Source organism: Manis pentadactyla, chromosome 4, assembly GCF_030020395.1.
Source record: "Manis pentadactyla isolate mManPen7 chromosome 4, mManPen7.hap1, whole genome shotgun sequence".
In the NCBI taxonomy this organism is placed as follows: domain Eukaryota; kingdom Metazoa; phylum Chordata; class Mammalia; order Pholidota; family Manidae; genus Manis; species Manis pentadactyla.
In genome coordinates, this window is record NC_080022.1 from 184109390 (window position 1) to 184383660 (window position 274271).

The 274271-nt window shown below is 49.1% G+C and overlaps 18 protein-coding genes, 2 long non-coding RNA genes and 4 other non-coding genes across 61 annotated transcripts in view; 15 read left to right on the forward strand and 9 right to left on the reverse strand.

Annotated features, from left to right (window-relative positions):
- Positions 1-13174: 13174 nt before the first annotated feature.
- On the reverse strand, positions 13175-17631 carry USH1G (USH1 protein network component sans). Its single transcript, XM_057501684.1, has 2 exons — positions 16384-17631; positions 13175-14375 (listed from the first exon to the last, which is right to left on the reverse strand). Exons 1-2 carry the CDS (start codon positions 16545-16547, stop codon positions 13175-13177), a joined length of 1365 nt encoding a protein of 454 aa, XP_057357667.1. The 5' UTR covers positions 16548-17631.
- A 51-nt stretch (positions 17632-17682) lies between these two features.
- On the forward strand, positions 17683-25319 carry OTOP2 (otopetrin 2). The gene is made up of 7 exons (XM_036900002.2): positions 17683-17766; positions 18012-18355; positions 18947-19083; positions 20226-20284; positions 20738-20871; positions 22360-23237; positions 24666-25319. Exons 2-7 carry the CDS (start codon positions 18043-18045, stop codon positions 24834-24836), a joined length of 1692 nt encoding a protein of 563 aa, XP_036755897.1. The 5' UTR covers positions 17683-17766; positions 18012-18042; the 3' UTR covers positions 24837-25319.
- A 480-nt stretch (positions 25320-25799) lies between these two features.
- Positions 25800-36754, forward strand: OTOP3 (otopetrin 3). Of its 2 annotated transcripts, none has more exons than XM_036900001.2 (7): positions 25800-26638; positions 30775-31158; positions 31246-31382; positions 31991-32049; positions 32330-32448; positions 34107-34921; positions 36015-36754. In XM_036900001.2, the coding sequence occupies exons 1-7, from the start codon at positions 26488-26490 to the stop codon at positions 36183-36185; spliced, it is 1836 nt and encodes a 611-aa protein (XP_036755896.2). In that variant the 5' UTR covers positions 25800-26487; the 3' UTR covers positions 36186-36754. The 2 variants fall into 2 exon arrangements, with proteins under 2 accessions (XP_036755896.2, XP_036755891.2); XM_036899996.2 differs by having other exon boundaries at positions 25801-26670; positions 30742-31158.
- A 744-nt stretch (positions 36755-37498) lies between these two features.
- HID1 (HID1 domain containing) lies at positions 37499-55050 on the reverse strand. 6 transcript variants are annotated; one of them, XM_036899990.2, is made up of 19 exons: positions 54867-55049; positions 49685-49834; positions 48949-49119; positions 48293-48406; positions 47565-47671; positions 47222-47338; positions 45320-45542; positions 45070-45126; positions 44121-44261; positions 43880-43970; positions 43546-43697; positions 43360-43438; positions 42090-42254; positions 40690-40917; positions 40239-40345; positions 39642-39722; positions 38981-39072; positions 38647-38805; positions 37499-38386 (listed from the first exon to the last, which is right to left on the reverse strand). In XM_036899990.2, the coding sequence occupies exons 1-19, from the start codon at positions 54930-54932 to the stop codon at positions 38323-38325; spliced, it is 2364 nt and encodes a 787-aa protein (XP_036755885.2). In that variant the 5' UTR covers positions 54933-55049; the 3' UTR covers positions 37499-38322. The 6 variants fall into 6 exon arrangements, 5 of the variants coding, with proteins under 5 accessions (XP_036755885.2, XP_036755884.2, XP_036755886.2 ...); XM_036899989.2 differs by having other exon boundaries at positions 48293-48409; XM_036899991.2 differs by lacking the exon at positions 37499-38386 and having other exon boundaries at positions 38981-39199; positions 48293-48409.
- A 4457-nt stretch (positions 55051-59507) lies between these two features.
- On the forward strand, positions 59508-77247 carry CDR2L (cerebellar degeneration related protein 2 like). 5 transcript variants are annotated; one of them, XM_036900055.2, is made up of 7 exons: positions 59512-59793; positions 63373-63478; positions 64515-65337; positions 72444-72556; positions 72868-73016; positions 73573-73737; positions 74634-77247. In XM_036900055.2, exons 3-7 carry the CDS (start codon positions 65259-65261, stop codon positions 75523-75525), a joined length of 1398 nt encoding a protein of 465 aa, XP_036755950.2. In that variant the 5' UTR covers positions 59512-59793; positions 63373-63478; positions 64515-65258; the 3' UTR covers positions 75526-77247. The 5 variants fall into 5 exon arrangements, with proteins under 5 accessions (XP_057357668.1, XP_036755950.2, XP_057357670.1 ...); XM_057501687.1 differs by having other exon boundaries at positions 64602-65337; XM_057501685.1 differs by lacking the exon at positions 64515-65337 and having other exon boundaries at positions 59508-59815.
- A 2702-nt stretch (positions 77248-79949) lies between these two features.
- On the forward strand, positions 79950-86060 carry MRPL58 (mitochondrial ribosomal protein L58). The gene is made up of 6 exons (XM_036900160.2): positions 79950-80173; positions 82810-82846; positions 84576-84635; positions 85158-85240; positions 85338-85507; positions 85721-86060. The coding sequence occupies exons 1-6, from the start codon at positions 79988-79990 to the stop codon at positions 85803-85805; spliced, it is 621 nt and encodes a 206-aa protein (XP_036756055.1). The 5' UTR covers positions 79950-79987; the 3' UTR covers positions 85806-86060.
- A 3545-nt stretch (positions 86061-89605) lies between these two features.
- TRNAR-CCU (transfer RNA arginine (anticodon CCU)) lies at positions 89606-89678 on the forward strand. The gene has a single exon. It is a non-coding gene; the product is annotated as a tRNA-Arg (tRNA).
- A 383-nt stretch (positions 89679-90061) lies between these two features.
- On the reverse strand, positions 90062-90134 carry TRNAR-CCU (transfer RNA arginine (anticodon CCU)). The gene has a single exon. It is a non-coding gene; the product is annotated as a tRNA-Arg (tRNA).
- A 290-nt stretch (positions 90135-90424) lies between these two features.
- Positions 90425-91269, forward strand: LOC118919833 (uncharacterized). Its single transcript, XR_005027679.2, has 2 exons — positions 90425-90486; positions 90943-91269. It is a non-coding gene; the product is annotated as an uncharacterized LOC118919833 (long non-coding RNA).
- TRNAR-UCG (transfer RNA arginine (anticodon UCG)) lies at positions 90800-90872 on the forward strand. The gene has a single exon. It is a non-coding gene; the product is annotated as a tRNA-Arg (tRNA).
- TRNAR-CCU (transfer RNA arginine (anticodon CCU)) lies at positions 91110-91182 on the forward strand. The gene has a single exon. It is a non-coding gene; the product is annotated as a tRNA-Arg (tRNA).
- Positions 91270-97695: 6426 nt separating the features above from the next.
- ATP5PD (ATP synthase peripheral stalk subunit d) lies at positions 97696-102000 on the reverse strand. Its single transcript, XM_036899977.2, has 6 exons — positions 101891-102000; positions 100211-100341; positions 99833-99929; positions 98848-98919; positions 98031-98093; positions 97696-97896 (listed from the first exon to the last, which is right to left on the reverse strand). The coding sequence occupies exons 2-6, from the start codon at positions 100330-100332 to the stop codon at positions 97765-97767; spliced, it is 486 nt and encodes a 161-aa protein (XP_036755872.1). The 5' UTR covers positions 100333-100341; positions 101891-102000; the 3' UTR covers positions 97696-97764.
- A 71-nt stretch (positions 102001-102071) lies between these two features.
- KCTD2 (potassium channel tetramerization domain containing 2) lies at positions 102072-116084 on the forward strand. Its single transcript, XM_036899976.2, has 6 exons — positions 102072-102556; positions 104146-104254; positions 106075-106166; positions 110764-110859; positions 112456-112581; positions 113263-116084. Exons 1-6 carry the CDS (start codon positions 102218-102220, stop codon positions 113290-113292), a joined length of 792 nt encoding a protein of 263 aa, XP_036755871.1. The 5' UTR covers positions 102072-102217; the 3' UTR covers positions 113293-116084.
- An 8409-nt stretch (positions 116085-124493) lies between these two features.
- LOC118919784 (E3 ubiquitin/ISG15 ligase TRIM25-like) lies at positions 124494-130955 on the forward strand. Its single transcript, XM_057499540.1, is given in 9 exon segments — positions 124494-124516; positions 124636-124679; positions 124972-125555; positions 126596-126691; positions 126901-127077; positions 127079-127138; positions 128975-129137; positions 129365-129427; positions 130244-130955. Coding segments are annotated over 9 exon segments (1779 nt in total). The 3' UTR covers positions 130813-130955.
- A 7458-nt stretch (positions 130956-138413) lies between these two features.
- Positions 138414-152672, forward strand: SLC16A5 (solute carrier family 16 member 5). Of its 9 annotated transcripts, XM_036900142.2 has the most exons (6): positions 141421-141626; positions 142646-142814; positions 145630-145886; positions 148392-148535; positions 150806-151615; positions 151789-152672. In XM_036900142.2, exons 3-6 carry the CDS (start codon positions 145688-145690, stop codon positions 152034-152036), a joined length of 1401 nt encoding a protein of 466 aa, XP_036756037.2. In that variant the 5' UTR covers positions 141421-141626; positions 142646-142814; positions 145630-145687; the 3' UTR covers positions 152037-152672. The 9 variants fall into 9 exon arrangements, with proteins under 9 accessions (XP_036756041.2, XP_036756044.2, XP_036756037.2 ...); XM_036900146.2 differs by lacking the exons at positions 141421-141626; positions 142646-142814 and adding an exon at positions 138414-138496; XM_036900149.2 differs by lacking the exon at positions 142646-142814 and having other exon boundaries at positions 141412-141626; positions 145630-145835.
- A 1148-nt stretch (positions 152673-153820) lies between these two features.
- On the forward strand, positions 153821-179827 carry ARMC7 (armadillo repeat containing 7). 5 transcript variants are annotated; one of them, XM_036900150.2, is made up of 4 exons: positions 153821-155700; positions 155783-155926; positions 168509-169007; positions 179555-179827. In XM_036900150.2, the coding sequence occupies exons 1-3, from the start codon at positions 155610-155612 to the stop codon at positions 168868-168870; spliced, it is 597 nt and encodes a 198-aa protein (XP_036756045.1). In that variant the 5' UTR covers positions 153821-155609; the 3' UTR covers positions 168871-169007; positions 179555-179827. The 5 variants fall into 5 exon arrangements, with proteins under 5 accessions (XP_036756045.1, XP_036756048.1, XP_036756049.1 ...); XM_036900153.2 differs by lacking the exon at positions 179555-179827 and adding an exon at positions 158788-158907 and having other exon boundaries at positions 168509-168644; XM_036900154.2 differs by lacking the exon at positions 179555-179827 and adding an exon at positions 156310-156418 and having other exon boundaries at positions 168509-168638.
- On the reverse strand, positions 173441-190560 carry JPT1 (Jupiter microtubule associated homolog 1). Its single transcript, XM_036900158.2, has 5 exons — positions 190372-190560; positions 180510-180652; positions 180081-180178; positions 179167-179185; positions 173441-173701 (listed from the first exon to the last, which is right to left on the reverse strand). Exons 1-5 carry the CDS (start codon positions 190425-190427, stop codon positions 173553-173555), a joined length of 465 nt encoding a protein of 154 aa, XP_036756053.1. The 5' UTR covers positions 190428-190560; the 3' UTR covers positions 173441-173552.
- An 8260-nt stretch (positions 190561-198820) lies between these two features.
- On the reverse strand, positions 198821-208877 carry SUMO2 (small ubiquitin like modifier 2). Its single transcript, XM_036899975.2, has 4 exons — positions 208688-208877; positions 207010-207141; positions 201875-201946; positions 198821-199488 (listed from the first exon to the last, which is right to left on the reverse strand). The coding sequence occupies exons 1-4, from the start codon at positions 208706-208708 to the stop codon at positions 199426-199428; spliced, it is 288 nt and encodes a 95-aa protein (XP_036755870.1). The 5' UTR covers positions 208709-208877; the 3' UTR covers positions 198821-199425.
- A 173-nt stretch (positions 208878-209050) lies between these two features.
- Positions 209051-241634, forward strand: NUP85 (nucleoporin 85). 4 transcript variants are annotated; one of them, XM_036899962.2, is made up of 22 exons: positions 209051-209550; positions 210390-210587; positions 213309-213377; positions 218247-218456; positions 221126-221219; positions 223081-223240; positions 227128-227198; positions 227717-227760; positions 228776-228845; positions 230218-230339; positions 233218-233352; positions 233453-233575; positions 233782-233913; positions 234162-234268; positions 237912-237995; positions 238141-238206; positions 238406-238557; positions 239316-239433; positions 239529-239629; positions 240450-240601; positions 240982-241083; positions 241446-241634. In XM_036899962.2, exons 3-22 carry the CDS (start codon positions 213318-213320, stop codon positions 241545-241547), a joined length of 2205 nt encoding a protein of 734 aa, XP_036755857.2. In that variant the 5' UTR covers positions 209051-209550; positions 210390-210587; positions 213309-213317; the 3' UTR covers positions 241548-241634. The 4 variants fall into 4 exon arrangements, with proteins under 4 accessions (XP_036755857.2, XP_036755859.1, XP_036755855.1 ...); XM_036899964.2 differs by lacking the exon at positions 213309-213377; XM_036899960.2 differs by lacking the exons at positions 209051-209550; positions 210390-210587; positions 213309-213377; positions 218247-218456 and adding an exon at positions 218746-218889.
- A 400-nt stretch (positions 241635-242034) lies between these two features.
- Positions 242035-257429, reverse strand: GGA3 (golgi associated, gamma adaptin ear containing, ARF binding protein 3). 5 transcript variants are annotated; one of them, XM_036899955.2, is made up of 18 exons: positions 257262-257318; positions 251110-251194; positions 250754-250829; positions 249821-249945; positions 249230-249328; positions 248550-248673; positions 248167-248270; positions 247950-248030; positions 247423-247560; positions 246854-246935; positions 246630-246746; positions 246072-246314; positions 245614-245690; positions 245041-245354; positions 244630-244835; positions 244137-244306; positions 243860-243970; positions 242035-243594 (listed from the first exon to the last, which is right to left on the reverse strand). In XM_036899955.2, exons 3-18 carry the CDS (start codon positions 250776-250778, stop codon positions 243484-243486), a joined length of 2127 nt encoding a protein of 708 aa, XP_036755850.2. In that variant the 5' UTR covers positions 250779-250829; positions 251110-251194; positions 257262-257318; the 3' UTR covers positions 242035-243483. The 5 variants fall into 5 exon arrangements, 4 of the variants coding, with proteins under 4 accessions (XP_036755850.2, XP_036755849.2, XP_036755854.2 ...); XM_036899954.2 differs by lacking the exon at positions 249821-249945 and having other exon boundaries at positions 257262-257429; XM_036899956.2 differs by lacking the exons at positions 242035-243594; positions 249821-249945 and adding an exon at positions 243643-243690 and having other exon boundaries at positions 257262-257429.
- MRPS7 (mitochondrial ribosomal protein S7) lies at positions 257430-261737 on the forward strand. The gene is made up of 5 exons (XM_036899968.2): positions 257430-257700; positions 258219-258410; positions 258529-258592; positions 258955-259122; positions 261056-261737. Exons 1-5 carry the CDS (start codon positions 257516-257518, stop codon positions 261275-261277), a joined length of 831 nt encoding a protein of 276 aa, XP_036755863.2. The 5' UTR covers positions 257430-257515; the 3' UTR covers positions 261278-261737.
- Positions 261586-265877, reverse strand: MIF4GD (MIF4G domain containing). 5 transcript variants are annotated; one of them, XM_036899970.2, is made up of 6 exons: positions 265741-265877; positions 264406-264535; positions 263426-263535; positions 263096-263251; positions 262914-263006; positions 261586-262359 (listed from the first exon to the last, which is right to left on the reverse strand). In XM_036899970.2, exons 2-6 carry the CDS (start codon positions 264491-264493, stop codon positions 262132-262134), a joined length of 675 nt encoding a protein of 224 aa, XP_036755865.2. In that variant the 5' UTR covers positions 264494-264535; positions 265741-265877; the 3' UTR covers positions 261586-262131. The 5 variants fall into 5 exon arrangements, with proteins under 5 accessions (XP_036755865.2, XP_036755864.2, XP_036755869.2 ...); XM_036899969.2 differs by lacking the exon at positions 265741-265877 and adding an exon at positions 265468-265616; XM_036899974.2 differs by lacking the exon at positions 265741-265877 and adding an exon at positions 265468-265616 and having other exon boundaries at positions 261586-262400.
- Positions 265725-269149, forward strand: LOC118919766 (uncharacterized). Of its 2 annotated transcripts, XR_008997447.1 has the most exons (5): positions 265736-265869; positions 266120-266255; positions 266362-266447; positions 266773-267061; positions 267224-269149. It is a non-coding gene; the product is annotated as an uncharacterized LOC118919766 (long non-coding RNA). The 2 variants fall into 2 exon arrangements; XR_005027650.2 differs by lacking the exon at positions 266120-266255 and having other exon boundaries at positions 265725-265869.
- The window catches only part of SLC25A19 (solute carrier family 25 member 19), a 15707-nt gene continuing 9491 nt past the window's right edge, over positions 268056-274271 (reverse strand). For all 4 annotated transcript variants that reach the window (XM_036899967.2, XM_036899965.2, XM_057501691.1 and 1 more), the window contains 3 exons: positions 270640-270823; positions 269904-270034; positions 268056-268346 (listed from right to left, as the gene is read on the reverse strand). In XM_036899967.2, the coding sequence (XP_036755862.2) occupies positions 268164-268346; positions 269904-270034; positions 270640-270823 (498 nt within the window). In that variant the 3' untranslated portion in view covers positions 268056-268163. The remainder of the gene's footprint in view (positions 268347-269903; positions 270035-270639; positions 270824-274271) is intronic.

A 274271-nucleotide genomic window follows, 5' to 3' on the forward strand; every position in this document is an offset into this window, starting at 1 on the left:
AAACAAGGCCTGGCATGGTGAGGGCAGCAGCCTTTCCAGCAGGAGGCCTTCAGGAAGGAAGAAGAAGAGCAGGAGAAAGAGGAGGAGAGAGAAATGCAGGAGAAACGGTGGGGGACAGTCAGGGGCTCTGCTTCCTTGTCTTCCTTGGCATTTTACTTCACGAATTCGTATTGGCTTATCCCTCCAATTCTTTCTAAAAGGGTAAGATTTCTTGATCAGGTCAGTATTCTGAGGGGCTTACAGTCTAACAGACCAATTCTCACCGCACGCCTCACCGCACGCACACACACACACACACACACACACGTCTGGCTTCTTACAGAAGACTTAAATCGTGCACCAAGGGAAATGTACACATGACCAAAAAGGATGTGAAATTAAGACAGCCCCTCAGACCTGTGAGAATGGCTAACATGAAATAGTGGGGCAACACTAAGCATTGGCAAACGGATGTGGAGCGACTGAGCCCTTGTCCACTGCTGATGAGAGTGTAAAGTGGCACAACCCCTCTGGGGAGCGGTTTGACAGTTTTTTATATGGTTTAATATACACCAACCCTATGACCCAGCCATTCGTCACCCAGGTATTCACCCAATAGGAATGAAAACGTGTGTCTACATGAAGACATGTACCTGGATGATCACAGCAGCAGCATTACTCATTACAGCCAAACTGGACACAGCCTAAATGTCCATCAGCAGGGGAATAGGTAAGCACACCATGGTACATTCATACAACGCATGTAATAAAAAGGAGCAGCTGGTACAGGCAACAGTGTACATGGACTGAAAGGTGTAGTTTCGCAGACCATGTGCAAAGCAAAAGAAACCAGACAAACAAGCACTTCCTACAAATGATTCCACTTGTAGGAAGTTCAGGAACAGGAGGAACTAATACATAGTGAGAGAAATCAAATCAGCAGTTGTCCCAAGGGCGGGGGTGGGTTCGGGGAACTGGGCACTTTTGTTTCTTTATCTGGTGTTAGTTATCCTTGGCATATTCAGTTTGTAAAAACACATCATACTACACTGTTGTGAAGTATGCATTTTTGGGTATGAGTATACCAAAAAATATATATATTTTAATTAAAACATTTAGTTTATGTCCTAATTGGCAATAGCATGTTTTTAGAGGTATAAATCAGATGGTAGATGTCACCCATAAATCCAGCACAGCGAAGCATGGGAAAGCAGGTCAGATCTGGCGCTTGGGTCCCTCGGCCATGGGGGTTAGCAGCTGAGCATGTGGGGCAGCAGAGCAGCTGATTCACCAAACCCTTCCTGGTTAGTGTCAGCCCATCCTGACCTCTCAGCACCTGGTCCTGCCCCTCCCTTCTCCCAGGATCCTGCTCACAAAGGTGAGAATGAATTGTGAGAATAAAGCCCAGGATGAAAGGCAGGCCTGCACCCATCCAAGCTCTCTGCTTGGCTCCTCATGACAGGCTGGGGGGCCAGGGTGCAGGCCTGGGCAGGCTCCTGCACCTCTGCCTGCAGTGATCACTGGCCTGCCTGCTGCTGAGACAGCCAGCCAGGTCTGGGGGCTGTCTACTCCTCCTAGCCACTTTTCCCTAGACCTGTGTCTGCCCACACTCAACCCTTCACCTGTCTGCATAAGACCTGGCATATGTAAAGAAAACAGCTTTGGAGTCAGGCACACTTACCAGCTGTGTGACCTTGGGTGAGTTACTCAACCTCTCTGAACCTTAGTATGTTCATATACCCTAAGAAGTAGTATTTAGAGAATAAGACACATATCAGTGGGCATTTGAATACTTTCTTCCTTTACCCCTAATGGTTGTGCACACCCCACTTTGGAGACTACTGGCCCAGAGCCTGAGGTCAAATTGCTCAGCTTGGCCTTTGAGGGACTCCAAGCTCTGGCTCCATCTCTGACAACTCTCCTGCATGGGACAACGACTCCTGACTAACCTCCAACCCCTGGACAGGTGTTGTTCTTTCTCACATCTCTATCTTTATTCCCACTCCCCAACCAAACCCCACCTGTCCTCTGTGGCTCAGGTGACTTCAGCCTCCCCTACAAAGCCTTCTGTCTTGCCAATGGGTGTCAGCCCCGGGCAAGTTCACTATGGATTCAATGTGACCAAAGAAATGACAGTAGAACGTTCTTGGGGTCAAAGGAAGTCGGTGTCTGCCTCTGGGCCTCTCTACCCGCACAGTTGTCCTCTGGGCCTTTTCTGCCCACACAGCCACCCCAGTCTCTGTCCTCGGTGCTGCCACCACTCCAGCCTCTGCTCCTCTCTCCTGCAGCCTTGCAGCCGTGCCACATTACTGCCCAGAGCACTGGGTGGAGCTTTTTATATAGAGTCAATAACAACATATTGCCCTCACATGTGTAGTGAGCAAGCTGACCAGGACCAGGTAGGAATCCTGGCCATAGGAACCTTCACTTTATCCACACCTTCCCTACGTTCTCATGTATTTCATTCATTCCACCAAGTTTATTTTATTTTATTGAGCATTTACTGTCTGCCAGGCACTCCAGCTCACAGTGTTCTTCCCCTGCTCTGACCTCATCACCTGCCAGCTGGCATTAGACATCAGCTGTCATGTGCTGCCTGGCAATGAACCCCTTGCGTGCTGTGATCTAGCCATAGGGGTCAGTGTGTCCCCGGTGTCTGTGTCATCTGCCTGTATTAGTCAGGATAGGTAACACTAGCAGTGGCAACAAACAGCCCCAAACATCTCAGTGGCTAGGCACGATACAGGTTTATTTCTTGCTCACATCACAGTCCGGTACGGATCAGGTGGCCCTTCTCCATGTGGTGACTTGGGGACTCAGGCTCCTTCCATCTTGTGATGCTTCCATCTCCAACACAGGCCACCATGATTTCCATGGGAGTGGAGGAGAAAGCATGGAAAATTGTTTTAGGGTCTGGAAGTGGGGCATGTCACTTCCATCCACAGCCCTAACCTAACCACAGGTGTGTGCCCAGGAAGAGGAAGTAGTATAAATGACTATGTGGCAGCCTCTGCCCCAGAGCCAACAGCACTGTGAGCTTGCTGGGGGCACAGACCCTGCATGCACCTTCCTGTGTTTCCCCGAGCTTTCTCCATAACTTCCAACCTGCCTGCCCCCAACAAATCCTCACACCCATTGTGCCTATCATAGTGCCATATTCACCAGCTAATGGACAGACTAGTGTGAGTCAAAGTAGATTGCCCAGAAGAAAAGGGGCAAGGGGCTTGGTGGAGACAGGCCCTTCCCATTCTTTAGACAACACTGCCTCCCTGGGGCATCACACAGGACATGATACATAATAGGTGTTCAGTAAACACTGGTTGAATAAATCAATAGACAGATGCATGGAAAGATTAAGAAAATGGGCTCAGGAGAATGGAAGGAAGAAATAAAAGGTTTAAAGAAAAACATTAGAGGAGGGAGAAGATTCTAGTCCAAACCCAAGAGACCGGTGAGCCCTCCTCCCAGGCCCCCAACAGGCGGGGTGCCACTGGACCTACTCAGGCAACAATGGCAGGGGACACGGGGTGTTACATGTGCTGGGCTCCACCTTCCTGGGACCTCTGGAGTTCCCCGCCCTGGAGCGGCTATGATTCTTCCCTCCTGAGATTCAGATCTTTATTTGCTGGGGTTCACTGGGGTTAATTATTGCTGTGGTTGGGGCAGTGTGGGAAGGAGCCCTACCCTGGCCCCGGGCCTGGAGGGGAATCCTGAGAGTCAGGGATGGGACTAAAGGCCTGGAGGGCTGGTACTGGGAGGCTGGGGGGCACTGTGAGGATTAGAAAGGCCACCCTCAGCAGCAATGTGACAATTTCTATGCTTCAGGCCTGAGTGGCTGGGTCTTTAACCCTTGCCTGTCTTCCACCCATTCATGCCACCCCCAAGCCATCAAAGCCTGCTGAGGCCTGGCTGCATGAGGCAAGTGGCATTATTCACAAGGGTGGGGCCAAGTGAGCTGGGGGAGAAGTGGCCTGGCCTGTGGCTCAGATCTTGGTCAGCTGAGGGTGGGACTGGCACCTAAGCTCCCCGGGTTCCAGCAGAGCAAGGCCACATCACTGGGGTATCTCAGCATTTGCCTCAGCTCCAAGGACCCAGCCCCTGGCCTGCCACAGCTACCTGCATCCTCAACCCACCTTCCAGGCTGCCACCCATTCTGCAGGGACAAAGCCAGGTTGGTAGTGGCCCAGAGGGGCAGGTTGGGGAATGAGAGAGGTGAGGGAAAGGGAGTGGGCTTTGAGCAGGTGGGCACGCTGGGGAGGCTCCAAGGGCTGCCGGCCTGTCCCCACATGGCAGGACAGGGAACTGAGGCCCAAGCCACCTCTCCAAGGTACAAAGCAAGTTAGATCCTTGAAAACCCAAGGCTGGAGCTGTTAGCAACCGAGACTCTGGACTGGTGGGTTTTCCAAGGGTCACTCGGTCCCTCCCCCTCTGTCGGGTCAGCACCACAGTCTGGTGTGTGTGAGTGACTCTGGCTGTGAATTATCCTGAAAGGTTTGTGTTGGGCCTGGTGGGGCCAGTGCCAGGGCTGGATGGGGAATGAGGGCCAAGAGTCCTGCACAGCATGGAGGCAGCCAAGAACAGAGTCTAGAGCCAGGCTCTGGACTCAGAGACACACACATTCCAGTCATTGCTGTGTGACCTTAGGTAAGTCACTTGACCTCTCTGAGCCTCAGTTTTCTAACAAAGTGAATTGGAATAGATGAGGGTGATCCTTCTCACTGGTTGGCTGGAAAGAATCACAAGACAATTTCTGTACTGTGGATATCAATGGACTACCATGGGGCAAGTGCTCCCAATCGACATTGTTATCACCAGTGCCATTTCTTGGGCTGTTATAATTATAATACTACTATTATATTGAATATTGATATGATTTAAATGTAACATACATTGCTATCGATATACTAATATATATGGGTATTGATAATGATACAAATATTGCGAATGGTTTCCATTTCCAGAGAGAAAAGGTCCTGGGCCCGCTCACTCCCTCCATCTCCCTCTCCCTGGCCCAAGTTTCCCAGCTTGCGGCCCCCCACAGAGAGCTGCGGGGGGGGGGGGGGGGGTGGTTCAGGGCCGTGACTCCTCCCACTTCCGCCCTGCCGTACGGAGCAGGTTGTGCTGAGGTGTACTGAGCATGCAAAAGGGAGTTTGGAGGCCACTCAGCATGTCAGTTCTCTGCCACCGGCTTAGGATGCCAAGGCCTGGAGGATGCCTGCCGAGCCCTCCCCCTTCCCCAGTTCCTGTCCACCAGGTCCCCGGCTGGTTCTCCACCTACTGGGCATCAAGAACTGAGCAAAGCGTTTTAGGTAGTGTATCCTCACAGCAGGCCCACAGTGCGGGGTAGAATTATCCCCACTTACAGATTGAAACGGCAAGGCTTGGAAAGGCCAATTAGCCTTCCCGGCAAGTGGCAAAGCCATGCATCTGTACTGGACACCCCGGCCCAAGGGAAGCGCCCCCCAGGCCCTTTGGTACCCTGGCTGCTCGATAAGGTAGATTTGCCCTGACCTCATGCCCTGCCTTCTGGGCCATTGGTCCTTCTGCTGCTGCTGCCCACTCCCTCCCCCAGGGCCCTAACCCCCAACAAGCCAGTTGCCCAGAGGGAGGTTGAAAGAAACCTTGTGGGAAACTCTGGTTCAGGGTGAGGGATGGGGCGAGGGAGGTGGTGTGGCCAGAAGCTCGACCTTCCAGTCTGAAGGCTCAGAAACCCTAAAACTAGATAATAGGTGGGAGGAGGTGTCTAAAAATAGACTCTAGAGAAAGTCATGGAGCCCCCTGTGAGTGTGTATGCGCACACACACACTCACACACTCACATGTGCATACGCATACACACGTGCACACACCCCTCTTTGGGGAAACTTGGAAGCCCTGAAGCAAAGAAAAATGAGCAAAACACAGAGACCCGAAAGCACCCTTAGCTCACGACTAAACACAACCTGCCAGGAGAGCGCTGGGTCCGTTACCCCCACCCCAGGCCTGCACAGCTCCACATCAGGGTCCTCACCCCACCAACGCCCCCGCATCACACGCACACAGGCACACGTGTGTGCCGGAGGGATGTAAACATGAATGGAGAAAGGGAGAGGCAACAAGCCCCTCCTGTCCCCTGTCGCAGCCCCCCCCCACCGCCGAGGCCAGCTGACTGCTGGGTCTGACCTGGGGAGGCCCTGGGCCAGGTGAAAGGCTGAGGAGGTGGCTCAGTGAACAGGATGGAAGGAGGCAGGGGTGCCAGTCAGGGGCTGGAGCCCCAAAGCCCTGACACTTCTGCACCCAGAGGCTTGGAGCACTGACTCCACCTGCCCGAGCCCTCCTTTCCTGACCTGTGAGGCACAGCAGCGACACTGTAGAAGGTGCTAGATACACGTTCTGAGAAAGCAGCTGGCAGAGGGGCACTGAATTTGGACCGGGTCAGGCATCCTGACTTATGTACTTCCTAGCAGGTCCTCTGGTGCCTTGAATTTCAGTTGCTGCATCTATGAAATGGGGCTAGTGAATAATGCCTTCCTGCACTTGCCCACCTCAGATGCTATTGTCTGATTGAAGAGAATGTCATGAGGGGTGATTTGATTCTGTGGGACAGAGAGAGCCCCCATGGGGCAGTGACGGTGGGGGTCAGGGCCCCAACTCAGGTGGCAGCTACTGCTGTTCCCTCCCCCACCCAGCAGGGCACCCGCCAGCCTCTGTCCAGGATCCCGCGGAGCAAAGGCCCAGGTGTGTGCATATGCAGAGCAGGGAGAGGGTCCCACAGCCCCAGAACAACTGCCCATACAGACCCACCCAGGTCCCATGGAGTGACGGAGAGGGAGTGGGGTTGGAAATAGGGCCCCATGGGACCTACAGAGTCAAAAGGTTTTCCGGGGCCCCAAGGGCATTCTCTAAAGATCAGGGGGCTCTGAATGGATTTGCTGGGTTTCCCCACCTCAGGCACCAAACCCCATCGGGCTTAGTCGTTCAGCAATAGGGGAGAGCACATTGCCCTCAGCCCTGTCCAAAGAAATGGGGCAGCCAATAAGAGGCAGCCGATCCGGAGGTGCAGCCGTGGAGGATCAGACAGTGAGGAGGTAAGAGGTGAGGCTGTGGCGAGTCAGCCAGATGAGGAGTCCGGCCCTGTTTGTGCTCTTACCAGCTGTGTGACCCGAGCAACGACCTTATGTCCTCAAGTCTAGGTTTTCTCTTCTGTCAAGTGGTTTAATAATCCCGTCATTATTACATGAAGCTGTCATGAGAATTCACTAAATCGCAAAAGTAAAGTGCTGACATACAGCAGGTGCTCAATAAACGCTCACCTTCATGATAAGACGCAGACAGCTGGGAACCAGCCTGTCGGAGTTTGAGCTCTAGCTCCACCACCTCCCAGCAGTGTGAGCTTGGGCACATTTCACAAACGTCTCTGTGCCTCAGTTTCCTCGTTTGAAAAACAGAATGACGATAAATAGTGCTGGAGACTAACACACCTGAAGTACATAAGTGTTACTAGTACTGTTGATGGGAGGTGAGGCCTGCTTGGAGGCCTGTGCTGCATACCTACTATGTGCCAGGCATCAGGAAGGCAACTTCACATCCATTTTGCAGAGGAAGAAACTCGGAGAAGTTATGTGATTAGGCTAAGGTCACTGCTATGCTGTGACAGATCTAGATTTGAACCCAGGTCCTCAGAGGTTAGCTTCCAGTGCAGCTCAGCCATTACTTCAGCCACTGGAGCTGCCAGCATGCCCCTACCCCACATCAGGCTGGGTCTGGCATCAGCCCAGAACCATGCATGGCCAGGTCAAGGTGGTCCAAGATCAAAGACAACCCCACTAAAGGGTACAAGTGTTTGAGGCCAATACAGCACTGTGGTTAGGCATGAAGGTTTTGATATCATGGAAATTTGTCTTTGAGGCCTGGTGTGTCCACCTAATAGCTCTGTGACCTTGGGCAAGTCATATCACTGCTCTGACCCTCTGTTTTCCCACCTGTAAAATGGGATAATAATAATAATAATAATATAGTCCTTGTTTTATAGGGTTGAAGTTTTACTGCAAGGGTTAAATGTATATAAAGTGCTTAACATGAACACCCAACACCTTATAAACTCTCAAAAATCGGTAGCTTTTCCTGGGGATGAGGGTGGCCACAGGGAGCCAGGTCAGGGAGCCTAAGCTTTCTTAACTTACTGGGACCTTGCGAATGTCACAAAACCTCTATGATACTCAATCTCCTTGTCTAAAATCCCTCACCTGTCTACCTCACAGCAGTAAGGGAAAGCTTTTGATAAACTCTAAAGTTCAGATAGTAACATAATGGGGACCCCAGGCTGATGGGTCTGCAACTCCCCCTGCAGAAAAGATGCCCTGCTTCTTGGGCACCCCAGGAATAGCTCTGGCCTCCAGGGGTCCTCCCACTGGATGGTGGCCTACCCTTGGCTAGCTGCCCATACCTTAGCTATTTCCTGGATTGTCAATAACCCCTGCTGTTCAGGTACGGATGCTGGGGTCAGAAAAGCAGGACTGCTCCCTGGGAATGCTTAGGACTCACTTACTGGTGGCCGGGGCCACAGATGCAATGAGTGCCCCATTGGCCTATCTCAGGTCACATTAACAGTGATCCTTATTAACTGATGTGTACTGACTACCTGGCAGTGTGCTGACTGCTTCACTGTATTATCATTTCACCCTCCTGATGACCTTTGGAGTTAACACTGTTATTATAATTAGTTTAATACCTATTTTTACAGATGAGATAACAGACTCAGAGAAGCTGGGTAACTTACCCAAGGCCACACAGCTGGGAAGGGGTAGGACCAGTTCTGCTGCCTGGATCTGGCTGTCTCCTGAGTCCTGCCACCTCCTGGACAACCCAGGCTTATCTCAGAGAAGGTGGCACAGGGATGCATTGGGAGGACAGGGGTGTCATGCTATCCAGGACTGGTCTAACGTGGGGATAAGAGGCAGCTGGCACCATGGAAGGCATGAGGAGACCTAGAGCAGCTTTGCATACTTGGCTGTCCTGTGATCTTTAGCCAGCCCCTCACTCTCTGGGCCTCAGTTATCTCATCTGTAGAATGAGGTTGCGCCACATACCCGAAGGCCCTTCCTGCCTCTGATTCATTCCGCCATCCCCATCTCCATCAAATAGGTAAGCCCATGTATGATGTAACTTCTTAGCAGTCTAACTAAGGCTTCTTAACCTGGAGTCCCTGGACCTCTCGGGGCTCCATGAGCAGCCTGGAAATATGGGCAACACTGCATTTGTGTGTGTGCCCAAAGTGCATTTTTTTCAGGGAAAGTGTCCCTATTACCAGATTCTAATCCCAAAGAGGTAAGAATCATTGATTATTCTAAACTTTTAGAAATGTCCTAACCTGGATATAAATCTTTAGGGGGATGAGCCAAGAAAGTTGAGTCCTTACCTTGTAAAATTCTTCCCTGTGCTGGTTTTAAAACTCCCTCAGGCTTCCTGCAGCCGCACCTGCTCCTGGCCCCCAGGCTTCCAGCCTCCAGCCACACTGACCCATGGAGACCCCAAGCCCCACCGCTTCCGATTAGTCTCTGCCTCTGCGCGGAAGCTCCGATCCACTCTGTCTTGTCATTGAGAGTCCTCACCTCCATGTCCTTCCCTGGACCTGCAGCGCCAGGACTGGCTGTTCTTCTGAGGTAGGTGCAGTGACCAGGGTGGCCAGTAGGGGTCACAGGGCAGACGAGCCCCGTGGAGCACCCAAGGGCGGAATCTCACATCTCATTGGCCCCTTTGGCAGCGTGGGGTGAGGAAAGTGTGACAGCAGTCAGGAGGCCTGTGTTCTGGGTGTGAATGCCCCCTTGGTTGGCCTCAGTTTTCCATCTGTAAAGTTGGGAGAGGTGGCCTAGAACCCTTAGATGTGACTGGGCAACCTTATGCACAGACATCCTGCGGACCCTTCTGATTGATGCTGGAGGGAGGGACCTGCATTGAACTACCCTTGGCAGAAGCATTTGGCCCAATAGGAAATGGGACTAAATGACTGAGTCTTGACTGAGCAAACAGAGCCCATTGTCCTGCAGCCTAAGGGGAAACCTTACCCCTGAAGACAGGAAGCTTCTGAATAGGGCTGCCCCAAGAGCTGCCAGGGGTGGCAAGAGAAATGGAGACCCACAAGAAGCCTCCCAGAGTGGGCTAGAGCCTGGAGATCAGGGCTCACGGGTGCAGGGCCTGGGTGATGGGTGGCAGCCTCTGCGGTATGGCTCCTGCCCACGTCCAGAGAGGCCCGGGCAGGCCCCAGTGGGAAGGGAGAAAGCATCTTCTTGCCCTCAGCGGCTGCAGGCCCTGGGGATTGGGCTGGAGCCTGGACCATCCTCCTTGCTCAGCTGCTGGGGGCTCTCGGGTCCCAGTTCTTCTGAACCCTCTCTCTCCATCAACTCCAAATTCTGGGCCCAGGGTGAAGGCCCAGGGATGAAAGAAGGCCCTTCGAGATGCACGGGATGGGTGGTGGTTGGGGAGCGCCCAACCATCCATCCCAGGACCCCTCCAAGGAGGAGGACCAAGTAATCATAGGTACAAAAAGACCCTCTCCCTCTCCCACTCCCACCCTCTTGCTCTCTTCACCCTACCCCCTCCAGCCCACAAATGATTGAAGAATAGGACACAGGCATGACGTTGATGCAGAACGTTCTCTACAAAAGTTGTAATAAGCCTGCACAGAGGGTGCTTTGTACAGCAGTGGGAATCACAGAGCCTGGCCTGGCCCACACTAGAACTGGGAGGAGGCTGAGGCAGTGCACGGACAGGGAACAGGAGGGAAAGGCAGCACCTGGGGCTCTGAGTGGAGTCGGCACTTGGGGGTGGCCCCAGGCCCAGGCCCAGAGAACAGAGAACAACTGGGGTGGGCTCAGGGTGGCAGTGGTGGACAGCCAAGCTCTCGGTGTGGGAACAGGGACCATGTGCATCACACCCCCGGCTCTGGGAGTGTGTGTGGATGCCCCCGCGTCCACAGGCACATCAGAGGGAGGCCTGTAACATTCTTTGGGGATTCTCTTTCCCCTGTCCCAGTAAGGGGTCCAGGACAGAGCTGCGGACTGTGGCAGTGCTTCCGGCAGGAGCTGCTCCCCACACTGAGGGTCAGGGATGGGAGGCCACCACTGACAGAGGATGAAGGGCACAACTGCGTGGGTGTGGGTGTGCACACACGTGTGCAAGGCCTCCTGAGTGACTCTCCCACATCCATGACCTCAGTCTGAGTGGCAAGCTCTGAGGACACACATCTAAGGACCCTCTGGGGCTGGCCTTGCCCCTGGTCCTACCACCATCAGCGCAGGGACACACACTGAGCTCTCACCCACTATCCGTGAAGAACCAAGCAGCTGCCCAGCTGCTTCCAGACTTTGAGGACAATCCACTACCTAACCCCCAACACAGACGCACACGTCAAACAGAGCCCTGGGGACCTGCGGACAATCAGCAGTTCAGATTATCCACATCTTCAGGCTCTCCCAGTGTCCACATCACAGGACTTGCCCACACTAGGCTAGACACCCAGCCATACCTAGTCTCCTGTTCCAGGCCTGGGAGAATGAGAACATTGGCAGATGCCTTTCTCCGGCCCAGAGCACTCCGCCAGGTCTGGGGGCCATAATACTGCAGTCTGTTGCTCTAGCACCTTGCATCTACTGCCCTGGCCCTCTAGGGTTCCTGGGGGTACCAGGCTGCACAAACAATGACAGGGAGGGTGAAGGAGGACAGGGTGGGAGGGCAGAGTCAGGGTGGGTCCCACTGGGTCCTACCCCAAGGTGAGACGGGAAAAGGGCCTGGACTCCAGTCCAGCCCAGCCTGGCACTCTCCGACCCCCTGGCATGGCCAGCAGGTGAAGAAGGGAGCTGGCCATGCCCAGGGCAGAGGTGGGGACGAAAGGGCATTTGGCTGAGGGGTCTCGCCAGGTACCTCCTCTCTGGGCTCTGTGCCGGGGAGGGAGGCAGTCCAAACTCTTCCCTTTATAGAAATTTAGGAAGTGAGCAAGTCTCCAGCCCCCAACCCCCACATACACTCCCATCCAACTTTAATGGGCACACAGTATAATCCCTAGGGCCATCGGCCCCTGCCTGTCCTCTGGGGCTGGACTCCCATGAATCCACGTCTTTTAAGGACACTCAGGTGGGGATGGCTCAGAGGCTCCAGGACCCCTTCTGGGTGCCTCCAGGCCACACCCTCTGTTGTGGAGTGTGGACAGGTTTTCAAGGGAGATGACCCACGTGGTCCTTGCTCCTGGGAAGGGGCTGGAGGACTGCAGGGCTGGCGACTGTGAGGACCTCGTGGCCCCACCGTGGGTTGTGGCAACTTGCAATTCATTTTGGTCTGGAGAGAGGAGCTCCCATTATCTGTGGACAGAGAGAGAGAAACATACCTCAGATCAGGATCTTCAAGACATCCATTTAAACCAAAACCAACCATTTTGACAACTTATCCTCTCCTGGTCAGGGATGGGGAACTGGCCTAGAGGTGCTCTTGCCATCCCCCAAACTCTAAACCAGACTGCCGCCCTATACCCACCCCTGCCCAGCCATGCAGGGTAAAGGCCCTGGATACCAAAAGAGGGTGGCAGCACTTGCTGGGCTTGTGGGACGCCATGAGGGAGAAGCCAGGGCAGGGAAGGGCCAACAGCACCACATTGTGGCAGCAGCCTTTAGCCCCCCATGATGGCCTTTGAATATGATAACTCTGCCCTCCCATAGGAGTCATCTAGTTCCCCGGCTCTAAAGCCATACCGGGGATTAAGTCCAGCTCCACACCAAGCAGCAGGAGGGCCTTGGGGTGAGCTGCTCTAGCCAGCTGAACCTCCACTTGCTCACCTGTAAAATGGGGATGATACAGCCTATGCATGTGGGAGTTGGGGAGAATGAAATGAGGGGACATGTGCAAGGGCTTGACCAGCACCCAGTAGTTGGGAGGGCTGAAAACATTCCTCCTAGGACTATTGTCTCATCCGCATTAAGATACCCATTTTTCAGCATTTTGCTATCTCCAAAATCAAGGTGCATTTTCCATTACTGTGATAAGAAAGCCTTATGTCATTAAATTGGCAGCTTCTTTTTCTGAGTTGGAGGTAAACAAAATAAGAGGGCCTCTTGTAATTAGGTTTTATGAAATATTGTATTATCCCCACTCCCACTCCCAAGAAGACAGAGCTCCTCCCCTCCAAGAACCTTCCAACCCCCCTTCCCCATCCCCCAAGGCTCCAGCACTCACAGCTCTGTGTCCTCCATGGCGGGCGGGCGCTCCAGCGCCTGCCTGCGTCGCCGCACGGCCCCCACGATCTTCTTGCGGGGCCCTAGGGGGACGCTGATGCTACGGAGGTCGAGGTCAGAGCACAGCATCAGCGCCTCCAGGTCGATCTTCTCCTGCCGCAGGAGGGAGGAGAAGTCCTCCATGTGCAGGGAGGCCAGGAAGGCCTCCAGTGGGCTGGTCTCGGGCTCCAGGTCCTCATCCAGGCCCAAGTCCAGCTCGTCCCAGGGCAGCTCCTCCCCACAGCTGCGGTCCTGCAGGCTGTTGGCACTGCCCAGGCTGTCGTCGTCCAGGCTGGGAGAGCTCTGCAGCCGGCCCCGCGGCGTGCCCGCGCCGTCTAGCCCATGCAGTCCGCTGCTCAAGTAGTTCCTGCGGAACACCATGGTGCCCAGGCCGGGGCGGGTAAACAGGGAGTCGTGGCCTGAGTCGGTGCTGACCTCCGAGTGGGCAGGCTCGGCCGCCAGCGTGGCACGGGAGACGCTGTCCTCGTCCGAGAGGAACATGTCCCGGAGCGGGGAGCGGCCCCACTCCTTGGGGTTGGCGTAGGTGCCCGGGCGCACGAACATCACGTCGCTGCCCAGCTGCAGACCCGACAGCGAGCGCACACTCTTGCGGCCGTCCTCGGAGATCTTGAAGGTGCCCTCGCCCCCCTGCTTGCGCCGCTCCAGCTTGCGCTGGATCTTGGTCTTGCCCCTGGCGGTGCCGCGTAGCGTGGCCTGCGAGTAGGGCAGGTGGCTGCCCAGCGCCAGATGCTGCATCCGGTGGCTCAGGGTGCTGGACGTGAGGCTGGAGAAGCTGAGTGTGTCTGACCGCTCTGCCAGCTCGCGCCGGTAGCGCCGCTCCATGCGCTCATGGTGCTTGCGCTGCATCTTGGCGCACTCGCGGATGCGCCGCTCCGCCTCGCGGAAGGCCTTGTCTTTCAGCTTGCCCACCAGCTTGGGGTTGAGGCTGCTCTGCTTGGCCGCGATGGAGTCCAGGTAGCGCACGCACTCCATGTGGCCCTTCATGGCGGCCATGTCCAGCGGCGTGTGGTAGTCGTTGTCCAGGCACCAGATGTTGGCTCCGAAGGACACCAGGAAGGAGAGGCAGTGCAGGTGGCCATTGGAAGCTGCCAGGTGCAGGGGCGTGTTGCCCCAGATGTCACACTTGTCCGGGTCACCCCTGCAGGGAGGACATGCGGGAGGGATGATGAGCCGTCGCAAGCTGGGGCAGGCAGCCGGCAGCGGCCGCGGGTGTAAGGAGCTCCCAGCTGGTTGAGCGTCCCCACAGCACACCAGGGGAACGGAGGGCCTGAGATCTCTCCTCCGACTCCAGGAGCTACGCAACCTGGGGCCACCAGAAGAACCTAGGGCGAGCCCAGGGGGAAAAAATAGCCCCGGGCACGCCGTGGGTGGAGCGACAAGAAGGCGGGGCCAGGGCGGGGCCTTCCCCAAGAGAACTGAGCTCTGGGAATCTCAGGGGATAAATATTTGATGCCCAGAGAGAAAGGAGTGAATTATTCATGAGGCCCAGCAGGGAGCTGGCCCAGAGAGGCGGTGGGCCAGGGCAGAGTCTGGGTCTCTCAGAAGGCATGGCAGTGAGTGTGGCCGCCTTGGAAGAGTGACCTTGAAAGAGGATGAGAGGGTGGTGTGTGCGGGCCTGAGCCCTGCGTGAGTGTGGGTGAGGGCTGTGCGCCTGTGTGTCTGCGAGCACAGCCACTTCTGCAGGGAGCAGGGCCAGGCCTGGCAAGGACGGGTGTGAGAGCAGGTGTCGGGTCTTGGCCTGGGCCAGGAGGGGAGCGTGGGGGCAGCCAGGACCGGAGGGGAGGGGAGGGAAGTCTGCGACCTGGGCCCAGCGCCCTTCCCTCCTGCAGCCGCCTCATCTTCGGGAGCTCTGTGAGGCAGGCTGGCTTGGGCCTGCCCAGGAGACCCACCCAGCCCCCTCCAACACCTTCCATACCGGGCTGTGCTGGGCTTGGGCACGCTCCCACTGGCTCCTCCAAGCCCTCCCCTCCCTCAGGGGCCTAGCTCAGCCCCTCCGCCCCACACTAATGAGGCCACAAGGCCGCCTCACAGGGCTGGAGGGAGAATGGCCCCCTTGTCACAACAGCTCCCTGCCAACCCCTCCTCACTTCCCCCAGTGGCTGCCAAGTCCCACAGGACAATGAGTGGGGGAGCTGCTCTGCACCTGCCCACACTGAAGCAAACCTCAACCCTTGCCCTCAGTAGGAGCTGGGCTTTTGGTGCACCCCCTTTTTCCCCTCATCCTATGAATCTCCCTGAGGTGGGGGCAGGATGGCAGGATCGCTGTGAGCCTCTTGGCATGGGGAGGGGCCATTCCTGGCCTCCTGGAATGTGGCTCAGCTGTTTGGTCTTGGGGGCTGCTCACACCTGTGGTCGGGCCTGAGGAAGGGAAAGGAGGGTACCCCACCCAGCACATGCTCAGGTCACAGGCCAGCTCCAGGGCCCGCTGGGGCCCCTTTCCCTCCACCATGACTTCCCAGGGCCTGAGATGTTCATATAAATCTTCCTGGTGCATCTCTTCCCCACTTTTTCCCTGTCCAGGCAGCCATGGTGTCCAGTTCAACGGACTTCTCTTTATAAACCAGCCAAGGCTGGAGAAGCTATACACAGTGTGTCCACCGGGTCCCTCAGCCACGGGGGCCCAAGTCAGCACCCTGGATCTTGTGTACCTCAACTGCTACTTCCAAACCCCTTCCCTGTCCTGACACCTATGCCCACTCCTCCCCCAGACAACGCAAAGGGAGGCTGAGGAAGCCCGCAGTGGGGGAGGAGCACAGAAGGAGTTAATGGGGTGGCTGAACCAAGTGACATTTGGCTCTGTGGACAGGGCCCATAACTCCCAGGAATGAGTGGGGAGAGAGCTGTGAGCCACAGCCGGGAGGTGTGGGCCCTGGCTGGGAGAGCCCTTGGATCCCAGGCGGGAGCAGGCAGCGAGGACCTCTTCCTTCCTAGCCCCACTTCCAGGTCACAGGGGTCACATGCCTCATCTGTGTCTTCTCCCCATGACTGCCAGGCTCTAAAGTCCCACCTTAGGGTCTGTTTGTAGGGAAGGGGCCGGCTCAGAGGGCGGGGGAAAGATGCCACAAAATCTGGAGAGGGGTGGGTCCCAGGGGCCTGGCATGGCCCTGAGGCTCTCTTGCCCTTCCCGTGCCAGATGGGGTACTCACCCGCGGCTCACGATGAGGCGGAGCGACTCCAGGTTGCCGTGGTAGGCAGCCCAGAGGGTAGGGGTCATGCCATCCTCGTCGGGGGCGTTCAGTTCCTTCCTGGTGGCCTCCTTGAGGAGCTCCAGGTAGCCGTCCCGGGCAGCCCGGTGGTACTGGTCGTTCATGGCGCCTGACTTAGACGCGACAGGCAAGGGGCCCCCCGCGGGGGAGGGCTGCAGGGTTAGGGCTGAGGCATGGGGTTGGGGGAGGGGGCCGCGCAGGGGCCAGGGCAGTAAGCCCCTGCTGCCGCAGACTGAGGCTGCGAAGCGTCAGAGCCGCCGCTACTCGGACATCTGAGCCGCACACCCGGTAGGGGGTGGAGTGGGGAGGGTGGCTCGGAGGATCTCCCGCTGTCCAGGGAGCCGCCCCCGGGCTGCTCCTGGGTCCTAAACATGCTGCGCTGGCACAAGTGCACAGAGGTGACCCATCAGGGACCCTGCTTCCACTCCAAAAGAGCCCACTTGAGAGCACCGTCCCATGAGACCCAGTCTGGGGACAGCCGGGGTCTGTCCTCACTACAGCCGCGATCAGCGCTGCGGGTCCCCCATGTCTCCATCCGTCAAAGTAATGGACCAAGGGCTGGGGAGGGCGTCTCAGAGCAGTCCCGACTCCTAAGACAGTGCGCTTAAGATCCGGGCGAGGACCGACGCCAGGGAGTTGGTAGGACGCGGCGCTCCCGGCAGCCGCCTGCTCACGCCGGGCGGCCAGTCGCGCTCCAGCAGAGGGCGCTGGAAGACTGGGCGCGGACCCGGTGGCTGCTGGGGAACTGCGTCCCCAAGCCAGACTTCGCAGCGTGCAGCGGAGCAGAGGACGGGCAGGAGGGAGAGAGGAAGAAGGGACTAACTTCTTCCCTGTGAGGGTGTAGGGGAAAGAGGCACCAGGGTCCTGCTCTTGGGGGCAGCAACAGAGGGGCACAAAGGTCCAGCGCGCACCGGGGCTGGGAAGGCGTCTTGTGAGCTTCAGCGGTCGGGGGTCTGGGCAGCCGAGATCCTGGGGCGCCAGGGCGCGGTGGGCGCCGGAGGCGGGTGCCCTCTGGGTGCCGCAGTGCGGGACCGCGGGGAGCCTAGCCGCGCCGAGGTGACGGGGCAGCGAGGGAGGGGGCGCCTCTAAAAGGGTAAATATAAATCTTACCTTATCTGGCTCCTGCGCGCTCTTCCCTAAATTCGGCTCAGAGAAAAGATGGATCATGTGAGTGGGACTGAGAGATTTATGGAGCTGAGCTCCCGCAGCTGTAAATCACCCTGCCCTCCCCGGTATAAAGCACCCGTCCAGCCCGGCGCGGGAGAGAGGAGACGCTCACCACCCCCTGACCCCCAGCTCAGCGCGGGCTCCCGGCCCAGCCAGGTGGGTGCCCGGGACCAGAGGCTGACGGATTTGGGGAGTGGAGACCTGGTCGGGGTCCGACGGGGCTCCCGCTGCTTCTCCTTTCCTCCCGTCGAGCACCCGCAGGGTCGGCTATTCTCTTCGCCTCCCCATGTGCTTCCTCCACCACGCAGCTCCCACCCTCGCCCAGGTCCCTAAATCAAGGGACAAGTTGGAGAGAGAGCTCTCGGGGTTGACGTGGGGTCCTGTCCGCTCCTGCCCCACAGTGACCCCTCCAACCTCCCCGTCACCCCGGCCATGTCTGAGGAACTGGCCCCGGGCCCCAAGGAGAGCCCGCCGGCGCCGCGGGTGGCCCCCCGCGAGGTGTGGAAGAAGGGCGGCCGCCTGCTGTCCGTGCTCCTGTCCGTGAACGTGCTGCTCCTCGCCTGCACGCTCATCAGCGGCGGCGCCTTCAACAAGGTGGCGGTGTATGACACCGACGTGTTCGCGCTGCTCACCACCATGATGCTGCTCGCGGCGCTCTGGATCCTCTTCTACCGCCTCGGCACCGCGCGCTGCCCGGACGCCGTCCCCTACCGGGATGCGCACGCCGGCCCCATCTGGCTCCGAGGTGCCAGGGGAGCAGCGGGCGGAGGTGGGGTGGGCCAGGCGCGGAGCCGGAGGCGGGGGCTCTCGGAGGAATTCTGGAGCGCGCGCACGCCAAGGTAGAGGGGCGAGAGGTTCCCCAGGAGGAGTGGCCGTGTCTGAGGGTGAGGTGGGCTGCTGCGGAAGGAGAAGAGGGAGGGGAAAGTCTGGGAGGAGGGACGAAGAGAGGGATGGAGGCGAATTGCTTTGCCCTGTCTAAAGATTGAAAAAGGGTGATCACAGGAGAGCCTTTGATGAAGAGCAGAAAGAGGATGACAGCCACAGCGTTCTCTTATCTCTGCAGCCCCAAAAGCTGGGGCTCAACACAACATCCACCCATCCACCCACTCAATCATATACTCATCCTTCCATCCACTTATTCACCCATTCACCCATCTACCTATCCATCCAACCATCCATCCACCCACCTAGCCGCGCACACGTCCTTCCAGCCTCCCACCTGCCCCGTTTATTTCCCCGTCCACTCTTCCACCTAACCACCCAGCCATCTAGCCATCCATTCTCAGATCTATAAGCCTTCTCTCCTGCCTCTCTGATCTGCCCCCCGCCTTTCCAGGTGGGCTGGTGCTGTTTGGGGTCTGCACTCTCATCATGGATGTCTTCAAGACTGGCTACTACTCCAGCTTCTTTGAGTGCCAGTCAGCCATCAAGATCCTGCACCCTCTTGCCCAGGCTGTGTTTGTCATTGTCCAGGTGGGTGTGAAGCATATCCTTGATGGAAAGGAGCCAGCTGAGCCCCACTCCATGCACCCTGAGCGGTCAAAGAAGGTGGGGATAGACTGAGTGTCATATGAGTCCATAAATCTGGACGCACTTGGTAATGAAGTCACATCCAAACGTGAGCTCCTACTTAGGGGCCCTGCAGTTTCATTTCAACCTAAGCAGTGCCAGTAGTTGACACTTAGGAAGTGTGAGTTGTGGCAGCTGACACTGTCTCCTGGAACCTGGCCTGTCCTGCTTGGGTGTCTGCAGAGGGCATCAGTATCAGCCCCGGGTCCTGCTGCGGGCCTGGCTGGTTTGATTTCAGCCATGGCCCCTATGTTCTATATTTGTTTGGGATATAGGATATCTTGTACCTGGGATTTTTCAAACAAGTTCAAATATTTTTTTGTTGTTGTTGTTGCATAAGGAACACTTTGAAAGATCTTCTGAGCTGACACAGGGCTGGTCTTCCATGAGACCAGAACAGACCCCAGCCCTGTATCATGACCAGAATAACCACATGTATGGTTCCCTCCCTTGAAACATCACCACTGCTGCCTAGGATTCTGCAATTTAACACATTTATGACCTTGGCATTTATATAAATTTAATCTTACATTTTGTGGGGTTAAAGAAACCTCAGATGAAAACACATGTACCCCCACATCAACAAATGCCACAGCAGTGATTTGTTGGCCTCCAGGTGTGCATGAGGGCTTGTGGAACAACAAAGGATGAGCAGGGGATGTTGCCAAAGGGAGGTCAGAAGTCACCAGAGTCTCTCTATCTTGGACAAGATCTAACCTGAGGCTGGGCTTGCTCCTAGGATTGAATAACTAAGCAGTCAAAACTGTTTTGACTGCCACGTTGCAAAAAAAAAAAGCAAACACCAAGACCAGAGAGTTTACAGGTGACATTTTTGCAAACTTTTAAAGAACCTACTTTATACAAATTGTTTCATAGCACAAAAAGAGAAAAGGCTCCCCATCTCATTTTGTAAACCTAAAATAAACGTGACAACCTAGCATGAGGGCTCTTGAGGTAGAGAGAACATGAAGCTGGGCGTGGAGATGGGCACTCTGGAGTTGAGCCCATCTGAGGAGTAAATGAGCCCCACCACCCTCTCTCAACAGACTTACTTTCTCTGGGTCTCCGCTAAAGACTGTGTTCACGTCCACCTGGATCTGACCCGGTGAGTGCCTGTTCCACAGCTCAGTGTCTGTGCCCAACATGCCAGTGCTCACATAGAATGAGAGATGGGGGCTTCCCCACCTGGGGCATGGGTCCGCCCCCACAGTGGGGTTTCAGCCAAAGCCCCCTTGCTTTGTCAGCCTGACTTCCACCACCCTGTGCTCTGTGTGAGCATGTGTGTGCATGTGCTTGGTGGGATGTCCTTTCTCCTAGGGGAGGGAACAGCAGTGGCCTGAGACCCTGCACATCCCCTGACCCTCTCTCGGGTGGCATCGTGGCCAGTAAGCATGCCTTCCAAATTCCAGACTCAGCTTCCCTATTCACACAGGAGCCTGACTGCCTTCTTGCTGCTCCACCCCACCTCCCAGTAGAGCTTCTCAACTCTGTACCTCCCCAGGTACACCCAAGATAAGACAGACTCTCACTGGCCTCTTTGCCCTCTCTCCCCAAACAGATGTGGTCTCATGATCACACTCACCACCAACCTGGCCATCTGGATGGCAGCTGTGGTGGATGAGTCCGTGCACCAGGCCCATTCCTACAGCAGCTCCCACAGCAACGCCAGCCACACCCGCCTCGGTCCTGACCGTGAGTGCCCACCTCTGATGAGCCCTGCTGGCCTCGGGCCTCCCAGGCCTTGGGCTGGGTGCTTGGTGCACTGTACAGTCTCCCGTGCCTTATGAGAGAGGAGGGGCTCCTCCTCCTCCAGGCTCCACCTCTGAGGTGTGGGTCTAGGTGACCCAGGAGGCAGGGGTCGGGGCATCTTCTCATCCTGGGGGTGCAGCCTTCACGTCCAGGTCCCCATTGCACCAAAGAAGGGACTTGGGCTGCAGGATGACAGGACGAGGGCGACCAAACTGGACAGAGGGGAAGGGAGGCAGAGTGGCTTGATGGGTGGGAGCACAGGACCAGACGGGAGAGCCTGGCAAGGAGAAGGCAGAGCTGATCATGATGACAGTATTTGCTGAGCTCTGTACATCAGCTGCTGTGCTGAATATCTTAAGCACTAGCTTGCTTAACCCTCACAATGTCCCTATGAGATAGGCACTATTACAGTTCCCATTTTACAGATGCAGAAACTAAGACACAGAAGGTTAAGTAGTTTGCCCAAGGTCTCAGCGCTTGAAATTGGAGAACTAGTGTGGAGATCCATCTTTGCTTTGAACCAATATGCTACATTGAGAAGAATGGGGTCCATGGTTCCCCTGATCCTAGTTCTCTGGGCTTCTGACTGGCCCCCCAATAACCAGGACCAGACGGGATGACTAAATCCATGTAGACTTCACCTGAAGACACGCACACACTTCGGTATGGGAAGACCAGGAACAGAAATTGGGCCAGGAGACCTCAGCCCAGAGGGACTGTTAAAGGGCATACAGAGGGTTCCTGAGGATGGTTAAAAGCAACCCAGGGAGGTGGCCAACTTAACGTGCTGGGTGAGGGGTGCAGAGAGACACCTTGAAACTTAGTTTCTGCATCCGCAAAACCAGCTAGGATTGTTCTGGGAATCAAAAGAGATGTTTGCCAAGGCCTCCAACAAAGTGCGCTCTGGACACAGGACAAGATTCCTACAGGTGTGGCACAACCAGACTGACAGGAGGTCATGGTCAAGGCCTGGGCACAGCAGTTCACTGTCTGGGCTGAGTCAGAGGCTGGGGAGAGGGGTGAGGAAGCTTGAACTTTAGGGGCTCCCAGCTGGGTCACCTTCTATCAGGACCAGAACCTCACCTATCTCGGGGAGCCAGGGATCATTACTGGTTGGGAGGGACTGAGAATGTTTTCCTGAAGGAGTGAAATGGGATGAAGTGGTCAGTTCTGCGCTCAGATTTTTTTTTTTAGAGAGCCCTGGCTCACTACTGATGTGTCCCACTGTCTCTGGCACATAGTAGGTGCTCAATAAATACTTGTGGAAAGAATAACCATGCCAGGCCCTGTGTAGGCATTTGGGATCCCGTGCTGAATATGACAGACAGCAAGCCCGCCCTTACAAATGTCACAGTCTAGTGGGGAGGCTCTTCAGGTGGGGTGCCTCCAGGGCGGTGGGGGCAGCCCAACTCTGTGCCCCTCTCCCCACAGCACAGCGAGCGGGCAGCCTGGCCGGAGGAGACTGCTCCTGCAACACGGCCATCTGCCAGATCTTCCAGCAGGGTTCCTTCTACCTGTACCCCTTCAACATTGAGTACAGCCTCTTTGCTTCTACCATGCTCTACGTCATGTGGAAGAACGTGGGCAGGCTGCTGGCTCCCTCCACCCATGGCCACAGCCACACCCCATCCCGAGTCAGCCTCTTCCGAGAGACCTTTTTTGTTGGCCCCGTTCTGGGCCTGATGCTCTTTATGGTGGGGCTGGCAGTCTTCATCATCTATGAGGTCCAAGTGAGCGGGGACAGGGGCCGCACCCAGCAGGGCCTGGTCATCTACTACAGCTTCACCATCACCTGTCTGGGGCTCATGACCTTGGCAAGCCTCAGTGGCTCCGTCATCTACCGTTTTGACCGCCGGGCCATGGACCACCATAAGAACCCCACTCGAACCCTGGACGTCGCCCTACTGATGGGTGCCGCCCTGGGCCAGTACGCCATCTCCTACTACTCTATCGTGGCCGTGGTGGTGGGCACACCCAAGGACTTGCTGGGGGGGCTCAACCTCGCCCATGCTCTGCTCATGATTGCCCAGCACACCTTCCAGAACGTGTTCATCATTGAGAGCCTCCACCGGGGACCACCCGGGGCAGAACCTCATGATACCCCCCCGAAGGAGCCCTGCCACGGCCTTACCTTTGCCAACCTGGATGCCCTGCACACCTTGCCTGGCTGTCCCCCCACCCCCACGCTAGTTGGCCCCAGTGCAGAGGGCCCTCAGGAAGCAGTGGCCATCATCTTGGCCCTCAGGGGCCACTGGAGACGCCGGTGCCTGAAGGATATTTCTCTGTTTCTCCTGCTCTGCAACATCATTGTGAGTAATGGGGGGAGGTCAGGGTGGGCTGGGGCGAAAGCTGAGCATGGATGCTCTTTCGGATTTATCCACTTGATCTGCTCTGTCTTGCCCCTAGCCCACTCAAGAATCTTAGAGCTCCCTAGGAAAGGAGCAGATTCAGAGAGGGTCAGGAGCAGGCCCCAGACAAACAGCATCTCAGGGCACACAGAGAGAATGAAATCCCAGCATTCTGGCATGTAGGCAGCAGACAGAGCTGGAGGGGTCCCAGGAAATGCTGACATGGGGGCTGGGTGAAGGTGAGAGGGAGCTGTGAGAGCCTACATGGAGCGGGGGGCCTCACCCCCAGGTGGGAGGTGTGACTGCTCCTGGAACTCGTGACCAGCCTGCCTCTCAGAATAACTGGAGCAGCAACAGGAAGTCGAGGAGACAAGCGTAAGTGTGAGCAGTCTGTTAGCAAAGTGTAGAGGCCGGCTGGCCAGGAAGGGGGGCCATCCACAAGTGTTCCCCCCACCTTCCTGTGATTCAGCAAAGCCCTTACTAAGAGAAGCTCCTCTACAGCTACTGACTTCACGCAGTCCAAATATATGCCCAGTGTGGAAACACCCCAGGGCAGACACTCTTCATGAAGGTGTACCTACTGGTAGAAGCAATAAGGCTCAAAACCTCCTCATATCTTGGGCCAGCCTAGGCCCTGGCCCCACCCCCACCATCTGCCATGGCCCTGCCCGCCTGCTGGAGTCACCTTTAGGGAGGCCGTTTGTGCTCCCGGTGTCCATTCCTATATCACCTCGGAGAGAGTCCTCTTCAACTCCTTCATCCTGTAGGACAGAAAAAGACTCAAAAGAGGGGCTGCATTGTGCCTAAGGATGAAATTAACTGGGTGTGGGGAGGGTGCACTAGCCTAAAAGGCGTCGTTCTTTGCCTCAGACCCCGCCCATGAACCTTCTGAGCTCATAGCCAAGGTGAAGTGGGATTCCAGCTCTAGCCTCCTCCTAGGAGAGCAAGCTCATAGAGGGCTCGGGTGGGGTGGCCCTCCGGCTGGGCCCCGACCCCCCTGCCCCGGTCTGTTTGATTCTACCACCACCCTGCACACATCTCTCTAGAAGAGAGAAGCTGATTTTGACATGCATACCAAATTCTCAAGACATTTATTGAAACCACTTCTCCCCTTCCCCATCCCACAAGTGGGCCATACTAACAGTGTGATCACAGGGGAAGCCCTACCCTGGGGGTGGGCTAGTTCAGTTGGACACGTTTCCTGAACTCCTTAGGAGTGCCAGCCTCTGCCCAAGATGCTGGAGGTCCCCACTCAGCAACACCCAGCCCTCACTGTCCACCTAATAGAGTGCTGGGAGCTCCAGCCTGTCACCCCCCACCAAAGCCCACAGAAATGACTCACAGGTACCAGTCTGGGCCAGGTCCTGATGCACCCCTCTCTCCCCACAGCTGTGGATCATGCCCGCCTTTGGGGCACGCCCTCACTTCAGCAACACCGTGGAGGTGGACTTCTACGGCTACTCCCTCTGGGCAGCCATTGTCAACATATGCCTGCCTTTTGGCATCTTCTACCGCATGCATGCTGTCTCCAGCCTGCTGGAGGTCTATGTGCTGTCCTGAAGCCCCCAACAGAGACATGGGGGTGAGGGGGTTGGCTCATTCGCCAACCCAGAGACCCTCTGGAATGAACCCCAGGCTGGTAGGCATTGTGCCACGTTACCCCACATTCGCTGCCTAGCCCCAGAGTGTAATTTTCACAAAAATTATTTTTCCAAATGACTTTTTAAATCACAGGACTCTGGGGCATGGGGCTACTAGGGGAGAGAGACGTCTCCCTGCAGCATTTCTGGGACCAGGAAAGACCTGGTGTCGGTGGCTCCGACTCTCCCCCTAATTCCAGCCCTGTGGCCTGGCCAGTGCTGTGCCTGACGCTGGAAACCAATAAACCTGCAGCTCTCCCCCAGACTCCCACTTCTTGTCTTGGTTGGTGCCCCATCTGAGACGATCACAGTAGAGGATCTCGTGGGCCAAAGCTGGAAGGGTCCCTGGAGGTTTTCGGGTGTCAAGCTTTTCAGTGGGTGAGCCACCTCTGAGTTACAGACCGGCCACACACACACTTGTACCTGGGTGGCTGGGAGGCGCTGGACGGAGTGCTCAGGCTGACACCCTCTCCTTCCCTTTATCCCCAAGTGACATATACATTCTTGTACGTGTTCCATGACACACAGAAGGTTAGGAAGGACTGACCTAGTCCAACCACCATTTTACAAAGGAAACTGAGGCCCAGCAAGGTAAAGTGACTTGATAAAGATTCCACAGCTAAAGAGAGTCAGAACCTTTCTACAAAGAATAATACTTTTCAAACAGCAACACTTCTTGTCCCTCAAATAAAATATTTCAGGATGCCAAGTGTATACCATAGATATAAACAGGGCTGTTTTAGTTTAAGAGGAATTGGGGGACGCAGACACCCCCTGGACCTCTTCTTACTCACCACCCCTGTTCCCCGGGGATCCCTGAGGTTCCTCTCCAAATCCCTAGGGCTTCTACCCTCCAGAAGGTATAGAGATGGGCTTGCCCCGGAGAGAGACTGAGGAACTGCCACAGAGCAGAGGGATTGAAAGAGAAGCCTCCGCAGCTAGAAGAGGAGGAAGAATCGGTGGCCAACCACAGTCAGGTGAAGGGGGGACAGGCTAGAGTGGGGGCTAGAGTGGGGGCAGATGGCATTTTGTGGGAGCGTGTGGGAGCATTGGCACCTGGAGGACAGGGGACTTCAGAGGAAAATGTGCCTAGATGCTGACAGCAGAGTAGGGATGAGGGTTCTCTGAGGCTGCAGGAGGAGTGATGGAGGCCAGGCAGACCTCCCACCCCTCCCACTTTCTGCCCTGTAACAATGGGGCCTCCACGCTCACGTTTGACTTAGTGGAGAGAGGCTGCTGGGCCATGTGAGGTGGCAGGTTGCTGGGAGGCCTTGCCCCACCCTCGTGCCAGGTGGGGTACAGGAAAAGGAGAGGCAGACCTGCGGGGGGCGGGGGAGGGTTCCAGTCTTTGCTTGGCAGGCGGAGGAAAGTGTGGCCGAACCCCGCAAGGCCTGTACTGTGGCCCAAGGACATTGCACGCACTCCACCCAGGAGGAGGTCCTGCCCGCAGGTCCCCAGACCATGCTGCCCGGGCCTGTCCCGCCTCCAGCTCCGCCCGCCGGTCCAGCCGCCTAGCTATTGGCTGCAAGGCCGGGGCCGGAACCCCCGGTGGGGTAATTAAGGAAGGATTAATGAGATCCCCAAAGTCAACAGAAAAATCGATGGGCCGCGGAGCCCGAGCGGCTGCTGCGCAGTCCCACCAGGCGGGGGACGTCGGGGGCATCCTTCGGGGCTCAGGGGCCTCACCTGGACGGACGATCGGCCCTGCGCCCGCAGTCGGTGGCCACCAGCGGCGATGCCCACGCAGGCCTCAGGTAAGGCTCCGCAGCGGCGCCGTTATGGCCAGGAGTCCCTCGGACTGCTGGCGGAACATTCCGAGCGAGCCCACCCTCGACAGCCACACCTACTCCGCCCCCAAAGTCGGGTTCGAGGACACGGGGCTGTAGAGATTGGGGCAGGAGGGCAGGATGACTCAGGGAGGCCAACCCCTGGCGACCCGGGTGCCGGTTCTTCTCTGTCCCCCATCCCGGCCAGGCTCCGCGGACTGGGGGCACACAAAGGTCAGCAGGGCGCGCCGGAACCCAGCCGAAAGGGGGCATACAGACGAAAAGGGGTGCCGAGGTCAGGAAGAGGCGAGAAACCCTGGGAAACAGGGTGTGGGGTTAGGGCTGCCTGGACGCGGGTCTGAGGTCCCTGGGGTGACTCAGGGAGAAATCCCGAAGCTCGAGCAGCCTCCCCAGCAGCTGGCCTTGCGCTCCTGACCAAGCACCGCGCCCCGACGGCTCCGCGGTTTTCATCAAACCAGTTTGGTGTCAGGGCCCTCCCTGGTGCTGGCGTGGCGCCGAGGGGCGTGCCAGAGGGCGGTGGATTCCTCCTTGTCATTTCCGGGCGCCTCGCCCAGTTCCTGAGACCCCCTGCTTGCCCACCCCGGCACCCTCCCACGAGGCCGACTGATCGGCCCTCTAGCGGCCGCCGGAGGGATGGATCCCACGAGTGGGGATGCGGGAAGACAGGGTGGGGACCCTGAGGCGAGGGGTTTCCAAACGGTGTCCCCCAGGGTCTCCTCTAGGCCTGCAGCCCAAATAAAAACCACTCCTGAAATTCACCAGTAATCCTGACCCTTGCAGCCTCTCCAGGACCTCGACAGAACTGGAAGGAAATGCGTTAGCTAACACTGAGAGCTTTCTGTGTGCTCGGCATGGCTCTACATGCGTTTACATGTATTAAATCATTTAATTTTGACAAGACCCCTGAGGTAGGTAGTATGCATTAATTATGCATTTATTCATTTAAGAAATGCGTTTATTCATTTAAGAAATGTTTATTGGGCACCTACTACTACCAGGTACCATCCCATAATTGTATATCCATTTTACAGATGAGGAAACTGAGGCACAGAGCATCTAAGTAGTTTGTCCAACATCACAGACAAGTGCGAATCTGGGTTCGTAATTAGGCTCTCCTGCCTCGGGAGGACAAAGGAGATTCTGGGGAAGCGAGATGGAGCAGGCAGGGTTGGAAGAAAAGGAGCAGGGAGTTGTCCCTGTGCGCCTCACACTTGCTCAACCTGGGTGGGGAAGCCTGGGAGGAAAGATCATCTAGAAAGTCTCCTTGACTGGGCCGTGATGGAAAGCTGTTCCAGGGAAGGGTCTCTGTCCATGGCTGTGGTGCTGAAAGTTCCCCAGAAAATGCCAAAGTCAGTCAGCAAACAGTAGTTGAGCATCATGCCTGTGCTAGGTTTGGGAGTCCTTAACAGGACCTGGTGTCTGCCCAGGAGGAGCTCCTGACCTTGAGGGGAGCCAACCACGCCCACAGTACCCCGCAGACACTGCACACTCTCAATAGATGCTAGAGCAGAGAGAGAAGGCTTCCCAGGAGAGGTGCTTAAAGTGGGTGGTGTGGGTGGGTGAGAGCCCCTGGTGGAGGGCAGTGGACAGACAAGGCAGAAGGAACAGCAGGTTCCAGGAGTGATGGCAGGAGGCATGAGACCACACAAGAAATGTGGAGCCCTCTGGCTGGACCTGAATAGATGTGGGGGCAGGTGCCTGGAGTGTGCTGATAGGGGCTGGACAGGGAGGGTGCAGAACTAGAGCAAAGACAGGGAAGACTGGGAAAAGGGGAGAAAATAATTTCTTAAAATCCTTGAGACAGGACCAAGTTTTATTATTCTATTTATAACAGAAAAGAAGAGTAGGAAGGATATATATTCAGCAGATTGCATATGGGAGAAAGAAGGCCCAGAGAGGCTGCATTTTAGAGTCATGGTGAGGGTCTTCTGGTGGCTACAGAGGGGAAAGCTCCTGAAGCTCAGAGTCCAAAAGGAAAGACAGACTAAAGGATAGCTAATTAAAACAGAGCATGACAGGTGGTGCTCCAGCAACAAGCACGGGGGCACATGGGGTACGTAATCCAGCCTTGGCATGGGGGTGGAGGGGAGGCTGCTTAGAGGAAGTGGGGCTTTGCTGAATCCTGAGGACAAGCTGTAGTCAGCCAAGGGCTGAGTGGTGAGTGCTATGGGCAAAGGGTAGGGTGTGGGCAGACAGAGGTGAGCAAAAGCAGGGCACTCTGGGAACTGCAGCAAGATGGCACTGTTCACCGGCAAGGGAGTGGGGTCTGCAGGCAGCGCTGGAGATTAAATCAAGGCTATACTAGGAAGCGACAGCAGCTGCCCTGCCTGGAACACCTGTGTGCTCCAAGCCCACACTAAGCATACACTGCCTCATTTCATTTTGAACGGCTGTGCAGGCCATGCTGAATAGTTTGGACTTTATGCTGAGGGCATGTGATTGCCTTTGCGGGGCTCCCAGTAGAGGAGGGGCACAGTGGACAGGGAAAACAGTCCAGGGAAGAAAGGAGGGGACCCTAGACTAGGCTAGCAGTTGAGGCTGAGAAAAATCTAAGGGAAATTTGTGGGCTGGAATGGACACGCTTGGGGGCCTGAGAGGATGAGGATGAGGGGAGAGGCTAGGACACCTGGGTACCTGCTGGGAGACGTGGAGATGGAGAGCCCCTTGCTAAGATAATGAACTTAGGGAGCAGGCCTCCTGCAGCCTGGAGAAAGGGGACAGTGAGCACTTAGAACCCTGAGCCCAGAACCCAAGAGAAATGAGGGCAGCAGCAGGGCCAAGGGAGAGCCCTCAGGGTGTCAGGGTGCAGAAGGCAAGCCTTTTGGGTCAGCTCAGGACAGCACCCCAAACCACCAGAGTACCCCGTGCTCTAGAGAGCTATGTCTCACAAGAAATGAGTACCCAAAAGACCCACAGGGGGAGTGGGCTGGGCTCCACAGGGGCCCTGAGCTGCAGGTAAGGGTTGACCCAAGATCTGGGCCCAAGAGAGGGATGACAAAGGGGTTGGCCTGAGTGAAAGCTTGGGAATGGTGAGGAAGTAGCAAGTAGCAGGAGACATTCAGGGAAAGAGAAGGGTCAAAGTGTCCCCATATTGTCCTGGGCGTTCGGAACCTCCAGGAGCCAGAGGGTGGGGAGAAAGGGTGCAGACGCAAGTCAGTTTTGACAGTCGAGGGCATGGCATTTCATGCTGATCTCAACTTGTCCCATGCTGTGGCAGACATTGCAAATCAAAGAACTTGACTCCTAAACCTTTAATGTACTTTAAAATTAATTTTAATTACATACATAAAGTAACATGTTTTTTAAAACTAGAACACCGACCCACTCCCAATCCTAGCACCCTCCACCCTCCACCCTTCCCCAGAAAAAATTCCTATTCTGCATCTGGTGGGTATCTTCTATACCTTTTAAAAGTAATTTTTTTACACCCATAGTACCCACAGTAGAGCATTTCAGGCCACAGCATTCTTTCCCACCGAATCCACACTGAGTCTCAGGATCCTTCTCACCACAACACTCTAGGCAATCATTACCCAACTAAGCAGAGTCAGAACAAGAGAGGACACCTGCTTGCTTCCCTGACTTCAGGAGTGAAAGTCCTCCCAGAAGTCAGCAGAGCTCAAGCTGCCTTTGGATGATAAAAAGTCCCAGCCCTGGAAAATGCCCTAAGGCCAAGCACTGTGCAGCTGTTGCTGGCTCCCTTGACAGACATGATTTTCCTTCTTGAGATCAGGCACTGAGATGGGAAGTGAGTTGGCCTCGCCAGGGCTTGGTGGAGTGGTGTGTTGAGTTGGGGGGTGGTGTCCTCAGGCCAGTTGAAATAATTCCTGTGTCTATTTGGAACACAGAGCATTTTCATATCCCCTGGTCTGTTTGAACTGACTCAGGTCCTATAAGGTAGATGGGGCAGCTGCTATTTTTTCCAATATTCCAACCAGAGAGATTGCATAGTTTGGCCTAAGAGCACACAGCTGCAAGGGGCAGGAATGGAATTGAACACAGCCTGGCCCCCAACCAGGACCCTTGTTCCCTTCCCAGCCCCTTCTGAGATTCCACCCATGGCCTCTCCAGAAGCCCAGGAGATTGGAGCAGCCCTGGCCATGGAGAACCAAGTGGATCTGGGGGCCGAGGAGACAGGGGCCCCCACCTTACCTCACCAGCAGTCCTGGCTGGTGCGACATTTCGCACTGCTGCTGCGGAGGGACCGACAGGCCCAGAAGGCGGGGCAGCTCTTCTCAGGACTCCTGGCCCTCAATGTAGTGTTCCTGGGCAGCGCCTTCATCTGTAGCATGATTTTCAACAACGTGGCCATCACACTGGGCGACGTGTGGATCCTGCTGGCCGTGCTGAAGGCCCTGTCCCTCCTCTGGCTCCTCTACTACACCGCCAGCACCACCCGCCAACCACACCCGGTGCTCCACCAGGACTCTCACGCGGGACCCATTTGGGTGCGGGGTGAGTGTTGGGGCACTGGGTGGATGGGGGGGGTGGGGAGGGAGCTCTCACTCTAGGGGAGGTGCCAATGGCTGCCTGGCCTGCCAGGCTCCCTGGTGCTGTTCGGCAGCTGCACCATCTGCCTCAACATCTTCCGAGTGGGCTATGACATCAGCCACATTCACTGCAAGTCAAAACTGGAGCTCATCTTCCCTGTCATTGAGATCATCTTCATCGGCATCCAGGTAACAGAACTCTCCATCCCCACGCCACCAGGAACATACTCTACCTACCACATCATATGCACACACCCATATCTATGCATAGGAACAACCCCACAGCAAATCCCTACCCGGCCCAGGGTACGTGCATACATACCACAGCCCCCTCACAAAGACCTGCCTCTCTGTACACACATCCACGCACACTTGCATGTACCTGCACCAGCACACACATTGTGTCACTGAAATGCAGACACCTATAAATACATATGCCTGTACCCACTTGCACATACCTAAAGCACACTCCCAGATATACAGAGCCACTCTCAGTAATATCCAACTCCCTCCGGAGTTCCTGTTCTGTACAAATTGTTGTGCTAGATGTTCGTTTGCATCATCCTTTTTATTTCCCCAATAAATAGGCATTCTGCTAAGGGGTAGGCATTTTAGAGCCAAGGAGACCGAGGCTCAGTGACGTATTGCCACTGGCCCAAGACCACACAGTAAGGAAACAGTGGAGCCAGGAGTCCAACCCAGACTTCCTCACTGTCTCTTCCATTGTAAACAGACATACCCCCACAGCGCCCCACCACCATCCCCAGCCTCTGGGCTCAAGACCCTATCTCTTTCAGACCTGGGTGCTCTGGAAACACTCTAAGGACTGTGTTCAGGTCCAGACCAACTTCACTAGGTAAGATGGGGTGAGTTCTCTCCCTCCAGTAACTCCTGGGGCTCTTCCTGTTCCCCGCTAGCACTTGCCCCTCACAGCTTTCCAGGACAGGGTATCCTTGGGGCTGCGGGTTAGTCTGGGAGTGTGTCCTAAGTGACCCGTAGGGCTGCCCCTCCTAAAGTCCTAATGCCAGATGGGTCTGACTTTAGGAGAGAGTGGTCGCCCTGAAGGCAGTGATGGTGAGGGTGGGGCACCTGGGGAGCCACCCAGGCTGCGTGGCAGAGTGTGGCACATCCTGCAGGTGTGGCCTGATGCTGACGCTGGCCACAGACCTGCTGCTGTGGGTTCTGGCCGTCACCAATGACTCCATGCACCGCGAGATCGAGGCTGAGCTCAGTGCCCTCATGGAAAAACTCTCAGGTACAGAGGAGACCAGGACCCCCAACCCCAATGACATACACACTCGCACACACGCACATGCACACACACATGCATATGCAAACAGGCTATACCCCCTCAAACAGGCGAGGCTCAGCCAATCTACAGCACTGGGAGCAAACCCGAGAGGCCAGATCATGACTAAAGAGTAACTGATGTTTGCCAATGGTATCCATCCTGCCCCCATTCTGGGCCTGCCCCATCAGGTGCTGGCACCTGCCACCCTGCTCCAGGCATCCATCTAGTTGTCAGCAAGCTAGCCATAATCCTAGCTGAGCTGTTCACTGATCAGTCCAGGTAAGCACCCCACCCCTGCTATTTGCATTTTACTTGCAAGAAACTTAAAAAAAAGCCCCCAGGACTGAAAGAAACATCTTCCTAACACAATTTTAGGTACCTGAACATATCAGGAGGCACAAAGATGTCTGGGCAGGGAGAACTCCCTGGATTGTTCCATGTGCCCAATCCCCTACCTATACAGTTTACCCCTTGGAGGCTGTACCCCATAAACCTATATGGGAGCACTGCTGTCTGAGATTCAGTCACACCTGCATGTGTATAGCCCCCCACCCCAGATGGCATCACCATCCTGACCTGTGTACAGCCAAGCCTTCCCAGCACACTCATACGTTTACACACCCATTGCATAAACCATGGCCTGCCTTATACGTGGGTGTTCTTTATACTCTGGATACACTTTTCAGAAGACCTGTGCAAAGAGAATTCTTGGCAAGTGACATAATGGATTCTTCTATTAATAAATAATTCAAACATTGAATTGTAAGATGAGTAAGAACAGGATTTACCTATCACCTAGATGTAGTAGTTATTAACTTGTTGCCACATTTATTTCAACTTTTTGCTGAGTTACTTATATTACAGAGATCATGGCATTTCATCTCAAACATTTCAATATGCATCTCTTTAAAATAAGTATATTTCCACAATGCTATTATAATTTCTAACAAAATCCCTTCGCATCATCCCCATCCTCTACACTGATCTAGAGTCAACTTTCTCCAGTCAGCCCGTGAATGTCTTTTATGTTGGTTTGTTCAAACATACAATGCATTTGGTTGTAGTCCCTTAAATCTCTCTTTTCCTAATGATATTTAGATTGTCAAGTTGTTTCCTAGGGGTGGCATTTGCCTTACTTCCCTCTCCTGTGCTTTTCCCAGAAACTGAAAGCATGGACCAAAGTCTTGATTAGATTCCAATTAAATACATTTGGCACCAGCGTTCCACTTTGCAGGGCACCTCATCGCAAGGCAAGATGTCTCGTTACTCCATGGAGTGGGCTACAGAGGATTCAAATGTAGCAGCCAGATCCTCCCATTATAATGGTAGAAATTTCCCCTTGTGCCCAACAAGTAGTCTGTAGCGGTGACATTGGGCACTAATGACATCACGTGTAAAGTGCTTCATGTAAGCTTGGTCTCAAATCCCTTTGTAAGGCACAAACATCCTGTGATTTCTGATTTCTCTCACTGGGCCGCAGTTTCCATATTTAAAAAATGGGTGCCTGGGTCCCTTCCACCTCTGGCATAACCTGGAGGGGAATGTGACTGATTTGTGCAGCTGATTTCCTCAGAGCAAGGCCCACCTAAATGTCTATCCCTTTCTGCCCTGCCCCCTCCCAGGCAATGACACCAACACCTGCCTGTGCCTCAATGCCACAGTATGTGAGGTCTTCCAGAAGGGCTACCTGATGCTCTACCCCTTCAGCACCGAGTACTGCCTCATCTGCTGTGCCATGCTCTTCGTCATGTGGAAGAACGTAGGCCGTCGCCTGACGCACCGCGCAGGCACCCACCACAGCACCCCGCCCTTCCACCTGCATGGGGCCATCTTTGGGCCACTGCTGGGTTTACTGGTGCTGGTGGCAGGCATGTGCATCTTTGTGCTCTTCCAGATCGAAGCCAGTGGCCCTGCCATCGCGCATGAGTACTTCACCCTCTACTATGCCTTCTATGTAGCCGTGCTGCCCACCATGAGCCTGGCATGCCTAGCAGGCACGGTCATCCACGGGCTGGAGGAGCGCGAGCTGGACAGGCTTAAGAACCCCACCCGCAGCCTGGACGTGGTGCTGCTGATGGGCGCTGCGCTGGGCCAGATGGGCATTGCCTACTTCTCCATTGTGGCCATTGTGGCCACCCGCCCCCAGGAACTGCTCAACTGCCTCATCCTGGCCTACTCGCTGCTGCTCATTGTGCAGCACATCGCCCAGAACCTCTTCATAGTCGAGGGCCTGCACCGGCGCCCACTCTGGGAGGCTGCTCCCGAGGGGCCAGCAGGGAAGCGGGAGGGTGAGCCACCCCGCCGGGGCTCCCTGCTGGAGCTCAGCCAGGGCCTGCAGCGGGCCTCGCTAGCCTACATGCACTCCTACAGCCACCTCAACTGGAAGCGGCGGGCGCTCAAGGAGATCTCACTCTTCCTCATCCTCTGCAATATCACAGTGAGTGGACGGGCTGGGAGGCATGGGGACAGAGCTGGCCGGGTGGTCCCAGAAATCCTCACTCAGGAAGGAATGCATCAAGGCGTATTCCTTGAGCAGTGACTGTCTCGAGGGTGACGGGCTGGTCTCTTTGATTGTCAAGGACGCATGCCTCTTTCCAACTAGATCCACGCTGTTTGAGAGCTGAGCATGTTCCCCAGCTCCCTGCAAGGTGCCTGGCATGAATGAATATGCCAAGCATGTAGCTAAGTGCTCTTTACAAACAAACATGTAAGATTCCTACTCTTGGGAAACTCACTGTCTAGTTGGGAAGACACCAGGGGACCAGTTAAGAAATAACCAAATAATTAATCATCCACTGGATTCAAAGAAAGGGATCAGAAAGTGCCTGATTTTCTAAAGAATCTCAGCGGAAGGTGTTGACAGTGATTGCTCCATGTCTGGTGGCTGTCAGGTCCAGGTCCACCTCTTCACACAAGAGCTCTGCATCTCACTGCACCACGACATAACGCCAAGCAATAGGCACCTATTTGACAGATGAGGAAACTGAGGCTTGGGTTGTTGGCCTGCCCATGCTCCCACAGCCTGTGAGTGGCAGTGCTGGGACAACTCAGGGTTATTTGAGCCCATAATGGTGAAAGCCCTGGTCCAGTCAGAACACAAGAAATAAACTGGACCTGACATGCAGTAGGAGCTCAGAGAAGGCAGTGCGGGCTTGAGCGGCCCAAGAAGGCTCTGTGAGGTTTGACCTGGGCCTCCAGAAATGGGTGGAATTTGGACAGAAGGTGGACTGGGGTGGAGGGGGCAGAGAGGCATGACTCGCAGAATGAAGCAAGAGCAGAAGGTGGTTGCCATCAGGGCACAGGGGAGCCCAGACTGAAAGAGCAGGTTGTACCACGGATGGTGGCAGCCTGGGGGCTCATGATCCATGAGGAGTTCATTCAGGCTGGCAAGCCAAGGAGGTGGTGGTGGTTAAGGGGTGAGGGAGAGACGGGGGGGTGGTGGCTTTGAAAGCCCAAGGTGGGGGTTTGCTCGGGCTGGGGATGTGCTGGAGAGCCCCCTCCCCCACTCAACTCCCTCCTCTCTTCCCCAGCTATGGATGATGCCTGCGTTTGGCATACACCCCGAGTTTGAGAACGGGCTGGAAAAGGATTTCTATGGCTACCGGACGTGGTTCACCATCGTAAACTTTGGCCTGCCTCTGGGGGTCTTCTACCGCATGCACTCTGTGGGGGGCCTGGTGGAAGTCTACTTAGGGGCCTGAGACTTCCCAAGGAACCCAAACCTGGCAGAACCCCAAAGTGCCAAGGATAGGGAGAAGGTAACCCAGAGCCTGTAAGCAGATGCTCCGATCTGGGGGGCCTGGACCAGCCTGGGTTCCCAAAGCCTGCCCCTCCCCAGAGTCCCACTGACGTGGGGAAGGCACTGTCTGCAGCCCAAGACCAAGGGCAGGGTCTGGACGCTGAGCTTCTGATGTGCCCACATCTAGGATTGGGCACATGCCTGCCTCTGCTCACCACCACAATCAGTACAGCCCAAGGCATGCCCCAGGAAGCCCCACAGCTTTTCTCTGGGAGGGTTAGCCCTAAATGACTGAGTCTGGGGAGTTTGGAGAGGGGAACCCCTACCCAGCCGGGCCCCAGAGGTCTGCCTCTGCCGTAGGAAGAGTACATGGTCCAAGCTCAGCCCAGGGCACCCTGGAGCTTCACAGCTTCTCGGTGGCCCTTCCCTCTCCCCACCCACCCTGTCTCCTAATGAGGTCATTAATTAACTGCCAGGCAGGGTTCAACAGCTCTCTCCTGCTGCCATAAACCCTGTTTGTTTGATCAATTACATTCAGGCTGCATGGCATTTGTTCCCAGGGACAGAGCTGCCACTCTGGGTATGGTGGAAAGAGATGGTCCTCCTAGGCAGGTCTGGGGGACTGGGACTGTCCCATTTCTGGGACAGAAGGGATCTAAAGCAGTCCAACCCTTGTCTGATCCAAGGGAGGAGGTGGGAAGAGGGGGGCTGGGGCTCTTGCATCCCCCTGCCTCTCACCAGCACACCCCCTCTCTGGGACAGAGCCCCAGCTGACTTTCTGCAGCTGACTCATGACAGCAGCTGCGGCCTGGTCCTCTGAGCTGTCGGGTGGGGAGGGCAGGCCATGACAGCCCATCCGTCTCCCTGAGCCCAGTGCAAACAGCAGGCTGTGCCCCGGGTGAGGCCCAGGTTTGCATGCTTCTGGGCCCCTCCCTCTGAAGCTGGGCACTGGCAAACACAAAGTGCAGCTCCGGGGACCCTCAGTGCTATCTCAGGAGTTGTCTGGGGCCAGCAGAGACCCCGGGGGCCATGCAGGAAGCTGAGAGGCAGGCCCCTTGCCTCTCCTGTGTGGGTGCTTTCTCTGGGTGGCCACAGGCTAGGGGGCCAAGCTCTGGGTGATAGAGTCCAATCTTCTACTTCCCCACTGAAGAAAATGACAAGTCATACACTGAGGGCCCTCTGGGGACTGTCTCCGGGGGACCAGAACCCCCAGCTGCTCTAAAGACAAGAGCCATGACCCAACCCTCTACCCTCCAAGCATAAAGAGGCGGGGCGTGGAGAGGGGGATTTTATTGTGTAAAGAGTCCGATTGTACAGAGCAAAGATTGTACTGACACAGATGGGGTAAGGGAGACCCACAGGCCAGAGGGGTGGCATTCCAGGCCCCCTTAACGCCCCCCCAGTCATCCAGGCAGTGGGTGGGGGCAGGGAGAGCTGAAGAGCTGTCCCCCACCCCCATTCCCTTTGCCCCCATTACTGGATAAGAGAGCCAGGCTATATCCACTGACCCAGGAGAATAGAGTAGGAGACCATCAACACCCCATTTCAAACCCCTAAAGTGTACGAGGTCTTCCAGTCTGGCTTTTGCAGTCTGCCCGACCCCAGCCTCCTCCTCAAGCAGCCTGGCCACCCTCCTTCCTCCTGGGGAGGCAGCCAGCTCAGCCCAGACGGTTTCAGGTTAGGAGGCTTGGAAGTGGCCCCCCTCATCCTGCCAAGGTGTCTCAAGGGACAGTTCACAGCCTCCTCTTGGGCAACCCATCAGGGCACAGTGACCTGCTGGCCTCTGGGGGTGAGTAGCACAGGAACCAGGTGGGCACAGAAACAGGTCTGGAGGTGGGGGCTCCGACCAGACAGGGCCTGTAGCCCTGGAGATGGGAGGTCCCTGGGAGGCCAGCAGTTTGGGGTAGGGGGGTCAGAACTGGTCTCCACTATCCCAGCCACGAGGGCCTCTGGGGCCTGCTCCCCAGGACTCAGCCACTCTGCTGGCCTCTGGCCCTGATCATGGTCACTGAAAGCTCAGAACAGTGGGTCAGGGGAAAGGTCAGGGGCACCAGGGCCCCCACCCTCTCCTGGTCCCAGCCCCTTGCAGGCCTCCATCCTCACACCCGCTGGATCTCAAACAGCTTCACGTCTGTGTCGTACCAGATGGGTGGGTCCACATTCCTGCGGAGGGAGTGCGCTGTCACCAGGGTGCCGGGAGGCCTCGCGGTGCAGGGAAGAGCTAGGCACTGGTTCGGCCCAAACCTCTCCCACCCTGGTGTCCCACCCTGGGCAGTGGGCGCCCACCCTCAACTAGATAAGACCACCCTGGTGGCTGTCTTGACATCAACCACTCAGTCACCTGCTGAGCCTCACTGTGCAGACCCTCAGGTGGACACCAGGCCCACCCAAGCTGGTGACTGCCCGCCCCCTGCGGGGCCCACCTCAGGTAGATGACACCCCACATGTAGGTGCGGAACCACATGGCTGTGCCCGAGTTGGCCTGGTACTTTCGGATGAGGATGGGGTGGGGCACAGGCAGCAGCCCCACCAGGGTGCCATGCTGCAGGAACCGCAGGATCTCCGACTCGTCTGTCAGGCCCCTGCGGGGGAGAGTGGGCTCGTCTCCAACGCGCGCACGTGGGAAAGCCCACCCTGAAGGTCAAGGGGAGCGTGGGGCTCACTCCAGACCCTAGAAGCCCATGTTCCGGGTCACTGCCCACCCAAGCACGGGTGGCCCTCCTCAGAGCCCCTCTGCCCGCCCCTCTCCGGCCTCACTTGTCAATGCAGATCTTCTCCACCTGGGGCACCAGCACCTGGAGCAGCCTCATGATGGTCTGCAGAGGCAGCTTCGACTTCCAGGAGAGGACCTGGGGGCGGGACCCGGGTTCCTGGGGCTGAGCTGTACCTCCAGAGGCTACGGGGCAGGTCTGACCCCTGACCCAGAACCACGGGCTCCCCAGGGCAGGCGGAGTCCCTGCTCACCACAGCAAGGGTCTGGAACAGGGCAGCGCCCATGAACAGTGACTGCTTTTCATGCTAAAAGCCCTGGCCTCGCGTTGAACACAGACTGCGTGCCAGAAACTGCCCTGTTGATCCCTCACGATGGCATGATCAGGTAGGGATGTTTATTGTCCCCATGCAAGTATAATTAGTGGTGATCCAGGGAAATAGAGAGGGAAGTAGGCAAGGGATGCAGGAAAGGAAGGGTGATTTACTGAGAGCACTGTGGGCAGCTGACGCCTCACCCTGTGAGGCGCCTCTGGGACAGGGCAGATGGAAAGCAGCTGAGGTCACGCAGCCTGAGGACCGGCCCTGAACCTGGCCCCCAGCTCATCCTTGGATATGGACATATTTCCATCTGAGCCCTAACAGAGCTGTTCCTCGGGTCAGGAGCCCGCCCCGCCCCCACCTTGGTGCCATCTGCCCAAACCCTCACCCACTCTGACGTCGGGTTCCACTGCCCGCTGGCCGATGCACTGGACAGTCGCCGCTGCTCCCTCAACGCCTGGCTGGGCTCCTGGTCAGGGGGAAGGAGTGAGAGTGGGGAGTGGAGGGAGTTGGGTACAGGGGGTGGACCGAGGGCAGAGAAACAGCAGCCCCTCTTCCTAGTCCCTCCACGGCCCAGAACCTAGGAAGGCAATGAGTTCTCTCCACTGGCCCATGTTTGGGGGGAAAGGAGGGGACAGCCCATCCCAGCACCCTTTGCCCTGGGCCCCAAGCCCTGCCCAACCCAGCCCAGCCTGGTGACAGGTTTAGGGCCAGGGACCGCCTGTGCAGGCCGGGTAAAGGCCAGCTCAGCCCCAGATAAGGCTGGTGGATGAGGAGTCAAGGCCAATGGCTTCAACCCGTGACCACTAACAAGGGAGGTGGTCTGGGAAAGGCCCCCGCTGAAAGGCAACAGTGCCAGCCTGGATGCCCTGGGCGCTAGAGGCCTGCCCCTCTGCTGCAGGTGACCCCAGGGTGCCCTGGCCTGGCCCACCCTGAGGAGGCCAGGGAGAAAGGGAAGGCCCCCCACAGGGTCCCCAAGGCCCACCTCCACAGTTGGGCTGCCGTCTGCAGAGCCCTGCTGGGGCGCCGGCTCCAGGGACCGTAAGGTGCCATCCTCTGACACCTGGGACTTCTCTGTCAGCTTGTCAATGCCTAGGGGGCCCAGGTGGGTGTGAGGACACTGGCCACGGTGCCCCTCCAGGAAAGCACGTGCACCGGGCCCAGGCCCCAGGAGGTGCCCTCCACCCACTTTAGACATGCTGTGGCCGCACAGCACCCTCACTCCTGTGCCCACCGCTCCCAGAGCCCACACCCAACCCCAAGGCCCAAGCCAAGCTACCCTTCCTGGGCCCCCACCCCTGTTGCCCATCCCCACCCCCTCAGCTTCCCAACTAAGACCATGCCCTTTTCCAGAGATGAGGTGATGGGGCAAAGACCCTGCCCATCCCCCAACCATGCTGGTATCCACACCCCAGTGCCTCCCTCCAGCGCCAGACCTGGGGTGGCCACCAGGCTGGTCTTGAGGGTGCCCGGCTCAGCAGGGGCAGCGGGGCGGGAGCCCTCCATGGAGGCACCCTCCTGAGAGCCGGTGCGGGACAAGGGCTCAGGTGCCCGGCGGCGCCGCTGCAGAGCCTTGTGGATGGCAGGTAGGTCGGTGGGCAGGTTGGCCAGCTGGTGGAAGACACTGCGCTTTCTGATGATGGCGTAGACCAGATTGGAGTTGCCTGTGGGAAGGGAGCATGCCTCACCTCACCTACCCCCTCCACCTGGGTGGGCTTCCTGGGAGAGAGGGTTTGGAAGAGAGGAGGGTGTCTAGTACAGGGGGCCCTAGAGAGGGAGCAGGGGCAGGGCTGGCACCTGGCAGTATGTGCTGGCTGGCAGTATGGCTACCAGGATGTCACCCTATTGGAGAAGAGCTTCAGGGCTGGCGTCCCCCTATTTCCCTCCCTGGTACCTCCCAGACTCCCTCACAACCCAGCACACTAAAGGCTAATACTGGCAAAGTGTGGAGGCCTGACATGTCAGTGTCCACACCAGGCTAGCTGCTCGATATTTTAACTGTCTCCCAGAGCCAGGATACCAGGGAGGAAGGTCAATTTGGCATATGCCTGTGCCCCGTTTCCCATGCTGGGTCCCTCAGCTCCTGGGGAAGATACAGGTGCTTTTCAGGCCTTCAATGCCCCATCCAACTCTCCAGCCCCTGCCTCTCACCACACTATTCTGCTTTCAGTTCAACATCTCTCCCCAGGTCCTTTGCACATGCTGACCCCCTCCAACACTTTGCTACCCTTTACCCCCATTCATCCCTCCATAGATCAGTGCAAATATTCCTATTTTGGAATTAATAATAACTGCAAATATTTAAGTCAGCAGACACTGTGCAACAGGCTTTTTGGGGTTATTTTACTTAAGCCTCCCCAAACCCTCTGAGATAGGAACTCAGTATTTTTGTTATGACCTTACAGATGAAGAAACTGAGGCTCAGAGAGGTTAGGTCATGTGCCCATAGTCACAGAGCTAACAAGTGGTAAGGCCCTAATTTACACCAGGCAGTGCAGTATCTGCAACACCCATCAGGGTCAGACCACTCTGAACTTCTCTGTCTTTAGAGTTAGCATGACCTATTTTTCTGGGTGACCATCTGTTTGAAGCCTCTCTCCATACCCCCCCTATCCCCAGCTGTGAGCTCCATGGTGCAGACAGCACCGTGCTTTGTTCTCCACTGTATCCTCTGCACCTAGCACTGGGCTTGGGACACAACAGGTGCTTAGCCGATGCTTGTTGAAAGAACAAGGGGGCAGAGGCTGTGCCCTTCTTAGACAGGAAGGGGTCCTCTGCCACTTAACACCCTGATTCCGCCCCAAGGCCAGGCCAGGGGCTTGGGCTGGTGCCTCACCATCAAACTGGTACTGGATGATGTTGTTGAAGACCTCCAGGAGGAAGAAGACCAGATGGTGGTTCTGGGCAGCAGAGAAGAGGAACCAGGTGGTGGAGAAGGCCTCCAGCAGGTGCAGCAGCTTGTTGGCGGCCACCATGGACAGGCTCTTGAGGTAGGGGGACACTGCAGGGGAGGGGCTGGCTCACTCCTGGGGGCCCCCAAAGCCATCCCTGCACATCCTGGGCCTGAGCAGGACAAGATGCTCCAGCTCCTAAACCCTCCCTGCCCCCTGCCTGTGAACCCCCTGCAAAGCCAGGAAGACCAAGCCTGCAGAGGCCAAGGCCACACTGGCCATGCCATCTGCAGAGCCTGGGAGACAGTTTGGGCTTCAGCCTTGCTCCTTCACTGTGGGAACAGCCACACTCCTGCATGCTTTCTTGGCCACTCCCCCCCACACCTTTGAGAGGGAGGCAGGACACAGACAAAAATATCCCCATTTCACAGAAGAGGAAACTGAGACTCTAGAAAAGTTTGTAAGCTTGTCCAAAGTTCCCCAGTTATAAAATGATTGGGCAGAGGTACAAACTCAGGATCTTTAAGTCTTTCTCGAACAGCAAACCAACATTCTACACGTAATTAAATATGTACTTTTTGCACAGCCTGAGAGGGTATCAGAGACGAAACACTGCCCACAGCCTGAAGTCACACACTGTCTGGGTGCTTCCCTGTCTCGTGTCTCTCTCCCTCATCAGGCTAGGGCAGCATCGGTGGCTTTTTCTTTCACAAATACATTCTCAGAGCCAGCCTGAGACCTGCCCCTCCGAGGCAGCTGTGTGCAGTCCTGCCCAGTGGGTGGGGCACATGTCAGCACCCTGTCTTTGTCTAAACCTACACTGTCCAATACAGTAGCACGAGCCACATATGGTCATTAAGTGCTTGAAACATAGCTAATCCTCACTGAAATGAGCTGCATGTGTGAAACACACATAAGATTTTAAAGATGGTGCAAAAGAATATAAAATACCTCAGTAATTTTTCATAGTGGTTACACATTGAAATGATGGTATTTGGGATACAGTGGATGAAATAAAATATATTACAAAATCATCACCTTTTGGTTTTTTTAACGTGGCTACTGGAAAATTGACCAGTACATAAACTGTACAATGGCTGCCGTTATATTTCTACAGGATGAGGCAGGTTGGAACCAGGCCGCGGCAGGTCAGCCGCATGTGGTCAGGCACCACCTGGCGGTGAGCATGGGGAAATGGGCTCCCGGCCCGCCTACCATTGACCACGATGGTGAGCAGGCAGTCAAAGAGGGGCTGCAGCCGCTGGTGACCGCTGGTGATGATCTTGTGGAACACCTATGCAGGAAGGCAGTGGGGTGGTCTTGGGGTCCCCATCACCTGCAGACTCAGCCCAGAGGACATCACCCCCACGTCCCAGGTCCTGGCCGAGGAAGCCCCCTCACCACAATGAGCAGGTCTGCGTGGGTACCAGTGAAGACTGGGATGTCCATGGGCACTCGCACTGAGTAGGGCTTGTTCAGCCGCACCCCAAAGTTCCGCTCCCCACTCAGAAGCAGCAGGATGAAGACACCAATGTGCATCAGGCCCACCCGAGCTGCGGCATGTGGTATGGGAAGGGTCACCACACAGGGTGGGGAGGGAGGAAGCGACCCTGAGCAGGGACCCACCTTTGGGGTGCTGGAAGAAGAAGCCCTCCCTGGGAGATCAGGGTACCAGTCTGGGTGGACCCGCCCCTCTCCAGGAACCCCCAGGATCCCATGCCCAACCTGGCCTTACACTGATCTGCTCGGGCATCGTTGAGGAAGTAGAGGATGGGGACCAGAATGTCCAGCACATCACTGCTCTTCAGCACAAAGAAGAGAAATTTCTGGAGGGGACAGGCCAATGGGGTCAGAGGGAGAGGCCGTTGTCCCATCCTTCTCCTCAGAGTCTCCCCGCCCCTGGGCTATCCAGTAGCCACACCCCACCTCTGGCAGACCGAGCTGCCCGGTGGTGAGCGCCCCTGAGGCCAGCCCACCTTATTGAAGTCACAGAGCTTCCAGAAGAGGACCAGCAGCTCCTGGTGGAACTGGATCTTCTTGGTGGAGTTGGGCAGGTAGGTCTGGAGCAGGGGGTTGGACAGCAGCCGGGCTATGCCCTTAAGGATGAACTGGAAGTCCTGGGTGGGGGAAGTCCTGACATCAGAGCCACCGCCTCCTCCCAGAAGCCTTCCTGGTTACCCCCACACAAATGCCTCCTCACTCCCCCAGAGTCTGATCTGACCTCTAGAGTCTGAGGAACCTGGATTCTACCAGAAACAGCTGTCCTGGGCCAGGCCTCTCAGGAAGCTGAGTCCAGGGCTGGTTTGGAGAGCCCCCTGACCTTCCACCAGACCACAGGCTCCCTGCCCTGAGTAAAGCTGCTCCTTGTAACCCCTCCGTCCCCACCCGGAACTGGGCCCCAGCCCACCTGGACTCCTGGTTGACAGGTACCACAGCCACCACGGCCACCCCCATCACACTATTCCCAAAGAGCTGTCTCTCACTGAGCACCCACTACCCCCTGGGATGGGCTCTCAGTTAATCCCCACGACAAGGCAAGGAAGCAGGACCTAGAGCTCTGAGAGCGCAAGAATTTCCACCAAGGTCACAACACATGGACTCAGGTCTGCCTGGTCTTTTAGCCCAGTCATTCCCCGTACCCAACCTGACATTGGAGCCACCGCCGCCTCCCAGAAGCCTTCCTGGTTACCCCCACACAGTTGAGACTGTCAGTCCCTTTTCTGCACCTCAAACCCTCCAAGTCCTTCCATCTCTATCTCATCTGGGGTGGCCCAAGTCCTCAGAGACCATGGTCCCTTCCTGTAGGGGTCAGTATTCCCTCACCCCATCTTATCTGCAGCTCCTCACTCCCTACAAGGCCATAACCCCTGGGGGGTGGGGGTGGGCACCAAGAATCCACCAGAGCAAGAAGAATGTTTGACTTACCTCCTCGCGATGGATGCGGGACAGGTAGTTTACAAACAGGTTCTCAGGCCCTGGAGGCTGCCAAGGGTAGAGCCCGGTGTGAGCAGGTGCCCTCACCCTCTGGCCCCACCCAGGCCTAGGTGGTAGCATCAGTGGCTCCTCAGTCTCAGATAGCCCCGGGTTCCCCACGAGGTGCCCACTGGGTTTGCCTAGAGGAGGTACTGCCGCCTGCAGCCTGGCCCAGCGGCTGCCCTCCCTGTCCCGGCCTTACGTCAGCGTCGTCCATGGCAGTGCCTGTGGTGGTGCCGTCCACCGTGGGGCTGGTGCTGGTGGTGCTGTCATGGTCCAAGGTGACGATGAGCACCTGGGCAGCCTCCTCCACCAGGGGTTCCCGGTAATCGGAGAAGAGCAGGTGGTTGTAGGGGATCCCGTAGCCCACCGGGTCATAGGCACACACGGTGTTGAGGAGGGAGGTAAAGAGGGGCAGGGTGTGTCTGTGGTGGGAGAGGAGGGGCAGGGCTGCAGAGACACCCTGGGCCCAGTGCTCAGGTCCTCCCCTGCCCAGCCCCAGGCACGCGGGAGGGTCAGCCAAGCCACAAGTGTTCATGCCAATTCAACAAGTACTCCCATGCCAGCCCTGATCCAGGGGCCGGGGAGCAGAACCAGGAGCTCATGGTTCCTGAGCAGAAGGGACCTCCTCCTCCATCCAGGATGCTGGCCGGGCTGGGCCAAGGGCAGAAGGAATTTATTACCAACAGTGGTGTGACCAGTCAAGAGGGGGTCTCTGTAGGAAATCATTCCCACACCCTTCAGACTGTTCTCCTCAAGGGCTGAAATCTATTCTTTTTTCAAAATTATTTCTTAAAGACTTTATTTTTTAGAGCAGTTTTAGGTTCGCAGCAAAGTTGATAGGAAGGTACAGAGATCTCCCATGTACCCCTGCCTCAACACGTGCACCTTTTCAATCTATGAACCTACGTCCATATGTCACATGACCCAGAGTCCACTCTTGTACAATCTACGGACTTGGATAAGTGTGTATGCATGATCGCTCGGGGTTCGAGGAGCAGAGACCCTCCCTCAGGGCCTCAGAGTGGGGGTTGGGGGGCCCCAGGGAGGTAGGCTTCCCCTCGGGAAGCAGAGCGTGCGCTCAGTCACCCAGTTCCTCCACCGAACTCCATTCAGAGATTCGTAAGAAGTCAGGGTTCAAGCTCCTCATCTTACAGACAAGGAAACTGAGGCCCAGAGGGACTAAGTAAGTGACACAGCACGGACATCTGCCTGGTAAGGCTGGTGAGAAAGGGAACTCTGGCCAGCTTTTGACTGTGGCTGGCAGAGGGAGTCACCCGGGTTCCCTTCTCTTCTGGAGAACAAAAAAAGGGTTGTGCAGGAGGCCAGCAAAACCCAAAGGGTGAGGCATGCCATGTAGGCCAGGCTGGAAGTAAGAGGGTGAACCAGACCCACAGGGTCACTGACCCCTGTGTTGCCAGTCTAGCCCTGGGCCCACAGCTGGAGACTGTGGACCTACTCCAAATGCTCAGTCCCACACCTGACACCTCCATGTGCTCGTATGAGCCCCATAGTCTCGGGGCACCCCCACATGGGCTGGGCTTCCTATCCTTCAGGGTGTTCATCAAGCCCCCTCCCCACCCATGGTCTAAACTGCATTCCCTGATACAAGCTGCATGTGGCTTTTGAGAGCTTAAAACGTGCCTAGTCCGAACTCAGATGTTCTGTAAGTGTAAACTACACACTGGATTTTGAAAACTTAGCATGAAAACGGGAATGTAAAACATCTCAATAATTTTGTATATTGATTACATGCTAAATGCTAATAGTATTTTCGTTATATCGGGTTAAAATAAATATTAAAATTCATTTCACCTGTTTATTTTTTACTTTAGTAATGCCGCTATTTGAAATGTTCAAATTGCTTATGTGGTTCACATTATGTTTCTACTATACAGCACGGCTCTAGATGGAGGATCCAGACACTCGTCACCCAGGGCCCCCCAAGGGACATTGGACGGCTGGGTCAGGTGTGGCTGTTCAATCACAGGTCATCACCACCAGGGGGAAGCACCTACCCTCAACTAAGACTGGGCGGGAGCGCAGCCTCCGCCCTGGGCTGCCTGGAATGCGAAGGAGAAAGGCAAGGCCTGGGGCCCCTCACCTGTTCTCGGAGGAACAAAAGAACTGCACCCATGGATTGGTGCTCCCGCTGTCTGGAGCTGGCGGCAGGTACATGGCCTCAGAAAAGCACGTCAGCAGCAGTTTCAGCAGCTCCATCCTTGGAGGGGTTATAGCGAGGGGTTCAGTACCCAAGGACCCCAATTCTCCTCCAAGAGGGCATGCCCACCCTGCCCACACCAGCTCAAGTCCTTGGAAAGAATGACTCCATTTTATCCCTCTGAGGCTGAAATCGGGTGACAAGCGGGAAGGGTATCCTTGGAAGACCCCAGGCATGCCTCCTCTGAGCTGTTCAGGGGCCAGGCCTAGGCCTGGGCCAGGCTTACCGGTTCACGTCATGGATATAGTTGGGCTGGGGGGAGTGGGCAAAGCCCACGCCAGCCTCCCAGATGTATTCACAGCTGTCCAGGGAGTGGACATCCTCTGCCGAGTCCTGGGGACAGACAGGGAGAGATCAGGCTGGGGGGTGGCCAACCCAATCCTACCACTGTCTCTGGGGGTGACCCTCATTCATGATCTTCTAAACACAGACCCTTCAAAGGCCCCAGTGCTAATGCACAGAGAACATATGAATGTGTTCAACCTCTTGAAAGCTAGTTTTCCCTCAGTCTGGTTCTTTTATTTGTTCAGTAGTACAGTTTGAGACCAGAAGAGAGAGATAGGGAGGCAGGGAAATGCGGGTGGGCACCCGGGTGCTGTGTGGGGGTGGTGGCAGAGAACACACAAGGTTGAGCCCACAGGCCCAAGGGAAGCGAGAGGGCCAGACCTCCTGTGTCTAAGCCCCAACTCAGGCCAAGCCCCACTCATTGCCCAGGCGAAGACAATGGGTGCCTGTGCCCAGCCTCCCGGATGTAGGGGGCAGGACCAGGCACCAGCTGGCTCCTCTCCAGCCATGCCAGCCACCACCTCCTCCCGGGGACCATGCGTGCCAGGCAGCCCAGCTTTCCAGGAGCAGTCCCTGCCCCCACAGCATCCCGCCCAACGGAACGTAAACCAGCCCCAACCCAGGGCCAGAGCCCAGGCTGGCCCTGGGCTAGGGGTGTGGGGCTCTCACCACAGTGCTCCTCCGGTGGCTCTGGACAGTGAAATCTGGGCAGAAGAGCAGGTCGGCAATGGCCAGGAGCAGGGACTCAGCCAGGGGCCGGGCATTCTCTTCATCGTCTTCTCCCTGCTTGGGACACGGCACCCACGGGCCACCTCAGTGGTAGCTCACCAAGGAGAGGTGGCCCCAGGACTTGGGGGGCAAGAGGGCACAGGGTCTGGGCAAAGGGATGAAGGAAGAGGCAGGAGAAGGAAAAGCAAGTAGACTCGTAATTACCCCAAACCTCCCAAGGCAGGCGGGGACTGGAAGTAGGGCTGGGAACAAGGAGAACCCTGCACCATCTAGGAGGGGCCAGGCCATGCCCCCTAAACTCCGTGCCTCAGTCCTGCTGGGAATCACACCTGCCCCTCAGTCAGGTACCTGGAGACAACCCCTGGGAGAGGGGGGCTGCTGGCAGGGAGGGCCCAACTGTAGGGGCAGAGACCCCTGTGGGGGAGGGCCCAGGGCTCAAGGAGACACTGACCCAGCCTCAGCAGTACCCCCGCCCCACTGCCCCTGCCCTTCCCAAACCCTGGAAGAGGTTTAGGGGAATGTGGCCACCCCCGACCGGGTTCTTTCCTTGTCATCGCAACTCCACCGACCACCCAGCCCCAGCCAGGCCCACAGACCCCTCCTCGCCCTGCCCCGGGCACTGTGGACCAGAAGAAACCCCTCCAGTCAGGATCCTCAAAGATGTAGGGCAGCACACGAGTGAGAAGTCGGCTGCAGTTCAGAACAATCTGCTTCTCTTTCTCCAAATGGCAGCCGCTTTCAGCTCCTTGCACCAGCTTCTCCACAGCCTATAGGGACACAACTGTTGGGCAGCAAGGGCACACCAGGAGGGTGGGGAGGGGGGCCCTGGCACTTTGGGTCAGTATGGGCCTGCTAGGCTTCAGAGAGGCCAAGGCATCTGGGCTACCTCTCCATACAGGGTTGGCCAATCCAGGGGGACAGGAGCAGCCCAGAGCATCATGGGAGTGAGAGCCCAGCCCAACACTCACTAGCTGAGACCTTACTAAGTAACCTCCCCTCTGAGCCTGTTTCCTCATCTGTACAATGACAACACTAACAGTACCAACCACAGAGGGTTAGCTGCATGAACTGACCTATGGGAAGTGCTCAGTGAGGTCTGGCCCCAGGAAGCCCCAGCAAAGGGTGGCTGTCACCGACACCGCCCCCCAACACACACACCCCAGCCCAGCCAGTGGGTAGAAGTGGGAAAAGCCTCAGGCCCACCCCGACCTGGGCAGGCGGTGTCCTGGGTGCCTGCCCTCTCTGTCCACAGGGCTGAGACAGCTTCAGCCTCCCTGGGAGGGTGGGAAATGGCTCAGCTGGGAGTGGCAGCAAGGGGCCGGCACCCTTCACCTTGTAGCACAGAGTGGCGAGGTTGGAGGGTGACTCCTCCCGAACCGCCCGGATCTCAGCCGCGGGCACCAGTGCAAAGACATCCTGCACCGAGGTGGCCGTGTCCGCCCAGAACTGGTCCCAAAAGGCGTCATCAGTGGCTTCCACGGGCTGTGGGGAGAGCCAGAGTCCAGAATTACAAAATCCCTTGACAATAGGCCTACAGTGTGCCAGCCTGTCACCAAGGGAGCCCCCTGAGAGGGAAGCCATGGCCCTCCTTCTCCATCTCTGCTGGTACCCAGGGCACCCGTGTCTGGGACACCCTTCAGCTACCATGAGCCCCAGCCAGCACGGGCAGGCTGAGGACACTCGCTCAGGGATCAACTGGGCACTGAGTTCAGCAGACGAAGCCTATCCCGGTCCCTGAGGGGCTGTATGACTAGGTAACCCTCCATGCACCTCCAGCAGGACCTCCCTACCTGGGGCCTCCCCACAAGGCCACATGGCGAAGTGCCCAGGGACTGAACCCAGGCTGTGCCCCTCCCCCTAGGAAGAAGACAAGGGGACACGGGCTCATTTCCATTCACGCAAGCTCCCACTGGGCCCCAGCCTCCACCCTAACCTGGCACAACCAACAGATGCCAACTTTAAAGAGGTCAACCCCAGAGCTCTCTGACCGCACTTGCCAGGATCCACCTCCAAATTTACCTCCTCAAGCCCACCTCACGCTGCCCGCAACCCATGTTCAGAGCACAGTGCCAAAGACATTGCTCCCTCAAAAGACCTTCAGGGCTCCCCACAACCTGCAGGATTGAGTCCAGACTTTGGCCAGAGTCAGCCAAGATCTTACCTAAACACCCCTACATTTACGCACGTGTACATACACACATGCACATGTGTATGAAGATACACATGCATTTACCATCCCCCCAGCACAGCCCTGCCATCCCTTCTCTTTGCCTTTGCTCAGACTGCCCCCTCCTCCCAGCATGCCCACCCGTTCCAACCCATTTCAAAATCCCACTGGTCCTGTTGAGGCAGCGTGCCTTAAACACACTAGAGGGAGTCATATAAGCAACCAGTTTGAATTCTTAACTCCACTTCCGGGCATCCTTCCTGAGGAAGTGATCAGAGATGTACACATATGAGTATGTTTACTAAAATGTTGATAATCGTGAAAAGTTTAAATCAACCTAAATAATCAACAATCAAGTAATGCTTAAAAAGTTAAGGCATAGTAACACAATGGAATATTACGCAGCCATCAGAATCATGTTTTCCAAGAATATTAATGAAAGAGCTCAAGGTACAATGTTTTGTGAAAAAAACAAGGTATAAAACTAACAGGATAGGTACAATTTTATGGTGCATTATATACTAATAAAAGCCTAGAAGAAAATGGCACAATGTTAACAGCAATTCTCTCTCTGGATGGGTTTTTTCTTTGTATTTTTCTGTAAGCACACATATTACTATTTTTCCCTTTTGAATGTTCATCTGCTGATGGGCCAGGCAGGGTATCTAACCCACCCTACCGAACAGCACTCCTGCCCAGGACCTTCCCGGTCATTCCAATTAACCTAGCCTTTTTCCTTCTCTGAGAGCGCTGACAATGGGCTCTGCTACCGCCGCAAATCTGCACACATCATGTATCACTCTTATCAACAGAAAAAAAAAAATCTTGTTTAAAAATAATTCTGTTCTCTGAAGCCACCTCTTCCAAGAAGTCTCCCAGAGCTTGGGACAGAGGGGCTTGTCCCTAGTAACCCCACTCCCCACCTCCTCAGTCACTCATTGTGCACCTGACTCCATGGTCTCAGTGCCATTGCCTTGATGCCCCATTAGTCCACCAGACCTTTCTCTTGACTTTGCAGTTGAGCCACATGGCAGATGCTCAGTCAGTACTTGTTCAGCTAAAGGATGGAATTAGTCCTAGAGATCCTTTCAGCCTGATCACTGGGTAGGACTGAGCACCAGTGGGGCTGTCCAAACTCAGAGCTGGGGTCAGAAGCACCCCCAATGTCCAGGTGTGCCCTGGCCCACTGCCCAAGCAATGTCTCCTCTGAGCTACAGGGTAGCACATGGCCATGACCCTCAGGATAGGCCTGGCTCCGGAGCCTGCTCAGTCCCAGAACTGGTAGAGCAAGTTAGCTGGGGGGAAGAACAAAGGCCAAAGGAGGGGCCCTGGGGCGGGAGTTCACTGGTCCTTATGCCCTCAGCCAGGATAGCCATCTGACGCTCACTGGCATCAAGGGGCACTACACCCCACCATGGGTGGCCAGGGTAGGGGTGGAGAAAATCATCATAGAAAACATGCACAGGCCCCCCTTTCTGCCCCCATCTGGGAGCAACTCTGGGAAGCTCCCATCTCTGATTTTCTCTGTCTCCCAGGTAGTCTCTATCCCCTTAAAGGGGCAGAAATTCATCTCAGCACCAAGTGGACTTGACTTCTAATCTAGTTCATCAGGCAAGTGTCAGCTAGAGACTGAATTTGAAATGAGGATACTTGGGAATTTAGGAGGCCCCAGGTCACCCCTGGAAGCAGAAGGAGTCCCAGCTATGGCTGCTGGCCTTAAACTTCAGGAGTGGTGACTTTCACCTCCCCATCCTCAACTTGGGCCACCTCTCCTGGTCCCATTGTGACTCAGATACTTCAATTTGATGACTATTACCTGACCCTACCAGGTTAGCCTGACACTACAGGTATTGGCCAGGGTCACTGCACCCCTAGAGCCTCTGAGGAGAGGAACATGGCTAGCTTCTGCCTCAGTTACCCCAGCTAGGCTCCACCCAACCCAAGGAAGCTTCTAAAATCTGAGCCAGTTTCTTTGAAAAGGGCATTTTTGCTGGAGGTGGGCAGGCCCATGCTGTTAGGGGACTAGGGACTGGGCTACCCTCATGGGAAACCAGATATTCTTATCCCAGCTTTGCCAGGGCTGGCCTGGGGGACAGCTGAGTCTTTTTAACCTCTGTGGAGGGGAAGGAAGGACCAGCAGAGCTCCAGCCTGCTAAGGGTGGCATGTTCTGGAGAACTGTGTCACCATGTCATTCGCACATACATGCATGTGCACATATGTAAATGTGAGCCCACCAGGTCTCATCTGGTCTACAGCAGAGAATCTTCGAACAGGCAGGATCTGGGAGAGGGTCCCTGGTCCAGGAATATCCCCCCCTTTAGGGCCCCACCCACCCTGGGAAAAGCTCAGGAAACAGCCAAAGCTGTTGGCCCTCAGGACCAGGATCAGGCCTAGGCCAGGGCAGGAAGAAAACAGGATGCAGGACAGGAAGGCAGAAAGGGCAAGCAGCGGCAGCTCAGGCCCAGGCCCCAGGAAAAGGAGCCGTGTAGGCTTGTCTCCTTCCCAGAGCAAAAATGTGCATTCACAGCACAACCTCTGAGGCCTGGAACTAGGGATACTCTGTGAACAACTGGCCCGAATCTCCTTGGGGACACCGAGTGTCAAGGTCTGAAACAACCATCTGGGACCTGGTCCTCACTCCAGAGCTGCCCCAGCCAGGGCCCTGAGGATCTCTCCCTCCTGACAGCCCAGGCCCTCTCCCACCTGCAGGGCCCCAGTGCTCTTTGGAGGGAGACCCAGGCTGCTCTCTGGCTTCAGTCCTGTCCCAAAACAACTCACGTCCTCAGCTGGGAAACAGGAGAGCGCCATCTCAGTCGGTTCCCTCATAGGGCTGTGGCCAGGGAAAATCGGAGGCACACGGTGTTTTGGGGAGGGGAAAAGAGCAGGTAGGGATCTAGTCTGCCCAGATCCTTTGGGACCTGGCTGAGCTAGTCCTGCCGGCTAGGCAAAGGACCCTGGCTGCTGAGCCAACAGCTCATTCCTCCGGCAAGGGGTTTCCCTCCCCAGGTAGGTAAACACAGGGGCCTCCTTCCCTCCTCTCCCTGTGGCCCCACACCGGCAGGCTGGTCCACACACCGCCCACAGACCTAGAAGTCTCATCCCAAGAAAATCAGTGTCAGAACTACCCAGGAGCCATGGGGGACATGGCAGAGAGGCAAGGTCTGGTTTCTATCAAAGCGTCTCAACTGGGGCTGGACTCTCCAGAAGCCCTGGGCTTTTGCTGGGCACCTGGCTTTTCTCTTGTGGGAATGAGAGTATGGGACCAGAGGTCTGGCCTTTGGAGCTGTGACCAGCTGGCTGTGGGGACATGGCTCCCTCGATCCCACTCTAATTGCCAAGAGCAAGAGAGAGCCCTGGGGGGCGGGGGGCAGTAAGAGGAAGGTCTCAGATGGCAGCAGGTCCTGACTCTCTTGAAAGTGGGGGTTGTGGGGAGTCAGATCTGGGCATCTCTGTGGCCAGAGGAGCCTGGTTCAAGGGGTTAGGAGGGAAGGGGTGGGCAGGGAAGTAGCCTTGCTTTGGCCAGGTCCTGTGTGTAAGGGACAAGGAGGTGGCTTCCAGGCCACTTGTGGCCTCAGGAATGTGCAAGCATGGGCTAGGCTGAAAGACCCCCCAGATCCCACACCATCCAGTCAAGGGCAACCTGTAGGGTCTCAGTCCTGACCCAGAGAACGGAGGGTACCCAAACACTGCCCCACCGCTGGGCCTCAGACCAGGAGGCCCCTGAAGCAGTGGTCCTCAGCTAGGAACCTGGACTCCGTGGGCCTGGGCCCAGGGTCCCCTTGCCAGATGCAGCACTGCCCCCTGCTCTGTGCGTGTTCCCTGGTCCTGGGCTTTGACCTGGGCCCACCAGGCTGCTGCCACCGAGCACCAGCTGCTTCCCCAACCAGGCCCGGCTTTGTTTGCATTGAGTCAGCCGGGTCTGTGCTTCCGGGACCCGCGGGTACCGAGGGGCAGGGAGGGGACTGGGAGGTGGATGAGTAGGTGGGGATGCGGAGGCTGGAGATGCGAAGCTGGGGGCGGGGATGGGGGCACGGGTGGCGGGACAGGCCGCGGACAGCGGTGACTCCGGCTCTGCGAGTAGACACACGTCAGCCTAAGGCGGCAGCTGCGGCTGCAGGAAGAGGGATGTTCCCAGGAGAGGGGGCTGGGGGTGGGAGGCTGGGGGTGGGAGGCGAGGCCCAGGGGTCCCGCTCTGGCCCTGACCTCAGGGTCGCCCTCAGGGACAGCCGGTCCCCCATCTCCTGGCAAGCCCAGTTCGCTCAGCCCCAGCGCCCTCCCCAACCAGCCCGGCCCAGCCCAGGCCCCAGCCCGGCAGGTGGGTGAGGAGGCCGGGGCCCCACGCGCACCTGCGTCTTGGTGGTGAGCTGGATCACCGCCTTTCGGAAGTTCAGCTTGGAGTCGGCCGACCCCATAACGACGGAGCCCGCTCGGGCCCGGCCCCGGCCCCGGCTCGGGATCCAGCTCCAGCTCCGCGGCCCCCGAGGCTCTTGCGGGAGCCAAACGGCTCACCCCGCCCGCCGGCTCGGCGTCGGCCCCGCCCTCGTGGCCCCGCCCTCGTGGCCCCGCCCCCGCACCTGCCGCGCAGGCACTGCCACTCCAGCCTCCGCGAGCCTGCCGCTAGCGCAGCGTTCTTAGCGGCCCCCGGCGCCTCCGCGCCCATCCTTCCGCGTCCGAGCGTTGTCCGCACTGCATCCTTCCTGTTTCCACCCAACCCTCGGGTCCTCAACGCCCCCAGCCTTCCGCCTCCACCCTCACCACTGGACCCCACGCCATCACTGGGTCCACATTTTCTCAACCAGCCCTCTCGCCCGAGGTTCTTCCTGTTAATTCCTGTCCTCCCCATTCCTCTTTTTTTTTTTTTTGATCATCTACTGTCTTGGTTTCCCTTTTCCTGGCCTGTCAGACCCACATGTCCAGACAGCTCTGCTGTTACTCCAGCCGCAAGCACCAGGCTCAGCCTTCGTTTTGCGGAGAGAAGGTACTACTGACTCAGAGCCCCTGCTCCAGGAAAGCAGCTCCGCCGCCTTAGGAGAGCAGGAGGTCCCTCCGGGTCCCACAACTCCTTCCTGGCCACCTGCCTTCCTTGAGAAACCTTTTAGGTCCATCCATTTATATGGGTTGAGGGACTGGTATTTACCAACACCGTGTCAGGGAACGGGCTTAGAGGGCTTAAGTGTCAGGGCCTGCTTTGATGAGCAATTAGCTAGAGAGAGAGAAACAAGGAAAGAATTAGCCATGGTTCATCCCAGTGAGCTTTGGATAAAGGCGAATTAATAATAATAATATGACAACAATATCTCTAATACAACAAAAACCTACCTCCGACATAGATATTGTCCCCTTTTTAAACTTGGAGAAACTGAGGTTCAAAGCAGTTAAATTACTTGTCCAAAGTCACATAATTACTAAGGAACAAAGACAAAAAGAAGCAAACCCAACTCTTACCCCAAAATATGCTGCACTTTTTTCACATAATCTTGCATGCTGTGTCTGGAAGCTTCTAGAAATCCTAGATGCTTCAAATGGAGATGACATTTAGCTTAAATAGGAATTCCACAAGTAAAAAATGAGGGGTGCACCATCTAGGTAGCTAAAGGGTGTCACAAAGGCAGGGTAGGCCAGATCTGTGGAGGTAAGGAGGAGGGGGACAGGGATGTCACCATGTCACTGAATGAGCAGACTGGACAGAATAGCTCTCTTCCGGAAGAGAGGGAGCTGTGAGATGGACAACCCACCTGCCATCTTCTCCTGTCCCCACCCCAATTTCCTCATTGTACTTCCCATCAGTGGACCTACACAACAAGAGAGCAAGGGAGCCCCCTGACGCCACCCATAGATGCTTCTGCCTCCTGGGCATGGCACAGATGGAAAGAGATTGGGAAGGGCAAATAGAACATATGCTCAGCACAGGTAGCAGAGCAAATAGAAGGAGGCCCAGAAATGTACAGAGCCTGCTCTGCCTAGGGAACAGAAAGCCCTGGTTGGGGTGAAATGCAGAGAGTGACAAGAAATAAAGCTGGTGAGGTAGGCCAGGACCAGACCAGAAAGGCCCACATACAGCCAACTGTTAAGGAGCTTGAATCTTATTCCATGAGCAACGAGGAGGCTTTGAAGCTCAGGAATAATGTCATTAGACGTCATTATGTCTTAGCAATCATTCATTCTGGCTGCTATGGGAAAGATAAAGCGGCCTGAATGCTGGGAATCCATCTGGAGGTGAAATGATGAACCAAGGCAATCACAGGTGGGATGGAGAGGAAGGATGCAGGTGATGTTGAAGTTAGTTGTCAACTTGATGTGTGTTCTAGGTATTATTGCTGTGTAACAACTTTCCTACCAAATTTGGTGTGAAACATAACCATTTCATTATAAATTCCATGTTCAATAATCCAGATAGGACCCAGCTGAGGTGGCTTGACTCTCCTCCATGATGTCTCAGCTGGGAAGACAAGAATGGCTGGGGAAGGGTTAACTCTTGGAGCAGCTGGGGCCTGGAACCATCTGGAGGCTTCTTCCCTCACATATCTGGTGCCTGGACTTCAAGGACCTAAGGGCTGGGCTCAGCTGGGGCTGAAGATGGATACACCAACATGGGACCTCTGCACATGGCTTGAGCCACTCACAGCAAGGACGCTGCACTCTGAGAGGGAGTATCCCTAAGGGTGCACACAAATAGAGGGCGTTCAGAGAAAAAGAGGAAGCTGCCTGGCCTGGGAATAACACATAAAATCACTTCCACTCTTCTCTATTGGTCAAAGCAATCACAAGCCCACTGGGTGCAAGGGGAGGGGACCTATACCCCACCTCCCCAGGGAAGAAGTGTCAAAGAAGTTGGCAGTGTTTCAAACTGCCACATTGTGGGTGACCTATTCTCCATACCTCCTGCCCCCAGGCTCAATCCTTCCCTCTCCCGACCTTTGCCTCTAAGTCTCCTCATTTCAGTCAGTGGCCCCTTCCAGGTGCTCGAAGGAGAAATCCAGTGTCACCCTTAATGCCCCTCCTCTTATCAGCCCCGTCCAATCCATTACCAAGTCCTGATGATGGGTGTTCTCTCTCAAACAAGGGTATTTCTACCTCCCTGGCCTCCACTGCTCCTGCCTTTGCCGGGCCCCATCATCTCTCAGCTACAGCAGCTTCCATTGTCCCTCACCCACATCTGTTTGCTGCAGGACAGCCTGATAAATTGTAAGCTGCAGCCCACAACACTCCCCCACTGAAAGCTCCTTGGAGTCCTTTGTTAGGAACAATTTTCTCAGGGCCCCACAGTGACCTTCATGGCCCTGCATGATCTGGGCCCTGCACCCCGTACCCCAAGCTCCTAGTTTCCACCCACACTGATTTTTCTTCATTTCCTCAAACCCTCCAAGCTCTTTCTGCCTGGGATCTCTGTACAGGTTGTTCCTCCTGCCTGGGACATCCCTCCTCCCACTCCCTATGTGGCTGTTCCCTTTTCACCCTTAGGATCTTATCTTAAAATTCTCTTTCCCTGAGAGATTTCCCACCCCAGCTGTTGTTATTTCAGCCCCCAGTGTGTTTCCTAAAACTTTTACCACACCTTAAAATATGTTTACCTTTTTATTTGGTTAATGCCTTTTTATTTGGTTAATGTCTCGACTACTAAAATGCAAGCTGCATGAGAGCAGGGACTGGGTCTGTCCTGTTCCTTGTGTCCCAGGCACCTAACACTGGTCTTGCACAAAGTTATTTATGGACAAGTGACTGAAGATAAATCCTGGATGATCACAGAAGGTGCAGCCACTCTGCTAGTCCACTCCAGTCAATAGGAATGACACATTTTCACCAACTGCTTCTCACATTCATTTTAAGAGCCTTTCAGGTGGGGCAAGTGGGTCTAACCTGGGGTGGAGATGGATTCAGGAGGTCCAAGGAATAGGCTCTGCCACTGACTTTAAAGCATTCATTTGTTCATTCACGGGGCACCTGCTGTGTGCCAGCCAGAGTCCCTGCCCTCAAGGAGCACTGTCTGCCCAAAGGCAGATGGATCCATGGATCCCCCATCTTCGCGGCCTGAGCACGCGCCGTCATTTCCGGTGTGCCACAGTGAGCAAATGTGACTGGAGCTTCTCTATGGGTCTCTGAGGCCATGTCTTACCTGGCCCTGTGACCACCACCACCACCAGGAAGGTAAGATCCCCGCACAGGTCTTCCTGGCCTGCCTTGGGAACCCAGCGAAAAGAGCGGTAAGGATGGGCAAGGGCTAGGTCCTCCAGGTAAAACAGCTGAAATAATAATGATCCGAAAAGCAAACACTGAATAGGGCTGGCAGGGCCCAGGCACTATGCTAAGCACTTGTCCCGATGTTAACGCACTGATCCTCCCAACAGCCCCACCAGAAGGTCTTAAAGAAGGAAGGACGAAGTAGGTCACCGGAGGACACTCTCAGCATTATCATCCTAAAGGTCATTTCACTGATGACAAGATGGAGGTTTGAACTGCAGGGATTTGAGGTAGACACCTCGAAGCACTTTCTGACCACAAGGACTGTGAGAATCTAAAAGAATCCCCCTTCCAGGGCAGACAGTGGTCTGGGACACTCAGATGCTGTACGGGAAAGTGGGGGGATGCACACCGGAGGACCTCACTCATTCAAATGTACTCAGCGTCTTGCCCGGCTAGGCGCTGATCTCAGAGAGGTGGAGGGGGCAGAAGAGAAAGGATCACTCAGTGCAGTGTGTGCCCAGCGCCGGAATGACGGTCAGGAGCAGGGGGGGGCAGTGCAGCCTGCAGGAGCGGGGGCACCCGAGGAAGGTGTGCTGGGGTCTCCTGATCCTCGACTTCAAGCCTAGACGCGGGGCGTGTTGGGTCGGTGGATACCCCTCCCCCAGTGTGACTGGTCAGCTGGGAGCCGCGGGACCCCCAACGTCAGCGCGGTCTGCGCACGCGCCGTCATTTCCTGTGGGCTGAGCCGGGCTGGCCTGGGGCGGGGGTCGGGGCGAGTTGAGGGACTGTAGCGACTGCGCAGGCGCAGGCGTGTCGGGTTCCCCCCAACGTTGGGGAGGGCGTTCCCGTGGGTGCGTCCGGCTCGGAGCTCCCGCGGTGCTGACTGCCGGGACCCGGACTTGCATTTCCGGGGAGCGCGGGAGGGAGCTCGGGAAGCGCGCCTGGCCGCCGGAGTGAGACGACCCCCGGGAAGCGTAATGCTCGAGGCTGCCTTGGGGGACGTCGAGTCCACTGAGGGCTCTGGCCATCAGCGCCGTGCCTTGATGCCCCCGACGAACACCACGAAATAGGTCTGCCTGACACACAGATGAGGTACCGGGCTGGGGATCCCAAGGTCAGGTAATTTATACTTCCCACCCCTGGGCACGGCTCTCTACCCTGCTTAGAAGGCCTGAAATTGGCCCCCGGGCTGGTTGGCAGGTAGCTCAGAGAGGCAGAGGAGTTTCCTTCTTCAAAGGCAGGTCTGATTTTCCTCCTCTTGGAACAGTTTAGAAAATACTGCCTGTCCTGAAGGCACAGAGAGTGGTCCCACTAGGCAAGTAGCCTGGGTGGGGTTCTCATGAACCAGATCAAGCAAAGGTATGCAGCAGGCACCCCCTTACCTCGGCCAGCCACAGCTGGGTGGGTCACCTGGGCCTCCACCCCCTGTCCCCTGTGGAGACACCATCCTGACAGAGTTGGCTGCCCGGCTTCATCCCACCCCCACCCCACCCCAGCCTCGTGAGATCCAGGGGAGTCCCTCCTCAGTCACCCTGCACAGTGCTCAGGTGGTAATCCAGCATTTTTGGCACGCCTTTCCCTGCCAGGTGATGCTTTTGTGGCTAGGGCAGGGTCAGGTGGCTGCAGGAAAGGAGAGTAGGAAAGGGCAGAGCCATGCTGAGGGCATGGCCAGGGTGGTAAAGGCCAAAGGCTAAGAGATACCCCAGGATCTGGAAGTTTCCAAACATGGGAGTCATCTTAAGTCATCACTGAAAGCATCCTTAACTTCAGGGGTTGGGGGGGAAGCTTCAGGTGGGGAGCTGCTGTTCATTGCTTTGGCAAGAGGGGAGCCCTGCTAGCATCCTTCCTGCCCAGGCTGAGGTAAATGGGGCAGCCCTTCCCTGTGCAGGCCCTCAGCCCTTTGCCTCTGCTCCCCTCTAGGCACATCCTAAACTCCGTGGACACAGCCTTGCCTCCTGTGGGCAGAGTGGCAGAATGAAAAATGAACAAATGCAGAGATGGACTTGGTGGGCTTAGAGTGCCGACCAGATCCCTCTGGAACTCAGCCCTCAACCTGTTTGTCACTTAGACTCAGTTTGCCCCCATCGCAACAAATGGCATCACTGTTGCCCAGTTACTGGAGCCAGAAGTCTAAGTGTCACTCTCATTCTTTAGTCAATTAATCTGCACATCTAAGTTCTACACCCAAAATATTTCTCATCTTCCTCTATCTTCACTGCCACCAGCCTTGACCACCCCACCCCCACCATTACCTCCCTTCCAGACTATGGCAGACGCCTCCAGACTAGTCTTCTTGCTTCCATTCTTGCTCCCCTCCAACCCAGGCTCCAAAAAAATGGATGTTTTACAACTGAAAGTGAAAAGCCTTTTATTAGTTTTCTTTGTCCACTTGGCAGGAAAAATCCCAACTCCTTCCTATGGCCCTGGCTCCAATTTCATCTCTCCTCTGTGCACTCCACTCCAGCCACACTGGGCTTCCATCAATTCCTAATATATGTCAAGCTGCTTCTGACTTAAAGCATCTGAGCTTGCTGTGTCCTCTGCCTGGAACACTCTGCCTCCAGAGCGTGGCATGGCTGGCACCATCTCATCCTTCAGGAATTAGCATAGATGTCACTCTCTGAGGGAAGCCTGCCCTGAAATACTGATTCTAAACCTTCGCCCAGACTCATTCTCACAGAATCGGGTTAATTTCCTTCATACTTCAGGTTGTAATTATTTATTTGTCCCCTGAAGAATGTAAGCTGCATGAGGGCAGAGACTGCCTGTGTCGTGGCCATCGGGTGTTTGTTTTCTTTTCTTCTTAAGTGATCTATTTAATTGAAATATAACATATATCAGAGAAGTGTACACATCAAAATTGTACAGGCTGATAATTTTCATGAATGGAACCACCTGTGTGACCAGCACCCAGATCAGGAAATGAAACACTCCCAGCCCTTCAAAGTTCCCCACATGACTCCCCCAGGCCAAATACTACCCTGATTAGATTCATTGTTGCCAGTTTTGAACTTGATATAAATGGAGTCATGATCCCCAGAGATGTCCACATCCCAGTAGCCAAAATCTTTGACTGTGTGACCTTACACAGCCAAAGGGACTTTGCAGATGTGATTAAGTTAAGTACCTTGAGATTGGGAGCTTATGCTGAATATCTAGTTGTGCCTAATCACAAGGGTTTTTAAAAATGGGAGAGAGAAGTAGCAGAGGTCAGAGTGATATAGTGTGAGAAGAACTCAACCTGCTTTTGATGGTTTTGAAGACGGAGAAAGAGACCTGGGGCCAAGGAAGGTGGGTGGCCTTTAGCAGGTAGAAAAGGCAAGGAAACAGATTTTTCCCTGCAGCCTCCAGAAGAGAACACAGCCTTGCAGACACCTAGATTTCAGCCACTGAGAGCCAAGGCAGACTTCTAACCCACAGAACTGTAAGATCATAAATTTGTGCATGCCTGTTTCAGCAGTGCATACACTGAATGTTGTTGGACCAGTGGGGCTTTGCCCCATGGTTTTCTAGGGTGTTTATTCCTACTGGTAGATATACTCCGTGGACTGTCAGTCCATGACAATTGGTCCAAGCAACAGCAGGATTATCCTGATTCTGTCATCTCCAACTGCTATCTAAGAGCTGACACCTCAGCTACCTGTTCTCCTGCTCTCTTGAATCCAGAAGTGCCAGGGATGGGGGGATCCTCCTGACATAGAAACCCCTCAGTTGGGAGCACTCTCTCATTCCCCCTGTGGGCACCATACTCAGGGAAGCGCCAGTTGAACAACTTGTTCTTGTCGGCAGAAGTTGAAGTAAAACCAGGCCAGGCAGTGAGCCTGGGGGTCAGGTGATGGGGGCAGCCCCCCAGCCTTTACCTTCTCTCTCGTAGCTCTGGCCTGCTGTGCAGTTAGCCAACTTCTACCTCATCCCCCCCTACCCCACCATTCAAAGAAGATAACACATCATGAACAGTTGGCGACAAAATGATTGTCATTTCAACCTTGAATTAGAGGGCCAGACACTCTTCCCTGCTGAGAGCTGCTCTGACTCTCGAGCATCTTATTCATAAGCTCTTATCCATTACAGAACTTGCCCCAGAGTGTCTGCCCGCTGACCTGCTTTCATCTTCCTAGGGAGGATCCTGCCCCACAACCCTGTCCCCATCCCACCTGAACCCTCCCTCACCTTTGATGGCATATCTGCAGGACCAGTGCCTGGGGTGCCACAGCCTTGGTTAGACAGAAAGGTAGACTACAGAGCCAATCAGGAACCTGGCTAGTGACCCGCAAAGTATTGTTTTACCTGGATGATAAAGATGGTTGCTGAAACCACAATGGAGAAAAAAGTAATACATTTGTGTTGCTTCAAGCTGCTAAATTTGGGGTGATTTGTTAAAGAAACAATGGGAAACCAATGTAAGTATTTGCTCTTTGTGCCTGATGTCTTTGATCATTTTATTTGTACTATACAATATTCTCTTGCATGAGTATACATTTTATTTATCAACTATCAATGGACATTTGGGTTGTTTCCAATTTGGGCTATTAACAATAGTACTGCTATGAATATTCTTGTACATGTCTTTTGATTGACATATGCACATATTTTTGCAGCACGTTATATAGAAACAGAATGCCGGGTTATAGGGTATGTGTTTATAGCAGATGCTGTGTTACATTCCCCCAGGCTCCCCTTCAGGACGGAAGGACCTGTTCCCCCAGCTGCTGGGAGGGCTTCTGGCTGACAGTCCTCCCTGACAAGAGAGGAACTGCAAAGAGCTCCTCTGCGCCAGGTAACACCCATTTCCCAGGGGCAGCCTGCATCCATTCAATGACTGGTTGATATTCAATAACTGGTGTGTGGTGGAGTGTGTGTGTGTGTGTGTGTGTGTGTGTGTGATATGAAGGCCCTGTCCCCATTGCCACTTGGAATAGCTTTGAAGGGTCACCCCAGATTCGGAGCTGTCCAGGAACCAGGGGAGGCTTTTGTCCTAACCTGGCTTCTCCCTCTGTCAGTCCTGCTTCCTTTTCCCCTACAGCAGTTGATCCTTCTAAAGAAGTTTAACACCTTGTCACATGCTTATTGGGTCACTTGGTCACTTGTGAAGTGCCTGATCAGTCTTTTACCCACTTTTCTACTGGGCTTTCTTTTTTTGTGGATTGTAGGTGTTCTTTCTATATTCTGGATATACGAATTCTCTGCTGGATATACTTTTCACATATATTCAGAGGCGGATATACTCAATGTGCCCCAACAGTACAAGCACATGATATGTTCTAACACAAATGAGTTACCTAAGTCGTTGACTTTGAAAACTCCTTAAGGAAAGAATGCTTGGTAGACGCTGAGAAGTGCCGGGTGGTTATCATGGAGGAGGGATTAGGATGGGGGTGGGGTAGTGTGAGGGGGATGAAAGGGCACAAAAGTTATCACTCGTATGTTGGTCACAGGGATGGTAGTACAGCATGGAGAATATAACCAATGATTCTATAACATCTTAATAGATAGTAACTGCACTAGTGGTGGTGAGGATTTAATAATACAGGTAACTGTTGAACCACTATGTTGTATACTTAATACTAATATAAGATTGTATAGCAATGATATTTCAATTTCAAACAAAGGAAAGAATATTTGGATAGGTAAAACTGTTTGGTTTTAATGGGTATAGCTGGCTATAGGATATGGATTCAAGGAGAGGAAAACAGGACGTTAAAGGGAAAGGCCCTGAATGCCGGTAACACCCTCAGACTTGGCCGCTCCTGTTTCCAGCCACAAGCATTAAAACACTCAACTTCTTAAAAGTAATTGTAAATTAATATTCAAAGGGTGCCTAAGGGAGGAACCAATGGACCAACCTGTTCTAGGCACTGAGTTGCCAGATGTGAACAAGAGAAACAAGATCTTACTTTCAGATCTAGAGGGAGAGAGAGGGAACAGCAAGTAAAGAGAATAATTTCAGACGGTGAACGGTAGACTGAAGAATTGGAGCGAGAAGGGAAGGTGGAGTTCATCCAGTAACAGCAAGACCAGGGTACCGGGGAGGTCCCGCCCATGCCCCGCCTCCAGCTTTGCATACGTCTCTTGATTGGTCGGCAGCGGCCGGCCCCACCCCGTGGAGCGGGCGGCTCTGGAAGCGCAGGGCCGGCCTGGCCAGGATGCAGTTGCCGCTCCGGGTGTCGCCGGGTGGGCCAGGGGCAGCGCAGGCCGGAGGTGCGCTGGGGGCGCCCGCTGCGGCATCCGCGCGTTGCTAGCGCCCCAGACTTACTGACGGGCCCGGGCCCTCCTTGCCGCCGTTCAGCCCGCCGTCCCCGCCCCTTCACCCTTTGTGCCGCCGCTGCGCGGTGCCCGCAGCTCTTTAAGACCCCGGCCGGGCCGGACCGCAGCGGCGCGCCAGTCCTGCGTGGGCGCCCTGTGGGCACCTGATGGCGAAGGGGCGCGGCGCGGGCCGGGGCTCTGCAGCCCGAATCCGCGACGCAGGAGGCCCAGCCGGCCTCCGCCGCATTGTCCCGGGCCCCGCGCCCCGGCCCTGAGCCGCGCCGCCGCAGCGCCCGCCCGCCGCCCGCGGGGCCATGCGGAGAGCCGCTGGGATGGAGGACTTCTCGGCTGAGGAAGAGGAGCCCTGGTACGACCAGCAGGACCTGGAGCAGGGTGAGCGCGGGGTAAGGGGGCAGCAGGAGAGCGGGGTGCGCCCCGCGACCCTGTCCGCTTCTCCATTGTTGAGCGGTGTCATCCTGGGGAGGGCTGGGCTGGACCCAACGTGCCGGACTCCCAGGAGATGCTTTTGGAGAATGGGGACCTGGAGAAGTGGGGCGCTGCCAGGGAAGACCCAGACCCGACTGGCAGAAACCTGCAAAAGTCTGGGGAGCGGTCTTCCTCATTCCCTGAATGACAGGGACATACTTCCCCCAGCTCATCCACTGCATTTTAGAGGCAGGAACTGCCCAGGCACCCCTGGTATTATTGGAGGACCTGAGTACTGGCTGGAAGTCTTTGGAGGTGGGGAGGTGGCTCTTTGGTCATCTTTTGCTGAGAGGGGTGGAGTGCGTATACAAAATGTGGGGCGGGGAGTGATCCCACCCCGTCCAGCAGCACCCTTCCCTACCAGGTTTCCTGAGCTCTAAGACTCCCAGAAAGTTTCCCCAACTCCCTCCCCTTCTGTCCAGGGAGGGGATGAGGGGTGTTGGGACCCTGCCAGAGGAAGCAGGGACTTGGGGTCTCCAATCTGCCTTCCAGAGGGAGGAGTCCCCTGGCCTTTCCCCTCCTGCTCCCTCCCAAGTGGCACATGATTTGGAGGAAGTCAGGTTTGGGAATTTTGAGCAATGTTCCAGATTAGAGCCTGAGTAAAAAGGGAGCCCCTCCCTTCCCCCTCCCTTCTGAGGGTAGAGAGGATGACCGGAAAGGAGTTAGAAGCTGGTGATGAGGTGGCCAAGTGACATCATCCGAGTAGGGGGTGGGACTGTTAGGACAAGGAGGAGGAGTCCTAAGAGTGGAATCAAATCCAGCCCCCCTCCCCCAGAGTGCCTCCTTGTGGGACAGTCAGAGCTGGAGGGGCAAGGAAGCGTGTCCAGCAGAAGTGACCACGGCCACCCAGGGAGCAGGGCGGGTGTGGACGCAAGTCGGTTCAGTGTGTGCCAATACCCGCTGCTCTGGGTCTCCAGTCACCAGGCCACAATGCCTGGCTTTGCCCTCTAGTGAGGTATCTGCCCAGATCCGGGAACTCTGTTTCTTGGCCCTGACCCACATCCCCATGTGGCCAGATATGCTGGTAAGTGAGGCTCTGTCCTTGTGCTCACGAGTGTGGGTTAATCAGAGCTTCTGGAGGACCAGTGTGGGACGGGGGTTGCTGGGCTGAACCCTGCCATACTCTGTGCCCAGGAGCCTACCCTGAGCCTCTCTGTCTGGAGTGAGATGCCCAATACTGGCTGTGACAACCTTCTCCCCAATCCTGGGTACTACCGCAAAATTTTGCATCGCACAGACACCTGACTGTGGGTGATAGGATGCAATGAGAGGGCTTCATGCAAGAGGTGGGTGGAGAAGGAAAGACTGGAAGCTGAGCTTCTGGGAAGATGGCCTCCCCAAGGCAGATACTGACATCGTTCTTGCTGACATTGTTGCTGTCTCTGTTTCATTCCCACACCCCTAATGAAGTCTCTGGCATGGTGCCCAGCCCAGATGTGGGAGGAAGGAGCCAGAGAGTAGGGGTGGGAGGCATGTTGCTTCCAAAGAGAGAGAGACATCGAGATTCCAGCAGGGCTGAGTAGCCATGCTCTGGGGCCAGAGTAGGAGATGGGCCCAGGTGCCCCTTGCTTTTCTGGCCTTGCCAGCCAACAGTGGTCAGCCTTGCCTCATAGGTCCAGTAGCAGCTGGAGCCCAGGAACAAGGAGGGAAAACCAGAAATAAGACAGTCTCAGAAGAAATTGGAGCTTGTGACCAAACACCAAATGTGTGCTCACCATGGGCAAGTGTTGTGCTGAGCATGGGACCCTGATCTCTGCTCTCAGGGGACTCCACATTCCAGCACAGGAGGCAGAAATGGGATCAAAGGAGCAACTGTGATGAGCCACAGGGGTTCTGCAGCAGCCAGTGTCCCAGCAGACAGTGAGAGCAGAGACAGGAGGACCTTGTGCTGTAAGACTCATAAAGGTTTATGCACAGGCCCATCTGAGCTGGACAGTGAATGGGGTCCTCGGGCAGTGGAAGGCAAGCAAGCATTCTAGGTGGAGGGACACTTGTACTAAGGCAAGGAGCAATGTGAGACGATCACACGGGACTGGGAGTTAGGAGTTATCTAGACTGCTGGGCTGCAGATTGGAGGAATTCCCAGGCTCAGCTGCTGCGGCACCGCCCCTTGGGGCCCCGCATGGAGAGCTGGATAATGGGGTAGGGCCTGGGCCAAAGGCCAGCCACCAGGGATCAGGTGCCTGTTATGTCGCCCTGAAGACAGGCCCCAAATTTACTTTTTGTAGCTTGGCCACCAAGACCCTGTGTGACTTTGATGCTGTTCTGTCCCAGTACAGGGAGGTGGCTGGAACAAGCAAGCTCCTAGATTCTTACCGTGTTCCCTCTGCCCACTTCCGCAAGCACCTATAAAAATAGAAAAGCCATTAATTATTAAGCACTGGCACCCTCTCTGTCCACCTCCCTCCCCAACTGTGAACCAGGCATGGGGGACCTTACGGGTACCTCTTTCCAGGCTGAGAGATGGCTGCTGAGTCACAGATTTGAAGTCTGGGGCACCTGACCTTGAGTTTCAGCCTCAGGGGAGAGCTCTGACATGGCAAGGGGAGGCAGATGACTGGACCCAGAGTTCCTGATATTTGTGCCCAGGAGGTTGTGAGCAGGACCACCTGCAGCCCTACCAGGTGGTAGAGTGTGCCTCCTCCTATGCCCTTTATCTCTGTCTCTCCTTCCCTGTGCCTGTCCCCTGTCCCTTTCCCACATCTCTGCTCTGGAGTCTATGGGACTTCACCCGGACCCCAACCAGTGAGGGGCGGTGGGATTTCAGGGTTTCTTTTCAGAGGCATCCCTTTGGCTCCGAAGCCATTCCCTCTCAGGCTCATGGGCAGCTCCTCAGTAGGCATTCAGAGGGTAAAACTGATGAAACCCACTGCAGGAGTCCCCAGAAAACTCCAGGGTCCAGGCAGGGATGGTGCCAGTTCAGACTCAGTATCTTCCTGAGCCTGGTCCAGTGTGACCGTTAATCTGGCTACCACAGGCTATTTATTACTCTGGCTTCTACTTCCTGCTTAGCCAGCAAGCGCATTTCTCCCACTGCCATCCAGGCATCCTTCCCCAGTTGGTCCAGGGGGGAGCTGCTCCTCCCTGGGGCCTCCACCACCCTTCAGCTGGCTGCTCTCCTTTTCCCAGCACTTAGCTCCACTCAGTCCCCTGCTCCGCAGCTTCTAGACTTCTCTCGTGATCCCTCCTGGCAGCTTTGACAAGCTTAGCTTGCACTGTGATCCATTTTCTCTGAGACAGTCTCAGATTCTCCCCTGCCCCAGACAGCTTCTGTGTGTTCCCTTCCTCCGCATCCCTGAATCACTACTCAGCCCAGGTCACATTTGCCACCCTCGTAAGACAAGCTTCAGTGTCCTGGTTCGCAGTGTGGCTTGCAGCTGCCCCAGGCCCCTGGCCGTGGGAGTACACACACAGCTCAGATGATACCTGGAAAAGAAGCGTAAGTGAGGTGGTTCCTGACTTTTCCTCGCTCTGCCCCTGGACCCGTAGCTTTGGACTCTAGGCTAAGCTGCTGGGGCTCCTAGCAGGCCGCCCACGGAGCCTATCCCAACACAGGAGGAGGCCTCAGTAGCAGTGGCCTCTTCACAGACCACCTGATGGTTCCCAAGGGAGAAAACCCTCATGAGTGTGGCCTCTGCTCTTTTTCATTTATACCTGGATTATTTGATACCATTTGGACATAAGCTAAATGGCTCACCATCTCATTAGAGAGACTAGGAAGATGGCATGGCTCCCTCATCACAAACTGGAGGTGGTCTTGCTGGGCTCCCAAATTTCCATTAGGCACTCATCGTAGCACAGGGCTACAGTTAACGATCCTAACACTAAACTGCATGCTTTGTAGATGGACGCCTCAAGAGTTTTGGCCAATTTAGAGTTAAATTCATGCCGCAAACATCCTTATTCCCCTTCTAGGTCTGTGTTAGGTAACTGGTTTTTCTTGGCATCATCATCAGAAGGTTAATTGCTCAAGGCTAAAGGTTCTTACATGAGTATTCTTTATTTAATATTTTTAAATATTTAATAGCATTTAATTTTTTTTTTAAATATTTAGTGTTTTTTTAATGGCTGAGGTAGGTGTTTGGAAAAGCAGCTTCTGTTTTTCCAGGCTAAGTCATTGCAACCTCGCTCTAGGATGGCAGCTTTTTGCCCCACCCAGAAACTTCTCCAGATGACATCTGGGCATGGCAGCTCCCACTTTAGGCCAAGCCTGGAGGCACCATTCTGGCTTTTAAAACCTCACCTCTGTGTGTGGGAGCAGACTCCAGCTTTGTTCCTGATGGGCGGCTGACCGGCTCCTCTGGCTTCCCTGAGGCTGTGTCAGTCCTACCCCCAGCTTGGCTGAAGCAAGCACGAGGCTCTGCTCTCAGATGCCCACCAGGAGTCACTGGTCTGCGGAGCTCTTCCCAGGGGAATCCCCCACCCCAGGCCTGTCCGTGCTGAGCAAGGGGCTCCGCTGAAACAATTACAGAACTTGCCAGGAGCGGGTAAAGCCTATCCATCCTCTGGTAGAACAATCCTTGTCTGAAAAGGGGAAACATTAAAGAGCTGAGTCCCGCGGCCACATCGTATTGGCGGCAGCGGAGCTGCTTCACAAGTCTTGATCTGGATTTACACCGTCAGCCTACATGGAGGGCTGTTTTAAGAAACAACCTCCTAATGGAGGAACGAACCAAACTTTCCTGGACAGCGTATTGGCAAATGATTCACATAGGCCTACCCTTTGCCCTCGTAATTCTGTTTCTAGGAAAGTATCCTCAGGATATAGGTGGTGATTTGCACAGATTTTCTACTTCTGCTTAGCGAGCAACTGCACCTACCTCAGCCATTAAAAAAATACTAAATATTAAAAAAATATATATTAAATACTATTAAATATTTTAAAATATTAAAGAATACTCATGTAAGAACCTTTAGCCTTGAGCAATTAACCTTCTGATGTAAGAATCTTTAGCCTTGAGCAAATTAACCTTCTGATGATGATGCCAAGAAAAACCAGTTTGGGATTTTTATATGCTTTCATTTTTAACAGAAAAAAATGGAAAACACCTAAAAGTTCTAACAATAAGGACTATTTAGGGATGACTGTTTAGGGACCTGTAAGCAATAAAATATTGACATCCATTAAAAATGATGTGCATTGACAGAGAATCTATGTGGTTAAATGAAAAACAGGTACAGAAAAGCACGCTTCTGTTTACCCAAGTGTATCTATAACTGTTTTAAGCACCCAGCACTGGTTAGAAGGGTGGCTCCCAATCTGGTAACAGCAGCTTTCTTTAGGTGGTGTGTTTTCTTTCCTCTGCCCTGGTGTTCCCCACTCTTCCCACACCCCACACACAGACAATAAGTACTTACAAATGGCACTATTCTTTCATAACCATTTGGGGCCGCATCTGTTTATGGAATTCCCAGATATAGATCTAAAATATATGAGGTCCATTTTCAAGGAATTTTTTTGTCACCCTTTTTTTAACCTTTCTGTACTGTTTGATTGTTTACATCAACACAAACCGTAAAGCTATTTTAAAAGGAGAACTGCCTTGTGAACTCAGCCTGAGCTTGTCTAAGGACCTCTTCAAGGGCCTTGCTCCCCACCACCAGTCTCCATCTCTGGATTGAACGGCCTTTATCTTTTTTTTTTTTTTTAATTGCTTTATTGAGATGTAATTCACACACTGTATAATTCAGTCATTCAAACTGCACAATGACTCAGCCTCCTTCAGTGTATTCACAGAGCTGTGCAGCCGTCACCATAGTCAGTGTTAGAACATTTTCATCAGTCTGCCTAACTCTTCTTTAGAAATAAAGGGAATAATATATTATAGCTACATATATATGATATAAATATAATATTCCCTTTGTTTCTGAAAAGAGGTAGGCATATAGATGGGCAGGGGGGCAACATCCACCCCAAATGTCTATGTACCCTCGTACAACTCCAGACCCACTAGAGAGAATTTTTAGGAATTCCAGAACCTGCCACTTCCTTCTAATGCCTCCCTTTCCTCACCACTCAGCCCCCTAAAAACAGTTCAGACCCCCTCTCGGCCTCTCTAATAGATGTTCTTTACCTTTGGCTGGGATGGGGGAGAGGAGGCCACAGTCCTATATGGAGTACAGGAATCAGGGCTGCTGGGGGAAAGAGGATCATTCTGCTGCCCAGGAAAGGAGGGGTTTTTGGAGAAAGGCATGTGTTACTGGGACCAAGTGGTACCCAACTGCTTTCAGTGAGGCTGTAACCCAGCTGATGACCTTGGGAAAGTCCTCTCCAGCCTGTCATCTGTACAATAAGAAGTTGGGCCAAAAAGCTCTGAAGCCTCATGCAATTCTAATACCCAGCAAGCCCTTCTGTGCTCTCTGCCTCTCAGCGAGCTCCTAATCACCCTTCCAAGCCCAACTCAATGGCTACCCATTGCCTGAGGCTCCTGCTGACCCCAGGAAAAGTGCATTCTCCCTTCCCTATTATCCCAGAGCACTTGCCCCTATGTCTGTTGGTGTTCTTATCACAATTGACTCACTCATTCTTTCTAAAAAGATTTATTCTGTGCCTGCTCTGTACCAAGTATTGTTCTAGGTCCTGGGGTATCAGTGAATGAAAAGGCAAAAGCCCTGTCCTGTGAACTTACAGTTAGGGGAAATAACTAAGATAAATGAGCAGTTTGGTAAGTCAGACAGTGATATGTGCTAAGGAGAAAAATTAAGTGGGGAGGAGGTGCAGGGTCAAGAAGGGTGTGATTTTGAATCAGTGGTTGGAGAAGGCCTCCTAGAGAAGGTGACATTTAAGCACAGACCTGAAGGCAGAGAGGAATGAGCCCTGGGGGTGTCTGGAGAGAGGACATTCTAGGCAGAAGCAACAACCAGGTCCAGAGGCTCACTGAGGGCAGGCCCGTGTCCTGGTTGTTCTGGGGTCCCAGGCCCGGAATGAGTGCTCAGAACATTAATGGGGGCCCTGTGACCTCAATTTTAGCTGCTCACGTTTTTCTCACCCTCTGCGCCCCGACCACTGCTAGACCTGCACTTGGCTGCAGAGCTGGGGAAGACACTCCTGGAGCGGAACAAGGAGCTAGAGGAGTCTCTGCAGCAGATGTACTCCACCAATGAGGAGCAAGTGCAGGAGATTGAGGTGAGGAGCCACACGGGCACTGCCTGTGCTCCCGCAGCCATTAAGTGCCCCGTGGCCTGTGTGTGCCTCTGGGCAGCGTAGGAAAAGATGCCCTGTCAGCAAACACAGTCTTGGCCCAACAACCTTGTGCGGTTCACAACCTGTGCAACTCTCCTAGACTGCCGTATTGCACTACCATCTTTACCCTCCACCTCTCTTCAGACAAACACCCCAAAGCAAACCTGTTCCTAGACGTGGGAGGAGGGCCCAGGCAGAGACATTTTCCCGAACCCTGTTCTGAAAGGTTTGCTTTCAAACCCCTTTCGCTCTAGTACCTAAGCAAGCAGCTGGACACGCTGAGGCACGTGAATGAGCAGCACGCCAAAGTGTATGAGCAGTTGGACCTCACCGCCCGAGACCTGGAGCTGACCAATCAGAAGCTGGTGCTGGAGAGTAAGGCTGCCCAGCAGAAGATCCATGGGTGAGGGCCAGGCAGATGGTGGGGGACCAGGCAAGGGAGAGGCCAGGGGCCGGGTGTGCACTTGGGTGTGTGAACTGGTGGGTGGGGCTCATGCTTCTCCCAGAAGCCCAGCCAGGGAACCCAGGATGGTACACAGTCTGCCCTTGTCAGTCTGGGGTGGTCTAACATTCAGGCCACCACCCTTCTCTAAGCACTAGCTATGCACTATTCTCTGTTTAGGCACCGGGGACACAGTGACAGGGCTACAAAGCCGTCCTCCCACCCCCTGGGAGCTCACAGGCTGGGAGGGAAGGCAGGCGTGTAAATATTCTGTGGCATGCAGGGTGGTAAGTGATAGGAGGGTAGTACAGACAGGCACACTCAGCTCGGCCTGGGAGGTGTGGGAGAGGTGGGTCCTCGGTCGCACAGGGAGCTCCCCGCTGGACCTCAGCACCAGACAGCACGGCTCTGTGTTGCCCATCTGTCCTCAATCCCGAGTCGTTCCAGGGCAACAGTGAGGAGGGTTGGCCCCAGCCCTTAAAGTCGCTCCCATCTCTGTTCCCCACCCCACCGCCAGGCTGACAGAGACCACTGAGCGCCTGCAGGCCCAGGTCGAGGAGCTGCAGGCGCAGGTGGAGCAGCTGCGGGGCCTGGAGCAGCTTCGAGTGCGCCGGGAGAAGCGGGAACGCAGGCGCACTATCCACACCTTCCCCTGCCTCAAGGAGCTGTGTGCCAGCCCCCGGTAGGTAAGGGTGCCACTCATGGGCAGAGCAGCCTGGACCCTGGATGGTGTCTGTGTGCAGAACCCCCAGACAGGGTTGGGAACAGAGCTAGTGCATCATCAGCCTATGGAGAGACCGCTCCTGTTGCTAACGGTAGTCAGCTGCTAGTGTTCACTGAGCCCTGGCCATGTGCCCACTACTCTGCTAAGTGATTTCATCCTCATGGCAACACCATGAGGTGTGCTTTATCATCCCCACTATTCAGATGAGGAAACCGAAGCTCAGAGGTTATGTGTCTTATCCAAGGTCACCTGTTTAATGAGGCAGATTTCTAACCCAGGAGGAGTTAACACTGCACCCCTCTGTTCCCATTAAATCTTCTTGATGGGATGGCTTCTTAGTATTGTGTATTTAGTGCATGTTTTACAGGTTCTGGCAGGAGACAGACAGCACCTTGCATAAAGTAACTGAAGAGCGATTAATAAAGAGGGGTGGGCAAGGGGTAGGGAAACCCAGGGTTGAAATAGTGAGGAGCTGTTACCATTCCTAGTCCTAAAGGGGCCCGAGGAAGGGAGGTAACTAGAACCTAGGAAGCTTGGAGGATGCTGCCTGGCCTGGGAATGAGCCTGGTGACGACCTTCCGCCTACCTCCCTCTGCCCCCACCCTCCAACCTTCTGCCCATGCCTCCCACTGGCTGAGCTCAAGAGAGAGCCAGGAAAGCTGGCTGAAGCAGCCCACAGTGGTCAGCCTCCCAGGACCGAAAGCAGCAAGGAGAAGGGTGGAGAGCGGATCTAGAGACCAAACAGGATATCATGCCCAGTGGTTGGTCAAGAGAGAGGGAAGCATCTGGGGCTGGCCCAGGGCCCAGGCCGTGACCACCACCCTCTCTGCCCACCTGCTCCCGCTCCCTCCCAGGTGCGAGGATACCTTCCGCCTGCACAGTTCCTCCCTGGAGCTGGGCCCGCGGCCCCTGGAGCAGGAGAATGAGCGGCTGCAGACCTTGGTGGGCGTGCTGCGGTCCCAGGTGAGCCAGGAGCGGCAGCGCAAGGAGCGGGCGGAGCGTGAGTACGCGGCGGTGCTCCAGGAGTACTCGGAGCTGGAGCGGCAGCTGTGCGAGATGGAGGGCTGCCGCCTTCGTGTGCAGGAGCTGGAGGCTGAGCTGCTGGAGCTGCAGCAGATGAAGCAGGCAAAGACCTACCTGCTGGGCCGGGAGGACCACCTGGCCGAGGCCCTGCTCGCGCCCCTTACCCAGACCCCTGAGGCTGATGACCCCCAGCCAGGCATCGGGGACGACTCGGACACCCAGGATGGTGTCTCCTCTCCAGCCGCCTCTCCAGGCCATGCCGTGCGCAAGAGCTGCAGCGACACAGCGCTCAACGCCATTGTGGCCAAAGACCCAGCCAGCCGACACGCGGGCAACCTCACGCTGCATGCCAACAGCGTGCGCAAGCGGGGCATGTCCATCCTGCGGGAGGTGGACGAGCAGTACCACGCGCTGCTCGAGAAGTACGAGGAGCTGCTGAGCAAGTGTCGGCAGCACGGGGCTGGGGTCCGGCATGCTGGCGTGCAGACCTCGAGGCCCATCTCCCGGGACAGCTCGTGGAGGGACCTTCAGGGGAGCGAGGAAGGCCAGGGGGAGACCAAGCCCGGGGAGAAGAGCCTGAGCCAGCATGTGGAGGCTGTGGACAAGCGGCTGGAGCAGAGCCAGCCTGAGTACAAGGCACTCTTCAAGGAGATCTTCTCCAGGATCCAGAAGACCAAGGCTGACATCAGTGCCACCAAAGTCAAGACGCACAGCAGCAAGTGACCCTTTCCCTGCCTGCAGCCTACAGCCTCCCCCAGGGTCAGGCTATGGGGTCCCTCATGCCTGGGCCATGCAGCCTCTAGTGAATGAAGGAGCCCTTTAGCAGCAATATAGCCCAGAGGAGGCTGACCTCTGGCCCAGGGAACCGCAGCATGTTCCCTGCAGACCTGGGAGGTGGTCAACACGTCCCACCTCCCAGGAACTTCCACTATCCTGCATCAGCCCAAAGGTGCAGCTAATAGTTTCAAAGCCAAATGTCCCCACTCACCTGGGGGGTCCCAGCTCCTCTAGCCCCAAGCTTCCTGTCCCCAGGCCTTGCTTTTAGATTTGTGGCCAGGCTTCCTGAATGCCATTCTGGACCAGCTGGCTTTTTTTTTGCAAAGTTTGGTGATTTTTAGAGATTTGCAATGCAAGGTCTCCTTGACCCCTTGCCACAACTGGAAACACTTGAAGGGGGACCCCATAGCCAGCTATTGCAGGTTCCGGAGGTCTTCTGGACCACCCACTGCGTCTCCCCAGCTGTGACACTCTTGTTAGTCCTTAGCACCAGTTGTCCACCCCCAGACACCCCCAGGGTTCTGACCAGGTCAGAGATGGCCCCTGCCAGGCAGTGCAGAAGGCCTCAGGCCCCAAGTGCACCTCCACTCCAGCCCTGTTGAGGGTGGGCCTTTCCCTAGAACCCCTCAGCCCACCGTAGATCTATAGCCAATCAGAGGAGAGAAACAGTGGGCCTCTTGGCAGCCATACATAAGCAGCGCACCTTGTTCCCCTCAGAGCCAGCCTCCTCAGGTTCCAGCCCCGGAAATGCCTTCTGGGCATGAAGCCTTCCACGGGTCTGGGCCACAGTGAGTCTCCATCTCTGCACATCGCTTCTGACTCGCCGAGCTTGGCCTCTGCCTGCTACCATCTCAGGGACCATGATGTGTCTCATTCATTCCCATGCTCCCCACAGGCCAACCTCGCTGCAGGTCACACCTGTCATACCCAGAATGCCCCAGGCATGTGCCATCAGCCAGTGGTCCCACTGTCTGCCCCTCCCCTTGGCTGGGGACTGCCCAAGTTCCTCACCCCACCTGAACAGTATTGAGACAGGATGGGGAACATGTTTGCTCCCTCTCATAAAATGCCTGCTCTTCTCGCCTTTGGGGGGGATTTTGAGGACCCAGCTGGGTCAACGGTTTTTAAGCTTCAGAAAGTGCAGCTTCAGCTAAGATGCCCAGGTCCCCAGCTTGCCCTAAGCAGTTCTTTAGGGCTTCCAGTTCTCCGTCTGCTGCCCATCCTGAGATCCTAGAAATCAGAGATGCCAATGCTGGTGGAAGGTGGTGGCCCTGGCCTCTGTGCCGGGAGCCCAGCGGGAACCTTCATGCCTTACTTGTTTCTAGGGGGTAAAGGGGTTTTCTTAACAAGCCTGCCCGACCTCCCTGGAGGCACCACCTTGCTCTCCAGGTGGCACTGTGATGAGAGCTGTCGGCTGGTCCTTCTGTTCACACATCTGAGAACTCTTTGTCCTTTGGAGCTGGGCAGCTTCCAGCCCTCTGTGTGTCTCTGTCGTCTAGGGTGGAGGGATGGGGTAGGATGGGGTGGGGGAGGGGCTCCTGCCTGTTTGTTCCCCATTTCTGTAGTGGCCAACCAGCATCACCTTTGAAGTATACGTGAGAGAAATATATTTACAAATGCTTTATTCTCTTCTTTAATAAAAAATGCACCAGTATTCTAAAAGCAGAAGTGGCCCTGAAGCCATGGTCTTGTCTCTGTACATCTCACACACCTGCCTCCCATCCCAGAGCCAGTCTCTCCACCCCTGTGGGTATATTTTTCCTGCCCTTCCTTCCTTCCTGTCACCATTTTGTCTTTCCTCACATCCCCAGGGTCTCTCCTGCCAGTCTCCTCCTGGAGAGTGACAGCCGTCCCCATCCCAAGGCCAAACACACTGCCCCTCTGTGGTGAGGGGAATCGGTCCCCCTTGTCCCTGCCTCCGCAAACAGGCCTGCTCCGCTCTCCCTGCACACCCTGAGCTGAAAGCCTGGGGGTGTTCTCAGGGGAGATACGGGGGGGGGGGGGTGAAGGCAGCAGCTTCCAGGAAGAAGGGAGCAGCTGTACCCACTCACGCCAGAAGGCATGCTCTGTGCTGCCTGCCCAGCTCTTCAGGGAAGAAGAAAAGGGGGTCTGGAATAGAGCTAGTCAGACTGCATTTCCCACCCCAGCACTACAGAGGAAAAAGAAGCCATAGTGTCTCTGGAAGTAAAAGGACGTTCCTTCAAGGAACCCAAATGTACTTAAGCATCCTTTTGTGGCAGCTAACTTTGATTGCCTGCTGACTTCGTGCTGGTGGTGTTAAGTGCTTTGCATGTGTTAATACTCTGAGCAACCTTATGAGGCAGCTATAAAACCTGTTTTATTGATGATGATCCTGAGGCTTAGAGGTTTTTAAGTTCATGATTCAAAGTCAGATAGAAATATCCAAACCCAGACCTGACCAATTCCACTCTGCAATAGTGCATGCTCCCTATCTCCATATGATGTTGAGTTTTAAGAGCCGGTCTGACCCAGGGCACTCCGGAAAAGAAGAAAGGAAAATCCTGTGGATCCCCTACATGGGAGTGGTACCCCATCTTAGGCCAGAGAGCAGGGCAAGCTCCTCCACTGCCAGGAATGGCTTGGTGATTCTTGATTTCTTCCTCTCTTCTCAGCCCTGTGAATGCCCCCTTCCTGAAGCACTGTTTCAGCCTATAGAGGAGGGAAAAGGGGGAGAAGGCTGGCCTCGTTCAGTGCCCACGTTTTTTAAGGGAATAATGATACCTCTCAAGCCTGTTTTTCCCACAGGAAACCGTCTATTCTGGATGGTTCATGACAGCAGCAGGTGAAAGGAGTTTGCCAGCTGCTCTTCTCTCCACCCCAGGGTAGCTTGTCTCATTCTCTCCCCTACCCCCTCCCTCTCTTAGAATCCAGGCCACCAGATGGCCCAAGCAGGCTGTTTATTTGGGGCCATGGAAACCTACAGCATCCTTTTCCTATCATTGTAGGTCAGGCACAGGGCTGGAGCCCAGACTTAGAGCAATGATGCCATGTAATGGTGCTGACGTTATTCATAATCCCTGAGCTGGCAACCTAGGTGTCTTCCTGGCTTTTCTCCCCAAGCAGCTTATCACAGTCACCATGGAGACACCTCTGCTCCTTCTCAGGTCTTGGAACTAAGACAGGAAGAGACCCAGGAGACTCCCCTTCCAGCCTAGAGCCCAAAAGGCATATGCCAATTGCTATTATACTAGTTTGGGTTTACAAAGCCAATGCCCGGGAAGTGGTTTATTCCCTCCTAAAGGTAAAGCTTTGATTTTATGACAGTCTCCTGTTTAAAACTGCCAGCATTCCCAGAGGTATATTTTCCCAGGCAATTATGCTCTTCCTAAATATAGAACTCTTCATTAAGAAACAACCATTAGTATTACTAATCATTGCTTTCATTGAGATGTTTTCATTTACCACACACCACCTCTCAAAGTAACCAAGCCAACATTTAGCTGTTTCCAAACACTGCTTGTCCTACATCAAATCTTTCTCAGAACTTCTCAGTTTTGGAGTTCATGTCTTAACAGCCCTGTAAAAACGCTCTGCTTAGCCTGTCTGTGGCTGTCTGATCTCTTAACTACTTCACGAGCCTCCCCTCGTGTCCTGGCTAGAAACTGCCAACATGGTCCACAAAACTGCTGTTGTCACTATGAAGCCAGGGTAGGGACGGGCTGTGTGTGTGTCCACTTTTTAAAACATTTTTCTCGACCTGCCTGCCACCCATTTCATGTGTCCTCCAGAGCCTTCACACACATGCTCAGCAGGAATTTTGCTTATAGGCTACTTTGTGAATGAGCCTGAAGTTACTAAAACTCAACTCAGGAGGAGCTCAGCTTTCAAAAACACATTCCCCCAAAATTCATCTCATCCATATTTACTGAGTACCTGTGATGTGCCAGGATCTGGGTGCCGGGCATTGAGCCAGCGACCTCCCGGAGCTTATTAAATTCTGGGTAGGAGACAAGCAATGAACTAGTAAAATAAGTGATGTGTAAGAAAAAAGTAGGGCAAAGGGGATGGCCATGAACTAGGCCAGGCAGGGCAGGCCTCATTGGTGTGGGATTTGAGGGAGCGCTCTCTGGGAGGAGGGCACCGGCTCTGGAAGGGAGAGAGGTGGTGTTTCTGGAGGACAAGGGGTCCGGGAGCTCTTTTCACTGGGAGGCTCCCTTGAGAGCCCGCTGCCTGGCCAAGGTCTTCCCCACCACTGCAGCGGACCTCAGGCCGCCCAGCAGCGGCCGAAGGGGAGGCTCTCACAGGTGCCTCCTGAGAGCGAAGCGAGCCTAGCTCACAGCCTCCCCTCCTCGAGGGCTAAAAGCCGCGCGGAACCGAAGTCCCGAAGGAAGTGCGAGCTCGGACGGCGGAAGAATGCGTCAGCCGGAAGTGGCGCCGAGACCCGAACATGGCGGCCGCCCGATCCCTGCGCTGGGGCCTGAGCGGAGTCCGAGCCTGGCTGCTCCTGTCACCCGTGCGCTGCCCGCGCCGGGCTGTGCACAAGCAGGTAGACGGCACCGAGTTCCGGAGCATCTACAGCCTAGACAAGCTCTACCCCGAATCCCGGGGTTCGGACACTGCCTGGAGGGTGCCGGTGAGCCTGGCTGGCGGACGGAAGGGGCAGGTCCTCGCTTCTGCTGGGTGACGTCAGGAAACCGGGGCCCCATTGGTCCGGCGTCGAGCTAATCAAATGGGCCGCTGCGCGGTAGTAGCCCGGGGTAGTAGCCGCGGAGCTAGTTGGTTGCCCGGGCAACCAGGGGTCTGGGGCCAGGTGTGGCTGGAGGTGTGCGGGCGCCGGGAGAGCACGCTGGCTATGTTTCCTACAAGACCACCAGCTTGCTCCCTGTAGTACCCTGGCCCCCAGGCCCAAATTCTTGTCCCAAGGGAAAACGGGGGCATTCTGACCCTCCAGAGTGGGCAGTAAAGGCCAGAGGCTACCAAGTTCTTTGTTCCCTTTTGGAACCTTTTGGAAGTTGTCTGTAGCTTCTAGGAACCCCGGAACTCCTGAGGAAATAGGGCTTCGCCTTCATTTCTTCAGGATTCATTTATTGACAGCCTTCCGTGTGCAGGCGCTGTACCAGGTCCCCTGGCAGGAGAGATGAGACCCACCTAATTCTATTGAGTTTACACTTTGACAGAAGTAGAAAAAACATTCATCCATTCATTCAGTTATTCAGCAAACTTCTGTTTAAAGCATGCTGTGGACACTGTACTAGGCATTAGGATAGAATAGTGAAAACAGCACAAAAATCCTAATACTTGTGGAATTTATCTTCTAAGGGAGGGAGACAGGCAATAAATAAAATAATATGGAGTATGTGAGATGGTGGTTAAGTACTTTGGAGAAAATAAAGCCAGAAAGGAAGGAGTGCTAAGGTAGGGGGTAGGGTTGCACTTTTAAGTAGGATATTCTGGGAAGGCTTCGAGAAGGTGATATTGGAGTAAGGACCTGGAAGAAGCCAGGCAACGAGCCATGGGAATGGTGGGAGATGAGTGTCCCTGCGGAGGGAGCAGAAGTTGCAACCACCTCAAAGCAGAAGCATGCTTGATTTGTGCAAAGAACAGCAAGCAGGCCAGTGTGGCTGAGCAGGGGAGTCAGAGGAGATGGAGCTAAAGAAGAGAGGTTTGAGGAGAGGCCTGTTTTTCAGGCCCATGGGCCGTTAGCTTTGCTCTGAATGTGATGAGGACCTATTGGAGGGTTTGAGGCAGAGAAGTAAGATGATCCAACTTAGTTTTACAGGGCTCATTCCTACAGAGCCTTATAAGGGACAGGCTGTAGAATGACGAGAGCAGGAAGACCAGTTAGGAGATTGCTGTAATAGAGGCAAGAGATGGTAAGCAAGATGGAAGCAATGGGAGTTGTGAGAATTCGTCAGGTTCTAGATATAGTCTGTGGACTTTCTGTGAGAAGTGAGAATAAGAAACGAATTGAGGTCTGGGACCTTGAGTAGTGGAAGGATTGAGTTGCCACTAATTGAGATGAGAACATGGTGATACCATTTGTTATCTCTTCTTTCACTCAACAAAAAGTTTAATGTATCTGCTGTATCACACACCCCTTCAAACATTGCAGATAGAGCCATGATAAACAAAACAGGGCTCCTCCTTCACGCAGCTTATAGTTCTAGCAGAAGGACCAGATCGTGAACAAATGGGGGAACATATCGGGTAATGAGACCAGGTGCTGTCATCAAGAGCACTGGGGAGCTACTGCAGATTGTTAGTAAGGGAAATCCTTTGTGAGGAGGTTTGAAGTTTGAGGAAACCTGGAATAGCAATCGGCTCCATGGGTCTGGAGTTGAAGAAAGAGATTTGAGTTTGAGTCAGAACAGAACGTTGAGAGTCGTCAACATAGATGGATGAAATGTTCTAGAGAATAGCTAAGATAGAGAAGAGAAAGGGTTTCAGGGGCATGCCAGCGTTTAAGTAAAGGAGAGAGCGGGAAAGTCATAGGGAGGGAAGAGGAAAACAAGATGCCAGTTCAGAAGAAAAAGGGAGAACATGTTTCAAGGAGGGCATGGGTTGTGGCTGTCAGTGGTGCAGAGAGGTGGAGTGGAACGAGCATTTCACCCCCAATAGTACTCAGACGACAAGGGATGAGGCAGCCAGAAGTGGGCAGGAGAGGACATGTTGAGTCTGGATGGCCAGAAGAGCCTCAGAGGGGGCAGTGTTTGCACTGGGCACATGAGGATTTAAGGCTGAAGAGCCTTGCTATGGAGGAACAGCATGGGAGAGACATGGGGGTGAGAAACCCTGAAGTGAGTGGCTCAGTTTGACACAAACCTTCAGGCAGATGTGCTAGTCACTGTTTAAGGCAGTCAGCCTCCCCTTTGAGCTTTCTGTGCCCAGGAAGGGACAGGTGGCCCACCAAGTTTGTAACTTTAGGCTGGCAGAGGGTGTCCCTTTTGAGTCTCCCAGGTACATGTATACTGTGGTGCTTTCCCTGCCCCCAGAGCCAGGCCTCTGATGGTGCCTGACCCTAGCTGAGGTCAGGACAGGGAAAACTGGAGAGGTGAGACAAAGATTCCATTTTCCCAAAGGGTGTTTCAGAGGAGGTACCTCTGGAGTCTGGGGAAGCTTTTTTTGTCTTCTGATCATGCTTTTCTGGAGAGCTGAACATAGTTGCACTATATTTGCCTTGCGGCTTCACATCATTTCTTTGGTTGCCCTGGAGCAGTCAGGAGCTCCCCAGCAGATTATATTAATGTGACACTGGATATTATATTACAGGATGATGCAAAGCAAGCCAGCAATGATATTCCTCTAGGTAAGTAATTTTTCAGTCATTTCCCCTACCCCTCACTCAATTTTTTCCAGATCTCTCCAGTCTAATGAGCATAAAGACTGGCTTTGGGTATGCAAAAGTGCAGTCCTTTCAGCACTGACTAGACTAGCAGGAAAATGATGGTGCAGCTCCTCTGCAGTGCTGTGCAGTGCACAACATGAACGGGAGCTCTCGATATTCTTGCGACATGGAACAATTATTACCAATAGAACAAATCGACAAGTTGGTCATCATTTGAAAAAAGCAGGATGCAGAAAAGTATAAATAGTAAGCTATCATTTGTGTTTTACATATATACCTGAAACATATTTCTCCATATAATCGTAGATCTGAAAGGACATGTAAGAACTTGGATATGGAGGCTGCTTTGGGGAGTGGAGAGGAAAGGACATGCTTGGGGTCTGGGGAACAGGAGGGGGGACTTCTCCCTGTAAACCGTTTACATAACTTTATAAATCGTGTTGCCATCAAGCGGAAGGCAAGGCCTGTAAAGAAAAATGGACCCATTTAGATTCAGAGAGTTTGTGACATAGTCAGACAGTGAAAGGAGTAGTAGCCAAAGGTTCCGGCTCCCTGTGGCCCTTGTTTGGGTGACACTGAGAGAGGCCAGGTGACTGCACCACAAGGAAGAGGATACCCTGTGGCCCAGGAGCCCAGGCCCTGCTGTATCACAGCAGTTTGATAACCTAGGCCATGCAGATGGCTGGAGGGTGCAGAAAGCCCATCTCATCAGAACCCAGGTGAGACGGGGAGGCGAGCGGGAAACGGCCGTGTCATAGTTCCTCACCTGCCTGCCGTGTCGTGTGGTCCGGGGGGACCACAGGCATTCCTGTGAAGACAGACTTGGTGTGGTGCAAGCCGTGCCTCGGTGACCTAGGTTGCTGACACCATCGTGGAACCCCATGTGTTCGTTACTCTTCAAAAAATGAGTTAATTTAGTTACCACCGCCCGTTGACACCTGCTGTCTGCCACCTCGGTGCCACCCAAACCCCTTGCTGCTCTCCACCTAGTCTTCTGAAATTTCCCCATGCCCATGTCTTCCCTACTTTCCTCAGACACTTATGAGGCTGCTTTTAATGAATTATAAAATAAAAGAAAGGAACCTCATTTTACAGATCCAAAACAGAAAGGAAGCCAGGAAGCCAGGATCACAAGGTCAGTCAGTGGCTGGGCCAGGGATAGGCAGGCCTCCCAGCTCCAGATCGGGTACTCGTTCATCCAGCAGATGGTTTTAAATACAGACTGTGCATTAGGCTCTAGGAAGGCACAGTGAATTAGATACACTCCTGCCCTCTTAGAGCTGTAGATTATGGAATCCATTGAATTCCACATTCATCACATTTTGAGATACAACTTAAAACTTTGTCCCTTAATTTCAGCTTTTGAAAGAGTCCTTACTTGAAAACAAATAGCAAAAAACTAGGACAGCCAGGTCGGGGGGAATGTACTGGACCAGAAGCAGATGACCTGGTCATAATTTCATATCCTCTGCTATCTGTGTGATGTTGGAAAGGTCACTTAATCTTGATACAGTTTCGATATCTGTAAATAATCTCTGACTTTACCAAAGATCTGAATATTGCATTTATATATATAAAAGGTATTGAAGAGAGAGGTGTGTGTTAGGAAAATTAACGTTGATAGTAAATTAACAGTTTGCACACTTGGCCTTGGGGTAATCATTTTTGTGGTGTGTGTTCTCTTTTATAGATCGCTTGACAGTATCTTATTGTCGGAGTAGTGGTCCTGGGGGCCAGAATGTTAACAAAGGTACAGGCATCTTGTTGTTTTCTTTCACTTTAAGACCTAACTGGGAGGTGGACTTGAGGAGTTCTGTGTTTAGTTACCACCACCTGTTTAGTTACCATGACTTAAATACTGCCAGTTTATAATAATCCTCTTTTTTCTTGTAAATGTAGTCTGCTCCCTGGACTCTCAGCTGTGAGCTGCCAGGACTAGGACTGGCTGCTGAGTCCAAACAAAGGGACAGCACAGTGTGAGTTGACAGCCAGGTCGAAGAACAGGTTTCCTTTGTTCTTAGGAAAACCCACCCCCACTATTCTTTTCAGAGCCCAAGGGAAGCCATGGGCATTTAGTTCCTGGAAGTTTATATTTGTCCAAAAGTAACTCACTGTCTTTGTAAGCTCATTCCATAGCCTACTTTGTGTCAACACAGGATAGAAACCGGGTGGTGTCTCACCTCCCTTTGCTTCAGGATGGTCACCAGCCCCCAGGACGCTGAGCCTACCTGAGAGTGTCAGTGACCTGTGCTACCTTGTCCTTTATTTACAGTGAATTCCAAGGCTGAAGTCAGGTTCCACTTGGCAACTGCTGATTGGATTGCAGAGCCTGTGCGGCAGAAAATGGCCATCACGGTAACTACCAACCCCTTTCTTTTTCTATAATTCCTCGGGATTAAATCTTTTAAACCTTTACTCCATAGAACTCTGGTGTTGCCTTACTTCTCCGCAGCATAAAAATAAGATCAACAGGTCAGGGGAGTTGATACTCACCTCTGAGTGCAGCCGCTATCAGTTCCGAAATTTGGCAGATTGCCTACAGAAAATTCGAGACATGATCGCTGAGGCCAGCCAACCAGCCAAAGAGCCATCCGAAGAAGATGGTGTACTGCGGAGAATCAGGTATCAGGAAATGCCTCCGGCGTCTATCAGCTGAGTCGGTTCGGTGGGGCTGCAAGGGTGAAGCCCACGAGACAGGTGGCAAAGTTGGGGGAATGGGGGAAACCGATGCAGCACAGGACTCCTGAGCTGGCGCCTGCGCATTCCGCTGCTCCGCTCCACGTGGGAAAGCACTGATTGGGCGTCTGGGCCTAATTGCGGTCTTTTTGTTTTCAGGATAGAAAACATGAATCGGGAAAGACTGAAAAAAAAGAGAATAAATTCTGCTATTAAGACAAGCAGGAGGGTAGATGTGGACTGAAATCATCCTCCGGAGCTGGCCAAGACCCTCTTCAGGGCATCCAGGCAGCTGGAAGCTGGAGGGCTTTACCACTATCGGGAGAATTCTGTGTTGTTTTGGTTGTCGCTGATCTCCAGCGTGGAAGGCATCAAGGGAACACTCACGTGGAATGAGGGTCTCTGGTGCTAGTTGGCAAAGGTCTTTATAGACAATCACATGTTTTCAAACCTACCTTATTCATTTAATGTATTAGCTGCAATAAAAGTCTAAACACCCTGGGCTTCCCTCTTCATTCAGAATGCTTCAGAGCAGAATTCTCGCCTCTCTTCTCAGCTGAAATCTGCCAGCCATTACTGGTTGGCACTAACTGTGGGTCACAGCCCCGGGAGACAGGAGCTAGGCCTGGGAAAGGTACAGAATTTTAACCAGTAGAGGGGAGGGAGGCATGCCAGTTGAAGGGAACCGCAGGAATAAAGGAGACCAAAGAGATGACTGGGGTGGAGGAGCTGATAAGGAAGCCATCCGAATGGTGGATTTGGGCGAGGGGGGTATGGGGCTAAGTCTAGAGAGGGAGACTGAAGTTCCATGTGGAGATTCGAGTTGATGAGCTTAGATTTGAAGAAACATAGATAAGAGAGCTGAGGGTCTTGAGTGGGAGGGGGTCTCATGTTAGGTGCTGTCCCAGGCTGTAGGGTTTTGGAAGCAGGAAAAGAGTGAGTTGGAACTGGAAAGAGGTTTCCACAGTCCTAAGGGTGTGGGAAGCACACAGGGCAGTGTAACTAGCAGATTACTTTGGCACGTATGAATTTCTTAGAATGTTCTCTACTTTTTTTTCTATTTTGATCTCATTTACTTATCAAATACTGCATTGTGAGACTCTAAATGCAAGATAATGAACCGTAACACTAAATACTTCACATGAACAAGGACCTCATCATGTGAGTGTAAACAAAGGAAAAAGTAATTGATAAATGACTCAACAAAATATGAAAGATGTGAAAGACAAGGTCCATGTCCTCAAGGGACTCAGAGCCAACCAGAAAACAAGCTCACATGCAAGAAAATGTAGCATTCTTTCACTCATTTGTTAATTCAACAAGTACTGAGTGAAAGGCACCCAGGCAGTGGGTCAGGTCTGAGGGAGTCAGCAATGAACAAAACCAAGTCCTTTCTTCCAGACAATTTACATTTGCATGGGTGATGATAAAAGCTGAGGAGAAAAATGGATTCCTGGTAGGGAACACCACCTAAAATTTGGTAAATAACATAAAAAAGTTCTAAGTAGACTATGGGAAGCAGAGAAGCAACCAGTTCCAGCTGGAGGGTCAGAGAAGATACATTTGAGATCCTTGAGATGGGCCTGAAGGAGGGCTCGGTCATGCAAGGCAGGGAAGAGCTTGTCACCTGGGGGCTCCAGTGCGGCCAAGCCTTCCTGTGGCTGGGACAGTGAACCCCAGTACTGAGAGAATGGGCTCTGAAGCCAGACTGCTCCAGACCAGCTCCACGCAGACCCCCATCTCCCCAAGCTATGATTCCCTGAACCTTAGTTTCCCCATCTATACACTAAGGATGATGTTTTTAGTACCTGATAGGGCTGTTGTGGGGTTTAAATAAAAAAATTAATGGTTAATGGCACTGAGCATGTGCCAGGGAATGTTAGCCATGATTAACACTGGCTGGAACCCAGGGGATGAGGAGCTGCCACACTGAGTGGGAGCCAGGTCTAGAAAGGCCTTGAAGGTAACAACTAAGACATTCACAGAGGCTGTCAGGGGAAGAGTAACGTGGCCGTCAATGGGCCAGGAGATTGCAGGGAAGTGAGGACAAGCTGGTGGACTGACCCATGCGAGCAGTTAGGGACCCATCCTGGAACTAGGGCAGTGGCAACAAGAATGGAGAGAAAAGTAACAGATTCAAAGGGATGGTGGGGACAGGAAATTGGCCCAAGTGGAGTGAGAGCAGGTGTGTGGGAGGGATGATGCTGTGCATCAATACAGGAAGGTCATAAGGGGAGCAGAATTGGGAGGATGGCTAGATGATGACGGTTTTGCCCGGGAGCGGTTGACTTCGTGGGGGCCTAGGAGGATGCCTGGGTAGTGATACCCAGAAGAAGGAAAAGGCTGGGGAGCAAGGCTGTAGCTAGGAGATGCAGGATGGAGGGGCACAAGCAGAGTTTCGGGAATGGATAGGAGCAGTGGAGGCTGAGGCAGGGCAGAAGGCGGGGAAGCTGGGTTTTAGGTGGCGGCAGCAGGGAACCAGAGAGGGCAGCTCTGTAGGCTGACCTCGAAGCGAAGTTCTGGACCCATGAAGCCCTCAGAAGAAATTGGTGGCATGTGAAGGGACCTAGGAAAGCATTTGAGACACACAGGAGGGGAAGGAGAGGTGAAGAGAAACAGCGCAGGCTGGGGGACAGACAGTAGAGCGCACAGGTAGGAGCCATCCTTAAGAAAAGCAAAAGGCAAAAGAATGAACATAGACGATGTTGAGGAAAAGAGGCCAAATGCCAAAGAGTATGACTCCCATTATATGTACAGTTGACTCGGGGTAAGAAGCACGATCAAAAATCCCTGTATAGCTTTGGACTCCCCAAAACCTTAGCTACTAATAGCTTACCATGATAGGAAGCCTTACCAATAACATAAGCAGTCGATTAACACATATTTTGTATATATCTTATATACTGTATTCTAACAATAAAGTAAGCCAGAGAAAAAAAGTTTTTCAAATTGTTGCAAATCTTTAAAAATGTTTCCAATATATTCATTGAGAAAAATCCACATGTAAGTGGACCCACAGAGTTCAAACCTGCACTGTTCAAGGGTCACCTACCGTTCAAAAGGCAAAACTTCTTTGGGGTGATGAAAGTCAGGGAGGTATTTACTTGGGAGAGGTGGTGATTGATTTATAGAAGGCACGAGGAGCCTTCTGGGGTTCTGGAATGTACTGGGTCTCATCCAGCTATGGCCTTAAGATCTGTAGGCTTTGCTGCATGGATGTTACCCAAAGACAGAGAGATTCATGAACTTAAAGGAGGGCTCCTCAAGACAAGAGACTGGAACCAGATGGAGCAAACTCTTCCTTCTTGTTGATGTTAAGGCAGGAATGAGATGGGTTTCTGCAGACTGTATGTGTTGGAGAGAAAAACAAAGAGGAATGCGTCCAGGTTCCCCATGACCTGGAATGCTGGCGATGCCGAGGCCTGGTCTCAGTTCAGGCGCTACGTGGAATAAATGCTGTCTTTGGTTGAAGCTTCTGCTGTTACATCTTTCATATGCACATGGAGTTTAATAATGGATTTTAAACGTGTGTTAACGTTTAAAAGTGTGCTTATTCCTTATTTTTATTACGATTTGTATAGCAGTTTTAAAGGAACAAAATTTAGGATGAACTATTTGGCTTGTTTTTCTTTAAATTATATATTTGTTATATATAAATATTTCTATTACTATGACTAGAAGTATTTGCTCCTCCTGGTTGTACATTGCCTTGTGATGGTGAAGGTTTAGTGTTTATGTCTCAGTCAGTATTCATGATTGATGGTAGTCTGTTCTCGTTCACTTCCTACATTACTTTTTCCCAAAATTCCTTGGATTTTCTGCAGAGGTGGACACAATGGCTTGAACCCTCAGTCTTCTCCCGCCTTGGGCCGGGTGTCCTGGCAGCCGCAGCCCACGGTGCTTCCCACCTGCTCTCGGTCGACTGTGCATTGGGAAGGGGCGGTCCACATCCCCTGTACCGCATCCCAGGCTCAGTCCTGCAACGCAACACCCAGTATTGGGTGCCGACTAGGGGGATCGGTATGGCTTGGCAAGGAGTCGCAGGCCCCAGTGGCCTAATGGATAAGGCACTGGCCTCCTAAGCCAGGGATTGTGGGTTCGAGTCCCACCTGGGGTAGAACCCGTTATCCTTTTGAACCTACTGCCTCGTACTTTCTACAAAATACCTTCTGGAATCCAGTCCACCGCTACTCCCACACGTTAAGGTCCTGAAGGTCGAAGTGTTCACCCCAAGCACAGTACCCTTCGTAGTCCGTTTCTGTACCTCTCACAGGCCAAGGATAAGGCTGCTGCATGGCCTCAGGGCACCCCAGAGGATGATCGGGGAGAAGCGGCACTGGAACCGGAGAGAAGGAGCTGGCTCCCTGATTGCTAAAGCCGTGGAAAGCCGTGGGGAGGCGGTGCAGAGCCACCGCCGGGTTATACGCCGCCGCAGGAGAGCGACTTCAGAGGCCAAACAGGGAGAAGGCACCAAAATTTCCAGTACAAGGACAGACTCATCACCCCAGGTGGGACTCGAACCCACAATCCCTGGCTTAGGAGGCCAGTGCCTTATCCATTAGGCCACTGGGGCGAGATAAAAAAGAGACTCCACGTGGTCCATGTAACGCGCAGCCGCACGTGCGCAACCCTCACATGGCTCTGCCACGCCGGCATCCGTACCGTACGCCCGGAGGCAGGGTCAAATACCGGGAAGCCCGCCGGCCGGACGACCGCAGGGCCCACCCGCTGGGTTACAGAAGCTCGAGTTCAAGTCGAGGCTTTGGAACAGTGCCGCGCTGGGACCAAAGGGCCGGGCGGAGCGCACTCCGACGCTTCCAGGAATGTGGAAGGGGACAAGGAAGGAGGACAGAAGAGGTGCGGGGACAGAAGAGGTGCGGGATTGCTGTGTCCTGCGCCACAGGCACGAACCTCTCGCCCCAAAGGTAGCTGACGAAGAAGGGACTCGAACTCTTAAGCTTCTAATCCGAAGCCAGACGCCTTATCCATTAGGCCACGCGGCCGCGACGTTCCCCGGGTTGCAATGCGCCAGCCAGGTGCAGAACTGCCCCACCCCCTAACCCCCTTCCTCGTCCGGAGGTGGCGGCGCTGGCGACACGGGCCGGAGAGGGCCGAGAACGCAAATGCATTACAGGTATGGGGGGAGCGGAATTGGGGTGCGGTCCTTTTGGACGGCGTCAGAGTTGTTAAGTCTTTAGATCATTAAATAGGTATCCGGTGCCTCGTCTCCCGTGTTCAGACCGCGTGGCCTAATGGATAAGGCGTCTGACTTCGGATCAGAAGATTGAGGGTTCGAGTCCCTTCGTGGTCGAAATGTTTTAATCCCCTATGTCGAGAAATAGAGGTCTTCAGAAATCAAACTGAATCTCATCTCGTTTTAGCGGCTAACAAGCCATCGAACATTCACTCTCTCGTTGCTGTCATCACCTGGAGCTGAGAGTCTCGTCCGATTAGGTTTTACACCTGGGGGCGTTTCACCCTGACGTCATTACATAGTTCTTTGGCGTCACAACTCAAGAGACATGTGATCGAGCCTCGGTCGCGCGCAGCCCCAGTGGCCTAATGGATAAGGCACTGGCCTCCTAAGCCAGGGATTGTGGGTTCGAGTCCCAGCTGGGGTGAGATTGATTTACTTTACTATGGTACCGTTTTATGTATTAACTGTAAAGTACGAACAGAAAACCATTAAAACGCACATCTTCTCTTTAGTAGCCTTTGTGTTATGTGTGGTCACCCCACTTGCAGTTCATTTTCCTTTTCTTTTCTACGAAGTCTCAGTACACTCTGAAAGGTAAAGCAATATGAGGGCAAAATTTTTTGCCTCTGAGTTGGTATCCTCACCTCGCCATAGTGGTCTGCGAGCAAAAATCCACGTGCAAATGAAGCAAGCGGCTCCTGAGTCTGAAAGCAGGCAGAGCTGCAGCCCCGGCTCCTTCCTAGCCCCAAGCATCCCACCGGAGACCGGCAGGCGGGGCAGTGGGTGCTGCCCAGCGCCGCGTCCCGTGACCGGCTACGGGCTCTGTGCCCCAGCCAACGACGCCCACCACCCCGTCTGTGCAGCGACCAGGAGGGTGCGGTGAAGCGGGTGTGAAAAATGGCATACTCACACTCACGGAGAGATATACACTTACGTGGATATAATGAAAGTTCCTGTGGCCAGGATTTTCACCTGGCCCTGGTTGGCTAGCTAGTTCTCTACACACGAGTGGGCAATACATTGCTATTGACCCTATGTAAAGAGCTCCGCCCAGCGGTCTGGGCGATATGGTGGCACTGCTGCAAGGCTGTAAGAGCAGACCAGAGGACGGCTGTGCGGGGCAGCTGTGCAAGCAGAAAAGCCCAGAAGCAGAGACTGGCTTAGCTGCATGCATACTCGCTCTGAGTGGACAGGATTTTAGTGATTGACCTGCCACCGCGGAAATAAAGTTGGGTATAACCCTTTCACTCCAAGAACGTTTTACTGTCGTTTTCTTTGTTCACACTGAGTCCATAGTGAACTTACCGGGGGCTGAAAACCATTGGCAAGACAACTTAGGAGTTTCACACTTGCCTGTGTATATGTATATAATCTTTCAGTAAAATGTTTTTTTTAACTGTACTATTTTGACCAAGGAGACACACACACACACACACACACACACACACACACACACACACACACACACATTGATTGATTGATTGATTGCCTCTCTGCCCGTAGCTCATGAGTATCTCACCTAATGTGAGATACTTTGGGGATACTCTATTTACTCGGGGAGGGGATTTATTGTTCATCAGATTTTTCTAAGTCCCTGACTCAGAAAAGTTTAAAAAGCTCTGTTCCTTGTACTTTGGTAAGGAAACAAACTAGAAACACAGAACCGTCCTTTCCCCTCTCCAGGATCGCCCAGAGCTCTTGCTGTTCTCTCTGCTCCCCACCAATCCCAGCTTTGCAGATGTCCTGTCAGCGATCTTCGGCTCCCAGGCGCGGCGCTAGTAAACAAGATAGTAAACAGGTACACGAGTGAACGGGATGATTTCAAAATGAAGAGGAGGATGGCACTCTATGAGTCGAGTGGTCAGAGAAGCCTCTTTAGAGAACAGGCGCGCACCACTGATAACCCTGTCACTTTCTGAGGACCTCTGTAACGTCTTGGCGGGTACACTACCTATCGCACGGGGTTCTTGTGAGGAGTAAATGAGATTTTCCGTGAAGTGAGTAGAACCATGTCCGGAACATGGTATGTGCTTTAAAGAAAAAGCATGACATCATCATTTGCTAATGTACAATTTGGCCCCATTTCAAGGTGTGTATGTGATCCTCTCCTAGCTAGATGTGAACCCCTGAAGGCTCGAATTTCACTTAACATTTCTCCTCCTTCGTGCATAATGAATTCATATTAAGATTCTTCTAGGTGCCAAACACAGCGCTAAGCCCTGGAGAATACAAATATGACTAAGGTATAAGGCTGGTAACTCCGCAATTTTCTAGAATCCTCTAGATCTTTCTAATTTTCTAGGACTAGAAGCAGGAATAGCAAATACCTGATGGTAAAGTGGGAGGTGCAGTTACCAATTTCCTATGGCTATAGTGGGGAAAGGAGAACAGTGTACCAAGACACAACCCCGGACTAAAGAGATTGCATTTGATGGTGTGGGCAGTGGGAATCTAGGGGAGGGTTCTAAGCAGAGGAGTACAGTAACCATATCTGCATTTTAAAAGATCCCCTTGCGAGCCATGTAAAGAATGGATTGGAAGCGGGTGAGAGTACAGGCAGGGAGACCACTTAGGGAGAGATGTATGGTTTGGGAAGAAATTGCCAAAGCCTGCGCAGAGGCAAAGCAGTGACACCAAGAAAAGGAAAGTAAAACAGATGTTCAGGAAATGGAACCTGTGGATCGCGATGCCTGATCCCCGCGGAAAGGAGCCAAGGAGCCAAGAAGTGCCCAGGATTTGGGGGAACGGTGGTGCAACACTCCACGGGCAGGTGGGGAAGGTAAAGTTTAGAGCTGATTATATCAAGTTGAAGATGCTTTCAGATTCCCCTGGTGCCTGGTTTGTTTTTTTCCCCAAAACCTATCCAATTTTTCATCATAGTTCCTAGTTTCTGCTTTGGTGTTATGCTTAAAAAAAAATTCTTCTCATCTGAAGTTTATGTAAATATCTATCTACAGTTTTTCCTGTTGTGTCATGTGGGAATTTTTCCTTGAACATTTAAATCTGCAAATGGAACTTGATTTTTGGTGTAAAGTAAGGATCTCTTACTGTCTTACAAATATTTAAAGACCAGTGCCTTTTCCCCAGTGATTCAAAATGCTTAGATTATATAGTAAATAATTATATGAATGTAGTTAATATATGTTATAGACATTTTCTGAACATTCTATTCTATTCCATTGATCTAATTTCTAGCTTTTTATACCTAATATGAGAGTACTAATAGCCCAATTTAATTTTTTCAATATTTTCTTGACTATTTTTTCTTCTCTATGTCTTCTGAATTTTCTGTAATCAAAATGTATTACATAATGTTTCTATATGACACAATTTAAGGCCATGAATTTGCTTTAACATTAAATGTCCATATTGTTTATCTTCCAAGCATTCTGTAATTATATATTTGATTGATCCAAGATTCATGAGAGAGAGTTTCCAAGTAGCTGCATTTTTGTATTGTTTTATATTATTGTAGTTTATACTTTGGCTAATTGTTGGTTTTACAAAATATTTGGTCTGGGATCAGTTGATGTGTACTGTAGTCTAATGTTAGCAGTTTCCAGTAACTGTATGACATAGAATTTAGTATATAAGCTATTAAACAAGCCTCTTATTACAGTCTACTGTAGTCTCATTTGTTTTGCAATTGTCAAAAATAGAAAGGTGTTAAAATCTTTACAACTGTTATATTTCTAGCAATTTCTTTTTAACTTTTTAGTTTTAGATATTTTAATTTTTTTCAGTACATCAAGGTTCCATTTTTCCATGTGGATGGTCCCCTTTATACATTCGACCCATTTCATGTTTTTATCTCCAATCCTACTTTGCTAAATAGTAGTATTATAACTACATTTTTGCCCATCCCTTAAAAATTTTAATGAAAATTTTCATACACAAACAGAATTATAAATGAACCTAGATTCCCATTATCAAGATTGTGTTGTGTTTCCTCCATTAACCCCTTTGATCTTTTTTTTAAAAAGCATTTTAAAGCAATCCCAGAGATCACATCATTTCTACATACTTCAGTTGAATATTGAATACCTTCTGCAGTTGATTGGTGCAAACCAGAATCCAACTAAGACCCACACACAGGATTTTGATGCTGGGTCTCTTAGGCCTCTTTAACCTAAAGCTGCCCCTCCATCCATCTCATCTTGACCCATACCATTGACTTGTTGAAAATAAAAAGTCAAATGTCCCACATTTTGGATTTATGTTTACTTCTTTAGTGTCATTTAACTTGTTTCTCTATCCAACATACTTCCTCTAAACTGGAAGTTAGTTTTAATGCCTGGATTAAATTCAGGTTCACCTTCTTGGCAAAAATACTTTCAAATGGTGCTGTATATTTCACATGGTATATCAGAAGGTACATAATACAGGGTTGGCAATCAGGAAGTGACAGCTGATTGTCAAGTTCATCAACATCCAGTGCATGGTTTCATCCATTGATGATCTTTGCCTAATTAAACTATTGATAAAATAGTGATTGTTCTAGTTGCTTTTTTCCCCATTAGCTGAAATATTTTGTAAAGAACTTTTATCAACTACAGAAGTATAGATGTTTAAAGACAAAAGATAAACATAATCTTTATTCCTTCAATGCCAGTTTTTAAAGTAATGAATTGGAACCTTTGATACATCCAAACTTTTTTTAAACTTTTTTTTAAAGGATGGACAGCATGTAGTTGGACTTTGGGTTGACCAAGTTTGAATTTTTGTCATCTGATAGGGGTCTTCACTGATTTATAATCATTCTTAAGTATCTTTGGCTCTTTATTTATGCTACTTTTGGTTTTGCTAATTTTTGTCTTTAACTTTTGCTACTTTACAGGATATACTTTTCTCTAGGATTTTTAAAGTGTAATCCTATTTTATCAGTGTTTTTTTTTTTTTTTTTGAGAGGGCATCTCTCGTATTTATTGATCAGATGGTTGCTAACGATAAAATTCTGTATAGGGGACTCAATGCTCAATGCACAATCATTAATCCACCCCAAGCCTAATTCTCATCAGTCTCCAATCTTCTGAAGCATAACAAACAAGTTCTTACATGGTGAACAAATTCTTACATAGTGACTAAGTTCTTACATGGTGAACAGTGCAAGGGCAGTCATCACAGAAACTTTCGGTTTTGATCACGCATTATGAACTATAAACAATCAGGTCAAATATGAATATTCATTTGATTTTTATACTTGATTTATATGTGAATCCCACATTTCTCCCTTATTATTATTATTTTTAATAAAATGCTGAAGTGGTAGGTAGATGCAAGATAAAGGTAGAAAACATAGTTTAGTGCTGTAAGAGGGCAAATGTAGATGATCAGGTGTGTGCCTGTAGACTAAGTATTAATCCAAGCTAGACAAGGGCAACAAAACATCCACGGATGCAGAAGATTTCTCTCAAAACAGGGGGGGTGAGGTTCTAAGCCTCACCTCTTTATCAGTGTTTTTAATGTAAATCAATGCACGCTCAATGCCAACATTTCAAACAGTCCAGGAGGGTATAAAACTTAAGTGTCCCAACCCTATCCAAACGCCTTGGACTGAATGTTCTGTTGTTCAGTTGTTTCTTCTAGTAACTCTACTGGAAGTTCTCCCTCAAATGCTAGGGGACTCCTCTCTTCATGTTAGAGCTTCCACAGCACTCATATTTGTGCCCTCCTTGATCATGAGTTCTAACCACACTCCAAAAGCAAACTGAATGGCTTTTTCGTAGACTCTCCGTGTTTTCACTCGTCTGAACCCTTAGATCTTCAGTCGGATGGCTTGGTGCCAGGTCAGTGACTTGGATCCCGGAAGGAGGGTGTGTACTCAGGTTTGATTTGTGCATTAAAGGGCTTCTGGCACAGCTGCCACTGAACATCAGAAATTGTAACTAAGCAGCTCCAAGTGGAATACACCCCAGCCCTCCACTGCATTTTATCTTCAACCTGGCCCCTACCCTTACAGGCTAGGGGTGGTGGCGCCCAGGCCCTCCTCCACTTACATCCTTTAGGGCCATGTTACTTTGAGTGCCATCAGCCACTGTTGCTCTTCCCCAATAAAGTCCCTTTGCAACCTGTGGTAAATATATCACTAAATTGTTGGCCTGTAGATGCTGCCCTCCCCCTGGTAGGTTTTCCTACAGGATTTAAGCCATAACAAGTCAGTTGCCTTTGCTTAGATCTCTCCTACCTAGAAACTCCCCAGGTTATCTAATTCTCCTTACAGTCCTAATGTTGTAAATGATAAAAGGAAGGTCCCAAGCTAGTGACTAGGTAGTCTAAAACCAGTAATTAAACGCTCAAGGAAGTAAGTGGATGGCACACCAGGCTCTGACTTCAAGGGCAAAAGAACCCCTTCCACCACCTTGCCTTACTCTGAACCACCTGTATTTCCTGACACTGCTCAGGAGTCCTGCTCACTTCAGCACTAGTAGGAATTTCCTAAATGATTAGATGATTGATTTAAAAGGATGTCTTTGTTCAAACACAAAGCCGCCACTGGTTTTAACTTTGAGACACAATTTTCCTTTCCTGCCACAGTTATGCTGTAGAACTGAGGCACATAAAGGAGGTCCCTGCTGTGCTCACACTGCTGCTATACTTGCATTTGGACCATCTGTTCTTGTGACTTACTACTGGGCGAGAAGGGAGCACACCCTAGGGACCAGTGGTTTGAAAGAAAGGAGCAAGTTCAAGGAAATCAGTAAATAATGCTTCCTCTTCACCATATTCCAGTGGAATACATTGTCACTAACCCTACTGTTACTGTTAGGGCTTCAACAGCCCTGCAGCCTGTCTTTGGCTCCTACGTATCCTAACCATTAGACGACTGGGCCAGCACACACCTGTAGGCTCACCTTTCCATTCTAACAGAAAGCCCATTTCCACTGAGGTCACCTCACAGTTTTAACTATCTCATCCCCAAAGAAGCAGACGCACGCTGCACTATATAATTATTTTTAATGTCCAGAGTTTATAATACACGGACCAGAGCTTTCTCCCCAACTCCCGTTTATAAATTCTCAATTGGCTTGTGAGGCCAATAGGGATACTTTTTCATGTCTAATTTGGTTTCTGGGAAGACTTCATTCAGGTCCTCAATGGTCATCTGATCAAATGGAATTATGTTCTTCATCTTCTCCAGCTGGAAAAAGAGGAAACGTGTTAACGTCCGGAGGTGCGAAAAAGAATCCAAGGCAGGTTACTGCTACTAGGTGAAAGGTATGTGGCCGTCAAAGAGGAAACGTACTACAGGCAAAGGCCAAGGCCCATCCTTACCTCTTTCTCGTATTCCTCAATCCTGGCCTTTGAGAGAGACAAAAACTCAGCACAACTTTTCACCTTTAAGAGATGGGAGAAATCCTGTTGTGAAACCCAGCTGTACTGCCCTGACCCTGGGGCGCCCGTGGCAGAAGCCCCGGAGCCCACTCCTGCTTTCCAAGGCTGTGTGAAGAATATGCTGCTGCCCTGAGGCCGGGCGGAGCTCACTCTGGGAAGCAAACTACAGCTTTTCCTAAACACACAAAAGCCGTACAAGAGAAACACCTCATGGTGGCAGCACTAGGGTCCTTCAGCAAGTTACTCGTGTAGGAAACCTACAAAACACGTATTCCATGGGGGCCAGTTACTGAACAATCAGGATAAACCACCCACCACCTAGCCAGACTTCTCTTTGGTTGAGCCACTTGGGTTTCAACATTTGGCCTTCAGCACTTTCCAGCACATAGTTAGGTATTTGAGTGGTACCTTGTACAGTTTTCCTACCCAATTCCAACTCCTTAACTATTTTAACAGCTTTGTTGAGGTATAACTGATGTGCAATAAAACACATGTATTTATTTGGAGAGTCCTACTTGATTAAGTTTTGACATTATATACCCACCTGTGAAACCATCACCATAATCTACACGGTGGACAGACTTATCGGCCCCTCCCTCTCATCCCCAGGCAGCTGCTGATAAGCCATTACCATAGATTGCATTTTCTAGAGTTTTATTGCTCCTTTTCATTCACTCTATATTACCAACTACTGGGACACACACAGCCATCAGAAATTAAGAGAATTTTAGAATAAGTAAGAATTTCAACTACTTACATCTTCTTTTTCTTCAGCATCCACCTGGACAGTGTATTTATCCTCTGGCACAGGAACCTTCAAGGCATTAAACTACAAATTTGGATAGTGAGTTGTTAATATACCTAGGAACCCAAAAAGAGGGCTCAAAGCTGTTAAGCCTTATTGAGCATGTGAAATCACACTCTCCATCCCAGGAGGAAACCAGCATGCATCTAGGGTGTTGCAGGGGAAAGTACATTAGACCGGGAACAGGAGCTCAAGGGTCTTCTCAGCCCTGTCACTAGCTAATGGGGATCTTGGGCAGTTTATCATGTTGAGTTTCAGGTTCTTCTGGACTTGATAACCTCAAAAATGGCCCCTTAGAACCTTGGTGTTGTAAAGCAATTCTGATTTCCCTTTTAAATGAACCCCTAGTGGACTGATGAGCAGAAATAATGTTTGCATAATGGAGACGGAGATGGAGATGGTTTCCTTAGCATAGTGTTATAGCCCCAGCACTTAGCACTGTACCTGGTCCAGAGTAGGCCCTCAGTAAATATCTGTTGAGTGAATGGACAAATAAACTTTGGATAAGGTGGATGAGAAATTACAGCTATATGAGACAGTAAAAGAGCAGAGAAAAGAGGAAATCAATGAAAGGGTAGGAAAGATATTAGCTTGTTATAAAGGGAGACAGATGGGAGGCTAAGAAATAAGTCAGAGGAGTTGGGTGGGAACATTTAACCTGACAGTCCTCTGGCTCCCTGATTAAAGCTATACTATACCTTTTTTTTTTTGCATAAGGTCTATAATGAATTGACCCTGAATTCTTGGCATGTATTTACTGTTTCAGTCTATCACTGGAAGACCTTTGGCCCCACCCATCTTTCTTGAGCTTCCTTTGGGATCTGAGAGTTAATACACCCTTCTTTCCTCACTGTCATCCTGGGCATGTAATTCTCATCCTGTTCCCCACCCACAAGCCATGTTACAAGACCAGTGCTTCAGGTGCCCAGGGTCTCACCTTCTTCTCAAAGTCATCAACCAAGCCAGCCTTTGCCACATTGGCCTTGTAGTAAGCCCAGTCAATTGCAGGTGGTTTCTCAGGTAGAGCAGCCAACCTGCTCACATGGAAAAGTAAAAGTTAAGATTGTTCCATAAGCAACAAAAAAGTCACACAGTGATTTCTCTGTTCTTTATTCCTAGGGCCTGGAGCTATCACCACACTTTTCTCTAGGAAGATTGTGAGAATGCAAAAAAATCACTTTCATTTAGAAAATGCATGGGTTTCTTTATGCTTTCTGTCAGAAGGGCATCAGAAATTCATGTGTAATTCCAAAGCACTGTTTTGTTTCCACACTCACTGGCAAGTTAAGAGGATCCCTCTCAGAATGGTACTGACCTGGAGGTGAGGGTCTCATTCCAAGATTTCAGAGAGTTAGCAATGGCCTTCTGGTTTGGAGGTATGATCTCCCCAAAAGCTACCCAGTCAATGGCTTTTAGAGCAAGTTTTCGCCCAGCCATCTTGAGAACCTAGAAAAAAAAACAGGTCAGATCAAAACAGGGCTCTTGGAGAGAACCCTCTAAAAGTCATCTTAAAAACACACAAGTCTTTAAGAAACAGATCAGCACCCTCTGAGCACTTGGTGGGTATGTTTTATCAACTAAAGGAATTAGGATTACTAAATCAGAAAAGGAGAACTGTTTAGCTTTTCAAATTCAAGGTGTGCAACCTGGCCTAAAAATATATTCTCTCTGCCTAGCCGGTACTCCCTTATTCCCCAACTCCTACTCATCCTTAAAAGCCCAGTTCTCTAGTGTTGACTCTCCATGTACCTTTGGAAATATTACTGTGGTAATACTCATGCACCACATAAGTTAGCAATTTAAGTACATTTCCACACAGATTGTGCTTTATTCACTGATTCTCCAGTGAACAGAACCTGACATATACCCAAGCTTCAACAGGCTTAGTTATGTACTGCTGATTCTAGGCCAGAATTTCCTCATCTGAAAAAATGTCTTCATCTGAAAACTGCTCACCCTAGCAGGCCCTTAAAAGTATCAAGTGAAATTGCACACGTCAATTTGCTCTTCAGTCTTATACAAACTTAAGGGGCCCCATATCAGATCCCTAATAAACTGGTAATCCACCTGCACCTTATTTATACTACTTATCCCCTGCAGCAATAGTACATACTCCATGTATACTAGGAATACCCTTAAAAGAGGTATTCAGTAGATATGTGTATGTCACATAAGAGGGAAAATAGTCATGTTTTTGTTTTGTACTAAGACAGAATATGGGAAAAGAGTCAACTTAAATTTAAGATCAATGTCAGACATCAGAACTCTGAAATGTCAAAGGTCTTTACAAGTTATGCATGGACCATAAGAGAAATGGAAGAAATCTTCCCCAGGATCTTAAAAAGACATTTGGTTGGACACTTGTCACTTGCTTTTTTTCCCTCCGGAAGGTTTATGTTTCCTGGAGTGGAGGTGATGCGCAGGTGACTTGAAGATGCCAGAGAAATAAGCGCCCTTACAGAGATTTTTCCAAGCACCAGCAGCAGATAGTTTTCATAAATGAAGGGTTTTTTGTTATTTACTGCTGAATCCCCAGTCTAGAACAGGTCCTGCACCATAGAAGGTGCTCAACGAGTATCTATCTGTTGAATGCGTCAACGAACCCCGCAGTGAACTCAGAACGCCCCACGCGCGGGAATGCAGGAACCCTCAAGTGGGAGGGGCGGGCGCAGCCTTTTAGACTGCAGAACGCCCCTCGGCCAAGTCAACACCATCCCCGGGTAACGTTTCCCCAACCCCAAACCGTGCGCTGAGGACAGCCGTGCTGGGAGCAGACGGAACCAGACAAGGCTTGTGGAAGCGCCTACGTCAGAGGCGGCGGGGTCCTAGCCCCCGCGACCTCGCGCGCGGGGGAGGGGAGGAAGCGGCCGCAGCTGCAGCGGCGCACTCAGGGCCCGGTGCCCTCGGCAAGGTGCGACAAGGGTCGGCGCAAGGCCTGAAGGCGAGAGCAGAGGCGCTCGCTAGGGTCGGGTCCAGCGCCCCAGACGCCACTCACCTTCACCGACCCCGGCAGCCCACAGTCCACACAGCAAGTAACGGAAGCCGTCACCGGAAGGCCTCCCCTCAGCCAATCCCAAAGCTAACGGGGCGGGCATTGCTTTCTCAGGTCAGCCAGTAGAGATGGAGGCTGGTTCCAGAAGTCCCGCCTCCGGAGGCGGGCGCAGCGTCCCGACAGCTCGGGTCCCCGGGCGCTGGTTGGGGGCGCTCCCGTCCCTCTCCCCGCCGGCCCCACCCCCGCCGATGGGCCGGCCCGGCTCTCCCTGCCGAGAGATGGGCCGGCCCGGCGGCGAGCGGACAGCGGTGGCGGCGGCGGCAGCCCAAGATGGCGGAGCTGCAGCTGGACCCGGCGACTGCGGGGCTGGGAGGGGGTAGTGGGGGCGGGCTGGGCGAGGGGGGCGGCCCGGGCCGCGGGCCCCCCAGCCCTCGCCCCTCCGGCCCCACGCCCCGCGGGCACTGCCGCCCGTCCGCCGCCGCCGCGCAGCCTTTAGAACCGGGTCCCGGACCGCCCGAGCGGGCAGGGGGCGGTGGCGCGGCCCGCTGGGTCCGGCTGAACGTGGGCGGCACCTACTTCGTGACCACCAGACAGACCCTGGGCCGGGAGCCCAAGTCTTTCCTCTGCCGCCTCTGCTGCCAGGAGGACCCGGAGCTGGACTCGGACAAGGTGCGCCCCAACCTCTGGCGCGCCCGGGACCTTCGGACCCCTCGTTCCTCTTAGGCTCGTCCCCAGATTCCTGCGACAAGCCCCTCACAGGCGGGCTCCTCGGGACAGGACCCCCCAGCCCCGTTCCCCTTCCCCTGCCTATTACCCGCAGGGGCTATTCTCCCTCACCTGGTCGCAGCCCGGCTTACTCTCTGACCCCGCCCTTGGTCCTCGGGGAATCGTCCCCCACACCGTGCCCAGTCGCACCCACGAGAACCCACTCCACACCCCTCCTCCATATTCCTCTCTGTGCCTCTCATCCTAGCCCGTCAGATCTGCATGAGTTTTCCCCTGGCTCCTCGTCAGCCCCTCACTGCCCGTGCCAGCTGCGTCCAGAACTGGGTCAGGGTGAGCAAAGGCATCTTTGTAGCTTTCTCAGACTTCCTCTCCGACCCCTCTGCCAAGTTGGGTGAGAGCCTGAATCAGCTGCAGGACGTGCCTCCCGTGATATGACACTACTTTCCTGTGGTCCTGGTCCCTGAGTTCGTATCTGGTAGCAGTCACTGTTTTAGGTCCAAATTTGAGGTGAAATGCATACCTTGGAGAGGTTACCATTTGCCAGTGCAAACATAAATTGGTTGGTTAAGACCGAGGGAAAATGAAAATCCAAGAATGCCGTTGGGCAAGATGCATGGCTGCTAACCAAAAGGTGGAGAGGTGACAAGACACTTAACCCATTTCCAGTTTGAACTGTTTGATTTTTTTTAAACCTTTCATATTCATCTTTTAGTTCCCAACTTGTAGGCATTGACCACAGTTTACACCATCTTATATCCCATATAGCACTGAGCCCAGTTACCTTGTAACAGAGTTGGGTTTAGGTAAACATTGGTTGACTTCATTTATTCATCTCCTACCTCCTCTCTAATAAATCTCAGATGATGGAAACCTGTCCTGCCTTAACTTTAAAGACATACCAAATCCCTTGCTTATAAAAGAATTATTTTCATCTACCCTAACTCTTGCTTATTGCAGAAGCCAGTTTCTTCCTGTTCCTTTTACTGTAAAGATGAGTAGGATTAAAGCTGCTCAGAGCCAAATCCTGGCAGTGCCAAGCTTCCTTTGGGCACAGAGCTGGGGTGTGTGAATTAGAGCTGGCAACACAGACTCCCACTGATGTTGGCCTTAAGCTCAGGAGCATTGCCAATTAAAACAGAGGTTTTCTTAGAATTAGGAATGTGATTTTTGGGGTCAATAGAGAGGTCAGAATGTCCAATCTCAAGCAAAGGTCTGAATCATACAACTATGGCATTTTCTTCCTCTTTTAAATAACAAATGCCCACAGACAGATGTTGGTAATTGTGTCCAAGTAAAGATTTTGGAAGTTCAAGTAAATGTCTAGGTGATACAACATCTATAACACTTCAACTTCACCTGAAATGATCTTAAAATACAGGACACATAACGCTAGCTAGCCTTCCTGCCAGTAGTGTGTGATAAGCAAATGTCTAACAAAACTTGCCTTCTCACCCATGAATTGTCACAGAGGTTGTAACTGCCCTGACTCAGTCTGAAAGCTCCAAGATGATATCCCTGTGTTTGGTTGGCAGGATGAGACCGGGGCCTATCTGATTGACAGGGACCCCACCTACTTTGGTCCTATCCTTAACTACCTCCGCCATGGAAAGCTCATCATTACCAAGGAGTTGGCAGAAGAAGGTAAGAACAATGTTTGAACTGGGTGTTTTCAAAATTCATTGAATCTTTAAAGCTGTTTCACAGATTGGGATTTTGTTACGAGATTTTCATGGAGCTCATGTGCATGTGTAGTAAAGGTTGATGAAAGTTAGGCAGGAGCTTCCATTGGCCTAGTCTCCTGTGAGGGAGCTCTGTTTAAGGGACCCCCCAGTGGGCTTCTGTGCTGCTTCCTTAATGAGAAGCAAAACGTAGCTCAGCTTTGCAGATAGCTTCAGGAGCTTTTTCCAAACCCGCAGAATTACCATTATCCCTTTTTACTTCTACTAATGTGCTGGCAGTGAATGCCCATCGCCTGAAGCAGCACATCTCTGACATTTAGTTATTTATATTTTCAATTTTAGTTTGAACTTGCAGCTGTAAAAAAATAATAAAGGCTTGGCCTCATTTCTTTTAAGACTGGTCTCATGCTTCCTTGTAAATGTTTGCAGCTGACCTACTTCATTCTCCAGTCCATTGTCTGGTGCCTCATCCATTTGCCTCATCTTTTTGGTTTGTAGGGCATTTGGACTGTAAGTGGTCTAGACATCTTTCTAAAAGGCTTGGCTTGGTTTCCCTGAAAGCATTCAGTTGAGTATTGGGGCCTGTCCCTAAATGCAGGGCACCCTGATCTGGGAGGTTTAGCTCCGAGTAAGAAAGCTGTTGGCTGTGCTAGTTAATGAAGTGGCTGCAGAACACCTCATTTTCAACCTGTAAAAATAATCTCTTTTTTTAATGTCCTCTTTTCTTTTTTTTAGCATTCCAAATGCATACAAAATAACAAAACTAATGGGAATAATACAATAAATTCCATGCACCCACCGTCCAGCTTCAGCAATTACCAACTTATGGGTGATCTTGTTTATTGAAAGGAGGAATCTTAAGCATCTGTTCTAACGCCTTTTTAAAACCTTTTTATTTTGAAGTAACTTCACACTTAAGGAAAAGGGCAAGAACAGCTCAAAGAACTCTCTTTACCCAGATTCACCAATATATAACTTTTTTGTCATATTTGCATGATCATTTACTCATTCTCTTTATCCTCACCCTACCTCTGCTCTCCCCCCACAGTTTTTATTTCTGAACTATTTGAGGATAACAGACTTCACCCTTTAATACTTCATTGTGTATTTCCCAAGAACAAAGACATTCCCTTACATAACTACATTAGTTACCAAATTCAGGAAATTTAATATTGATCAATACTTTTATCTGTAGCTTATATTCCATTTTTGTTAATTGTTCCAGAAATGTCATTTATAGCAAATTTCTTCCTGGTACAGGATTACACATCCCACTTAGGTATCCTGTCTAAGGCCTTTGATTTTTTTGTTTAGCATGGGAATTCTTTCAATGATTGCCTTTTGTCCAAATAATAAGCATCCTGTTAAATTTGATCCACATAAATTTACACACACACATCAACCCTGGTCATTTTTAGGACAATCTGGGTAAAAATTGCAAGCTCAGGAGTTGTCCAGTGTAACTAGTTCCAGGAGCTAAGTGACGTGGGAAAGGTGTTTTGCATCTAATGGGTACGTAGAGGGGGAGTAGGGGAAGGTGCCAGGTGGGAAACCGTAGGGGTGAAATGAAGTGGACACAGCAGACCCTTGTCCTTGACTCACTTCTGTTGGCAGCAAGGTAATGGGCACACCCTAAACAACAGAAAAACATTTCCAAGGCTGAAGGAGACAGGCTAGATTTGCATTTGAAAAATGCAGTTCTTAGCAAGCGTGTAAACGTCTTCTTGGTGTTTTCTGGGGAATTTACACACACCTCTAACTACAGTTTGGCCCTTTTTCTAGGTGTGCTGGAAGAAGCGGAGTTTTACAACATTGCATCTCTTGTGCGACTGGTTAAGGAAAGGATACGGGACAATGAGAACAGAACCTCACAAGTAATGGGATTTGAACTCTTAAGGGGAAACTGTCTCAGGTGGCTGTCTTTGTCCATCTTTCTGGGGGTGATTTGGAAAGGATGGTGTGTGGCTTTTAGAGAGCCCTGCCTCTTCCTTATAGCTGGAAGTCGGTGTGGAACACTGTCCATCTGCCTGGCAGATAACACATACTCCACCAGACTTGTTCAGAACGAGGAAATAGAGAAGAAAAAAGAAAACAGCCCTGTGTCCCTTGAGAAGAACAGGGAGGTCGTGGCTGTTCACCGTGTGGCAGTGGGGGAAGGGAGACACAGCATTTTAGGTCCAAAACCTATTCTTCTGGACAGAGTATCCATCTCCCTCCCTGTAGAGATCAGACAAGGCTTTGCTTCCACCTTTTGGCTTCTCTTCATAAGGACCAGCCTTTAACGTGTGACCATGTCACATCCAGCTCCCAACAGGCACTTGAAACCAGTCTTATGGTGTAGACTTTAAAAGCTGCTTGTGAATCATGCTTTTGAGAAAATAATATTAGGCTTCTCTTTTTACTATGAAGTCTGGATTTTTATATTAACCAGTAGGTATAGTAACAAAAGTGAAACACACAATTTGCCACCTAGTTTGAGAAGGGAAGACAAATAGGGAATACTTTGCTTATTTCACATCATCCGTCCTGCATCTTCAGTGGCCACAATAGTTTCTGTTAAGCCCTTGGGATTGTATGACTATTAGGTGAAGTCTAGCAGGAAAGACTCTCCATTTCCTGTTGTTAGGCTTATTTTAAGACAGTGCAACTGCAGTAACAGGGTAGAGTCAGACTCCACTGTGACCATCTGTCTAATAGCGTGACTTTCCTCTTAGCCCGTGAGATACTGGTGTGGATTGCTTGCTTGAAACCTGATCTATTGCAACATTGAATTTTCCTGTGATTGAGAAGAAGGCAGTATGTTTCTTTTAAAATATAAAAAGTAGTTCCTTGATCTTTCTGTGTTAGATTTCAGAGTTAGTGCATCAGAGTCTTCTAGCCCTAAATGGAATTACCTAGTTGAATACTGGCACCTGTGATAAAAAATGAACTCTCTTATCCACTATGTCACTAGCAGTTTGCAAAGTTGGAAAGAAGGGCTTATTCATTAAGTTCTTCCCATCTGCCCAGTGGCTGAAAGCCTTTTTAACTTTCAAAGATGAATTTGTAATTGTTTGCACATGTTGCCAGTCTTTTTGCCATCTCATATTTATGGGGCATCTTTCCCTATTGTAGATATTTAATAGCTTAGATATCGTGAAAATCTAGCCCTCACCTCAATTTTCCAAAAAAACTTCTGATTGCTTAGTATAAATTCTGATGGTACCATGAATTATGTAATTTGAAACCTTTCAAATTATAGTACCTGAACCTCAGTTCTTTACCACCAGCTAGTTCCTTGAGAACATTGTAAGATTTCTATTTGATGACAGCAATTAAGTTAATTAATCCTCTAGATTCAGAACGCTTTTGGATTGGCTTGTGGGAAGGCCCAGTTGGAAGCTTTTTTATTCTAGGAATGTCAAGACCTTTTTGATGTTAATTGATCTTCCATCTGTCCTTTTTATTTAGTGAAATTCTGAGCAATGGATTTGATGTTGATAAAGGTGCCTTTTGCGTTTGTTGCCGGTGGCTCCAGGGAAGTTAACCACCTGGATTTCCAGGACTGTCTGCAAACATTTTATCTCCTTTAACTAGTCTATGCTGAAAGGAGACACATAGCAGACATTCAGGCGAAGCTCAAGGTGTGGGTGTCCTGCTCCACCTTTTTTTAGTGACCTCTCATCTCTCTTAGTGGCTGCCAACATTCTACTACTTTGCTGTCTCTGATAATATTTTTTGCTAGGTAATTAATCTTGGTGCATTTGAGAACATCACTGGTTTACTTTGGAAGAGAAAATAAAGAGGCAATATAGACTTCTTAAATAGCTGGAACCCTGACAGCAGTGACCAATATGATAGGTCTTTTGTGATGCTCTGAGTTTTTTTTGGTTTTTTTAAGGTATCATTGATATACACTCTTATGAAGATTTCACAAGAAAAACAATGTGGTTATTACATTCACCCCTATTATCAAGTCCCCACCAGTGCCCCATTGCAGTCTCTGTCCATCAGTGTAGTAAAATGCCACAGTGTCCCTATTTGTCTTCTCTGAGCTACATTGTCTTCCCCGTGACCCCCCAAACACCATGTGCACCTTGGTGCACATGTAACCACTAGTCCCTTCTTGGAGTCTGTGAATTTGCTGCTATTTTGTTCCTTCAGTTTTGCTTCATTGTTATACTCCACAGATGAGGGAAATCATTTGGTATTTGTCTTTCTCTGCCTGACTTATTTCACTGAGCATAATACCCTCTGGCTCCATCCATGTTGTTGCAAATGGTAGGATTTGTTTTCTTCTTATGGCTGAATAGTACTCCATTGTGTATATGTACCACATCTTTATCCATTCATCCACAGACGGACACTTAGGTTGCTTCCGTATCTTGGCTGTTCTAAATAGTGCTGCAATAAACATAGGGGTGCATCTGTCTTTTTGAATCTGAGAAGTTGTTTTCTTTGGGTAAATTCCTGGGAGTGGAAGTGATGCTCTGAGTTTTATAAACTAATATAAAACACCTGATTGTGTCCAAAATGTGTGTTTAGAGCCGATTGAAATCTTCAGATTTGTCCTGTATTTTATGTAGAAGGAAATTTTTTTTTTAGCACCTTGGTTAATGATAGTTGTACCTTGTTTGGAAGGAGAAAGCATAGAAGAAACAGTACTTGTCAGGCAAACCTGGCTCTGCCTCCAGTCCACGTAATCGCTGTACAGCTTGGACACAGTGTTGCACTCTGCCGCCAGTGTCACACACGGAGAAAGGAGCCAATACCCGCCTTCCAGGGCTGCAGCGAGCACTGGAAGAAGGGAATAACACTACGGGTTTGTAGCTCTCTGTAATCAGTAGCTACTTTTGTTTACCTGTTGTTTCCCAGGTAATGAGTTCCAAAACTAATATTCCAGATAACTGAAGCGCAATCATCCTTTTGAAAAAATACTAAAACTAAGCTTTCATCATTCTTAAAGAAACAGTTTATGTTTTCTTAAAATCATACTGACCGTAACAGATGGTGCTCTGTGACTGAGCATAATTGTTATGAACCTCGGTTTCAAGCTATATGTGCTTGTTAGGACAGGCAGTGGATATGCAGTTACTGACCCAACACTGAATGGTCTTCTGCATACCTTTAATTGTCCCTCTGTGAATGGGAACTTTCATCTGGTGAGCATGCCTCCCAGAAACAACCAACAACCTTTGCCCTTATCTGACAAATGGCTTCTAAATCTCATGGGCCAAGTTATACATGTAAGGGGTTCTCCTGTAGATAAAGTGTAGGGGCCTTAGTCCTGCAGCTTTGGGGCATCCATTTCGGTTGCTCAGCCTTTTGGCCTCTGGTTCTAAGTTATGTTCTAGAGAGTTGAGTCTCGCTAGCAAATGACTTCTCTGAATCTCTGACACCAACTGGGTGTCCAACAGTTCAGTCCTATCCTGACACTACCTGGAAATAGTAACTGTTTCTATAGGTTTTGTGCTTAGTCCCACAAGACTGCCTCACTTCAGATGTCAGTCCCAGGTCCTGGGTCCCCACGTTCCCCACTTCTGTCCTAAGTGGCTACAAGTTCAAGAGTTCTCACAGTGGCCCCCGCCAGGTTTGATAATTTACTAGAATGACTCATCGAGCTATACCTACTATTAAAAGTGCTATACTTACTATTAAAGTTTATTATAAAGTATACAAACTGAATAGCCAAGTGAATAGAAAGACATAGGGTGAGGTCCTGGAGGGTCCTAAGCACAGGAGTCTCCTGTCCCTGTGCATTTGGGGTGCTCCACCCGCCCAGCCCATGGACATGTTTGCCAACTTGGGAGCTCCATGAATCCCATTGTTTAGGGGTGTTTAAGAATATTTCATTGTAGCTTTTACAAAAGACACTTTCTCACCCAGGACATTCCAGGGTGTTTTAGGAGCTCTGTTCCAGGAGCCAGGGACAGTATTTCCATGTATCATACCACACTTCTGTGACAGGAGCGCTACTGTTAACACTGAGACACTTTCGCTTTCAGGTAGCATGGCAGAGGGTGAAAATAGCTCAAATATTTGTGCATAATGATGTATCCTATTTAATATATTGTTCCAGTAATAAGGTATCACTCTGAATAAACCAAAATATGGTCTACTTTTTCTTCATGTATGTCAGATATGAACAGTCTAAGAAGAAAATGGGACTTTTTCATGCAAAGTAATTTTACTCTTATTTTCTACTTAGAGAAATGGATGAAATCTAAGCACATAATTTATCCCTCTGAACTTTAGAATTATTTTACCCACTGATTCATGTTCTTGGACTCTTTTCTTTCTTTCTTTCCTTGGAGAAGTTTTTATTGAAAAGCTACAGTGCTACTTCTAAAAGGGGATAATGGGTGGCTCCCAAGCAAAACATTCCAAGGAAACTCCTTTTCAGTGTTTATTCTTTTGACAGGCTAACCAAGGCAGCAGCAAACTGTTGTGTCCTTGAAACCATTGTTCAAAGTCTGCTTGTGGTTGTCACAGGGCCCCGTGAAGCATGTATACAGAGTCCTGCAGTGCCAAGAAGAGGAGCTTACACAGATGGTCTCCACTATGTCTGATGGTTGGAAATTTGAACAGGTATAGTTTCCCAAGTAGTAGCTGCCCCAGCATCTCCGTGGATATAGGGACCCCAGCACCTCAGCCTAGGGATCCACACCTCAGTCACTGTCCATCACCAGTTAATAGCCTTGGGAGTTCACAGGGCCAGGTGTGATTCTGTTAAAAAACCAGAGAAGAGAACCACTTGGTGTGGATTATTTGCTAAGCAGTACATGATGAGTTGGGGAGAATTGAGAATAGATCCTGTTTCCCAGCTTCATATCCAAAATTTTTTCAACTAGATTATGCCCAGAGGGAACCAGCCAGCTTATTTAGGTCTGAAAGTGCCTGTTTTTCCCCCCTCAGAGGGATCAAAAGTGCTCAACTGACACATTGTAGAATAAGTACCTAAAGAAGACTAGGATTAGGTGACCCTTTCCTCCCACCAGGTCAGGCTTTATCGTTCTGAATATATATGTAATCCACCATAAAAAGCATGGTGAACAGGTATGATATGGGAGGAGTCAGTGTCCTGAGAAGTACAGCGAGGCCATTTCCCATCAGCCCATCAATTTCTGTGCTTTAGCTTTTTGCTGATGATGAGGTAAACAAAGCCAGAGAGGTTTGAATTTTACTGCTTTCTTCCATTAGATGGCAGAATCATTCTATTCATCTATTGTCTTCAAAATAGGGAGGCTGAGCAGGAACAGATGAATATATTGTAATTTTATATGGATCATGCCTCTTGTCATATAGAATTTAAGAAGTCAGTTGAGCTATCACTGTAAATTCACCTTCTTAATTAAGTTACTCCTCATGTTAATAGTATTATATTACAGATCAGGCAGGTGTCTCTTCAGAATAACCCTATATTATTCCTCACATCTTCCACTACAGAGCCAGTTCTGCGTGTGTATGTTGGTCTAGTTCTTACTCAGGTGTGGGTTGCAAGATGTTGCCATACTTCACTCCAGAAGTGTTTTCCCTCACTTCAAGTCTCCCTGATACAGGAAGGCTGTGCTGTCCGGAGCTCAGGCTTACACCAAGTCAGTTGTGTTCTCCCAGCTTGCAGCTCTGTGTGCTTGCCAGGATGACCAGCTTCTAACTCTGCATGTGTGTTTCCTATTTAGAATTAAATCCTGAATTCAGTTCTCCAAAAAGATTGAATGTACCAGCAGCATATGGCTTATGGTAGCCCTTCAGGGATTCACTTGGTTCTTTCCAGAGCCTTCCAAGTGCCAGTCTTCTGTCTAGAACTTCTACTTAAAGATGAGCTCTGTGTAGGTGTTTGCTAAAGTGAGTGTCCATCTTCATTCACAGAAACACTCTATTTCACCTCAGTGTTCGCTAGAGAGAATGTGACCGTGTTAATCCTGGTTGTTGCCTGTGGGAGTGTTTCAAGTGCTTGGGTGAGGGGGACAGTGCAGAACTCATACTGTTCTTTGGGGAAGGCCTTGTTGATTATGCCCTGATGAATAACTGAGATCCACTGATCTCCTGGAGCTTGGTGGTCCTAGAGAACTCATCATCCTGTGAACAGCAAAACTGTAAGGTTTAGTCAGGAGGAGGGTTGATTTGTGTGGCACTTCAGTATTTTGGGATCACTGCAGCTCACCATGTTCTTGTTTTTAACAGCTAATCAGCATTGGATCTTCCTACAACTATGGAAGTGAGGATCAGGCAGAATTCCTCTGTGTTGTTTCCAGGGAACTAAATAATTCTACCAATGGCATTGTCATAGAGCCGAGTGAAAAGGCAAAGGTGAGATAGCTCTTCGCTGGAATTGTGTCTCTGACTCATTTGTTCCCAACCCTTCCGTGGGCTTTGCCTGTACTGGTGCTCAGCAGGTCTCCCCTTTCCTTCTCCAGCCAGCTTTTCATTTCCCCTTCCCTCTGGTCTTCTGACTGCTGTTAAGTCAGATCAGGATTTATGGAGCGTTGACAGAGGTTTTTAGTTAGGAAATGGGTACCATAACATGGTAGAGAAAGGCTCATTGCCATTAATGGATACAAAGTGAGAATCCTGAGACTCAAAATTGGCAATTACTACAAAAGTATTTGGTTACCACTGTTACTTTCTCCCCCCTTAAGTTAGGGAAAATTACACAGTTTTCTCCTTTTGCCTCCACTGTGGCCACATACACACACACACTTCTAAATCACAGACATGGTGGTACACCTGAACCATTCCCTTTAGCATGGGAGATATGGTCCATCAGCACATTAACTTTAGGCCCAACCGTTCAGCAAGAGTTTTTTACAATTAAAGTGCTTCAGGGAGGTTCGATCCCCAGGCCTGCCTGCTTCCTGGGATGAAGTAACAAGGATTGTTGTGCTGGTCACCACGGCCCAATGGAAAGCAGCCGCGAGTCTCTTTCCTTGCCCTCAGCAGTCTGTATCCAGAGTCTAAGCCTCAGCCCTCTCCCCCATCTTCCACTTCCAGATTCTTCAGGAGAGAGGATCTCGGATGTAAACTCCAGAAGCCTAAACGTCAGGAGAGCAACGCGGCAGAACACCTCTGTGCAGTTAAATCTTGCTCTTGTATAGTAACCAAGCTACTGCAAAGCAAAGCTGAGCCTGGCCCCCCAGTGAAGAAGTGTTCTTGTCGAAACCAAAGCAGCCCCCACCCCACCTCCACAGGAACCTGAAGACCCATGTGGCCTCCAGCTGCCACAGTACCTTTTCGGAAACACCTGCTTTTGTTTCCTTAGCCGGTGTTACAGCAGATCTTCACAGCAGCAGCTGGGCTAGGTTCCCAGACGGAGCTCCTCTGGGGGCCTGGGGAGGAGAGGAGGAGGGCCCGGCTCCTTGTCCGCGCCTGTACTTCAAGGAGGCTGCAGCGAATGGAAGAGGGTTGTCTCAGAGCCGTGCCATGTTTTCACCTGAATGTGCCACGTTGGGTGTTGGCAGATGCTTTGTGACACTGTCTTTCCCCTCCCTCTGCCCCCCAGACTAACGCGGCAGATGCAGAGGAGAGCTTCAGTTTGTCGAATCGGATAAAGGATAGAGTTGCCAGTGTACCCCACACTCCTGTGCATAGCGCCTCTTTGGGGAAGGGGAGGATGGCGTGTCTTGGGTTGTGGTTGGAAGTCGGGGATCACTGCTCTCGATTCGGGCCCTCCGCTGCTACCACGTTCAGCTTTGCCTCGTTTTCTCCAGCAGCCTGGACCCTCCAGATAGCTTGCTTTCTCCTCAAGAAAAGGCTTGAGGCAGGCAGCATTCCGCACTCATCTCCTAGACAGAGGGGGCTTTAGGCAGTCGGTGTAACTGCTTCTGCAGCCTTTCCTTACCCTCCAGTGGCCCATCTTCCTTCCCTGACTTTTTAAACTTAGGGTAAAGGGGCTTGGGACTCTCCGATGGCTTGGGGTGGGGTGGCTGTTTCTCTAATAGATGCCAGATGTATTGTGTTGTAGTATCCAAATGTGTTATTTCTGTGATAGTCTCTTGGAAATGCCTTGACTGAACATGTGATTATTCGTCTCTTGGGTTCTAACCTTGGGAAGCCAGCCCTCCGCCATGTTGGTGACCCCACACCACCCCTAGCAGTGTGTAGGTGTTTGCTGGGCAGTCTGAGGAGTCCCTCCTGTCTCTGACCCTTCCCCTCCCCATCACTTCTTTCTGTGGAGTGCCATGTTGTCAAGGGTCAAAGGCTCATTTGACCAGGAGGAGCAAAGCCTTTGGACTGAGCCACACAGCTTGAATCAGGACCTCTCTGAGCTACTGAGTCTTAATGAGCAGTCATTAAATCAAAGGGGCCAGAGAATCATATTTCTCCCTAGATAATTCCCCTAGTGTGGCCAATGGTCCAGAGAAGGGGAAGGTGCCTCTGGGAAATGTGCCATCCATAAAAGCCACCCCAAGCCAGCCGCTCCTGGGCCCCCTCTGCTCTGCAGCTCAGCCGCGTACTTGGTGGGTCTGGGGTCACGGTTTTGAGAGATGACTACAGACTGTGCCAAATGTCGTCTGAGCAGGGACCTGCCCGTGCCCAGATGGCATGGCTCCTCCCCAGGAGTCTCACTTTGATCTTACATCTCTGTGTGTAGAGTAGAATAGAAATGTGGGTACAGAGGTGTCTGCTGATAATGTGTGTGTTTACACACCAATGTGAGCATGTGTGTTGGCACTTCAGAAGCCAGACCTGTGCCCAGCATTTTTACTGATCTCAAATGTTAATGGAAATTGTACCTATAAGAAAAACAGTCACCTTTTCAAAAAGGCCACAGGCATCCATCCTGTCATCTTTCAGGAAAAAAAAAAGTCTTGAGTGTCTCAAGGAAAAGCTGCTCTGACCAGAATGGTTCAGAGGACTTTGGAAGAGTTGCTGTTCAGCCAGTTTGAATAAGTAATATCAGATCGAAAAGGAGGAAAAGCAGCTCCACTGGATGCCTGCCTAATCAGATTTGTTTTCCTGGGCCATGCCTGATGACCGGCCTCTGGTCCTGAGCGAGGACGGCTGAGGGCAGACACGGGCAAGCCCCTCAGGAGGGCACTGTTACTTCCTTTCCAGAATCCCACAGTGGCTCCTATAGAAAGACCGCTGAGCCCCTTGCTAAGTGCTTTGAGAAACAGACATGACATTTCCTCTCTCCTAGAGGGTGGCTTTCACCAAGTTTCCCTTCTCACAGCAATCCAGTGACAATTTAAATTGTTCTGATGCTTTAGAAATCTGAGAGTGATTCATTTCTTAAGGTTTCTGAAAAAGTGTTTTACCCAAGTACTTTATGAACCAAGTTGGTGTGTTTTCTTGAAAGCCGCCTGCCCTGGGAGAGTCCCACTGATAACTCAGGAGAAGCCTGGCCATCAGTTTGGGAGTGTGACATGACCCACACTCTCATCAGCTGCCAAGTGCAGAGTGTCTCCTGCTTAAATTTCTGCCCAGGGCCAAGGCCATGGCCAATGCAGGCCAGTCCTGGGGAGCAGCCTGGAGTCTCCTGAGTGAAGATGCAGTAGCACATTTCTGTCTTTTCCTCAAAACCTGCTCTTTTTCCTTAGCAGCGAGGTGGGCCCAGCCTCTGCTGGAGTGACTTCATTTCCACAATTTTAACTGATCTCAGGGGTGTTGGTGAGATGTAGGGGAGGAAAAGACAGATACCGAGGGAATAGCCGATAGGACACCCACACCCCCCAGCATGGCCTTTGATCACATGTTAGGGACCGTGCGTACCATGTGGGTGCCCTTTGTTACCATTTGTCTGTTTGAGTCAAGTCTGAAATGTTGTGACTTTTTTTTTTTTGGTCAATAAAGACATGAAATAAACTTCTGAATCTTGAAACCTTTAGTATGGCTTCCAATACTGCAAGTCCTTGGTTTCCACTGTCACTATTGATGATTGCCAGGTTCTGGGGACGTGAATTTCACTGCACTTTTCTAGCAGGGCTTCTACGAAGTCCTCACTTCTCCAGCTGCTCATCCCGCCTGAGCGGGTGTTGGCCTTTCTTCCTCACTTGTATTTTACTGAATCTGAAAGGCCCCAGAGAGTGTGGAGGAACAGAAGGTGGGGACAGATGGGCTATGCAGCAGAGAACTGGAAAGAGACAGGGGAAAGTATGAGATGGATTTAAGGGCAAAAAGTCTTTTTGGAAGCGAGTCAGCGTCTGGGTGCCCATCTTTGAGCAAGAAATGTGAGGTGAGAACAAGTAACCAACAAGCTAAGTATTTTTTTATAATTTTTAATTAACATCATTTATATACAATATTGATTTCAGATGAACAACTTGGTGATTCACCAGTTATAGACGCTATTAAATCTCACCACGGTTACCATCTGTCACCATATAAAGGTATTGCAATAGTATAAGCTATATTCTCTATGCTAGGCTTCCATCCCTGTGAATAACTTGTTTGTAGTTTGAAGTTAGTACCTCTATCCCCTTCGCCTATTTCACCCATTCCCCCGACCATGGTAACCAACCATCTGATTTCTGTGTTTATGAGTCTTTCCGTTTTGTTCATTTGTTTTGTTTTTCACACTCCACATATAAGTGAAACCATAAGGTAGTCATCTTTTTTCTGACTGACTTATTTTACTTAGCATAATACCCTCTAGGTCCATCCATGTCGCAAGTGGCAAGATTTCTTTCCTTTTTGTGGCTGAGTAACATTCCATTCTGTCTATGTATCACATCTTTATTCATCTTTGATGGACGCTTCACTTGCTTCCATATCTTGGCTATTGTAAATAATGCTTCAATAAACAGGGGTGCGTATCTTTTTAAATTTATTATTTCTTTTTCTTCAGATAGATTCCCAGAAGTGGAGTTACTGGGTCATATGGTATCTTTTTTTTTTTTTTTGAGAGACCTCCATACTGCTTTCCACAGTGCCTGAACCAATTTACAATCCCACCAGCAGTGTATGTGGGTCCCTTTTTCTCCACATCCTCATCAACACTTGTTATTTTTTGCCTTGTTGATATTAGCCATTCTGACTGGTGTGAGGTGATACATCACTGTGATACATGTCCCTGATGATTGGTGATGTCAAACATCTTTTCATGTGTCTGTTGGCCGTCTGTATGTCTTCTCTGGAAAAATGTTTGTTCAGGTTCTCTTGTTCGTTTTTATTGGGCTATTTGTTTTTTTGGTGTTGAGTTGTGTGAGTTATTTATATTTTTGGATATTAGCCCTTCTCCCACATAGTAGGTTGCCTTTTCATTTTGTTGATAGTTTCCTTTTCTGTGCAGAAAGCTTTTTAGTTTGATGTACTCCCTTTTTTTTTTTTGCTTTTGTTTCCCTTACCTGGGGAGTTATATCCAGAACAAAATTTCTAATGTTGATGTTTAGCGTTTTCTGCCTATGTTTCCTCCCAGTAGTTTTATGGTTTCAGGTTTTATATTTATGTCTTTAATCCATTTCCAGCAAGCTAGGTATTGACCACTTAAGGCACCAAGCAAAAGGTGGTAGGGAGAACATCCCCTTTCTTAGGGTGCTTATAGTTGGGGAGATGACGTGTACATAAAGGTAGTGAGCAACGTATGTGGTGGTATCAGCCAGAGCCCAATGGGAGACTGACCATAGCAGTTGTTAACAGGTGTTAACAAGTGGTGGGAAAAGGAAAGGGACTGGAGGTATACTGAGGAGTCACAGACGTAGTGATTGTAGGATACAGTTATTGCTCTGAGGACAGGAGAGCAAAGGAAGGAAAGAGGTTGGGATTATTAAAACGTAGAAGCTCGGAGGAGGGGCCCTGTGGAGAAGGAGACGCTGCTGTCTTGGGCCACGTGAGGCTGATTCTAGGACCACAGCCCTGGAGCCAGCTATTGCTGCCGCAGCGGAGCAGCATTACTACGGTTTCTCTGAAAACAGGAGTGCATCCCTGCTTTTTTCCTTGTAGCCTTGCAGCCTCCCTGTCATGTTTCCTGTGGGTGAGCCTATTGGAGAGTGAGCTGGTGAAGGAGAAATATGCCTGGCAGCTCCCCAGCCCCGGCAGCACAGGGCAGAATCTGGAGGATGAGTTCTGGCTCAGAGGTAATAATAATCAGTGCTGCCACCTCTTTGGCTGCTCGGCATCCATATACATGCTTCTGTGCATATTGGAACTTCCATACAATGGTAAGAAAACAACTTTATGCTTTCATATAACAAAATGCAACTGTTCTACACAGGTGATCTTGCCTTCTCCTCAACGTAGGACACAGTGCTGACAGTCATTCCCAGGTTTGAAAAACAGTCCTCTCTCTTTCAAGGCTACATCCATTATTCCTCAAATTGTCTTGGTGGATTAGACAATGCCCAGTTTGTGATGGGCAACTCAGGCTGCAAGGTCACTTGATACCCTATGGTTGGCGGAAGCTGTTTCTCAAGAGACATCTGAAAAATAAGGCATGGATCTATTCCAAAACTCTGGTTTTGCGCGGTGATTCTCCAGTCAGGGCTGGCTAGAGGTTCCCTACAGCGTCAGCATTTGCAGCAGGTCATTCGAGTGAACTCGGTCTGCTCAGCCATAAAGCCCAGGTGACAGCCCAGAGCTTATTTTTAATAAGAATCACACCACACAGAAAGATTTCTATTAGTAAAGCTTTCCCTTGGAGTGAACCGTTACTCCATTAAGCCAGTTTAATTCTTTGGTCACTTTTCTAACAATGCAACTGTTCCCAAGTTTTCTGTTTTCATTTTCATTTTTATGTACTTTTGTTAAGACCATTGTTTTCCATGAGGTTTTATGGTGGAGTTTAATCCAATTTAACCAGTTCTAGCTTTTACCCTTGTAAGTTGTAGCTTTTACCTTTGTGGGCTTGCTTTTGTGGCTGTCACCTCCTCCACAATTTATTTTCCCCAAGTCAGATTTGGCAGTTCAAAATCTAAGTCTTACATACCTAAATTTGTGTATTTTTAACTGTTGTCAGTTAATTATTTCCAACAAAACACAAAATGGATAGAGGATTAATAAATTTATATTTTTTAGCTTTCCTGTAAGGAAATTGTGAGCAAGTTCCCTCAGATATTCTTGGATTACTTCACATCCAAAGTTGGGGTATTACTTCTACTCAACATTTCATTCTGATAACTTTGTATGTGAGCCATCTACACAGTTGGCAAATAAGAGCAAAACATCTTCAAAAAGGGCCTTGCTTTGCTCAGTTGTGATAGATAGCTAATAAATATATTTGAGAAGGAGGATTTGGAAGGCTCCACAGAATGAACTAGACCCTGAAGTTGGAGAAGGGTGTGGTTGGCAGATACAGGAAGAGCAGTTAGCCTCTCATCTATGGCTAGTGTTGCCCAGGTCTGTCACCTCCATCACAGGTCTGGAGCAAACATCCACTAATTTGCTGCCATGTGCTGCACAGCCACCATGTGCCCAGAGCTGGCCTAGGCACTGAGAACCAAAGCCAAGTCACAGAGGTCTGCAGAGCACTGAGTGGGAGAGGAGAATGTGGGACAGGGAGGAGACAGCCCAACAGCTCTGATGGCCAAGAGATTCATCAGACCTTGGGCACAGGCTGAGGGGTAGAAATGCCAAGCTGGAACCAAGCCCCATTGAGATATTCAGAAGGCAGCTGTGTATTCAGGAACTGCTACACATCCTAAGAAGGACAAATAAAAACATATATGGCTACATTATAATAAAAACTGATGAATACTAAATGTGGAGAATATCTTAAAAGCCACCCGAAGAGGGGGGAAAGATTACTTCCAAAGGAGCAGCAATAAAACTGACAGCCAACTTCTCAACAGAAAAAATATAAACCAGAAGACAGTGGAATTAAATCTCTAAAGTGCTAAAAGAAAATAGCTGCCAACCTCAAATTCCATTCTCAATGAAGATATCCTTCAAGAATGAAGATGATGTAAAGGCATCTTTGACAACCAAAACCTGGGAGTGTTGGTCACCTGCAGACCTTATATTAAAGGAAATGCTAAAATGTGTTCCTTAGGGAAAAAGGAAATGGGAAATCTGGGAAGATGGGAGCTAAAGACATAGGAAGTACTGGAGAGGGATTAAGGAGATAAATGTGGATTGATCTAAATAAATATTGACCATTTAATAGTGCCTTATAGTTTTAAAATAGGATTAAAGTACATAGCAATAGTAAAAGTTGGGATGATATAAGTGAAATTAAGCTATTCTAAAGGTTTCTATTATCTAAGAAGAGATAAAAATAACACTTTGTATTAGACTTTGATAAGCCATGGATGCATGTTATAACTTCTCAGGTAGCTACCCAAAAAGCAAAAAAGTACAACTACCAAAATAATAGGAGGAAATTGAGTAATAAAAATTTAATAATGGTAAAGCTACAATTCACCAGGAAAACATAATAATTATATTTATGTATTTCTAATGACCTAGCTTCAAAATTGATAGAACTAAAAGGAAAAGTAGGCAAATCCATAATGATACTAGGAATTATGCCGCATCTCTCAGCAGCTAGTAAAACAGACAAAAAATTGGAATGTAAACTAGTTCAACCATTGTGGAAAGCAGTATGGAGGTTCCTCAAAAAACTCAAAATAGAAATACCATTTGACCCATGAGTTCTGCTCCTAGGAATTTATCCTAAGAATGCAGTAGCCCAGTTTGAAAAAGACATATGAACCCCTGTGTTTATTGCAGCACAATTTACAATAGCCAAGAAATGGAAGCAACCTAAGTGTCCATCAGTAGATGAATGGATAAAGAGGATGTGGTACATATACACAATGGAATACTATTCAGCCATAAGAAGAAAACAAATCCTACCATTTGCAACAACATGGATGGAGCTAGAGGGTATTATGCTCAGTGAAATAAGCCAGGTGGAGAAAGACAAGTACCAAATGATTTCACTCATCTGTGCAGTATAAGAACAAAGCAAAAACTGAAGGAACAAAACAGGAGCAGACTCACAGAACCCAAGAATGGACTAACAGTTACCAAAGGGAAAGGGACTGGGGAGGATGGGTGGGAAGGGAGGGACAAGGGGGAAAACAGGACATTACCATTAGTACACATAATGTAGTGGGGGGGACACAGGAAAGGCAGTATATACAAAGACAAGTAGTGACTCTATAACATCTTACTACACTGATGGACAGTGACTGTAATGGGGTATGTGGGGGGGACTTGATAATAGGGGGAGTCTAGTAACCATAATGTTCAAGTAATTGTACATTAATGATATCCAAAAAAAAAAAAAGAAGAAGAAGACCCTAGAAATAGTGTGCAGGTAAGAAAGTATGCACACACAGGAGAAAAGGTGGTCAAAACCCAAAAGATGTCAAGTGCTCGTGAGGATGTGGAGAAACTGGAACACTTCTAACCCTGTTGGTGGCTATGTTAAATGGTGCAATTGCTATGGGAAGCAGTATGGCGGTTCCTCAAAAAATTACAAATAGAACTACTGTATGACCCAGCAATTCCACTTCTGGGTAGATATCCTTGAGAATTGAAATCAGGATCTTGAAGAGATATCTGCACACCTATGCTCACTGCAGCATTAGTCACAATAACCAAGAAATGGAAACAACCCAAATGTCCATTGACAGGTAAATGGATAAAGAAAATAAGGTATAGTCACACAATAGAATATTATTCAGCCTTTCAAAAGAGGAAATCTTAACCTTTACAGCAATGGAGATGAACCTGGAGGGCATTATGTTAGGTGAGATAAGCCAGCCACAGAAGAACAAATACTGGGTGAATCATTTGTAGGAGGTACCTAGAATAATCAAACCCGTACAAGCAGAGAATAGAATGGTGGTTACCAGGACATGGAGTTGGGGAAAATGGGGAATTATTATTTAATTGGTATAAAGTTTCAGTTACACAAGATTAATAAGCTCTAGAGATAGTGCCTGTAGTTAACGATATTGTGTGGCGCACTCAAAAACTCGTTAAAAGGGAAGATCTCTGATGGCGGCGTGAGTAGAGGAAATCTCCTCCCAAAACCACATATATTTTTGAAAATACAACAAATACAACTCTTCCTAAAAAGGGAAGATCTCACATTAAATGTTCTTACCACAAAAAATGAAAAGATGCAAGGAAACTTTCGTGGATGATGGAAATGGTGTTGGTTTCATGCATATAACCAAACTCATCAAATTGTATACATTAAATATATGCAGTTTTCTTATATCATTTATACCTCAGTAAAATAGGAAGTAAAAGTAAAAGGTAAAAAAAACAGACAAAAAATCAATAGGGACATAGATGCTTTTAAGAAAATGGTTTACAAACCTCATTACTCAAATAAGTAGAATACTACACCAACTACAGAACACACATTCTGAACTTTTAAGTGCATGTGGAACAGTTACCTAAATTGACCGTGTTCTGAGCTGTATATATAGCAATTCTCAAAAAAATTCAAAGGAATTTAAATCAGTTATATTACCTGATGATAGTGGGATCAAGTTAGAAATAAATAATAAAAGATCATAACTAGAAAATACCTGTATTTTTGGAAATTAAGCAAAATGCTTCTAAATAACTCATGGATAGAAGAAGAAGTCACAATAGAAATTAGAAAATATTCTGAACTGAATGATAATGATAATACACTTTAGGGAGCAGTGAAAACCACACTTAAAGGGGAAAATGCATGTATCAACAAGGAAGAAAGGCTAAAAATCATTATGTAAGCATAATATCAGGAACTTAGAACAACAAATTCAACCCAAAGAAAGTGAGAGGAAGGAAATAAGAGTGGAAATCAGTGAACTAGGAAACAAACAATAGAACCATTAATACCAAGAACCAATTCTTTAAAAAGACTAATAAGGTTTGATAAACTAGTGAGACTCATCAAGAAGAAATATAAACGTTATCTGGGATGTAAAGAGGAGACATAACTACAGAACCTACAGTTTTACGTAAGAATTATAAGTGCCACTCTTAGGTATATACCCAAAGGAACTGAAGGGAGGGACTCGGTTATTTGTACATCCGTAGCATTATTCACGATGACAAGAAGGTAGAAGTAATCCAAGTATCCATCAACAGATGGGTGGATAAACAAAATGTGGTCTCTCTATATATAGTGGAATATTATCCAGCCATAAATAGTAATAAATTTCTGACACATGCTATAACATGGATGAACCTTAAAAACATTATCTAAGTGAGATAAGCAAGACTCAACAAATGTATGATTTTGCTCAGATGAATATCTAGAATAGGTAAATTCATAGGGATAGAAAATAAAGGTTACCAGGGGCTGGAGGGAAGGGGAAATGGGGAATTAATGCTTAAAAGTTAGCAAGTTTCTGCGGGGAAGGGTGGTGAAAAGATTTTGGACATAGTGGTGATGGTCGCACAACATTGTGAATGTACTTAATACCACTGAACTGTACATAAAAGTGGTTAAAATGTAAATCTTTTTATGTTAAAAACTATATGGATATTATGAACCATTTTACACCAAAAATTTTGGAAATTTAGGTGAAATGGACAAATTCCTAGGAAAACACCATTTACCAAAATTAATACAAAAACAGATAATATGAATAATTCAAATGTCTGAAAGAAATTAAATATGTAATTAATAACGTTTGCACAAAAAACACTCTGCGCCTAGGTGGCTTTACCAATGGATTCTACCAAGCATTTAGGAAAAAAGAATAGCAATCTTACTCTTCCAAATAATGATACTTCCCAACTCATTTTATGAAGCTGGCATACTTTAATACCAAAACCTGACAAATACATTACATAAAAGAAAATTACAGGCCAATTTCAGACCATAGATCCAAAAATCCTAAGAAAATATTAACAAATTGAATTCAGCATATGTAAAAAGCACAACACATCATGACCAAGTAGAGTTTGTTCCAGAATGCAAGGTTGGTTTAATAACTGAAAATCAGTAAATATAAATTTGCCACAATTAGCAGAATAAAAGAGGCAAAGCTTATGATCATCTCAAAAGATGCAGAAGAATTAGACAAAAGTCTGATTCTTAATGAAGTAACGGGAGTCCCTTAAGACTGTTGCCAGTGGCCCACAGGCGTAGGAGTGACTCTGCCTCCTGGGATGGAGGCTCTGGCATAAAGCATCACATGTAGAGAGAACGCAGCAGCGCCACTGGCTGCCCAGCGGCATGCCTTTTGTCCAGCTGACATCACAAGCACAGTCTAGGGCTGGTAATGCTTGAATTGTGATGTCGAAGCAAAATTGCAGGCAGTCTTTGAGGAGGAAGGGCAACTTGTTAGGGAGACTGCAAAACAACAGCCAAAGGGAAAGGTGAGAACATGGTTGTCAGACCCCAGGAGATGTGAAGGGCTCGGGTGGGGCACCCTGGACTGATGGGGACCTCCCAGCAGCTGGTGAAGTGGGCCCAGGGGCCAGCTGCTGCGCCCGAGTGCCGAAGGCTTCTCTTCCCTCCCACCACAGGGCAGCTGAGCCTCTGGCTCTCCTGGCCATGCAGAGAGTTTCACATAAGTACTTGTGCTTCCCACCTTTCATCTGAAGGCCCAAGGAAGTGGCTCCGTTCCCTTGCATTGTTGTGACAACTTCCTGCCCATCTGCCCTCTTGTCCAAGATTTGTTCTAGGAATTACTGGAACAAGGAGAACACGATCCCCAATGTTTATCCCCATGTGTTATGTTGACCAATGATACAGTCCCTTTACCCCGTGAGCAGACAGCTGCTTCTAAGAGAACTGGTGTACCCCTCAATGGTCTTCAGCTCCTGCCTTGGCTTCTGCATGGCTTTGCTTTATCTCCCAAGGGCCAGTCCAGGACCACGTCCCAGCCCTTCAGCCTCCTGCCAAGCCCTCAAGACCTCCCCAAGGCCAGCTCCTGATGGGTAACAGCAGCCTCCGCACCTTTGAGGACCAAGTCCTCTGTTGCATTTGCCTGGAGGTGTTCTGCAACCCAGTCACCACTGCCTGCGGACATAACTTCTGCATGGCATGCCTCCACAGTTTCTGGGACCACCAGGCTGCCACGGGGGGGATGCTCTATTGCCCCCAGTGCCGAGAGAGCTTCCCCTCCAGACCGTGCCTCTCCAAGAATGTCGTCCTGGAGGAAATGGTGACCTGCTTCACCCAGGCCAAGGGCCAGACCCTGCAGTCCCCACAGAAACTGGCCGGGCCCAGGGATGTGCCCTGTGACTTCTGTTCCCCTCAGAAGCTCAAGGCCATCAAGTCATGCCTGCAGTGCATGGTCTCCCTGTGTGAGCAGCACCTGCACAGTCACTCTGAGGACCCGATGTTCCAGGACCACCAGCTGCTGGATCCCATGTGGGATCTCAAGAACTGCTAGTGCCGGAAGCACCACAAGCTGCAGCAGGAGGAGCGCGCCCACAAGGAGGTGAGGCCCGGAGATGGGGCTGGGAAGGAACCAGGGGACTCATGCTTTGGAGTCTTTCACAAGCCCTGGCCTTTCCTTGGAGAAAAATTATGCAGCTATTAAAGCGATGGTTCGTGCCATGCCATGAAAAGTGCTGGCAAGTTAAATGAATAAGGATCCAAGATCACATGTATGAATCCTATGCTAATTTTTTACACAGAGAAAGGCAAGGCCGAAAGCAGACATCAGAATACAAACATGTCATGTTAGGGTGAATCCCCTCCTTTCATCTTTTTTTCAAATTCTGTTTGATATATTTGTAGTGCTTTTTATAGTGGAATACTTACAGTCTGGACATCCTGTCATGTATGTTCTGTAGCAGTCCTATTCCAACATAGCCACCCATTAATGTGGCAAGGAGCTGGTGCCAGAATCTGAACCAACCCGCCACGCTGTTCAGCTTAGCTGGCACTTTTTTCATAGCAAGACTTTCTCAACAAAGGAAGCAGTGTGTTGATTTACAGTCTGGCATTAGATTAGCTTCTTATTTTGGCTGTCAGCAGCAGTTCATGGACAGGCACTGGAAAGCACAGTTCTGTAATATACTATCAAACATGAAAATGCCAGTTGCAGAAACAGGCCGACACTAAAGGCTTCTGTGGGAGGCCTTGGGAACAGCTCTGCTTGGGCCTGGCAGCATTGCCCCAGAGAGCCCAGGGCTCCATTCTGATGGCCCCTCCATGACCCACAGCCTCCCATGTTTCTCAAGCCACTGAACCCTCCCCAGCCCCTTCTGTGACCTACAACTCTGTGGTCATCACTGTCAGGACTGATTGTTATGAATGGGGACACACTCTCAGGGAGTGAGAGAGGAAGAGCAGAGGGGAAGACCTGGGGCCATCCACCCTTCTGCTCTGCTCTTTCACAGTCTCATTTAGGCCTCTTAAGAAAGTAAGAGGTTATGTCTCTTCTGGGCTTTGCCAGGAGGCTGCTTGCAGAACGGCTTCTCTGAGGCCACCTCTCTGAATCAGGGGCCTCCTCCACCCACCCTCCCACCCCAGGTTAAGGTTTGGAAGATGCAGGCCAATGTGGAGAACCAGATGCTAATCATCACCTCCAACAGCCAGAAGCACCAGGAGCAGGTGGCCTCTCTCTCGGTAAGGTTGGCCCATGCAGGGCCCAGGCCCAGGCTTCCCCAGCACCCCGTGCCAGGTTTTCGGGAGCTCTTAGGGCCAGGAGTGGATGGTGTAGGGCCAGAGATGGATGCCTAGGCTGGCTTCAAGCTATGACAATGGGAGCATGCAGGCAGCGCTCAGAGATGCCCTTCTCCGCTCCCTCCGACTCCCTCCTTGCCCCGTCCTGCCAGAAACTGATCCAGACAACAGGCGATGAGGTGAACCGCTGCTTCTCAGAGATCATCCAGGAGATCAAACAGCTGCAGGGGAAGGTCTTGGATTTTGTGGAAAAAGAGGTGGCAGCTGCCCTAGGAAAGTTGGGCAGCTCCATCCAGCAGAGCCACAATCGGCTCCTGAAGCTGGAGGGGGACAGACAGCATCTGGCTCCACACCCTGCTCACCAACAGGAGCGACCAGCAATTTCTGCAGGCAAGGCCCCGCCATGCTGTCGCACAGCTGCGCCTGGGGGTCTCTCCCTGCGCACTAAGTGAAACCTCAACCCGGATGGGGGAGGGTTCTTGACTCTGAACAAGAAAAAATTCTCAAGCAGGTTGGACAAGTGTAAGGAAGGAAGGAATTCATTAAAGTGAGAGCAGCAGTGAATGGCAGCCCCTGTGCAGGTGGCAGAGAGGAAGAGCAGGGAGGGAAGGGAAGCTCACTGAACTGCTCGGCATAGGGCAAATCCCTAGCCAGCTCCTAATGTCAGAGTCACCTGGTGTCCAGTGTCCCCTTGAATCTGCACGGCGTGGGAACTAAGCCCCTACCATCCCAGGATTTGGGGCAGCTGCAGAGCACTGGAGTGAGATTATGTTCCGAGAATTTCCACTTCCCTACTGGTCTGAAATAAAACAGGGAGAGAGAAAAGGATTGTGCCAAGACTAGGAAGCTGAATGAAACAGCAAAATAACAAACATATTTACCACCAGAGGCTGAGGTTGGCGAGTTCTTGTCTTTATCGTGGAGTAGAGTTCAGATACAAGTGCAGTCAGTTTACGCAACAAGAAAGTTTATTTGATCTCAGGAGTGTGGGCGACTTCAAAGATGAGGCACCCTTGAGGGTTTAGGGCTTAGGGTTTTCTAGGGCCTTTTGGGTAGGAGTCAGCATAAGGCAGGATGTATACAGGTGATTCATGAAATTTTGTCCCAAGTATAGGGTTATTTGGGTGACTGTGTTGGTCCAGATCAGCATTCTTTATCCCCATAGATTCATTTACACTTTGGAGGTCTATCTCCTGTCCTGGTTACAAAGTTACTTAATTGATTAAGGGGCTGGAAGAAGAGGAAGAACAGCATACAGATTAAGTTAAAGAATAAGCTGGGCCTTTTTCACAGGCTAAGTAGATTTTACAATGACATGACCCCTGTCTCATGTCTCTGCCCTACCCCAACCCCACCCTCATCTCTGCCCCTGGCCCTGTCACAACCTGCTGTGCCCCTCTACCCACAGACACCACATCTGCCCAGACCTCCAGACCTTGGGGGAAGTGATCAGCATTTGGAGCTGCATCATTTCGTCCATTCCCCTGACTCAGGGCACCTCCCCATTCCAGGTCATCCGTCCTGAGCTTCCACCAACACCCTTGGCTTCCTCCTCTACCTCAGCACTCAGCCATAACTACCTTCCCTGCCTTCATTCCCCTGGGCCAGATGGGGTATTGCCTGGGATTCCGGGCATCTGAGATACTCTAAGTTTCTACAGACCGCTGGGACCAGGGCTGGAAGTGAGACCAGAACAACCTGTATGGCCTGGATTGAAATCCCTTTTCCTTCCTTGGCCCTGGCCTGGCCCAGTAGCCTGGTCAGGTGCTGCTGCAAGATGGTACCAAGAAGGGGGCTGGCAGAGAGCCGGGGGTGGCCACAGACTTCACTAGGGATGGGGCACACCCTATGCTTGGGGATTCCTAGCCCAGATCGGTCTTCAGTGGCTATCACACCCTTGAGCAGGGCTATTGCTCACCTTGTCCCCAAGGCACAACAGGATGCATTTGGCAAGGTTTTTCACTAAACTCTTAACTCAAAAGAAATTCTCCAATTGTTTTCTAAAAATCTGCTTTACTTAACACACTAGGCCACAGTGCATTTGGCAAAGCCCCAACCGAAGTTATTCAAACAACCAGAAGGAGGGGAGAGAGATGTCCAAGTTTGGAATCAGGCAACTTCTCTACCTGCCCCATGATTCTGGGGACCACTGAGCCCCTGGCATAAGCAGGAGCTCCTGGCATCTGCCTGGGCCCTGGCTAACAGGTGTCTTCTCCCTGCATGCAGGAGTTCCCCAGGCTGATGCACTTCCCAGTTTGCAAGGAACCCCTAATGGGCATCAACTTTGAGGAGAAGCATACCTTCCTCCACTTGCCAGAGACCCTGGCAGAGCTCCAGACCCAGCTGGGGGACGTGGGTGTCAGCTTCATCAACCAGCTCCTCCAGAAGGGTCAGTACCTGGCAGCCGGGGGCCATGGGAGACTCACCTGCATTGGGGTGGGGCTGCCCTGCAGGGCGGTAGTTGTGGTTCCAGGCACTTGTAAAGAGCCCTGCCTGCCTGTGGGCACCTTCCCCTGGTGAGGCCGTCTCCTGGAAGCCCATGCTTCTCTCTGGAAGGATGCTGGGCTCTGAGAGTGTCCTCACAAAAGCCTCCCCCCCCTCCGCCGTCTCCTCCAGGCATTGAGATGAACTCCTTTGAAGTGCTGCCCCCAGCTGTGGACAGGAAAACACTTCTCAAATGTGAGTCCTCAGAATCTCCAGCCCCAGGGGTGGAAAGGAAAAGAGCAGGCCTCTGGGTGCATCAACTTCCCCAACCCCACCTCCGTTCAGGCCAGGGCCAGCTCTCTCTTGCCCTGACCTAATACTCATCAGGTCTAAGCCTGCAGCAACCAGGCCCTGAAAGGAAGGGGCGAGGACTGTTCTATTGCACCTCCAGGGTGGGGCAAGGCCCTGTGCACTGCCCAGAGGCCACCCTGCACCTCTCCAGACCTTGTGTGCACAACTTCTGTTCTCACCTGGGTGCCCACCAGACCCTGTGCTTCAGCCGAACCAGCTTGAATGACCCTGTCCGTTTCTTCCTCTGATGATCTCCCTTTTCATTTGATGCCCCTGCAGCCCCTCTCCCAGGTCGGGCTGGGGGCCACATCCCAGTGACTTCTCTGAGATCTTGTGGGTCAGAGTGGCTTTGCCTCTGAGTTGCCTCCACCAGGAGCCCTTGACTCTCCCTCAACCCCCTTCAATCTTGAGGACTGAATGAATGAAGAGGGAGATGACGTTAGGGTCCAGTGGGGGCCGGGAGTGGGACTCTGTTCTCAACTTCTGGACAGGTGGACCTCTGGACAGCACCCTACTCTTCCTTTCTCCAGACCGTCAGTGACCCTGCCACCTGAGTGGGGAACTTGGTTGGGGAGAGGGCAGAGGGACACTTCTAGGAGGCAAGAGGGTGGGGGATGGAGGCACTCGGTGATGTCTATGCAGCTGCCATGTAACTTAGCACCCCCTTGCTCTGCCCGGTGCCTGTGACCCTGGCTCCCCTTCCCACCTCCCTTCCCCCAGGGTACTGCAACCTGAACTTTGACCCCACCACAGCCAGCGAGGAGCTGTTGCTGTTCAAGGAAACGCACTCAGTGCTGAACCTGGGCATCCTCTTGGAGGATGTTGCCGCCGCGGGCGGCCCCTTCCCAGGCTTCAAGCAGTGGCCGCAGGTGCTGTGCTCGCGCGGCCTGTCCGAGGGCCGCCACTACTGGGAGGTCGAGGTGTCCAACTCGTGGGTGTGCCTGGGCGTCACCTACCGCCGCCGCCCAACGCTCAGCGGCCGCCCGCGCCGCAACATCGTCCACCTGCTGGGCCGCAACCCCTACTCGTGGTGCCTGGAGTGGGACTCGCTCAAGTTCTCCGTGTGGCACAACACGCAGACGGTGCTGCACGGCGCCTACCACCCCACGCTCGGCGTGGCGCTCGTCTGTGGTGGCGGCTGCCTCTCCTTCTACGGCGTGGCAGGCGGCATGAGCCTCCTCTACCGCTTCCTCGCCCCCTTCCTGGAGCCGCTCTACCCCGCGGTCATGGTCAGCAGCGCCGCCTCCGTCACGCTCAGGCAGCGCCCGGGGCGTAGGCGACGCCAATAAAGCTGGGCTGCAGCTCTGCTTGCGCAGGAGGGTGGCCGTCGCGTGGCGTGGCCCAGGGAACCTGCCTCCAACCCGCAGCCCGGGCCTCCCCTGAGGCGCCCGCCCCGGGGCCCCGGGAATCCCAGGACGCAGGCGGAGCCCTCCGTCCCCGCAGCTGCAAGAGAAGGGCTCTGAACCAGGCTGAAGTTGCCCCGTGACCAGGGGACAGTCCTGGGCCCGCCGGAGCGGGGATTCCTGACCCAGGTGGGCAAGCCCCCCCACCAACTCAGACCTGCAAGCCCCATCAGAGGCCCCTGGCCTTGGTTCTTCAGGCTGGTCCTGTCTACCCAAAACCAGGGGCTGCTCAGCACCAGGGGCCCAGGGACCTGTCCCCAAACGTCTTGTGACTGAGAGTGGGCAGCGCATAGGCCAGGGGGCTTCTCCAGGACTCCTCCCCTCCAGGTGGCACCTGAGAGACTGGGGTAGGGGTGTTCTGTCTGAGTACTGGGTTAACTGGGGGCTGGGAGGTTAATCTGAGGAATCCAGGCCTATCTCAGATCCAAAAGAGTAAGGCTGAGGGCCTAGGACCAGGCTAGGGCCGCCAACTATTGCCTAGAGCAGAGCTTTGAACTTCTCTCACCGCTGGTGTTTTACAGCCAACAGGGGGCAAAACTGGGGCTGTCCTGGCGGGCAAACCTGAAATCACACCTCAGCTCCTCAGTGCTTCTGAAAGCTGGTTTCCACCCAGGGCCATAGGCCCCCCACCACTCAGGTCCCAGAGGGTAGCACTGCCCAAAAGTACAGGGGCTCCCTGCACATCCGGGCCCCTGCATCCCAACCTGCCCAGCAGGCTGTGTAGAAGTCTGCAGGAGAGGCTGGACCCAAGCCAGGCCACTGCCCCAGGAACCCTGAGGACTCTGTCCCCCTGTAGAATACACCTGGGCATTTCCAGCCTGCACCAGCTGCTCGTTCCTGTGGTCTCTCCTGCCTCGGCCCTCCATAAGGTTAATGATTGGCTCTAAAGAGGAAATGATACAAGTCAGGAGAAAATCCCTAGGGCAACTTAGTGCAGAACCAGGCCAAATGGCGCCCCACTGAAGCATGCCTGGATTCCAGTCAGGCCTGGCCTGTCAGATAAATTGGTAACCCTAGTTTCTCATCAGGCGGGGTCATTCTGCAGCCCGGGTGGAGTGGGTCACACAGCAGGACACGCAGTGGGTGTAGGTTGTGTTCTCAGGGTCTTGGGTTGGGGGCGCTTTGGCTTCTCTGGGCCTCAGGGTCTCTTACTGACTTTCCTCCCTGGAGTCTTCACTTAGCACCCATTCCAGTCACTATTCTCCAAGCTGATGTGTAGAGACAAAACCTAAATCTCCCCAATGTGTAGGAGAGCCCTCTCATATCAAAATGCCTAAATCTTGCCTCCTACCCTCCAGTTTTCATTCTTCTTTGCCCAAGGGACTGCAACCCATCACTGGGCTGAGGGCTAGAAATGCTGAGGTGGTGAATTTGTGACCCAAGGAGACAGCAGGCATCGGCTGTAGCTGCATGGACCCGATTCCTTCCCACTGGAGAGCTCCTGGGGGGCTCCCCTCACCAGCTCCTCCTGGCTCTGAAGGACACTTAGTTGTAGGGTGGTGTGCGATGCTGGCACCATGACACCCTCAGGAACAAGTCCACATGAGAACATAAGAGGGCTGTTCTCTGCTTTCCTAAACAGTTCTCTATTTGCAGTTCTGAGGCCTCCTAAAGATCCACAGTGACAGTCCTGGGAGGTCAAATACCTTTCAGTATTTCAAAAAGCCAAATGGCAAGCAGGCCTGCCAGTCGGTGAGGCTGGACGGCAAACCGGAATGTCAGGGTTCTTTGCTCATGGCTCAGCATGCGCCTCCAGGTGAGCATATCACAGAGGGGGGCTTCTGGGTGCCAGATCAGCCAGTGCTCTTGGATAATCCGCGTCAGTGGAGAGACCAGGGAGGGGACTGTCCCTGGAATGCCACCCACACACTTCTCATGACTTTCTGCTCCTGCCTTAACACTAAAATATTTTTTTAATGTGAAACCAAGCAGGCTGTAAACTCATCTGTCTCCAAGGACCATTTCACTTAAAAATTTCCAATGTTCCTCCCTACAAAGAGATTATGTTCCTGTATTACTTGGGTAGTTTTAAAATTAATCTTTTTACATTTTCTATAAAAGTAATTTTGCTTTTATTTAACAAACACATAGTGCTTACTATGTGCCAGCCACTGTGCACACAAATGAAATGTCCATGACAAATAATGAGCTCTTGTGATCCTCCTATGAAGCTACTAATAAACTAAATAATTATTAGTTTCCCTATTTAATGGATGAGGAAACTGGGAACAAGAGGTTAAGTGACCTGTCCAAGGTCACAAAGGTGGATAAGTTGAGGGGCCAGGATTCAAAGCCAGGCAGCCTGCTTTTTTAAGCTATTATGCTTCACTGCCTCTCCTACAATGCATTCATTATAGAAAATTTTACACCATATAGAAACAAGGAAGGAAATAAAACCACCTATAACCCTACCCATCAGAGATAACCTCTCCTGGAGTTAATTCCTTCTAGTCTTACGCAGATAGAGCTATGGAGCAACTGAAGATATAGATAGCTAGAAGACAGTTACAACTCACATGGTGCATTTTCACCCAAATTATGCTCTGCACATTTTTCCAAAGTTATTTTCAAAATGCAGAAATGGCTTGTTCACTGGCTGCATAACATTACGTGCTACAAATCCATCCTGTACTGTTTTGTCTTTAACTACTTCCCTGATTCCCACTAGAGTGAATGGCAAGTGGCAACCCAGCCAAAGCCACAGATGTTGTTTCCTCGATGTTGTTGCAAGTTTGACCCAAACTCAGGAGGGTCAACGTAGGGGTGAAAGTATGCTAGCAGTAGCAATGGTTTCTGTCCGTCTCATCATGCCATCTTCACGTCCTGCTAGTACAGGGTGAGCAGGAAAGCAGGAAGGGCAGTGGCAGGAGCCTAGGGAAGGAGCCTTACCCTTCCCTCCCCCAAGGGATGATGTACTCAGGCCAGGGAAGGGAGAGGATGTTGGTGGGAGCGCCTGGCAGAGGCTCTACCTGGCATGCAGTGGGCACCTGATGGCTTTCAGGAGCATCTCACTCAAGAGACCATAAGCTCAAGTCTGCACTTCTCCTGTGAGGAAGGCACCTGAGGGTGAGACCTAGACCAGGTCCAGCCAGCTGAGGAGAAGTGGCCCACCTCCAGCCTCCCTTCCCCACCCCCTCGGCTCCCGCCACAAACGTCAGTCTCCAGGAAGCCTCGTGTTTTCTCACCAGCCCCCGCTCTGGCTACTGCTACCGGCAGAGCAGCTCACCAGGCCTCTGCCCCTGCCCTCCCCATGGTCCAGAGCGCTCCCCCACCCTTGCTACCTTCCTCACTCCTACGCGTTACTTACTTACTCATCTTGTACTCCTACTCAGTCTTTAAAAGCTCGAATACTCTCTGTTCTACGAAGCCAGTTTTGAAAGCCCCTATCCTTAAGCCAGGTGGGGTTCCCTCCCCTCTGCTCCTGTAATACCTGCTGCAGGTGTCCTTTCTGGCACCCACCTAGTTTCATGTGTGAATTCTCCACAGACTTAGGGGAAGGCTGGGTATTTCATCTCTGTCTGCAGGGCTTATACATAGCATGTTGACCCAAGGTCCAAAGGATCCCCTCCAGGTTGGAGAACAGGGGGCCACTCAGAACCTGTCCTGGGTCAGGTCAGGCTGGGTGTGAGTGGCCCAGGCATGGCCACTCACCGGCTTCCTTCTTGTCCCTTTGCCATCCCTCTGTTCCCTCCTGAAGGTAAGTCCATGGGCCCACTGTATCCAGGTGGAAGCAAAGAACCAGCCTATGCTTACTGTTTGCATTTTGGCCTCCCCTCTAACCTGCAGGTTCTCTGAAGCTGAGGACGTTCTAGCAAGTGTGTGAGGGCAGAGACACACACCTCTCTGGCATGTTTCCTGATCTGTAAAATGGACTGGAGATGATACAGGTTTGCTGTAGATGATACAGCTCCCGGTGCCTCCCACAGCAGGTGGGTGGGAAACATGGTGTGTTTGGGGCAGGGCCAGGACTAGGAAGAACAAGTGAGGCATTCATGTTGGGCACAAAATTTAAGTAAGGGCTCCAAAAAAATGCAGTAGTCAAGATAAATGATGCTTTCGTGCAATAGTTTACAAAATCAAAATTAATGCAAAAATCCACAAGGGACAGAATATCGAAATTGTAAATAAACACCAGATCTGATCCAGGGCTGGCACTACTTGCCTCGCACCCCTCAGGCTCACCCTGGCCCTGATTCCAGTAAAATTTTATTCACAAAACCAAGTGACCGCTCCATTGGCCATAGCTTGCTGCTATGACTTTCTAAAAATATTGCATTGAATTATTATCTCGATTACTGAGTATCTGTTGGCATCTCGGTAGATTTTGAGGCCCAAGTGGTTCACCCGCCTTATCCTAGGTAGGGGTGTCATGTGTCCGGAACTTAGGAGCTGCTTCGGGGAGAGCGGTCAAGGATGCCAAACATCAGAATGCTCAGAATAGTCATGCCCCAAATACATCTGTAGGTAGTAATGCATATGTACACTAATACTTCAAATGACAAATTAAATAACAAGCTAACACACGTTTTGCTGCTCACCCTTGCCAAAGTAAATCATAACTGAAGTGTCAGAAGCCTAAGGGCACCTATTAAAAGGCTGTTGGTTCCCTGCGGAGCGTTTCTGGGAGCAGACTCTTATTTACAGCTACAGACTCTTCCTGCCCGAGGACATGTACCTTGGTGCTTTTGTGTGTCACATTCAGCTGGAGATGACACTGGTGGTTAGATCTCTGCCCTGTTAGCTCCAATGTTCCACAAATGTCCCCTGAGGGGCTCCTGTGGGCCAGGCACAAGGCTCCCCACGGGCGATGCAGTGGGAAACAAGGTAGACCAAGTCCCCGCCCCAGTGCAGCTTTGGGTGTGGGCGGATGGACCCTAAAGACAGTCCCGGTGGTGAGTATATCTAGCCTCACCCTGGCAGAAAGGCTCCTCAGGGAATGAGGTGACCGAGTGATCCCACACCAGGTGTCCCTAAAGAAAAGTTAACCTGAGTCCCAGAATGTCTACCAGCTGGGGTAGACGGTGGGCGGCACGGGGTGGGGACAGGTTGGTCTGCATCATACTGAGCTTGCCACCTTGGCAGTCTTCAACAAACACTATGTGGTCGTTAAGAATATGGACTCCAAAGCCAGATGGCCTGTGCTCAAATCCTGGCCCTGCCGTGTACAGCTGTGTGGCCAAGGATGAGGCGCTTGCCCTCTTTGTGCCGTAGGTTCCTCATTTGGAAAAAGAAGAATGATAATAGTACCCACCTCATAGAGGATTTAGTGAACTAAACAGCCATGTGCCTGGTTAACTTTAATCATTCAACAAATATTCGAGTGGGGGTAGAGATGGCAGGAAAAGAGAGAAAAATATTCTTTCATACCATATGATGGTGGCTTAGACTCATTCCCTGGCCTCATGGAGCTTATGGTCTAGTGATGGCAAGAGAGAAGAATTAATTTCTCTTGCAAGATCAAGGAGGGCTCCCCTGAGGAAGTGGTGCTTGAACTGAGAGCAGAGATGACAGGAGTTATTCAGGCAGAGAGGCGCAGGATGGTGCTCCCAGGCGGGGAGGGGGCGGACTGCAAGGGCTAAGACCCCACAGCTAGAGGAGCAGGGCAAGCAGAGAAGGCCAGGGGGCTGGAGGGCAGCAAGTGGGGGACAGTGATCTCTAGGGCTGGAAGGGTGGGCAAGGGCTGGGCTTTGAGGAGCCTTGTGGCCTCACCTGGGGCTCATCTTCATCCTGCAAGTCCGGGAAAGCCACTGCAGTTTTAAGCAGTGCTTGTGAGTTGAATGTGAGGCAGGAGAGAGATGGAAGAATGTGAAGACTCACAGGCCCCTACATGGTTGCTGGTGCTGCCACTTACTGAAATGGAGCACTAAAGAAAGACTAGGTTTCACGGGCACAGTGGGAGGAAGCAGTGGAGAAAGGTGTCTGTGGCAAGCCCGGGCTGATGGGTCTGGGGACTTTGAGGTACTCCTGTGAAGGTGCCAGGTTGGATATCTGGAATGTGGCTTCATCAGGACACAGGTGGTGGTGGGAGCTGAAGGTGTGGAATGGGAAGAGGAGAGGGTGAAGGTCAGAGCCTGTGAAACTCTGCCATTCAAAGGTTAAGACTGAATAAGAAGAGCTAGAGAAGTAGGAGGGAACTAGAGACGATGATGTTGCACAAGCCAAAGAAAAAGTGGATTTCAAGGAGGGCAGGGTCAGTGGGGTCAGATGCTTTAGACGGATGAGGACTAAACGCGTCCATTGGACGTGGCAACACGGGAATGACCAGAAGAAACGGAAGTCAGGCTTTGGAGGGAGGAAGGGTGGTGTGGAAACGGGCCCAGTGAGACGTCTTCTCACAACCAGCTTAGGCTGGGGTGGGGCTGGGGCAGGAGCAGTGGGGGGACATGAGAAGAAGGGGTTTTGTTTCAGTTTAGGAGAGACCCGAGCTTGCTTAAATGCCAATCTTACACAATAGCCTATCTGCATGATGATTCAGGATTCCTCTGGGAGGATATGTGCCCAGCAGAAATTTTAAATTTTTCAGGAAATGCTAAAACCCTACAGTTCCCAAGGGAAGGCAACTAAGCAGGAAGGAGCAGGCCAAGGGCCCCAGGGAAGATCCCTCGGAGGAGGTGGGCCTGGTGCTGCACCCTGAGGTCGCATGGCTCCACTGGGCCACCGATGCACTCTGGATGCCTCTACTGGGTTGAATAATGTCCTCCCCAAATTCATGTCCACCTGGAACCTCAGAATGTGGCCTTATTTGGAAACAGGGTCTTTGAAGATGTAATGAGTTGAAATGAGGTCATACTGGAGTAGGGTGGGCCCTAATCCAATGACCAGTGTCTTTATAAGAAAACAGAGACACAGAGACAGACACAGAATGCAACGCAGTCAGAGGCAGAGACTGCAGTGATGCATCTGCAAGCGAGGCTGGCCCGGAGTGCTGGAAGCCCAGCCTGGAACAGACCCCTCACCACCGCAGAGGGAACCAACCCTGCCAACACCTCGATCTCGGACTTCTAGCTTCTAGAGCTGTGAGGCAATACACTTCTGTTGTCTTCAGTCCCCCTGTTTGTGGTCCTTTGTTACATCACCTCCAGGAACCCAATGCAGCACCTGTCGAGTGTGATGTGTTGGGTGCTCTGCCAGGTGCTAAAGATACCAAAGCGGATCATCCCCTGGGTGGTCCTGGCTCTCCAGAAGCTGCGACATCAGGGCCCACCAGGAAGGACTCTCTAGAGAAAGTGGCTCTTGGCCCTCATCATCACAAACAGGTGTTCTCACAGCTGGGGTTATGCACTGGGGTGGCACCTGTGTGAAAGCAGGGAGGAGACTCAATGCCATGCAAGGCTGGAGCAAAGGGAAGGGTGGGGCCAGCAGGAAACCTGGAGCCAAAAGAAATCTGAACTTGAACACACCACGGAGGGAGGCCCTCCGGGGAGTGGCCTGACCCAGGCTGAGTGGCAGGAGAGAGAAGGCTCTGGAGGGGACTGAGGGCATGAGGAGGGGGAGGGAGGGCAGGGACGCACAGTGGCACGGCGCGGCGGAGGAGGCGAATTGGATGAGTGCGCTGTGGGGTGCAAGGGCTGTGAGTATCCGGAAATGGGTGTGCACACCAGAGCCCCGCCGAGGCGCAGGCGGAGCGGTTCAGGAGCCCAAAGCCCAGGGAGGCTTTCCAGCGCAGCGCCTGGGAAGCAGGTTGCTTTCGGAAAGTGAATCTGGAAGTCCGGGCAGGGGTGGGGGTGCGGGGCTGGCAGAGAGGTCCCATCAAGGCTCAGTGTCAGAGTGTGGGCTGGAAAAGGAAAAGAGAAGACAAGAAAAGAGCAAGCCTCCCGAGGGAAGAGTCAGCAGAAGTTGATTAGCTGGATGTGACCGCGAGGGTGAAGGAGAGGGAGAGGCCCTGGAACGGAGAACAGAGGTGGGGCCCAGTCTGAAGAGGAAGCTGGCGAGGCTGGTGGTGTTGGGGGAGCGTTGTGTATTTTCCGCGGTCCTTGTCCCCGCCGCAACAAAGACTTGAAGGGCAGAGACACAGTAATGAAGCAGAGTCAAAGTTTTATTTAAAGTTACTTAGAAGGTGCGGGCAACCTCAGAGGGAGGAGGGCACTGAAAGGTTGGGGGTTCCCCCTTTTAAGGATTTTTCAGGAATGTTAAAAAGGGCTAGGGGTGAGGGCTTGTTAAGTGGTCTCAAGTATCTTTGATGAGACATTAAGTTTCTTATCAGTCCTCTAGGTAATTCTGCAAAATTAACTTAGCACAAGAAATTTACTGCTCTGGTCCCCTCCCAGGATAGCAGCTTCCTGGTTCGGGAGCTTGTCAATCAAGACTGCCTGTCCTGCTCCCAAGGTGGGCTGGGTTATTGGCTGTTATGTTAAGAAACCAACTTTTTGACTTCTTGGGTTTTAAAATGCAATCTTGTCTTTAAGATGGAGTTTTTTTTCTGTTTTTACTTGTTGTTTGTGACAGTGCAAAGGTCACTCTGGCTATGCCAGGGACACCACAGGGTCACAGCCAGAGGCCGAAAGCTGGGGAGAGGGGCAGAAAGATCAGGAACCCATCCTGGAGCTTTCAAGTAATTAACATATTTTTTAAGGATCCCAGGTCCTGGGAAATACACAGGAATGAGGAGTGACTTCAGTGGGCAATACTCCATTCCTTCATTCAGCCAGTAAGTCAATGTGTGGACCGCACTTAGAACCGTGTGCCCCATACATGTTGACTCTTGTTATGGCTATTGTTATTCTGTGCTATACACTGTGCTAGGTGCTGCAGAGGTGCTGATCAACCAGGCCAGAACGCTCCTAAGCCTCAGGGAGCTTAGTGTGGGAGACACAAAATACCCAGCATGACTAATGCCTCAACTTAAGAGGTCTCGGAGGCCTTCCTGGAGGAAGGGGCTCCTAAGCTGATACCTGAAGGTCAATGAGGGGCCAACCAGGTAAAGACAAGTATCATCAGGAGAGAGTGTGACAGGGAAAGGGAACAACCATGCACGTGCAAAGATCTCAGGGGGTTCAGCTGACCATCACTAGAATGTGGTGGTGCTGATTATTACTGATGTATGGCAGTTGTGCTGTTAACTACTAATTACTCACTATTAATATCTAAAAATATATGATTTTGAGCAGGTGCCTCCCTCTCCTTTTGAAAAAATGATTCAGTTCCCTTTCTGTCAGATCATGGCCCTTCCAATTCTAGGTCCCAGGTCACACACACACACACCACCCCTATTGACAGCTGCCATCTTAAGCTCTAACAAAACTGGGCCTGGTGACTAAGGCTGTGCACTCAGACCTGCAATTAGGGGACAGAGTCACAGAAGAAGGCTGTGGGACTGTCTGTGGGAGCCACAGACCCTGGCTCTGAGTACTATAGCCACAGTGACCAGCCTGGTGGGAGACTCACTAGAGTCCAGGAGGGTAGAAGGAGTGTCCCACAGCTCTATCGACTTCATCTTGGTGAAGTAGAGATTGAAGGTGAAGGTGAGGTCCCTTGGAAGACAGTGGGATCCTGGGAAACCTCCCTGGTTGAGTTTTTTTTCAGACAGGGTAAGAGCCTTCAGGAAATCCCTGGGTATTGAGTCCCTGGGTCCCATCAGAGTACCCAGGGATGGGGTGGAGTACCCAGCCTCTTCTGAGTACCCAGAGGCAGGCACTGCCATTCAGAGGACTGGGCCAGGCTGAGGCGAAGAGTGCTGAGCTGTGGTGTAGGTCCTGAGTATGATCCCCTTTGTCCCCTATATTGGACCTCCCCAAGGCCGGGGTCACCCCTCTCAAACCATGGATAAACTTTAATGAATCCTATCCCCTTCTCCCGGTGTTTTTATTCCACACCTGATTGTCACAACGATGTCCCTCATTTTCTTGTGGGAAACCAACTGACCATAAATGTAAGGGTTTATTCTTAGTTCTACTCCATTGATTTGTATGTCTGTCCTAAAACGCTAGGGTCACATTGTGTTGATTACTGTAACTTCGTAATAATTGAGTGAACTTTAAATAATGTATGTGGAGGGCCGGCTAGGTCGGGAAGACGCTGGAAAAGGACCTGCAGTTCTGAGGGGTGCGTGCGGAGGTGGCTGGCGTCCTCGGACCTGCCCCCAGGGCTGAGCCGTCGCCCTCTTCGCGGCTCCCCTGCAGCGGCCTCCTGGGGTTGCCCCTGGCTGCGGCCCTGGAAGCTCCAGGCTCTGGTCTCTGGGCAGCCCCGGCCTCCCGCACCACTCCGCGGGGAGTTGCACTCTTTTTCACACGTTTCCTCCGTCCGGCTCCTGGGGACTTAGAAACCGGGGCGGGAAAACCCACTGGCGCGAAAGTAGGCCTGCGGGTTATGCAAATTACATGCTAACGACACGCAAATAGAGCCGCCGAGCCGGCCCCGCAGCCCGCCGGACTTCCCGGACCGCGCCGGCGGCGCGGAGGGCTGGGCCGGGCTGAGATGGGGTGCGGGCCCTGCCCGCGCCTCCCCCTCCTCGGCTCCGCGGAGGCGGGCCCGCCCCTCGGGGGCCGAGGATCTGGGCCGGTGCCCGCGGCCCGCCCCGGCGTCCGGCCGCCTCCACCGCGGGCGGGCTCGGCGGGAGTGGGGCGCCGCTGCGCCGGGGGTGCGAGCCGGTGAGCGGGCCCCCGGGTCCGCAAGCCCCGGGCGTCCTCCCGCCGGGCGACAGAGCCGTCGCAGGCCCGCCCGCCGTGGGCCTCCCGGGCCTTCGCGCCCGTGACCGGCTCTGGGTGAGCATCCGTAAAGTCCTTCTGGCCTATTCCTGGGCCTCCCCAGCCCGGGGTGGTGGGGACACCCCCCGCCCCGCCCGCCGGATGGGGTTCTCCGGAGTGACCCTGCCCTCCGCGGCCTGCGGAGGGAATACTGGGAGAGGCGCGGGCACCACCCAAGGCCTGGTCTGAAATCTCCACGGGCAGTCTGGGCACCCCAGAAGCCCCATCCAGAGGAGAGCCATCCTGGAGACGGTGGGAAAGCCGGTAGACACCGGCGGACAGGCTGAGAACAGGTCCTGAAGGCCCTGTTGCCTGTCCCACACCCCTGTGGTCACCTGGCCCTGTGGGAAATGTAGGGGTGTGTTTTGGGGCAGAGAAGGGAGGAGGGTGACTTAATCGTCTGATAGATCTCTGGAACCCCCTCCTTCCTTCCGGGGCCTCTGCGTAGTACAGGGGTTTGGGGACTTGTGAGCCCCAAGCTCAGGATGGCTCTCGCAGTACCCCTACAGCCCTGTGTCCTGGACTCCAGGCCAGGAAGCCTGCCGGACTCGGGGTCTGGGGAGGCAGGGGTCTTCCGGAGCTGCTCATCCGTTCAGGGCTCTGGGGGTGGTTCACCCTTTTCCTCTTACCGTCTCCCACCTTGGGAGAGGGAGTGGCCCCTCCACTCTGGACACCAGCCCCCTGACCCCAAACCCCTGCATGAGAGTGTGGGCTCTCCACTGCGGCCCTGCCTGCGAGCTCAGGGGGGCAGGGAAGGGATTCTGAGGGCTTAGCGGGGGCCTTGTCAGCAGATGGGAACTCCTAACAACAGACCAGGGGCTGGTTGCAATGGAGGACAAGGAATGTCATCTGCACTTGTGCCCTGCCCACAGCCCAGCTTCCTGACACTTGGGCATGAAGGTGGCCTCGCTCTGGGCTGGGGGAGCCTGAGGCCTGGGGTAGGCAGCTCCCATGGAAGTCTGCTAACTTGCAGCCCTATGAGGTGAGAATGAAGTGTCCGCCACCATGTCTTCCTCCCTGCCCCGACCATGCACCAGACTCAGGGTTCCCAATACAGAGGAAAAGCTGCTTCCTGCTGGGGCAGAGGCGGAGCCAGAACCCCCAGCCCCCTCTTGCTGGCTGTGCTGAGTCTTCTGGAATGGACCTGCCTGCCCAGAAGCCAGGTCGCCCTTGGTCCTGGACCTGCCTGCCCCTGGTGGAGCACAGGTGGGTCACATTAATATCCTCTGTGTTCAGCCGAGGCCAGGTGGAAGGTGTGTATGGGTCCTTGCTCACAGTGTAGATGGGATAAGGGGCAGGGGCATCAGCGATGACAAGGGAATGATCCAGTCCAATGTGGGTCAACTATTCAGGAGAGAAACAGAGGAGGGGGACCAGCCCAGCCTGGGGAGGGTGGCAGGGGGCAAGGTCACTTCCTAGGAGTGCTGCCAGGGCTGAATCTTGAAGGACCAACCAGACTAATTTCTGGTAAGAATTTTGGGAACTTGGCAGCCAAGTTTCTGAGGAGGGGCCAGCTTGCTGGGGGAGGGGGCTGGAGGGCCAACTGGGCATAAAATCTATGTGTGACCTGGGAGTTGCTGGGGGTGTGCGAGGGGATGGCCCCCTCACAGAGGGCCCAGTGTGCAGGGGAGCTCCCAGAGGGAGGCCAGGGGCCCTCGGACCAGGAGGCAGGGCTCACAGCGTGCAGAGAGAGAGCAAAGGTGCTTAGGGTTTCCGGGGCTCATTGTCCCAGGAGCCCTGGAGGGAGGAAAAGCTGTAAGAGCTAGCCCTGGCCCCAACAACAGGTTTGGAGGGAGTGTGGATACAGGGTGAAGGTCAGAGACCTGGACAAAGTCCTCAAAGAGGCTGTCCAGAGAATTATCTGCCAAGAAGGGCGCCGAAGAGAGCTCTCCATAGAAGGTCAGGACAAGGATGAGCAGGAAGGGACCAGAGCTGGGGAGTGGATGAGCTGGGCCCGGCCTCCAGGCTCCAGGTGCCACCTCTTGGTCAGCATGCTGCTCTGAAGAGAAACTGTCAGGGTTTGGGGCTGGGGGAGGAGGGGTGGGCAGCAGAGAAGGGAGGGGTGGGAGGAAGTTGGCAGCAGAGAAAGGCTGGTGGCCCTTCTGGGAAGGAGGGGAAAGTGGCAGGTCCAGGAAGACCGAGGGGCCAGGATGTGTCAGGGAGGAGGGGTGACTGTGGAGAAGGCTGTGGACGCTTGACCTTCAGGCCAGCACAGAGAGGATCAGGCGGCACCGGTGGCCTTTCCATCTGCTGGGGAAACAGAAATCCTGAAAGGGGCGAGAGCCAGTTTTCTGGGGAGCCCTTATCTGAGGTTTGCCCCAAGACCGGAGCTGGGCCAGGGCCATCGATCTGGGCTGAGAGATATCTGGGACCTGTGTCACATGCAGGACCCAGAAGGCAGGAGTGCTCCCAGGCCCCACACGGGGCTCAAGGCCACACACACACACACACACACACCCCTTAAGGCTGGGATGAATGGGGTGCTCACCTTAGCAGTGTCCTCAGGGAGGGAGGAGGCTTTGTGCCCAGAGAAGAGAGTGGTGCACAGGCAGGAGGCAGTTCAGGGTGGATCTAGCTTCCCGCTAGTTTACAGCTCCTGGCCCTGGGGGTAAGGTGTGGGGTGCTGGGCTTGGCAGGAAGAGGGGTTTCATATTTCTGATGTTTCCCAAGTTTCCATGGATCTTCCCAGGACCTGGGGCCAAAAGGAGGGAGCGGTAGCTTATGGGAACAGTAGCTTATGGGTTCCTTTGGCTTCACCGAGTCCTGCTCCAGCCTGGAGCCCGGTGCGGTGCCGGTGAGGTCTGAGGTGGAGGCGACCCGGGAGCAGGAGGACAGCCAGGACAGAGGGGACTGGAAAAGGGCCCTGCATTTGGGGAGTTGGCCTTGGGGCTCTGGCCTGGTTGTGGCAGCTTCTGTGATGACAGGTAGTGGCTGGGTGGGGGCAAGGACCTGAGATAGGACTGAGCCAGAGGCATGAGGGGGTGTGTGTCTGTCTGTCTGTCTGCGGTGTATGATTGTTTTTGTGTGTCTGTGTGCATTCGTTTGTGTCTCTGGGCTTGTCTGCTTGTATCTATGTGTACGTCCCTGTATATGTCCATGTGTATCCGTATGTGTGACTGTGTGTGTGTCTGTGTGTCTCCAGACTCTTCTGTGTGTGTGTGTGTGTGTGTGTGTGTGTGTCTGCCTGTAAGCCTGTGTGCCTTTGTGGCTGTGTGTGTCTCCATCTGTCTGTGGGAATGTGTGTGTCTCCATGTATGTCTGTGTTAGGGCATGTCTGTGTGTCTCTGCTTGTTTGTGTGAGTGTGCATCTTGGTACATGTCTCCTTGTGACTGTGTATGTGTTGTGTGTGTGTTCATGTGTGATGGGTGCTCAGAGAAGCCCTTGCAGGTGGTGGATCATTACTCAGCACAAGTTCTTTGTAAAAGGGGCATCAGAGGGGGATTTCGGATGAGATCTGGGCCTTCTCCTTGAAAACCACCTGGTTGGTGCCCTTGTGAAGCCCTTTTGTGGACATTCCTTGGCTGCACCCAGCCCCAGCTTGCTCACCTCGGCCTTCGCAATAGCACTGACAGTGAGCCCAGCTATTAAGGTGGCATTGCGAAAGTCTGTGTTTGTGTGCAGGAAGCCTGGATATGAATATTTGAAAACGGATGGTGTGTGTGCTTATGGCAGCTCAGGGACCACGCTGGCTCTGGAGGCCTGTCCCGTTCTACAAGCAGCTGCTGAGTGCCTACTGTGCGTAGGGGCCCAAGGCTCGTCCTACCTCCTGAACACCAAATGACGTAACAACTGGAAAGAATTCCACCCACCTACCTTGCCCCACTGATTGCTCCCCTGCCTGCCCCTCCTGCCAGGCTGGGTGAAAGGAGATGCCAAGGCCAACGTGTGGGCCTCAGGCCACCTCCCAGGGGCGGTGCCCTTCTGTGATCCCTGGTGCTGGGACAAGAAGGGACAGTTTCAGCCATCCAGGGAAGGCAGCAGGTGGACCAGGCTGGCAGCTCCATTCTGTCCCCTCTTCAGGTGGCCCAGGCAGTGGTAGCAGCCGTGAAGCCGGGACAAACAGCACTCAAGGCAGAGGATGCCCCAGATCCGGGAGCGCACAGAGGGCTGCTGGGCCTGGGTGGTACTGGTGGCCTCCCTGGTGACCCAAGGCCTCACCCTGGGCTTCCCCACATGCGCTGGCATCTTCTTCACCGAACTGCAGCATGAGTTCCAGGCCAGCAACAGTGAGACCTCCTGGTTCCCGTCCATCCTGACAGCCATGCTCCATGCAGGGGGTGAGCAGCCTGGGGAGCGGGAGGGATGAAGAACAGCCTGGGGTTCCGGAGCCTCCCCAGCCTCCTGGGTACCTCTTTCTGAGGCCATGGGCTTTGCCTCTCAGTGTGAATTCCTAAGATTTCACCTGATTTCAGCATGGCCAGGCCCCCACCCCCACAACCCCTGCTGGAATCCCACTGGGCTGGGCAGGCTGAGGAGAGAAGGAGGGTGGAGAGGCACTCAAGATGCAAAGTCAGTCTTCTCTGTGTGGCCCCTGGCCCCTGGAGGATGAATCCAGACTGTGAGGGTGCCTGGGCGATGTCTCTGAATCTCAGCCTCTTTCTGTGCAGTAATGAAGGTAACACGCAGCATCCTACCCGCCTCTCACCGGGGATCACAGGGAAGCTCACATGAGACACCCCAGCAGGTGCTAAGTGCTAGGGAAATGTAAGCCTAGTACTAGCAATTATTATTACTTGGAGACCCTCATGCAGGGGGCGTCAGAACAGGAAAGGGGAATAGAGGAAGACATCAGGAGCAAGATGGGGTCAGGGCAGAAGCCTATCCCCCACCAGGAAGCAAGTGTGAGTGGTTGGCAAGGGCTGGGGAGGTGGAGGGAAGGCAGGCCCTCCTTCATTTCCTGGTTGGCTCCTCCAGGAATGTGACCCCCTCACCCTGACCCCAGCCCAGGGGGAAGGGCTCTACAGTAGCCTTGGCTAGGGCCTGCCCCCTGTTCCTGGGAGCTCTCCTCAAGGGAGGTGCCTGTCAACTGGCGTCAGATCTCACATCAGGCCCTACAGGGCTCTCCCCATGCACGTATTTGCTTGCCTTGGATGACCCCATCTTCCTGCCTACCTCCTGCCACTCCCTCCACCTGGCACCAGCAGTCTGCTTATTGTCCCAGGCCCCAACCTCCAATTCAGAGGGAGGTCAGGCTGGGATAGTTCCTGAACCCACCACCTGGACATGGGCTCAGGGCAAAGGGAAAGGCCAGGCCTAGCCCAGACCACATGGCTCTTTCGCCTACAAAGCTGGGGCAGAAGTGGGAATCTCAAATGTTTCCTTCTAAGCAGCGCGAGAGAGGTTTGGGCCAAGGGCTGGGAACCAGGTATCCAGTGGGGAACCCCACTCCCCAGACAGCTGTAGACTCACCACCCTCTGGCGGGCACACCACCATCCCAGTGGGCCTGCTGGGACTCCTGTCTGTCTGTTGGTCTCTCTTACATACACACACACCTTTAGGTTATGCTCATTCAGAGTATTGTAGAAATTTTTAACTTGAAAGTACTGATCCCAGGCGTTTCAGAGATGGGGGAAGCAAGCACAAAATGCAAGGGCTGCACAAGGTTGCAGAGTGAGTTAGGGGCAGGGGCAGCGCCTCCGCCTCCCAGCGCCCCCACCCCAGCACCCCGCGCTCTCAGCTCAGCTGCTGATGTCCCAGCCCCCACCCCAACTCCATGAGTCAGGGCTTTCCCCAATGTCACCTTTCCTAAGTCAGGCCAAAGCATGGGAGTGGGGAGGACGTATGGGTTGGTGGTCATTCCAAAGCCTCACCTCTCTACAGCTGCCTCTGCTTAATTATCCATGAGGACAGGCTGCTCACTTCCTCTGTCACTGCCACACTCATACTGGCTCACACCTACACAGCCCCTTTCCACCCCAAACACAAACACACACTTTCCCTGTCCCTTTGCGCACTGGGAGAGTAGCTCTGAAGACACTGGGGGCAGGGAACTTGATGAATGGGGCCCTGCCAGCTGCCAGGAGCAGCCGGCCAGGACTGGCTCATTTCTACTCTGGGTCTGGGCTAGTGAGAACACAGGTCAGGGTAGGAGTGGGGTGGAGGAGGGCCCTCTCCACTGGGAGACAAACATCTGGGTGCAAGACTGGGGGCTGGAAGTGATGGGGAGGGGAGATGGTGCAGAGCGCTCCAGAGGCCAGTGCAAGAGGGTGCAGAATGGTCCAGGGCCCCAGGCTGTCCACTGTAGACAGGTCGGATGGTGGTGGGAGGACTGTGGCCCAACTTTTGGAAGGTCAGGGAAAGAAGAGCAGGGGCTGGAAATGCTCACCGTGATTTAGATGCCCTGGGACCCTCGCCTACCAAGACAGACCCCCAGCGAGGGCTGTCCACCTAGGTCATGAGCCAGTCCTCTTTCACCTGGATAGAAGCGGCTTCATGTCAGTGCAGCAAAGGGCCTCAGTCTGTCCTTCTGGGGATTCTTTCAGTGACAAACTGAACAATACAGGGCCTGCCCTTCCACCTTACCCAGTCTGACCCCCCATTATGTAGGGGAAGAAACTGAGACACAGAGAGGGATGGGCCTTGCTGGGACCCATAGCCAGTCTGTGGCAGGGTGGGGATCAGAATCCAGGCTTGAGGGCTCCAGGGCTCCTGCCCTTTAAGCCACCTGGCCTGGTGGAAGCCCCTCCTCCCTGCTTCACTCTCCCCCTCCCTGCAGACCTCAGTCAGCTGCCACCTGCTGGCTGGCCCCTTATCCCTGCCCCTCCCTGTCTCCTTCCCACAGGACCCCTGTGCAGCGTGCTGGTGGGACGCTTTGGCTGCAGAGTGACGGTAATGCTGGGGGGCGTGCTGGCCAGCCTGGGCATGGTGGCCAGCTCCTTCTGCCACACCCTTAGTCAGTTCTACCTCACAGCAGGATTCATCACAGGTGACTGTCATTCCATTTCACGAATATCTGGGCACCTACTAGAAAGTGCCAGGCACAAGTGAACAGAGCAGGCAAAGCTACTGATCTCTGGGGCTACTTACAGTTACATAAGATAAATAAGAAAGATTATTTTTGATCATGACAAGCACATGAGAAGACAGGACAGCTGATGTGATAGTGCCCCGGCTTGGGGTGGGGGTGGGCAGAGTCAACAAGGAAGGACGTAGGCGTAGAATATCTAGAACTTAGAAGATAAATCAGGGTTGGGGTAGAGTGCTATTTTCAACAGGGACTTCAAGGAAGGCCTTGCAGAGACAGTAACACTTGGGCAGACAGCGAATGGAGGTGAGGCAGTCAGCCACCAGGCCTTCCCGGGAAGAGCATTCCAGGCAGCAGGAACAGCAAGTGCAAAGGACCAGAAGTGCTCCCAGGGCATTGAGGTGGCCAGTGGGATAGAGGGGCGTGAACAGGGGGATCAAACGGCGGGCAGAGGGCAGATGGGGGCTTAGTTCCTAAAAGGCTTTGTAGTAAGATGGGAAGTCATTTGAGGGTTTTGGGCAGAGTGGCAAGTGATGTCATCCAGCCGCTCTTTGTAGGGCACTACTCCCGCTGCGGTCTGGAGAACATGCTGCAGGGGGGGTTAAGCCAGGGGCAGGAGAAGAGGTAGGGGCATGGGCTTAACCCGGGTGGTTATACCTTAAGCCAGGTAGTATAGTGGGGGAGAAGAGAAGTAGTTAGGTTCAGGATTGCACGTGAGGTGCAGAGAAGAGTCAAAGAGGACACGCGTTTCCAGAGCCAAGGGTAACACCAAATTTTTTGCCCGGTGTGCAGGAGGACGAAGAACTCAGATTTGGAGTATCCGGTCTGGAGTTCAGGGAACAAGCCCTGAGCTGGAGTGGGCAGCAGGGGAATCATGAGATAGCTCGTATTCAAGTCTTGGGATGTTGCCCTGCTGGCACTAAGGGAATGAGGGTGGACAACTGAGGCCTAAGAACTGAGCTGCAGGACACTCCAGTGTGTAGCAGTCTGGGCAGGAAGAGGTGACAGAGGTGGGGAAGGAGAACCAGGAGAGTGGGGCTTCCTGAGGAAGCAAGTGGAGAAAGTGTGCAAGGAGGAGGGAGTGATTAGCTGGAGTAGGGACCAGGCTCAGATGTTTGATTTGGCAACACAGAGGTTGGTGACCTTGGCAAGAAAAACTCCGGAGCAAAATCTCTGGTTGGAATAGGTTCGAAAGAGAACAGGACGGAAATTGGAGACAGTGCAGATAAACAATATTTCCAAGAAATTTTGGTGTAAGGGGAGCAGAGAAATGGGCCAGTACCCAGGAGAGGCTGGGGGGGTCAAAAGAGGGTTTTGCTTTGTTTTTAATGAGAGAAATAACAATGAAGGAGAATGATCTAGCAAAGAGGGAAAATGGATGATGCGGAGACAGGGAAATTATTGGAGGGATGTGCTTGTCTGATCGTGCCCTTGACAATGCAGGCTACCGCGTTGTCACAGGAGGCCGGCTGGCAGGGGAGTGATGTCAGGGTACATGGAGGAAAGAGGCCCGGTGGCTATTTGGAGGGCAGGAGAGTAAGTAGACAAGGGAACCGTAGGGGCATCACTGGTGGCTGGAGGGCCCACCTGAGGCTGGTCATCATGGAGGGCTGAGCTTTCTCTGCAGCATGCTCAGCTGCGCGGGGGCAGGCACGGAGTCGGTGGGAGGTGGCATCTGAGCTGAGTCAGGGGCCGGAAGTCTGGGGGAAGCATATTCCAGGCAGAGGGAATGGCAACTGCACACGTCCTGATGTAGGGAGCAGGTTGCTGTCCAGAGGAAGGGAAAGAAACTGGTGTGACTTGATTCTGGTGAGTGACAGGGAGAGTGGCCCTATATGGCACCCAAGAGGTGACCAGAAGCCAGACTGTGCAGAGCCTTCCAGGACATGGTAAATACTTCGGATGTTTTCTGGGCATGATGGGAAGTCTTCAGAAGGTGTTAAGCAGGAGAGAGACCGAACCTAATTTAGATTTTTAAAGATCCCCCTGAAATGTTTTGCGAAGGGGGATGGGTGTGCCCCTGGCAGCCTTAGGAGGGCAGATCTGAGGGACAAGACACTTCTAGGCAGGTGGCAAGCTGGCTGAGTCCATCTTAAATCCCTGGGGACTGGAATTGCATCTGGGCTAGGACGGAAGGAGGGCCGACGTGGGACATGACCCCATGACCTCACTCTAGGTGTGGGAGGCAGGCCCCAGAACGCCCTCACGCTGTCTCCCCTCTCCCTCTGCAGGCCTGGGTTTGTGCTTCAGCTTCCAGGCAACCATCACGGTGCTGGGCTTCTACTTCAGCCGCCGGCAGGCGCTGGCCAATGCACTGGCCTCGGTGGGAGTCTCCCTGGGCATCACACTCTGGCCGCTGCTCTCCCGCTACCTCCTGGAGGACCTGGGCTGGAGGGGCACCTTCCTTGTCTTCGGCGGGGTTTTTCTCCACTGCTGTGTCAGCGGGGCCATCCTGAGGCCTGTAGCTACCAGCTTGGCTCCTGAGACCATAGAAGGCCCACTTCCACCTTCCAAGACACTTGCGCCCGGCTGCCTGACAGTGTGTGGTCGAACCATCCAGAGCTACCTGGCCTTCGACATCCTGTGGCACAATGCAGGCTACCGCGTGTACACGCTGGGTGTCATGTGGATGGTCCTGGGTCTCGTCCTGCCACATGTCTTCCTAGTGCCATACGCCTTGTGGCACGGGGTGGATGAGCACAGGGCGGCCCTGCTCGTCTCCATCATCGGCTTTAGCAACATCTTCCTGCGGCCCATGGCTGGGCTGGTGGCAGGCAGGCAGAACTTTGCTGGCTACCGCAAATACCTGTTCAGCCTGGCAACCCTGCTCAGCGGGCTCTCCAACCTGGTGTGTGCGGCATCAGCTGACTTCCGGGTGCTGGTGGTTTACTGCCTGGTATCTAGTGTGTCCACGAGTGGCATTGGTGCCCTCCTCTTTCAGGTCCTCATGGACATTGTCCCCATGGACCGGTTCTCCAGTGCCCTGGGCCTCTTCACCATCCTAGAGAGCATCTCCATCCTCATCTCCCCGCCACTGGCTGGTGAGGCCCTGGAAGGGAGTTGGGAAGCCAGGTGTTCAAGGGCGTGGCCTGGGCAGGCAGGGGCTGGGGCTGGGGCTGGGGCAAGGGGAAACAGTCTGGACAAGCAGTCTCCCCTAGTGGAGGGGAGGCCTGGTAGCTCTGGGAAGTGGTCTAACTTATTCTCTGTCCCTCAGGGTTCGTTCTGGACACCACCACCAACTTTAGCTATCTTTTCTACATGTCAAGCTTCTTCCTCATCTCAGCTGCCCTCTTCATGGGTGGTGGCTTCTATGCCCTGCAGAAGAAGGAGAAGAAAGGCAGACAGGTGAAGGCCGAAGGAACCATCCCAGAGGTGGCCCCAGAGCGGAACCCCATCGTAGAGGGCACAGATGGTTCTGAGAAGCGACTGTGCACTGAGATAATGTACGTGACCAGCGTCTGACCCCTGGGATCGTATGTGTGACCACAGCCTCAGCCCAGGAATGGGATGTCCAGCTGCTTTGCCAGGGGCTGGGGTGAAGGACTGCCCAGAGCCAAAGACCATGCAGGCTCTGTACTTTGGGACACAGCCAGGAGTGGGGACCTTGAAGGCTGGCCTCCAAAGACTCAGGTTTCCTTCTAATTAGCAGAATCCAGGAGCAGGTCCTCCTGAATTTTTCCCGTGGGTAGCAGAGTTCCTGGGGCCCAGGAAGGTGGGTCTGAGGCCTGCCTCAGGCCTGTCACAGCCAGCTTAGCTCAGCTGGCTGTCCACTACTGCTGCTACAACTCAACACACTGGACCCTCGAATTCAGCCTGGGTGCTCCAATGTGATCTTTGCCCTCCAGCCTCCAGACAGTTCCAGAGAGCTCAGCCCTGCTCTAAGACCCTCTTGGGACTTAGCCCTTGCCCTGATGCCCCAGTGACCCAGCCCTTGCCTGATGGCTGCCCCCAACACAAGTTGCCAGGCCCCACACTGATTGGAACCTTGGCAAGAAGGGCACTGGGAGAGAATGTGCTGTGGCCCGCAGTGGTGGAGGGCCAGGTGAGAAGTTGGCCTAGATGCAGGATTCGGACAGATTAAATGTCGGGTGGAGTACCTGCTCTGGCTCTGTGCAAAGAACTGAAGGGAGCTCCTGGCTTGGGTCCTAGAAGCAGTGAAGTCTGAGGGGTCCCCTACACTCTCAGCAGGGCCTGCTACAGGGTCACCTTCCTTCACCCTACCTGGTAACATGGCCAGGAAGATTTGTGCTGGGGTGGGGCTTGACTAATCAGGGGAAGGGGAAGGGTTGCTGGGCAGGGCCCATGGACCCCTGTGAAAATGGAGCTGTTTTTGCAGCAGAAGCCTTCCTCTCCCCTCTCCTGGCTTCTCCCTGCTGTGCCAGAGTTGTTAACTGGGGGTAAGCAGCAGGGTAGGCCAGCTGCCAGCCCACCCCTGCTCGCTGTTGGCCTACGCCTGTGGCTGGAGCTCAGTGATCCACACACACACTCTTTGACGGTGCCCTTCCCTGAGGTCACCACTCAGTGGCCTTGGCGACTGTCTTCAGCCCAGGCTTGTCCCAGCAGTGTACCAACTGAGACAATGGAAAAACAGAGTTTGTTTGAATTACACACAGAAAATATTTCCTGCAGCAGGTAATAAACCCTCTGAATTAATGAAGCTGGAAAACAGGCCTGGAGCAAGTCCCCTGCCCCCTTCAGTTCTCTCAGATCGGCAGGGGTTTTTCAGCCCAGGAACTTGTTTGTTGATTCAGGCTCAACCAGGCTCCAACAAGAAAACCTTAACAGGAAATTCAATTTTATTTTGTGACCCAACTCAAGCCTTCCTCCTCCACTTGTCCAGCCGGCATGAGTAAGCATCCTTGGAGGTATCGTCTTCTCCAGGACCCTGCCATGACTGCTCCCTTATGGCCGAAGGAGGTAGTGCTCTGGCCAGGCAAAGGGCTCTGGGCTGGGACAGAGACCCAAGTTAATGTTTGGCTTTGCCAATGTGCTGTGTGACTTTGGGCAATTGTTTACCATCTCCAGGCCTTGAAAAAGGGCAAGGATGACCTCGATAAGCTAATGTCTCCTCTAGTTTGAAAAGTCTGATCCTGAAGACCCCATTGCTTTCCTGTTTCCCACCCAGTCCTTTGCTTGGCCACCACCTACAGCCTGTGCAGCGAAGGAGAATTGCTTGTACACGTTTTGCTGGGTCCTCTCTCCTTCCCCATTATAACTGAATGGAAAAGGAGAGAGTTGGGGCTATTCTGAGTGAGTGCTTTTAGTGCTAGTAGCCACCAAGCTTTGAAATGTGCATCACTGTTAGGCCCACTTCCTGAAAACAGATTTATTTTAAGGAAAAAATGTATCAGTAAACTCTTAGCATACAGAATTTTTATTTCATCTGCCCCTGGGGCAAGAATGGCAATCCCTAGGCAGAATTCCTTCAACAAATATTAGTGGGCATCTTCTGTGTGCAGGGATTGGGCAGAGAGGAGTAGGACATGGTCACTGTTCTCAGCACAGAACCAAGGACTGAGAATCCTTCCCCAAAGAGGAGGGCCCCTGACACCTTGGCAGGGGACAAATGAAGGGAGATGGGGTGGCCCTTTTGATTCCAGAACCCACTTAGCTGATTATCTGGGAATCCTCGAGAGGGTTGGAACAGTTCCTGACCAGGGCAGGGTACAGCTCAGTTCTATCCTGTCCCTAAGCTCTGATCTCCTGGTCCCTTTTGTTGTTCTGTCCAGCCAAAGGTAAAGAAGCCCCCTGGCCACCTTGGGCTGAGATTACTTCCCCAGGTCACATCAGCACCCCCCAGAAGTCAAAGGACCTTGTGAGCAAACCAGGGTACCCAAGCCCCCAGACTGCAGTCATAGTTCCTGCCCCAGGGGCTGTGCTTAAGACAGGGGCTTACCGCAGGGCCCTGAGCCCACCGAGATGGGGCCTGCTCCCATTGGGGCTGTGGCAGGCTGGAGTGTGGTGGCTACTCTGCTCGCACAGCTGGGCCAGGGCTAAAGGCACATAGTCCCTGCCTCCTTAGAAACTCACAGCCCAACCTCCCATTACCCCCACATTTGCAAGCACTCTGGGAATGCGGCAGGGCCCCCTCCCTCCCTGGTGCTATCCCTGCACCTGCGAGGTCTCTGTCACACACCACCGTCCTGAGAAGCCCGGAGAATTGAGCAGAAGAGCTTCAGCATCCAAAACTCCACCACCCTGAAAGCCGCCAAAGCAGAACGTTTGGGTGAACGGGGACCCCTTCTAGGGCCGGCCTGTTGGTGCTGCCGGGCGCTCCCTGTCCACTCGGCTGACAAAAAGCCTTAGGACGTTACCCAGTTCCCGAGATTTCCGGTCAGAGATGGCAGACTCAGCTCGGGGCTGGGGAGCAGAGGCTACCAGGCTCGCCCGGCTTTTTGGAAAAGTCGGTCAGTGGGGTCCAAGGACCTAGGTAGTAGACGCAGGGAGCCGACGCCCGCACTCCAAAAGGGCGCCTCTTGGACGCGGAGGCTGGCATCGTGAAGTGCAGGGAGTTCTGGAAGTGCTTCGGCCTCGACAGTCCCCGCATGGACCCCTCCGGCTCCTCTGAGTTTCTAAGGGCCATAGAAGCCCTTCTCCACCACCGCCCTCAACAACCCTCGCGGATTGGGTTACCGCCTGCCCGAGCCAGCACGCATGGAGCGCGCCGCTCACGCGCTCCTTGATCAGCGGCGGCCCCGCCCTTCGCCCTCCTTGGCCCGCCCCTTTCACCCTCCGGGGCGGGACTAAGCTCAGCTTCCGCCGGAAGTTTGACGTCCAGCCGAAAATCAAGCCCTGGAGCTGGGGGTTCTGGGTTCTGCGGCTGCCACATCCAGGCGCAGCTCTACCCTTGTCTCCGGCGCCCCAACTTAGGTTTTTCACACCCACACCTTACGAGGTCCTAGACCTCACGCCATCTCCCACAGTCTAATTCCATCTGCAAATTAGCGCAGAACCTGAAGCCAGAAAAGGAACCTATTTCTGGCCTCACTTCCCACACTGTCCTGCGCGTCCGCCCGGGCCCCCACCGTCCGGACCATGGCCCAGAAGCCGAAGGTGGACCCCCACGTCGGGCGGCTGGGCTATCTGCAGGCGCTGGTCACGGAATTCCAGGAGACGAAGAGCCAAGGTGAGAGTGACAGGGTTAACGGCAGGGGTCGGGCCGCGACCACCGCCCCGGACCGGGCTCCAGTGTCGCTTTTCCGCTACAGACGCCAAGGAGCAAGTACTGGCCAACCTCGCCAACTTCGCCTATGATCCCGGCAACTACCAGTATCTGCGGCAGCTGCAGGTCCTTGATTTATTCCTCGATTCGCTGTCAGAGGAGAATGAAACCCTGGTGGAGTTTGCTATTGGTAAGGATGGGGCCCCCAGATGCATGCTGGGCTGTGGTGAGATAAATAAATTAGAAGTGTCTTTGGGAAAGAGATCTCCTAGGCACTCAACTGCGAAAGCAGACCTTCGCAATGTCTGTGCCACCCCCGCGTTTCACACACTGTCCAGGTCACAGCCAGCTTGAGTCGGGTCTGGAACTCACAGCCGGGACTCCCTCCGGCTTACAGATGAGATCATACCTAAGGGATTGAAGCCACTTGAAGGGGGAAAAAAACTTAAGAGTGCTCTTTTTAAACATCTTTATTTTAATGTTTCAATAGCCAGAGAAGTAGAGGTGACTGGGAAGAGCTTACAGCTCTGTAGTTTTTATGGGCTAAGACCTGTGGAATTATTCACTGCGCAGATACTTACGGGACATGCACCGTGTGATCAAGATACTGTTACAAATGAGGGACAGGTGGCAAACATAGTTGGAGAAAGGTTTTTGCCCTCAAGGAACTTATATTCAGATGGTAAGCAAACAAAAAATGGAGGCTCTAAGGGAATGAACAGGGGTGATAAGATAGAGCAATAGGGAGGTGGGGACTACTGTTTTCACCGTCATGGGAAGGCATTCCTGGCAGAGGTAAAGCATGGGCACAATTGTGGTGAGTGAAGTAGGGTAACAAAGTGAGGTTAGAGAAATCAACAGCACAGAATTTACGGGGGCTTAGATCTAGGCCCTGGGAGAGTTTGGAATGTATTCTGAGAGCAAACAAAAGCTCTTTTTTCAGCATGAATATTTTTTTTAAAATAACGTTTCTCGACACAGTGGAAGAAATCTTATCTACAGAGGGAAAGAACCCTTTAATAATTATTCCATTATCATCTAATACCCAGTTATGCAAATTTCTCAAGTAATGTCCCAAAATAACTTTTTTCGGTTGGTTTGTATTAACCAAGATCCATGCATTTAAACTCGTTATGTTCCTTAGATCTCAATCTCGCTCTCTTTTTAAGTAAACTTTGTATTTTAGAGCAGTTTTAGAAAAATTGCAAAGATAATAGAGTTGCCATGTGTTACACCCAGTTTCTCTATTGTTAACATCTTCCATTATTATGGTACATTTGTTACAATTGACAAGCCAGTATTAATACATTATTATTAACTAAAGTCCATATTTTATTCAATTTCCTTGTTTTTTCCTAATTCCTTTTACTGTTCTAGGATCCTCTCCAAGATACTACATTAGAGTTAGTTGTCATGTTTCCATAGGCTCCTTTGGACTGAGCCAGTTTCTTAGCTGTTCCCTTTTTTTTTTAGCTGTTGCCTTTTTATGATGACCTTGACAGTCTTAGGGAGTACTGGTCACATATTTTGTAGTTGAGATTTGTCTGACGCTTTTTGCATAAGACTGGGCTATTGGTTTTGGGTAGGATGACCACAGAAGGAAAGTGACATTTTGAATTCCATCGTACTGAGGGTACTACCGTCAACACGACTTATCACTGTTGATGATGACCTTGATCACCTGGCTTGAGGTGGTGGTTGTCAGGTTTTTCCACTGTAAAGTTACTTCCAAGCCCCCTTTTCCATATTGTGCTCTTCGGAAGGGAGTCACTATATAAATTATCTTGTATCTTCCTTAATCATTCATAGACTCTGTTTTCATAAACACCAATTGTTAAAGGATCCGGACCCGTTCTACAGAATAGCTTACCTTCTGGACTGGCTGATTGCCTCTTCCTGGTGTCATTTAGTTTGTTCCTCTATCCTCTTTATTTCCTGAGTCCTAGAAATTACTTTGAAAGCCTTGAGAGAATCAAGTAACACTTTTTTTCCCCCCTGAATACGTCATAGTAAGTGGGTTGAAATTTTTGAAAGACCATCCAGGTTTGCCCCTAATGTTTATGGTAATCAGGGCCAAAGTGCAAATGGTGCACCCTTTTTCTTGCCATGGCAGGGCTCACATCCACGTATGCAGACATCCTGACTCTGTTCACACCCCACCAACACCTGCCCATGACCCCTCCTTGGACTTAGGAGTGAACAGTGGAGTTCATACCTGGAAATCAAGATCCAGGAAAGAGGCCCATGAGGCTGTGGGAGCAGGTTCAGGGAGAAGGGAGGTGGCCTTTGGCTGGGCTCCTTGGATTCTTCAACCTGTGGAGTGGGCCAGAGTGCAGCCCTCTAATGTTGGGTCAGAGCTAGGAGCCCTGGTCACCCAGGTCTAAGAGTGGTGCTAGCTCATGTCTCTGCCTCTCTCAAAGATTTGTATCCTAAACACATATTCTAAAAAATTGGTCACTTTAATGTTTTCTCCGGTATAAGTCCTCCATCCTCTCTGTTACTCTGCTTCACAGCTTCTGCCATCTTAATGAGGACGGTGGCCCCTGCAGAAGCTTGTGGCTAAACCTCCACCTAGGGTGACAGAGTTCCTCCGCCTCAAGGTTTTGACTCTGAAGAAAACTTGTCTGAAAAGAGCAGTCACGCAGGAACAGCTTTTACAGGGCCAGGAAGCAGGTTTCCCAGAGCAGGAGCACCCGGTTCCTGGCCCACTGAGCTGGGAGCTGTTTGGGGAGACCTGGGCCTGGCCTGGGCTCTTGCTGGCCTGGGCAGCTTCTCAGAGTGAGTGACCACGCTCTGGACCTGGAGTCCACAATCCCTGCTTCTCCACTTCTTACCCAGTTCTTGTGGAGGAGTCCTGTCCCTTCTCTGAGCCTCATTTTGTCACCTGTGCTTCGCCTGCCTCACAGGACTGTGTCCGGAGCCTAAGTGTGTGCATGTGTCTATGTCTGTGTGAAGGCACACTGTCCGGAATTATTGTATCATTATCACCAGTATTACTGTTCGCAGCCACTTTTTACTCCTCATTTTTTTCTTTGTCCTCCTCCCCACCAGAGCAAGGTCCCCAGTCCCAAGAGCAGTAGTTCTCTCAGCATTGAATTCTGCCATGGGATCCTCTTCAGATTAAATTTCTCTTGTATTGATTGTGCATAACTTCAAAGGAGCATCCCAGGGGTATGTAGAGGTGTATTTTGTTACTCCTGTCATTTCCTTTTCTCTTAATGTCTCTTGTGCTAAATGGGAAACACTGTCAGTGCTTATTCTGTTGCTGGCAGGCCCTGTGCTGCACTTTGTAACTTAGAGTCTTTCATCCCTGGTGGCAGGCCTGAGATTGTGGTCTCCATCAGGTCAGAGCCCCAGCCTGGCTTATCTCTGTTATGTCCCGAATGCTCAGGCCTTTTGGTTTGGGGAAGAGGATGGCAGGGGATGGAAGAGCTCCAAAGGTACAGAGTCCTGGCCACAACTTGGTGCTGCAGCCCTTAGTGGGGCTGGTTCTGGAGTAACTGGCAGAGAGGAGAGCTAGGTTAGATTGCCCTTGGGCACGGCTCACAGAACCAAAATCCATGTCTGTTTGTTGACAAGGAACATAATGAGTTTGGTAAGAGCTGGGCTTGGCATCAGGCAGGCTTAGTTTCAAGTCCTTGCTCCCCCACTTAGCTCTGGGTGTGTGATTTCCCTTCTCCCCTAATCAGGTGGGGCAGTATCAGTTCCTGCCACATGGAGCTGTTGAGAGAATTAAATAAGATAAAAAGCAGCTGCAGGTTCCCCAGGCCTCCACCCAAGAACCTGTATCTGGGGCCCCTTTGAGGATAAACAGAGATGAGATGGGGTGGAATAACATTCTATCAAGGAATCATATCTGCTTGAGGGGTTCTTTCCTTCTGGAAAAGCATCACTGAAAAGGTATATGAAAGTCAACCCTTGGCTGCCCAGTGAGTGTCCAGGTAACATCAGGTGAAGTGAGCTTGGCTGTGATGTGTGCACATACCTTCAGCCTCCCAACTACAGAACTGATGCTTTTGTCCTTAGTAGGACTTGTGATAATAGCGCTGTGGAGCACTGTCTTCCTGTGCTGTCACCTTTTACCCTGAGACTGCACTTAAAGTAGGTGTGCTCATAGTATCTATTTTCTATGAGGAATCTGAGGCTTAGGAAGGGCCAGTGGGTTGGTCAAAGGTTGAAAGACCTAAACCAAGGCTGTCAAATTCTAGAAGCTGCTCTTTTGACCACTTTCCTGTCCTGAAAGGAGTTCTTAATTCCTCGGGTTATGCACTGGTTAATGCAGGCCAGGGTCAGAATGCAGACTTCCTGCCATCTGTCCTTGCAACCCACCCCAAGTGCAGGCATTTTCCATGGTGGTTCTGATGCGTTCATCTGTGAGGTAAGACCTCTTGTCAAGCGGCTCTGCCTCCTCTCTGAGGGCAGAAAGCCTGGTCTTCCTCAGCTTTGGTTTGGCTGCAGTTATTCCTGTCAGTTGTGGCAGCAGGCCTGAAAGCTGTGGCAGTCACTCGCCAGTGGAGAATTGGCATCCTGGGTCACTGTCTATTGGGGGGGTCACCCTTTGTGACCCCTCAGGCACCCTGGTCAGTATAGCTGCAGCTCTAAGAAGAATCTGGTTACAGCAGTTGCAGTAACATGCAGTGCTTTTCAAATCTCAGACCTTCCCCTTTCATGGTGTTTTCTTTTGTAGATTTGCCCATTTAGAACAAATTTAGAACTATTTTGTTTCCCCTTTGGTTGTGGTCCTGGCTTCTTTTTCTCCCCTCAGGGTCAAGGGCTGTGGTTTGGGAGCTGTTAGGATAAAAGCTGCCTTTCCAGGATGCCTCTCACATGGGCACTGTGCCTGCTGTTCACCAGCACATGCCCACCGTTTTCCAGCACTGCCTGCAGGATCTCTGAGTGTGTCACCAGATGCAAGGCAGGTAGTACTAAGCTCCTTTTACACAGAGGAAACAACACCTCGGTGAGTTGGGGCTGTTGCCTGAGGTTCCCACTGTTAGCGATCCCTGAAGCCAGGAGTTTACTCATTCTTCCTGGATCCAAATTCCGTGCCCAGGGGACCCAGCCGGCAGAGCCAGGGCTTAGGCTCCCGCAAGTCTTTTTCCCTTGTTCTGTGTTTCCACCACACTTTGCCACCTGCACAGTCTCCGAGAGGCGGTTCTGGTGGGAAGTCATCCCTGCTACAACTGGCAGTGCTCATGGCCTGGAGCCACATTTGATGGGGAGCGTCTAAGAGGAACTGCCCCCTGGAGATGGCTCTGTCCAGCCAGAGCTGCCCTTGTTTGAGATGGGGAAGGGAAGTGGGTTAATTTGGGGGAACCAGGTATAAAGCAAGGTCCCATTAAATACATGAACGAGTAAAAGAATTCAGATGTTGTGCCCAAAATGAAAACTCTGGCAGCCTTTGGCATTAATTTGAAAGTGTTTGTCCAAAGCACACTGGTTGACTCTTAGTTCTCCTATATGTTGTGGGTACCTATAGCTGCACCTTCCCAGGTGCTGTATGGAGATATAAAGGAACCAAGAGAGAATTCTAGGCTCCTGTGAAAACTGGTTGATTCCTAGGGTTTCACAGAATACTTCGGCAGTTTTGTTACTTAAAACAGGATTCAAGTGAGTGGCCTCCCAGAATTCAGGTTAAATCGCTTTCCTGTTCTTTATCCTGCAATACATGTAGTTGCCACCAGATGGCGGTGGCGCTCAGATTAAGACTGGTAGATTAATCCTCAGCGGCCTCTCTTTGGAAACCAGTATTTAGTAAAATTGAAGACAGGCACACCCATGACCCAGCAGTTACGTTCAAAGGGCTGCGGCACTTGCACATCCAGACACATATGCAAAAATGTCACTAGCAGCGTTGTCTAACAATCCCAAGCTGGAAACAGTTAACACTAGAATGGATACCGACACTGGGATAGTCATACTACTCAGCAAGGTGCGTAAACGGTCTACAGCAATGTGCCGTAAGCTTACAAACACTGTTAAGTAAATGATGCTGTGCACCAAAACTTACAATATTATGGAAATTATACTTGTTTTAAAAGATCATTAAAATTTAAAAAATAAAACACCAATGCGAGACGTAATAATACACACAATGTGAGTCCATTTCTATAAAACCAAAACAGACAGAACTGAATTATAGTATTTAGGGATGATGTGTAGTAAAATTATTTATTAGAGATTTAAAATGTCCTGCTTATTAATTTAAAGTTATTTTATTGAATTATTGCAAGTCAGGAAGGTGTTGTCCTCTGAGAGGAGGAGAGAATTGGATCAGGAAGGGACGAGCAGAGGCTTTTGGATTCCTGGCAGTGTTTTAGTTCTTAACCTCAGTGCTGGTTACGTGGGCATTTGCTTTCTTGTTGTTAACCTCTCCCTGTATGTATCAACCCTTTTCTGTATGTGTGAGCTGCAGTATGGTCCTGAGCTAGCCTCGGACTGTTTTAAACAAGTGCATGCTTGGTCCACATCTGTAAGGCCAGGGGGAGCCTTAATCAGTTTATTTCATTATCTCGCCCATTTTACTGAGGAAGAAACCAAGGGTTAGAGGTTGAATGCTGCTCTGGACACCTACGTTCTCAATAGCAGTGCTGGGATTCCAACTAGATTTGCCTGTCACAGAGCCTTTGCGCCATCCTCCATACCCTGGGGCTCCCCTGCACTTCCTCTCACTGACCAGTTAGGCTTCTGGTGTCATACATCTTTCTGCTTGGAAAGAAGGTGACAGCGAGATTCTCATCCTGCCTCTTCCTTCCACACTAGCTCGCCTGGACCAGGGCAGCCCCCACCATCCCTCTGTGACTTGCAGAGACCAGGTCTGTCCATTTCCTCTTAGTTCTTGGCACAAGCAAGGTGTGCATTTATGTGTATGTGTGTATTAGTAATTTATGTGAATATGTGATTGATTAATGTGATACAGAATTCAAAAGGATATGAGGGGATGGCAACTCCCTTTGTAGCCTCTTTTGGAGGCAACCATTGTTACTAGTTTCTTGTTTATCATCCCAGAGATACTCTTTTGTTTGGCCACCATGTTTTAAATTGCAGCATGATCAACACCGTGAAATGCCCATATCCTGTGTCAGTTTGATGCATTTTTAAATTCATTAAGGTGTATGTACATCTATGTAACCAGTTAAATCAAGATACAGAATGTCTCCATCTCCCTCGTCCCAGATGGGGCCCTGGTGCCTGTTCCCTGTCAGTCAGCCCTTCCCCTCCTCCACCCTGGGCTAGTCGGGACTATAACCACTATCCCCAGAGGTTAGTTTTGCCTATGCTTGAAGTTCATGTAAATGGAGTCATATAGAATGTACTCATCTTGTTTCTTTCATTCAACATAATGTTTCTGAGGTTCATCCAAACTGTTACAGTATCATTAGTTCATGTCTTCTTATGAATATGCCACATATTCATATACACAAATATGTGTATATTTTTATGTATACTTTTTTGCATGTTCTACACATGTGGTAATATACTCTAAATTCTGTTGTTTTTTTTTAACTTAGTATCTTATCTTAGCATGCCTGCTGCAACATACACTTTTCTCCCGTAAAGGGCTGTCCCTTTCTTTGTAAATGCTGCATGATCCCCATGGCATGGAGGGGACTGCTGTTAGCCAGCCCCTTAGAGAGGGACATGAGGTTGTTTCCATTTTGCTCTTATGAGCAGTGCCGCAGTGGATAACCTTATTTGTGTATTATTTTTCACTGGTGGCAGTATACCAGTAGGGTAAATTTCTAGAGGTGAAATATAGATCAGAAGTACGAAAAGCCATGATATTTTTTCTTTGGTTTAATTTGATGTTTTTTATTATATGAAACATTCATCAGTTTAAGTCAAAACTATATTACAAGGTCTTTTCAGAGAAGTCTCACTTCTATTCCTGTCACTTCCACCCTGTTTCCCCTCAGAAACCAGCAAATGTGAACATATGCATTATATATGCTGTGCTCCCCCACTTCTTACACATAATGGTAACTTTCTCTATATACTGTTCTGTCTCTCAAACTTGAAATTTCAGAAAGAATCATTTTCAAGATACTAAAGTAAAACCCAAGAACAAATAGTCCCAGTTGAAGGTTTTGACCTGGGATGGGCTGCTCTCTCCAAGCTTGCCCTGCCCGGCACCAGGCTAAACACTTGTCAGCATGACCTCATTAATCCATGGGACAATCCTTAGAACTGCCTGTCCCTCCCAGCACCAGTGTCCTACTTGCTGTGTGATCTGAGGTGACCTACCTGACCTTTCTCAGCCTCCAGTTTTGTCAGACTGCACTTGGGCTTTTCTCTTTTGCCTCTCCCCAAGGGTATCTGTAGTTCCCTGCATCTAGAAGGGCCCTGCTTTTTACCTCTTGTTCACTTTCTGCCTGTCTTGTCTGGTTTGTATAAGACATGTTCATCAGCCAGTCAGAACTTGTTCTCTTTTGTTTGGCCACCATGTTTTAAATTGCAGCATGATCAGCATACCGTGAAATGCCCATATCCTAAGTGTCAGTTTGATGCATTTTTAAATTCATTAAGGTATATGTACATCTATGTAACCAGTTAAATCAAGATACAGAATGTCTCCATCTCCCTTGTCCCAAATGGGGCCCTCGTGCCTGCTCCCTGTCAGTCAGCCCTTCCCCTCCTCCACCCTGGGCTAGTCAGGACTATAACCACTATCCCCAGAGGTTAGTTTTGCCTATGCTTGAACTTCATATAAATGGAGTCATATAGAATGTACTCATCTTGTTTCTTTCACTCGACATAATGTTTCTGAGGTTCATTCAAACTGTTACAGTGTCATTAGTTCATGTCTTCTTAGGAATATGCCACAGTTTGTTCATCCATTCACCTGTTGATGGAGACTTGAGCTGTTTCTAGTTTGGAGCCTTTATGAATAAAGCTGTTGTGACTGTTTTTATATAAGTCTTCTTATATATATACATATATACTTACTTTTCTCAGATCAATTTGGGTAGGATTAGAGCTGCTGAGTCATAGGGTATGACTTTATTAGAAGCTGCCAAGTATTTTCCAAAATGATTATGCCATGTTACACTCCTCACCACCAGCGTAGGAGAGTTCTAGTAGCTCCTCTCCCCACCAGCAGTTAATGCTACCATCTTTTTTGTTTTAGCCATGATGGTGGGTGTGTTGCGGCATCTTATTGTGGTTTTAATTTTCATTTCTCTTTTATTGTGTTGTTCATCTTTGATTGATGTGCAGGATTTTTTTTTATATCCTGGATATGAGTCCTCTATGAGATACATATTCTGTGAATATTTTTTTCTCTTTTCCTTTTTATCTTTTTAATGGTGTCATTTGGTGAATTGTTCTCTCTGAGTAAAAATCAGCTTTAAAAAAGGAATATCTTTTTCTTCGTTACAAAAATAACATCTTATCAAGGAGGGAAACTTGGAAAATAAAGAAAATAAAAATGACCCATTATCCTACTACACAAACAGTCATTGTTAATGTTGTGGTGTGTTTCCAGCTTGCCTTTTTTTTAAAATATATCTATTCATTTAACAGTCATTTGTTGAGCATCTACTCTATGCGAGGGTAAGGCTACGGAATGAGACAAGACAGAGTCCCCATTCTCATGGAATCTGTAGCTTAGTGGGGCAACAGCCAAGAAAACATGTTGACAAAAAACTCTTAGGTACGAAGAAAAGCAATGAAGAAGATGAAGGGAACTTTTTTTTCTCCTTAGCATCTTCTTTGAAAACATGATTTTTAAGAACTATGTAATTTTCTATCACACAGATGTAGCGTGCTCTTATTTAACCAACTTTCTGTTGGGCATTACTTCAGAACTTGCGGGTTGTGTGTCTCCCTTTTCCTATGGCCCTCTTAGTTCTTCCGGGCAAGTTCACGGGTGGACTCGGGGTGGGGGGGGCAGCTCAAAGCATCCGTGTCCCTGGCTTCTCGCGGCTCCTCTGGCTCCCCCTGGCTGCCTTGGGTGCTCGCACTCTGCCTCGTCGCGCCCTGAAGCCCTCTCTTTACAGGTCTTCTCTCCTCTTTTCACCTCTGAGGGTCGCTGCCAGCCAGGCAGAGGGCTTCAAGGATTCCCTGCCGTTGGCACCCAGGCAGCTGGTGAGGCAGACATGTGATCCGCCCTTGGAGGCTTCCCAGGCCCGCACACCGGGAGCAGGTGTGGCCAGCTGTCTGGAGGCCTCCTGCCCCCGTGCTCCAGCAGGTGCTATCTGGTTATCCCCTGGCCTGGGTGACAGAGTCCCACCCAGGCACACCTGGGTGTGATGATGACTCACTAGCCGGAGAGTGACTCAGCTTCATCTTATCACACTTAGAGCAGAGATAAATCCCAGCGCCCACCCCCACTGAGTGCACAGTGTGCGTTGGAAGCTGGTTCAGTGCCCTCTGCCCAGAAGACATCGTGCAGACAGATGCGCCTGAGAGGCCAGAGGCCTGCGGGAGCGTTTACACGTGTTCCGGCCCCTGGCTGAGCCTGGCGTCTTCCCGCGGCAGAACTCCTCGTGGCTTCTAGAGAGGTGCTCTTCTTCGTGGGAGCAGCAAAGGACTCCTCGTCTGCTGGGACTCTGGGCAAGTTGCTCAGCAGCCTCAGCTGCTTCCACTAAAATGGAGGTGATAGGAACACTGTGAGGTTCGGTCACGTGTCCAGTGAGTATCCACAATTCCAGGCGCCTGGGATACGGAGGCACTCTAGAGAGCACGGCCCCGTCCTGCCTAATGGTGCCCAGTAACAGGGCTGTCTACAGGATGACCCCAGGGTGTGCTGCGGGTTCCACGGGGGCGGTGAACTGGCAGGGGAGGCTTCTGAGTGTCCCATACGGAGCGGCCTCTCCTTCAGAGTGCCTTGTCTCCCTCCTTGTGACGCCAGGAGCGCCGCTTCGCCCCCTCCCTCCCAGATGTGCTCCGTGATCCCAGAACTGAAGTCCAAGGTGGGCAGGACCTCAGGGCGCTGCCCTCTCCAGCCCTTCAGCCCTCTGCCGTTCAGCCCTTTTCCCCTGCTCACTGCCTTACTATCCTTCCAACAAATACCTGTGGGGCATCTCTTGAGCTAAGGCTCCCAGAACGTGGTGGGAATAAGACAGCTGCTGAGGGCTTGGTCTCTGGCCAGGTACCAGGTACCTTCTAGTGTGGCCCTGCGGGTGTGAGCGCGAAAAGTCCGGGAAGATTTCTCAGAGTTGTAAGCATATGAAGTAAATGCAACGGCGGTGGGAGTGCCCTGGACGTGGCGGGAAGCGGCTGGTGGGATACCCCAGGGAAGCCTCACCGGCAAGCGAGCAGTGACGTGCTAGCTGGCAGCAAGAGGATGGCTGCGTGTGAAGCTCTGGGGCCAAAACGTCCCCAGACAGCGGTGGGCTGAGGTTGGTACCGCCGTGAGTGACCGGGAAAGGGAGCAGGACCAGAACGGAGGGTGCCGAGCCGCTTAGACCACCGAAGGGAGTCTGGGTTTTGTACCAAATGCAGTGGGAAGTCCCTGGAGGCTGAGTGGGTGAAACCTTTACAAACGTTTCCCTGTAGCAGGGCGCAAACCGACCCAGGTACTGCTAGGGAGGGGGCGGCAGTGCCAGGCCTGGGCAGACTCCTGCCCCCGGAGCAGGAAGAGGAGTGTCCCTGGGAAGGTTTCCTCCCGGGGCACCTTCCCCAGCAGGACGTACTGTACGTTGAGTTAGGATTTGAGGGTGGGGCAAAGCCTTCTGCTTGTTTGTAGAGAAGTAGGAGAGGTAGGCGGGCTGTGGCCCCTGATTGGACAGTCAGTACCGGTCCACCATGTTATGCAAATAAGCTGGGAGCCCTGCCCGTGCAGAGCGCCATGATGGCGGGAAGCTCAGTGAGCACTCACGGGAGTCAGGGTCGGCCTCGAATGCCTTGCTGTGCAGTGGCCCCCAAGGCAAGGTAGCATCCATCCCCTGAGCCCAGCGGTCACGAAATCAAGGGGGCAGTGTTCATAAGCCTGGTGTGAGAGGATGGGGGCGCCAGCCGTACCACCTGAGCAGTGGGCTCTTGATCCACAATCTTGGCCCCTCACTCAGCCTTCCCCACCACACCCCAGCCCTGGTAACAGTGATAAGAACATGCTGCTGAAATGCTCTAACCCCTTCGTAAATTATACCGCATCCATAAATGGTACACCGCATAGCCATTAAATGATGGCACGATTGTAGATTTATTGGCATGAAAAGATGCTCATAATACATTGCTAAATGAAAAGGCTGGCTTACAAAACAGTGAGGAAAGTCACATTTTTATTAAATTTTTATATGTGTTCCATATTTAAAATTCTGGAATGTAAAGCAAACGTTAAGATGTCTGGATAGTAGGATTAAGGTGGTTTATATTTTGGCTTCTAACATTTTTAATGGCCTTATTGAGATATAATTGACACAATGGATTGCACATATTTAAAGGGTGCAGTTTGGTAAGTTTAGATATGAATACACCCATGAAACCATCACCTTACCTGGGTCTTAAAATTCTAAAGTGATGATGTATTGTGGGTTTTGTTTTTGTTTTTTACTTTAGAAAAGGGAAAGTATATTAACCCTTGACCTGGCTGAACAGAGGGAAAGGGATTGGTGCCCACTATCAGAAGTGGCAGGTGATTGCAGGCAGGCCTGTCAGGAACCTTGAAAGGGAGGGCTGGAGACCAGAGTGGACTTCGTGTCCTTTGTCTCTGGGCCACCTTCTCATAGGCCTGGGTCCGTCCTCGGGACTCAGTGGACAGAAAGGAGCTGGGAGGGGAGGTGGGAGGAGGCCTGGGACTGAGGCATCCAGACTCCTTGCTCTTCCCCAGGAGGCCTCTGCAACCTGTGCCCAGACAAGGCCAACAAGGAGCACATCCTGCAGACAGGGGGCATCCCGCTCATCATCAATTGCCTGTCCAGTCCCAATGAGGAGACCGTGCTGTCTGCTGTCACCACCATCATGCACCTGAGCTCACCAGGCCCTGGCTCCCACCCTGAGCTGACCGCTAGGCCTGTGGTCCAGTGCATGCTGCGCTTCTCTCTCTCGGCCAACACAAGACTCCGGAATCTGGCCCAGATCTTCCTGGAAGATTTCTGTTCCCCAAGCCAGGTGGCTGAAGCCCGCAGCTGGCAGGCCCACTCTGCCCTGGGTATCCCACTGCCAAGGACCAAGGCCCCACAACAGCCCTGATTGAAGGAGACCTCAAGGCCACAGCACCCTTGCTAGAGACAAGACCACAATCCTGGGGATGGACTCAGCGTAGCCGAGCACCATAGCTCCCACTGAGCTCCTTCTCCCCAAGTGGGGCCTTTTCAGCCGCTTTAAAGGTGAGTCTCCTGAGTGGCAGGTATTTACACTGCAGTGAAAGGCATTAGGAGATGAGTGAAGCCAGACTGAGATGTGGAGAAGGAAACCCAAGGCAGTACCCTTTTCATAGGTGAACTGCCGGTGAAGCTCCTGCCTCCTGACCTGCCCACTGCCGGGCTTTCAGCCTCATGTAAGGAGTAGCTGGGTCCCTACATCTGAGGCTGTGCAGAAGAGGGTTCTTAGGAGCAGCAGCTGGGCCTGGGCCTTAGGGAACTGCTTGTGCTTGGAGAAATAGGAGTTTCACCATAAAAAATTTTTGGAGTAGTTTTGAGGAATAGAATTGAGAAGCCTTGTTAAAACGATCTTGGGGCTCTGGGAAGGTGACACACCCATTTCAGAGCTATGGGGGCTGGATACCTGCCCTGCAAGCTCTCCAGTCTGGGCACTGGGTGTGGTGGACACCAGCCTGGAGAACTCTATAGCCCAGGATTAACCATTTGTCCACAAAGGCTTATCTGCCAGGCACCGTGTTAGGGCTTAAAAGACAAATGATGTTAATGCAGTCATCAGGAATTAAGGCTAAAGCCAAGACACATCAGATTACAGACACAAACCCTCGGAGCTGCGTCATCCCCCCTCGCCACTCCATGGCCTCTGCCTGGAAGCCCTGGCCCCCCTCCTCTGCCATCAAGGTTAGAGGGCGTACCTGCCCTGAGAAGTACAGCTCAGGCCCAGGATGGCTTCCAGGATGCAGGGAAGATGGGCTCAAGCAAGACCGAGGGTCAAATACTGGTATAAAGTGGGTGGCTCACAGCCCCCAGTGTACGCCCATCAGCACAGGAGAGGTGCGTGGGACTCATGGAAAGCTGGGGTCAGGAGTGACGGAGGAGGTTCTATACTTCCTTAAGGTTGACCTCTTACAGGGCAAAGGGAATGCAGAGCGAAAAAAAAAAGAGGTGAGAAAAGGTGTCTCCAGAAATGGAGCAGAGACAGCCCTGCCCAAGGGGAGCTCCACTCCCGGGCGCCCTGTGGGGACCGGCCCCGGCTCCTGGGTGGCCCTGTGGGGTCGGACTCCCTGCTCCAGGAAGCGCTCTGGGGACGGGAGTCCCCGCCCCTGGATGATGTGTGGGGACCGGCTCTCTACTCCCGGGCGGCCCCCGCTGCGCCCTCGCCCATTCCCTACTGCCAGGTCGGGCCGCAGTGCTCCTCCCTACTGCTCGCGGGCGAGGAAACCATGGCGCTCGTCCAGCGCCGCGTGCGGCTCCCCAGGAAAGCGGCGGCGGAAGTCGCGGTGGAGGCCGGTCTCAAAGTCTGCCCGCACGCCGTCCATGTCCACCAGCACCCGCACGGGCAGTGATCGCCGCGCCGCCATCGCCGGGAACGGGTGGGGCCGGGGCGGCGGATGGAGAGGGCGCAGGGGCCGCATCTTCCCGAGCCGCGGAGTGGGCGGGGCAGCACCAGGGCTAATTTGTATGGAGACCCGGGTACCCGGCCCAGCCGGGCAGGAGGCCTTCGCCAGGACATTGCGTGGGATCACCTCCCTGATCCTCAATTGCCCAGCTGGCCTGTGAAGGCGCCTGCGTGCGCATTATCCCCCGTCCACTCTATAGCAGACGCCCCTGCCCACCCCAAGTACTGGGGCGGCCCTTCCAAGAGCCCTAGGGGGCCGGTCCTGAACACTGCGAGGCGTTTTCAAATGAGAAGTTAAAACTCCCTAAACCTGTGGTGTACTTTCACCTCTTAAAATGCATGTGTCATGTTTTGGGGCCCATAGCAGTTCTGTCATCCCTGCTTGTCAGTAGAGGCCTGCACTCCCGAGATCCTGTAGAACTGGAGGTGCAGGAATATGCCAAACCCTGGGCCAGGGTCACCAAAGCCTCGCCCAAGTCGTGGGGGATCCTGCCAGTTCAGACTGCCTTCTTTTCTTGGGCTCACACCTGTTCTCTGGAATCTAGTTTATGCATACACACCCCACCCCCAAGAAAATAATGAATATTACTAGATTTTGTTGACTTCCCTTTTTGTAGATTTCATGCAATTTCCTGACTGCATCCAAATATGTTTACCTACAAACTATAAACTCAGATATAAGTAACCCATCTTCCTGCAGTTCCCCATCTGGGCACTGCACTACTTCCAAACCAAAGTAACCCAAGCATTAAAGGGGAGCCTGGCCTCCCATTCTAAGGTGATCTAATTTTAAAACTCAAGTAGAATCCGCGATAAGCAATGGATACTGAGTCCTTGACTTTTTCTTTTCCCCCCCTCCTTCACTAAGCTGCTAAGTCACACAAACTGGGTAACAAGTCCAAACCATCAATGAAATGCTGATTCTTTCACCGTCATTCAACTTCACTTTCTAAACCCTAAGCTTTCTCACTGGAATGCTTAACACCCTTAGCAAACATGCGGACATAGAATTTCCTAAAATTTGTTCTGGTAGTACAAATCACTGGCATTTTGTACTGTCCCTCCCTCACTCCCTCAGAACAGCTTAACTTTGATTAGGCACTTACCTCTTCACAAAATAAAAAACTAAAGCCAAGTTAGACACAAGTCAGAAACACCCCTTTTCCAGCATTACTGAGAGTAGTTGCTAGCCATAACTCAAGCTAGTAGGGCGAACCTGTCTTAGTAAAGTTGGAAGGATCCTGTAGCATAGCTGTTAAGTCTCCATTTTGCAAATGCTTTACACTGTAAGGGAGGAAAACTTAACCCATTCCCACAACCTATAACTACCCGTGTTCCTCCCAGAGATGTCCAGTAGTTCGTATGACTGGGTGGTTATGCTTGTCATCACCTCAATCACAGGAAGGGCTTTAGAGGTAACCTAGCTCAAAGACCTCACTTTTAAGTTAGGAAATTGAGCCCCAAATGACAAGCCAAAGGAACAGAGCCAGTCAGTAGCAGCTAGACATAAAAAACAAGCCTTACATTATGATTAGCATGTATAATTTGTGGGGGGGGCATGGGGAGGGCTGTGCAACACAGAGAAGACAAGTAGTGATTCTACAGCATCTTACTACGCTGATGGACAGTGACTGCAATGGGGAATGTGGGGGGAACTTGGTGATGGGGGGAGTCTAGTAAACATAATGTTCCTCATGTAACTGTAGAGTAATGATACCAAAATAAAAAATAAAAAAACAAGCCTTAGTAATGCTATTTGAACATTTAATATAGCATGTTGATCTAGAACTTTCTGCCTGGAACCCAAAGAGCTTTCTGTCTTCTGTCTTGAGAAGACCCAGACCCAATCCCCCGGTCCCCTTACTGCCTGGGCCCTCTGTCCCCTGGCACCCTCTTCTTTGACCATCTGACATTGAGAAACACCTTGCAGGCATGAGGACTTATAAAATTTTAAATGTTACCACCCAGCACAAAGGGTAGGTGGGAGAAGAGTCTAAAATATATTGGCTAATAATTATTTTGGATATCAGTTATCCATAGTATTCCTGTATTTTGTTACAGCTATCAGAGTTATCATTTTTTGGCATTTTGAACTCATGCCATGACTTTAAACCTGTTCTGTTCAGAGTTTTCTTCAGAGAGAAGCCTATTTCTCGCTGGCCCTTCATTAGTCTAATGACTCACCAAATCACTGAGCAGCAGGATTTACAGTAACAAAGAAAAAAGCAACTAAGCAGGTAGAATACTTAATCTCAAAAAGATGACACAGGACACAGTGTTTCAAAATTGGTACATTGTTTACTTGAAGCAACAGTCCAGGATGGTGAAGTACAACACACATTTCAAAGGATGAGACTTTTGTTTCAGGGTCAAGCACCAGCATCATGCACCCAGCCTCAGGTAACTGAAGAAGAGCACAGCCCCCATGGGTTCATTCTTGATAAAGGCCCACTTCGTGTGGCCACCGCCCTCGCTGGCTTCACCACTTGGAATCGTCAGTTTGAATGTACACGGAAGTTTTTCTCTGCATGAGAGCAGAGGGCTCTGCTCATCAACTGGCCAGGTTACTATCTGGCTTATTTCTTAAGGTTCAAAAATAAAAGGCAGTTTTTTGCTGTGCAGGCAGCAAGGCATGAGGCGCAGGCCTCTTTATTGTTCCATATGGCACAGGGAGATGCTTTTAGCAAAGGGCACTGACAAGTTCGGGCAATACCGAGTAGGTTCGGCATAATGACAACCCTGGGTCAGGGGCCTGAAGGAGCGGTGCCTGTGGGCTGTTTACTGAGCTATCCGATCAAGGCTTGGAAAACCAAGTAAAGCTGACAAGAAAAGGGTTTAAAACCGCAGTACAAAAGATCCTCTAACACATTTCAAACCAAATTACTTGTCCTTAAAAACACACTACTAAGTGTCACAAAGCTTTCCCTCCAGCCTACTGCTAGAAAACACTCATGCCAGGGCCTACAGACCCAGAGGAATCAGGACACATAAAGAGAAAGCTCATCTTCAAAAAGGAAAAAAGAAAAAAAAAACCAGCAGTACATAAAGTGCTTCTTTTTTAATGAAACAAATCCAAAGGTGTACAGTCAGGCTCAAGTTGTGCAGTTCACAAGCATGGAGAAAACAAACAACAACAGAGTTCCAGACAGTCGGAGCTAACCCAGGACAAGACTGGACTTGCCACCGGGGGGGTTTCTTCGGGATGGCACTGGGGCTGGTGCCACTGGGCTGGGCACAGGGGCAGCGGGCACGGGCTTCTCCTCACACTGCCCCAGGCTGGCCTGCAAGTCTGTGTCCACGTTTTCTAGGAAAACAGAATGAAAATAAGGCTGATGACTCTCCAGTTAAGATGAAGAGTCTAAGACTGTTTTCGAGGATGGTTCAAAACATACCTAGAGATATAAAGAAAATAACAATCAACCATGATCTCACTCCAGGATTCACCATGGTTAATGTTTTGTCATATTTGTCCCTCGGCCTTTCTCTGTGTATGTTCTTTTCTAAATTATACAAATATATGAAAAATCGTGTATTTTAAATTAGAACATTACAGATAAAGTGTCGATCTCTGACCCCCCAATCCACCCCCACGTGGGTCTCCTCTCCCTGTTCCCAGAGGCCCTGGTACTAGTCGTGTGGACTCTTCCAGTCCAGTTGTTTTATGAGAATGGTACCAAACTTCCTTTTTTACACTCCTTTGGAATTATATCCAATTTTATGCACATGGTCATAATTTGCCTTATTTAATTAATTGCTTTAGAGCATTTTATTACACAATATAGTATATCTGATACGGTTTAGTACTGTATTTACTCCCCTGACAACAAAATTTGGAACCAACCCAGCCATTCCAAATAAAGCTGTGATGCGTATACCCTGGAACGTGTGCCCAAGGGGACATGAGGGCTACCGTCTTCAGTCTGGACAGACACTGCGCATCCCCCTCCCAAAGGGCTGGGCCAAGTTCGACCCCATAGGCAGCAGCAGAATATGCTCTCCTTCATTGGCACATCCACCATTTGATAACCACCTCTCTTTAAAATATGCCAAACTGGTGGGTAAAAATGTTATTTCATTCCAGTTTTATGTTACAACTCCATGATTACTAGCTGAGGGTGATTTTTTTTAACAACACACATAGCCAATTTTACCAACATTTATTAAAAAGAGTCTATCTTTCCCCTACTGATTTGTAATTAATCAGGCAACTCCCACTTATATTGACCAGGCATTTTCCACATTAAAGTCTTAAGAATTAGTGTATTATTATTATGCAATATCCTAGATATTGCTTGCTTGATTCACCAACTGATTGGTGAAATTCCCAACAAGCATATATTCTTAACCAGGGTTTTTCCAAATGTGGAAAAGCCACTCATTCTAAGTCAAGAATGACTACAAAAGAAAGAACTCTGTTATTTTCTGTGAAAGGAAATTTCTATGAATAATTTGCTGGTTTAAGGCATATGACATTAACTAATTTTTTTTAAATACCAGGTCTCAGTTCAGTGTTTAACCATCAAATTAAATTCAGTTGCATAACAGCTGGTGTTGGCAAAACTGGACAGCTACATACAAGAGAATAAAACTGGATTATTGTTTAACCCCATACACAAAAGTAAACTTGAAATGGATTAAAGACTTGAATATAAGTCATGAAACCATAAAACTCTTAGAAGACAACCTAGGCAAACATCTCCTGAATATAAGTATGAGCAACTTCTTCCTGAACCCATCTCCTTGAGAAAAGGAAACAAAAGCAAAAATGAACTCATGGGCTACATCAAACTAAAAAGGTTTTGTATGGCAAAGGACATCATCAACAGAACAAAAAGGCATCCTACAGTATGGGAGAATGTATATGTAAATGACATATCCAACAAGGGGTTAACATCCAAAATATATAAAGAACTCACACACCTCAACACCCAAAAAGCAAATAACCCGATTAACAAATGGGCAGAGGATATGAACAGACAGTTCTCCAAAGAAGAAACTCACATGGCCAACAGACACATGAAAAGATGCTCCACATCACTAATCATCAGGGAAATGCAAATTAAAACCACAATGAGATATCACCTCACACCAGTTAGGATGGCCAGCATCGAAAAGACTAAGAACAACAAATGTTGGTGAGGATGCGGAGAAAGGGGAACCCTCCTACACTGCTGGTGGGAATGAAAGCTAGTTCAACCATTGTGGAAAGCAGTATGGAGGTTCCTCAAAAAACAACAAATAGAAATACCATTTGACCCTGGAATCCCACTTCTTGGAATGTACCCTAAGAATACAACTTCTCAGATTCAAAAAGACATATGCACCCCTATGTTCACTGCAGCACTTTTTACAATAGCCAAGATATGGAAGCAACCTAAGTGTCCATCTGTAGATGAATGGATAAAGAAGATGTGGTATGTATATACAATGGAATACTATTCAGCCATAAAAAAGAAATAAATCCTACCATTTGCAACAATATGGATGGAGCTGGAGGACATTATGCTCAGTGAAATAAGCCAGGCAGAGAAAGACAAATGCCAAATGATTTCCCTCATTTGTGGAGTATAACAATGAGGCAAAACTGAAGGAACAAAATGGCAGCAGACTCAGAGACTCCAAGAATGAACTAGTGGTTACCAAAGGGGAGGGGTAGGAGGGAGAAGGGGACTGAGGGGTATTATGTTTAGTACACATGGTGTGGGGGGTCACGGGGAGAACAGTGTAGCACAGAGAAGGGACATAGTGGATCTCTGGCAACTTGCTGCACTGATGGACAGTGACTGCATTGGGGTATATGGGTGGGGACTTGATAATATGGGTAAATGTAGTAACCACATTGTTTTTTCATGTGAAACCTTCATAAGAGTGTATATCAATCATACCTTAATTAAAAATTTAAATAAATAAATAAATTCAGTTGCATATTCTAACAGCTGCCATAGAATAATGTCTCTTTCTTTCTCAAACACACACACACACACACACACCTGAATCTGTAAGACTTGGGAGGAAAAACTACCTCAAAGTTTATATTCTCTCCCCTGGCTTAGGAGTTCCAAAACCCTGGAAACAGTGCAGCAGAAATACTGATTCTCATATATACTATGTAGCAACTTCACAGGGACTCATACTAGGCACCAATGAAAAGTTATAATTTTGAAATAATGTACTTTAAAGTTCCTCGAAGACTAAGTATTAAAATTCACATTCCTGAAACCACTTGTAGGAAGTCTTGATGAGCTGACTGAAACCAAGAAGTCCAGGGGGAAGAGGTCTTAGATAAGAACCACAACAAAACCTCAGAGACATGCTACTGCCGCTTTTAACATTTTGCTTTACCAATTTTGGGAACATTCTATAGAAGTAACTTGTGGCACATAAAATGTTCTATACTAGTCAACTGCCTGTAAAAACCTAGCTTTAAATTTTCCAAAATGACAGCTCTCAGTTATCAATTAAAGCTTGGAGAGAAAGGGTCCCCCCTTAGCTTCCTGCTGCTTCACTTCTGTCACACAAGAAACAGGATCACATGCACCAACACTAAGGACCTGACCTCCAATGACCGAGGAAAACAAGTCAGTTTACTGCACATAGAAACAAACCCCCAAAACCCACATTTTGAAACAATCCAGACGAATACAGACCTTGACCTCAGTCTGAGCCACAGCAGCAGACTCACGGCTGCCTGGATCTAACAGTCTCTCCTGCTGTCTGCACCGAGCACAGTCAGAGCGCACACCGAAGGACACGCGATCGCCTTGCAGCTCTACCGTGCTAGTTTATTTCCATGAAATGATTTTTAGATAAATCAAGCTCATTCCTACTAATATTACATTTGTCTTTCATTATAATGGAAAATGTCTTGTCTTTCACAACTACTTTACATACCAAAAAAGAAAAAAAAAGCATATATGGAGAATAACCAACAGCAGGCCTTAATTTAAACACTCCTTTGTCCAGTCAGAAATATCCCAGCCAGAAAAGATGGAGATCTGTTTGTTGCTCTGTCTCATTGGTCTGCAATGAGAGAAGTACAGGAATTGAGAGTAATGGTCTAGAAACTTCTCTAAGGCTTGACAGAGAAAGCTTTTGTTCACTCTAGTAATTAAAAAATGAGACTTTAAACAAAAACACCACAGTATACCATAATATACATCTAGTATACTCCTGATTTATCATTCTTTGGCACATCAATAAGGTAACTGAACAGACACCTGTGTAAGAATAGAAAAAACGATTCATTATAAGGATAAAAAAATTAGAATCACCAAGAGAATGTAGCGAACCACCTGACCTGCCTTAAGGGCAGGGACAGGCTCCTGCCCAAACTTCCTGGACCTTGCCACTCTTTCTTAAGATTTCCCAAGTTCTCCCTGAAGCCATTCTTGTGTTTAATTACCCAAAAGATGGAGGCAATTTTCCTTATATCCAAACAAAATCTCTTTTATTTACAATGAGCAGAGTAGCTTGGCTTTGAAGTCAACTTGGCAACAGGGCTGAAGTTCACCTCTACTCTACCAGACACATCGTGAATTATTATGCCCCTTGTCATTTTATGACAAATGAACTAAAAGTAGCAGCAATCCGAAATACAAAATAATAAGGTGGCAAAATCGATAATCACTGAAAAAGAAAAAGGACTTGGCATACAATTCAGTGTGCGATTCACCTGAAGAATCTGTAACAACGGCTGGAGGTGGTTATTAATTATCAGCAGGACAAAGGACAATTATTTTGCCATAACTTCACCAGGGCTCTCACATATCCACTAGCCAAAATTAGTGAGTAAGGATTAGCTGATTCTTGCTAAATAAGGTCTGACAAGGGATATATTTCAAAATACGAAAAGCAGCATAGTTGAAAAGACTAGAAAATTTTTTACCTCCAGAATAGTCTTTTCAAATGGAATTAATTGGACATAAACAATAAGTAATACATCTTCAGCCCAGTGAAACATTGCCCACTGAGGAAGAACCCAGGTAATGCTCACAAAGGTCCAGAAGATTCTCTTCCCACCAGGTCCACCAAGAAACACTGTTTGAGAGGGCAGAGAGGAATCTGGTTCTGAGACACTTCCGTGTCACTGGAAGACCGCGCCGCGGAACGGAATGGTAGCGAAGGCCACGAGGAGGCGGCGTCCTCCTCCCGGACTGGGGGCCTTATGACTGCTGCGTTTCGGTACATCAACTTTAACCTGACTCCCACTGCCTGACACTTGTAAGCCTCTCATTATACTCCTCAGCAATGATCTGGCACTTGTAAAGAGAAGCCAATAGATACTTCAAAGATTTAAAACAATTAAACAAATGATTATAGCTCATTTCCACATATAATTGGTAACACGGATGCTAACTGAAAATTTACATCTGCTTCTTAGATCATCATCTATAAGATCACAGGGTTACCAATGTGTCGCTGAATAAGCAACTCAGTGTAAAATCAAACAAACTTTGTAAATTAAATGCTGTGGGCCAAGCCTGAAATGCCAGAGCCTTTGACTGAAAAGCTCTCATTAAGTAACAAATAGCAACCTGATTAAAGGCATCTCCATTTTTCCCTTCTATATCTCTAGCAGTGTTCTCACTGCTGGCTGATACCAAACATGGCCATGTTTGTTACCTTTCTAGTTTCATTTTTCTTTGCTCTCTACGCAGAGTATGCGCATATTCAGGGCCAAGCCAGGTTTCATTCCCTAGTCTTTTTCCCAAAACATGATCTGAATCAAAACTTTATAGAACCATACATTTGAGTTTCAGAAGTACTCACCATGAATGTCACCTTCTCCCTGCAAAGAAAAGAAATTTAAAATTTACTTCAGATGTAACTTTGCAACAATACAGATAAAGCAACCACAGCTCAGAAAGGCTACTAGCAATTTGGAGCCAAGTTGTTAAATTTCATTTTGATGCAGTCAAGTTCAGGGTCAGGCTGCATTACAATAAGCAACCTTTATTCAATTTGGGACAGTGCTACACGATGTAAAAAAATGCCACAACAAAATGCCTCAGTGCCAGTAATACACCCCAACACCAAAAAACCTTAACATTTATGCTAATGACCTAATATCAATTAGCATTTTGGAGGAGTTTTAAAATCAGAATAGTAAATGGGTAACTTATCTTTCCATTCTCCCCCCTCCTTTCTCCTTATCCAGCAGTTGAAGGGCCTCTATCAAGCCCAACGCCCCTTCTCCAGGGTTCCCCACACCTGGACAGCTGATGCCTCCATGTGCTGAGGTCCCTACTCAGGAGGACACCTTGCCAGTTTAGTGGACACACAACGTGGGCCACAGACAACTGATGGTAACACTCATGCTGGAATTCAGCTCAAAACAACTGGCAACATTTACCAACAACTAAAATAGCCCTTGAACTCAGAAATACCATATGAGACACCTAGGAAGTAAGTAAATCCAGAAGTTCCAAAAAGCAACAGTGAAGAAAAGAATGAACCCTAACAGTAGGAGAGATACCTGAACAGGCCGAGATCCTGTTACCTGACTTTTCTGACTGCTCTTTTCTTTATTGATCTTTCATCACCAACGTGGCCAGTCCCTTTCCTAATTACTTCTATGTAAAACTCCAGTAGCAGAACTGAAGCCCTTAGTAAAATAAGGGGAAATTAAATTTCTAAACCATATTAACATCAAAGCCTATCTTTTTCTATGTTGTCACACTGACCTTCAGATCTAGGAAGTCTCCAGGGTTTGCTTCAGAAGAGTTCCTTCTCTGGGGTCCAGATGACTCAGAATCTTCTCTGCCACCACTAGACTTGGCACCTGAATCAAAATGCATTTTCTTGAGGAATACAGCAGAGAGACTAGAGCAAAACACCTTTTTATTTGAGTTATATGACATTAGTCTCCTATTACAAAATGAGCAAACAGTGCTAGAGCAGTTAAGTGATGGCTTAAGGTTCTATGGAGGGACTAAAAAACCCCAGCTGACATCAGTTCCTATCCTGATCCATCACAGACTCACTGTTTCCCATTTCTTAGCCTCAGTCTCATCCAGTGACAAGCTTCAACTGTTGTTTATCTCATTATGATTGAGCTAGAGTTTGCTCATGTTTTGGTCCCTTTGGCCCACGATCAAAGATGTAAGCAGTACCTGCCGACTTGGCCCACGAAGGGGGATTTTCCTCAGGTGTCCCAAAGATGCTAGAGGCCATTTTGTTCCTCCGTACGGGTTGTTCTGTTGGTTCATCAAAGCCTAGTGAGAAATTGGATCCACCACCTGGGGGCCGCAAAACCCTAGGAATAATGGCAAGACATCAATTGCAGATCATACCAAACCATTTCTTGGTATAAATGCTTTCAAACAGCTTTTCACTTCATTTTCCTCACCCATTCATTCCCCCAGCCCCTCAAGAGAGAGCTGCTATGGGAGAAAGGAATGGATTCCATCATGGCATAGATGTTTGGATAGGTAATGTTGCTTTATATTTGTAGCAAGGTTGTCCACCAAAATAGCAGCTGAAACAGCCTGAAAGTCATCACAGTTAACAGCCTGGTTGGCATCCCTTTAGGAAATGGCAAAAACCTAATGGACCTTGCCTACTGGGCTCCCCTGAATATATCTGCAAAGAAGTTTAGAAGCACATCTTGTTTATTCAATTCAAAAAGCATTTCCATTTTTATTTTCAACAAGACCAAAAAAAGGAAGAATATACATATGAAAACTAGACCAATTTAGGTGCCCAAGGAGTCTCTCCTATCTCAACATCACTGACAAACCCTGTTTACATATCTGTGCTTCACTATAGTCTCACTAACAGACAAGAGTGGCAAGCCACAAGGAGAAAGTCAACACGAGAGAATCTGAGAGGTTCTGTGGCGTGATCTCTACCCCATGTACCTATGCCTGGGGACACTACCTGGAGCTTTTGTTCAACAGGGAAACCCAGTACTTTCACATTTCCAAGTCTTCATGCTACAGGTTGACCAATTTGTCCCCTCCCTGGAAAAGCTCGATTTAACTTGTCCTGTCACACTCAAAACAGAAAACGGAGATGGTTTTATGGGAAGATTTTTCTAACGCACATTCAATTCCTTTATTGGTGTTAGGCATAGTCTGGTTTTCTGTTTCTTCTTAAATCAGTTTGAGCAAGAAATATTTTTCCAGAAATACATCCTGTTTCATCCAAGTTTCCAAATAATACAGGTATCATTTGTAAACTCAGCTCATATTAGCAAAGAATGAAAAAGTAAACACTTAAGCTTTAAAATCTCTTTCTAGATATCCCTCTAGAGGCATTCCAATGTTTTGAATTTTTATAAACTGTTGTTCCATTCTAAATATTCTCATTTCTATTATTTTCTTATTTTACCTATTATTTAGAAGTGCATCTGTAAGTAATCAATATATCAATATTCCAAAATAAATATACTTTATTGAGATATAGCTTTTAAGTATAATGTAGAAGACAACAGAGTCTGTATGACAGGAATCCTTTGAAATTTGATAAGCTGTGCTTTATGGCCTAATATAGGGTCAGTTTATAAATCTTTATGTGCTTGACAAGAATGTGTAATTGCTAATTTTCTGTCTACTAGATCAAACTTGTTAACTGAGCTGTTCAAATCACTTACTGAATCTGTTAACTTCTACTACAGTGGTGGGTTTGTCAGTTTCTCCTCAGCTCTGTCAAGATAAAGAGTTCTCTCTCAGAAAGGCTGCCACTGGAGTTAGATGAGTAGGGAAAACTGCACTGAGTTAAAACTGTTCAGTCATTTTGATTAAATAAGCAAACAAAATACACATCCTTATCTCACTTCATTTACCAAAATGTGTTCCAGCTAGGTAAAATGTTTCAATTCAGACTACAACAGAAACACTGGAAAAAATTATGTAAGAATATGGCCTTAAGTCTTGAAGAGAAGGACTTTCTAAGTACAAGATGAAAGCCAGATACCATGAAAAGACAGACAGATTAAACTTTGAAAAAAACACTAATATTTGACAAAGGGTAATATCACTAGTATATGAAATGCTCTTAAAAACAATTAAAAAGAATTACAAGAGAAAATGGACAAAAGTTACTAACAGGTATTTAAAAATATGGATAGTTCCTAGACCAGATGGCTTCACAGGTAAATTCTACAAAACATTTAAAGAAGAGTTAGTACTTATCCTTCTCAAATGACTGCAAAAAATTGAGGAGGAAGGAACACTTCCAACCTCCTTCTACAAACTAGCATTACCCTAATGCCAAAACCAAAGACACTACAAAAAAAAAAAACAAAGAGGAAATCTCAGGTCAATATCCATCCCTCATGAACACAGATGCAAAAATCCTCAAAAAAATAATAACAAATTCAGCAAAACATTAAAAGGATCATTCACCATGATCAAGTGGGATTTCTTCCATGCAAGAATGGTGCAGTACAGAGAAGGCAAACAGTGAATCTATGGCATCTTACTACACAGATGGACAGTGACTGCATTGGGTATGGGTGGGGACTTGAAAATATGGGTAAATGTAGTAACCACATTGTTTTTTCATGTGAAACCTTCATAAGAGTGTTTATCAAGAATACCTTAATAAAAATTTAAAAAAAAGAATTGTGCAGTATCCACAAATCAACCAACCTGGTACACCACATTAACGAAATGATGGACAAAAATCACATGATCATCTTAATAAATACAGAAAAATCATTTGACAAAATTCAGCATCCATTCATGATAAAAACTCTCAACATAGAGGGAACATGCCTCAATATAATAAAAGCCATACATGACAAACCCATATTAACATCATACTCCATGGTGAAAATCTGAAAGCTTACCCTCTAAGATCAGGGACAAGATAAAGATGTCTATTCTTACCACTCCCATTCAACATACTACTGGAAGTCCTAGCCACAGCATTCAGACAAGAAGAAAAAGAAGAAAAAAAAGCCATCCAAATTGATAAATAAAACTATCACTATTTGCAGATGATATACCATATAAAGAAAACCCCAGACTCCACCAAAAAGCCATTCGAATAAATGAAAGTATCAGTAAAAGAAACAAAGCACAAAACTCTTATACAGAAACCTGTTGCATTTCTATATACTAATAATGAACTAGCTAAAAGAGAAATTAAGAAAACAATCTCATTTTAAACTGTATCAAAAAGAATAACATACCTAGGAATAAATTTAACCAATAAGTTAAAGACCTGTACTTTGAAAACTATATGCACTGATGAAAGAAACTGAAGATGACACAAATAAATGGAAGAATATCCCATGCTCATGGATTGGAAGAATTAATATTGTTAAAATGTCCATATTAGCTAAGGCAATCTACAGATTTACTGCAATCTCTATCAAAATACCAATAATATTTTTCACTTAACTAGAACAAATAATCCTATAGAACTACAGAAGACCCCCCAAAAACCAAGGCAGTCTTGAAAAAGAAGAACAAAGTTGGAGATATCAGACTCCCAGATTATTATAAACTCTACTAAAAAGCTATAGTAATCAAAACAGTATGGCACTGGCACAAAGACACAGGTCAGTTGAACATAATAGAGAGACCAAAAATAAACCCATGCTTTTAATGTCAATTAATTTATGACAAAGGAGGAAAGAATATCCAGTGGGGAAAAGACAGTCTCTTCAATAAATGGTGGTGGGAAAACTGGACCACTGTCTTCACCATATACAAAAGTAAACTAGCAATGGATTAGAGACCTCAGTGTAAGACATGAAACCATAAAACTCTTAGAAGAAAACATAGGCAGGAATCTCTTGAACATCAGTATGACTGATTTTTTCTGGATACATCTCCCTGGGAAAGGGAAACAAAAGCAAAATTAAACAAGTGAGGCTACATCAAAAGCTTCTGCACAGCAAAGGAAACCATAAACAAAATGAAAAGGCAACCTACTGTATAGGAGAATATATTTGCAAATGATATATCCAGTAAGGGGCTAATATCCAAAATATATAAAGAACTCATGTAACTCAACACCAAAAAAAAACAAATAACCTAATTAAAAAATGAGCAGCATACCTGAAGAGGCATTTTTCCTGAGAAGACATACAAATGGCCAACAGGTACATGAAAAGATGCTCACATCACTAATCATCAGGGAAATGCACATTAGAACTACTGTATCACCTCACACCTGTCAGAATGGCTAGTATTAAACAAGAATAACAAGTACTGACACGGATGTGGAGAAACGGGAACCCTTGTGCACTGCTGATGCGAATGTAAATTGGTACAGCCACGATGGGAAACAATATAGAGGTTTCTCAGAAAATTAAAAATAGAAATGCCATACAACCTAGCAATTAAACTTCTAGGTATTTATCCAAAAAAAACCAAACATACTAATTTGAGAAGATATATGCACCCCTATGTTTATTGCAGCATTATTTACAATAAGCCAAGGTAAGGAAACAACCTCAGTGTCCATTGATAGATGGAAAAGAAGATGTGGATATATATATATATATATATATATATATATATATATATATATATATACACATACATAATGGAATATTACATAGCTTTAAAAAGTGAACTCTTGCTATTTTCAACAACATGCATGGACTACAGGATATTACACTAAGTGAAGGTAAGACAGAGAAAGACAAATACCATACGATTTCACTTGTATCTAGAATATAAAAAACAAAATAAATGAACAAACAAAACAGAAGGAGACTCATAAATACAGAGAACCAACTGGTGGTTGTGAGGGGCTGGGGGAGGGAGAAAATAGGTAAAGGGGATTAAGAGGTACAAGCTCCCAATTATAAAATAAATAAGTCACAGTGATGTAAAGTATAACATGGAATATAGTCAATAATATTTAATAACTTGGCATGGGGACAGTTGATAACTATACTTATCATGTTGAGCATTTCATAATGTACATAAATATGGAATCACTATGTGGTATACCTGAAATTAAATAATATTGTATGTCAACTATACTTCAATTACAAAATAAAATAACTAAAAGTAAAAATATGGGGAGCCTCCAAACATGAAAAATTCAACCTCACTAGCAAATAAATGAAATTTAGAACAGAAGGATATTTTTTGCTTATTAGACTGGTAAGGATGAAAAAATGCCAATTCCTAGCAATTAATTAAGGTTGAGTATAAATTTGTACAAACTTTCTAATGGATATTTTGATAATATGTAGCAAATGTTTAAATCTGCATTTTATATAAACCAGCTTTCTACTTCCAGAAATTATCCTAAGTGGTAATTAGACATGTGTACAAGGATACTCCTATAAAGATGTTAATCTGTAAAAAAATTGGAAATACCCTAGTTACCCATTAGCAGGGGGGTAGTTATCAAATTATGTCCAATATAACACAAAACTATATACATTAGGGTGAAATTTACCTTTATTAGTAGACAGTGAAAAGTTGCCCTAAACACAATGAATGAATGAAGATGAAAAACAAATATAAATTACATGTTAAATAAAATGACCTGTAATAGAGATACACATGTATCTAGCTGTGTGATTTTAGTTAAGTTGCTTTGGTTTTTTCTTCTTTAAAAGAGGATTACAGTAGCTGCCTTCATAAGACTATTATAAAGATATCCTATATGCTACGCTTAAAACAGGTACATGGCAATTATGCATTCTAGCAATTATTATCGCTAGGCACAGATGGGATAGCAAGTGAATTTCAATGTCTTTTTGTACTTCATATTTTGTATTGCTATTAACCTAAAATTCTTTTAAATACTGCTTCTGGGCTCCATAATTCTTTGACAAATTTTCTTTTGATAATACAGTTGACCCTTGAACAATGCAGGGGTTAGGGGCACCTACCCCTAGTGCAGTAAAAAATCCAGGTATTATTTTTGACTCCTCCAAAATGTAACTACTAATAATCTACTGCTGACCAAAACCCTTAGCAGTAACATAAACAGTTAACACATACTTTGTATGTTATACATACTATATGTTATATTTCCACAATAAAGTGAAGCCAGAAAAAAGAACATGTTTTTTTTAATTGTCACAAATCTCAAAACAATTGTCCAATGTATTTTACTGAAAAAAATCTGCATATATGTGGACCAGTGCACTCAATCCTGTGCTGTTCCAGGGTCAACTGTGTTACTTTTCCCACTAGCCATGATATGTGGTCACTTGTGGGCATCCGAATCCACCTGGATCTCTAGACAGAAATCCCAGCTCCCTCTCCCTTGGCTGCAGGCTGACACCCCAGCTTCAGCTCCCACACTGCCCCTTCCTGCCTTGTCTCTGTACCCACAAGCCACAAGATGCAGGGCTTGGTTGAATGTGGGCAGAACTGAAGGAAATCTGATGGTTTGACAACTACCAATATGGTGTCTCAGCCACATCTGGTTCCTACCATCTGCTTCACCAATCCAGTCAGGCCACTTTCCTCACTGTTCCTCAACAGTTCTGTTTTCTCTCTACCTCAGGGTATTTACTCCCACACTCCCCCTTGCCCAGGGCACTCTCCACCCTTTCCTCCTCAAAGGGACTCTTCAAAAGTCCAGCCTGTGTCTTAAACCTCCACCTCCTCCAGAAAGCTGGCAGGTAGGGCCCTCCATGACCTCAAGGAGTGACAGGAGAACACCCAGGGAAGGGAGTCAGAGATCTGCTCCTTCTGCTCCCCCAGCTCTTCCTGTAAACGCCCAGAGTAAATACTTCAGCTTTCGGGTCATTCAGGCCATTTTTGTAACTACTCAACTCAGTCATGGAGCACAAAGGCAGCTACAGACAACATGAAAATGACTCAGTATGGCTATGTTCCAACAAAACTTTAAGGACACTGAAATTTGATTTGTATGAAATTTTCACAAGTCATGAAATAGTCTTGCTTTTTTCAAACACTTATAAATATAAAAATCAGGCACCAGCTAGGTTTGGCTCCCAGGTGGTTTTTTAAGTTTGCTGGGCTCTTGCTCTATTTCAACTGCTTCATTTATGAGAGAGCAAAGTTGGACCCTGAGAAGATCTAAATTGCCCAGCATTAGTTAACTGGCAGAGACAGTGCCTGGTAGGCTCATAACAAGTGTCCCAAGTGCTTAAATAGTAGAACCACACAATGCCATTTCTCTTCAAACTACAAGACTACATAGTGCTTTGACTGGTATTCTTGTTTTCTAATCTTGGACTGTCTTTTATTCTTCTAGTGTCCTCCCCTAAATCTATTATTTGTGTCTGCCCATAGTAAAAGTCAAACTCAATTCACACTAAATAAAAAATTTCATTATTTTCCCCCTCGGGGCAAGATCCATTGTGCTCTTTTATAACATGTAAAACATTTAAAACCCCACTTTTTAAAAAAATCTCAGATATTAAATATCCACTTACATTCATTATATGAATTAGGATAAGTGTGTTCAAATACCATTTACAAAGATGATTACTTTAGGCTTGCTTAATTAAATTGTCATAATTAAAGGTGCTATAAATTCTTAATAGGCTTTCTCTCATGTTAAAGTTTGAAACAACTCTAGGTTTTTAGTCCTTTGTATCCCAAATCAACAAAGACACTTGAAATAAAATAAAAATTAACTTGCTTTACTCTCATCCCCTCATTCTCTAGAGAACACAGTGATTTTTCCTTACCATCATAAATAAACCCTCATTATTTATCTTAGATAAAAATCTTCAGAACCCTAATGGGCTAGGAAATATTTTTTTGGCCTTAAAAAAAAAAAGAAAACACTAATACACCCAAAGAGTAGCTTAAAAATAAAGTCAAAGCTCTGACCAGCCCAACTTTTTAAAGGTCTGTGTTCCTCCTGCAATAGCAGGTAATACCTACCCCGATGACGTCAGTGTTGTAGAACCCATTTGTAACAGCGAGACATCCCCAAACAAAGGATTTGGATCATAGACAGAAATTACTAGTTCGATTTTTCAAGACTCTACTATTCTTTCTGACCTACATACATGATAATAAATCAGGATTACATGATTTTTGAGATTCAACAAAAAGGTGACCAGGTACTGAGGACAGCAATTTTTTAATACTTTTTCTTTCTTCTCTCTTTGAATCCCAGAGTTCCCAAATAATCTTTGCAGATCACTCCCTACCAGACGAAATTTATAATGTGCTTATGAGGCCGGGAGAATGTTACTGGGGCAAAGACACTCAGGAGAATTAGGTAAGATTATTGAAGAAAAGGTAGGAAGTAAATAAAAGCACAATGCTAGAGTCCCAAGATCACAATATTGGAAGGAAACTGATAACAAACGTGAATTAAAACACTTACTTTGCAGAACCAAAAACCATTTCTGACTAACAGTTCAAATATACATATTAAAAAGCTAAGGTGAGGATTCATTTGACTTGGTTACTGAAATTGTTTATTATTAAGTACTAAACTATACTCAACCCCAAAGGATAAAAACTTGTATTTTTTACATGCTGTGTAAATTTTCACATTCCAATCACTATAGTCTGACCAACAGAAAGTTGACCTCACGGCACAAAATGAAAAATCAAGGTTCAGTTTGTTCCAGTGTCCTCTGAAAATAAAAAAAGACCTCTCTGGAAGGACGGCAACAGAAGAGGGAGTGACCAGGTTCTGGTGGGTTCACTCAAGTTCTCCCAACCTCTCCTGTAACCACTAATTTAGCTTTTTAAATCTTTCATATTCTTACCTACATTGTGAAAAGGAAAGGTTGGAGTTGAAAAGGAACGTCATTTCCCACCTCTCTCCTACGAGTCACTGCTGAGGCCTGCTTTTTGTCCCCAAGTCCTCCAGCCCCCGTGAGACACTGCTATTTCACGCTGTCTTCTCAGCCCCACAAAATGGCTCCCTTTGTACCAGTTGCCCAGGACCCCAAGACTAGCCACTAACGAGTGCAGGTCGTGATCAATAAAGAGTAGATGCCCAGAAAAGGTGGACTCTACACTTCCTCCCAGCCTTGAGCAGGATGCCAGAGACGCCTGTATCCCACCTTAACAGTGTGCAATAAGCGCAGACAATGTGGACCTCTTCCACCGGATCCAAACCCTTCCGCCAAGTTGAACAAGGGCTTGGGAAAGGGTCCCAGCCCAAACGCCCAGTGGCCCCTAACCGACATGCAGTGACACGAGTGGCCAGAAAGGCCCGCTCCCCAGGTGGGTAGTACAGAAGAGACAATGGACGTCTGCGGCCCCGCCCAAGAACAGGAAACCTCCGGCTCAGGAACCCGGGCTAAGGATGAACTCATTCGGCAAACGTCAAAGGGGGAAGCGAAGAGATGGGATGCCAAAACCGAGGTCCGAAGGTTTTGAGCGGAGAAAACCCACTCGGACCGGCTGGTTACCCTCCCGCTTAGAAGGTGGGAGCGGGAGGGGAAGGGACGGGGGTCTTTCCTTTGTTAGCAGAGGAGAGGCACTTCGCAGAGGGCTGACTGTCGGGTCCTGCACCGGCGAGAGGGTCACGATGACCAGCCCCGCCCGACCCCAAATGCCACCTGCGGGCAGGCCTCAGCGGGTAGGAGCCCGTGGGACCTGATCACTGCGGCCGCAGGATCTGACCGCCCGGCCGAGTGCAGGGCCGCCACCTGCCTCGGGCCAGAGGCAGAAGCGCGTGGCTGGGGGTGGGACAATGGGGCCTGACCGAGCGCTCGGGGGTTGTCCGGGAACCCGGGAGCCAAGATCACCGCCCTGGGCCTGTCCGCGCCGCCAATGGGTGAAAGCTAAGCCTCCCCGGCACGTGCTGACTAACGAAAACGCGCCGCGCTGCGAGGCAAACTGCCCCGGCGCTCCCCACCCTCCTGACCCCTCGCTCCGGGAAAAGAATGAATGGCGAGGAGCGGGGATCGGGCGGGGCCGGCGAGCCCGGCGGCACAAAGACTGTGCCGGCGGCCGAGCCCCGTCACCCGGCCCGGCACAAAAGCGGCGCCCCGGGCACGCTGCAGCCAACGAACGGTCGCCCGGCCCCCGCGGCTCCGCCGGGCAGCAGCCCTCCCGCCCCCGAGCCCTGCGCGGCTTGGGCACGGCTCCCCCGTCTCACCGTGAGCTATTCCTGCTGTTGGGGTCGACGCCCTTGAAGGTGGTGGTGGTGGTCATGGCGCCTTGGAGCGAGGTAGGCTGGCGCGGGAGCAGAGAGCTGACAGGGACGGGTTTGAGGGGAGCAGCGCAGCTCCACACAGAATCGACGGCGACCGCTGCCGGAGCCTCCGCCACCGCCAGCCGGCCGGACCGCTGCCTTTATAGGGTTCACAAAACCCGCCCCTGCACCGCTGGCACTGGCCGGTTCAAACGGCTCTTTTCATTCGTATTGGTTCCCTAGAGTGCCAAGCATCGTAAGCCCTCATGACGGGCTGCGGCAGCCCCTCCTCAGCCTAACCCCGCCCCTTTCCTGGTTGGGGTAGGTCTAGAGAATTTCCCCCTCCACCACCCCAAAATCTCGGCAATGATTGGACAGTGGACGAATCGGCCCCGCGCTGGGTACCAGCGAGCAGAAGTTGGGCTCGCTATCACTATAAGTTACCTGACAGAAGGAATAGCTTGCTCTGGGCGAGTTGGAACCCATAAGTCAAAGGCAGACGTCTTTCACTTATTTGCCTCACTCATGGGGCAACTGTAAAGAGCATGCTCCTTAAGGAACAAAAATTACTGCTCCAAATTGACATTTATTAAATACCTACCGTGTGTCCTGTTTGGAAACTTGACAGTCCCAAAGCAGCAGCAACATGAGTCAGCAACAGAGAACACGCCAAGATGATCCTTAAAACAACTAGGAATTCTTTATATTTTGATGTTACTATTTAGCTGTAGTGGGTGGGTAGCATGCACTAGACTAAAATAATAATCTTTCCAATTTGAGAGCCTGGTCAACGCCCGACGGTGGGGAATGGTCCCATCGCTTGCTACCAAGACTATAGGAGCAGCCCAGACCTCTGCAGCTGTTCATAACCCTTAAGTCATGACTCTTCCATCTGTCTGGGTAAATCTATCCCTGCAACAAATGCAGATACACTTGGAGGGCTCAGGAATGACTGTTTACAACATCCTAATAGGAAAGTCTTGGGCAGATGAGTGGAGGCCTTCCCATGTCCTGCATGTTTCCTTAAGGACCTCTTTTTCAGTATTTCCATAAAAATTGAACTACATTCCCCTTTGTGTAGCATCCTCCTTCTAGGTCTCCTTTCAGTTAAAGTTTGTGTTCTTGGTTAACCATTGTCCCAAGCTTTCATGAAAAGCCGGAGGTAAGTTCTCTTCTAGAAGGCATGGATGTCTTCATGTGCTTATTACCACAAAAGCATGAGGCAGGCACACCACTTGTTTTGGTTAAAATCCCACTCTTAAAAGACTGAGTCTAAATTTCCAAAACCTTAAAACAAGAGAACCTTCAAACTAATCTAGCAGTGAACATTCATGCCCTCCTCAAAAACCGTATCATTACGCACTAGGAGGTTAAGAGTGCTAGCTCATGCTTTCCTGGGAGAAATTTAAGTTTATGAGCACTAATTTCTTCATTTATAAAATGAGAATTAAACAATATCTAGACTGCTGAGAGGACTGATGAGGTAATAGATAAAGTGCTTGGCTTAACAGAAGTCATTGAAGTGACAGCCATTTTTACTATCAGACTTACTTGGACAGTAATCACATACCTTCTGACATCTAAAATTGTTTTTTGTATGTTAAAATGAGGTTTGGACTCAACTAATAGGGGGCTTTTTGGTCGAAACTTATGAATTTATACTTGCCTTACTCCCTCCACACCCGTAGAGTCTACAAGACAGGTTGGTGTAGCAAGAGCACTGCACTAGAAATCAAAAGGCCTAGGTTCTGGTTCTGCGCCCTTCTAATGTGGGACTCTTCTAGGTCATTTATACCTTTGAGCCATTTCCTTATCTGCAAAATGGGGTTAAGAGCACCTAACCTGAGTTTCTGTGAGGGCTGAACAAGATCATTTTAAGCATGTTGTGTTTGGTAAAGCTTTGAGGTACCCCACCTGGCTGCAAATCAGAATAACCCATGAGCTTTTGAGGTATACAAATGAATATTGGGCCCCACTGGAACTCTACAGAATTGGAATTTCTGGGGGTAGAGTCATGATTAAGTTAAACTGGTAAATTCTGAGATACAGCTTAGGTGAGAACATTTGCCTCAAAGATAAGGAACCAGTCCTAGGAAAACCCTTTTAACCTAATCTGATTAAGAGTAAATTCATGTAAAAAACATCTGATTAAGGCCTTTTTGACACATTCATTGTATTTTAAAGTAAAATTGCCAGAAACTTCGAGAATAACTGACCCTTTATTTACTTGTTTTTGTACTGTAACAGTTTTGACTAATATCTCTGTACTCCACTTTCTGTTGCAAGATGGAGATTTGGGATAAAACAAGTATGATATGTAGGCTCTACTATAATTAGATTTTTGCTTCAGACGACTAGATTAGTTAAAAATGAGACACTAATAAAATTACATTTCGTCCACAAGATCAATACAGATCAGGATCAAAAGACACAAAAGGATGGGGCAATTCAAACATCTACTTTTAAAATCATGAAGGCCCATCATTTCAAGAGTAATTTTAAATAATGGCTGAAAATCATTGATATTTTAAATACATATTGAGGGCTATCAATACAAACTTTGTTCCAAATTCTCAGGTTAACCTAAAAATCAAAACAGAAGACAGATGGAAATCTTATAGGGAATAACCTAACAGCTATTTCATGATCTATATAGCTGTTTTCAAACTTTTATGAAGCATAACCCACATATGTAAAAGATTAACAACAGAGCATCTGTGATTGAAACTAGGCAGAGGGTCCCAAATGCTGGCTCTACCTCCCTGCCCTTTTGCTGGCCTTTCTCTGTCCTCTTTTTGCACAACCCCAAGGTTCTGTAAGATGCAATCTTAAAACCAATGCCCTATATATCAAACTAAAAAGCTTCTGTACAGCAAAGGAAGGACACCATCAGTAGAAAAAGGCATCCTACAGTATGGGAGAATATATTCATAAATGACATATCCATTAAGGGGTTGATATCCAAATATAAAGAGCTCATGTGCCTCAACAAACAAAAAGCAAATAAGCCAATTAAAATATGGGCAGAGGAGCTATCTGAACAGACACTTCTCCAAAGAAGAAATTCAGATGGCCAATAAACACATGAAAAGATGCTCCACATTGCTAATCATCAGGGAAATGCAAATTAAAACCACAATGAGATATAACCTCAGACCAGTCAGGATGGCCACCATCCAAAAGACAAACAACAACAAATATTGGCAAGGATGTGGAGAAAGGGTAACCCTCCTACACTGCTGGTGGGAATGTAAATTAGTTCAACCACTGTGGAAAGCAGTATGGAGGTTCCTCAAAAAACTCAAAATAGAAATACCATTTGACCCAGGAATTCCACTCCTAGGAATTTACCCTAAGAATGCAGGAGCCCAGTTTGAAAAAGACATATGCACCCCTATGTTTATCGCAGCACTATTTATAATAGCCAAGAAATGGAAGCAACCTAAGTGTCCATCAGTAGATGAATGGATAAAGAAGATGTGGTACATATACACAATGGAATACTATTCAGCCATTAAGAAGAAAACAAATCCTACCATTTGTAACATGGATGGAGCTAGAGGGTATTATGCTCAGTGAAATAAGCCAGGCGGAGAAAGACAAGTACCAAATCATTTCAGTCATCTGTGGCATCTAAGAACAAAACAAAAACTGAAGGAACAAAACAGCAGCAGACTCACAGAACCCAAGAATGGACTAAGTTACCAAAGGGAAAGGGACTGGGGAGGGTGGGTGCGAAGGGAGGGATAAGGAGAAAAAGGGGCATTACAATTAGCACACATAATGTAGGGGGCAGGGCACGGGGAAGGCAGTATAGCACAGAGAAGACTAGTGACTCTATAGCATTTTACTACACTGATGGACAGTGACTGTAATGGGGTATGTGGAGGGACTTGATAATGGGGGGAATCTAGTAACCACAATGTTGCTCATGTGATTGTACATTGATACCAAAAAGAAAAAACCAATGCCCTATACATGTGTCCATTTTCACCTTTTTAAATAGTTAAGGGGAGAATGAATTGCCCATGTTCTTCATAATTTCTTTCTTTTAGCACTAAGTGCTCTTCTTCAGTTTCCCTTAGTCCCATACTGCCACTTCCCTACTATATTCAAAGTACAAGTCCTCCATTTGTAATTCAATTTAGAAAGCTTAATCATCAGCATTTCCAGGTTTTTGTAAGCCCAATATTCTCAGAATTTTCTCAAAACACAACCTATTGTTCTGAAGCAGGTGGCAAGAAATCATAATTTTAAAGATGACAGAAAATGTTTAAAGCCCTAATAATTTTCCTTTAACATGGACAGGAATCCTCTTTTTTAGATTTTTTCTGAGTGTGTTGAAGAGTTGTATGGAAGAATGCAATGTACTATTTAATCAGAATAATCGGGACGTTGCTCTTTACCACTTGTGCCTAAAGTAAATTTTAACCAAATTTTAACAAAAAGGCACTAATATAGCATGTATCTCTTGGCCCTAAAGCATCCGTTTTTGCTTTGAATGTAACTTGCTTTTCCACTGGGCAAAATATTCTGAATCCCCCATAATTTCAACCTGTCCCAATTTTTTTAAATGCCAGAGGAAAAAGGCAATATTCATGGCATTATTATTGGGTTTTATTCTATGTTGAGTCTGCAATTGGGTTTGAACCAATCTCTTAGATCAAGGTCTTTCAGTGTGATCCAATACACACATACTAGGTTGAGGTATATGAAACTGCAGACATCTTTTTGACCTACAAGGGTAACAACTGCTTATGTTCAACCATAGTTGAATACAAACTCTTGTATTTTCTATTCCTTCTATTTCATTATCAAAAGAAGATGCTGGTCATGTGCTTTGGAACTTGGCCAAGTAACAATGAATGGCCCACTGGCAAGTATTTATTTCAAGCTTCTCAATCCCAGTATTAGAGTGCTCCATAAGCATACCACTTATGTATGACTTAGCCACACATATTTACATTCTACATCCATCTCTCCTAAGGCCAAATTTAGTATGCATCTGTCCATTCTTTTCTTAGCTGTATCCTCACACACAGAAAAAGGAAGATCACAGCCACTAAGGGAGACAACCCAAGGAGTTTAAGAACTCATTTGCCATTAAACAAATAAACCGAGAGGTCTCAAATATGGAAAATGACTTGATTGTGTCTTGCTTTCTTTATTTAAAGTTAAGGTAAACAAAATAGTAGAGACACCCTCCTAAGGTCTAAGGGACCTCACGTCCCTTTTAATCTCTCTCAGTTGTAGAGAGGGAAGAGAGATTCACATCTCCCCATTATTCCCTCCTCCTAAGAGCTGAGTAAGATTGGTTTGTCTGTCCTCTTTCCCCAATTCAGTGCTACTATTTCTATTTAATAAACAAGCGAACACTCCCCTAATCCATGTGCCCTGCTCTTCTAGAGCTGAATTTAGCCTTCTTTGCAAAAGTAATTACTAAAACTACAAACATCAAGTAATTTAAAATGAAATACCCAGGAAAATGTGTGCAAATTCTCCCCTTAATATTTCAAATTCTGTAACTTATGGCAGTTAGCCACATAATATGCCCTAAAAATATGAACTGCAAAGAATTATGATAATTTTTGAACTTTAAAACTGTTTCAACAAAGGTCCCAATGGTATAGCAAATCCTAAAATGACCTTATATATAGTCATATGTCACTGCTCATAGGGAAATAACACTCCACATTCCAAATAATAAATTCCTAGCCTGTTTACTCCATTCTAATTATGTCCCATTCTGAGGAACTCTTTTCATTAGCTAACACTATACAGACCAAAGTCTCACTATAAAACATGTATTTTTCATAATACATCCAAGACTACTACTCATATCATCAACTAGATAATCTGAAGGCTGAAGCATCTTGTGGATGCGTCCTTTGGAAAGTACTAAATCATTAAAATCCTGATGATTGTTTTTCACTTATCATTAGGGCACAATTTAGTATTAAGCCCGTATTTGAAAACCTAATGAGACAAAGATTGTATTCAGTTTTTTAAAATGAACAGAAAGTTCTTGGCCTGGCCTCCTGTTTCTCACTAAATACAAGCCAATCTGTACAGATTACGGTATTCAGTTAAAGCCTCTGTGTCCTATGGCAGATCCCTTATTTCACACTGAAAATGATTTTAGAGTTCCGTATGTGAGAGGCACTGCGCTAGGCAGCTAAAACACTTTTCATTTAACTCCTCAGAGTTGTGAGGATGCCTCCCCCAAGATTGCTTCTCAATTCCGTATGGCTTTGAAAATACATTTCTGGGGGTACAGCCCAGGTATTGGTATTTTTTAAAAGCTCCTCAGGGGATTCTAATGCAAAACCACAATCTGGAATCACTGTTAGTCATATTTTAAAAGCAGCATCACTGTAATTCAAAAATAACCCTCAGGAGCACAGTTGGCCCTCTCCAACACACCAGAGCCCCACAAAGGCCCTGGAAAAACTTTTCAACCAGCCTTCCTCAAAACTTGGGATTTCACTGACTACTGACCTTGTGGTATTACCTCCTGCATAATTCACACACTTTGACCCCTTTGACCCAAGTCTCCCATTTCTCCTCAAACTGTTTACTCCTTCCATCAGCCATTCAATCTCATCCCCTTAGGTGGATTGTAATCTGACCATCAGATTAAAGTAATTCCCATGAAAACATGACCAAGAAAAACAATGAACCAAATAACTTGACACTCCTACTTCTGAAGAGTTAATACCTTTTGTTTTGGCCTCAAGCAGGTTGTATGAATACCAAGGTTGCTTGAGAATAAAAATTCTCTCATCTCCCTAAAGAGAACAGTGCTCACTTAGATACTATTTGCTACTTTTAGGATATAAGCAATGTGATCGCAGCCTGAGTTTAGCTAAATTGGTGGAATGGTTAACCAAAATGGCAGTGTTAAACTCTCATCATTTGAATCTCCCCTTGCATGCCAGAAAAATTAAAATGCAAAAATTACTTTCAGCATTTTCAACAATTACTTATTTTCAAGTGTTTTTTTAAAAGTTCTTGATAAATTTTTCCACAGAATATTTACCTTCTTGGTAGCAATTTACATCAATAGGGCAAGAGCTAACGATCAAGAAAAGTTCATTTAAGAACAGAAATAAGGCTAATCTTAAGTAGTTTATACACTGACACATAAGCTACAACATTCTACATTATGAAACAGTACCCTTTGCACACATTTCCGTCTGGCTTTTTTAATTCTACCTAGTTTTTCTACTGTGCAAGATCTTAAAAGTTTATCTTCCCCCACAATGGCAAAAGTTGAGACACAACGTTAGTAAATTCTTGATTAAACAAGAGATCAATTCAAGACCTCTTCCACAATAAAGTTCTCTGGCTTCAATTTCAATCCTAACTTCAATTTTTAGGACAGCACAAAATTTCAGTATTACCTAGACAACATGTGAAGAGAAAAATACACTTACAGTACCTAAATACTCTTGGGGAACAGGCTTCTTCCTACAATTTCACAATTTAGACTGTAAAAATAGGTTGATTGGTAACATTAGACATAAAGGAAAATAGGTTATGATTCAAGATTAACCTGTATACAGAGCCAAAAATCTGTAAATTCCTGCTGTGACTGGGAAAGCTCATTCACTGTAGAAACAGCAAATGAAAAACGGCCGTATGGCAATAGAGTGAAATCAAGTGAATGACAAAAGCATGATAGTACCTGGGAATTCGATCAAAAAAGACCACACTGAATGGTAGCAGAGTGGGAATTTGGCTTCTCAAGAACCAGTACTGGAGAACTGAAATCAGGAAACTTACTCTCTAGTCCTATAACCATCTGGCTGTCTGACAACCCTCTGCACTTTTGCTGCCTCATCTCTCAAACAGGGGTTAGAATCAGATAATCTTCATCTTTTCAGCTCTAATATTCTATTTATTGGCTCTATAGCTACTACCTTTCCCCATACGTCTGAATTTTAAAACAGTGGCCTGCACATGTAAAGCTATAAGAGTAGATATATGCAGATGAACATTTTCTATCCCTCAACATTCTCAAATATTAACAAAGACTCTATTTTAGGTTAAGGAGCATTCACTCATCAAAGTGAGGGCTACAATGGGTAAGTAATCTTAATCAGCAGTTAACAAATCAGAACTTTTCCTAGTTGCATGTATTAACCCACTCTGCCTCTGGTTACAGAAAATAACATTTGGGAGTAAACCCACATTATGACCCAAATTTTTTTGCTAGTAAAGTTGCATATTTGGAACTGCCTAAACAAAGAGGCTGAAACATCCATTGCTAGTCATTTATGTAACTGTTTTGTATCAGTCTGTCAGAAATGCAACTTAGCTTTATTCCTTGAAACATTACCTCTAATAGGCCCATTCATGTTTTCTAAGGTTTAACTTTCTATTTAAAACTCCTCAAAATAAAGAAAAAAGCTCATTTTAAACAAGAAGTTTATTTAAACAACAAGACGCTTGACTTGAAGGGAAAACTATCTAGGATTCATTTCTTTTAGAGTAATTTATCCCTACTTAAAGACAGATTGCCCTACATGTAACAGCTACGTACAAAAAAGTTATAAAATTGTCCTTGGTTTTACAATGATAAATGAGAAACATAAAAATTCTCCAATTGAACAAGGTATGCAAGGTTTTTTAGGTTGTTCCTTTTTGTTGTTGTTGTTTAACAGTGAAAACAAAATAACTTACTGGAATATAAAGATAAGAGCTGAATGAGCATGCCGCTAATGGAGAAAGGGAGTATTTTCACAGAGCCAGTATTTTTCCCCATCCCATCTCCATTTGATGTTGATCAAACATACTATATTGGCCATTTAGTTAAAAAAAAAAATGCAATATGCTTGTGCACATACACAGTTACTTTATGTACAATAAAGGAATGGGGAAGGGGAAAATGAAAGAATAGAGAAAACTATACTGTAGTAGTCAGGACGTGGTAGAACCAAATTGTGGTTTTCTAATTGCGAATGTCTTCTTGGTCTGTTGGAACAGAGTTCTGGAGTAAAGTAGCAAGTTCCCTTTTTAGTAGACACCTCCTGTCTGCTGCTGGAACACATCAATTGTATCTTCATCCTCCATTTCCAACTAGCATAAAAGAGAAAGAAAATTGAAAGCCACTGATTTATAATCAGCTCTTAAAATTTCTAACTATCAGACTTAAATGTCCTGAAAAACTGTGCAAGTTCCACCCAATTACAGTGTTCATTATTTTAGACATCCCACAGCTTAATGTAGCATCAGACTTAAGGTTTAAGTTAATTTTTCGTTTGGTCTTCTTTTTAATTCTTCTTTTTCATGAAGATTATAAAAAATTTAGTTTTTAAGTTAAAAAGCTGAATATGTCCATGAGTTAAATCACCTCACTTTTAATTACTGAAAATAAGAATATGTGGGAAGCATCTCACTGAGATGTTATGTTACTTAGATAAGCAAAAAGCTGGATACAATCTAAATTTCAATAGAAATCCAAAGAAATATGGTATATGCATACATGACATACGATGTAGCCGTTTCTAAAACATAAGTAGATTTACATGTACAGAAACAGAAAGATACCTAAGATAAAGAATTAGCCTAAAACAATCTTAAAACAAGGCAACAAAACAGTTTATAGTATGATTACATTTGGTTTTTTTTAAAAGATTGTGTGAAAAATGAATATAGCCCTGCCTACGTACAACATAGCAGTTACCTCTGTGGAGTAAGGGAAGGGAAATAGGCGAGAAAATACTTGTTTTAAAACTAATTTAAAAATTAAAATGCTATTTACAAATTATGTCTCTAAGGTTCACTACCCACACATTACACATAAATAATTATGTTGACAGTAGGAAGGTCTCAGTACATATGGCAACACTAATGTAAATAAACCTTTTAACAGTTTATTATGCTGGTAATTACCCTTGGAAAAAATCTTTCTACAAACTGGTAATTCTGAAGATGAAACAAGAACCTTGGGCACCTAAAATAAAGCCAAGAAAGGGAACTGTTTCTAACAAAATATACTAAAAGTAGGGCTAAGGCATTAAAATATTAATGACTAAGCCCCAATTTCCTCTTTTGTAGAACAGAATAGCATTCAGTTATAACTAAATGAGTTAAAAGAAAGTATTTAACAGAATGATAGGCACATAATTATATTACAATTAAAATTGGCTGCTAAGATGTTCTAATTTAATCACAATTCTGCTCTTTAATAAATATTGGGAGAACAATTCTAAAATGTACCAATTTCATTCTAAAATGGGTTCAATTCCAAATTCAATTTGAAGATATTTTAATGCAGTTCTCAACAAATCCTCCTCACAGTTTAATACATGCAACTAGCACAGAAGCAAAGTGCTAGAACCTCTTTTTGGTAGTGGGTAAAGGCTTCAAAAGACAGGAAATACATTCTAATCATCAGCATTTAGAATATTGGGTTCTTTCTATTCTTTTAAAACCATAAAAACAGGTCTTCAGCCAATGTTAAATTTTATAGTGAAACTTTAAAAGCTTTCGATCACTGAGAGCTTTCTTTCTCCCTGTCATTCAAGAGAATTCAACTCCTCCTTGTGGCTATGTCTATAATTGCTTCTTAAAGACTCACAAAGCGAAATTTCTTCCAAAATATTCTTTCCTCCAGTACAACTTGACATTTCAAACTTTTGAAGATTTTCAACAAAGCCACAATCTGGTTATACCGCTTCACTCATATTTATCATATTTACCACTTTCTAGTTTTTATGGGGTAGTAAAACAAATTCAAAGGTTAAAGGCCTCCAATTTAAATTTCTATCAAAAAATTTTCCCCCAAAACTTTAAATCTCAAGTGGAATTTAAGAAGGTAGAAAGACAGACAATGAGCTTCTGCCACAGAAGCCAGCCCAGTCAATCCCTTACAAAGTAACAGAACAACTGAAGTGCTTGCTGCATAGAGAGATTAAGAGATCAGATAGCATTACCTTTTGTAGTTAGGGGTTTGAAAAGCCACCTATTACAGAAAGCGCTGCCTGTCAAACTAAGCTATCAAGAGACTACAGCTAGAGCCATCAGTTACCTTTAGTTCACAAGGACAGGTAAAAGAGAATTCAGCATGAAGAGCTAAAATGTTCAGGATCAAGAGCCAACCAATGCCTGGTGGGGAACCCTGAGTATGCTCAAGAGCTGCAGCAACAATAACAAAAGGAAAAAAACATTCTAACAAAAAAGGAGTTTTATTTATTTTTCCAAATGCTGGCAATAAGGAAAATATGGATTCAAGTAACCAAATGACCAATTAGTTTTAGTAAGTGATAAAACAGTTATTTAAAAACCACTGGCATTTCTGCAATCTATTCCTGTTTTTCTTTCTGTTCCCCTTTGGTCATACTGTAAACAGCTCTGAACTCTGGTAAAAACTATATTCAATGTCTAAAAGTTCACAAATTAATAAAGCTGTTAGGAGAACTACAAAAACACGGATTTTTCTAGCTAGAACAAAGATTTTTACCTGTGCAGGTGTGTCTGTTTCATTGATTGGCTGCCCGTCAAATCGGAATCTGATCTGCCTCATTGACAAACCCTGAAAGAGTTTAAAAGCAGTAAAAATGAGAATAAATAAATAAATAAAACTATATGCATGAATAGCTATGAATACATTAAAAGAGACCTCTAAGAATCAAAATGCTAACATTTGTATGAGGGTAAAAGATTTGGGGTGATTTTTACTTTATGTCTTGATTTTTTTCAGAAAATTATTTCAACGTCTTTTTTAAAATGTTGTCTTGCTTTTGAGACCATAGCTACGCCAAGCTTGAATATATCACATCTTGAGTCACATAGTGCGTTTATAAAAGAGTTAAATACTTACAGGAAATTTTAAAGTAACAGATACAGCAACATTCCTCAATGCATGTTCAAGAGTTCTCCAGAAGAGTAACACCTTTAACAATGAAAACTAGAAATCACCTAAAAAGGTGTAATGACTAAACTTTGCATGGAAGTTACTTTACGTACAGTTCTAGGCAAACAGTTCCTACCATTATGCAAAAGTAACTTATGCCCCAATACAACACAATGCTAGGCAGACCACAGGCATTCAACAAGTTCTTATCCTTGGGCAGTCAGGATATTTTCACCATAACTGTCCTAAAACTATCCATTAAGACCACAAATCCCACCCATAAATTTCCTGGACTACCTCAAAAGAAGCACCTGCTTTTTAATTTCCTTCATAGAACTTACCCAAACCTGCAATATTCGTTAATCTCTCACTAGAAAATGAGTTCCAGGAGGGATAGGAACCTAGACTATCTTGGTTACAACGTATCCCTTGCACTTAGCAGGTGCTAAATTACTGATGGAATAAAATGGATGAAAAGCATGTTCATCAAACTATGTTTTTTTATTTAAAAATACAGCGAAAGCTCCTAAGTTGGGGAGAAGTATAACTACAAAAAGGTGATTTTAAAATTACAATTCTAGAGTTTAGCTTCAAGAAACTTTTATACCTTTATGGAGATAAATAGGCCTACACCACTGTCCTTCTGCAACGGGGATTACAGTGTTTTACTAATCAAACATTACATCACACAGGCACGGGGCAAAGCGGAAAGGAGCAAAGCAACAAAGCTGTTAATCAACAGATAACTGTAGCCAAATGACAATAAAGGAAAAGTATCTCTGGAGGTATGTTGTGGCTATATTAACATGAAAAATAGCTAAGAAGCATCTTACAAAATCACATTTGTTGTCATGCTCAAATTACAAACTATAATTATGGTTACACAAACTCCCTGCTTCAATTGGTAAGAGAAAAACTGAGTTCCTAGAACTAAAAATATTAACAATGTGCTCAATAAAGAGCTGTATAACACATATATTCCTTGATTTAACAAAGTTCACTGAATAAGTCTTTAAAACTATGTGTAATGTGAAAATCCCATTGCTTTCCTTTAAAAACTCTATAGTCTTTGACTCCTACCACTTTTGGATTGTCTTGAATACATGTAATCCTCCATCAGGTAGGTGACATACATAATCTTAACTCATGCTTCAAGATGTTCAAATTTAACTTGCTATTATACAAAGCAACTAATAATTAAATGCCAAGCCATTAATTACTAAGTATTACAGATCTGCAAACGCTACATTCAAGACTCCTTGCTTCAACAAAATACTACATACCTCCTGCTACATACTGGGTTCTTCACTACATCCACTGATAAGGTGATAAGGTCAGTGTTACGCTTTTTATAACAAAGGTGGGAAAGACGGCAAGGCCAACAGAACACAAGCAAACTGTGTTCCTTTACTGCTACTTGTCTTTATGCTGTTCCTTTTCAGTAAAAGCTATTTTGCTAATCAATAGTCCAAAATTTAGGAAACCTGCCTGTTAAGATTCTACAAATCATGTAAATTCAAACAATGAATTTATATTAAACTAGTATTTGGGTTCTCTCTTCAGTAAAAATATCTTCTCTGAGCTTTAGAATTGTGCCCTGGAAGTCACTTGAGATGATCTCTTTGGTGTCCCATTTCTTCATTTCACAAAAATGGATTTGGACTAAACCAATGAATCTGTAGCTCTCTGAAACTACCTGATACTCCATGAAATAATCTGTTGGAATAAATCCACACTAGAATGTAGTACTCAGTTAGCTGAAAGCTATGCAGCTGACAGTGGGCAAACTGTCAAATTCTACACATGTATGAAAACTTAACTTATCCAACCTCTGGAGTTACTAGTTAGAATGTTCTTTTAACATTGTACAAGCCATTTACTGAACATGTTTTATATGTCCAATACTCTAGACTCTACAGAAATAATGAACAAAAAGTACCTATGCTCATGGAGCTTACCTTTCAGTAGAGATAAATATATAGTGATCAATGTATAAAACCAACCAAAACAAAAAAAGTGAAAAAGATTGAATGATGGGAGCAAGGGCACTCTGAATTGATCAGAGAAGCCTCTCAAGTAGTAACAGAGCAAGAGTGGAATATAATGGTTGAGGGCTTAGCACCATCCAATACAAATTTGTGAATCACATATACAATTTTGCATTATCTAGCTGTCACATTAAAAGTCAGAGGGGTAAAATCTTAATGTTTTAACTCAACATAGTCAAAATACTATTATTTCAACATGTAATCAACATTTTAAATTAGATTTTATTTTCATACTTAGTTTTCAAAATCAGGCATATAATATACAGCACATCTAAATGTGGACTAGCCACATGTGGCTTGTAGCTACTGTACTAGACTGAACAGGTTTAGGTAGAGAACAGAATTTGCTAATGGAGTCTATATGCATTGTGAAAAGTGAGCAAGGTTTTGACCTTACAACTAGATATAGAATGGTGTTGAATGGTGACATCAGCCAAAGATTTCTAGAGTAGAATCAAGGGTTCTCTTTTGCATATTCAGTCTCAGATGCCTGTCAGACATCCACTCTGCAAATCATATTCATTAGAAGTCTGAGCATTCAATTAATCTTGATAGGAACGCCTTAGTCAAGAATCCTCAAATGCCAAAAACTTTATGCAAATTAGACTGGGTGTTTTAGATATTTGATAACCTGTAGGTACACTTAAAAAAAAACAGGGAATTAATCCAATTAGGTGGTATTTTAACTCCCTCTTCTTCAGCATGTGAGAAACCACTGGAAAACAGGTATCGTTTCACTCAAAAATCCAAGGTTAGTCCCAATTTAAGAGGAAAATGGGACCTTTCCAAATTCTTCCTAGGTAACTTCAAGTCATATTTGCATTCCAAGAAATATTCAGTGGAATTTTATTTTTTATGGATTACCAATGCTTCTTTTCCTCCAGTACAAATTAAGAGTGGCCCCAACAAGTTTAGTCAAATACAGCCTTAAACTTAATACAAGGAAAATTTTATTTACACTGAGTAATATACTAAATTTAACAGAGCATGAAAACTCAAATTTATTGACTGACCCATTAATTCGATTTTATAGGACAATCTCCTATAAGGACAATCTGGAATAGAGAGGATGCGTTTTGCTTTTCTGATACATAGGATAGTGCCCAGCACGTGGCAGGAATCTGATAAATACCAAATAAATAAAAAGCTCTTTTGGGCTCCTGCAAGAATACAGAAGTCTTAAATATGACCATTTAAAATGGATAGAGGGTACCAATAGCTATATATAGTAAAATATTAATGGTTGAATCTACGTGGTGGGCACATGGGTAGGTAAAGTTCAAGTTTGCTCTATGTCTATGTTTAAAAATAGGACCATTTAAAAGCTAAAACTTACTAGTAATTAACGTTAAGTTATGCGGACAATTTTGTTGAAAACCACCAAATCTAAGCATGAATTTGTTGTGTATAAGGTTTTGCTACGTAAAAGCTTTACAGAATGACTACATTTTTCAACTCCCCTGTAACCTGAAGGGACAATAATGTTCAAATATGGAAAATGCAAGTATAAAAATTCTTTAATATAATTAGTAAATACATATTTATTAATTCTTAGAGGTAGTTCACCAAAACTCTTCAAGGAAAAGTACACTGAAGAGTATAATCTTTGTAAGGAACTCTTAAATTCACACATTAAGAATTATAAAACACAATAGTCTCTTATTATGTTATTTAAAAAATCAGGGATAAAATAAAACTTCAAACTTAAAAAGTAGTTTATAGCTTCAGTTTTTTTTCAAACACCTTATGGTTCATGGAAGAAGCCTAAGTATTAACTCAATTTCCTAACATCTGTAGTTTTAAGACTTACTCTATTTTGAGTTTATTTTTAGGACAACTCACAATGTAATAAAGTTCTTTTAGTCTACAAGATGATGTTTGCAACAGGGTTGAACAAGAACACTATGCCAGGTTACTGTTGGATTAACAGATATAATAAGGTATCAGTTCTTGTAATACTTGCAAAAGTAATCTTTAAAGTTGCCTTTGCATAGTTGCAGACTCAACAACATAACAGCAAGTTTCTTTGTCTTTGTTAAAGCTAGCATTTACCTCCCAGTAAAGCTAGCATTTATCTCCCAGTTACCTCCCAGCATTTTACTTCCTCTTCTTGATGTCTATTTACTATTTTCTGAATAAAATGCAAAAGTCCTTAAAATACAGGTATGTTAAAATATATATAGGAATGTTTATGCTTGGCTCAGGTGGTTAAATTTCTTGACCTCTGCTGTTAGTGTAAAAAGAAAATACTACAATTTCACATCCTTCAGGAAAGCTGCAATGTCCTTCAACTCACTTATTTCCAAATTGGTTAAAATATTCAAAATTGTTTTGACACAAAATGTTAAATGGATAAAAAAGAGCCTGACAAAAAATTCTACCCAATTCATTCTTCTTTTCTTATTAAAGTAAAATTGCACGCCCTTAGGAATAAGCCACATGTGAATATAATGTGATGCATTTCTTGCATAGGACTAGAATCATATACAATATTAACCAAACCACCCTAAGAGTATTCACGAAGAATCAATATACCAAGTGTATGATTAAACTGATCTGTCAAGCACATGAGCACATATTCATTCTACCAAAGATAATCTATTGTAATATTATACTTAGTCTATTTCTAGTCTCAAAAAAAAGGGTGTTTTAAAAATAAGTTTTATTTAGTGGAAGTACACATCAGTTCCTCACCTGTCGTTCACAATAGGCTTTCATTAGTTTACTAAGTGGTGTATGCCTCTTAATCTTAAACTGCACCACAGAACCATCCTGACCCGCCACCTTCAAATTAATATGATCGTTGTTCTCAGTCTTGACTCCTTCCTGTTGGAAGAAAAATAAAAGTGTAATTTGGAAAATGTGAAAAACAAACACCTTTTAAAGCAGCAGTAGCCCAAGTTTCTTCAGAAATCAACAGGTTTCTCACTCTTTATGATAAAAGAGCATACAGCTGTTTCAGCAGTTGAAATCAGTCTAAAAGATGAGAAATCCTGGAGCAACAATACTAAATAGCTGTCACAGAAACGGTAGAGAAACCTACACACAATACTATCAGTGGCAACTACCGATTTTTAAAGCTGGGTCCCACTCGATTTACTGCAATGCTCTCTTGAATCTTAATTTTCTAAAATGGCACATTTTAGATCACTCTCAGAATCTACCCTTCCCCTAAAAAGATTTTAAAAACCTGTCTCTTTTCAAAGTTCTTTAAATACAGAATGCAAGAAAAAAAATCTAGAGTATGCAATTCAAAACTGATTACAATTCTCGTTAAAAAAATCACCAAACTCACCTTCTCTAACTACATAAAACTGAGGAATATCCTTACATTCTCTCTGAAGAGAGGTAAGTAACTCACAACCACGGTTAATGGTCCCTCCATCAGCAACTTTTTAATTTTTAGTTAAAAGCTCTGTTTTTCCCCCTCCCCTTTGTTGTCATGGGTCAAATGGCAGTTTTATTCCAAGTCTTCCTTGTAGATTTCAACCCAATCTGAAGTTCGTCAAAATCAAATACAGAAGCAATTCCGTAGCCCCTAACGGGGGGCGGGTGGGGGGAGGGCTGTCACAAATCAAACCAAAATAAAGTCCCGTACGCCAGGAAAAAGTCCCATCCCTCACTGCAAGACCGGTGTGGTGCCTCAAAACACGCGTTAAAAAGTTCAGCCCTTCATAGTCTCTCTGCTCGTACATCTGCCTCCAACTTCTCGAAACCACACGGTCTCCGCAGGTTAGGGGTTATTTGGCACCCAAGGAAAAGTCCCTGCCCATCCCCCCGGGACCCTGAGGCCATGAGAATGGGAAATACTCCCAGGAATGCCCCAACCCCCGGCCCCTCACGACGGCCGGAAGGTAACCCCTCGGCACCCATTGATTCGCCCTGAGCCCTCACCCGCGCAGCTCGGCCCGGGGTCCCCAGATGCCCGCGGCCCCCACCTCCGAGGAGGGAAGCCCCGGACGGAAGGAACTCCCAGCCACCGCGGGGGTCACAACACCCGCCGCGAGTTGTCGCGGGGTCCGCGGATACCGCGCGCCCTAACGTCTTCCTCACGCGCGCCCGGCCGTCCGGGCCCGAGAAGCCCAGCTCGCGGCCGGTGGGCCCGCGGGCGTTCGCGATCCGCCCGCCCAACTCGCGCCCGGCGCGCACTCTGAGGCGGTCGGGGGCGGGGGAGACGGCGGGGCCTCCTCCAGCGCGGGAGGGAGGAAGAGGGGAGGGAGGAAAATGGCGCGGAGCGCCGGGGCCTGAGCTGCGGCCGCCCCGTAGGGGGCCCAGGAAGGCGCGAGGAGCCCTCCGCAGGCTCGGGCCGGACCCTGGCCCGCGCCGTGACCCCGTCCGCGCGGCGAGGCGAGGAGGCCGGCGCCGAGCTCACCTTGGGCTTTTCGTCGGCCATGATGAGCGCCCGAGTCTCCTCAACTGCTGCTTCACAAAAGAGGTACCAGGTCCGCACCGAACGAGCACACAAGCAGCACCAGGAGCGGCAGAAGGAGGCGGCAGCGGTGGAGGAGGGAGAGGGCGCGCGCACGTCGTGCGCTCCCTCCCCCCACCCTGCGTGCGCGAGCACGAGCCGCCAGGGCCTCTCATTGGTTGCCGCTTCGCGGGAGCGCGCAACGCTTACATAACCACCCCCACCCCCCGCCCCGCGCCACCCCGGCCCGGGCCAGGCGCCTGCCAGGCCGGCGGGAAGAAGCGCGGACACGCGCACCCGGCCCTCCGCGGGGGCGCGCCTGGCTCTGGGCGGGGCTGTATTGTCCTTCTGTGGTGGAGCTTAATCAAAATGGCTTCCAGCTGGTCCTCAGTGGGGATCGGGAGACTTGAGGCCTAGACGTGAGACACTGGCCGGGCAAACCAGGCTGACGAGACAAGAAAGGGGGAGCCTAAATCAAAGCCCCAGCATGAGGTTCTCGAAAAAAACCTTATTCAGTGGCCCAGATGCACCTTTCCCCACGGTTGGAGGAACATCACACTTCTTCTGGGTCAGCCTCTCATCCTTCTAATTTTAAAGCTTCAGCCTCAGCCCAGTTCCCACCAGGCTCTTACCTCAGTGAAGTATTTTCATCCTGCTGGTAACTCTACAGTTTGACTAGCTGACGGAAAATATTCATTCTACAAACTCCTAACTCATGGCCTGGCTCCCAACTTCCAAGAGGAAACAGTCCATCAGAGAGAGCTACCTGATACCAAGTTTCCAATGCAGTCGTTCATTTCCCCCTTCCCTCGGGATAAAAAACTGAAGTAGGTCCCTCCTGTCTTAGGAACAATCCTGACATCTGTGCGGTGGATTCGTCCGGCTCCCCTCCTTGGTTTATTGGTTATTTCCTTTATCCCTGTATTCTCTCCCACCCCTCCAGTTGCATAGGAAAAGGCTCAATTCTGTTTCCTTCTTAAGTTACCACCATGTCTTTCTCCATTCTTGGCCAAGCATCTTGAAAACATGTCCATGTTCACTCCCTCACCTCCCCACTCATCTCACTGGAATCTGGTGCTGTCCCCAAAGCTCCGCTGAAACTGCCCTCTACAAGGTCACCGCATCTTCTTTGCTGCATCTCGTGTGCTTCCAGTTCGTCCCTCTTGAATTCCCTCCCTGTGACTTTGGGCTGTGACTCTGGCCTGTCCTTGATACCTTTTCAATTTTTACTTCCTCAGCCTGTTCCTTAAATGTTTGTAGGGCTTTGTTCTAGACCCTTTTCTCTTATTCTGTTCCCTCTCTGGGGATGATTTCACCCATTTCCATTAACATTTATTTGCTAATGATTCTCAAATCTGTATTTCTAATCTAGATCTTTCTCGGAGCTTCCAACCTATAAATCCAACAACTGCTAAACATGTCCACTTGTATGTCCCAGAGGCACCTCAAACTCAACTAAAATTCCTCACTTTACTGTCTAGACCTTTGACCTTCGAGTTCCAGGTTCACTGAATGGCACTCCCTTACAACATTGCTCCAAGCCAGAAAGCCAGGGGACATTTTTGACTCCTTCCTGTCCTTCACACACTCCCTTTACAATCAACTTTCGACTCTTGTTTATTCCACCTTATAAATAAATACCTACCAAATCTGTACTTCTTTTCAGACTCTGTCCAGTCTCTGGGCTAGGCTGCATTTGCTGGGCTTCCAGCTTGTCCTCCATGCGGAAGAGGAGCCTTAAAGTCTTCCGTGTAAGACAGGCCAAAGAAGACAGATGGATCAGGGAAGACAGGAGAAGCCCAAGTTCAAGTCAGCTCTCCTCAGGCTACTGCAATAGCCTTCTAATTGGTGTTTTTGTGTTAAGGTATGTCCTGTTTGTGACTGAGTATTTAAGTGAATTAGAATCATCTATGGTGCTGGCTTCAATGCATATTCTTGGGCAGTGTGGTTCTGGGATCCCCCTTTTTAACAAGCTTTGCTGGTGATTCTTGAGAACACTAAAGTCTGAAAAACACAAACCATTGTAAAATAAAAATGAAATAAAAGAAGTTTCTGCCACTCCTTGTTTCAGTGGCAATCGTCTGCCTTACAAGATAAAGTACAAAATTCTTATGAGACCTAGAAGGCCCTTTGAGACCTAATCCAGGCTAACCATCCTAGCTCTTCCTCGGCATTTCCTCCTGTAAGCCTCTGCTTTGCTCATATTCAGTTAGGATTCTTGGATGTACCTGCTCTCTCAGTTCTAAGCTTTTGTCCATTGTAGGTGCTCAAAGATTCACTAAATGAGTGAATAAATTGAAACTATCACTATGCATAAGGTCCTGTGCAAGGTAGGCATTGGGCAGACAAAGTCCCTGACTCAAATAACCTATAATTTGGTGGGGCATGGGGTGTGGGGAGGGGTGAAGTGTAGGAAATACACAAGAAGTGAAAGGGAAAGAGAACCTACTGCCCTGTCAGGCACTGAGTGGGTAATTACTAATATTAGCTCATTTTCTCCTTATACAAACCTTCCCAGTAGGTGTAGTATTTACTTGCTACTGAGGCTCAAAGGAGTTAAGTAACTTGCCCAATATCACACAACTGGCAAGTACTGTTGGTTGAGCTCCTACTGTATGCCAAGGAATGAACCTGTTGGGTACTATACCAGCTACTGCAGAAAAAGAGAAAGAGATGCTACCCTTGATGGGCTGAACCCAGGTCTTCTGTTGCCATCAAATGCTTTCCCAGCCTCGTAGGACTGCAGAACCATCAAAGAGGAATATGTCATGTTACACTTATCCTCATCAAAATATGGGGGCCTCCAATAATCAAATGGTTGTTTAGTCACTAGCTTCTGGTAACAGGTGTGTCCTACAATATCCCCATCACCCCCATCTCCATAGTTATGCCGAATTACAAAATCACTTTCAGGCAATTCCTGTAAGTAGTTAAGCATATTCAAATGTGTGTGTGTGAGCAATGTATACTCCAATAGCAAACTGGCATTCTGTGAGCTGAGCCTAAGGTATCTACTAAAATCTTATACTGACTCTCCAATTTCCAGAAAAAAAATTATGAAAAGCTGGAAATTCCCCAATATAAAGTTTCTCCCTCCATGATTTTTATGCAGGTGGGAAGGAGATTGGTTGTGCACCAGAAAAGGGTGCTTTGGAAAAAGAAAGTGCAAGGAATAGTATAAACAGAAAAGAACAATGACAATGCTAATTGAGTAATTATTATGTGGGGATCCTATGCTAAACCCTTAATCCTCACAAAGTCTCTATTATTATCCCCATTTTGCAGATGAAGAAAGTGAGACTTAAAGGGGTTGGGCAACTTGGTCACCCAGCTTGAAGTGGCAGAGCCAGTATCATACTGAACTCAGGCTTTCTGACTCAGAGTCCACCATTTAATTACCGCAGGACTGCAAACAGGCCCCTGTGGGTTGCCAAGAGAAAACATGAAGAAAAAAATCCTACAATAGTACCAGGAGCACCAGTTAAATTGTTTTGACTTAAGTTTTTGTTTGGTTGTCTCTCTCAGCAGAATGAAATGCTATGAAAGCAGATAATATTCTTGTAACAGTTGTATTCCCAGCACTTAGTTCCTGGACCCCATTGGAGAGTGAAGGAATGAATGAGGCGAGAATTGTTCAGGGGGCAGTTCTCACCATTAGGAGTTAACTAGGAACTTGGGCAAGAAAGGTCTAATTCCTCTAGAAATCTAATTAAATAGCAAAAATCAGTGTTAGAAATAGAAGGTAAAAATAGGGTGAAGCAGCCAGAGTGTACTACTCCAGGGTCAGGTGCTAAAGAAAAACACCATTCCTATAGGGGTCAGGAAAACAAAAATCAAAGAGAGTCTGTTTAGAGCTTTAAATTCTTGCCAAAAACCCCAAGAAATACATAACTGAATTTATAACAGGCTAAATTCTGCGTAACTTATACCACTAATTTTCCTTCATGCTCACTAAAGATCAGTTGAATACTTAAGCTCCCTGTGAATATTGCAGAATACTGAGTACCGAATACCCAAATACTGGAGCAATTAGGAGTCAGAATGGTGATGCCATAGAAACTTTCCAGTTTTCTATCCCTGGGTCATGGCAAAGACAATGGACCCAAACTGTACCAGCAGTCAAAGCCAAGAACCTGGTATATAGCACTCTATATGTGTCAGCTGGAGTATAAATGTATTTCATAATACCATATGCTAAATTTGAATGTTAATACACATATTGCACAAACACAACTTAGCTTCGAGGGTTTGTCCTGTAGCTTTGAGGGCAGGTATCATCATTTTGCATCTTCTAGTCTCAGCCAGTAATAGCCAATGAGAACCACTAATAAATAGATATTAATTTATTGATCAATAGTAACAAAGTAGTTGTCATGAGAATACCAAATATGCCTAAATTAGGGTTGAATGCCTGTCAGTTATGTAGTCTCTACACTAGAATGACAGTTTCAAGTTTTTCTAACCCCATTAAAGTTCCAATCCTACTTCTCTGCCCATTACTGGATTCAAGCAGAGGCCAGTGACTCAAGGCTGTTTGTTTTATAATATGAACAGAAACCAACTGAACAAAGCTTTTATTTTGCAGTTGTACCAAATGTGGATAATATCTGCACTCTTCAAGCTACTCTTTGTGGTTGCTGACTCTCACCCTGAGGTAGAGTAGAGCCGGAACGATGATTTTCAAAGCATGGTCCCCTGGACAACATCACATTCATACTCAAACTTGTTAGCAATGCAAAGATGAGGGCTCCACCCCAGACTTACTAAATTATAAGCTCTGGGGATAGAGCCCAGGAATCAGTGGTTTAACCAGCCATTTATGTAGTTCTGAAGCTTACTACAGTTAGAGCCACAGGGCTAGAGCAGCTTTAGTCCCCCAATAATAAATTTGTCACATTTATAATTTTATTTCTCAACTTAAAGTCTTATACGGCCATATATACATTACTGGGCCTATAAAACAGGTTTTTACAAATATGGCCTTATTCATGTATGTGTACCTATGTATGCATACATATGTATACATCTATGTATGTATTTAGAATATCAGTAAAATATTTTTAAAAGAACATTTTTAATTCACATTCTTATAACACATTTATCCCTCAATTTTGATTTCCAATATTTATCCATATGTTTCTTCACATAATTGTAGAAATACATAATTTTTGGTTTACTCTTACATTTAAAATTATGTAGTAAACATGCTAATAGGTAACTTTTGTTGATTATAAGAGTAATAATACTCATTAATCTTTACATTTTGATAGATACTTTGCATTTTTTACAAAATTTTACTGAATTTTATCTTTATAAAATTTTACTACAATTACCTTTTAATGATTGCATAAGCCTTGTCTGTTAGACATTTATTTCCCTCTTTTGTGGTGACTATTCAGAATGTTCCTCTTGACTCCCAGAAGTGCAATTTTTGGGACAAAAGTGATCATTTTAAAACTGCTTGAAAGACTGTCCCATCTTATCAGTGTCTTCATGATTCTTCTAAATAGGTGAATAATATCTTTATATTGTATTTACTTAGCTGTTCTTCTATTCTTCTTTGGTTGAAAATCTATGCCAGTAACTTTTTATATATATTTTTTTTTATTAAGGTATTATTGATATACACTCTTATGTAGGTTTCACATGAAAAACAATGTTATTACATTCACCAATATTATTGAGTGTAAATCGAAATTTACCTTCTATAGAAATAGAAGGTAAAAATAGGGTGAAGCAGTCAGAGTGTACTCCTCCAGGGTCAGGTGCTAAAGAAAAACACCATTCCTATAGGGGTCAGGAAAACAAAAATCAAAGAGAGTTTGTTTAGAGCTTTAAATTATTGCCAAAAACCTGAAGAAATACATTGCAGTCACTGTCGATCAGTGTAGTAAGATGCCACAGAGTTGCTACTTGTCTTCTCTGTGCTACACTGTCTTCCCCATAATCCCCTCCTGACACCATGCTTACTAATCATAATACCCCTCAATCCCCTTCTCCCTCCCTCCCACCTGCCCTTCCCCACCCCTCTGCTTTGGAAACCACTAGTCCCTTCTTGAAGTTTGTGAGTCTGCTGCTGTTTTTTTTTCCTTCAGTTTTGCTTCATTGTTACACTCCACAAATGAGGAAAATCATTTGGTACTTGTCTTTCTCTGCCTGGCTTATTTCACTGAGCATAATACCCTCTAGCTCTGTCCATGTTGTTGCAAATGATAGGATTTGTTTCTTTCTTATGCCTGAATAGTATTCCATTGTGTATATATACCACCTCTTCTTTATCCATTCATCTACTGATGGACACTTAGGTTGCTTCCATATCTTAGCTATTGTAAATAGTGCTGCAATAAACATAGGGGTACATATGTCTTTTTGAATCTGAGAAGTTGTATTCTTTGGGTAAATTCCAAGGAGTGGGATTCCCAGGTCAAATGGTATTTCTATTTTGAGTTTCTTGAGGAACCTCCATTTTGCTTTCCACAATGGTTGAACCAGCTTACATTCCCACCAGCAGTGTAGGAGGGCTCCCCTTTCTCCGCATCCTTGCCAGCATTTGTTGTTCTTAGTCTTTTTTTCAATGCTGGCCGTCCTGACTGGTGTGAAGTGATATCTCATTGTGGTTTTAATTTGCATTTCCCTGATAATTAGCTATGTGGAGCATCTTTTCATGTGCCTCTTGGCCATCTGAATTTCTTCTTTGGAGAACTGTCTCTTCATATCTTCCGCCCATTTTTTAATCAGGTTATTTGCTTTTTGGTTGTTGAGGTGTGTGAGTTCTTCATATATTTTGGATGTTAACCCCTTGTCAATATGTCATTTACAAATATGTTCTCCCATACTGTAGAATGCCTTTGCTGTACAGAGGCTTTTTAGCTTGATGTAGTACCATTTGTTCATTTTTGCTTTTGTTTCCCTTGCCCAAGGAGATCGTTCAGGAAAAAGTTGCTCATGTTTATATTCAGGAGATTTTTGCCTATGTTGTCTTTTAAGAGTTTTATGGTTTTATGACTTACATTCAGGTCTTTGATCCATTTCGAGTTTACTTTTGTGTATGGGATTAGATATTAATCCAATTTCATTCTCTTACATGTAGCTGTCCAGTTTTGCCAACATCAGTTGTTGAAGAAGCTGTCATTTCCCCATTGTATGTCCATGGCTCCTTTATCATATATTAATTGACCACATATGCTTGGGTTTATATCTGGGCTCTCTAGTCTGTTCCATTGGTCTATGGGTCTGTTCTTGTGCCAGTACCAAATTGTCTTGATTACTGTGGCTTTGAAGTCAGGGAGCATAATCCCTCCTGCTTTATTCTTCCTTCTCAGGATTGCTTTAGATATTCGGGGTCTTTTGTGGTTCCATATGAATTTTAGAACTATTTGCTCTTGTCGGTTGAAGAATGCTGTTGGTATTTGATAGGGATTGCACTGAATCTGTAGATTGCTTTAGGCAGGATGGCCATTTTGACAATATTAATTCTTCCTATCCATGATAGCCAGTAACTCTTAACAGAGGTGATTTTACCCCCCTAGGGGACGTTGGGAATATCTAAAGACATTTCTGGTTGTCACAACTGTTGAGGGGTATTATTGACATCTAGTGAATTGAGGCCAGAAATTTTGCTAAATTGCCTGTAATGCACAGGACAGTTCTCACAACATGTAATTATCTGGGCCAAAATGTCAATAGTGTGGAGGTTGAAAATTTGTGTTATTTATAGCACATACCAAAATTCACATATCTTTTGTGTTTTGAAATTATTTGAAATAAATTTTTAATAGACTTACTGTGTCAAAGTGCATGAATATTCATATGGCTCTTGATAATAGATTTCTACCTTATTTTCCAAAAGAATTATGTCTCCTGAAATGATTGTGTATTTATTTCTCTGCAGGTTAGGGAACATTTGGTTTTACTAGAATGTATTAAATGTATACACTTAATACTTTACAGTTCTGGCTTGATCTGAGAATGATTCTAAATTTGGCTCTGGATTGACAAAGTGATCTCTGGCTTGACTCTTTTGCAATTAAGTATGGGAGATTTCTTATTTCAGAAATATTTGACTTTTGTATCCCTAGGGTTTTGATATACCTCTAGTTGAAGTATCTCCCGCATAACTGAAGACTCTTGAGAGCAGATACAGGAATTATAGAATATAACCAACCAATCTAGGAAGAGGAGGAACCTGTGGAGGGCAGGGAAGAGAAAAAGATTTGTATTCTGATTATTTGTTTTTCCAAATGTATTCCTTTAGAATTATTTGTACATTTAAAAAAACTACATAAATGACCTCATTGAAACCCCATTCTTGTAAGTCTGTTGAAAAGAACTAGAAGAAAAATACTTACATGTAGAATAATAATAGCTCTATGAGCTGTAGTTTCTCTTTTTCTATAAATGAATGTATTCAAATGATTGTATAAAGTTGCTAGTATATAATAGTGATCTTAGACCAAAATAAATTTCCAGTCTTACCTAGCTCTAGGTGAGACAGTTTCAATACTTGCATTATCTTCAAATGACATGTTAGTCTTAAAATACCAAGAAACTTGAGTTTCCAAGCTCTTTTGTCACTTTTTTCTTCTCAAATCTCCCTTTGAGAAGAGTGATTTTCCTTTTTTGTCTTTCATCCTGTTTTTTCCTTTCTTTCTGCTCATCCTGTTCCCCAGAATAATTTTCTCTGAGGAAAAATTAGGCATGATTTCTATCAATGTCTTATTAAGCTTGGCTTTAACTTCTGCTGCTTGAAGAATGTTGAATCACTAGAGTACATGTAATAACAATTTTTTAAAAACGAATTTATCTGCTACTGAGTATTTTACTTTAAAAAAACATTAGACCTCATTTCACCCTCTAGAGAATGGACATGAATGCATAATTTTTCATCGTAGCCACACCATTGATGTCAGAAATGTTCAGTGAAACTGTGAAACATTTGGAAAATGCATCAAGCCACAAGTGGTAGAACAGTGTGGAGTTTTGTGCAAACTACATTAAATTTCATCCTGTGGATACCTGTCTTCAGAGATAGGCTTTGGATAAAATTGTGATAACACAGATTTTTCTTCCTATGCTCAACCATTTGCACTTCAAAAGAACAAACTACTGGAGTGATAGGATTTTCCTAACTAACCACTTATTTCCACCAATTCAAATTGGTCGTTCAAAATAGCCCCAGGAAAAGAAGCGTTTTCCCAAGCCAAATAGTGAAAGTCGTGTTTTCAGATCAAATTTCTCCTTTAAAGAAAGGGAGCTGCTACATTTTCAGGCATAGTTTCCTGACACTTCTTTTTGAATTCTGAATTATCTTAAGTTAGTTAAAAAAGCTGCTTATTTGGGTATTTAGAACCAATACTACTATTTTCCTACTATGTATATGTATTTGTATTTGTAAGTAGGGCATTTACAAAATAACTCCTTTAAGTTATTGAAGCACTTCTGGGTTTTCCAAAACAAGGTCTGGGATTCCCTGATTTGAGTGTTTTCTTTGGTGAGATAACAAACGCGTATTTGTCTTCACAAGCCCAGCTGTCTCGATTTCACGGGTGTTTCATCTGCATCCATTTCGTCTGCGTGCCTCTTAAGCGTTTTGGGGTGGTGGCGTCCGCCTTCGTACACAAGCCCGACAGACCGACACGGCTCGCGGAAGGCATCCCTAGCTCTGAGGACCTCTCAGAGAAGCGGTTGCCTCGACGCTAACCTACAAACCAACAAGAGGCGTGGAAAGCCAGAGGTGAGCCTACTCGCCTACTCCCGCCCGAGTGAGATGGGGCTCTAGTTGCAGACCGGGCGCCTCAGCCCGCGCACGCGCAGCCCCATCGCCGTCTCTGGGGGCCTTCACGCTGCCCGGCGCGGGACTATCCGTGGCGGCGCCTGATCTGGAGGGAGGGTTACTGTGAGGACAGGCTGCCTCTAGCGCTGTTTTTCCTGACGAGTTGTAGAGGCCAGGAAGGAGGAACACACGGGGAGTGCCTCAGAGGGTGGTCGTGGCCGAGAGGAGAGGCCCCTGCAGCTTTGGGGGTTTGGGCCCGCAGGCAGTGCAGGAGGCTCTAGGGCGGGGTCCTCTCTCTGAGCGGGAGGCCCGAGCCGGGAGTCTTGGCCGCCCTGTGAGGTCCAGGCTGCTGAGGTGCGGCGCTATGGAGCTAGACGGCGAGCCAGCTGTCACTGTAAGGGCTCCCTGAACAGTCTTGCTTGTTCTCGCGGTCCGAGGATTGAGCCTGTTTTTCACTTCAGGCTTGTATATCTCCCTGCCGACCTCGAGGCGCTCGCCGCCTTCCTTCTGTTCAGTTGCCACCGTCCGGAGGTCACTTAACTCGGAGCCCGTGTTTGGGTCGCGGTGGTCACTGGGTTGCCAGTCGTTTGTATTCTCTGAATGTCTGGCCCCGCAGCCCCTACTCCATCCCACTCCCTCCCTTGTCTTCCTGACCTTCCTACATTCTTCACTTCTCCTGTTGGCCTAGTGCTCTAATGAGCGGGCTCGGAGCAAGCGGGGGAATTGAGGCTTTTTGCTATTAGCCGAACTAAGCTTCCCATCGCAGCGCCGTGAGCTTGGCGTCTGCTTGTGCTGTACTGGCCCGAGGTTTACTAAAGGAATTTATTCTCTCGAGAGACTATTCCTGGTTTTATCGGTCTGCTTGCTTTTAAATTCTGTCTGAACTCTTTAAAGAGAGTGTGTCAAATGTGGATGACCTATGTTTATGAAGATATTCATGGCTTCAGGCACGAGAGACCTACCTTTCCCCTTGCCTGGAATGCTCTTTTCTTCTCTCTTAGGTGTTTGTCTGCTGCTTACTTTTCAAATGCAAGTAGCCTGAAAAGCCTTTTTCTCAAAAAAACCTTCCCTGACCTCCCTGACTGGGTCAAGTATGTCTTTCTGTCCCTTATAGGCTTGTTCTGACCCTCCTAACCCTTGGTATTCTATAAGCCCCATTAAACTGCAACTTGTCTGACCAGGTGTTTTTGCTTTTTAGAAAGTTGAGATGCCAGCAGTTTTCCGCTAAAGCCACTAGATTGCAAGGCAGTATCTTCAGTATCTTGACAAAACCAAAAATTGAAAATAAGGGTCATCTCAAAGCTAACTGGACAAAACGAGACATGGATCTTAAATAGTTAACATGGGTTATTTCTATAATGCTTACTGTTGTAGAGTGTTAAATTTTAACATATTTAAAGTATTATAAATGTTAAATATCTGTTAGAAACTAAGTCAGTATTTTCAGGAAGAAAAATCAGAACATCAGGATCACTGGACCTTTTTCAAACTACATGTCATTATATCTGACTTACGTCAGAATATCTGTGCATCTCTGGAGAGCCAGTGCTTTATATTGAGGCATGATTATGAACCATGCATTTACAGATGGAATGAAGATGACCTAAGCTTATCTTTACCTCTAGTAGTGATGATTGACTTATGGTAATCCAGCTCTACAGTGGTGTTGGGAAGGCCAGGTAGGAAACTGGTTGGCCTTGTGGGCACAGCATCACATAGTGGAATTACCTTGATAGAACCCTGTAGTCTGGATCTTAATTTCAGCTCTGCAGGTTCAAACTCAGTCATATCTGAATTTGAGAGTTAATCTGCTCTGTAGGTTTACTCTAAGCATTCTCAAGAGACTGATAAATAATCTTGAATATCACCAAGTTACCCTTCACAACAGTTGTGTCTCCTCTTCACAAGTCTGCTTCCTATTATCAAGGCACATGAAGGCCAGTTAATTAGCAGATTTAAGGATGTTTAAGTGTAGTTTCAAAGAAGACTATAATCTTGAGTAGTTTTTCTAGACCAATGGCCTCATCCTTTTGGTTCAAGGACACTTAAGAAATATAAGTTAGTTTTTGTTGCCCTTTTTTGTTTGTTTCCAGATAAATATCTACAAGTGGAATTGCTAGGGTATAGGACAGATATTTAACCAAAATAAACCATTTCTCCGAAGTGGTTATAGCATTTTCTTGTGCTAGCAAAGTGTGAGTTCCAGTTGTTCCATACCCTCATCAACTCTTGTATGGTCAGTCTGTTTAATTTTTGCCATTGCCATTCCAATGGGTATATAGTGGTAGTTCATTATTTTCCTTTGTGAAATGATGGAAGACATTGAGCATCTTTTTATGTACTTATATGTCATTTGTATGTCTTTAGTGAAGTGTTTGTTAAAGTCTTGTTGCCCATTTTGTTATTAGGTTGTTTTTATTAATTAATTTTAAGAGTTCTTTTATATTCTGGATATCAAATATGTGTTTTGCAAATATTTTTTCCCACTGGCTGATCTCATCCACACTCAGCTGTGTCCATAATTAGCCCTTAATAACTTTCATGACCATTGATTTCTAGGAATGTTCTTGCAAAGTCACCTGAATGCAAAGCCTCTGTAAGAATAATAGTTTCTGTGCTTTTTTTACTAGTTAATTCCAGGAGTGAATTCCAAGAAGAAGCAAATGTGTTTTGACTGGGGACCAGGAGAGATGCTGGTGTGTGAAACCTCCTTCAACAAAAAAGGTAGTTATTTTATTCCAGATTATCCATCATGGTACATGAGGTTGTTGTTTTTTCTTTATTATTTCATTTTTGAGTAGCTAAGGCATGAAAGAGTTGAACTTATTTTGTACCATTTTCATTTTTGAAACTTCAGCTGTTTAAGATTTTCATTGATTTATGAGACCTGGCAGATGATGACTCCAGGGAAAAAAAAAAACTAAATTCGCATCATAGAAGCCCTATAGAAACTGCAGATTTAGTAGCTCTTATCTTGGTGTTATTGTGAACTCGATTGAATTCTGTAGGCTATTGATACATAGCACAAAAGAGTTGGGTAATGAAATGACTTGTCCTTAGCTTTGTCCTCTAAGCCTCATCAAGTATTGGGCTTGGATCTTTTCTCTCTGATAGAGACTCCCTTTAGTAGCAAGATAAAACTGAAGTCTTGACATTTTATTTTGCTTTCTCTTTTTCAAGAGAGAAGTCTCAGTAAATGTTGAAGAGAATTTTCATTTTTTGAAAATCTTTGGCAGGTTCTTTATCCAGATGTGGAGGTTTTTCTCCCTGATGAGGAGCAGATTGAGCTAATAAAATCTTATAATTTTGGTAAATTTCATGGTGTGAAGGTCATGTAATTTTTAAGCAGTATAGCTTGATTTTATAATTAAGAATCATCTCTAATATTGCTAAATATTTATGGGTTATGTTGGTGTGGAAGATCTCAAGCTTGGCAGAACTGTTGAATATCACAAAGGGGCACTTGCTCAAAAGAGAATCTTCTGTGAATATGTTCAGATGGCCACTTTTCATACTTAGTGGGAAAGCTTATCAACAATTTCTGTTTTATCTATGACTCATACACAAAGGTTTTCTTTTCTTGTTTATAACAAAGTCACATTCAAGACAGCCATTGAACATTATCACAGCTTATTTGAGAATTGTTACTTAAGAAATTTCCACAAGTTGGTGGTTCATAATTTATCATTGTAATGCCTTTTTATCACTGTTGCAAAAATAGTTTAGTCAATTCTAGATTCTTTGTTTTAGGGGCAATGGCAGTACAAAGTAATATAAAAGTATTTATTTGACTTAGAGGCTTTATAAAATTTTGGCCATAGGTTTATCTTATATATTGAGTTTTATATAGACAATATTGAGTTTACTTTTTTTTCCAGTATATTTCAACTGATGGAGGCAAAAGGTAGTTCCAAGATACGTTAAGTGAGTTGAGGAATAAAGCCTGAGAATAAACATTTGTGCTTAAAAATTCATGTGTGATGGATGGAGCTAGAGGGTATTATGCTCAGTGAAATAAGCCAGGCAGAGAAAGACAAGTACCAAATCATTTCAGTCATCTGTGGCATCTAAGAATAAAGCAAAAACTGAAGGAACAAAACAGCAGCAGACACACAGAACCCAAGAAAGGACTAACAGTTACCAAAGGGAAAGGGACTGGGGAGGATGGGTGGGAAGGGAGGGAGAAAGTGGGGGGAATAAAAGGGAGCGATTCGCATGTATAATGTGCGGGGAGGGGGCACGGGGAGGGCTGTGCAACACAGAGAAGACAAGTAGTGATTTTACAGCATCTCACTACGCTGATGGACAGTGACTAATGGGGTATGTAGGGGGGACTTGGTAAAGGGGGGAATCTAGTAAACATAATGTTCCTCATGTAACTGTAGATTAATGATACCAAAATAAGAAAAAAATTTTCTGAAAAAAAAATTCATGTGTGAATAATTTATAAATGATAATTCATATCATTTTTTAATAAATCAGTAGCAAAGGAAGCTTTTATAATTAGATACTTGATTAAAAATATTATAGGGGTTCTTTTATGAAGGTGATGGTGATTGGGTATTTTTTTCCTGTTTTGTTTCAGAAAAGTCAGAGATGGTGCCAGGCTGCCCCTTTATCTATATTATCCGGAAGGATGTAGATGTATACTCTCAGATCTTGAGAAAACTCTTCAATGAATCCCATGGAATCTTTGTGGGCCTCCAGAGAATTGAAGAACTGATTGGAAAATCCAGAAAAGCTCAGTAAGTAGGCTGCTAATGGGTGCTGAAGTTCACACCTCAACTGTGAAAAGCCAAATGAAATGCATTCTTATCCTTTTGCATGATGGATGGATAATATGGAGAATTATTCTCAAGGCATTTTTTGGCAAGAAAACAGAAAACTGTAGTATTACTTATAGATGTTGTTTGAAGTGTGGTTCATTAGTTAATTGCATCAACGTCAGGTACTTGTTAACGGCAGTTTTTGGACCCCACCTCAGATAATCAAAATCAAAATTTCTTGGGGTGGATCCTACAATGTCCAAGTGAGTCTTAAACACAGTAGACTTTGAAAACCCTTGTGTTAGGTTTTTGTCAGTGTCTATTGACATGGTTAGGGAAGAAAAACAACTTTTTTTTCCTCCTCCTGTGTTTTCCTTTATTCTCATACTACTACCACACTCACAACACTTCTGACACCAGATGTGTGGGAGTTTTCCCCCACCAAGTAATACTGAGACTAGGTGGGTGTCCGTCAAATTAACTCAATTCTGACACTATCTACTTGGGAGGGTGTCAGTCTGGAAGTTAAGGGTTCAGTCCTGTGAGACTGCCCTCCTCTTCAGATGTCAGTCTCAAGTAGTGGGTCTTTAGGTTACCCCCAACTTCTGTCTGACGTGGCTATAAATCAGAGCTCCCATAGCCTCCTTGGGTTTTATTAATTTGCTAGAGCAGCTCACAGAACTCAGGGAACCATTTATATTTACCACTTATGTTCATTAAGGAATGCAGATGAACAGCCAGATGGAGAGATACACAGGGCAGGGTCTAGGAGGGTCTTGAATGCAGGAGATTCTTTCCCTGTGGAGTTGGGGTGTGTCATTCAGTACAAGGATGTGTTTACCCACCTGGAAGCTCTCTGAACCCCATACTATTGAGGTGTTATGGAGGCTTCCTCATGTAGGCAGGTTATTCTATTTCCAGCCCCTCTCCACTCTCTAGAGAAGTGAGGGTCAGGGCTGAAAATTTCAGGCTTTCAATTATGGTTTGGTCTTGTGACCATCCAGGAGCCCACCCAGGGTCACCTCATTAGATCAAAATATATCCTTAGTGCTGTTATCACTTAGGAATTAACAAGAGTTTTAGGAACCTTTTGTCAGGGACTGGGGCTAATGACCAGATAATAGTATTTTACGAACTTGAAAAGCATATTTTAAGTGATCATCCTGGAGGATACCCTGCTCTGCTCCGTGTGTGTGTGTGAGAGGGCACTGGTTTCAGGAGGCTCTGGTACAGAATCTTGGTGACTCAGATCTGTTAGAACTTCTAGGGAAAAAAAACAACATGTCCAAGGTCCTGTGACTCCCTGAAGGCAGGGACCTTGTCTTATTTATGTGAGCCCTATGTGCCCATATCTCTTCCCACATAATACAGTAGGTTCTTTAAAACATTTGCTGAGTGAGTATGTGAATGTCCTACTATGGTGGGATGGTAGCTCTTGTTTTGCACATGGTGGCCAGCAAATCACCTTATTTTTTGGCCAGGTGAGTTATTGATCTGAGTCTGAATCTTGACTGTGAGAGAGAGTGCAGAGCAGTGAGGAGTCTAGGTGAGACAATGTGTGAGGTTGCTTTACCTCCTGCCAGCCCTGTTGTAGGCCACATGCAGAAGACAGCTGCTATTGAGTTCTAAATGGAGCCACTCAGTAGCAGTAGGTCTCTTCATCTGGAACTGAAGTTTTTCTCACTCAACATCTGAATCTTGGTAACTAACAACCAGTTGCTTTCTTGGGGAGTTTGTTTTATTTCCTTTTCCTTTTTTAAAAATTTTATTTTGAACTAATTTTAAACTTACAGAAATGGTACAGTAATAATTTCTGTATATCCCTCATCCAGCTTTCCTAGTAGTGTTAATATCGTACATAATCATATTACTGTTACTTAAACATTGATACAGTATGATTAACTAAAGACCTTATTTGAATTTCACTAATTTGCCACTAAAGTCCTTTTTTCTTTTCTGCAGCAAAATGAGGTTGCGTTTAGTTTTTTCTCCTTAGTCTCTTTCATAACCTTTGACACTTTTGAAAAACACTGACCAATTATTTTGGAGACTGTCCCTCCATTTGGGCTTGCCTGATGTTTTCTCATGATTGGACAAAGGTTGTGCATTTTTAGTAAGAATACCATAAAAGTGGTATAATGTGTCCTCAGTGCATCATATCATGGGGTTCATGATGTTGATGTTTTATTACTGGTTTTGTTGACCTTGGTCACTTGGTTAATGTGGTTTCTACTGAATTTCTCCACTGTAAAGTTACTGTATTTCCCTTTTTTTTTTTTTTTAAATAATTATTTTTATTGAAGGGTAGTTGACGCCCAGTATTACATTACATTAGTTTCAAGTGTACAACACAGTGGTAGAACATTTATATACATAATTCTAGGTTCCAGCTATCACCCTACCAAGCTGTTACAATATCTTGACTATATTCCTTATGCTATACATTACATCCCGGTTACTTATTTATTTTACCATTGGAAGTCTGTCCTTTTTTTTTTTTTTTTTTTTTTTGTGAGGGCATCTCTCATATTTATTGATCAAATGGTTGTTAACGACAATAAAATTCTGTATAGGGGAGTCAATGCTCAATGCACAATCATTAATCCACCCCAAGCCTAATTTTCGTCAGTCTCCAATCTTCTGAGGCATAACAAACAAGTTCTTACATGGAGAACAAATTCTTACATAATGAATAAGTTACATAGTGAACAGTACAAGGGCAGTCATCACAGAAACTTTCGGTTTTGCTCATGCATTATGAACTCTAAACAGTCAGTTCAAATATGAATACTCATTTGGTTTTTATACTTGATTTATATGTGGATACCACATTTCTCTCTTTATTATTATTATTTTTAATAAAATGCTGAAGTGGTAGGTAGATACAAGATAAAGGTAGAAAACATAGTTTAGTGTTGTAAGAGAGCAAATGTAGATGATCAGGTGTGTGCCTGTAGACTATGTGTTAATCCAAGCTAGACCAGGGCAATAAAACATCCACGTATGCAGAAGATTTCTCTCAGAACAGGGGGGGTGAGGTTCTAAGCCTCACCTCTGTTGATCCCCAATTTCTCACCTGATGGCCCCCCTGCGACTGTGCCTGTCTTAGGTTGTTCCTCCCTTGAGGAATCTTACCCGTCTCTGGCTACCAGTCATCTTCCGGGGCCATACAGGGAAATGTGAAGTTGGTAAGTGAGAGGGAAGCCTTATTGTTTGAAAAGGTTAGCTTTTTACTTCTTTGCATATTTATGCCCTGTGGCTTCTATGCCCAGCATTTGTCTTGAGGTATCTTTACCACTTGGAAGAATTATGATACTCGGTAAATTTGATATGAGGCACAAATTCTATTTAAGGGTTGTAATTAGGAAGGAAGAAGAAAAGCTATAGAAGTAGCAGGCGGAAGAAAACATGGGAAGATTGATTATTTCTTTGACATATCTTCTTGTAGAGTAACTTCAGCATGTATAGGTTTTAAACTACTAATTAAATTGTGCACACACATTAACATAATAGGAGTATAGTTACATAACCAAAGCATACCTGTGTATTTCCCTTTTTAAGTAATAAGTATTTGAGACTGCACAAATCCTATTTCTCCTCAAATTTTCAGCCACTAATTTTAGTGTCCATCAATGGGTATCATCTGCAACAATTAGTATTAATGTGACTCTGGGATATTTATTTTACTCCATGAATTATATTGCATTTTATTTATTTTGTTGCTCAAGTTGTTAAGCTTTGGCCATTAGAAACTGCTTCAGGTTGGCTCCTGTTTTTCCACAAAGTCCTATCTATTTTTGAGAACTTATTTTCTACCACCACAAGGTGTTCCAGTCTCATCTTATATGTCATTCCATTTTTTGTAGATTGGTTCGAGTGAGTAAAAACTACAGATCAGTCATAAGAGCATGTATGGAAGAAATGCACCAGGTTGCCAGTAAGGATTTTGTGTGTATATGTGTGATAGTAATTGAAGTAATACTGCAAGGTAAAATCTGGTTGATATTCCAGTTCAAAACTCTTATTTTCTCATTTTACATAATCCGTAGTGTTTTGTCAATTGTCTCAAGTACATTTTTTCAAGTTAGAAAATACTGCATTGACAGGTATGAGGCTAAAAGGCCAAATTAAGGATCTTTGAAAAATCACATTCCTAGCTTTTTGGCCTTGGTGATTTAACATCATCATAACAAGAGCCATGTGACTCTGGGAGGTTGGGTGGGGTTGTATGACAGTGGTCTCTGTGTTTGGTGTGCTGCAGTTAAAAGTAATTTGAGGGCCTTGGATTGAGAATCATGATCTACAAAAAACAGACATGAATCACTTAATAATCTATAGTGAAAAGGGGCGTTCATTAGGTGAGACAAAGGCACAAGCCACAGAACTTGGTATGTGAAGTTACAGCAATAAGACCAAATGTTACACTGCTCACTTACATGTTTTGTGTTTTGTTAGTTGCTGCTAAAGATCCAGCCAGCAGTCACCAATTCAGCAGCCAGGTAAGGGGGCTGCCTCTGTGGTACTGCCATTACCCTCCTCTGTCCTCTGCACCCACCTGGGGTGGCTTTATAATTATTGTTTCTGCAGAAGCCTCTCTTCTTTCTGGGTAGACAGGCAGCATCTTGGGGTGGTAAGGATTGTCTTGAACGTCCTGGTGTTCCCTTTATGGCCTAACACATTGGAACACAAGGATGTGTTTGTTAAATACTTGTATGAGTTTTCAGTTCTTACAGGAAGTGTAAATCCTAACCATATCGTGTCACCTGACATAGTAAGACTGGAGTCTTTCCTTCTGGAACCATTGCTGGTTCTCATAACTACTCAGATCAGGAACCCCGCATTTTTACTGAGCTGCAAGCTGTTTGACTTCAGTTGGAGCTGGAAGATGACTTAATTCTCTTTCTTTGGTAGAATTTTGGTATTGTTCAAACTCAGTAGGGAATAGAGGCTGATTCACTGTCTCTGAAGTCAGCAAAGCATTTATTTTCCCTTATGAGTCAGGTGTTCTGTGGGCACTAAAGGGTGGTGGGAAGTAGAGACTGCATATTCCTGAGGGCAGGGTCCAGATCCAATCTATTTTTGGGTCTTATATTGGGTTTTTCATTTAAAAGACTGTTCCCTAAACTTCAGTCTCTTGAATACCAACTTCACAATTTTGCTATATCTACATAGTTCTTATATTTGCTGGATATATTTTTTAAATTGTCTCTCCCTTTTTACTCAGAGCCTCTTCTTAAACCGTATTTATCAAGATCACAGGTGTGAGGAACTAGTATTTTTCTAATGTGGATTAAACCAAAACCAGAACTATTAAAGTAAAAAAAATTTAAGTCTGCCTCCCATCCCCTAAAATTCTCTCACTGGCAACCCTTTGGGAAACCCTGCCTTGGAATACTTGGTAAATGTTGAATTAATGAATGACCCTCAAAAGACTGAAGTCCTGCATTGTCCCTTTGCTCTAAGAGCAAATCTCTGGAATGTTTTATCAAAACTTTGTCTCTGTTTCTTCCTTAGGTCTCCATTTTGTCAGCAATGGAGCTCATTTGGAACCTCTGTGAGATTCTTTTTATTGAAGTAGCCCCAGGTGAGCATGGAATCATCCTGTCACAGCATCAAATGTGTCCACCTGCCCTTTCTTTTTTGTCTTTCCCGTGTGTTGTGGTGTCTTGTTGCCTAGAATGCCCTTTCATCAACATAACCATCAGAAAATACTCCATAACACCCAAAAAAGCCTGGCATTTTGTCAAGTACTGTGAAAAGAATCAATGTCTTCTGAAAACCTAAAATGTTAGGCAGATGACCCCTGAAAAATACCAAGAACACAGATTTTAACCTATTGTTTGAAAGTGGTGGTCAGTATTTGCATCATGGAGTGTTCAAGCTTATGAAGGTTTTAGGAGATGCTAGGGGAGAGGCAAGGAATGGGTTCTTCATCATAGCCCACAGAAGGAACCACCCCTGGCAACACCTTGATCTTGGACTACTATAACCTCCAGAAGTGTGAGACAGTAAATTTCTGTTGTGTAAAATTTTTTAAAAAGAAAAAGTTTTAGGTATGTGAGGAGGGATTAGATGGTGGGAGGCAGTATTACTTTGAGAATTCTCTCACTAGCTATTAGGGCAGGGGCAACCCTGCAGGTTAACTGTCCACTCCTAATTCTATTGAACTTGAATTGAATTGTGATCAGTACAGCATCCTGGCTTGAGTGGACTCTGGAGGTAATACAGGCCATTTTGCATTCTTTTAATGGTTTGTTTGCTGTTATCCATAAATGAGTGATGATAATCTCTGTGCAGTCATAGTTTTTTATTCATACTCATGCTAAATGGCCATTAATAGCCCTTGAATATTACACAGTCCTGAAGAATCTGGGGATGGTGAGGGTGGTGAGATCTGGTCTCGTGTTCAATCCTCTCCAGGACTCAGTTAAAGGTGGAGCTGCCTGGCACAGAGGAAGTATTCCGTAAAGTCCATTTGCTAACCCTGGTTTTTTTTTTTGAATTTTTAATAGTATTTATTTTTATTAATTTAATCTAAATATAATAGCCAAGTAAGGTGGGTGGCTACCATGTTACACATTGCAATCTTTTTTTTTTAATTTATTTTGGTATAATTAATCTACAAATACATGAAAGACATTATGTTTACTAGGCTCCCCCCTTCACCAAGTCCCCCCCACAAACCCCTTTAGTCACTGTCCATCTGCGTAGTAAGATGCTGTAAAATCACTACTTGCCTTCTCTGTGCTGCACAGCCCTCCCCGTGCCCCCCACACTATACATGCTAATGTGCTAACCCTGGTTTTTATTCAGACAGCACATCTGCCTACCTAAGAGGGATAGACCATTTTATGTATAGCTTGTCTGCCCTATATTCTCCGTCACTACCATGGGGGAGAGAAATTTGCTGCCGAGGAGCTGAATTTTTTGTGTATGATAAGAATATTTATTCCTAGCTGGCCCTCTCCTCCTTCACCTCCTTGACTGGGTCCGACTGCATGTGTGTGAGGTGGACAGTTTGTCGGCAGATGTTCTGGGCAGTGAGAATCCAAGCAGACACGAGAGCTTCTGGAACTTGGTAAGGACGTCATGCAGGCTGGGCCTTCTTACCCTCTGTGTCATATTCTATTTTCCCCAGTGCTTGCAGGCAGGCCTGGGGGTTGCCTGCTGAGTCTGTGTGTGCTCAGCCTGGCTCTTTGAGTCTGTATTTTTTTTGAGATACTCTTAGATCCTTTCTTCCCTGCTCCATGGGAGAGTTTAGAACCAAGTTATTATATATAAGAAAAGTAATGCTTTGTAGGCTTCCCAGTGAGAAGAAACTTTATTTCTTTATGGATCTAAGGAGGAGGAGACATGAAATAATACAAAATTGATTGATAGAGCTGAGGTGGGGGGTTGATATAAGTGAACATGAGTTATTCTGAGGTGCTCTAAAACTGGATTGTGGTGATAGGTCACAACTTTGTAAATTCACTAAAACTCACTGAATATTTAAATAGGTGACTGTTCATAGTGTGTAAATTATAATTCAAGCTATTAAAAACAAAAGGATTGATCCCAGAGTCATTTTGGAGTACCAGTTTGGAAGTTGATGTGTGCATGCATGCATGTGCTATGCCTATGGGAGCAATACTTTTTTCTATTCACCTCTACTGACCTCTCATCCAATCAGGAGGGAGGAGGCTGCTAATTAACCTGAATAAAGGAAAGTTGATTAAACTTACAAAATCCAGAATTCAAGTAAGGAGTTGTTGCCTTTGAGGCTATCTCTGGGGTTTAGTGCAGGGAGATCTGTGTAGGTAAGGGGAAAGCCTTTGCTCAGGAAGTATTCATTCACTGAGTATTTTATTGAGTGCTGTTGTTTGTAAGGTACTGAGGAAACAACAATTACTGAAGCAGGTAAAGATTCCTGCGCTTATGGAGCTTGCATCCTGGGTGCAGAGGCAGGAAATAAATACAGGAATGAGTGGATACATAGCATGTCTAATAGTGAAGTGCTGTGGTGAGAATGAAAGCCGGGGAAGGGGATTGAGAGTGCTGGGTAGGGGGAGCTGAGGAAGGCCTCACTCATGAAGCGCTGTGAGCAGACACCTGGAGGCGGCAAGGAAGGGAACTGAGGCCATGAAGGGAGAAAGAGCCTCCCAGGCCGTGAGATGTGCAGATGCTCTGTCCCAGAGGCAGAGTTGAAATGAGGAGCGTCCCAGCAAGGAGACCAGTGAGCCAGGAGCAGCGTGAGGGCAGAGACACACGGCTGGGCGTGCATAGAGCGCCTCCTGGACTGTCACGAGGACTGGAGATTTGAGAGGCAGCACAGCAGTGTGGTAAGAACATAGTCTGTAGCACCAACCTCCCTGCTGTGTCTCTCAGAAGCTGGGGAATTTTGAATGAGCTACTTAACTGTTTCCTTTAGTTTCCTTATTGGTACAGTGGAGACAGTACCATCTACACCCATGGGGCCGTTAGGGTTAAATGAAAGGACATAAATGTGTATAAACTAGTTGATGGACCCAGTAAGAGCTCTTGGTTTACTCCTGAGTCTGATGGAGAGAGTTGAGCAAAGGAGCGCCGTGATCTGACTCTTCCCAAAGGCTCCTCTTGCTTCTCTACCGAGAACAGAGCAAGGGCCAAAACAGACCAGGTTGGAGGCTGTGGTAATAAAGGAGGTAAAGATGGTGGTGACTTGGACAGGGGTTAAGAGCTGAGCAGAGGAGATGGTGATAGGATTCAGGGTGCAGTTTAAAGACACAATTGACAGTATTTGCTCAGGGAGTGGATGTGGATGTATAAGAAATAGAAGATGTGGAAAGGTCGGGTTAGTGACTTGGCAGCAACTAGGTGTTAACTTTTAGAACGTTATGTTTAAGATACCTATGACATCCAAGTGGAGACATTGACTATGCAGTAGGATGTACAAGTCTGGAATTCAGAAAAGTAGGTCCAGGCTAGAAAGAAAATTTGGGGATTTGTCAGCATATATGTCCTTGGCTTTTTTTGAGCAGACTTAGACTAAGAAAATATTTTACTTTTTTTATACTACATATATATTTGTGTGTATACACTTTTGATTGCAATCATTTGTGATTGTCATGGTCTATAAAGTTGCCTGGAACACTGAATTAGTGATTCCTGGGGGAAATACAGGGTGGCTTCAAGCTACAACATTTTTTGTCAGCTGATCAATATATAATCTTGTTTTATGTATGTTTCTGTTTAAAGACACTGTACTTAACATATATTGTCAATTTATTAACATCGAACTCATGGCCAATGGGACTATAATGCTTGTATGAAGCTTATCTGATATGTATTTTCTCCATGTGGTACATCACAGCCTTCTTTGCACTTAGGAACACCAGATGGCACTTCAGCACTGTGCTTGGGGGTCCAACAAAAAGCACAAAAATGCAAAAACATGGCATTGAATAGATTATGAAAAAGACACTTGTTTAGTGTGAGAGCTGATATAAGAAGGTGGAGTGCTGCCTTGTTAGACCTGAGCTGAGTGTCAAGGGACTGAAATTTTTTCCTGGCTCTACACGTGTCCACAAGTGATAGTGGAAACATCTCGAATATTGATTTGGGGGTTATAAATAAATTTTAACAAGTAGGCAAACTTACAAATATGGAATCTGTATAAAGAGGATCAACTGTATTTATACTGAGTGTGTGTATATGTACAAACATATCTTTGAATTGAAACTTTTATGAACCAGTACTTTATTTGGTGCGCTCTGATGTTTTCTATTTACTATTTTTTTTTTAAGTTGGTTATAACATGATCAACATGCAGTTTGGAAAGCATGGTGTAGTTTAAAACCATGAGACTGAATATGCTAGATTACGTCTGGAGGGAAGGAACCATTCCTCTTCTCCAAGGCTAGGAAGCCAAAGCACGGATTGAGGGGCCTAGCTTTCGGGCCTCTAGTGATTGCCCATGTTCTTGGGTGTCCTCCTAGGTGACCATCTTGGTGCTGCAGGGCCGGCTGGACGAGGCCCGGCAGATGCTCTCCAAGGAAGCTGATGCCAGCCCCACCTCTGCTGGCATGTGCCGGGTCCTGGGGGACCTGATGAGGACCATGCCTGTTCTCAGTGTATGTGGGAGCAGCCCTGCCCTGCTCATCATGGGGCGATTAAATCATTAAGCATAAGGGGTTTGTGTGGGTATGGCGTCTCATGTGTCTCTGCCCTTAGCCTGGTAGCACTCAGACATTAACAGAGCTGGAGCTGAAGTGGCAGCACTGGCATGAAGAATGCGAGCGGCACCTCCAGGATGGCACATTCGCCTCCAGTCCTCACCTGGAGTCTCTCTGCAAGGTCCGTGGGAAGCAAGTCCAGTTGGGGCCCAAGGTGGCTATCCCCAGGGGCTGTGGCGTTCAGTATAGTGACAGCAGTAACTTGGTCCTCCTTGGACAGGGCTATCCATTGGCTCTGCCAGGAAGGTGAGCTTTCAGACCAGGTGCTCTGAGAATAGAGTTATAGAGAATTTGCCCTTGGAGCTAAGAAAAAATGTCTCTCCTCAGATCATGCTGGGAGATAAAGCTGCCTTGTTGCAACAGAAGGATCTTCTGAGTAACTGGTATCATTTCCTAGTGACCCGGCTTCTGTACTCTCACCCCACAGTAAAACCCATCGATCTGCACTTCTATGCCCAGGTGAGTCTGAGCTCTGTGGGTGGGGGTGGGGGGAGTAGGAGTCCTGGGAGCTCTGCTCCCTGCTGGGTCATTTTTAGCAAGTGGCCTCTTTTGAGTTGAACTCCCTGGAGAACAGGAAGGGGCTTTCCTTTGGCCCTTTTTGAGGGACCCCATCACCCTCCTCCAGGGTTCCCTACAGTGCAGCCCTGTCTGCCCCCTTGAGTCTCTGCTTCCATCTGGGGATTGAGTGGGTCACCACCTTTCCACAGTCCAGCCTTGACCTGTTTCTGGGAGGTGAGAGCAGCCCAGAACCACTGGATAACATTTTGATGGCGGCCTTCGAGTTTGACATCCACCAAGTAATCAAGGAGTGCAGGTAGGCCCTGCCACACCACTGCCACCCTGACATGTCTTTATGTGTGCAGTTCAGTGGCATTAAGTACAATCACAGTGTTCTGCAACCATCACTCTCCTGCTCCTTCTTGTTGGTGTCTGAACCTTCTTCCTGCAGACGTGCTCCCCTCCCTAGCCATGTAGGTAGATAATGGACTCTCTCTGGACAAGCTTGGGGATCTTCCTGAGGCTTGAGGGCTACCATATTTATAACAACTTCCATTTCAGGATGTTTAAAATGACATTGCAGGAAATTACTTTGATATTTAAAACTCAGAGAAAGCCACTAAGCTTATTTCTTGGAACCCAGTGGACATGCAACCACTTTAAGGGATGATACTTCTCAATAGTCTTGTTCTCTAGTGAGCCACAGGCTACCACACCATTGGGTTCCTGGCTGGGTCTGTTCAGAACAGGGATTCTGCGCCAGCCCTCTCCCCAAAAGGGTGTCTTTTTACTGTGTTGAATCTTCAACAAGGCAGGAAAGGGAGTGTTAAACATAGTGAATCAAAGGTAAAGCTTTCCAGAAATTTCTATAGTGAGAGAGAGTGTACCCTTCCATCTTGAGCAGCCTGGACAAGTAGGTGTTGCACAAAGTCTGGAAGGAGAAAGTTGGAAACTGCAGCAAATGGCCTTGCTCACATATCAGATTTCCTGGCTTCAAGTAGATATTTTTTAGTAGATCTGGGTGATGGGAAGGGTGCCCCTCATACTTTGCTCCTCCATTTTGGCCAAAAGAAAGCCAGGCTTCAAGAAAATGATGCTAGATGTGGAGAAAGAAAACAGGCTTTGTGTCAATATTCTTTTCACAGACCTATAAAATAGGGAGTTCAGTGCGAGCTAGAAGATGACTTAGAGAATTCAGCTGATGGCAGGTGTGGGGGGCATCTGCACGGAGTGACTAGTGAGAATGAAAGGTATACAGACATCATTATTTTGGCTTTGTCAGTGTCTCCACCTATAATAATAGGCATTCCTAAATATACTGTCACAGCAGTGGGTTATTTCCATCAGGGCTTCCTTCATAAGCCACATCTGCATTTTTAGGAACAAATCAGATTTGAGCAGAACAGGGAAGAAGGACAATAAAAAGGGGGCCCTCCGTTCTTCCCAGGACAGTAGAAGAGAAGTGCCAGCGAAGAGGAGTGCTTCATGAGGGCCACAGAGAGCGGCAGCACCTCATGCTAGTCACAGAGGGGAGGCGTCAGGCTCAGAGCCCGGCGGGCGGCTCCGCCCCGGCAGCCAGCAAGCGTCTGAGGTGTTCATTTTAGCTGTAATCTTGCAGCCTGGGCTTTAGGAACAGGAAGCTACTTCCTCCCCCACTCTGAAGGGGGCAGTGAAGAGCCAGCCGTGGGACCTCGTCCCAGGGACTGGAAGATGGGTTGAAGTATCATCAGAGAGAGTAGCAGAGTTTTAGAAATGTGCTTTGGTGGGAAAGGATTGGATTTGGGGTCTTGCAAGCCCTTGGTTTCTCCTGGGATGTACCAGTCAGAACCAAGCTCAGTTCCCTGGGGAGCAAGGAGTGTCTCTCTGGAGTTGGGCAAAAAGGGCAAGTCTTGCTGCTCTGGGTGTCGTATCAGCTAGATTCATGAATACGCTCCTCCCCATTTCTAAGGCGCTAGAAAGGAAGCTTCTGAATGACACCTGGTGACCCCCATGTCAACCCTGCCAGACCCTAAGGGGCAGAGAGGACTATGGGAGCGCTGAAGCAGAGCATAAAGGCCCTTGGAGGCCATAGTTCATCAGCCCCTGCTGAAGTGTTTGCCTGTTATCCCCACATCTGAAAGGAGAAGTCAGGAATCCTCCGAGGGCTCATTTTCTCACCTCAAGCTTGAAGCTCCCTCTAAAGGCCAACTTCTTGTCTGGCAAGAGGGAGTGGAGCTGGCACACACTTAACCGGGAGCTAAGTCAAATGGCATCTTTCTGGTGTCTTCCAAAAATATTGAACTAAAAGGAAACAGGGCTTCCTTCAGAAACTAAGAAGAGGTCCTGTTTAATGTTTGCCTAATCTAGAATCCTCTTTCCAGTCCAGGTAGGCAAGTGGTAATATTACTTCCATTTTATAGATGAAGAGGACAGAGATGTGAGTGGCTGACTGAAATAATAGTCTTGAGTTCCAGGTGTAATACTTTTTCACCAAACTATAGTCTAGTTAACCAGATAACAAGATTCAGCTACTGATAAGCAAAGGACTTGTGGTGAAGTGAGAAGAGTTAAGAGCAACAACATAATCCATTGAGTTGGGGTTTGTTTAGTGGACTGCCATAAAGAGGTATCATGTTTATTGGCAATTTTGTCTAAAAAGAACAAAGCCAAGAAGGAACACATCAGAATTACAAACTTATGAATGCCATAGCTGAAGGAAAACCTCGACCAAGGAAGTACTTTTTAAGAATTTGAGCATGGGAGTACTTTGTAGCACATAATGAATTTATAGAACTTAGTATTTGAGGATGGTAGCAGAAATATAGGTGTTAAAAAAAATTGGCATAGATGATTTTTTGGATGTCAGAGACACAGCTGTTAAAAAGTTGGAATATATGTACTCTTCAGAATGAATGTTAGGGAGGCCGATGTGACATTCCGTAATAATGGACTCCTGGGACAGATGGAGCATCTAAGCATCCATATCCCTAAGATCAAGGCATAAGTTTTAAAACATTCATCCAGTGATTTAGTGTAAACCTATCTCTATTTTTATATCTTGAAAGAACTTTTTACCGTAATGCATGATTACCCCTGGGAAACCACATCTGCCGTAATAGTTGGCTCTGTCTACTTTACTTGGGATCGACTTTGCCTTACAGACCAACCATTAAGTTTCTTTTTCCTCTCCGTAATTTAAAAAATAGTCAAGCATTACATACCAATACAGAATGGCCTATGCCAAGTAACAAATGGAAAATAAAATTCAACATATGCACACTGCCAATAGTGCGTTGACATGATGCGAGAGACTTTACAAACAGTTGGTGATGTCAAACGGTGGTTTCCAAATAACTTATTTATCAGACCTTTAGAGGCCCCTAGCCACAGATGACATAGGTTTTTGATTAAAAGTGTATTTTGGGGAAGGACTTGTAACCTTTATTATGTGTCAGATTATATATACAGTAAAATTAAGCTACAAGCCATGTAGTTGAGCAAAAAATAATTTCTTTAAAAGAAGTATTAATAGATATCTAAGTACAAGATGGTTTTTAAGGTGATACCATATAGTTTTATTTATAAAGCTAAGTATGCTAATAAAACACTGAAAAATGTTAATAGCAAATGCAGATGTAACTGAATTTATTCCTGTGTACTGTGTGTTTAAGCATCAAAACCCACCAGTATTCTAGTTTTTCATGTACATTGTTCTCTACATTCTCTGCATCTGCTTGGATCTCTGGATTTTATCTCATTTTTCTGTGTGATGTTCCCCATGGATAGGTCATTGGCTACTGCTTTGGGAGTTGAATGTCCTTTTAGGTGTCCACTTTTAGTCCCCACGAAGCACAGAGAAACTTCTCCATGCTTTCAGATTCCTGACTCAGCACTGCTGCTCTCTTCCTTTTTAAGCAAAGGACGTGGGGGTGGGCCCCCAGCCACTCACTTTCTTTTTGCCTTCATGTGTGAACCTACAGCATTGCCCTAAGCAACTGGTGGTTTGTGGCCCACCTGACAGACCTGCTGGATCACTGCCAACTCCTCCAGTCTCATAATCTCTAGTAAGTGCACTGTGGCCATGCCAGCCCTCCTCTTCTAGACTGGGGTGAACCAAATACCTAGAAAGCAAAGTGATTGGGCTGTGGGAGGGAGGAGCCTGAATGGAGCAGGCTAGGGATCTTGGTCTCATGTTACATTTTATTTCAGCTTTGGATCTAACATGAGAGAGTTCCTCTTGCTGGAATACGCCTCAGGGCTGTTTGCTCATCACAGGTAGGAAGGTCCCAGGGGAATAGGGTGGTAGCAGGGCATGTGGGTGCCACTGGAGCTTGGATTGTTTTTTCTTCTGTTTGGTTACTTGAAGGCTACCAGGTTTGGGGGAGGAGCTGCTTTAGGGTCCAATCCTTGAGTGCTAGGGCAGCACCTGAACTTGGCCAGGCCCTCCTGTCATTTTTGCATGTCACCTTTGCAGCCTGTGGCAGCTGGGGGTGGATTACTTTGACTACTGCCCTGAGTTGGGCCGAGTTTACCTGGAGCTGCACATTGAGCGGATCCCTCTGAGCACTGAACGGAAAGCCCTCAAGGTGTTGCGGATTTGTGAGCAGCGGCAGATGACTGAGCAAGGTGAGTCGGCCCTCCTCTCAGCACATCCTGTGTCCACACATTACCCAGCCAGACTGGTGAGAGGCTGGGCAGTGAATACCATGAGGTAAACCGCAATAGGAAAATGGAGGGGCCGGGGCAAAGCTGGGGTCCACTGGGATCTACAAGTATTTGAGCACATTGCCTTTTAAAGGTGAAAAGAAGTCCTAACCCACTTCTCCTCTCATACTTACTGCAGGAGCTCAGGGCTCGGGTCAGCTTTGAGTTTACTATTTGCAAGCTAAGGATGGCTCAGTGGGGAAGCAGGACCAGAGGCAGCTCGGAAAGAGCAAAGGGAGGAAATGATGAAGTTTGCTCCTCTCACTGCTGAGTCATAAAGAAACAAAATTGTTATTCTTCCCCGAGGCATCTGCATGCTTATGACCATCTTTGAAAGCATAAGGCATTCAAGATGCAAAGGATAATAGGTTATTTTTTGGGGGGGTATCTGGACTGTAATGAGGAGCCAGGCTGAGGAGCAATAAAACTTTTTGCCACCCATGAAATTACATCCACTCACAAAGCCAGTCCTGCCAGGGTGGGTCATAGTGTTAATAGAACCAGAAGAATGTAATTTTATAAACCCCAAAGTTCCCAATTATGCTCACTAACCTGTATTTGGAGCATGCAGAGGCCACAGAAAGTTCAGCGGAGGGAAGGCTATTCCTAGCCCAGCAGGGTTCAGAAATGGAATGATTTACAGGATGGAAGGTTCATCTTTTCCTTTTTCCCCTACAAAGTTCGGAGCATTTGTAAGATCTTAGCCATGAAAGCTGTCCGCAACAATCGCCTGGGCTCTGCCCTCTCCTGGAGCATTCGAGCCAAAGATGCAGCCTTTGCCACACTGGTGTCAGACAGGTGGGTTCCATGAGCGTTGGTTTCTTGGGGACTGGGAAGTTGGGAGGCTGAGGTGGGCTTGGGACTGCTGCTCTGATCTCGGCCTAGCCTTGCAGGTTCCTCAGGGATTACTGTGAGCGAGGCTGCTTTTCTGATTTGGATCTCATCGACAACCTGGGGCCAGCCATGATGCTCAGTGATCGACTGACCTTCCTGGGTGAGTCTCTGTGGGGTCTGCCCCTGGACCTTCAGCACAAGTGGTCATTTTGGAGATGCAAGGGACTGTTCTAGACTTCTCGTGTTTCCTTCCTGTTAAGCCTGAACTCCAAACCACAAAGCACTCAGTGTGCCAGACTGCAAAGCATGTTTTTTGCCAACATATATTTTCCAGTAAGAGAAAAGTCACAAAAGTAGTATAAGGAATAAGGAACTCCCATATATACTTTATCCAGATTCATCCATTTCTATTTTGCCTCATTTGTTTTATTCTCTCAATCATGTTTTTGGGGAACAATTTGAAAGTTAAGTTTGGGACATTGTTCCCCTTCCTCCATAAATACTTGAACGTGTGTTTCCTAAGAACAGGAACATTCTCATAAAATCAGTTACCAAAATCAGGAGATTCAGCCTTGAAATAGTACCCTCTTCTAATCCACAGCTGATGTTCTGTTCTGTTGGTTGTCCCAGTAATGTCCTTACCATGTTCAGGCTCACAGATTCAGTGGTTATGTCTCTTGAGTGCCTCTGCCTATTCTGGTGCTTCTTGACCTTGACGAGTCAGGTGAGCTCTCTTGTAGTCTGGCTCTGCCCGATGTTTCCTCATGAACAGATTCAGAACTTTTGGGGCAGGAATGCCCAGAGTGATAATGCCCTCCTCAGTGATGTATGTCCCCTGTTGGTGCTCACTTTGGTCACCTGGTTGAAGTGGCACCACCAGGTATCTTGTCTGTGCAGTACTGATTTTCCCTTTAGTTTGTGCTCTGGGATTTCTGATCTTGTTTTAAGGCCAGAGTGGCCCACTGCTCTTTTCTCAATAGGAAAGTACCGGGAGTTTCACCGATTATATGGGGAGAAGCGTTTTGGTGATGCAGCTTCTCTTCTCCTGTTATTGATGACATCCAAGATTGCCCCACAGTCATTCTGGATGACATTGCTCACAGATGCCCTGCCCCTTTTGGAACAGAAACAGGTGCGGGTTGAGTCCACGACTTGTCACAGTCCCTGACAGCCCTTCATTCCATAGCTTTTGTGGATGAGCATGCATGTACCATTTCCCAAGGGTGGTCTTTGTGTTTCCCCCCTTAGCACCCACTCAGGAAATCCAATGTCCATTCTTTGTCTGATGGAGACTTGGTTTGAAATGAGATAGCTGTCTGCTGGCAGTACTCAGCCCAGGGCCCTGACAGGACGGGCTGGGACTAAGAACAGGTGCTCTGCCCTCCCAGAGATGCTATCAACAAAGCACCCTCCTTCAAAGGGCACACAGGGAAAGCCATCTCTGAGCTTGAGCCCATGCCCAAACCAGTGGTCTTTGGGGAGCAACTAAATGAAGCAGCCTCTCTCCCCTAGGTGTTTTTTTCAGCAGAGCAAACATATGAGCTGATGAAATGTCTGGAGGACTTGACCTCAGGAAGGCCAGTGTGTGGAGAGCCTGATGCCCAGCGACTGCAGGTCATTTTAGCTTTTGGGTTATTGGTTCCAGAATGAAGATGAGAAATGTCTCCCTCTATCTTAAGCTCCCTGACTTCTCTGCAGAAATGCTGGCCCCTTGAAAACTCATGTGTTTAAGTTACCTCTTAACCCATAACTGACATACTAACTTCTTTCAGGAAAAAATGGGGTAATTCTAGTATTGTAGTCTTTTTTCTTTGCTGTCCATCAGTTGCTGTGGTCCTTGCACGTGGTTCTCTTGAGAACTTGCTGGAAGCTACTCCTAAAAGTTAAATGCCCTCTACCCACCTTTGGATTAGATAGAGCCTTTGGGAACTTTAAAGGGACACTTTCTACTGTGCCTCATGCTGGTTCTCTTTTAGGATGATGACATAGAAACCACCAGGGTGGACATGCTGAGACTTGCTCTTGCACGAAATCTTGCTCGGGCAATTATAAAAGAAGGCTCTTTGAAAGGTTCCTGAGGTCAGCTGAGACCTGCTCCAGCATGGTATCTGTATGGCGATGTATATTAAGTTTGAAAAGAATAAATGTTTTCTTTTGCAAAAATAGGCAAGTTCTTAGCAGAGTCTAGCTAGGGAGTCTTATTTACCTCCACTGTGAACCCGAGGTGCTAAAAATCAAGAAAATGTGTATGTCCTCTTTGTCATGGAACTGACTGTCTCCTTAGAAAAAGCCATCCATCCTCAAGAGTTAGGGTGAGTGCAGTGCCCTCCTGTCTATAATTAGAAACTCAAACAAGAGACCTTAGTGGGTTACTTGTGTTTCTGAGGTCTGGCCTCACCTCAGCATCATGTAGAATACTACTGGTTAACTTTCTGGTTATCTCCCATGGAACCTCTATTTTTAATAAAACCTTGGGATGCCAGCATATCCACCCATCTACACTTGAAATTCCTAAGTGGCAACTTCCCCCCATTGGAATAGCATCTGTATTAGGCGGCATCCAAGTAGGGCAGAAATGGTTTTATTTAACATGCAGCAAAACAAGGGCAGCAGAGTTGGTATATCCAGTACAGCTGTTTGTCACAAGGCAGTGACCTGAATAGTAACACACATGATTTTAAAGTCTAAAGCTTATAAGGTGTATTTCCATATAGTGATCCCAGAGACCTTCCTAGGGCTACAGCAGCCAGTCTCTGGAAAGCTCTTGGATTTATTCCTTAACTAGTGAAACTGATTCACTTTTGACCTGTCCTAAAGAAGCAGTGAAACCTGCTTGCTAAAGGTGGGAGGGAAGGGAAAAAACGACCTCTTGATGGAGTAAGGAAACCTGGCTGGCAAGGAGCAGGAAGGGGATCAAGGAGTGTGGAGTGTACCACTTCCCCCAGAGATGCCTCTGAGCTCATCCAGCTATGGGCTCTTTTGCCAGCTGGTGGTTCTCGACTCTCCTACTGCCCTGCAAGCCTGGAGTCCCTGGCCCAGTTGCATCCAATTGGACGGAGCAGCTGGGATGTTAGCTGGGCCTGAGCACTATCAAAGCAAGAGGGTCTGTCTGGTGACTCAGTTCAAGCATGGCCGAAGACAGGGTGGTGGGAGTAGTCCTCTCCTTCAGACATAGAAGGGCAGGACAGCAGTTTATTTCATGCCAAGCAAGAGGTAGTGAGTAGGACGGCCTGTTCCCGTGGCAGGAGGCACACTTTTCCTAGAAGTTCTGAGTACCTGCTTCCAGAGGAGAAACACTGCTTCTCTTCTATTTTCTTTCCTAGTTTTGGCCCAAGTTCTGTTGCTAACAGGCTGAATTCCATGTCCTGAGATGGCCGTAGGACACAGCCTGCCATTGCCTGGGACAAGCACACAGCTCATCATCCGGTGGCCACTCCAGGATGCTGCTGCCCACAGAAGGCAGGGCTGGAGAGGGTCAGCACACCACCTCCTCACTCTGTGCCCAGGGCCATTCGGGACCACTGGGCTTTGCCCATCTCCCAGGAGGTGGGAGCAAGAACCTGCCAGCAGGGGAAGCACATAGTAGCAGTGGAGGGCTGAGGCCTCTGGGGCTGTGAGGACATGGTTCTTGGGGGCCCTCCCTCAAGTTTCTTTTTAGAGATGGCCACCCCCCTACCTCCACCCCCGGCACCAAGGGATGCCTGCACGAGGGGAAAAACCTACCCCAGTTTCCAGGGCGGTAGTGCAGACTATGGGGCCACTCCCAACCCCTGACAGTACATGACCACTTCAAGTCACACAGGTAGATAAAAACAGGTCCTTTTAGGGGCCACAAGAGGCAAGATCTTCACACAGCAGCTTGGCTCTCAGTAGGGAAGCCCAGGGCCCTTGATCAGTATCAAAAGCTCTAAGCACTGCAGTCAGGACATGGAGAAAGACTGGGTCCAGAGAGCCCTCTCATCTTGGGACAGCCTGCCTGGGCGTCAAAATGGAGGTGACAGCATCTGTTGGGGGTCATAGGTTCCCCCACTGCTCCACAGGAGGGAACTGGTCCACCTCACCCACCTCTGTGCTCAGCTGCTCCCCCAGGGCGAAGGTTAGCCTATACCGAAGCCTGGCCTTCTCCTGCAATGGAGAGGCAGCATGTGAGACACCCTCTTCTCCTCTGCCCCTGGGGCCCTTTCTGTGCTAAAGGACAGGTCCTGCTGCCACCATTCCATCCTTAATCAGCCGGGGAAGAGAAGGGATACGGGTCAACACAGTACCCCACCTTCAGGTTAGGAGGTGGCCTGGGGCAGGGGCTGGGAGGTAGTCCTAAGGGCCTGATATGGGGCAGCAAGGGCTCCAGGCTGGGACGCCCCCGCACCCCCCCCCCCAACTTCCAGCTCACCTTCAGTGGATTAGCCAGCAGCATGACCTGAGTTATGGCTGCAGGGGGCTGGATGGGGCTAAACGGAGAGAGTTCTGTCCCAGAGGGTGGCTGCAACTTCACTTTCATTGACTACAGAGAAAGAAGCTCCTTTGAAGAGATGGCAGGTGCCCGAGATGGAACCCAGTATGGTCATGGTGGACACATGCTGCCACCTGCTGGCCACAGAGGCCCTCACCATAGTGGGTTCAGAATAAGGTCACTTCTGGTTCTAGAGGCCCCAGGAGGCTGGGGGTACCTTGGGCACTGCGGCCTGCAGCACGATGCTCTTGATAGGCAAGGGAGCCGTGTTCAGCATGGACACTACCACCACCAGCACATCAGGCCGTCCCGGCGGACACTCCTTGGCAAAGTGGAAAAGGATGCGGAAGCCATTTTTATCATAGGCTGTCACAGGAAGGGCATTACCTGTAAGACGGTGATGTGGGTATGAAAGGAGAGTGAAGGCCAGATAGCCAAGAGTCCCTGGGGTACCTGCTGCAGCCAAGTGGGGAGAGCAGGCCAGCCCTGTGCCATGTGGCCCCCTGGAGGGATCTGGGAAGGAACCTGCCAGAACCTCACAAGACTGCACTGCAGCAACAGGCAGAGAGACTAAGATAGCAGGAGAGCAGGCACCCTCTAGCTCTTAAGGGATCTGGGCAAGGAGTCTATACTCTGACCCCTCCCATGCCCCACAGTGCTGCAAGCTGTGGGCCCTGCCTCCCCTCCCACCCAAGCCCCTTAGCACCTACTAGGCTTGATAGATTCCAGGGGGACATGGACACTGGCCAGAGAGAGCTCGGGCGCCTTCATGGGGCTGCCCTGGGACTGGAAGAGAGGGCTGCCAGGTCCCGGGGAGAAAGGGAGGAGAGTCCTAACTGAGGTGCCAGTGGGAATCAGGGGCGAGGTGGTAGCCCCAGGAAAGAAGCCAGAGATGGGCTTTACCGGGCCTGAGGTCCTAGAAGGCAGGAAGAGGACAAGGCAAATCAGTGCAGGCAGAGCTGCCAGGCAAACCCCTCACCAAGGGCCCCCAAGGCCAGAGCTGGCTCTCACCACCCACCTCCCTCGCTTCTGGATCCCCATTCCCTCCCAAGCAGCCTCTGCTGCTGCCAAGCCCCACCTTCCCCAACACCTCCCAACCCCACTCCTCTCCCACTCATTACACTCTGGCCTCTTCTAAAAGCTGATCGAGGGAATCCAGCTGGTGCAGGGGGCTGTCGCCCAAAGCTGAGTTGTGGTAACCAAGGGCTGTGGGGTCAGCTTTTGGGGCTGAAGCTGGGGACAGTCCAGCAGGGAGCAAGAAGCCTGCTTTGGGAGCAGGGATGCTGGCTGGGACCACAGGAGCTGGGCGAGCGGGTGGCAGCGGAGCCTGGGAGTTGCCTGTGGCGAGTGTTGAGGGCTGGAGAAGAAGCCCTTCTGGGGGGCTGGAGGCAGTACCAGGACTGGGACCGCAGAACTCCACATCTGACTGCTTGTTCTATGAGGAATGGCAAGTGTGAGCGAGCCGAGGGCATGGATGGTTCCGGCTCTCCACACCGCCCCCCGCCCCCTACTCCAGTCCCCTGGACTAGCAGCCCTCCAAGGACAGGGCCAGGGAAGGCACTCGGATGCTATGCCTGTTCCCAACCACACGCAGGGCGGTGCCCCCAGAGTCAGCACAGCGGAGGCTGCAGATGAGCTGGGAAAGGGGAGGATGTAGTGACACTGGCCAGCAGCTTCTGTGATGTCCCCCGTACCTCTACCTGGAACAGGGGCCACTGGCTGTTTCCAACTGATTCTTCAGGAGGAGCACTGGGGACTGGGTCTGTGAGGCCTAAGAACAGAGAGGATGACTACGATGGGAAGGGCTCTGGGCTTGGGCAGCACCAGCTCCACTTCACCTACGGCTACCATGACAAATGGGCAGTGGGTGGCAGGGTGGGGAGGAGGTATCCCCAGGCAGCCTCCACAGGGCAACGGATCCCCTCCCGTCCCTAACATGGGGAGGTGGAGGAAGACACGTGGTCTGCTGTGTCCATCCTGCCCCGGTGGCATGAGGACCGAGGAACTTGACAGGGTCCCTACAACTGAAGCCTCCTTCCTCACCCTTGCTAAGCACATGGAGCACCACTCAGACCTCCTCCTGACTCCACATGCTTTTCTTCTCTACTGATCCTGCCAGGAGCGGCTCTTTACAGCCTCCCGGGGGACATACCCAAGCAGAGCAGCTCCTCGTCCAGCAGGCAGAGGGCATTGCTTGTGTTGCTGGGCCCTAGGGGGGCCTCGGCCTGGCTGGAGTGGCTGGGCCCAGGTGCCAAGGTCTGGGGGGGTGGCGGGAGGACAGGGATGCCCAGGGAGGGTGGGGCGGGGGCTGGGGCCAACACAGGGGATGAGCTGCTTGGTGCATCCCACTCGGCCAGGTCGATGAGAGTGCCGGGGGGACTGCTGCAGTGGTTTCCTGGAGGGGCAGCAGAAGAGAACAGGACTGGATTAGGGGCCACTCCAGTGGCTGCACAGCAGGAGGCAGAACCCCGAGCACAATCTTGGGCCTGATCCAAGGGCATCTGTGCCAGGGGGACACTGAGAAGCAGAGAAGGCAGGCTGAGGAAAGGCTCTCTGTATCTCCTGGCTTCTGGGATGCTGGAAGACGACTGGGGGGCTGAGAATCCCCCAAGGCCCAGTGAGACGGTACACTGGTCAACCTGCATGGTGATCTGGTGGCAGGGGCGGGGCTGGTCCGGAGGGGTCTAGAATGGGGAACACAATATTTTACCTTCAGAATCAGGAATGGCTGAGGTGGCCACCTCACCATTGATGACCTGCCCTTCAACAACTGTTTTATAAGAGTTGATGACCCGGGAGAGGTTGTCACTGGCCTGCAGGATGTCCCCTAAAGCACAAAAGACACTTTTCATTCCTGGCCATGACAACTCCCCTGGCCAAACACAAACCCAGATTCCTGAGACATTCCTGTCAACTACTCTCGTTTTCACTCACCCAAACTGCTGTCATTGTCCTCAGTCTCGCTGGCTAGTTTAAATAACGTCCGCCTCTTATTCTCACACCGATCAAACAGTTCCTGTGAGAGACCCAGAACTGAAAATCAGCTACAAAGGCCACTGGAGATCACCTAATTCAGTGATTGTACCCAGAAAACCATGGACTCCTCTAGTGCCACAGTCAGTTACTGGCAGAGCTGGGCTTAGAGAACTAGTCTTCCTGCCACCAGCTTCCACCAATTGTATCACCTAAGATGCCTGCTCAGGCAGAGAAGTCCCCAGGATAAAGAGAAATACACCCCTCCCCGCCTCCCAGGCTGGCACATGCCTCAGAACTCAAGAGTAGCTACATGACTCTGGACTGAGGTTCAGCATCAAGGGCACAGGGTAGATCTGTCTGCCCAACCGTCCCAAGGCAGTGTAGAAACGGACTGCCACCCCCTCTGCACCCGGCTGCTGTGTCCGTAAGTTAAGGCACAGCAGGCGTCATGAGCAGCATCTTAGGACAGGTACTCGGCCCAGGCTGGCTCCCTTTCCCGGAGCCACCTCTCCTGGAGGCGGGCCCACCTTCATGAGCTCCTTATCTGCTTCTGAAGAGTCTTCTTTGCTGTAGTGAAGCAGCATCTCATTGAGCAGTTTTACATTGTTATTAACCTCCTCTAGCGTATGCAGACGCTTGGTCACCTTCTGGATCCGCGCCTCATCCTGCATCAAAGAGGATCAAGGAGAAAGCGGCTCCACCAGACTTGTCCTGCTGCCCCTCAGCGTCCTGCAAATCGAGGATCACACCCTACCAGAGGCCAGTCCCACCAGAAGCTCCTTTCAATGCATAGTTCCTGGGACCACAGGCCTCAGACCCAATTGAAAGTTTTTCTTCTATAACAGCCCTCCCCACCCCCCAGCATGGTCCCATCGGCTCTCACTCCTCTGTCCCATTCTCCCCCGAGGCTTGTGCTCTTCCTCCCATTCTCTGGCCTCTCCGGGTGAGGGCGGGAGGCAAGGAGGGGTGAACAACAGAACTAATACCCGGGGAAGGGACCGCTGCTGTGGTCATGGGCTCCTTCACCCCACACCAAGGCCCAGGGCCCGCTCACCTCCTTCACCATGGACTTGATGAGCTTGTTGGCCTCCTGTAGGTCGTCTGGGTTTTTGCTTTTCAACAACTTGGCTAAGAGCTGGAAGAGAAGGATATCAAAGGCCAAAGAGAAGGTAGCAGCCCACCTGGGGAGACCACAGAGGAACCGGAGCCCCCCACAGCACTGAATGAGTCTGCACCTAATCTGAGGACACCACAGGCTGGATGTCCCTTACCTTGGATTTCTCCTCATCATCAAAAACAGGGTTTTTAGGACGAGGTGGTGGAGAGGGGATCAGCGTCCTGTCCATAGGGACCAGGGGGTCAGACTGCACTATGCCTGAAAGGGGACACAAGGGGCAGGCACACAGGCTGGAGTCACCCTGATGCCCTTCCTCACCGAGCAAGGGGAGCACATCCCTGTGACCAGGACCTACAAAACGGGGGCAGGGACAGAGCGAGCTGCACACACCTCACCTCATCAAACCCCAGACACCCCCTTCCCACTGTCTTCGGGGGTTGGAAGGGAGGCAGCCTGGGTATGGCAGACACCCCCTCACCCTTCCTGACCTGGCCTTCGTTAGAGCTGCTCTGAGGCTGCGGGAAGATAGGCACCTACCCTGTCTCTTCAACATGTGGTAAGCATCCTTGATCTTTGATTCTTCTGGCAGGGCCAATGTCCAGCTGAAAAGCAACTCGATAACCTTGGTCTTCACTTTCTCAGACACTCTGTCCCCCAGGTACTAAGAGGCAAAAGGAAAGGGGAAAACCTAGGAATTGCACTCTGGAGGTAAAGACAGTGGGAAGGCTCCCTCCTCAGCAGTGAAATGGCCCCTAGTTAGTTACAGTCCTCAAGGGCCTACTCCAAACCAGCAGGTGCGAGGTGTGCGTGTGAGTGCTGGAGGGAGGTTAATGTCTCTAGTATGAAAACTTGTTCCCTCTGCTTTAAGTGGGTGCCCAGGGCTTAAGCAACATGAGCTGAGTAATGAGGAGGCCATCTAGTGTCCACGGGGCAGGCCAGAGAGAAGTGGCTCCTGTCACTAGAAGCCCTCCCTCTAGACACACACACACACACACACAGCGGCTGCCCCATCACCTGTCCCATTAAGACCGGGTGCCTGTCAGAGTGAGAGGTTCCCTGTAGCTTTCTGGTCACTCTGTCCCCTCAGGGCCTAGCTTTCTAAGGACGGGACATGGAAAATCTCACATCCATGGATGCTGGTTGGGCAGCGAAAGCTGGTAAGATGGGAGAAGACGGACACAAAAGAAGTTCCTAGAAATGAGGAAACTGCCACTGACCTTTGGAGAGACAACTTTGATTAATTCATTCAAAAACCGGAACTTTCCCACTTCGTTATGAAATCTCCTCCCACAGTTCTTCATACATGCCTCTAGCACCTGCACACAAAGGAGGGGCGCTCAGTGTGGGGTCGGGGTGGGGCCTGGCACAGAGACAGGACTGAGCACTCACTCAGAAGGAACTCGGCAGATGTTTGCGCTGCTCCCGGGAACATTAGGTTAACAGGATCACTGATACTCTGTGTCCCTCAAATTGCAAACCTCTTCTGGGGAGGCACAATAGGCAGTAAATTAAGAAACAGAGACCCAGATACCAAGATAGATGGAATGCCAGTCCTGGAGGTGCAGGACTGCCTGTGAGATTCTGCCCTTGTGCTTTACAGATGAGGAAACAGGCCCAGAGATACAAAGGTTCTCCAACTCATAGTCCACAGTGCTTTCCACAAGCTGGTCAACATTCTGGGGGTGGTGGCAGATAATGTTTCTGATGTTTTCTTTCTTTTAGCGACACCCCCCCACCCCCCCAATGGCTCCCATCTATTTTCCCTCTGGGGCACCTAAAGCTGCCGTGAGTTTTCCTGCTCATGGTACCTGCAGTTTATGCCAAGGAACGCACCCGCTGGCGCTCACTGCCTTGGCTCCCATCCTTGTAAAGCAGGGCTCCTCAGGCTCACCATGACCGGCGCTTTGGGCCGGTTGCTCTTTGTTGTGGGAGTCTGTCCTGGGCATTACCAGATGGTTAGTGACATCCCTGCCTCTCCTGCTAGGTACCAGCAGCACCCCCGATGTGTGACACAAAAATGTCTGAAGACGCTGCCAAACGTTCCTTGTGAGGCAAGACCAGTCCCGGTGAGAACCCATTTTAAGGCCTCTGCTCTACAGTGCACATGACAAGACATGTGCACAGGGCCAGCTCGGCACTTTTTGCATGATCGGTTCTTTTCCATCTTTCTAGGACTGAGTGAAGTCAGGGTAGAAGCCTGGGAATCCTCTGCACTCAGCTGCACTCTGGTTTAGGGGAGAGCCTGGAGGCACCCAAGTCTACACGGAGTTCCACGTCTTGAATCCACTAAGATCCCCCTGTTGGTGTGATGCCTTCATCAGGAACCAGTATCACTTTAGCTACAAGAACAAATTATACTTGCCTCACTTTCCTTCAGTTGCCCAATTCTTTTAACTGGCAAGATAGCTCCTTCAGCATGCAAATCTTCCAGACGCCTTCCCTCAGCCCCACGCTGGGCTCAGTGCCCCGCCTTTAGCTCCCTCCCTTAAAGCACTTGGCTTCTCCCACTAGACCTGTGGCCATACCGGCAGGGACTGTTCTTCAGTCACCTCTGAAGCCTAGGTGTCTGGCACAAGGGCAGACACATCTGTGAATAGTTGTTAGGATGTCCAACTGTATCAAGTTTGCATTAAGAATTTCTGGCCAGCTTAGGGTATGAGCCAAGAACCTCAGAAAACCCAGGTGGTACATGAGGAAGGGCCTGGGCTCATGAAAATCCACCCTGAGAATAAAAAACCTACCGTCAGGGCCTGCACCGCCTCCCATTCCTGTGGAGACTGGATTTTATGGGCCAATAGTCGGACAGCAATCTGGGGCCTGGGAGACAAGCAGAGCACATTTTCAGGACAGTGCTAGCCTTCCTTGGCCGTTTTTTTTTTTTTTCATTTTATTATCATTAATCTACAATTACATGAAGAACATTATGGTTACTAGACTCCCCCCTTCACCAAGTCCCCCGCCACAAACCCCATTACAGTCACTGTCCATCACCGTAGTAAGATGCTGTAGACTCACTACTTGTCTTCTCTGTGTTCTTGGCCGGTTTTTGACTCTTTCAGCCATTGCTTACCTGCCCCCTAACAGCTTTGAGACTCACCCTTCAAGCTCTTTGTTGATCTGATCACAGAAGCCAATTATGTATTCCCAGTCCTCCTGGCGGTTTGAAGGATTGGTGGCTTTATCTTGGGACAGAACAAAGAAAACGACAATTGTTATAAGAGCAAGGAGGACACAATGGAAGGATTTTTCCCACAATTTTTAGGCATTGATATGAAGGTAACTGTTTCCAAGTTTCTTCTCTAATAGAGAAGGCTCAATAGTTCAGTCAGGAAGCAATTCAAATACAAATACTGCTTTCTGTCCAGTATTCTGACAGTCACAACAAAAGAGAACACAATTTGAACCTCATGGAGCTTTGAGTAGATCAGGAATACAGGACAAATAATTATAAACACAAATGATGAAAATATTCATATACCTACATAAAATACTTATTATATATAACAAATATAGGTAACTCCAGCTGTATAAAGATAAGCTAAGCGTTAAGCAAGTAAGAATGATGGAGTGTTTTCTGGAGAAACTGAAGTCAGGTGATAATGATAAAAATAAGCCTAGAAAATGTGAGTATTTCCTACATGCCCTTCAAAAAACTTTTCCCTAATGCTTTCAGTTTTTTTTAATTGCATATAATGCTTGTCATCACTTTAAGCTAACATTTACTGAAGCCCTACTAAGCACTACTCATTGTGTTATCTGTCCCTGGGATCACAGGAATAGAATCTGTGCATGAGAATTTAGCTCCGTGAGGTTTAAACGGCTTTTCACAAAGAAAAAGACTAGTGTTGGGACTGAGACTAGTCCTCAGAGGTCACTGAGGGTTTAAAATCCAGGGGCTAAATGCCAGGTCTCCTAACATTTGCTGTGGGTCCTCTCTTCCCTGCTATCCCCCACAACCTGTGCTCACAGAGAATGGCCCCAGGGCAGGGCTGTTAACTGTATTCCCATCTCAGATTTTGGAATCTGCCCCTTCCAGAAAGCAATCTGAGCTGTTTGCTAAATTCAGGGCTTCAGGCTCAGAAGATAAATGGGAAAGCTGCAGGCGTTTCTTTTTTAAACACCAGGCTCCTCCTGCAGATTTCCACAAGGGCCAGAAGCAGAGCGGCAGAAACTTGAAAAACATTCTCCCAACAAAGGTGTTAGAATTCCTAAATCACGATTTTTTTTTTTTTAATTTCCTGTTTAACTAACATTAAAGATGACTACTGGCTCCACGACTAAATCCTTACAGGGCCTCCTAGGCCACATCCCCACCCCCACCCCCACTGCTCAGAGCAACAGGGCCTGAGCCACAAGAGGTCAGCAGACACCACCTCCAGGCAGAGGGAAAGCTTGCAGTGCCCAGCAGATGCAGCAGCACCTGCCTCGCAGTGTTTCTGCTCTGGCTGCAAGAAAATTCTGATGGTTTAGGTTCGTACTTGATAGAAAAGAGAGATGTCTTGTTCTCAATCCTGAAAAACAGGCCCTTCAACACATCAAGCTTAAAGGGAAGGGAGGTGAATTCTATCAAGAGTGACTATTTATTGTCATAGGGACCTGCTGGCTGTCACCTTCCAGAGAAGCCCCGAGCCCGAGTCTCTCCCACCGTTGTCTGATATACTCTCAGGTGTTAGCGTGGCTGTTCCTACTCCTATCATGAAGGCAAACTTAGACGCGAGCGGTACCCCCACTGCTTTCATCATCTTGACAACAGCCACAATGCCTTGTGGCGTAAGAAAAAGCAGGTCACTCACTTCCACTTTTCTGCAACTGGAAAAGTACCCTACAAATACGGAGGACAGTGTGACACACACCCCCACCCGCATGTGCATAGCAATAGGCATTCACCAAATGACAAATTCTTCCTGGGCCTGCTGCAATTATCTGCTTCTAAGAATGATCCCACTTACTTTTCACTTGTGTTCGTTCCACTTCTGTAGAATCCCACTTCCTTTCACCTTGACAGACTTTTCTACTGCAAATCTCTGCCTGTGCTTGGGCAAAAAAAGCCCTGGTTTCAGCAATGGTCAGTCCCACTTCTGGGTATTTCCTCCAGCTCAGAAGGCAGACTTTAATCACCCACAGGAACTGGAAGAAACCTCCAGGGATAATTCTGGGTGACTCAATCTCTCCATCTGCCCACTGCCACCCCCAGCAGATGCACACAGCTTTCCACCCACTCGACATTCTCCTTGGCCTGGCAGAGGTGACACAGGAGCCTCCTTGGCAGACCCTACTTCTAGAACTGCCCCTCTGGGCTCTACTCTGATTCAAGGTTTCTATTTTTAGGCCTCAGTTCAAAGCCTCATTCTCTTCTCTGTTTGTGCCTCTAGATTTCCTGCTTAATTACATCACTAGCCTTGACTCTTATGGCACCTCAAAAGGTCCAGCAGAGATGGAAACGGCAGCATTAGCTGCTGCACCTGAAGATGGCTCAGACACGACAAATTCTATGTAGCAAATGACTTAGAAATAAGCAGAGGCAAGAACATGGGATGGAAAGGGAGTTAGGAGTCAACCTTCAGTGCTAGGATCCTGAATCAAGACTTAAGTCAATCACCAATAATTATTAGGCAACCAGAGAAAATTAAGTACACAGCACACTAGGCCCTGAAGGGACTATAGTAAAAGTACAAGAACTGGATCCTACCCTTGGGGAGGTGCAACACATGACAAACCAGCAGAGCAGAAAAGACCATGTGTAATTATATGCTAATTTGGTACAGAAACAAGTCTAAAAACAAACTCGTCACTTCTCCTTCCTGACTTCCCAATTTCTATATATTCAAAAACTTTTACCCCACCCCCAGGCACCCAGGCCTGAACCCCACCCTCCCCCCCGTTGACTCCTTCCTCCCTTTCCTCGCGCACTCGCTTCCAGCAGCCTGGAGGCCATTCCTTTCTTTTCTCCCCCCCCACCTCCTTCCTTCCCACCTGCTTCCAGAACTTCTCCAAGCTATCTTATGCAGAACTCCTGTATTAATCCTCCTAAGACACTACGTTCACCAGGTACAGTAGGAATGGGAACCTGAGAACTAGAAATTTAAACCTCTGAGGCTGGAATTCAAGCCTTTCCAGAATTTAGTTCTAATTTTCCAGCTTCCTCTTCCACCATATACTCCCGCAGGAACTCCTTGCAGCAGCCAAACGCGGTCCTGTGCGCCCCACAGTCTGTGCACTCCACCTCACTGTTTGGTGCCTTCTTAGCCCATCTTCCCCGTTCTTTAAGGCCTCGCTCAAATGTTCTCTCCTCACTGAATCACCTTCCACTCCACTTAGCCCCAGCCTCCTAAAGAAGCTGTCCGCATTTTAGCATTTTCAGCTCTTGCTTCGTACCTTTCTTTTTCTCTAGGAATGCTTTGTCCACTCCCCGTCACCTTCATGACACAGAACGCAAAGACTGTTTGAACTCAATTTTCATAACATCTCGTATGGCAGGTATTCATTAAGTGTCGATTAACTGTGGTAATGACAGGACTTTAGAGACGGCTTAAGTCATCAAGAGACGCTTTGTGGGGAAGGAGACAGTGATGGGGAACAGGGCCTCTAGGTAAGGAAAGCAGTGTTAGGAGTGTTAGGCAGGAAAACAGATATATATCTAAGCGGGGTTGAAAGAGAAAAAGGCCAGAAAGTCCACTAAAAAAGACCCAAAATTAATCAATTAAAGCTCAAAAAACCAAGAGCAACTTGGCCTGGAATGTCTGAATACTTCCCAGATAAAGGAAGGCACCTCAGCACAGCCCCTGTCTTTATTGTGTTAATCATGCAGGCCCCTTCTTTACCTTTACCTGCCTGCCGTTTTTTCCCCTTCCGGCCCCAAGTAGTTTGTAACCTAGGCAACTAATTTAGCATGCAGCCCCAGCCGTAAACAACAGAGTAAAAGGCAGGGAAGATTCCATCTTAAAGATTGTATTTAATACCCAGGAATATTACTCTTTAGCAAACAGACAATAACTCAGCCCACCTTGGGGGCTGGGGGGGCAGCCTGTGTGATCTGCTCCCAGACCAAGATGAGGATTTCTCCCAGGGAGAAATCAGAGCAGGAACTTCCTTGTGTTAAGTTAATTCTAAGTATTCAACGACCACTAAACAAGTCTGCACCCCCAGCCCTTAGTCACATTCCTAATGAATCCTTACGAGGGGGAACCCCCAACCTTTCGGGGCGCTCCTCTCTCTGAGGTCGCTCATACTTTCTAAGTGTGCAACCTTTTAACTTTAAACTCTCTCTTTTAACCTTTCAGGGCGCACTCCTCTCTCTGAGGTCACCCACACTTCCTAAGTGTGTAACCTTTTAATCTTAAATTTTCTCTCCCCAAACCTTTCAGGGCGCCTCTCCTTGCTGAGGTTGCTCTGCTGCACTTTTCTCTCTTTAAGTTACTTTAAATAAAACTTTTACTCTGCTTCACTACTGTGTCTCTGCCCTTCAATTCTTTGTCACCGCCGGGACAAGGACCGAGGAAAATATACAACGCTCCCCCAACAGGACAGGCACATCCGACTCACCAAAGCAACAAAGTCTATCAAGAAGCTACAAAGAGGAAGCAGTGGGATGATTTGATTAAATAGAAGTGGAGGAGCAGAATGAAGAATGGACTGAGGGAAGGTGGGGGGAGACCTGAGACCCTGGGCCCAGCAGAGGTTTCTATAATAATTTTGGCAAACCATGGAGTGACGAGAACCTAGTAAAATGGTTCTGAACCCAAAGCCCTGGTTCGTTCAATTGCTCCAGTTGGCACCATTAAAACATGAGAACTATGAAGGCAAACAGAGAACAGGAATGGAAGGAATCTTAACGCTGCCTGAAATATCATTCTAACAATGCGAAAGGGTCAAAGGCCAGACTCAGCTCTAATCTCTAGGGATACCATCCCATTCGCCCCTCACCATCTTCCGTCTCCCTCAAAACCAGGCCTATCCCTCTCCTATTTCAAAATATAACTCTAAACTTAGCCTATTAAATTATTTTAACGTTCTAGTTAACATCTGTGAATCAGAACAATTCCAGTGTGTTATGTTCAGTTGGTGGAATGGCTCTGGGCAAGTGCTTAGATGAGTCAGGTGTCCTCTGTGATATTGTGACAGCAGTACCTGCTTCTTTAGGATATTTGATAAATGAGCTAAATGTCTTTGGAGCACTCTGAGCTTCTTGGAGAACCATTCCACATATAAAGAAGGCTTTGCAACCTGCCTCCTACTGCAGATTTTGCAAAGGTAACCTAGGTTCAACCACCTGAAGGGTGTTTCTTATTACTGTCCCCCAACTGGAGGAAACAGCCATCACCTCCAAGAGCCTGGAAGCTCTAGTAAATAAGAGATGTCTGCACAAAGCAGAATGTAGGCATCCTGTCTGTCTTATCACCCTAACCAATTTGTCTTCACTGAAAGAGGCCTCCAAGGTCCTCCTCTAGCCCATAGGAGAGTTAACTTATTAACTCCTTCAGCAGAGTACTACTTGCTAACAAGGTTAACCTACATTTTCTTTCATAGTAAAATTAATTAGCAATTACAGCAATAGGCCGCTATAACAAATAGCATCAAGCTATGCTCTTCAGCTTTGCTTAGAGTAGATTACCAATGAATGATTCCTTAAGATGCTCGAATGTGTGTGTGTTGCGCGCGGGCAGGGTGGGGATTGGGGGGGGAGTCCCCAACACCGATTTCACCATGCTTGGTCACTGCAGGGAAAAGGTAGAGCTCTGTTCTTGCTCTTTCTTTGAGTTATTCTCAGTTCAAACATTCTGCCTGCGCGAAGCGGTCACTTATCCTCGAATACATGATTTACAGAATTCACAATTCTGAAGCTGTACGTTTATGTTCAGAGGCACTACGCTCCCGGAGTTTCAGCCCAAATCCAGAGCGTTTCCCTTCGTCAGGAATTGAGGCGCAGGGGTCCGAGAGGCACGCGGCCCCATCACATCTCCCCAGAGCGCCGATGCATGTCAGCCGGAAGCGCTAGGCTGTTCTCCCGGAGCTCGCGGGGCCGGGACAGGACTCGAGCTCACGGCGCGGCGCGCGGGAGCGCGAGAAGGCGCCGCAGCACAGGGCGCCCTGCCGGGGAAGGGGCGTGATAGCGGAACGCTCGCGGCGAGCGCGAGGGCAAGCGTGAACTGCCGGGAGGCGCCCCCGCGGGGCCTGGGGCAAGGGCGAAGGGGTGAGGAGATGGGAGGCTCGGCGACTCGAGCGCAGGCAGAGGCGGCCGCAGCTACTCACTCAGCCAGGACTCCAAGCTCTCCCCTTCCGCCTCCGCCATATTGCAGCCCCCCTGGCCGGCCTTGCGCCCTCAAACCTCGCGAGAACCTGTAAGAGACGAAGCGGGGCGGGGCCTGCATGGGGGCCTGAGAGAAGCGAGCGCCGCCAATGGGGGTTGCGCCAGACTGTGACGAATAACGGGAGGGCGAATGTTTCCTTCTGACTCTTCCCTTTGGACCTCGGAGTGAGAGACTCTGAACGCCCAGATTAATAGGATGACGCACAGGTTTAGGGCCTTGGGGAGCCTTTTCCTCGTCTCTCGTCACTCGCTCAGGCACACCGGGGGCATGCCTGTGGGGTCCTCATCTCCAAAGAAGATGGCTGCCCGGGTGGTGACGGCTACACGAGAGTGGTCGCGCTTGGCGCTCGGCTCGCGGAGTGCTGTCCTTCGACTTCCAGAGTGAGAGGGCGGCGGGCAGCTGGAGGGCCGTTTGGGTCTTCAAGGAGAGACCTGCGGGGAAGGATAGGGGCCACAGGCAGGCCGCGCGAGTCTTGGAGATCGCCTGGGGACCGGGATACCTGGGTCCCAAGTCTCCTCTACGTGACTTTATGCCACCCTGAAGGCTTCGTGACTGCCCCCGCCCCGCCCCAGGGGCTTCCAGCTCGGAGCTGAAAGTGCGGTCGTGGTAGAGAGAGCTGGGATTTCCTGTATTTGGAGGTGGGAAAGATGCACAGCGGGGCACCTATCCTGAGGCTCAAAAGCCCGTCCTTACGTGGGCATTTGACGAGGAGACTTCCCTGGATTGTTTGGGGGAGGTTCTCCTACACTTCAGACAAAAGCCAGACTTAAGGCAGTGAGGTTTGGCTGGTAGTCTCCACGCCGTGCGCTCTCGTCGGCGGGTTGGCGAACATGTCTGTTGTTAAGGCAAGCCTTTTCACTTGTGGAGTCAGCTTTTGCCCGCCTCTCCCCCCTCCCAGGCTAACCCAGGTGAGGTGGAGCCGCTATGGGCCTGAATACAGGGATCCCCAGATTGACAAGGACTATTACCGCAAGCCCTTGGCAGAGCTGACTGAGGAGGAGAAGTATGAGCGGGAGCTCAAGAAAACTCAGTTTATCAAAGCTGCCCCAGCGACAAAAACAAGTTCTGTGTTTGAAGACCCAGTGATCAGGTTAGATGGAAACAAGCACTTCTGTTTCTTGGGACTGGGACCGGCCCAGGGAGGGTCTATCTCAGAGATTACATGACACAGTGTTGGAAAGCTAAACATGTTGCTTTTCTTCTTGAAGTAAATTCACCAACATGATGATGAAAGGAGGAAACAAAGTGCTGGCCAGGTCCCTCATGACACAGGTAAACAGACCACTTTCCTGTGTCATCTTTCTGCTTGGCACTGGAAGTGTAGCTTTGAAGAGTGGATTCATATAACTGCATTAAAGTGACCATCCCTGTATGTGTGCGGGGGGGGCTTTAATGAAGTACTGCAGGACTCAACAACTGCTATTTCCGCTCCGCGTCACAACTCTCAGCCCACTCTTTCTGTCTTAGTCCAGGAAAGAGGGAGGCAGTGAAAACCTTTGTCTTAGAAGTGTTGAGGGAGGAGCTGCACTGCCGTAGAAGAAGGGGGTGATGGGAGTAAAAGGCAAGGTACTGGCTCGGCTGTGGAAACCCCTTAAGGAGCCTGGAGCGACCTCTTCCGCTGTATCCCTTTGCAGACTCTGGAGGCTGTGAAAAGGAAGCAGTTTGAGAAGTACCATGCCGCTGCGGCCGAGGAACAGGCAGCCATTGAACGCAACCCCTACACCATCTTCCACGAAGCACTGAAGAACTGCGAGCCTGTGATTGGGCTGGTTCCCATCCTCAAGGGCGGCCACTTCTACCAGGTGAGGGCGGGAAAGCACATCTGCCCACATGTGAGACAAGATGGTGGGAGGGCCCAGACTGACAGCTTTCTAGGAACTGGGACTGTCAGGATCTGCTTGTCTGAGTCCCATAGTGCTCAGACTCACGGGCAGAAGGTGGAGAAGAGAGCAAAGAAGCATCCAAAGGGCCTCTCCTGGAATCCCGCCCCCTCCGTCTGGCATCCTTTGTTCCAAGCTGTAAGCTTCTCATGGTGAGGGCTGTGTTAACACCTCATTTTTACACACCATTGTTTGGTGTCCTGCTGACCTGTAGCCAGTGTGTCACCTTCTCCAGCCTCCAGCAAAAAGTCTTGCAGACACACAGGCTCATCTTGCATTATCTCTGCCTCTGTTTCATCCTCAGCAGCCGGAACCACTGCTCTGGTCTCAGTTGCCACAGCTCCAGTCATCCAATATCTGTCTGCTCCTGCCTTTTCAAACCGACCCACATCTGGGTCCTCGCAACCTTCACGGGGCCCTTTAAATTCTTCAAGAAGCAGACCGTATTTCCCTTTGTGCTGGAGCCTGAGGACAGGAGCAGAGCACGGAGCGCCCCACAGCCTGAGGAGGGGCTGCGCCTCTCCTGGAGGAACCCGCGGGTGCCGAGTCCTTTGGGCTCCCCACCAGCTTTCAGCCGGGTGGCGTCTCAACCCGAGGGGCCGATGCCTCCGGCACTGGCAGGGCCTCCACCCCTTCCTGTCCATCACACCTCCGCTCCTCCATTTCTGGGGCTGACGGCTCCCCTACATCCTCCACCTGCCCCACAGCACCCGGCAGCCTGCGCGCCCACACTGCTGCTTCTCGTGCCGCTTCTTCTCGGGCCAAGCACTTCATGGTGACGTCATTTCAGTCAGCTTTCTCTCGGGATGGACCCCAGTCCTCCACCCCTTCCCAGGACCACAGGTCCACAGGGGACACTCGGGTGTCTCCCCGTCCACAGGGGCAGCCACTGAAACACTCCTTCCATGAGGCAGCCTGCTCTTTTTCCTTGGTCGCCGGTGGACCCTGCTGAGTGTGGCCAATTGTCTTGCTAATGGGTTTCAGCCCTGGGCCAGTTCACTATGGATTCAGTGTGACCAAAGAAATGACAGTAGAACATTCTTGGGGTGAAAGGGTTATACCCAACCTTATTTCCATGGTGGCAGGTCAGTCACTAAAATCTCATTCATTCAGAGTGAGTCTGCAGTGCAGCAAGCCCGTCTCTGGGCCTTGGCGCTGCCACCACTCCAGCCTCTGCTCTGCAGCCCTGCATCCCTGCCACCATGTCGCCCAGAGCACTGGGCGGAGCTCTTTATATAGAGTCCATAATGACGTATTGCCCACACCTGTGCAGGGAGCTAGCCGACCAGGGCCAGGTGAGAATCCTGGCCGCAGGAACCTTCACTTTATCCACAGTCACCGTGTGTTGAACTGAACCAGGCGCCTCTGTCAGCATTTCATTTGTTGTCATGACTGAGTGTTCTCATCTTTTCCAGCATAAACTTCACAAGGGTAGAGACTTTCTCATTAATGTTTGTGTTCCTAAGGTCTGGCATGGTATCTGGCACATAGTTGGGGCCTGGCATATGAGTCTTGGACAGGAATCTTACTTTTAGGTACCCATGACCTGAGTTAGCTAAGTCACCCCAGCTAATGGTGTTTTTTTCCCAAATGGTGCCTGCCTGCATCAACTTGGCTGAACTTCCATTGAGAGGGGAAGACATCAGTGCTTAATGAGTGTGTGCTCTATTCCTAATGCCCTCTGCTACCCTGAGGTCACCTGGGGCGAGGGAAGCTTAACAAGCAAAAGGCAGGCGTCTCAGGAGCCTTGCCAGGGCTGGTCCAAAGGGAGCCTGTGGCTTCCTCAGAGCTCAGGGAGGAAGGAGGCTGCAGCCCTGGCAAGTTCTTGGACCAACTTGTCCGTGTCCTGTCTTAGGTACCTGTGCCACTAACTGACCGGCGGCGGCGCTTCCTGGCCATGAAGTGGATGATTACAGAGTGCAGGGAGAAGAAGCACCGGCGGACGCTGATGCCAGAGAAGCTGTCGCATGAGCTGCTGGAGGCTTTTCACAACCAGGGCCCTGTGATTAAGAGGAAGCATGACATGCACAAGATGGCGGAGGCCAACCGCGCCCTGGCCCACTATCGCTGGTGGTAGTGGGACGGTGGAGGTTCCAGGAGCCTGGGGCTCCCTGCTGCAAGAAATCATGTGAGCCACTGTCACACTGAAAAACACCTGTGGATTAAGGATGTAGTTCCTTTTGAAGGGCAGGCAGGCCTCAAAAGGATGAAGCAGCATGTTTATGACTTGTTAGTCTTTTTTCTATTTGGGGCTAGAACTCCTGCCCCATCTCCTTGAAAAGACGGGGGACATTGTCTTGAATTTTCCCTGGGACACTTAGGGCCCATCCAGCCTTCTCTTCCCTCTACTTGGTGTGGACCTTGGGATGATATGATAGGAAGCAGTTTTAGTAACAGAAAAGGTTTATTAGAAAATTCTCGCCCTGAACTGGTGTAACACGTGATGTGGTACTGCCATGCATTAAAACCAGCTGGAGGAAGGATGCTCGTTTTCCAAGAGGTCCTTGTACAAAATGTATAAAAAGCAGTTTCTGGTGTGATTTGTGTTCTGCCTCTGCCTCTTAACGTCCCAAAGCCTCCCACCAATGGCTGCAGGTACCTATTAGACAGATGGGGAAACAAAGGCCCCAGGGTAGGTGTCGCCTGAGTGGTTACAGGGCAGAGCGGTGGTTAGGCGTCCCCCTCCTGTGCCTGGCCCAGGTGTCAGGTGATGGGAGAGAGGCTGATGGGCCTGAGCGGGGAGGTCTGGTTGTTGTCTTCCTCAAATCACATATGGGGGAGGAAAGGTGCTCCGGGCAGGACCACAGTGTAAGTGAGAAACTTATACTTGGGAGCAGCTTAAAGTCTGGAAGGGAAGAAGTCTGTGGGAGAGGGAAAGACACCACTGCCAGGGTGGGAGGCGCTGTTCCCACGGGAGCCTGGTCTGGAGGCCTAGTCGGAAACCTCGCTGTAGTAGTACTTGTGGGCAGCCGGGGTGGTCTTCCAGCCAGCTGCCCGGAACTCGATGATCTCCAGCAGCAGCAGCTGGGCCAGGGAGCTGAGGCCAGTTGGGAGCAGAAAGCCATCCCGGACCAGGACAAAGAGCTCATCCATGCGCTGCCTGTTCATCTTCTCCAGCTGCTCCCCGACCCGGTGCAGCTGCAGCACCAGGCAGTCCACCTGCAGGGGCAGCAGGAGGTGACTTCCAGGGCAGGGCTGGCCTGTCACAGAGCAGCCATTTACTGAGTGCTTGCTGTGCACCAAGTACAGCGCTTGCCTCTACATAACTCACACTCCATCCTCACCACGCAGTGGGTGTTACCCGCATCTGACACAAGAGGAAACATTCGGGTTTGCCTGAGCTCTCACTGGGGCCAGGCTAGACTCAGGTCATCTCCAAACTGTTGCTTAACTCCACTTCTCCCCCACACTGCCTGACCTGGCGTGGTTTCTGGGCCACCTGTTTCCACAGCTGCCTGAGGCTTTCACCATTCCTGTCATGGGTTGGCTTTCCCACCGGGGAGGAAGCCTCTGAGCCAGTAAGTTTTGGCTGCTCTCTGTGCTGAATAAATTCCAGACCTGGCAGCTAGTCTTATAACAAGCCTTAAATGCCCCCACCAGGCTCCTGCCCCAGGAAGTGATGCTCTTGAAAGCCTCCGTGGGTAGCGGACTGGCATACTAAACTGAGCCAAAGGCTGCCCACCTCCAGAGCCTTCCATGCCAGGGCCACCCACCTCCTCCTCCTTGCTCAGGCTGTCGGGCTGGGCCAGCCGGAAGAGGCAGTCATAGACGGGGCTCACCAGAGCCATCATGGGCATGTTGTTCACCTGTTGGGGGAGAACAGGCCAGGGCACTGGTTTAGTGACCAGGAGAGACGGGACATCTCTACAACATAGGGTGGCTGGTGGGGTCTCACCCTCAGGTAGTCAAAGATGTTGCAGATAAAGGTGACATAGCAGACCCAGCCCTGCAGGGAGCGCGCTCGTAGCTGTTCCCGAGCCTGATACTCCTGCTGCAACCGGTTGAGGAGTCCACGCCGGAAGACACTCTGGCCTGCCTGCTTGCTCTCTGCCTGTGAGCAGAGGAAAGTGACGGTGAGTGGCAGGGTGGTGCCAATGCACCCCCCACCCAAGCTGAGGATCGTCCTGTCCCACTCCTCTCCTGCCTCTGTCCTGCAGGCCAGGGCTTCTGCCAACTGCTGAAGCAACTTCCTCAAAGTGTCTCCCCTCTACCAACCCCACTCAACCTCAATGATGGCGTAGCACATGCGTCCTGCTTCCTTGCTGAACACACAGTCCTGCAGAGAATGGTCCACAATCACGTTAGCCACTTTCTCCAAGTCCACAGCACCTGGATCTGAGGTAAAGAAAGGAGGGGGAGTCTTGAGCTGCTTAATTATGGTACTTGCCTGCACCTGCTTCTAAGAAGGATTTGAGGTGTTTATGAGAGAGCAGTCTCATTATATGTTTATACTTAAAGAGATCAGAAAACACACAGAGAAGTAACCTGAAGAGTAGCTCTAGCCATAGGCCTGCTGGAAGACCAATCAGAAGACATGGGGAGGATTGTGTGGCTGTTGGACACTAATCAAAGGATGCTAGTTTTTTAGGACACACATCTTCTCCTGGCACTAGGTTGAGGAAGGAGCACTGAGTAACAACGCCTTTAACAGTTTCACAGAAGGAAATGTTCTTACGATGTACACACGTGAACCCCTGAAAAGAGCGAGCCAGGCAGGGCCTGACAGGCTTAGCTCAGCACATGATGGGCATTGCTGATTGTGAGCTGAGTCAAACTTCTGTCCTGAGTGCTGTGGGAAGGCATTGGTCCAGAATAACTACTTAATCTCCTCTGCCAAGCAGAACTTCACCCTTTGCCCCAAGTCAGGCAGCTCTGCACATGCGGGAGAGCTAGCTGCAGCAATGCAGAAACCAAGACTTATGGGGCAGAAACTGTGTTCTCTGTGCTCCACTCCCCTTTCATGAGTACTTAAACTTTAAGAAAAAGGCTTTGCAATCTGAGAGGTGATGCTATGACTCATTCTTCCAAATACTGGCCTAAATGTAGCTTGTCTTCCAGTCTGAGACTGATGTTTGCTGACTCTTGCTCTCGAAAGCCGAGGAGAGGGCTGGGCATTCCCAGGCTAAGGCTCAGTCGTCCAGTCCTGCCCCTTGGCTCCTCCTCTGCAGCTCCAGACCCAGGCTCAGGAGGGCTCCCCATGCTCACCTTTGAGTGCTGTTTTCAGCAGCTGCTGGGTCTCTGCATCAAAAGACTGGATTTTATACTCCTCTCTACCAGGATCCCCCATGACCATCCAACCCCGGCAGCTCTTTACTGGGTGGAACTAATGAGGCACCTGGGGAGGAGGAGAGGCGACAAGAGAGGCCCGCTCAGGCCCAGGGTGGACTGGCCAGCGCATGGGACAGGTGCTCCCGGGCAATCCTTGGCACTTGGTGGCTGGCTGATCACCCACCAAGCTTGGCTTCTGGTGGGAAATGGGCACTAGCCAGGCACCTGCTGCTCAGTTTAGGAACCCCTGTAGCTTCTGGGATTACCCAAGAGTAAGAGATGAAGGGCGACTGTGCCTGTCCTCCAGCCCCCACAGGAGGTCACTGTCAGTTGGTACCTACATTTGAGGGAGGGTGCGCTGAGCTGGGGGTGCAGATAGTTGGGTATTAGACACTTGCCCTGCCTATATAAACCGGCCTGGAATGCCGGCCCAGCACGACTCCGGGAGTGAGAGGCCCGGGAGCGCCAAGCTGGGGACAGCTCTGCCCCGCAGGGCTCCAAGCCGCCCTCCCAGCCGTCCCCCTCGGCTTTAGGCAGAGTCCTGCTCGGGGCCCAAACCCACCCCTCCGTTCCTCGGGTTGGGGCCGACTGCGCGGGTGACGGCTGGAGCCCTCTGCCGCCCTCATGGGCGGGAGCCCGGGCTCTCCCCGTCCTGGCCAACTTCTTCCCGGGACGGACTGGTTAAACTGGCCTCCCGAGGGGCAGAAACCAGGCCCTGCCCATTCGGGACTCCCCAGTTCTGAGCTCCATTCTGGATCTTTCCTCTTGAAGAGCGGGGCGGGATGACGTGTGCCTCAGAGGTAGCCCCCCGCTGGAGACCCCTCTCCGGGTTCGGCGCCTCGCCCGTCCGTGGTCAAAGGAGACGACCTGGGGGGTGTCTCCGGACCAGGCCAGCTCCCCTGAGCCCGGACGCCCCTCCCGGCGGCGAGCGGCCGGCAGCAGAGCCCACAGTCCGCTGTCTCGCGGGCGGGGGAGGCGGCGTGAGCGCTGGGGACCCACCTGCCGGGCCGGCGCCGCGCCCGCGTGCCCGGAGGCCGCTCCGCGGGCATGACGCGCGCACCCGCGTCCGCGGCGCTGCCGGAGCGGCCCGCCGCCGCTTAGGTCATTTCCGAGCGCGGCGCCGGGGAGCGGCCGCCTCGCTAGCGCCACCTGCCGGAGCGACGGCGCCGCTGCCTCGCTGGCCGGCGCCGCACAAGATCTCTGGCGTGGGGCCGAGGCGCAGCCTCGCGGGGCGTCAGCGACGCTGCCCCACGGCCCGCGTCCTCTTCTCACCCGGTTCGCCCGTCCTGTCCGGGACGTCACCGGCTCGTCGGCTCTGGAATGGACCTGCTCCTCTGCCCTCATGAAGCCTTAGGGCGGAAGTAGTGACACTCCATTCCCCGGCGCCAGCCCGGGGCTCAGGTTAGAACCGGGTCGGAAGTGGAGACTCGGCTGGGCCGCGCGACGTGGGAGGAGCCCGCGGAGGGGGAGGGTGCGGTCCGCGCACCCGGGCGGCCGCGGGTGGGGCTGAAGCGGGCAGGGGCCGCAGGACTTCAGAGGTGGTGGCCGTGGGCCCCGTACCGGCCACCCCCCGCCCCGACTCCCGCAAGGTGGAAAAGAAGGCAGGAGACTAGGGCTGGACCAAATCCCACTGGCCCCTCTTCTGTTCCAGGTATAAATGATGCTGGTAAAATAAGTTGAAGATCAATGGGCCGGTCCAGTGGGTTCCAGTTTGACAACTTGCCACCCCGTGAGCTGTTGGAAGTGACCCTGAAGCTGAGCAAGCCCCTGGCTGGGCTGGGGGAGAGGTGAGGGCCCTGGGCTGCAGGAGGGAACTGCCCCTTCCCCATCGCTTAGATAAAAATGATGTGTAGGTGGCAGATTCCTGTTGCCAAAGTTTTCTCCTGTTAACAGAGTTGCCAACGTGCTCAGCAGAAGATGGATGGGGAAGTGAAGTCAGCTTCAGCAAAAGAAACCAATGAGCAGGAGAGATGAAGAGAGTAGGTTTACTTAAGTGGAATTTCATTAAAAATACATTCAGGCAGCCGTCTCCCTGCAGCCCCAAACCCAGGCCTTGAATGCCAAAAACCCCGTTGGTGTCGGAGCACCGCCTGCCCTTGCCCCCCCTATTTTGCAGAGGGCTTCCTCTACTGCCTCAGGCATCACCTCTGCCTCCCCCGAATACTGCCGAGGGGCCCACTCCTCGAGGAGGATCGCCCCCTTGGAACACACGCCCACTGGGGGGGCCTGGGTATCTCCCCATACGCAGGGGCAGCCCGAGGTACCCCTCCCATGAGGGCAGCTTATTCTGTTTTCTGTCTGCAGTGAATCCTGCTGACTACACCAAAATATCTTACCAGAGGGTCTCAGCTCCCGGCACGTTCACTCTGGATTCCGTGTGATGGAGTAGCTTGGACCTTTATAATCAGCAGCCAAGAGCAGGCAAGCTTCAAGATTCAGGGTCCCAGGGGTATCATAAAGCTCCAGACCAGAGATGGAACAGTAAGAGAGGAGGGGCTCGGGATCCAGAGGAGGTCAGGGCCATGACACCACACAGGCCTCCCAGCAGCGCCTTCCTCAAAAGTCAGTGCGGAGGCTGGAGCTAGAGCCCCAGGTGAGTGCAGGGCAGATCCTGCCTGGGGCTCCCCGGCCACCCCTGCAGAGCCACCCAGCATGTCAAGCTTCTCTTGGGGCTCTGGGGGTGGAAAGGGTGCAGTTTTGTTCTGTAGATTTTCTCTTCTCATACCCCTAACTGAAGATTCCCCTCTGTGTCTAGGTGAGTGTCTGTTGTGGGTTCTTGTGCTGACACTCCCCAGGCACCAACTGTGCTTTACCAACCTGCTGCCCCACCGCTTCCTTCTGCCACCCCCTTCACTAGGCTGCTTCACGGCCCTCCTGGAGCTACAGAGAATACACACAGAGCCGTGCTGAGCTCCCGGCCACCCACAAGGCTAACCTGGCTCTCGGAAAGAGAAGTGACCCCAAGAAGACTGAGGAAAAGGGCTCCTGCCCATCAGTGCACCCACCACTTCCTGCAGGGCCCATGCCATGGCTAGTTCTGTCCAGGGGCAGAACAGTCTGAATGGTGCACTGCAGACAAGAAGGTCTGGGCACAGGGGGCTTATATAGTGACTGATTCAGCCTGGATTCTCCTCCCAGAACTAGAAGCAGGGCTGCCTGACAGATGCAACTACTAAGACAAATGGAAACTGAGGAAGGCAGGGGCCCTTTGTGAGGAGGGTGTGACTTAGAAGGGAAGATGGAGGAGTAAGATAAAGAATGTGCTTTTAGCTTTAATGTCCATTAAATAAGTTGATAGGAATAAAGTAGGGACCAGACCCTTGCAAAGGGCCCAATTGCTGTCCTCAAACTGTGACCCCCCCAGAGCTGGGAGAGTTCTCCGGGCAGATGGCTAAGCAGCATGGAGTGGCAGCTGTGGCCCTAGGGTGTGGTGAGGCAGAGGAGGAAGAACAACTTCAAGCTCCGCCTGACTGCTGCAGTTGGGTCCCCACAGACAGAGTCCTGCATCCCCCCATGCTGCCGTGCGGAGAAGCCCTTGCCTCTGGTGGCATCCACTCTGGTGAGGCAAGGCTGCCGCAGCTGGGCATGGAAAGCCAAGCAGACGACAGCTCCCAGTGCAATGCAAGTTTACAGATCAAGTCTTACTTCACTCAGGTCACCTCCAGGGAAGGCCTCAGGCCTTCCTGCCCTGAAGGCTAGCTGTCTGCCTTCTTCATGTGGTGAAAGATGTTGCAGAAGAGCTCATACCAGAAGAACACCAAGCCAGTGGAGAGGGCAGCCTTCAGCAGGCTGGGGGACAGGCCCTTGAAGAAGCCCTTCAGGCCCTCCTCTTGAAACACTTGCTTGGCACAATCCTGGAGGCCCCTGTAGTTTCGAACCTGGGGAGGAGAAGGTTACTCAGATGAGAGAGGTGATTAAAACATGGATATTGGCTTTATTCTTCTGTCAGCACAGCTCCTGGCACATCATAGCTGCCAGTAAACACCTGCTGGACAAAGGAATGAATGCAAAAGAACAGAGGATAATGTAACCCTGTTCTTTTCTTCCTGGCAGCTGATGCAGACTTAACAAATGCAATGCACAGAAATCAGCACTGGACAGAGCTCCTTCCTGCCGGAGGCTCCACTGACAGTGGCTCTCACAAGCCTAGTGAGAGCTGGGACCCTCTTCCCAAAGGCATCTCTGACCCTCACCCGTCCCCCTGGGGCATTAGCTCTGCATCTGGCCCTCATCAGCTCATAGCCTGACCAGTGTCCCTGAGCTTGGCTCCAGCTGACCACACACTGCTGCCAGGCCCATCTCCCTAAGCACAGCTCTGCTCGAGCCTCGCTCCCTTCCGGAAGCTCTAGTAACCCCTGGGGAAGATGATGATGGCAATAACATCATGAAGAATAAAGTCCAAGTTCCAGGGCCTGGTGTTCAGGGCATTCAATTTGGCCTCAGCCCCCTGGACTGTCCTCCCACAGGCCCCTCCTGCCTCTGGCCAAACAGCTCCCACTAGTCTCCTTAGCTGGGCTCTGCTACCCTATCCTGGGCTCTCACCAACTCTTCCTGTCCAAATTCAAACGGTCCCCCCAGGAGGAGTTGGTAAATGCAAAAAGGAGGTTATAAAGCCTTGTATTCAATCACAATTTGTTAGAATGTACACATGTATTTATTTATGCAAATATAAAACTACAGCCACAGGTTCTCTGTGATTGTATCTCTGGGTGGGTGGTGGTGAGGCTACATGTGATTTTGTCTGTCTGGCTTCTCTAGTTTCCTACCAGGAAAATGGATCCCAACTATGAGCCCAGTTCTTGCTCTTCCCCGCTGTAAGTGTGCTCTCTCCCATCCCAGGCCATCCCTCTCTCTGGCATCTGTCAGGCCAGTTTCCCCATGCCTTGCCATCCATCCCAGGTTCCCAGGGAAAAGCCCTGGAATCACCCACACTTGCCCACCTCCACCCCACCGACTACCAGAGCACCGTGGCCTTTCCCAAAATCAGTACCTGAAAAGGAGTGTGTGAAAATCCACTATGTGATAATCTAAGCAGACTAAGGCATGACTACTAACATGACAAAATCACCTACGATGGGGCTTCTCTGAATAATAAACCCTCCAGTGCATTTACAATATAATTTACTAACCAAAGTCAACTCACCCCTTTCCAGAAATACCTATAGCATAAAGCAAAGAACCTCATGCCCCAGCGGGAGTCTCCTTCATACTTCTTTACTATTCTGGGGACTTTTCTTACAAGGATTCTTCGTCCCCAACTGACCTGGACACTTTTTATGGGCAGACGCTGTGACTCCTCCCTGACCGGGATCTTTCTACAATACCCAGTATACACGAGGCTTTGTGTGTGGCTTTCTCACGTGCCTGGGGAAGGGACGGGCTGAGGATGAAAGAGAGGGACAGGGATCAGAGCCATTTGCAGGGGGACAGCTCACCTGGCCGAAAGGGGCTCGAGCCTGCTCAAACCCTGCAACCTGCAGCCGTTTCTTGAAGAGGTCTAGGGGGTATGTGAGGGTCTTGCTGATGACTCCAGCTCCACCGCCACACAGAAGGTTTTTGAGGTTTTCTGAACCACAGAAATGAGATTGAGGAGAGAAATGTACTGGAGGGAGATGCCTTCCAAGTCAGGAGGTCTAATTCTTCACTACGCAACTAAGTAACCCACAAGCGCCCTTGACCTCAGAGGAATTTAATCCAGGAGAGAGAGAAACTGCCACAGCTGCCCTCCTAAGGGCGATGGTGCAGCCTGGACAGGCTTGGGGTTGGGGGCCTTTACCGGTCGTCTTCCCAATTGGAGGCAATGAGGGCCTGCGGACGCTGCAGCGTGACTTGGCTCAAGGCTTGGAAGGGACCCAGCCGCCATCACCCTCCCCATCCTCCCAAACCAGGGAGCTTGCAAGTTGGACAGCTGCCAAAAATGAAAACCATGACCAGTAGTTGGAAATAAATGTTGATGATGCCACTGCTGGGTGTGGCGAGAGCTGGAAGCAAGAGTCATCTGCTCGGCGGCCGCACTTGCTTTGCTGGCTGCATTACAGAGCCAGGCTCAGGGACCGTGGTGCCGTAGCCTCAGACAGGAACACTATTTACTATGTGATTCAGAAAGAGCTGCTGTGGCTGGAGTGGGGGTAGTGGAGATCTGGGTCCCCTTTTGAGTGAGGGCTAGCTCACCCTTTTTCTTTCCTTCAGCTGGCACGACCCACTCATACATGTGCTTCAGGGAGTTGTAAAACGAGAACTGGAACCCAGCATAGGGGAAGATGGCGATCATGGTGGGGTTCAAGCCTTTGTAGAAGACGAGGGGGCCTTCAGTCCTGTACATGGTCGCCACAGCTTCGTGCAGGGTTTTGTAGACCTAGACACCACACATGCAACTCGGTGAACCAGGTGGGTAGTTTCAGCCCTAGAACACAGCCCATCACATACATTTCCCCTCGTCTAAAAACCCAGCTACCAGGAGCATTACTTCTCCTGCCAAAAAGACAGAAAATCCTGCACAAAAATTCCAAGGGCTGTCCAGCAACTCCCCTTCTAGCTATTTATGTGACTGATAGCTCCACATACGTCCAAAGACAGTCACTGAAGATTCTGTAGATGGCAAAAGATGCAGCGTCCCCCTTGGGTGGTTACGTGGATTATAACAGCCATTCAAAAGCACTAGAGTAGCTGTTAAGATAGGAATAATGCAATCTATGTGACTGACAGAGAACAGTCCCCCAGAGCTATGTAAGCATAGCAACATGTAGAAGTGGCACAGTGTTTGTGGTGGAAATAAACTGGATGCAGAGGTAGTCCACCTGCTAAGGATACACAAGGAATGAGGAACAGTGACTGCTATCTCCATGGAGGGTAACGGGCCAGACGGTGGGTACCTGTGAAGAGGGAGATTGACTATCACCATTTTGTGCTATTTGGATTTTTGCCATGTGCGTGTATCTAACCTTTCTTCAACAGTCAACATGTGATCTCTCTGCAGGATGACTTGCAGACCACTGACTGTCCCCAGAGCCCTTCCATTAAACACATGTTCTTTGCAATGGACCAGAGGGACAGACCATGCCCAGCTGTGAGTGCTGTAAGCCACTGCTCTCGCAAGGGTGGCCGAGGGGAAGTCTGACTGCGCAGGGAGGACCCGGCCTGTCCTCACCACTTGGTTCCCCAGGCCCCGGCAGCTACACTGGAAGGATTTTGCCCCGGGGGCTTCCACGGAAGGGCCAGGCCTCAGCGACGGCTGTGGCGCAACAAGCCTGCCCATGCACCCCGAGTCCCACTCTGCTTTTCTGTTCCCCATCTTAACACCAAGATGGCAGCCGAAGGTCACCAGACATTTGAGGAAAGTCTTCCCAAAAAACAGACCAAATGATCGATGGGGGGCAGGGGTGGGCAGAAGAAATCATTCAAAAGAGAGAGACAGTACAGACAGAAGACAAAAGAAAGCAGCCACAAAATTTTAACGAGTATTCTTCAGCTGTGGGACAGGCATCACCTCCATGACAGAAGAGGAGTCAGAGAACAAGAACAAGCTCTTGAGAGAAAAATCTTTGCAACTTTTATTAGCTAAAGATTTATTAACTAAAATACCAAAAGCAAATGTAAATTAAATTTGTAAATTTAATGTAAATTAAAACCAATGAGCTACCACTATTCACACCTATTAGAATGGCTAAAATGTAAAAGAACAAAATTTAAAAAAAAAACTGGGAACAGTAAGAGTTGGTGAGAATAAGGAACGACTAGAACTGCTGGAGGGGATGCAAAACGGCACAGCCACATGACAAATAGTTTGCTTTTTTCTTATAAAATTAAACATTCATACAACCAGCAATCCCACCACTAGCTATCTACTGAAGAGAAATGGAATGTTCACACAATAACCTGCGTGCAAATGTTTATAGTGGCTTTACTCATAATCACTAAAAACTGGAGAATAACCTCAATGTCTTTGAACAAATGAACCATGATCCATCCACACAACGGAACACTACCCAACAACAAAAAGGAAGCAACTACTCACACACACACACAACACAGAGGAATCTCAAGTGCCTACACCGAGTGCAGGGAGCAGACTCAAGGGGCTACCCAGGGCATAAGTCCATGTACGTGACGTCCTGGAAAGGGCAAAGCTTCAGACAAAAGAAAGACCAGCAGTTAACAGAGACTGGGGAGAGCGACGACCACAGAGGGGCAGGGTCGGACTATAGTGTTGGTGGGACTTCTGTTTCATACCTTGATTGTGGTGGTGGTTATGTGACTGTGCATTTGTCAAAAGTCATGAAACTGTCCACTAAAAAGGGTGAATCTTACTGTGTATGTAAGCTATACTTCAATACACCTAAAACAAAGAAACCAAAAATGAGCTCTTAGGAACTAACATATATTAACAAGCATTTTAAAATTCAGTAGACGGGGAGAGGGATTAAACATGGTGGTATGAGAGGTGAGACAGAAACCTCCTCCCAAAACCACATGGAATATGAAAATATAGCAAATACAACAAATCCTGAAAGAGCAACAGGAAGAAAGCTGCAGCAGACCGACTACACCTGAGGACACCCACAGACCTCAAGGAAAAGGGTAACGTACCAAAGCCATGATCCAGCAGGACCCAAGCCCTTCCCCCACCCCAGCTCACTGGAGGAAGGAAGAGAAACGAGCAGGGAAGGGGTGGAGGCTTAGGACTGCTGAACACCCAGCCCTGGAGATCTGCTCTGGGAGCATGAACCTACATTACATGCTGCTCTGGAGATTAGTGGGGTTGGAAAGCTAAGAAGGGCAGAATACCTGGAGAGACTGAGATTCCAGCTGCTTGTGGAAAACAGGGACCCACATATGGCCACTCTGGGACAAAAGGAAGGGGGGCAGTCTGAGAGACTTCCTAACAGTGAGAGGGCTGCTAAAGGGGCAAGGATTGCACAGAGCTTGCTGCTGAGGAGAAAGGATGGGTGGACAAAATTGTCTGGGTGCACTCTGCCCAGAAGGTTGGGAACTTTCAGAAGCTTCAGGCACTCCATCCCCCCAGCTGGCTATGCAGCTCCAAGGCCCCCCACCATGATACGCAGCCTGCTGAGCCTTCCTCCCTGCCAGCACCAGCTCACAAACCAGCCACCCCCGCCATTGCACTAGGCCAGCAGGAGGGCAGCCCTGCCTATGACAGCTACAAGTGCAAAGCATAGAGCCTTCTCCCTGCATGCTCAGCCCACTGGCCCTGGCAGTGGAGACAGGCACTGCAGCCGGGAAGCAGGAAAGACCTCTTTCCTCCTGATAGGCACAAGTGCCACTCCCCTGCGGCCCCCGCCATCGTTCCAGGGGCTAAGCAGCTCCAGAGAGTAGAGCTTCTGGGCACTAGAGGGTGCCACCTACAGAGATGAAACGTCAAAGGAACCTGGTTCAAACCAAAATCCCATGAACACCAGAAAGAGAGCCAAGTGAAACTGAACTCATCAATCTTCCTGAAAGAGATTTCAAAATAAAAATCATAAACATGCTCACAGAGCTACAGAAAAATATCCAAGAATTTAGAACTCAAGGAGGAATTCAGGAATGAGATACAAACGTTCAAGAATACAGTATCTGAAATGAAACATACAATGGAGGGATTCAAAAGCAGATTAGATGAAGTAGGAGAGAGTAAATGAAATAGAAATTAGAGAACAGGAATACTAAGAAGCTGAGGCACAGAGAGAAAAAAGGATCTCTAGGAATGAAAGAATATTGAGAGAACTGTGTGACCAATCCAAACACAACAACATTCACGTTGTAGGGGTACCAGAAGAAGAAGAAGAGAGAAAAAGGGATAGAAA

What these genes read in the sequence shown, in the direction of transcription:
- USH1G (XM_057501684.1), bottom strand. Translation starts at nt 16,547, where the DNA reads ATGAACGACCAGTACCACCGGGCTGCCCGGGACGGCTACCTGGAGCTC. An exon ending in CGCCTCATCGTGAGCCGCGG is followed by an intron (nt 14,376 to 16,383) that starts GTGAGTACCCCA and finishes TCCTCCCTGCAG; the next exon opens with GGGTGACCCGGACAAGTGTG.
- OTOP2 (XM_036900002.2), top strand. Translation starts at nt 18,043, where the DNA reads ATGTCTGAGGAACTGGCCCCGGGCCCCAAGGAGAGCCCGCCGGCGCCG. An exon ending in GTCCACCTGGATCTGACCCG is followed by an intron (nt 20,285 to 20,737) that starts GTGAGTGCCTGT and finishes CTCCCCAAACAG; the next exon opens with ATGTGGTCTCATGATCACAC. An exon ending in TCCTGCTCTGCAACATCATT is followed by an intron (nt 23,238 to 24,665) that starts GTGAGTAATGGG and finishes CTCTCCCCACAG; the next exon opens with CTGTGGATCATGCCCGCCTT.
- OTOP3 (XM_036900001.2), top strand. Translation starts at nt 26,488, where the DNA reads ATGAGATCCCCAAAGTCAACAGAAAAATCGATGGGCCGCGGAGCCCGA. An exon ending in TCATCTTCATCGGCATCCAG is followed by an intron (nt 31,383 to 31,990) that starts GTAACAGAACTC and finishes TATCTCTTTCAG; the next exon opens with ACCTGGGTGCTCTGGAAACA. An exon ending in TCATCCTCTGCAATATCACA is followed by an intron (nt 34,922 to 36,014) that starts GTGAGTGGACGG and finishes TCTCTTCCCCAG; the next exon opens with CTATGGATGATGCCTGCGTT.
- HID1 (XM_036899989.2), bottom strand. Translation starts at nt 54,932, where the DNA reads ATGGGGTCGGCCGACTCCAAGCTGAACTTCCGAAAGGCGGTGATCCAG. An exon ending in AGCTCACCACCAAGACGCAG is followed by an intron (nt 49,835 to 54,866) that starts GTGCGCGTGGGG and finishes CTCTCCCCACAG; the next exon opens with CCCGTGGAAGCCACTGATGA. An exon ending in GCTCACCATCGTGGTCAATG is followed by an intron (nt 42,255 to 43,359) that starts GTAGGCGGGCCG and finishes CCTCCCCTGCAG; the next exon opens with TGTCCCCCTACCTCAAGAGC.
- CDR2L (XM_057501685.1), top strand. Translation starts at nt 59,789, where the DNA reads ATGAGGTACCGGGCTGGGGATCCCAAG. An exon ending in ACCGGGCTGGGGATCCCAAG is followed by an intron (nt 59,816 to 63,372) that starts GTCAGGTAATTT and finishes ACATTCCCCCAG; the next exon opens with GCTCCCCTTCAGGACGGAAG. An exon ending in GCCCAGCAGAAGATCCATGG is followed by an intron (nt 73,017 to 73,572) that starts GTGAGGGCCAGG and finishes CCCCACCGCCAG; the next exon opens with GCTGACAGAGACCACTGAGC.
- MRPL58 (XM_036900160.2), top strand. Translation starts at nt 79,988, where the DNA reads ATGGCGGCCGCCCGATCCCTGCGCTGGGGCCTGAGCGGAGTCCGAGCC. An exon ending in CAGCAATGATATTCCTCTAG is followed by an intron (nt 82,847 to 84,575) that starts GTAAGTAATTTT and finishes TCTCTTTTATAG; the next exon opens with ATCGCTTGACAGTATCTTAT. An exon ending in GGGCCAGAATGTTAACAAAG is followed by an intron (nt 84,636 to 85,157) that starts GTACAGGCATCT and finishes CTTTATTTACAG; the next exon opens with TGAATTCCAAGGCTGAAGTC.
- ATP5PD (XM_036899977.2), bottom strand. Translation starts at nt 100,332, where the DNA reads ATGGCTGGGCGAAAACTTGCTCTAAAAGCCATTGACTGGGTAGCTTTT. An exon ending in AATGAGACCCTCACCTCCAG is followed by an intron (nt 99,930 to 100,210) that starts GTCAGTACCATT and finishes CCATGTGAGCAG; the next exon opens with GTTGGCTGCTCTACCTGAGA. An exon ending in TTGAGGAATACGAGAAAGAG is followed by an intron (nt 97,897 to 98,030) that starts GTAAGGATGGGC and finishes CTCTTTTTCCAG; the next exon opens with CTGGAGAAGATGAAGAACAT.
- KCTD2 (XM_036899976.2), top strand. Translation starts at nt 102,218, where the DNA reads ATGGCGGAGCTGCAGCTGGACCCGGCGACTGCGGGGCTGGGAGGGGGT. An exon ending in CGGAGCTGGACTCGGACAAG is followed by an intron (nt 102,557 to 104,145) that starts GTGCGCCCCAAC and finishes TTTGGTTGGCAG; the next exon opens with GATGAGACCGGGGCCTATCT. An exon ending in AGCCGAGTGAAAAGGCAAAG is followed by an intron (nt 112,582 to 113,262) that starts GTGAGATAGCTC and finishes TTCCACTTCCAG; the next exon opens with ATTCTTCAGGAGAGAGGATC.
- SLC16A5 (XM_036900146.2), top strand. Translation starts at nt 145,688, where the DNA reads ATGCCCCAGATCCGGGAGCGCACAGAGGGCTGCTGGGCCTGGGTGGTA. An exon ending in CACAGCAGGATTCATCACAG is followed by an intron (nt 148,536 to 150,805) that starts GTGACTGTCATT and finishes CTCCCTCTGCAG; the next exon opens with GCCTGGGTTTGTGCTTCAGC. An exon ending in CATCTCCCCGCCACTGGCTG is followed by an intron (nt 151,616 to 151,788) that starts GTGAGGCCCTGG and finishes TCTGTCCCTCAG; the next exon opens with GGTTCGTTCTGGACACCACC.
- ARMC7 (XM_036900150.2), top strand. Translation starts at nt 155,610, where the DNA reads ATGGCCCAGAAGCCGAAGGTGGACCCCCACGTCGGGCGGCTGGGCTAT. An exon ending in CCAGGAGACGAAGAGCCAAG is followed by an intron (nt 155,701 to 155,782) that starts GTGAGAGTGACA and finishes TTTCCGCTACAG; the next exon opens with ACGCCAAGGAGCAAGTACTG. An exon ending in CCTGGTGGAGTTTGCTATTG is followed by an intron (nt 155,927 to 168,508) that starts GTAAGGATGGGG and finishes GCTCTTCCCCAG; the next exon opens with GAGGCCTCTGCAACCTGTGC.
- JPT1 (XM_036900158.2), bottom strand. Translation starts at nt 190,427, where the DNA reads ATGACCACCACCACCACCTTCAAGGGCGTCGACCCCAACAGCAGGAAT. An exon ending in AACAGCAGGAATAGCTCACG is followed by an intron (nt 180,653 to 190,371) that starts GTGAGACGGGGG and finishes CATTATTCCTAG; the next exon opens with GGTTTTGCGGCCCCCAGGTG. An exon ending in TTCGTGGGCCAAGTCGGCAG is followed by an intron (nt 180,179 to 180,509) that starts GTACTGCTTACA and finishes ATTTTGATTCAG; the next exon opens with GTGCCAAGTCTAGTGGTGGC.
- SUMO2 (XM_036899975.2), bottom strand. Translation starts at nt 208,708, where the DNA reads ATGGCCGACGAAAAGCCCAAG. An exon ending in TGGCCGACGAAAAGCCCAAG is followed by an intron (nt 207,142 to 208,687) that starts GTGAGCTCGGCG and finishes TTCTTCCAACAG; the next exon opens with GAAGGAGTCAAGACTGAGAA. An exon ending in AAGCCTATTGTGAACGACAG is followed by an intron (nt 201,947 to 207,009) that starts GTGAGGAACTGA and finishes AAACTCTTTCAG; the next exon opens with GGTTTGTCAATGAGGCAGAT.
- NUP85 (XM_036899962.2), top strand. Translation starts at nt 213,318, where the DNA reads ATGTGGATAATATCTGCACTCTTCAAGCTACTCTTTGTGGTTGCTGAC. An exon ending in GGAAAATCCAGAAAAGCTCA is followed by an intron (nt 223,241 to 227,127) that starts GTAAGTAGGCTG and finishes CATTTTTTGTAG; the next exon opens with ATTGGTTCGAGTGAGTAAAA. An exon ending in AGAAATGCACCAGGTTGCCA is followed by an intron (nt 227,199 to 227,716) that starts GTAAGGATTTTG and finishes GTGTTTTGTTAG; the next exon opens with TTGCTGCTAAAGATCCAGCC.
- GGA3 (XM_036899954.2), bottom strand. Translation starts at nt 257,301, where the DNA reads ATGGCGGAGGCGGAAGGGGAGAGCTTGGAGTCCTGGCTGA. An exon ending in CAGATAAGGAGCTCATGAAG is followed by an intron (nt 246,936 to 247,422) that starts GTGGGCCCGCCT and finishes GGTCTCTCACAG; the next exon opens with GAACTGTTTGATCGGTGTGA. An exon ending in CTTTTAGAAGAGGCCAGAGT is followed by an intron (nt 244,836 to 245,040) that starts GTAATGAGTGGG and finishes CCTGCCTTCTAG; the next exon opens with GACCTCAGGCCCGGTAAAGC.
- MRPS7 (XM_036899968.2), top strand. Translation starts at nt 257,516, where the DNA reads ATGACGCACAGGTTTAGGGCCTTGGGGAGCCTTTTCCTCGTCTCTCGT. An exon ending in TTTGAAGACCCAGTGATCAG is followed by an intron (nt 258,411 to 258,528) that starts GTTAGATGGAAA and finishes TTCTTCTTGAAG; the next exon opens with TAAATTCACCAACATGATGA. An exon ending in AGGGCGGCCACTTCTACCAG is followed by an intron (nt 259,123 to 261,055) that starts GTGAGGGCGGGA and finishes GTCCTGTCTTAG; the next exon opens with GTACCTGTGCCACTAACTGA.
- MIF4GD (XM_036899970.2), bottom strand. Translation starts at nt 264,493, where the DNA reads ATGGTCATGGGGGATCCTGGTAGAGAGGAGTATAAAATCCAGTCTTTT. An exon ending in GCTGAAAACAGCACTCAAAG is followed by an intron (nt 263,536 to 264,405) that starts GTGAGCATGGGG and finishes TCTTTACCTCAG; the next exon opens with ATCCAGGTGCTGTGGACTTG. An exon ending in GCCTGAGCAAGGAGGAGGAG is followed by an intron (nt 262,360 to 262,913) that starts GTGGGTGGCCCT and finishes CTGCCCCTGCAG; the next exon opens with GTGGACTGCCTGGTGCTGCA.